Below are 288,358 nucleotides of genomic sequence, written 5' to 3' on the forward strand. Positions count from 1 at the left end.
TCCGGCCATGTATCCTCCGTCGGCTGTTTCCTCTAAGGCAAAGAATCTGGGAGTGCAGATTGATGAGGGTCTTACTCTGAAACCTCAGATCCTAGGTCTTGTTGGAAAGTGTTTCGGCATTTTGAAAATGCTTAGGAAATTTCTTCCTATGCTCTCTCTTGCTCATCGAAAAGTCACTGTACAGGCCATGATAGGCTCCCGCTTGGATTATTCCAACGTCCTCTACCTGGGCATGCCTGAATACCTGTTATCACGCATACAGGTAGTGCAGAATTCGGCTGCTAGAGCCATTTATGGCCTTCATCGTAGAACCAGCGCAAAAGAGCAATTGGAAAAATTGCATTGGCTCCCAATTAAGAAACAGGTGGCTTTCAAGGCACTTACACTAGCTTTCAAAGCACTTCACGACTCTGGAGCAAAATATATTAGAAATCGACTGGCCTTCTACATGCCGGCCAGAACTCTGATGTCAGCTTCTCTGGCCTTGGCATCTGTTCCATCCATACGTAGGGCCCGGATCGGGGGTCGCTCCTTCCGTTATCTGGCACCCAGGCTATGGAACTCCTTGCCAGCTCCTCTGAGGAAAACCACAAATTTGTTGACTTTTAGGAAAGAGTTAAAGTCCTGGCTCTTTGTTCAATAGTTTCCTGTCCCTCCACTGCTCCCAACAGTCGCATCAGGTTTTTAAAGCGCCGGGACACTCCTCTGAGTAGCTGAGCGCTATACAAAATCATTAATAACATTGACATTAACATTGATGTCACTTGCATGCTGCCTACCTAGGTTAGTCCCCCCACTTCATTTTTTTAGGACTTGTGCCCTGCATTTAATGCACTGTTATTGAGAAATGCGTGTTACACAGATCTGAAGGCCTGGGAGGCTTCCTTGCAGCTCTATTCTGAAGTCTTTGCTCTATGCACTTAATTCACAGAACACCGTAACACCCCTCCCCCCCTTGCCCACAAGCACCAGCCCTGTGCACTCTGCAACAGGCGCCGGTGAGCTGAGGCCTGCAGGTTTCATGCGAGCACGAGGGACAGGAAGCCTTTGAGGTTTTGGCACATGCCGCTCACCTGATCAGAACTAACTTCCTTTTCTGGCCCCCACCAGCCCCTCCCGGTGACCTCCATCAAAGACAGCTCCTTGCACCCCCACACACTTCACCCACATCACACTCTTCTGAAACAACACAGCTCCCAGGCTCGTGCCAAGCCCCGCGCCCGCCGCCCCCGGTAAAGTGACGGGAACCGAAGGATTGATTGATACGAGAGGCTTTCGCTGTGCATGACGGGAAACCACAATGCAGCCTGTGCTGAGCAACTCAAAATTAAAATTAGCAAGTTTTACAGAAACCGACTTGCTGTTCTGAAGAGGAACTTGAGATTTTTTTCTTCTCGAACATGGTCTTTTATTTTATTTAATTGGTTTTGCAGAGTGGAAATCTGCGCGTTGATTCGCGTCGACAGGTTTTTTTTTTTTTACCAATTAATGGGATCAAGATTTTTTATTTTTATGACGTTAGTCTAGGAAAAGGAGAGAGTTGGACTGGCCAGCATGGCAGCCTGCAGACTGTTGTTCATCGCTAAGGCATTCTTTTTGCTACTTTTGTGGGTTCGAGCTTCGACGGGCGCAGCGGTCCTGGAGAAAACTGAGGTGAGTGGGCAACGCAGAGCGCGTTTATTGGTAGGAGTCCTACACAGCGCGAAAGAGAAGCCTTATTGGTGACTCAAAATACCCCTGGTGAATGGACCTGTTCCAAAATGGACACACTACCTGCATTGGCATAGGATTTTTGTGCAAGAGGAATGAATGCATAGCGCTGCCTCGTCCACGATTTGTGCTACCCCAGCAACGTAAAATGACGCCTTTCGACCCCTATTGGTCCTGGGTTGAATGCCCCCCTCCGTAGCCTTTGGAGGTCCCTGAAGGCTTTAAGGCGCCGCCGGAAACCGTGTTATGCCCCAGCTGTCATAGGGCCAGCTACCTTAGCCACCCTCTCGCCCTAGACAGCGGTCAAATTGCATAAAAAACGCATGGAAACTGTTCTCCTAAGCACACGTGGGGGTCAGTGAGTTTGGGGGGCGGACTAACTGATGCTTAACTAAAAAAGAAAATATTTTGTGACTATGTTGCTAGACTTTCAGGTAGAGGTGACTGCATGTAGAATATAATGCACACACATTAAATGAAATGCAAATGACTCGAAAACTAATCGTCCCTGTGCAGGAGACCTTCTTTCCTTTTAACCTGAAGCGACTCAAAGTTGCAATTAACAGTGCAGGAATAGGTATTCTCTTCCAAAAAGTTTGCGATCTATTTTGATCAAATTTAAAAAACCTTAGGGGGCGTCATTCCCAAAAGATCCCATCCACTTCAACCCTCCTCCTAGACAAATGTAAATGTTGCTGCAAGAGCGGGTTCGTTTTGCCTCCGATACGGGCGGCCCACTTTCCTTCTCCAGCTCTCCAATCTAGGCTTATTCACACCGGAAAACCGCCTCTATGACACAGGTCACTGCTTCCAGTATCCACTCCGTACCAGCAGGTGGCACTCTTCGAACATTATTTGGGCCCGTCTCCACAGATGCTGTATTACTTCAACCGTATTCCCATTCCTGGCCAGCAGGTGTCAGTGTATGATTCAAAGTACTTCTGCACTCAAGGACAGTTTTACTGCGGTAAAACTCCCTGCTGAGAATGTTGGGGTTATTTGGTCAGATTTCAAGGCGGACTGTTTTCGCTCAATCACTCACATTTTCGAAGAGTATTGTATTTATGCCTAATAATTTGTTGTTTCTAGGAGCTACATACGTGACAGTTTAAAATAATCTGAGTGATAAGTGGTGTTGGTGGCTAAGTAACTAAGTTAGTCACTCTCTAGTGAGAGTGGAGAACTGAACAACTGCTGTGGTAACCCTGTTACCGGTGAACCTTGGTAGCCAACAACAAAGGTGTCCTTGCATACGTCATGCCTGGTTCTGTGTTACTTCAGCTGCACTTCCAGGCTTTGCCATCAGATGTCAGTGTAAGAGCTGCATTGGGTCATCTTAGGTAGAGGCAGCACTACAGTCAAAGTGTTTGTCACTGGGATGCAACAAGGGAAAGTAATATTGGCAGAGAGAACTGCTCAAGATAACACAGGAGTCAGAGGTGAAAATGGATGCACTAGGTAGCACTTATCAGGAACTCAAGAAGACATAACGTGTATTTGTAAAGTGTACGTTCACCCAAGTGTATCTTGGCGCTGAATAACAGATGTTTATTGTTACCCAACTCAATGATACTCAGTTTATCTACCTCAGAAGGATAAAAGGCTGAGGGAACCCGCCAGGATTTGAATCTGTGACCATGAGGTCAAACACAAGCCCCTACAGTGGGTGCATTGGCCCACTAAGCTACCAGACACAGCATCTGTTTTTGCGTCATTGAACACCCAGAACACCTAACATCCAGCATCTAGAAGATAGAAACTGGAAAGGCAGAGGTAACCCCACAGGAGCACTGTATGATCAGGCTGAATCTGAGTGAGTTCTTCACCCAGAGTTACAGCGACCTAAACTCTCTGCTAAATGTCCATGAATAGTATTTTCTTGAAAGCACAGGCTCTGTGGGGCGATTGCATTTGGTGATGTTGTGTAAAGAGTAACTTCAAGTCAATAATCAAGATGAGAAACCCCACCTTAGTTGGCAGCTGTGCACACACCTGGCAAACGCACAGAAGGTGAAAGGCTGAAGCACTCAAGGGTGAAGAACTGAGTAAATAGACGCATTAGATGAGAAACGAGAAGAAACCAGTACTTAACTTGAAAACATGCATAGAAATAGGTGGGGACTCATCTGCAAACAACCAAGGCACACAAAGCAGCTGGCATCTAAAAAGCAAGGAAAGAACAGCAGAAATCACATCTAGGGAATCTACTACAAATAGGCATATTAAAAAAGCAGGTAAACACTGCCTGCTCTGCAAGTGGGTGCCCTGGTGCACTGCTAAACAATGATGACCGGGTAAGACTGAACATATAGAACTATGCTTGCTCGGCATGCAGGAGGAAGAAGTGCTTAATTTGAGCTGGTGCTCGCCCCACCCACTTAATTGTCAACACCGATGCTTGTGACAGTCTGCCACAAGGTGGTGCTGTCTGGCTAATTTAGAGATTGTATTGTATTGTATTGTATTGTAATTGCATTTATATAGCGCTTACTACCCCTGACGAGGCGTCAAAGTGCTTTTTCGGCGGGTAGCACGCTACTCCGGGACCCACAGAGGATTAGTGTTGAATTAGTATAGTGAAACATGCAAGTACATTTTAAGTGGTGGATAGGTTAGTCAGTTATTTGGATTTGGAATGATAGCAGAAGGATAGAGTAGGACAAAGGTTTGTATTTATTTATCGCTCGCTTGTTGACGCACGCTATTCAGGGAGCCTATAAAGGATTAGTGGTGAATTAATATGGTGAAATATGATGTAATTTCAGTGGTGGATATTAGTCTGTTACTTGGAGTGAGAAGGATAGCGGATGGATAAAAGGGGAAGAAAGATTTGCATTCATATAGCACTTGTTACCCCTGATGGGTGTTTAAGCTCTTTTCTGGTGAGTAGGACGCCACTCCGGAACCCATAAAGGATTAGTGTTGAAAATTAGTATAGTATAAATATGAAGTAATTTGAGTAGTAGATATGTTATTCAGTTATTTGGGCAGTATATTAGTATAGTTGAATATGGAATATGGAATTTGAGAAGTGAACATGTTAGTCTGTTAAATTTGATAGAAAAAGGATAGTGGAGGGATAAAAGAGTGAAGGATTTTTTTTTAAGTCAACTGATGGAAGGATCATTTTATATTTGTTAGTGATAAAATGTGGACTGTTAGGTGTAATTACAGTAGGGAGAGTGTGTCTGAGTGGGATGTAGTTATTTATGGTGTTGACTGGCGTTGTGTTAGTAATGAGTGTATTGGTTAGTGGTATAGGATAGAGTTGTGTACTGTTTGTGGGTGATGGTGGATATGTGTGGTAGTTGGGATAGTGGGGTGTGTAGATGTGGTTTGGTTGGGTTGGTGGTGCATGCTGGTACAATAATCTGTGCATAGTGTTGTGCGTGGTGTATATTTGGTGTGAGTGTGTTGCTCTGTTTGTGGTTGTGGATGGTGTGGGCTGGGTATTGTTAAATGAGAAAAAGGGCAGCATTTCTGGCCCTAGTTCCGACCAGTCTCGAACAGGCCCAAACAGGCAACTACCCTTGTCCTCTCTGCCCTTAACTGGCCCAAACAGGCAACTACCCTTGTCCTCTCCGCCCTTAACAGGCTCAAACAGGCAACTACCCTTGTTCTCTCCGCCCTTAGCCTCGACGCCCGGGCTGAGACGCCCTAAGCCTGGCCTTTTTGTAGCCCTAGTAATCAGGTGACCCCGTCAGCCAATGGGAACCCTAACCCTAACACTATCCAATCACAACACTCGCCCTAACATCTAGAACCAATAGGAGACCAGGACCTTGCAGCCAATCTTAACCCTAGTCCAAGCACCCAATCAGTTCAAAAACCCTGATCTCTACGTCCAATAAAGGCCTTAGCCCTACCACTAGTCCCAACCCAGGTCCAAGCAGCCAATGGTACAGGTAGCCCTAGTCCCTACTTCCAATAGAAAGCCGAACCCTACTCTTAGTCCCACAACTGGTCCAACAACCAATCACACCAGAAGCCCTAAATAGCTACTTCCAATTAAAGGTCTAACCCTAGCCCCACCCTACTCCCAACAACCAATAACATAGGAAGCCCTAGTCCCTACTTCCAATAGAATTCCGAACCCTAGCCCTAGTCCCAACCCTGCAATGATTGAATCACAGACCGAGAAACCAATCAGAACCCTCAAAAACCCAACCAATGAGGACATTAACCCTAACCCAATAGAAACACCAGATACAACCACCAATCAGTGTACACATGCGCCAACCATCAGCACACCATATAAGGTCCCAGCAACCTCAGACAAGGTTTTCTGGCCAGGGAGTTGGAAGCTGCTTGCTCCTGTTCAGAATCTCCTAGGAGAGAGACAGGCTCAATCCACAACTTTGGACTTCAGCAGGTAAAGGCTTCACTAACTCGAAATCTAACAATACTGTTTGAATAAAGCTTTACTCCCCCTGCTGGCCAAAAAACGAAGTGCACAGGCTCCAGTAAATACAGGTTAAACAGCTCACAGAAGCACCCTCTGATGTAGTGAAGTAGTGTGGCTCACTGGTTAGAGGCGGCAGACCCGAGAGCAGAGGACGGCCCGGGACCAGGGTTCGATTCCCGGCGCGGCAGGTTTCTGGACCAGGGTCAGCGGACTCGATAATTCTCTCGCCTCGGTGCCCACTCTGATCAGCGATCACACTCGGCAACTCTGGGCATTAGCTTGCCTCATCTTCACTAATGGCCCCACCAGACCGCCGGGGATGCCTGGTCTCACCCTGGAGATACCCATTAAGGGACCATCTCTCAGGGAAACCAGGAAGGGTTTCGCAGCGGTCGAAGCGCCTTGGGACCCTACGGGTAAGTAGTGCGCTATATAAATGCCTATACATACTATACATACATACATGTACAAAATCCCCGTTGCGGGGGGGGGGGCAGGGGGGTTGGCCTCACTGGCTTGTGAACACAAAATGGTGGCTGGGGGTGCACTGTTTGAGCACACAGGCCTAAGCACAGAGCAAAGGGGAAATTTGGAGGAAAAACAGATTTGTCACCAAGGAATGAGAGGGACAAACTACAGAGGTTGGACTGCAAATCCCACAATGCAATACACTAAATGTAGGCAATCATGGGCAGGGAAAACCACACATTTAAAACACAACACAGGTGATAAAATATGCAATTACATGCAGGCTAAAACTACAATGTTTAACTGTAACAACCACAGGCATAGACAGTAAACACAGAAAGTGAAAATCGTTTTTTAAACAACTTTTGTTTTGGGAAGAGACAGCACTAGTCTGTCTCCTTACCACTTCCTGGACTCTGCTCACTGCAATCTGGGGCACAGGTAGGGGGCAATTCACAAGATGGAGGAGAATGATTTGGGGTGCACCCAGCAAGGCCTTAAGGGCCCTGGGCAGGCGTGAGAGGAGGGCTCAGACTTGCCTGGTAGCTGAATAGCCAATGGTCTGCTGGCCTGGGGGTGGGGTTTGGGCAGCTGCTTGCTCCTGTTCAGAATCTCCTAGGAGACAGACAGGCTCAATCCACAACTTTGGACTTCTGCAGGTAAAGGCTTCACTAATTCGAAATTACGAATTCAATATACATTAACAATGACTAATGTCTGCTGCCCAAGTCATTCTTATAGCTTTGGGGTCCTGAAATAATCCGAATTGTCAAACTTGTAGGAATGTGATGCTTAGTAGTTGTGTTGTTGCTATCATTGGCAGCGCTGGCATAGGGGCAATGTGTGGTGTAAGCAGCAGTTGCTTCCTGACGAGAGCCCTGGCACTTATGTTTTTACAAATTAAGCACTGGCAAGTACGTTTTTTATTTGTATAGCGAGAACCTAGCCATACAGTCAGCAAGTGATTGGATAGGTACAGTGCCAGCTTTACTCATTAGCCACCACAAGTATGATATTTTGGACTACGCAGGCCATCCAAAGCTGCAGGGATGGACTGGAACTCTGAGTTTTATCATTTTTTAATACACTGACTAACTAACCACTCGTGCTGAGCTTAAAACATAGACTGAGAGCGCCACCACGTGGTGTATCTCATAAAGAAAAGTAAAAGTAAGTGCTGGTACCGAGCATCAGCACACACCAGCAGAAATGAAGTCCTCCAGGGTGGCTCAGTGCCTTGCAACAGCCTCCATGGAGGCTTCAGCCCGTAAACAGAGAAGGAACACACTCTTCTCCTCCATGAGAGGGATCCTCTAATCTTGTAGGGATGTTGGGCGGATTGCAACCAAAGAAAGATAATGGTCCCCATGCTTCTGCGTTTCTATTGGAGATGTAGATATTCTCACCTCCACTGAAGAACATTCTATAGACTGGGTTCCTATACACCAAACACTTACTCAGAACAGAGCATTAGATTTCCACCCCAATAACAGCCACCCTATGACCGCTCTGCAGGATCATTACAGAGGCGTAACAAAACTTGAGGGGCCCCAGTCCGATACATGGATGGGCCTCCTCCAGACTATCTCAGGAGCTCTCAGGCCAGGGTACTGTGCTGAGGGGTCCCCTGGAGTTCAGGCCCCCCCGCACTGCATGGTCTGCGGGGGCCTTTGTTACACCATTGGAGCATTACTAAGAGCGGGTCTGGTGGCTCATTGGACTAATCCGTTTGCTGTAGGGGCTTGTGTTTGACGTCAAGGTCACAGGTTCAAATCCTAGAGGGTTCACTCCGCCTTTCATCCTTCTGATGTCAATAAAATGAGTACCATTGAGATGAATAACAACAAACATTTGTTATTCAGTGCCAAGATACCCTTCTGGGTGAACGTGCGCTTTACAAATGCACATGTTATGTTATTACTAGAAAAGAAGGAATGCTGAGGCACCATGACTCTAATCGATGGAAATGGGGGAAGTTTAACTTCCATAGCAGCAGTATTTCCAGGGATCAAAGGATGGCTGGATCACAAAGGAGACGTGAGCTACCCACAAAAATAGATGCAAGCTCAACAGGGAGAAAACAATATCCACAGTAACCTGCCTGTAATTGAGAGTACCAGGGACATGCTGCAAAGAAATAGGGCTTAGTGGATTTGTTTCCACCACTGGGTTGTGTGAAGGTCAAAATGTCTCTTATCTGTTAAAATTGTGGATTTGCACAAGTTCGCTGGTTTGTGAAGTTTCCCTTCCAAAAAGTTGTAACAAGAGAAGTTTACTGGTGCGTTTCTATTTTGAAGAGAAAATATCTCTTTTATTGGGTCAAAAATAGGCTTGGGGAAAATGGTCAGCCCTCTTTGGCCATTCGGCTAAATTCACAGTTAGTGAAGGCATTCCACTCTTTCACAAGGGGCACATCTGCACATAAATTAGTTTCATTCAGTGACAGGAACTAATATTGGAATGCGTGCATTTTGAGACAAATTTTTTTTTTGTTGCTTTAAGCTAATTCTTATATTGTTTTATAACAACGAGGGTCATGCAACTCCCCAACAACAAAGTTTAGCAAAAAACACGATAAAGCAGCAAAAGGCCAGACCTTTTGTCTTTGACAATGCTTCTTCACGTAGGCATTAGCAAAGGCCTTTTGATTTTTCTAAAAATTATATACTTTTTATACATATTTAGGTTAGGTGTTGGCCAAGATCTTTTGCATTTTGTAAATTTATATACATTTTATACTTATAGGGGCTTTAACCCAGCCCTTTTTATCCATTGGTCTAGACTTAGGCTTTGTGTGTTTTCCTATTATGAATCCTAATTTATCCTCGATTGACCACCCTATTTTAGGTCGCTTTTACTGAAATTATGTATGTTATATGCTTATTTATAAGGACTTTGAGTCAGCTGTCTTCATCCATTGGTCTCTTGTTGTGTCATTCACATTTTTCTTCAGCGCTACAGCAAACAGCATGGGACAATGGAACTTCAGTGTGGGTGGCTGCCTTCTGCTCTCTAAAAAGGAGCACACCCACCCTCACTGCAGATCCCTTCTGTGGCTCGGACTGTGCGGGAATGTACACTGCTTGACACTAAAAACATATTTTTGTTTTTCCCAATGTTTTTATTTAACATTGGCAAAGGCCAAACTTTGGGGGTCATTAGGATGGCGGACAGACATGCGTCCGTCCGCCACCCCCGTGGAAGAGGGACCGTCCGCATGGGCAGCGGTGGTCCCTCCATGCAAATTAGGATGTGACCGCCACTCTGGCGGTCACATCCCCTACATTTAACATTGCGGCGGATGCTGCTTCAAGCAGCACCCGCCGCAAGGTTAAAAAGTGCATGTTTACCTTTGGCAGGCACCGTGTGGTGCCTGCCGCTTCGTGCACGCAAAGGCAGGGGCTTACCATAGGTAGCCCCCATGTGCAGCTGCACCCCCCTCCCTTCACCTCTGGGGGCCCGCAACGGGCCCCCAAAGAATAGACCGTATGCCTTTCCACGGCGGAAATGTCGCAGTGGAAAGGCATTGGACCGTCGCCATCCTAATATGCCTGGCGGTGTCTGATAGACACCGCCAGCCATGTTAGAGCTTTTCCGCTGCGGTCGGAAGGCGACCGTGGCGGAAAAGCTGCGGACGGAAAAAATATCCCCCAGCCATCCTAATCTGACGGGGGTCTTTTTCCAGTCTGCAGCGGTTAATCCGCATCCTCCGGGTCAGCGGTGGCTTCCGCCGGCCCGGAGGATGCGGATTATCCGCGATCATAATCGGCCCCAAAGTTTGTGCAAATCCAAAAAAGCTGGCAGCCAATGACAGACCAAATGGCTTTGCCACTGCTCGTTTTATAAACGTGGTCGACTTTGTGAAGCTCAGTAAGTTGGCAGAGTTTGAAAACAAACTTCCAGTAGTAATTGAAAGCGAAGTTGTCCATTTTGGTAAACACATTTATCATGGCTGCCTTTAAGTAGAGGCCCCTTTGGAAAACCACAGGGTTCGGCCTTGGAAAGTTGAAACGCCAAGGGGTGTTTCAGCCTTCGTGACTCAGACAGGAGCAGGTAAAAGAAACAGACAGAACATTTAAAGAGTACAGTATTGACATATCAGCTGTCCAATGACAGCTTTTATGAACTACAAACAGAAGAGTATTACAGTCTTGTCGCCTATGTTGTTGCATAGACAAAGCAGGTATGCAGGTGAGTGGCAGTCTCTTTTCCCCCTAAAGCAATTCTGAAAACAAAGGAAACTGATAATCATGTGAAGAACACCTGAATTGTGTGCTGTGCATAAATCAAATTTGAAAAGTGCCTGCTGCCTGTAAAGTGCTTCTGCTGAACTTGCATTTTAAAAGCAGACAATAGAAGGCTCGCCTGCATTCTGCAGCTGTGCTGCACGTAGCAGACCTGCTCCATAGAAAGCCCTAAACCTAGAACAACCTGTTTGAGGAATCTGTGAGCTCCTCGTCTTACTATTTATTGTTTCTTTCCGGTGTGCTGTGCCTCTTTCCTCCACATACTCTGCTCCCTTACGCTTAACTTTCCACCACAGAGACCCTTGCATGTGCAGTTTTGATCAAATGTTTGCTAAATTGAGTATAGTCAGTCAATCAATCTTTATTGTCAGATCAGATAATACAATGCATCAACAAATTGCAAAGATATACAATTCAATACAAACCTTCAGACAAGGTATTACATCAGCAAGCTTAAAAGCTCTAAAAACGAAGGCCTCCATTAGGATGACGGCGCCATTCCATCGGAAAAAGGGACCGCCGCCATAAGGGCGTCGGTCCCGATGGTGGCATTAGGATGCGCCCCTCACAGTGGCGGGCACATCCAGCATTCCTACCATTGTGGCGGGCGGTGCACTCAGCACTTTATGAAGCTGTTGCATGGGATTGCACGCTGCTAGGAAGTAAGGTATCATATGACAAACGCGCACCCGCTGGCCTTGGTCACTGCACCATTATGTAGCAGAAGACAGAGAAGTTCTGCACTTCTGAAACCATACTGGGCGCCGGGCCACTAAAGATGGTCGGATGCGTCTTACAGATGCCACTCGAGATAATTTGTGCTCATTCGCTGGCCTAGTTCAGTGCTACAGGAAACGAAAAGCGCGATAGTATTGTTGCATCGCCTACTTCCTGCGTGTCCTTATCATAGATGTAATAGGTGAAGCAATAAAGACTAATTCTGCTGGACAATGGCAATGAAAAAGTAGAGCTGTCAAAGCAGAGCCCTTACTTTTTCGTCAAAATGGCCACAAGAGCACAAGATCTGTGAACCTCAAGCAGCACAGTCAAGTTAGCGGGGACACTTGATTGATAGTGTGCAAAGCCACTAGGAAACGTCTTAAAATGTGATACTGTTGTTGTATAGCTGATGCAGTCAACCTTTCCCTTTAAAGTTAACTAAGTGTTGCTACCTCAAGAGAAAACCTGGGTTAATTTATTTGCATATTTTCCCCTACACCAACAGGACACTCTAGATGTGCACTCTGGCACCATCACATGAACAACACCAAACACCAGAGCCGTACAAATGGCTAAGCACTGCCGGGTCATCAGCACATCCCTGTCGTAACTGAATTATTCAGAATCAGTCACGTTGATTCTTCTTTATTTCCAGTCTAGGCCTGGGCGTAGTTCGTGGAGTTCTGGTACGTGAAACTCCACGCAGTGACAAAAACTCAGCGGAGCTCTGCAAACGGCAGAGTGCAACGCAAACTGCAGTTGACACTGATCTTCCTGCCACTCGGGTAGAAATTCTACCCGAACGGCAACTTGAGCTCGCCAACTTACCGTTCGTTAACGGAAGCGGGGAAAAAACTTCGCTGTGCTGAGTGGAGATTGTTATGCACTACGCCAGCTCTGCAGAGCGCGTAGTGCAGAAAACTCCGCACACTCCGAGAACGGAGTGCAAGTTCACCGCCCAGGCCTAATTTCTACGTGCACAGTATTGCATCAAAGGCATACATTATCTGATCATGCTTCCTAATTCAACAACCACCTCATGCCAATCAATGGACAAGCTTGCACCCCGGCAGGAAGGAACAAAGTACCAAATCCCTGAGGCACATGCATCCACTTTTATAGCACCCTCCACAGATTCATAAAGGAAGCTTGCTCGCCAACATCCAGTGTGAAGGATATCTAAGTAACATGATCAAAGCAAGGCGTCTGAGACTATGGTCAATGAGAATCCCAGAGCCCTCTCCAAAGGTTGTCTAAAACATACTGATAATAGAAAGGCGTAATACCAAATGATGCTAATATAATAATAACACCGCCTAAAATGGCAGAAGTCATGAGAGAGAGAGAAGGACCCTCTAAATGAGAGCAACAGATCCATTACTACCACTAGAACAGTGTACCTGGGTAGAGAAGGAGGTGAGTGCGCTGAATAAAACCCTTTTTTGTCAGACGCACTTGTTGGAATGAGTAATACATCCAAATGTGGAAACAACAAATAAGGTACACAGCTACTAAGCAGTTAAAAAAAATAAAAATCAGCTATCATCCATGAAAAAAAGATGTTCTGGGATCCAATAATTTATAAAGCAGGGGATTCATCACAAAACCGCTTTCATTTGGTCTCTTCGGTATAAACATCTTCGATGTGTCTTTTCTCCACACTCAAACTTTATGTGAGGATCGATAAAGTTGAGAACTTAAGTGTGGCAAAGGACGTGACTGGTAATTGCACGCTAATACCATGTCCAATGACTACAGAGCCCTTTTTAGAAGACGTAATCAATCTATCATTGAGGGCTGCGTCTTTAGAGGAGGCAGAGAGCACCCTAAAAACTCTTAAGCTTGCAGGTCCCCCTGATGACCCAACTTCAGTTTGGCTGAAAAAGAATTTCCCAGCATAACTCATCCCGCTTATTTGCGAACTGTTCAATTTTTCTGTTCAAGAGAGACTCATCCCATCTCAGCTCAAACAAGGCAGACTTACCCCCAAACCTCTCATTGCAAAGATGCTGGAGAAAATGATAAATCAAGAGTCTCTGGAAAATCTGGCCATGACATGGAACTAAAACTTGAGTTTCTGGGAGGAAACAATCAGAATGGCAGGTACGGAAGCAGCTGTTTGCTGGTGATGCTCGATGTAACAGCGTCCTTCGACCACTTGGACCATTCAATTTTCCTTAATGAGGTGGCTGCAGTGACATATGTCAGGGAGAAGACCATGGCCTGGTTATGATGTTAACTTGGGGCAATGACAGAATAAGGGAGCCAGAGGGATCCCTTGACCACAACTGATGAATGGGCAAAATGCCTAGTCTTTCAGGAGACAAACTATGTTGGGTTCACAGAGTCTCATGAGAGGCTGCCAGGGAGTTATAAGACCAATCAATCAATCAATCAATCAATTGATTTGTATAGCACAGCTAATCACCCAAGAGTATATCCAGGTGCTTGCAGGGACTGAGGGAATCAGTCGAGTAGCCAGGTCTTGAGCGCTTTTTGGAATTCGGGTAGATATGGGTAAGTTCTGAACTGTATTGGAAGGCCATTTCAAGTTTTTGCTTCAAGGTAGGAGAAGGAGCATCTTCCACTTGTGCTTTTGTTGATGCGGGGAGTGTGGGCATGCGAGAGGGAGGAGGAGCGTAGTTGCCTAGCAGGTTGATTGTAGTTCAGGTGGTGGATGATGTAGGCCGGTGCTAGGTGGTGTAGGGCCTTGTATGCGTGGATCAGCAGCTTGAACTGGCATCTCTTCTGTACTAGGAGTGGAGTTTCTTGAGGTGAGGGGTGATGTGGGTAAGTCAGGGGAGGTTGAGGACACGTCTGACTGCTGCGTTCTGAATGGTCTTTAATCTCTGGAGGAGGTGTGCGGCATTCCGAGAGCAGAGAGTGTTGCCATAGTCCAGTCTGCTAGTGATGAGAGCTAGTGTGACGGTGCGTCTACTGTATAGGGGCAGCCGCTTGAAGATCTTTGGTGTGTAGTGCAAAAAAACGATGGATTTAGGCCCAGATCCTTGTACTGGGGTGAATGTATGACATTGTTCTACATTCTGTCCATCAACTGTGTTTTTTGCAATTTTCACCCCGAGTGTGCTGGGTATTCTCAGACGTGAGTCCCAGGCTCTCCACACCACTGGAGTCAAGCTATATAGCCTGATGAAGGCTGATAGCCAGAAACCGGTCCTTGGATGCTTGATTCCGGTCTGGGAAAGACATGGGTTGGTAGTTCGGACTGGACTGTTCCCATGAGGCACAGGGTCAGAACTGATTTGCATATAGCCAGTGTCTAACCCAGGGTGGTGTGGAGTGCAAAAAAACGATGGATTTAGGCCCAGATCCTTGTGCTGGGGTGAATGTATGACATTGTTCTACATTCTGTCCATCAACTGTGTTTTTTGCAACTGTGTTTTTTGAAGATCTTTGGTAGCATGCGCAGAATGAAGTAGCAGACAGAGGAGGCTGTGCTGATCTGGGACTTCATGGTCAGCTTGCTGTCAAGGATGATGGCAAGGTTTCAAGCGTGGTCCGACGGGGAGGGTGCTGGTCTTAGTTCCGCGGGCCACCAAGAAGCATTCCAGGGAGTGGTGTGGTTGTTGCAGATCAGTACTTATGTTTTGTCGGTGTTGAGCTTCAGGCAGTTGTCTCTCATCCAGTTCGCACTGCTCATCATTGTATTGTATATTTGTATAGCGCATAAAAACTGTTACCCTACAATCCTGGCGCTCAACCTAGATGGTAAACAGCACGTTAACAGCCTAGTGTTGATAGAGGGAGATCTGATCTTCCATCCTAGGGAACAGCCAAGTTTTCAGCTCTTTTCTAAAGCAGGTCACCGAAAGCGCCTGTCTAATGGTCTGAGGTGGATCGTTCCATTGTCGTGTGGCTGCTACACCAAACGATCTGCCTCCCATTCTGGATTTTTTATATCTGGTGGTCTTAATCAGGTTTACATTTGAAGAACGGAGCTGCACCTGTGGAAGCTGGTTCTGGTGGTGGTGGGTGTAGTGTCTCGCAAGTTAGCAATGGCGGAACACTTTTGGCTCCTGATGGACTCCATAGATCTGTGACATAAGTATTAGAGCGGAATGCAATGCAGACTTTTTTAGAATGTTGAGTTCACAGTTACACGCACATGAATAAAGACATGTAATACTAAGCTCTGTGTGTTGTGTAGTCGTCAGTGGGACCTAGGCTGGGGAAGACGCTACAGTGAGGTCCTTGGAGAGGAAGAGGATGAGTTTGGTATCGTCTGTGTAAGATACTATCTTAAGTTTGTGGGATGTTGGCCAAGGGAGTCATGTAGGTATTAAAGAGGGTGGCGCTGAGGCATGAGCCCTGAGGGACACTGCAGAGGATTTCCTAATGTTCAGAGGTAGAGAGATGAAAGCGGACTTTCTGTGTTTTTCCGGTGAGGTATGGGGCGATCCATCTGAGAGGATGCCGGCGATGTCTAGCCTATTGATCAGCATGTGGTGGTATACAGTGTTTTGAATGCTGCTGGCAGGTCAATGAGGATCAAGGCTGCTGTCTCTCCTCGGTCAAGGAGGACTTACATGTCGTCTGTGGCAGCGATCAGGGGGGTCTCGATGCTGTGACTGCTGTGGAATCCGGACTGGGAGGTGTCAAGAAGATGGTTCTGCTTGAGATGTTTGGTTAGTTGTTTGTTGATTGCATTCTCCAGGACCTTGCCAGGAAAGGGAGTAAGGAGATGGTCAGTCAGTTCTTGAGTTCGCTGGTGTCGGATGCTGGCTTCTTGAGTAGGGGTTTGACCTCTGTGTGTTTCCAGTCTTCTGGGAAAGCGTGGCATGGTTGTCAAAGTTTTGAGCAGAAAGATGATTTTGTGGCTGATTCTGTTGCTACAGAGGTTGAAGATGTGGGGTGGGCAGCGTTCCTTGTGGCCTCCTGAGTGGGTGGAATTGATTATGGCGCAGTTTCCTGGGGTGTGAGCAGAATCCATGTGGTCAGTTGGTGGTCTGTGTTGGTTGCGGTGTGGGTGTGTAGGTTGAGGAAGTCTGCAAGGCTGGGCTGTGGTTAGAAGTTTTTGTAGATGAATGAAATTTAATTTATATAGCCCTTAGCTACCCTAGGCCTCCTAGCGCTGATGGTGGTGATCGTTTCATTGATGAATTTGGCGAGGTTGTCGCAGAGCTCCTGGGAGGGGGTGATGCTGTTCTCTGTGGCTGCGGGGTTATTGAACTCTCTGACAATGTTAAAGAGTTTCTTGATGTGGTTGGGGCTGGAATCGATGCGTGCAGCTAGGGCATCTCTTTTCTTCTCCCTCAGTAGCCTGTGGTAGCGGTTCAGGGAGGTCTTGAAAAGAAGTCCTGTCAGTGGTGTCCTTGCTAATGCGCCGCCTTCTTTCCCGCTGTTTGCAGATGCCTTTTGCTGTTTTAAGTTCTTCGGTGTACAAGCAGGTCTGTTTTGTGAAACTTCTGTAGTTGTTGTCTTTGATGGGGGCGATGTTGTCCACATAGTTCATGTTCCAGGTGTTGAAGTTCTTGACACTCTGAGGAATGTGGCAGGGTCTGAATTGGAGCTACTGAGAGCGTTGGTCCATTGGTTATCGGATATTTTGCTCCGGCAGCAGTGGGGGGTGCTCTGCTGAATGTGAACAGCGGTGTGTGGTTTGGCGATATTGAAATGAATGATATAGTAGTGCACTACATTCAACTAACCTTGATTCATGAGCCTTTATTTACTCCTCGCGAAAATCTCATCTACCCAAATATTTGGAAGAAAGTGAACAATACCAGTGGAAATGTACAGATATGTGCTAATTGTATCCACGCTTCTTCCCCAGGCTTTTTCTCCAAACTGGTCTGACGGTGGAGGATGCAATGTTACAGCACATGAGTACTGGTACAAAGGACAATGCTGCTGGCAGTGCCCCCCAGGTAACACATCTTACAGAAAAAGAGGCAGGTCTTTAATAAAGAAGGATGAAGTGGGACCGGAGTTAATCTTTTCAGTGATGTATCTATTTATCCCTCTCTCTCTTTATCTCTCTTTCTCTCTCTCTCTCTTTCTCTATTTATATTATATATATATATGTGCAGATAGTTAGATGGATAGGTAGAAACACAGAGATGCAGTGTCTTAATAGGTGAAGGTCTCTGTGAACAATATCACCTCTCTTAGATCCATACACAAAGACACTATGTACCCGAAATGTTCAATCCATATTTCCTATATGGAACCCTCAAAATTGTAATTTTCAAAGTTAAATGCTCACACTTTTGAGTAAACACTTTACAGAAGATTGTGGGCCTGATTCACACAGGAAACTTTCAATTTTGAGTAAGCTTACACTTTTGAGTAAGTTTACAACTTTTCAGCATTCACAAACAGCACTTTAGTAGTAAATTTTCCTTTGTAGTAAGTCTATCACTACAAACGGCCAACCACTTGTACTGCAAGATCGTCACACAAACAATAATGCAGGTAGGGATGTACTAGTAACGTTTAAGTCACTACAGAAGTGTAAGTTACTACAAAAGTGCATTTTGTAAATAGGACTTTGCAGTGAAGGTTTGCAGCACGATAAAACATGCTACAAACTGCAGTTTGTAAATCAGGACCTAAATGTTCACTTCGTGCAATCACTCGCAGCCCTGCCATACACAGTGTTGTCATCAATTATGCCATTTTAGATGTCATCAGTGATGTTATCAATTATGTCATAGAACATGTCATGAGTGATGTAATATATGAGGTCAAAAGCAATGAATGGCAAAGGGTGCAAGTTATAGTTACTTGAAATAACTGGTGAATTTCAGTGTTTTTTTCACTTTAAAATGGTACATTTTAAACTGACATCTTCACCTAACTATAACGTCACTTTAAACTTTGTGTTTTTTCAGGAAATGTCAGTTTTTTTTAATACAATGTAGGATATTACTACCATACCTGACTATAATGCCACTTTAACCGTTGTCTTTTTACAGTGAATTTCTAGTTTTTTTTTTTAAGTGAAGTGAAATTACATTATAATACTTAACTACGCCAACCCCTGCCATTGACCGTGTGTGAGGGCTTGGCTGTGGGCCAGTTCCTGTGCCCAAACCCCAGCGAGTGGCCAATCCTCGCCGCTCATAGCCTTCGACTGTGTGCAGCATGGGATTGGCTTACACCCAAACCGCCTTCCTTGCCTCTTACCTTTGCTCCCTATTTCGCCCCTCTCCCCCTTTATAGGCTCAACACTCAGATACCCCAAGCAAGATAAGAAGGGGTCTGCCTATGGGAAAAGGTATCAGAAAGGGTGCTTTGACCTGAAGTAAATGCAAGGGGGCTGCAGGTAAAGAAAGCACAATAGAAGCACAGCTTCCACTTATATATATAGTTTGTTTTTGTTTGTGTTTTTGTTTTGTTTCCTTGTTTCCACCCAAAGACTGGCACTCTAATACATGGCGGGTTCCGCAGCTCGCGAGGGCGGTCACAAAAACAATCCGTTTTTCCTCCACACAGAAACGTTGTACACATTTAGGAGCGATTTTTAATTAATCTCTATTACAATATAGCCACAACAACAAACTGACCGACGCGTTTCAGCCCCCTGGCCTTTGTCAATGAATATATATTTGACGTGGGTGAGAAATAGAGGACGGTGTGGAGGAGGGGAATGAGAAGAGGGAAGATATAGAACTTGATAGGAAGGGATAGAAGCACAAGGGTTATAGCAATTGAGTGAAAGCTAGAGGTCATAAAAGGGGTGAGCAATGGGGGAATCTAGGATGAAACCCAGGGCGGTGAGGGCCTGTGGCTTACTTGATCCTAGAACTGTCTCTTGTGTTTCAGGACAGTTTGCACAGTCCAAGTGCTCTGCCACTCGGAAGACACAGTGTGCCCTCTGCTTGCCAGGCTCATACATGGACATATGGAACTCTCACTACACATGCCTCCCTTGCCGGACCCAGTGTAACACAGGTAAAATGGAATTTGCGTGTACCTGTTCTTCTCCCACTTCTTTAACACCCTGGATGTGTCTCATCTGGCCTTTTTGCCTTATTGAGCTAAAGGTGGGCAGTCTACCAAAAACACTTTCTTTTCTTGTACAAACGTGGCACTATCCCCATCCTTCTTTCTCTTCATCCTTTCTCACCTAGGGTTTCAGGTATTCATCTTTTCCCTCTTTTCCTCCTTTCCAATGGATTTACTTTCCTTCTTTCTTTTATCAGTGGAATTGGCTTTTCCCTAGCTTCATAAATCTGACCTTGATTTCTTCTCTATGTGTCTCTTCTCCTTGAATCTCTGGGCTCTACAGAAACACCTTTTTGTCTCCCCATGCTTCTGTCCTTCCTGCTGTTCTGACATCTTGGGCCTGCAAAGTTTCTGAGCTCCTTTACCTTTCCACCGCTGGCTCCCCTACAGAAAACTATAATACAATTATTTTACTCATCCCTATCCCAAGACATGCTTAGAAGTGTCACCTTGTCATGCCTCATTTTGCATCTCTCTCCCAGATCGTTACTTGGTGGAGACCAGCAAGTGTTTAAGTGCCCGCCCTCGAAGCTGTGGTTGTCGCGAAGGTTACACCTGCAGTCGCGATGAGGATGGCCAGTGTGAGGAATGCACACCATTGGTGGGGAGCACAGCGACAGCAACAAGTGAGACTGAATTACCCCCAACACACTTACACACTTGTACACTTCCTTAAGGGCAGCCCCTCTGGTCCTGCCCTGCCATCAGTTCTGTGAATCTATTCTTCAAAAGCTCTCCTACTGTTGCCCCATTTCCTTTTCTTTGAAACTTATCCCCCTGCTGCACAATGGTCTTTTCTGTGTTGCTTATCCCAATGCTGCCACCTTTTCCTCTTCTAGCTCCTTATCTTACTACTGTCATTTCGCCTGTTTTCGTCCATCATTTCCTCTTTTAGCAAAAGATCCCCTGCTACCACATTTCTTCTTCTTTGCAAATTATTCTCCTGCTGCCACCATTTTCTTGTCTGTGCCTCATCTGATTTCTTCCACCTTGTGCTCTTGTTCACAATTTCTCACATAGCTGCGACCAGTACCTCTTCTATGCTATGCATGCAGGTGGTCCACCATTTCCTCTTCTTTGCAAATGATGTCACTGCTGCCTACATTTCCATTCTTCTTTGCAACTCATCCCACTGCTGCCACCATTTCCCATTGTATGCAACCTATGCTATTCCATTATTTCCTCATCTGTGCAACCTATCCCATTGCTGCCACAATTTCCCATTTTATGCAGCCTATGCTATTCCATTATTTCCTCATCTGTGCAACCTATCCCATTGCTGCCACCATTTCCCATTTTATGCAGCCTATGCTATTCCATTATTTCCTCATCTGTGCAACCTATCCCATTGCTGCCACAATTTCCCATTTTATGCAGCCTATGCTATTCCATTATTTCCTCATCTGTGCAACCTATCCCATTGCTGCCACAATTTCCCATTTTATGCAGCCTATGCTATTCCATTATTTCCTCATCTGTGCAACCTATCCCACTGCTGCCACCATTTCCCATTTTATGCAACCTATGCTATTCCATTATTTCCTCATCTGTGCAACCTATCCCATTGCTGCCACCATTTCCCATTTTATGCAGCCAATGCTATTCCATTATTTCCTCATCTATGCAACCTATCCCACTGCTGCCACCATTTCCCATTTTATGCAGCCTATGCTATTCCATTATTTCCTCATCTATGCAACCTATCCCACTGCTGCCACCATTTCCCATTTTATGCAGCCTATGCTATTCCATTATTTCCTCATCTATGCAACCTATCCCACTGTTGCCACCATTTCCCATTTTATGCAGCCTATGCTATTCCATTATTTCCTCATCTATGCAACCTATCCCACTGCTGCCACCATTTCCCATTTTATGCAGCCTATGCTATTCCATTATTTCCTCATCTATGCAACCTATCCCACTGTTGCCACCATTTCCCATTTTATGCAGCCTATCCTATTCCATTATTTCCTCATCTATGCAACCTATCCCACTGCTGCCACCATTTCCCATTTTATGCAGCCTATGATATTCCATTATTTCCTCATCTATGCAACCTATCCCACTGCTGCCACAATTTCCCATTTTATGCAGCCTATGCTATTCCATTATTTCCTCATCTATGCAACCTATCCCACTGCTGCCACCATTTCCCATTTTATGCAGCCAATGCTATTCCATTATTTCCTCATCTATGCAACCTATCCCACTGCTGCCACAATTTCCCATTTTATGCAGCCTATGCTATTCCATTATTTCCTCATCTATGCAACCTATCCCACTGCTGCCACCATTTCCCATTTTATGCAGCCTTTGCTATTCCATTATTTCCTCATCTATGCAACCTATCCCACTGCTGCCACCAACCTTTTCCCATTTTATGCAGCCTATGCTATTCCATTATTTCCTCATCTATACAACCTATCCCACTGCTGCCACCATTTCCCATTTGATGCAGCCTATGCTATTCCATTATTTCCTCATCTATGCAACCTATCCCACTGCTGCCACAATTTCCCATTTTATGCAAAATATGCTATTCCATTATTTCCTCATCTATGCAACCTATACCACTGCTGCCACCATTTCCCATTTTATGCAGCCTATGCTATTCCATTATTTCCTCATCTATGCAACCTATACCACTGCTGCCACCATTTCCCATTTTATGCAAAATATGCTATTCCATTATTTCCTCATCTATGCAACCTATCCCACTGCTGCCACCATTTCCCATTTTTTGCAACCTATACTATTCCATAATTTCCTCATCTACGCAACCTATCCCACTGCTGTCACCGGTTCCTCCTCTTTGCAATTAGCCGCACTTTGCAAGAATCTCTCCATCTGTTTAACCTATCCTATTTCTCTCACCACTTCTTCTTAATAAATGATGCCACTGCTGCCACCATTTCTTTGTCTTTGTGGCTCATTCCACTTCTGCAACACCATCCTCTTCTATGGAACTTATCCCTTCACTGCAGACAAGTCCCCAGTGATGCAGGAAGGAGGGTGGAATTGACACTCAACCAGTCCTACCATTTCCAACCAAAGATCTGTGCTTATTTGCACCATACAGGACAAATGACAACTGCTGATGACTGTGGGGCAGAGGGAATCTTCAATGCGTCGTCGGGGAGATGTGAAGACGTCATCCAGTGAGTATGCCTCTTAGTGCCAATATCGGCAACTCTCCCCATCCCCCCATACAGAAATATCATGGAGAAATAAACAGACAAGACACCTTCTTTGTGGAGAAAATTGCTGCAGGTTTATTTGCATAACAAATATGCCAACATGATGGGTTATCTTACGGGCGATCCCAGCGCAGGCAGCCCCTCGCCGCCTGCCCACCTGATGAGCCAAATGACACCGTGGCTATAGCGAATCGGAGTTTGCCAGATTTGGGGGAGAAGATAACCCCTCCCACCGGTGGACTGCCAGTTCACCCCATTACTCACGCCCCTAGAGGACGGGCGGAGCGTTCCAGGCAACTCCCGGTTGCTCATGTCCATAACCGCCCTTAGGACTAACGGGGCGCCGTAGCTCCTCCAGGGTCCAACGCGAGGACCTCAATGGGGATATGTGGCCTTTGCACTCTTGTTGTGCTCCTGCAGAAGATATCCCTCTGTACCTTACAGCCTCTGGATCGCACTGTAACTCCGCCTGCAACACAAAATAATAAGTTAGACAAACTCTCCCCCCCACACCCTGCCTGTAAGCGGTAGGGAGGGAAACTGCATCAGGGCAGGGGGCAAAAGAGGACGCCCAGTGGGCGGGAGAGGTATTTGTACCTCGCCCCCTGCCCACTCCTGTCCGGAAGTGATGCGGGAATGCGGGCCCCTAGGGGGTCGCAAACACTGGGCGACTGCCTCGAGTGCCCTCATGTGGCACTAAGGGGGGCCACCCTCTTAGGAGGGTCCCTTTCGTAGACCCCAGGCAGCCTGCATAGTGCCAATATCGGCAACTCTCCCCATCCCCTCTTACAGTAATATCCTGGAGAAATAAACAGACAAGACGCCTTCTTTGTGGAGAAAATTGATGCATGTTTATTTGCATAACAAATATGCCAACATGATGGGTTATCTAACGGGCGATCCCAGGGCAGGCAGCCCCTCGCCAACCTGCCCACCTGATTAGCCAAATTACACCGTGACCATAGCCAATCGGTGTTTGCCAGATTTGGGGGCGGGGATAACCCCTCCAACCGTTGGACCGCCAGTCCACCCCATTACTCATGCCCCCAGAAGGGGGACAGAGCTTTCCAGGCAACCGCCCGGTTGCTCAGGTCCCCAACCCCCATAGGACTAATGGGGTGCCGTCGCTCCTCCAGGGTCCAACGCGAGGACCTCCCTCGGGATATTTGGCCTTTGCACTCTTGTTGTGCTCCTGCAGAGGGTACCCCTGTGTACCTTACAGCCTCTGGATCACCCTGTAACTCCACCACAGCTCTGGGTGTAGCCACCGTCACAACCAGGGCCCTTTGTACCTCGCTCCTGCCCAGAAGTGACGCGGGCATGCGGACCCCTAGGGGGTCGCAAACACAGGGAGACTGCCTTGTGTGCCCTCATGTGGCACTAAGGGGGCCGCCGTCTTAGGAGGGTCCCCTTCCTGGACCCCGGGCAGCCTGCACTTGCTGCTGGTCATCTTCTACCTGTACGTCTTTCTTTTGTTTCTATTGCCATTTCTTTTAGCATTTGTCTCCCGAGGTTTTGTCATTTGCCTGCTCTTTCAAGGGAGCATACATGATGGCTTTAGAGCATTTCAGGCCATCTGTTCAATCCAGTGAACCCTAAGCTCAGGTGGTGTAAAGAGGGGGTCCTCTTTACTAAGGGTACGGTTTTTAGTATTCCATCGCAAGTGGTAGCATTACAAGACATGGATGAAATAAACGTGAGCTGCTAAAACGTATGGTCTAAAACATCTACTACCAAATATATATCCTACAATATATAAATCCTACAAAAATAGCTCCTTACAAAATGTGAACATGCACCCAACTTCACTCACAATAATTCAGACCCAAATATGCTCAAATTGGAGTTTGGAAAGTAATTTCACCAAGTGTTACAGGCCGAAGTGAGTATGGATGTATTTCATTTAAATGTGATTAAAAGGTTTGTAGTGAGCTACGTATATATTCGAAAGAGATTTTGGCAGTAGGTTTCTGAGTCTATGTTTTTGCTCTATTTGTTTTTGGTGTACATTGTCTCATGGAACCTGCTCTTGGACCCTTGACATTCACTTGCTCTGCATGGAAGTTGAGTATCTCAAAGACAGCTTGTGGGTTTTAGATGGGCTCCATGCGGAAATGAAGATCTCCCATGGGGATTGTTGGTGTTAGCAGCGGAAGATACCCTTGCATACCTCTATGAAGGGGACTAGCAGTAGGGGAACACCCGGGGAACTGGGCTCTCCAACCTGGATGGTGACCACTAAATTGAAGATTCCTCTCACCAAGGTGGTGAACACAGCAGGTGACCCCCTCATCAGGGTAGGAACGCTGGCCCAGGAGGTGCTTGCACTAGGTGGTCACTGACAGAAGGGACACTGGACCTTGTGGGGACATTCAAAACAGAGAGTCACTCTTTGCAGGGTCTTGAACATCAAGATCAGAGATGCATTTGCCAGGGTAAGAGATGATAAAACAGAGGTCTTTATAGTCCTCACACTGGGTCCCCTTGAAGTAAGTTACCTGGCTGCTCCTTACCCTGGCTCAATATGCATAATACCAAAAATAATGCGTTTGTTGTCAGAGATCCTATGAATTTATGAGAAAGCCTAGGTAATCGATTTTCTGAGTGGGAACGAACATAGATTCTTCGGGATTTAAGAGGAACCCAGATCTGAAAGTAGCGAACGAGTGAGGTGCAAATGTCCCCTTGAAGTAAGTCACCCCTGGCTGCTCCATATCTTCCATCAATATGCATAGTAATATGTCAGAGGTCCTTGCTTCATTTGGTCTTTCATTTTAGTCTCATGGGAGGTCCTGATCCAGAGTTTGATGAGAACTTCTGAAAAGGGTGCGCTCATCCCGAGGGAATACCCTAGGAATGGAAACCCCCCCAGTGCTAGGAATGATTTGAACAGTTTTTCTCTCTCTGTAGGTGTGAAGGAGCCCGATCTGGAGGCCTCACCTGTAATGATCACAGGCTGTCTCCACACTCAGGTAAGAAAGAGACATCTGCAACAGCCAACATTCCTACACAATTACCCACAGGATGGGTCCTGGGCCCAAAGCCAGCAATCCTTCACAACATTGTTTAAGCTCTGAGTTTTCTCTTGGGTCTTAGGGATTTTGTGCATATCTCGGGGGTATGTTACCATTGCTTTGTAGGTGGTACAATGGGGGTCTTAACATTGCAGTCAGCACATCGAGAGCTTTACATTGCAACAAAGTTTTCTGTCTTTTACTTCACAGGTAAGTTACTTTTTATAGTTTTAAGTACCAATATCCATGTAAATATTGAAACACAGTAAAGATGCACCACAAGTAATAACAATATGAACAAATATGAACAAATTTGCAAATAGATTTTCAAGGTATATGCATTTCTTCTTTTTATTCTTTCTTGTTCATGTATTCTTGTATAAAATATATGTTGCCAATTTTACAGCAGAAACAGCCAACGAATTTCGCCCATAGCAATGAACTTCTTCAGGGCAAAGTTGAATTCAAAGTTCACGTCATCAGATCAATTACATACATGCGACAATGGTCATCCTCCGAAATGCATGTCAATGTTGATCAATAAATTGTCGACTCACAATAAAAACGATGTGGCATGTGGTAATGTCCACAGGCATTAGAGTAACAACATTCAGTAGATTCTCAAGACATCCAACTGAAATGATGTTGTTGATTTTCAAAGAAGTTGTCCAGCCACCCTTCTGTGGCATTAGAGAAACTTAGTAAACTATCACATTTTTTAAAGCTAGGCACTTGGGGGACTCCAGGGTGGGGTGACTTACATGGCTCTCACCAGGTTTTTATTTTTACCCAGAATGTTTGGAAACCTCAAACTTTGTCTAAAAACACATTTTCCTCACACTTCTGTGATGGAAAGTTCTGTAATCTGTGGGGATTCACAAATGTTTCCCCACCCAGCATTCCCCCATGTCTTCGGATAAAAATGGTACCTCACTTGTGAGGGTAGGCCTTGTGCCTGCGACATGAAACGGCCAAACGCAACATGGATGCAACGCCTTTTTCCACCCAAAACGTACCCAAGTTTTGCAAAGTGGGAAGCGGTGGGTTCTGGACCCTAGCTCTGCCAACACCTAGGAAAACCCAGCAAACCTGCAAATGTTTTACAACTAGACACCAAGGGGTGGCCAGGGTGGGGGGACGTGCACCGCTCTCACAAGGTTTTTACCCAGAATCCCTTGCAATTCTCACACTTTTCTCATATTTCTGTGATGGAAAGTTCTGGAATCTGCAGGGAACCACAAATTCCCATCACTCAGCATTCCCCATTGTCTCTTGATAAAATAGATACCTCACTTGTGTGGATAGGCCTTTTGCCTGCAACAGGAAACGGTCCAAAACACAACATGGACACATGTAGTACGGAGTTAAGATAGCATCACCATAAATACTACTGGAGTCTTTGGCTGATAAAGCTGTAGGTTTATTCCAAAGTTAAGGGCCCACGACAAAAGAAACATATGGCCGGGATGCCTGTCACCCCCTCCCAACACAATCCCCAAGGATGGGAAGACGGACGCAGTTCTGAACTTTTGGAAGGCGGGAGGGAGTTCCCCTCCCAGCCGTATTTATTAAAATATGAAACAAAATTAAAACATTAAAATAAACGTTTCATATCATGTACAATTTTTCATTTATAACATTCCGATACAGACACGTTTATTGGCTAACCTTAACAAATCTCTAATACAAAGGTTCTCCTAGCCGAGTCTAAACATCCTGCAAATGCATACTTTCTAAATAAAAATTGTACATCCTAACATTACGGCCAACGGCAAGGTCTTAACCGGTGTCAGATCCCTACTACCAGAACTCCCCCCTCACGGTGTGAGGGGCTGGCGCACAGAGGACTGTACCTCTGTACCAACTTCCAATTTCCCTTGTCTTAGCGGGGGCCCTTTATTTAACTCGAAGCCATCTTAGTGGTCGTCCGAGGACTCGTGTGAGGTGTCTAGAAGGTAGCGTGGACCCCCCTCCCACCCCACACTGTTCATCACATCCGCCGTCGCGGATATCCTGGCCCCGGGAAATTCCTAGGAGGGGCATCGAGCCGCCTCCTCCCCTGGGAGGGGCCTATGACCGCCTTCCCTTCGGCGACCCCATACTTAGTGGGTGCCGCCTCCCCGTGTGAGGGGCCAATGGCCGCCTCCCCCCGGGCGCTCCCATCTATAATGGGTGGCGCCCCTCCTTTAGGGACCTTGAAATTACTGCTCACCGATCATGACCTTACCGCCCGACCAAAATAAATACGACGTTTTATGAACCTATTGAAGAAAAGCGAATAACTTAACATTCTAATATTTATTCAACACATTTCTCAATTAGACTATGATACTCCGCTGCACTGGGGGAGAAAATGTTATGAAGCAAATCACTTTATTGCAATAAAACAGCAACATCTTTAATAAACACTACAACCAAAAAGGATACTATCAAAGCAAATCAATTTTTTATTGCACTACTAACGTTGCCATAAGGGGCTGGTGGGTGGGTCAAAATTGCTCCTTGTTCCGTCGAGGGCTCACGTGCAACGAGAGGGTGCAGCTTCCAAGCACAGGAACAAGAGGATGCTTCTTCGGATTGTTGCTCCTTTTATTCCTCTTCGGGAGGGCGTGTACCCTCCTCCGGTACGCCTACGGGGCGTGGCCAACGGTGTAGGTGTCTAGGACAACCCTTCTTGGGCGGGAAAAGGCGCGCCCCGGCTACGCCGCTTCGGGCATACCAGCCGAGACACGCCCCCCGCCCAAAATGGTTTCCCGGGGGGATCCGGGCCCCCTACCATACGTTCGGGGGGACCGAGTGGTCGCCCCTTTCCATTAAGATTGGTCTAAGTACTGTCCAGGGACTATTAAAAACTTCTGGTCAGTGGGCAACAACTGGAAAGGTCCAGAAAAATCCTTAGCTACTTTAACCCACAGACCAGAGGGAAGAGGAACATGATGGAGAGGCCTGGTGGAGGCTAACCAGTGCTTACCTGATACTATACACTGAGAAAATATTCTAATTAAAGCTGACATCATTTTGTCCAACCCAGACCACCAAAATACAGTTTCATATTTTTGCAAGTAGCAGATATGCCCAAGTGACTTTCATGAACCATGGTAGTTATGCGCACATGTAGCGTGGAAGGTGGAACAAACAAAGTCCCCCATATACAAATCTGAATCTCACAGAATAATTCTGAGGCAAATTGTGCGAAACTACGTAACTCGCCTGACTATTTTACCAGAAGGCCAACGAACATTTGTGTAATAAAACACTTTCTGAAGAACATTATCATGATCAGTAGCATTCAACCACTCACTCTCAGAGATTATAACAGCACAAGTAGCTACGACATCCACCACAGCGACAACACACTCCCCATCGCCTCCACCTACATCAAAGGGAATAGAAAGTGGCAAATGCAAAACAAAATAAGCCTTAAAGGTTATTCCTTTCTGAGTATATTTGACACAAATTATATTCCTGAAGCTTTGATAGTAATCTTACTAAGCATGCAGACACTTTTCCCAAACCATTTCCAGCTAATAGGTAGACCAGCGGTTTGTGGTCGGTGAACACATTAAAAAAGCTGTACCCTTCTGAAGTAAAGTGCCAAATGTTGAATCAAGAGAGCATACAATGGAACAAAGCATGCATAATATTCACAGAGACCTAAGAAAGATCTCAATGCAACTTTACCCATGGGAGAGGGTGCACTCTTAATTGCCTCAACATTATAAGCTTTGGGTTGATACCTGTCGCTGAAATTGTATGTCCCAAATATTCAACTTGGTGGACAAATAGATTACATTTTTCAAATTTCACTGTCATGCCACGTTGTTCCATGATTCTGAACACTCTTTCCAGGACAATCAAGTGCTCCTCCGCTTTTAGTGTGGACCAAGATATCCACCTGGAAAGTTTGTACTTGGTGTTCATCACTAAAAAGAGTATCCATCATCTTTTGAAAAACACTTCCCACTGACGCTAAGCCAAACGGGAGTATCAAATACTTAAAAGCCCCATAAGGCGTGACAAATGGTGTTAAAGCTTGTGAGCCGGGACTAAGAGGAATCTGGTGGTAGGCAGAATGAAGAACTATTGTTGAAATTTTGTGGTAGCGGGAGGCAATCAACAAGTATGTTTTGATTGAGGAACCTTAAATCCACACATAATCTTAAATCCCTGGATCATTTTTGAGTCAAACTGACTGGAGACACCCATGCTGAAGAGTTGGTTGGGGCAATGACACACTCAGTCGTGGGTTTCTCCAACAGTAACTTCAAATCTGCCCTTATGCTCAAAGACACCGGACGCACTTTGTGAATAACTGGTGATGCGTCTTTCTTGAGTTTAATTGTGTGTTCAAAACCTTTAACTGTGCAAAATGTACCACAGAACACACTAGGGAACCTATTAACTATAAAGTGTGTCACCTCTACTTGAGTATCATTGGACATAATAAGTACTTCTCCTAAGACAATTGATTCTCATGGCCTGGTTGTAAATACATTACCAGCTTAGCCAAGTCCAACCAATCAATAATGTCTCAGCCCCTGACAGCTATGTAGACTTTGGTGGTTGTTTGTCTGCTAAACTATTCTCAGGATGTTATAAAATACCCCAACAGTTCCACATCCTGTTCCCCAAAAACTTTGGGGCAGATATCTGGAGAAACCAATGTTATGCCATCAGGTCACCATCTCAAAAATGTAGAATCCGCTAAAATGGTAACCAGAGGCAGCCATGACAGTAAGGGTTTTATCATCCACTGTTGCTTGACAAAAAGGTCCTTTTATTTGTTTAGATGATTCACTAGAAGGCATGTCAATTGTTAATCGCACATTGGCAAACCTGTCAGCACAGTCCTTCACCTCCGTAGGATTGCTCAACATATCCACATGACTAATTTTGATCTTATTAGACGTTGCAAGAGCACTTTTACACAACCCTTGAACGTGACCCATTCTTACGACAATGATTACACCTTTTTCATAGTGCAGGGCAGATAGGATGGTTTCCCATGTGATTCCATGAACTACACCTATAAAACACAGGAATACTCATTCTGGGTTTTCCATTTTTACTGATTGCTCCAATCATAGATCCATCTGACACGTAACTGACAGGTGACAGACCAGTATGAGCATTAAATTTATTGGTTCCCTGTCCAGACATGACCTGTGTAGTCATTATCGATCTTTCTATGCTCTTTGCAATGTCAAAAGTCTCATCTAGGCTTGGGTTCTTGCAAGTTATTAGCCTCTCTTGCACTTTCTTAGAGTAGCAATTGAACATAAATTGATCCCTTATGTAGCTATCTACTCTATTTAAAAACTCACAACATGATGCTAGCACACACAAGGTAGCTATCTATTCCTCAACTGTTTTTTCAACATCCTGTTTGCATTTTACAAAAAAATGTTTCTCTTGAAGAACCTTGGATTCATCCATGTATTGCTTCCAGATCCTGTCCTTAGCTTTTATATATGCATTCCAGGTCACATTATCACCTGATAGAGCTGGCACAACAGGTTCATTATCAAATTTCTCTCTGACCAGCAATACCATGATGATTAAATAAAAGTGCAGACTTTCTAACTGGAGAGTACGCAAGATCATCTATAGCTGCAAGATGATTTTCAATTATACGCAACCATTCTCTCCACGTAATGTCAGGTTTACCTGGTATTTTTAAAAAAAGGAGATGGTAGAACCGCTCCTTGCACTGTTGCCATAACTAGAGAAAGAGAAGGTAAAAACTCTCACCTGTGTAAACAGCTGACCTGAAAAAAGGAATGCTGATAAAATATATTAATGACATAGAAAAAACAACAAGGTGTGCTTGTAGACGCAACAACAATGGCGAGGAAACAGCTGCTAGAACACGTCTTCAGCCGGAGGGACCACTGAGGGAAAAAGATAAAAAAACTGTATAAAGTGCTCCCCGTGTTACGGAAGTGCACAAAAAGTCATATTAAACGGTTTTCTCCAGAACTAAGATGGCTGCTGACGTGTGACATTGGACGTCCCTGCGACGTCGGACGTGCAGATCAGGCCATCGGTAGAGAAACTTGCGTTTCAGCCTTGTATACGATATGCCGACAAGTCAGTCTTAACCAAAAACTCCTGCTGAGAATTCTAAAGGCTGTGAAAAACTTCAGTTGTTGGAAATAGCTCCTCGAGTCGCCTGCTCACAATGGCACCAGCAGTTAGTACAGCAATGTCTACTAGAGCTCTAAGAGTAAGAATATAGTTATTTCTGATAGCTGATAAAAAGAACAAAACAGGCACTGCTCACCATAATCATGCAGGAACTCACGCAGTACAGTCCCACAGTGCGACATCTTCTCTTGAAATTTAAAGCAAATTTTTGTTGGTGAGTTCCTTGTCCACGTTATCAGAAGTCTTCAAGCTACAGCACTCTTGGGACCAGATGCAGTATGCGGTTAAGACAGCATCACCATAAGTACTACTGGAGTCTTTGGCTCATAAAGTTTTGGGTTTATTCCAAAGTTAAGGACCCAGGACAAAGGAGGCATCCGGATAGGTCTGACTAGTGGCCAGGAATGACCATTCACAGGACTATGACTTACGTTCCAAATAGAAAACAGCACAATACATCACAATGAACAACCATACTAAAACCCATCACATTTTCTGACTGAAAAGAGACCCTTTTTTCCAGTATGGGTAGTTGTATATTCTTTGGCCCCAGCTCTGTCAGCGCCTCAGGAAACCTAGCAAACCTTTACAATTTTAAAACGATATACCCAGGGGTATCCAGGGCGTAGTGACTTGTGTGGCTCTCACTAGGTTTTTTTTAACCAAAATCCCTTGCAAACCTCAAACCTTGACTAAAAAACACAAACTTTCCTCACATTTCTGTGATGAAAGGTTTTGAAATCTGCGGGGAGCCACAAACATCCTTCCACATAGCATTCCCCCAAGTCTCCTGATGAAAATTGTTCCTCCCTTGTGGGAGTAGGCCTAGTGCAAGCGACAGGAAACAGCCCAAAACGTAGCATGGACACATCACATGTTTTCATTCAAAATGAACCCTTTTTTTTGTAAAATGGGTAGTGTTAAATTCTGGGCTGTCGCTCAGCCAGTACATAGGGAAACCTAGAAAACTTGCACATTTTTGGAAACTAGGCACCTGGGGGAATCCAGGGCTCTCACCAGGATTTTACCCAGACTCTCTTGCAGACCTCAAGCTTTGACACAAAAAACACATTTTCCTCACATTTCTGTGATGGAAAGTTCTGTAATCTGTGGGGAGCCACAAACGTACTTCTACCCAGCATTCCCTCAACTCAACATGGATAGACCACATTTTCCACTGAAAACGGACTCTTTCTTGCATGGTGGGTAGCTGTGGATTTTGGGCCCTAGCTCAGCCGGTACCTAGGGAAACCTGGCAAACCTGCACATTTTTGAAAACAAGACACCCCGGGGAAATCCAAGGTAGGATGACTTGCATTACTCTCACCAGGTTTTTTACCCGGAATCACTTGCAAACCTCAAACTTTGACTAAAAAATAATTTCCTCAGATTTCTGAGATGGAAAGTTCTGGAATCTGTAGGGAGCCACAAATTCCTTAACCCCTTGAGTTGCAACATGTCTTCTGATAATAACGGTACCCTACTTGTTTGGATGGGCCAGAGACCGTGACCCAAAAGGCGCTAAAGCACTACATCGATAGATAAGCAGTAGGGAGGCCACTGTATTAGAGCTGTGCTTTGGAGCCACCCACTCAAACCTATGAACCACAGTAATTTTTGAAAACGAACAACCAGGGTTTTCAGGGCGGTGTGTCTTGTACGGATCCTATGAGGTTTTCTTAACCTGCAACCCTTAAGCTTTACATCAAATCACACATTTTCATTATATTTCTGTGATGGAAATTTCCAGAATGCACAGGAATCCTCAAAATTGCTACCACCAGCGTTACCCCACTTGTTCCTATAAAAACGCTGTGCCACTTGTGTGACTGCCTAGTGCCCACCACAGGAACAGATCAAAACAAGGTCAAAGTGGGGGTCTCCTATTGGCCTCGGTTTGAGCCATTCCTATCACGGACACTAGGCCCAGCCACACAAGTGGCGCAGCGTTTTTATCGGCACATGTGAAGTAACTTGTGAACGTTTGTGATTTTAGGCAAACTTTGAGGTTTGCAGGGTATTGTGGGTATGGAAACCTCATGGGATTTGTGCATCAGAAATGTGTGGGTTTGGTAGTTTTCCCTCGGTGGTGACCGAGCCAGGCCACATTTAATGCCACTACCCCTATTGCCAAACCAGATTCGTTTTTTGACCGGAAATGTTGATGTTTCCACTTTGTGTTTTGAGCCTTTTCCTGCTGTGGACACTAGTAGTGTTTTTTAATGGAACAAATGAGGGAATGCTGGGCAGTAGGAATTTAGTGGATCTCTGTGTATTCGGGAAGCTTACATCACAGAAATGCAAGGAAAATGAGTGATTTTAGGGAGAGTTTGAGGTATACAAAACATTGTGGTAGGAAAACGTCATGGGATCCATGCAAGGCATAACACCCTGGACTCCCCTTGATGTCTAGTTTTCCAAAATGTCAGGAATCAGTAATTTTATTCAGGTAGTGGGCAAGCCCAAAGAGTACAGCCATTAACCATGGCAAGTGGCAAGACATTGGGAGTTAGCCCTAGTCGCCTGGCCAGTGTGTGGGATGGGATGTTATAGAACCTGCAGAGTAGAAATACTGTTGGGGCTTTAGGGATGAGGGTGGTACTTGGTGTCAGGAAGGACCAGAACCTTCCTATTATTTTATTTTAAAAAAGAGTCCTTTTATCCACTGGGCTTGCTGCCTCCAGTGACAAATTGTGGACAAAGTCCATCTCTGCCCCCTAAGGAGGCCACAGTACTGGTTTGTCCTCTTTGGGGTGGGGGTGGCCAATGCCAGAATGCAAAAAGTCTATTGGGCCCTGGGGTGGGGAGAACAGATTCTCATGCCTAAGGGAATGCAGTACCTCCTGTCTTGTGGAGTTTTAGTCTCCCGGGGGAAGCACATTTGAGGTAATTGCCCCATCCACCTCCTAGGGGGCAGAAAGACTGCTGAGTCCTTTTTTGGGGTGCAGGGTATTGCCATACCTATGGTGGGTAGCCCCCACCCCAATGTTTTTTCTCCCTAGTGTCTAGAGGACATTTGCCACCCAGAGGGGCAGAAAAACTATTGTGCCCTTTCTGGGGTGTGGTATGGCCATGCGCAAGGTGGGCAGCCTCCATTCCTATGTTTATTTTTGGAAAATATACCCTGGTGTCTAGTGGGCTTTCTTCCCCCATAGGGCAGATATGGGGTAATCAACCTGTCTGGAAACCCGGGGTGGGGGGGCAAAAAGACTGTTTCATGTATATTGGGTTTGGGAGCATGGCATGTCCTGGTGGGCATCCCCACCCCTACATTTTTAATATAAATAAAATGTCTAGTGTCTATGGGGCTTTCTGCCCCCCTGGAAAGGCAGATTGGGGTAATCATCCCTTCTACCTCTTGGATGGGGCAGAAAAACTGTTGCATGTATATTGGGGAGGAGCATGACCATGCCCTTGTGGCCAGGACCCCCCCCCCTATATTTGTATATATATTAACGAAATCCCTGGTGTCTAGAGGACTTTCTTCATCCCCAGGGGGCAGATCGGTAGCAATTGCTCCATCTGCCTCTCATGGGTGGGGCGGGGGGGGACTGTTGTATGTATATTGGGGTGGGGCATTGGCCATGCCCTTGTGGCCAACCCCACCCCTTTATTTTTACATGTAAAAAAAATCCTGGTATCTAGTGGGCAAGTAATGGTCCCATCTTCCCCCAGGGGAATGCATTATGACTAGTTTAATGAAACATGCTGGGGGGAGCACACGCCTTTGCTAGGGGGCCACTTCCCCTACCCCTGGTGTCTAGTGGGTGGATCCCTGCTTGGGGTTCACTCTCCTGTGGCAATCCCCAAGCAGAGATTCACTGGGCAGAGATACCATTGGAAAGGGGAGATTCTCCCCTTTCCAATGATGATACCCCTACCATAGGAATCAGTGCCCGGGGGCTGAGATATCTCCAGAGCACCGATACAGTGAAAAGAGCCCTTTGGCTCGTTTTACTTTCACTTATGTAAAGTAATGAAGTCAGAGCTCCCTGTGCACTGATCGTTAATACAAACAAACAAACAAAAAAAGAGCTCAGGCTGCTACCCGGCCTCGGGACAAAACAAGCATTGGCATAGCCAATAGGTCTCGCCTTTGGGACCTTATAAGTGTTTAGCCATGCAACAGTTGATGATGTTGCACCAAAGATATTATGCTGGATAACTAAACACTTATAAGGTCCCAAAGGTGAGACCTATTGGCTATGCCTAAACCCTCTATTATAGCAGCTAGGGGTGTGGTGGGTGTTGCACTGAGCCAATTGGCAGATAAGGCAAAAAAATGTTGACTCTTTTGTGGGCTTCGTCCCCCTTCTGGTTTGCAGAACAGAAAGAGCAGAGGCGTGTAGGCCTATGACTGACAACTGAGCCACGTAAAGGTGACAGAGGATTGAATGAATAAAATGTGGAAAACCAGAAAAGTAGAGGCATCAAACAGATAGAGGTACAGAAAAAGATAAGAAAGTAAAAATCAAAGAGGGAAGAATAGAAAAAGGTTGCTAAATATAAATGGTGAAATGAGGAAGGGAAAAAAAGAAGAAGGATACAAGTACGAATGGAAGGATAAAAGAAAGAAATGTGAAGGGAAGAGTAGAAGGAAGTGTGAAACAAAAGAAGGGTGCAAAGAAGGAAGTGTGGAAAGAAGAATTAAAATAGGGACAGAAGGAAAGGGGGTTGGAGGAAAAGACGAAAACAAAGAAGGGTGAAAGAAGGTTTGGAAAGTTGGAAGGACGAGTGACAGGATGGATGAATGGAAAGAGGACTGGAAGACTGCTGGAAGAGTGCATGGATTAAAGTTGTGTGCCCGGATTAGTTGAGAATGGAAGGAAGAAAGGATGGGCTGGAAGGATGCTGGAGATGGGGAAGAAGAGATCAGGTTAGTAGGAGCCTCTATATTGAGGAGAGAGCCAGGAGAGGAAGGAACTAAATGAGACCTTTTGTGGTAAACTGACACCTGTGGAGTCCACCGTACACAAATTTTGCAGTCTGCATAGATTCTATGGGAACACAATTACTAGTGCACAACACAGCTACACCAACAACGTGTAACTGTTACACTAAATGGGCTAGGGACTGTTGTAACATGCCAGTAGCTAAGGGCAGCCAAACATGCAAAGCTGCCCCATGGCAGTGAACAGGATGAATTACATATTTTTTGTAGATAAACTGAAGCTGAAGCAAGGGTCAGGCACGGTACATAAGGAATGTGCATAATATAGAAATATGGCTTTTCAGATGCATGTGACGTCTGGATTGAATGTGTGGCTATTATGGCTCGTGCTAGCATGTGGTTGCCGTACTGTGCCTAGTATTAATGGCAGCCAATGTCACCTCTTTAAAATGGGAAGTGTGCCTATGACCCTAGCATGATGTGTATGAGGAAGCACTGTACTGCCTTCACTGGTCTGGTGCTGCAGGGTAGCGTGTGGGGCTAGCTTGTGTACTGCTGTAGGACAGGTGCTGGTAATGTGACAACAGTAGGGTGCATCAGAGCACGTGAGGAGGCCCCCCATGGATGATATGCTTAAGGGGCCCCGTACACTCCCATTAGTAACTGTTTCAACTATAACACTGTGTTGGAAAGTATCAAAAAGCCTATTTGCTTTATGGATAATGCTGTTTTGTATGTGATTTCCCTATGTATGCATTAATTTAATTAACATTTTTTTCCATTGTGAATTTAAGCAATTTTCCAAAAGAAATGTTACATTTTTTAGGAGTGTTAAAGAGCACGAACTGTGCCCAAACGCACGGCAGCTGTTTATATGAATGAGCACGAGTTACGTTACAGAGGGATAAAAGAACATTTTTGCTAGTAGGCAGAGGGTGATTAAATAATTTGTTGAGTAGTGTAGAGTGGAGTGTTGTAGAATGGGTTTGCATACAGTGAAATAGAGTAGAGTATATTTTCGTACAGTGGAGGGTCATACAGTGGAGTGGCATTCACTGGAGTGTTGCAGAACGAAGTGGCGTAGAGTAGAGTGGTGTAGAGCGGAATAGCGCAGACTGTAGTGCTGTAGTGGAGTGCCATAGAGTGGAGTACCAAAGAGTGGAGTGACATACATTGAAGTAGCATATAGAGGAGTGGTGTAAAGTTGAATAATGTTGCGTGTAGTGGCATAGTCTGGATTGACATAGAGTGGAGTGCCTTATAGTGGAATAGCATAGAGTGGAGTGGCGTAGAGTGGATTGTTGTAGAATGGAGTCTCATAGAGTGGAATTGCGTAGAGTGCAGTGTCATAGAGGAGTGGAATTGCGTTCAGTGGAATAGTGTAGAGTGTAGTAGCATACAGTGGAGGTTTCTACATTGGTGTGGCGTACACTGGAGTGTAGTAGAACAGAGTGGCATAGAGTAGAGTGGCGTAGAGTGAAATAGCATTGACTGTAGCGCTGTAGAGTGGAGAATGGTAGAGTGGAGGGACATGCAGTGGAGTGGTGTAGAGTGGAATAACGTTGAGTGTAGGGGTGTACAGTGGACTGTTGTAGAGTGAAGTTCAATATAATGCAATAGCATAGAATGGAGAGGCATAGAGTGAATTGTTATACAGTGGAATAGCGTAGATTGCAGTAGTCTACAGTAGAAATATGTACTTTAGAGTAAAGTGGAGTGTGTAGAATAGAGTGATGTATACTAAAGTGATGTAGAGTGGAGTGGCATACAGTGAAATAGCTTACAGTAGGGTGTACATTGGAGTAGTGTAGAGTCAAGTGACATAGAGTGGAATAGCGTAGAGTGTTGTGTCATAGAGTGGAGTTGTGTAGAGTGAAGTAGCTTATAGTGGAGGGGCGTTTAGTGTAGTGACATAGTGCCAGATGCATCAAAGGGTTCTGCCCATTCTGTGTCTATGGGAAATAGTGTTCATGCATATGGCCCAAAGAGTGGAGTGGCATTGAGTGGTAATTGCAACATACGTAGTGTGAGAAGTGCGTGAACGGATGTAGATGTAGGTGCACAAACCCTGCAACTCCCCCTGTCTGTTGGCTACAACATTTGAAACTGTCTACCAAAACTATTAGAAAATGCAACTGCTGTTCCAGCATGAATTTCTGTGCTAGGCACATCTGTAATATTGCAATGCTGTTGCAATTTACTCTACTTGACAGGGGTGCATGGTCTTTGAGATACATCTAAGAGAGGACCCCAGGACTCTGCCAGGCTGTAGTTATATCCAGAGGTCACCCTGAGGCCATTGTCTTCATCAGGGCCACATCCTACCTCACAATCAATGGAATGGACCTGGGTACCTTCCCCCCTACTGATTCCAGTAAAACCCTCTTCTTCACCCCTGCACACATCTTACTCTTCTGCAATTCAACGAAACCATGAACACGGAGCTCTCATATGCCATCCTACACAATTAGTTGTCTGACCACATCTACACAATCCGTGCTCTCACACCTTCCTTTACAGCCAGCAACACTAGAGCACCCTCACCTGGCAGCATGGATAGTACATTCACCACTACTAGTACCTGTATGCCATAAGGAAGTGGTATCAATGATCCTTTCTTGATTGACCTGCTATTTGTTTTCTTGTTCCACCAGGGACCAGCCCACTGCTCCTGGGGCTACTTATTGCTTTCATATCACTTATGCTACTATGCACCGTCCTGCTGATCCGGAGAAGGAAGCACAGACTCCTCTGCCTGAAGAAGGGTAAGCAATCATTCAATCAGAATTTGGCTGTGGAGGGTATTTCCTAAGCAGAGCTGAAACACTGGGCTCTGTAGCACAGCAGTACAGAACGTAGTGATTCCGTGGGGGGGGGGGGGGGTACTCTTGTGGTGATTCAGGGACTTGTGAGGTGGTCTGAGGGGTGTGTTGTCTTTTACTCACTAGCCACACTTCCTATAATTGTCCAGGCACTTCTGATGCTGTCTCATGAGTGTGTACCTTAGGGAGAAGTGTGGCTCACCGGTTAGAGGCGGCAGACCCAGAAGCAGAGGTCGGCCCGGGACCAGGGTTCAATTCCCGACGTGGCAGGGTACGGAACCAATGTCAGCGGGCTCGATAAATCTCTCCTCGGTGCCTCTCTAACCATGGGTCCCACGCTGCAACTCTGGGCAATAGCTTGCTTAATCTCCACAACGGCCCCCTCGCTGCCGGGATGCCTGGCTTCACCTTGGGGATGCCCAATAGGGACCATCTCACAGGGAAAGCCAGGACGGGTTCCCCAGCGGTACACAGCGCCAAGAAACCCCAGGGTGAACGTGCGCTCTACAAATCCATACTAACATAACATAACCCCAGGACTTGTTTACTGTGGTGAGGATGGCACAGGTGCAGTTAGTTCCAGGGATGTGTTCCTAGGTGGCAAGCCAAGCAAGGCTCCAGCTCGTTTTGGGCCAAATGTTGGACTCCGGCTCAGACCTTATACCATGAGTAATGGTGAGCCAAAACAGAACCAGAGAAGCCACCCCAAACAATGCAGCTTTCCCTGCATATTGCAGATTTAGAACACATACACAGTTAAAAGCAAGACTGCTGAGCAGATATGTAAAATCTAAAAGGATACTTTTCTGCCTGAATTGAACGTTAAATATTTAAATTAATGTCAGCTCATAGCCAGCTGTGCTGTGCATCTGTCCTATAAAGGGTGTGCCTTTTTTTGGTTGGTTTAATTGATTTGCCATATGTTGCTTGGGATAAGTAATTTCAGATTCGCCATTAGTGTGGATTGCTTTAGGTTGGACTAATTCAGCCGTTTCAGCTGCAATTCATATGTTGCATGGTATAATATTATTTATAGACGTTATATATATATATATATATACACACATACATATATATACATATATATATATATATATATATATATATATATATATATATATATATATATATATATATATGTATATCAATAGAACATCGAAACATGATATTCCTATATATATATATATATACACAAAACATTTTAGATCACACATTTTTCCTAGGAAAAGTTAGGCAAAAACACACAGAAAATGGCTGAACAGATTTTCATATAAAGTGGCTGATTATCAAATTTGACAGAAAGCTAGATCTTTACACAGAAAGTGCTTTTTGGGATTCAATGTAAATCTATTCAGTACTTTTTGAGAAAAAAAGGTTAAAAATGTATGGATGTATCGACAGTTGATCCGCGAACCTCCTGCAAATTAAAAAAATTGGAGCAATCTGATTGGTCATGAATGCTTTTTCCCCCATGAGGAGTGATCAATCTGATTGGTTGGTCGCAACATGAAGCAAAATTATGCAGCCACCCCTACAGGACATGGGGACTCAGTCTCCATTACCTGAAAATGTAGGAAAAGAAAGGGTAGCTGGCAGGGTAGGGCTACCTGTGTGCCCTGAAACCCTGACCCTTATGGTGGGGTCTTTTTTGCAATCCTATGGGACTCCCATGGGAGCTAGCTCAGCACTACTGTGTCCTCCCATGGGAGTCTCGCAGGAGCCCTGAGAGAGTCCAACAGGACCAAAAAAACAAACAAAAAAAGTAAAAAGGAAAGTAATGGTCTGGGACTGGTTGGCAGTAGACCAAGCGTGGTGGGGATTGACTGCTTGTTTACTTAAAAAACAAGGTTAAAGTTTAGAGGTATTCATGAGGAAGGTAGTTAGAAAAAAACAGGAAAATTGGCCATTTATGCATAGCTGACATAAGTATAACATGCACCACTGGGATGCGCTACTTATGACCTAACATATTGCGTCACTGATGACATATTGAATCTATGACAGTGGAAGTTATACTTATGTCACTTGTGCATAACTGGTGAATTTCCCTGGATTTTTAGTTTTTAAACGGTAATGTTGTTCAGCGTATTTCTACGTTTTGTTTAACTTAAGTTAAAATATTTATCTCTTTCCCAACGTATAATCCCAATTCATTTAATTTATATTCTCAAAAAAAGAGTCAAGTCACATTATAGTTAGGTGAAAATTTTAGTGCCAATGTAACATTTTAAACTGATGACATCTCAATTGACATCATAGATGAGATCACTGATACCATCATACAAGCTGGTGTTGTACACATTGCTTAATAAATAGAATGGCATTTGAGGCCTGAAATGAAGTACAACATAGTTCAGAATAATATGGAGCATCATCAATGCCATCCCAGATACAACGCCCTTAGGTGTAGCAGGCATGTATTATGTGTAACAATCAACCTATACCATACACTTCACAAGTAGCCTAGTTCACATTAACAATCAATCACAGATATATGGGAAACCCTCATTGCGCACGGTGTTAAATCGCTATGCAACTATTCAGAGAAACCATATTTCCTAAAGATACTCAACGTTTGTTACAGAATTAATGCCCTACCATGGACAGCTTTTATGTATAGGGAAGTGGGTACTGTAGTTAAATGTTTACTCTATGGAGAGAGTTTACTCTGTATCACACTGTTTGCAGACAGTGAATCTCTCATGAGAAATACATAACAGAGTGTTAATAAATTATCTACTAAGAACAGTGTATACTCTATGCAACACTTGTCAAAAAATACACTCTTAGCTTAAAATAACCAAGGTCTGAAAGTACTAAAGATTATACTACCTGCAGCCTTCATACTGTGGTGAAAATTGTACAGATTGCCCATCTTTTGAAGCACAAGAAGCGATGTTCATAGGTTAGTACTTGGTGCACATAGTCTTCTATGTTTTGTAGAAATTGTCATGCTGAGAAGAATCTGTCTATTAACTCAAGACTTTCTGTCTAATAACTCACGTCTGATTACAATACTTTGTATGTACTATGTAGAAGCTTTGCCCTGTTGGAAACTATTTCTGCCGAACAAAAAATCTTGTGTTGAACACGCTGTCACCTGCACACAGTTACTCTTCAATGCAAACAATTTCATGTCTTCAACACCCAGACCCCCCAGGATATAGCGGCATGGATTAGCAAATTTAGTGGCACAAATATGGAAATTTAGCGGCACAAATATGGAAATTTAACGGCATTTTTGTGGTACTTTATTTTACTCATAATCATTCATTACAGGCTATTAAAGCATATAAATACAGGTGAGGTTTTTGTACAGTATCCATCTTGTACTGATTTACTTGAAAGTGCTCTCAAATGATAATGTCAAGTAAATTAGACACATAAAGTAAATTTATTTGACTTAGATTACACAATTTAGTTATGCTGGGAATTTGGGATGTTAACCTACGTTTCCTGGTGACATATAGTGCAATTATGTCACTGACTAGATTCATTTATTTTTCTCAATCCCCTTTGAAACCAGAGGTCTGTGTTTTTGTACAACTGTGTCAGATGAATAGTTAAATAAATACAGATAACAGGTTAATCTGGCATTATTTCTAAAGAAGGACGTATATAGTGAAGGTAAAGGATGGCAGGACACTTATCTGCTAATTTCACTGGCTTTCTCATACTTTAAATAGCTTTTCAAAGCAGAGCTGAAGTGCACTGAAAAATTTAAGAATACTGCGATCTCGTGTGTAATGCTGGTGAAGGCAGCGAGTGTTGAAGCGGATTCGAATGCGTGGCTAAAGAGAAAACCTATTCTGTAACCATCTTGTTGATATTTCAACATCCGGTAACTAAGTGCATATAAAATAACACACACCTTAAATGAAAAATACATTCACTATAAACTAATCAGCTGGAAATTCACTACTTTATGTTACAAAACCTCAAGTGGTCAATGTGATCACTGGAGATGTCTACGCATGTAACCAGAGTCTCCCAGAACTGAATCCTGTTTGGTACAGCAGAGAATTTTGATATGGGTATTTTTAGCTAGAATTACACATAGTATAAGATAGGATGCCACAAACCGATGAAATACATTTAGGTTAATGATGAAAAATGTCCTTCTAAAGTATAGATTGTACCCAGTGCAAATATTATTATAACTGTCCATTAAAAGCATGCACGCCACAGTTCAGCCTGGAACACCTTTACAATACCTCTCAAAAAGAAGAAATCTTTGTAATCAAGAACCTTAAATTGACTTGATCAATTAATGCCTATATGGCTGCCAAGCAGCCTTTATTTGTGCAGATTAACCAATTACACACATTTACAATTCTTTCAGGAAGCAGGCACCCCGGCAGAACGGATTGTTTCTTGTTAAACTGTCTGCCCTTCTCTGGGATTAAAGAACAGGAGAATCCCTTCCACTTCAGTTGAGCCATCTCAACTGTCAGAATTAACCTTTTGTCTTTTAGCAGAAAGGCTAAAATTACTGACAAATGTCGACGGAAACAATTATCACTGACAAATGACATCAGTGTCACAGGACAGTCTGTGTAAATTAGGAACGGATGGTCAGTGGTCACCCTACGTTGCCGCCGTCGGAAGCTACCAACCTGGAACAAGCCTTACTTTCTCGCTGCGCATGCGCAGCAACGCACCGGAGGTTTTTATGACGTCATCGGAAGGGCACATCTAGGGTATATCGGTCAAGCCCTATCTTTTCCATGCATGCACACTTCTGCTCCTGGTGCAGCATACTTCCAGACGCGCCCGGGTGGGCAGTCCCTGCTTTAGTCTGGATATTGAGAGAAAGCTCTCAGCGCTGAAGCATGACCCACTTTTCCTTCCTCCAATCCAGAATACAGAATAAAAAGGTTTTGTCATTGCATTCCTCAATTTCACCAGGCACTTTCATAAAAATCGCGGAATTTTTTCAAAAGTGCCGATTTCGCGGGTACTTTTGTAAAAATCGCAGCATTTTTACAAAAGTGCCAATTTTGCAGCAAATCACGGAATCGCGAAATCCTGGGGGTCTGTCTACACACCTATGATTCATTCAGAGCACATGCGTTTTGTCAACACTTACACCTATTAGCTGGAGACAGGCTTTACAAAATAAGGTAGAAAAGTAATATGGTAGTAACACACCACTATGTAAACTATAAAAGTACTAACACACTCATTGGATGATGTCATCAGTGATTTTCCAGTGAATTTCTACGGTTATATAGTTAGGATTGTGTTTCCATAGGAAATGAATTTTTTGTGTTGCTAATAACTTTGGCCCTGGGGCCAAAAACATTATTTTTAAAGGTTTGCTGTGAATTAGCGGAGGATCTGCAAATACGCACCAAGATAGGAATAACCTGCCCCCCTAGGCCTTGCAGTGGGGTCCAACACCCAGGAAAATTTGTGGAGGATCTGTGGCACAATAAAAAAAAAAAACGACTTGGTCTCCCACGCTTGTTTTTTCTAGCCCACCGGGTAGGCCTGGTCCCATGGGGAATTGTTTATATTATTAAAGGGAAGGGGTGCAGGCGGCCCCGTCCCCAGGTCAATTTTGGCTCCTGGGACTCCATTACCCGGGGCCCGGCCTTATAAGAAAGTGGGAGAGGGGCACACGCCCCACTCCTGGGCCGATTTCAGCTCCGGGAACCCCATCCCCAGGACCCAGTAGTAAGTAAAAAGAGAGAGAGGGCACGCAGCCCCCCTCCCCAGGCCTATTTCAGCCCCGGGGACCCCCTCCCCCGGGGACTGGCTGTATTAGAAATGGGAAGCGGGCCATGTGTCCCCCCCCCTGGAGTAATTAATGGCGCTGGGGACCACAGGTTGGATAGAAGGTGCAGTGATTCTACTAGCCCCAGACAGAGCGTCTAAATCTAGGTGGAGCAATGCCTCAGCCCCCTGGTTTTCAGAGGATCTAAAAACTCAAAAACAAAGGTGTAGGAGACAAGAAAAAAGATGGCGGCAGGATTACAATGAGTTAAAAAAAAAGTAAATACAAAAAAAGTCTGCTGAACTGCATGATCATGATTAAGAAGTCAAAAACTCTCTATTTTACACGAACAATAGAAACTGCAAAACATTCTACTAAAGAATTATTCCAGACTGTAAACAAATGGACAACACTAGTCAAGTGTTCTGTAACACTTTAGCTGAATTATTTCAGCATAAAGTAGAAGAGGTGTATGACAGAATGTCAGGATCTGTTGCCTCTTCCTCCGCCAATCTTATCCCTTCCTCAAACAAGTTGGTCAACTCTCCAAGTCACACACAGTGCGAGTCACTCCGGAAAGAATTCACTCCTCCTACCTTGTAGGAAGTAGTGACCTTGATCTACGCTGCTAAATCTTTCTCCCCTTACTCCTGTTGCCCCCCAAGGTGACTAAACTGGCCCCGGATATTATTGCCTCCAAATGAATTGAAATCTTTCAATTGATGTTTAAGACAGGGATCTTTCCTACCACCTGGAAGAGAGCATCGCTGCTTCAATTAATTAAAAAGCTGTCACTTAACCCCTTGGAGCCGAATAGTTACCGTCCCATATCGCGGTTATCTCTACCAGCCAAAATGGTAGAAAAAATCATGAACAAACAGCTGTCTAGCCATATTTTGCATAATGTTGGACAGGCCTCGTGGAAGGCCCGCTCCCTCCCCGTATGACGGGGCCCGGACCCCTGCTCTCCCTGTATCCCCGACAAGAACCATCCCGGCAACCCACCGGGGCAACCCCCGACCCGTCCACAACGGAACTCCAGCCCCCGAACACCCCAGTATCGGCTGGCCCGGGCCCCCGTCAGCACCACTGCCCCGGCCCAGCCGCCATCTTTGGACACTACATAACTAGGCCGCGTGGCCTCGGCTCGACCCCAACCTTGGGCCTGGCCAGGCCTCGACATCGAGGCACCACCATCCACCCAGGAGGTGAAGAGACCACTTGGCAGGTCAATGGGAGAAGGAGTGTCAATGGCTCTCCTCCGCCAGGTGTCGATCGCCCCCGGCCTCCCCGGGCGCTGGCTCCACCCCCCTGCTGGGTGTCTGGACTCCCTCATCCCGGACCTCCCGACCTCCAAGTGCGAGGGTCCGGACATCAAAGGAGACCAGACCTATAACTGGGGCAGCTCCAGAGCAGGAAGGCAGTTGTATCCTGGAGTCGAGAGACACCGAGACGAACTCATCCTTGGAGGCCTGCTGGCGCTGCCGCGGCCCTTTCTTGTGAACCATCTCCGAAGCCTGCTGGCGCTGCCGTGGCCCTCTGCAACGTGAACCATCGTCTTGGCCTGCTGGCGCTGCCGCGGCCCATCTCTACGGACCCCCAAGCTCGAGGATTGTGAGCTTCCTTCTTGCTGCTCTCGTACCGGACCGGTACTAAGACTGTCCCGCTACCCCTTTCCCCTACAGAGACTAGAATTGGGAGGATCCTCGTGTCCTGCCCCCGCTGTATCGTTTATCACTTTGCCTCAAGATTCTTATATAAAGTGTGGTGAACTTATCCTTGTGTGGTGTCCATCTGTGGGGGGGAAGTTACTTGTCTGTACGATCGCGGGAGACGGCCCTCACTGGAGGCCTCTCCCCCTGTACTCGGCCGACCCTCCGGGTCCCCGTCTAACACATAATAACTCACTAGACTGTACCCAATTTGGATTCCACCGTGGCCATAGTACAGAGTCAGCACTGATCAAAGCCACGGAAGAGATTAGCTGGTCCCTGAAGCAGGGAGGCAGAGCAGCTCTCTATCAGCAGCCTTTGATTCCATTAAATATGGGCTGCTGATAGATCGGCTGGCTGCAATTGGTGTCACCGGGGCAGACCAGGACGTGCTACGATCGTTTCTCCAGGATAGAGAACAGTTAGTGGCATTAGGTGATTTCATGTCTCAGCCTTTCTCACTTCCCTGCCGGGTCCCCCAGGGGTCCTCGCTTAGCCCTTCTAAGTCCAATGTCTATGCCACCACCTTAGCAGAAGTAATTAGATCACATGGCTTCTCTCTCCCACATCTTATGCTGATGACATTCCAATCTTCTTCTCTTTGGCCCGGGATGAATAGGACACCGGATCCAGATGACAGGTTTGTATGGTGGCAATGAGTACCTGGATGAGTAGGAACTGTCTGAAACTAAACTCTGGAAAAACTGAGGTTTTGCTCTTTGGCTCTCACTCATATTTTTGGACCCCAAATTAGTGACTGCAGCATTCAGGTGTACTGCTATCACTGGTTACCAAGGCATGGAATCTAGGGGTAGTAATTGATAATAAACTCCCTTTTACTGATTAAGTGAAATAAGTGACATCTTCTTCATTTTATACGATAAGGACCATAAAAAAGATCCTACCTATTATTCCTTTAGATCTCCATAATACAGTAGTCAGCTCTCTAGTACTTACTAAAATAGACTACTATTATGGACTGTATCTAAATCTGCATCAGTACCGACTGAACAGGCTCCAGATCCTCTAAAACGCGGCAGCATGACTATTGTCGAAAATCCTAAAATATTATTCAGTATCTAAATCTAGAAGGAAGATAGACTGGCTGCAAGTAAGACAGAGGATCATTTTCAAGGCTCTACGTACTGCCTATGAAGCACTTCATAACCAAGGTGCACTTTTTCTTAAAAACAGCTTCAGTTGGTATTTCCCAGGTAGAACATTACGGGCTGCAACAGCCAAATGTGTGGCCGTCCCCAGGTTCAAAAGATCTTCATCTGATAGAAGACATTTTTTAATTGGAGCGGCAAAGGCGTGGAACTCTCTTCTCCTGCAAATGAGAGCCATACCCAATTTATTGATATTTAGGAAGGCTCTGAAATCCTGGTTATTCAAGGTAGAATAGTTTCATTCCCCCTCTCGGTTCTTCTTGATAGAGTTAAAGCAAGCGCCAAGACACCTATGGGCATTCGAGCGCTCTTATAAATTCTACTAAAATAACATACCAAGGCCGGATCCTGCTATGTCCCTGGGGGTCCACCCATTGTGCCCACATTTTCAAAACTCCTGTCAAGGGAGAGCAAACACTAATTCTGCTCCCAGCTGGTGGGAGCTTTAAAAATGCTTCAGCCATCTGGGAGCAGACTTCAGATTGGTTTCCCTGCGTGCAGTGAAACTGATCTGAATATTGCTCCCACCTGCAGGGAGCAGCATTTTAAGCTACTCCTGCAGTCGGGAGCAATGCCTGCACCAGCTTGATGCGAGGAGCAGGCTGGGCTACGGGCCCTTAGGGCTCCCCCGCGGCCCCCAACCAAGAAATGGTTGGTGACCTGGGTGATGCCTTTCATCTAGAAAGGCACTTTGCCGAAACGCGTCTGTTATGATTGAGTGCACAAATAATCTATTAAAAGGTTATTCTTTCCTGTGAATGGCAGTCGTAATTTCTTATAGAGCTGAATATAATGCGAGTACACCTTCGCAGGACCTGGCACCCGATCGCGAGTGCGGAAGCAGTGGTGAAAGTGGAGCACTGATATATATATATATATATATATATATATATATATATATATATATATATATATATATTTTTTTTTTTTTTTCTTTCAAACGCCCTGTAGCAGTGAGAGGGCACACAGCAACATCCCGCCCTCCGGCTCTGTATTGCTTTCCGCATTCAACAACCTCACTTGTTCTCCATGCCGACGCGTTTCGAAGCCTACAGCTTCTTCTTCTTGGGCTGCCATGAATTTCACAAATGAGTCGCATTGGCAATGAAAGCATTTTATTTGAAACAGTGCCTCCCTCAAGGGCGTGTCCTTTCTTCAACGACCATGATGAATTGTGGGGCATGTAGTCTTCCAATGCGATAATGTTTTTGACTTTGGGTAAGTTCAACAGTGAGATCCTAATTATGGCACAATTGTAGTATTTTTCTTTACCTTGAGTAGGTTCTGGGGATGTTTATGCGGAAACATGTGCATTTGGGACGTTGCGCTGTCTGTGCTCCAGCAGTTGGAACTGTCAGCCACGTTCAGCCAGGGATTTGTTTGTCTCCAGCTAATGGTGGTGCTCCTCTCCGCGGCCGGGGCAGCCGCGTGTAATGTTTTCTCTCAAACGCCCTGTAGCAGTGAGAGGGCACACAGCAACATCCCGCCCTCCGGCTCTGTATTGCTTTCCGCATTCAACAACCTCACTTGTTCTCCATGCCGACGCGTTTCGAAGCCTACAGCTTCTTCTTCTTGGGCTGCCATGAATTTCGCAAATGAGTCGCATTGGCAATCAAAGCATTTTATTTGAAACAGTGCCTCCCTCAAGGGCGTGTCCTTTCTTCAACGACCATGATGAATTGTGGGGCATGTAGTCTTCCAATGCGATAATGTTTTTGACTTTGGGTAAGTTCAACAGTGAGATCCTAATTATGGCACAATTGTAGTATTTTTCTTTACCTTGAGTAGGTTCTGGGGATGTTTATGCGGAAACATGTGCATTTGGGACGTTGCGCTGTCTGTGCTCCAGCAGTTGGAACTGTCAGCCACGTTCAGCCAGGGATTTGTTTGTCTCCAGCTAATGGTGGTGCTCCTCTCCGCGGCCGGGGCAGCCGCGTGTAATGTTTTCTCTCAAACGCCCTGTAGCAGTGAGAGGGCACACAGCAACACCCCGCCCTCCGGCTCTGTATTGCTTTCCGCATTCAACAACCTCACTTGTTCTCCATGCCGACGCGTTTTGAAGCCTACAGCTTCTTCTTCTTGGGCTGCCATGAAAATACTACAATTGTGCCATAATTAGGATCTCACTGTTGAACTTACCCAAAGTCAAAAACATTATCGCATTGGAAGACTACATGCCCCACAATTCATCATGGTCGTTGAAGAAAGGACACGCCCTTGAGGGAGGCACTGTTTCAAATAAAATGCTTTGATTGCCAATGCGACTCATTTGTGAAATTCATGGCAGCCCAAGAAGAAGAAGCTGTAGGCTTCGAAACGCGTCGGCATGGAGAACAAGTGAGGTTGTTGAATGCGGAAAGCAATACAGAGCCGGAGGGCGGGATGTTGCTGTGTGCCCTCTCACTGCTACAGGGCGTTTGAGAGAAAACATTACACGCGGCTGCCCCGGCCGCGGAGAGGAGCACCACCATTAGCTGGAGACAAACAAATCCCTGGCTGAACGTGGCTGACAGTTCCAACTGCTGGAGCACAGACAGCGCAACGTCCCAAATGCACATGTTTCCGCATAAACATCCCCAGAACCTACTCAAGGTAAAGAAAAATACTACAATTGTGCCATAATTAGGATCTCACTGTTGAACTTACCCAAAGTCAAAAACATTATCGCATTGGAAGACTACATGCCCCACAATTCATCATGGTCGTTGAAGAAAGGACACGCCCTTGAGGGAGGCACTGTTTCAAATAAAATGCTTTGATTGCCAATGCGACTAATTTTGGAAAATTCATGGCAGCCCAAGAAGAAGAAGCTGTAGGCTTCGAAACGCGTCGGCATGGAGAACAAGTGAGGTTGTTGAATGCGGAAAGCAATACAGAGCCGGAGGGCGGGATGTTGCTGTGTGCCCTCTCACTGCTACAGGGCGTTTGAGAGAAAACATTACACGCGGCTGCCCCGGCCGCGGAGAGGAGCACCACCATTAGCTGGAGACAAACAAATCCCTGGCTGAACGTGGCTGACAGTTCCAACTGCTGGAGCACAGACAGCGCAACGTCCCAAATGCACATGTTTCCGCATAAACATCCCCAGAACCTACTCAAGGTAACGAAAAATACTACAATTGTGCCATAATTAGGATCTCACTGTTGAACTTACCCAAAGTCAAAAACATTATCGCATTGGAAGACTACATGCCCCACAATTCATCATGGTCGTTGAAGAAAGGACACGCCCTTGAGGGAGGCACTGTTTCAAATAAAATGCTTTGATTGCCAATGCGACTCATTTGTGAAATTCATGGCAGCCCAAGAAGAAGAAGCTGTAGGCTTCGAAACGCGTCGGCATGGAGAACAAGTGAGGTTGTTGAATGCGGAAAGCAATACAGAGCCGGAGGGCGGGATGTTGCTGTGTGCCCTCTCACTGCTACAGGGCGTTTGAGAGAAAACATTACACGCGGCTGCCCCAGCCGCCGAGAGGAGCACCACCATTAGCTGGAGACAAACAAATCCCTGGCTGAACGTGGCTGACAGTTCCAACTGCTGGAGCACAGACAGCGCAACGTCCCAAATGCACATGTTTCCGCATAAACATCCCCAGAACCTACTCAAGGTAAAGAAAAATACTACAATTGTGCCATAATTAGGATCTCACTGTTGAACTTACCCAAAGTCAAAAACATTATCGCATTGGAAGACTACATGCCCCACAATTCATCATGGTCGTTGAAGAAAGGACACGCCCTTGAGGGAGGCACTGTTTCAAATAAAATGCTTTGATTGCCAATGCGACTCATTTGTGAAATTCATGGCAGCCCAAGAAGAAGAAGCTGTAGGCTTCGAAACGCGTCGGCATGGAGAACAAGTGAGGTTGTTGAATGCGGAAAGCAATACAGAGCCGGAGGGCGGGATGTTGCTGTGTGCCCTCTCACTGCTACAGGGCGTTTGAGAGAAAACATTACACGCGGCTGCCCCGGCCACGGAGAGGAGCACCACCATTAGCTGGAGACAAACAAATCCCTGGCTGAACGTGGCTGACAGTTCCAACTGCTGGAGCACAGACAGCGCAACGTCCCAAATGCACATGTTTCCGCATAAACATCCCCAGAACCTACTCAAGGTAAAGAAAAATACTACTATTGTGCCATAATTAGGATCTCACTGTTGAACTTACCCAAAGTCAAAAACATTATCGCATTGGAAGACTACATGCCCCACAATTCATCATGGTCGTTGAAGAAAGGACACGCCCTTGAGGGAGGCACTGTTTCAAATAAAATGCTTTGATTGCCAATGCGACTCATTTGTGAAATTCATGGCAGCCCAAGAAGAAGAAGCTGTAGGCTTCGAAACACGTCGGCATGGAGAACAAGTGAGGTTGTTGAATGCGGAAAGCAATACAGAGCCGGAGGGCGGGATGTTGCTGTGTGCCCTCTCACTGCTACAGGGCGTTTGAGAGAAAACATTACACGCGGCTGCCCCGCCCGCGGAGAGGAGCACCACCATTAGCTGGAGACAAACAAATCCCTGGCTGAACGTGGCTGACAGTTCCAACTGCTGGAGCACAGACAGCCCAACGTCCCAAATGCACATGTTTCCGCATAAACATCCCCAGAACCTACTCAAGGTAAAGAAAAATACTACAATTGTGCCATAATTAGGATCTCACTGTTGAACTTACCCAAAGTCAAAAACATTATCGCATTGGAAGACTACATGCCCCACAATTCATCAAGGTCGTTGAAGAAAGGACACGCCCTTGAGGGAGGCACTGTTTCAAATAAAATGCTTTGATTGCCAATGCGACTCATTTGTGAAATTCATGGCAGCCCAAGAAGAAGAAGCTGTAGGCTTCGAAACGCGTCGGCATGGAGAACAAGTGAGGTTGTTGAATGCGGAAAGCAATACAGAGCCGGAGGGCGGGATGTTGCTGTGTGCCCTCTCACTGCTACAGGGCGTTTGAGAGAAAACATTACACGCGGCTGCCCCGGCCACGGAGAGGAGCACCACCATTAGCTGGAGACAAACAAATCCCTGGCTGAACGTGGCTGACAGTTCCAACTGCTGGAGCACAGACAGCGCAACGTCCCAAATGCACATGTTTCCACATAAACATCCCCAGAACCTACTCAAGGTAAAGAAAAATACTACAATTGTGCCATAATTAGGATCTCACTGTTGAACTTACCCAAAGTCAAAAACATTATCGCATCGGAAGACTACATGCCCCACAATTCATCATGGTCGTTGAAGAAAGGACACGCCCTTGAGGGAGGCACTGTTTCAAATAAAATGCTTTGATTGCCAATGCGACTCATTTGTGAAATTCATGGCAGCCCAAGAAGAAGAAGCTGTAGGCTTCGAAACGCGTCGGCATGGAGAACAAGTGAGGTTGTTGAATGCGGAAAGCAATACAGAGCCGGAGGGCGGGATGTTGCTGTGTGCCCTCTCACTGCTACAGGGCGTTTGAGAGAAAACATTACACGCGGCTGCCCCGGCCGCGGAGAGGAGCACCACCATTAGCTGGAGACAAACAAATCCCTGGCTGAACGTGGCTGACAGTTCCAACTGCTGGAGCACAGACAGCGCAACGTCCCAAATGCACATGTTTCCGCATAAACATCCCCAGAACCTACTCAAGGTAAAGAAAAATACTACAATTGTGCCATAATTAGGATCTCACTGTTGAACTTACCCAAAGTCAAAAACATTATCGCATTAGAAGACTACATGCCCCACAATTCATCATGGTCGTTGAAGAAAGGACACGCCCTTGAGGGAGGCACTGTTTCAAATAAAATGCTTTGATTGCCAATGCGACTCATTTGTGAAATTCATGGCAGCCCAAGAAGAAGAAGCTGTAGGCTTCGAAACGCGTCAGCATGGAGAACAAGTGAGGTTGTTGAATGCGGAAAGCAATACAGAGCCGGAGGGCGGGATGTTGCTGTGTGCCCTCTCACTGCTACAGGGCGTTTGAGAGAAAACATTACACGCGGCTGCCCCGGCCGCGGAGAGGAGCACCACCATTAGCTGGAGACAAACAAATCCCTGGCTGAACGTGGCTGACAGTTCCAACTGCTGGAGCACAGACAGCGCAACGTCCCAAATGCACATGTTTCCGCATAAACATCCCCAGAACCTACTCAAGGTAAAGAAAAATACTACAATTGTGCCATAATTAGGATCTCACTGTTGAACTTACCCAAAGTCAAAAACATTATCGCATTGGAAGACTACATGCCCCACAATTCATCATGGTCGTTGAAGAAAGGACACGCCCTTGAGGGAGGCACTGTTTCAAATAAAATGCTTTGATTGCCAATGCGACTCATTTGTGAAATTCATGGCAGCCCAAGAAGAAGAAGCTGTAGGCTTCAAAACGCGTCGGCATGGAGAACAAGTGAGGTTGTTGAATGCGGAAAGCAATACAGAGCCGGAGGGCGGGATGTTGCTGTGTGCCCTCTCACTGCTACAGGGCTTTTGAGAGAAAACATTACACGCGGCTGCCCCGGCCGCGGAGAGGAGCACCACCATTAGCTGGAGACAAACAAATCCCTGGCTGAACGTGGCTGACAGTTCCAACTGCTGGAGCACAGACAGCGCAACGTCCCAAATGCACATGTTTCCGCATAAACATCCCCAGAACCTACTCAAGGTAAAGAAAAATACTACAATTGTGCCATAATTAGTATCTCACTGTTGAACTTACCCAAAGTCAAAAACATTATCGCATTGGAATACTACATGCCCCACAATTCATCATGGTCGTTGAAGAAAGGACAGGCCCTTGAGGGAGGCACTGTTTCAAATAAAATGCTTTGATTGCCAATGCGACTCATTTGTGAAATTCATGGCAGCCCAAGAAGAAGAAGCTGTAGGCTTCGAAACGCGTCGGCATGGAGAACAAGTGAGGTTGTTGAATGCGGAAAGCAATACAGAGCCGGAGGGCGGGATGTTGCTGTGTGCCCTCTCACTGCTACAGGGCGTTTGAGAGAAAATATATATATATATATATTACCTACTGGCAGTCTCCAGTAGGTATATATAGTTAGGACCTCGTTTCCATAGGAAATCCACAACATTCTATTGGGAATAACTTTGGCGCCGGTTGATGAATCTCCGCGATTTTCTCAAAGAAGATGGCCCGTTATGCTTCGCTCCTTCCCTGAAAGTTTGGGGGGTATTCGTCAAGCTGGGGCCGAGAAAAAAGGGGTGGTCCCAAAACGTGTTTTCCCCATGTTAATTTCCATAGGACGTTTAGTCGCGGCTACAGCCCGAACCGCTGAACGGAATTACACCAAACTTGACAAAATGGTATGGACTGGTACGCAGTAGGGCCTTTTCCATTTTTGGTGAAAATCGCTCCAGTGGTTTTTATGAAAATTAACTTAAAAAAAATATATATACATCTTTATGTGCGCTTCGAGCGCTTTGGGTACGCGTACCGGTAAGTGCACCCGGCGCGCCACGGAAGTGCGTGAGCGGAAAGCCGATTGGCTCTCGGGTGTCTGTGAACATTCCAAATGGTCCGGAGAGTCCGCCATCTTGTGTCTCGGTAGAACTGAGGCACAAGAGGTGAAAAACAAAAGGGGAAAACTTTAAAAGGGGGCAGGCTAAAGACCCCCTTACCCCTAGGTTTTCTCAGGGGGGCCTAGGAGGACCCCGAAGGGCAAAAAAGCATTTTTTTTTAATTTCGCGGAGTACGCGGAGGGCGCGTTTACATGTACGTGTACATGTGCATTTAGCCATATGCGTACCCTGAGCATACCATGCAATTTTCCATTGGACATCTAGCCCTTCCAAGGGGGTCCCCGAAGAACCCCAAGGGCCAGCAAAAAAAAAAGTTTCAAAAACGCGTACTTCTGGGACCCCCTGAAAAGGGCTAGGGGGTGAGGCGGTCTCTACCCTGCCCCATTTTTTCGTTGTCCACTCTTGTTTTGGGCTCTCTTGTGCCTCAGTTCTCCTGAAAAACAAGATGGTGGCCAACACTTCTTGGTTTGTACAGTTTGGAATGTTGACAGACGACTGCCAGCCAATCAGGAGTGCTCGCAGACCTTTCCGAGCATGGGCTGCATTGATTGGCTGTGAACACCCCAAACCAGGAAGTTTGGGCAGCCATCTTGTGCTCGGTACACCGAGGCACAAAAGAAGCAGAAAAACAAACGTGTAGAATGCAAAAAGGGGGCAGGGTAGAAACACCCTCACCCCCTAGGGCTGCTCAGGTGGTCCCACAAGGATATTACCATATTTAAACGTTATCTGCTAATAGAATTAGCATTTAGAAAAACTTTAAAAATTATTGAAAAAAACCATAGGTTTCATGCCTGATATAGGAAGGAATTAGCATTTAAAAAACCTTGCAAATTCACTGAGAAAACCATAGGTTTCAGGCCTTATATAGTTAGGAATTAGCATTTAAAAAACCTTGCAAATTCACTGAAAAAACCATAGGTTTTAGGCCTTATACAGTTAGGAATTAGCATATAAAAAAACTTTGAAATTCACTGAAAAAACCATAGGTTTCAGGCTTTATATAATTAGGAAATAGCATTTAAAAAAAACATTGAAATTGCTCCTATATAGTTAGTTGCACTAACTATATTTCGCGCACCCACAATCCACTGCTGATGATGTCACATATTACATCATTCATGACATGGTCAGTGACATCACTGATGACATCTCAAATGTACCCAGCTCCTCATCCCGGAGAGGCCAAAGAGTGAAGTCCAGCTGTTTGGCAGGGGAGATGGCGTCCCCCCCGTAAAATAAGTGGGGGGACGCCGTCCACCCGCGTGGTACCCTGACTCGAGCCCTGCTGGTAGGTGTAAGTCAGTCTAGTTGCATGAATAGCACATATGCCTTATGTCTACCAAACCAGTCATAAACTATTTGATATTGTCTGTTGTTACGCCGTAAACCAAGCGAAGGAACTGATATCAAGTATACATACCTACCAACTAGAACAAAAATCTCACTGAGTGAGGAGGGAGTGGGGTCCTGGAAGGGGCTGGGCCTCATGCCAAGAAGTACCAAAGAGGCACTCTTGAACCCCACCCTGCCCCCAAGCCCCCTCCCCAAAAAGAAAAGCTTGCTGAGGCTGGTACCAATATACTGGGGTATTTTCACACCCCATAATGGACATCAGCGGTTCAAAGCCTTGGAAAACGAACCTGGAAACCACTATTTTCAGTGTTTTTCGGCTCATTTTCACTGCCACTGTGTGATAACAGCTTCTCACGCTGTGACCATGTGAGTGGAGCCGATATCGTGTGTCACACTATGGCACAGTGTGACACAAATGTAACAAAAAGATGTTAATATTTCACATCTTTTCTTCGATTTTCGCCACAATAAAATACACTGAACATAATTTTCACAAAAGTTATTTACAAAACTTTAAGCTATTGCCATGATAAAGTACAATAACTTTTATTTAAGTATTAATTATTGGAAAAAATTAAAAGCCATTGTTATTTGTAATATCAATACATGTAAGTCACGTAAATACAGCACATATTGCATTACAAATGCTATAGGTGTCACATTTGCGAAAGTTATATCTATTGGCATTATAAATGACAAAGCTATTAATTTCGCTATTTTCAAAAACAAAACATAAATAAAAAATTTGTCATTTACAATACAAATAGCTCAAACTTTCCTAATGCGAGACCTATTGCATTGCAAATGCTTGTTTTTCTTTTAGCTTGCAGGTCTGATATGTCAATAATTTGTGGGTAGAGTGACTCAGCAATGTTCTTTCTTGCTTTTCAGTGTTCCGTTCCTGCACGCGCCCCCCGCAGGTGAGAGCTGGAGTTTTGTTCATTATCTCCTCTTTTATTCCTTCATCTCGCTTTCTTCGCTCTCCTCTCAGCTGGGCGCTCTTTCTGTTTTTCTGCCACCTCCTCTTCCATCTCCTTACCTTCTCTTTCACTCGTCCTTCCTTACGCATGCTTTCTGTCGCTCCTAGCTCTACAGTAATATCTCTCACCCCACCTCTTCTCTGCAGCAGAACTTTAAATGCCCCTTTGAGGGTGTACCCCCGGAATGCCCACTGTGCCTGCCACGTGCGGGGGGATCTGCCGCACTCAGCAGCCAATCACAAGAACCGAATGATTGTTGCAACACTTGTGCCACAACAGCCAGACATACAGCAGCGTCCCCAACACGAGGCACGTTGGAGGAGACAGGAAATGCCGCGATTGGTGAGTCTTTCATGTTGTTTTGGATATAACTTATGGAGTTGACGTCACGCTTGCTCTTGTTCGACTGATGGACCAGGAGCCGTGTTAATCCCTTATCAGATTTTGGTGTTCCTGGCTGGACCTGTTTCTCTATAAATCACTGTAAATGGAAATTTCAATTTAGACACATAGAGCCCAATTGGTCCGACAAGAATGGTGGAAAGGGAAGGTTTAAACCTCAAAGGTTTATTTTCAGATGGTAAGTCAAGCAGAAATCAAGTAATATCATCAAAATTAACTAATCAATGAATCAGAGTGCACAGCTCAGTTAGAGTACAGAATAAATCAAAGAGGGAAAGTTCAGGTCAGCAAACTAAAGAGAGCCTTATTTAAAATGGCGGGGCGCTGCCAGCTATAATGCTGCCCCGACCTAAGTCACTTTAAAAGCACAGTGATGTGTCATATTTACAACAATATGATGCATCCCTGTGCTGGCGTACAATTGACTGCCATGCGCCAACGCAGGCCCCTTGCACGGTACAGGGGTACCAGGTACCTGCATTGCGGAGATGGTTGCTTTTGTGTAGGAATGGACACCGTCCTGCACAAAAACAATCACACGAGGCTTTTTCCTCTTTCTGTGTGTGCTGCTGAATCCAGCACGCATTGAAAGATAAAAAATAAGGAGAAATTGAGGTATTTCACCTCATTGCGCCTCCTTATGCCTTCCCCGGGAGGTGTAGGACTCTGATGCATTTCCAGGTTTACTAAATGTGGTACATCTGGGAATGTGGCAGAATCCACGGGCATTGCATGGGAACACCCACAGCAACACCCATGGCATGCTCCTTTCATGCAAAGTGATGCGTAAAAAGAGGCCATCTTTACAAGGCCATGAAAAGCCAGGCAGGGTGGCTTTGTGTGGCCTTGTAAATATGGGACAGCACACTGTGCCACCGATGCGTCAAAAAAGTGACACACCGGCAGCGCAAGGAGCTTGTAAATAAGCCGCAGCATATATAGTGGGAGACCAATTTGGCATGGACTCGCCTCCTATGGTCAATAAGGAATGGGCCTGTAACACATCCAAAAGGAGTACACTTTTATAGGGTTTTGAACAAGGGATTTCATACATTCAATACAGTTGCACACCGTTCCCACAGAATGAACCAATCAGAATTAAATAGAGTGAAACAGTGGCACGATAATCCACTTCGAAAGTCTCCCATACTTCCACAAGATGGAGCTTTTTATGGACACCACCTGCACTAGAACAAATATTGCTACATTGTGTGTGCTTCTGCTAAGAGAGTTAGGGGAAGCATTGAAGATGTACAATTCTGCTTAAACAACATTTTAATATTCTTCAAAGGGTTGTTGTCTTGTCTGTGACAATAACTTAATATTTTACTGATCCTAGGGTGTGTCTATTCTAACAAGGGGAGTGATCCCAGTGGTACTTCCAGACATACATACACAGGGCTTCTTCGAAGGATGTCTCCATCCAAACATGAGGGCTTAACCCAGGGTGCCTCGACCCAAACATGGGGCTGGTCCATGTAGCGCCCCGATCCAAGCTCGAGAGTAACCCCTCCCACTTAGGGAGATTTAATCAGATAATAAAAAAGTGTGATGATGGAATAGCTTGATGTAATACTTCTTAATCAGAGAACTCCACTGGATTGCCAATAGCAATTCATTCCGTATATTATTTTACCTCATCTCTGCCAGAAAAGAAGGGGTAAAGATATTCAAGCTCATAAAAATAAAAGTACATTTTGTATCTAGTGCTTTATATCTCACCCCTACCATTTCTGAGCACTGGAAACATTTGTACCAATTTCTGTGGGGAAGTAGGGCTTGAGCTCCCGCAGTAGTTCAGCTGACGGGCTCTTACAACAGCTGGGCATGGGGACAGGTGTTCCAGCAGTGAAGCTTTCTTTTCATTTATCAATTCAGTGATGCTCAGTTGCTTCGGGAGCCGTCCGAACGTTGCCGCTCCCCTACGCGCGGTTAATTCCCCGCCTGTGCGGGAGAATTAATCAGTGGGCGGAGTTCGGACGGCTCCCGGCTGTCATGAGCACCTCTGCCTACTGTGACTCATAATGGCCGGGAGCCGTCCTGAGTACCCCAGCGCCACGCCCAGCCCCGCCCCCCTCGTGACAACTGGAGGGGTGGGTTGCACACGGAGCTATGACATAGGGACCACAACCTATAGGGCTCTCAATGTGGGACTGTATTTAGCAAGTTCCATAATTTTAGAGGAGTCTGAATGTTTGCCCATTATTTGAAGTGATGTCTCTGACCTTTCACCACTTCACTGAATGATCTTTTCTTCCAAGAATAAATGCCAGAAAATCACAAACTGAAACTTAATTTTGTTAAAACTTTTTGCATTGTTGATAACTGGCCCTTGCTTTTCAGGCCGCCCTACACTGCATTCTGGGACATGAAATGTTGCTGTCTGAAAGGCTAAGAGAGTCTCAAGGAGTTGTGCAACACATAGGATCACTCAGAAGCAATGTTTTAACAATTTACAAAGTGCTCTAATCCATTTCCAATGTTGTCACTGCTTCATGTTCGAATAGGCCTCCGGCACCTGCAAGCACCTGGGTACCCTATCGGGTGATTAGCCGCGCTTTATAAATCCTGGTTGATTGATAATTGATCCATTTGCAAAATTAAATACAAACCCTATTCACGTGTTCTATGGAATGCACTGTTTCATTCACACCTTGCAGGAAAAAAAAGCATTGGCAATGCCATTCATTTTTTCATAGCATGTAAAGAAAAGGGCTTTTAAAACTCATTAGCAGGCAAGCCAGCAATAGCAAGGGCAACAGAAGTACAAACTATTCTAACACATCGCAAGCAGACGGAAATAATGGGGATTTGAGTGACAGTGCGTGTGAGTAACAATGTGTACGTGTGAGAATGTGTACATTGGAGAGAGTGAGTAGGTGCAGTGTGCATGCGCTTCTTCAACTGATCCCAGCATACTGGAGGTAATTGCTGACATATTTGTAGGGGTGAGCAAAATTTGCATTTGAGTACATATTAGAAATTTCAACAAAATTACAGGTGGTGACGTGAAATGTGAATCTGCCCTTATGTGTTATATTTTTTGTGCACTTGAGGATGCATTTCTCACTAAAGAAATAATGTAAAAAGAACAAAATCACTGGGAACAACAGGCGATCGCATTCTGTTGTTCACGTCTTTGTGGTAAACCTTTACCGTGAATGGCATGTAAATACGTGAAATGGAGTAGTAGTGTAATTTGGAGAATTTCACCTAGCAAGCTTAATAAAAAAATCTAGAAGTTATAAAAATTATATTGGGTAATTTAAATTTCCACTAGCCGACATATGGAATGAATTCATGGCAAAGTCCGCTCCTAGAGAGGGTCAGGCTTCCATGGCACCCCATAAAAATGCTGGGCTACATCTTGAGTGCCCTTTCAGAGCACATGGCTCTTTTTTTGAAAATTATGTAAAAATTGTTATCTTAAATGCACTGTTTCAGCTCATTTTTTTAAATAATTTCGTGTGGGAGGACCCCAAAACTCTCCTAGAAGAAGCTTAGCTCGCCCATTTCGCCCATTCACTGGAATTCTAGCCACATATCCCCAGCATTTTTAAAGATCTTCGGTCACTACAGGTGGGTAGAAGTGGCAGGGAGCAGAAGGGGGGCAGTAGAAGTGGAGAGAGGACAGGAGGAGAAATTTTCCACTGAAATTAACTGCATTTTCCAGTCTTAAAATAGATACTTTTTGCATCTGTAAGCCCACCATACTCACACCCAACCTGCAATTCTTTCTCATTTATATTAACACCTTCCATGCTCAGGACGGCTCCCGACCGTCATGAGTCACAGTAGGCATGTGCTCATGACAGCCGGGAGCCGTCTGAACGTTGCCGCTCCCAGGGCCGGACTGAGAACAGTAACTAGCCCTGGCAAACTGCTCAGCTGGCCCCCCCGTGGGGTCAGGGGGAGTGCAGGTGAACCGTTTGCGACTGCCGGTTTCGGCCGATTTTGTTACCGAGGGCGGACATTGCTGACCCCCGGTAACAAAAACGGCCCCACAGGGGCCATAACCGGCCCCCACCCTAGCGGCCTACCGGGGAAATGCCCGGTGCCCGCTATGGCCAGTCCGGCCCTGGCCGCTCCCCCCACACGCGGTTAATTCCCCGCCTGTGCGGGAGAATTAATCAGTGGGCGGAGTTAGGACGGCTCCCGGCCGTCATGAGCACACGCCTACTGTGACTCATAATGGCCGAGAGCCGTCCTGAGTACCCCAGCGCCACGCCCTGCCCCGCCCCCTCGCACCATGGCGGAATTTGCCGCACGGCGAAGGGTTTAAGAACTGTTTCATGTCAACCCTCCCACCATCAATTGTGTCACCCTGGTTCCATAGCTGAAAATAATAGCCACTGTAAACCCCAAATATAGTGTACTCAGTTTACTGACCTCAGTAGAATGGAAGGCTGGGATGCTGGTCACAAAATATGTCAGCAACAATTCTCTGATTCTCTTTGCAATCGGAGTAGATTCCTTCCCAAAGGAGCAGTTCCACACAATTAACAAGCATTGTCCCTGCAGTGTGGATACGTATTCAATGCCCTAGATATTTGTCAGCCTTATTGAGCCTTGTTAGTGGGGTGCAGCTGGAGTGGAAAGGGATAGCAAGCTACGACTCATGTCTAGGCCTGGGCGAAATGTAAATTACAATGGCGTAATTTATGTCGTTTTAGGAAATTCGTGTTACGCTTGTTATGCAAAATTCCTAAAAAAATTCCATTACGCCATTTTGCACAATTCGCTGTAAAAAATGTATCATGAAGGCACAGGAGCAACAATACGTAATCGCCTGTTTCCTTTGCTTTTATTAAGTGCGTCTTCAAGGCAAACATGTATACACTAATAAACCCTAAACATAGAGTTGCATAGTGTTCTATCCTTTAGAGGTTACTGGACAGCTTGGGGTAATTAGAGGTATCTGTAACATTTATTATCATTTACTTGTCCTCTGTTGTCCCCAGCACTATTCTTCCTACTCCTGGTTTCAGACCTCATGAAGCCTGTAGCTGAAACAGGAAGTAGATGAGGCCTGCTTACTTCCGGTACCTTCCATTCCGTGCCTCCCAAATCATTGGTTAGTCCAAGGTCATGTGATGTCACTTCCACCATGATTGCCATTTTGGTAAATACAAGCTCCTGCAGCACTTTCACTATGAAAGCTTCTAAACTAGGATGCTTCTACTGGGTAAATTATAGCAACATCAGACCAGGTGTAAGAAACCAGATTGTTTCAGAAATGAATTTAGACCTCTTCCTCGAAAAGTAGCAGGAGGCTCACATTCCAGCAAATAGCCCCATTTTTACTTCTGAGGAGTCACCTACGGAGCTGCCACTTCTACAGTTTATTTTGCCAGAAAAATCTGAAATCTAGCTTCAAACCTGGCCAGATATGTACCTCATGCACAAAGGACTAGAAATAGTTATTTCTTCTCTGTCCCAAATGGATAATGAATGAACCCATGTATCAACCCCAGTCTCTCTTCACACCTGTCAACGCACCCTCATTTGTTAGGTGTCGTCCTCTTTTCACTCAGATTCACCCTCCTGGCAAACAAAACGCATCTGTAGACTTCACTGGGCTCTGACTCTTTTCAGACCTATATTCCCCTACAAAAACTGTTCCTTCTCCTTTCACACAAATAGGGTCATCCTCTTAAACGTCTGGCTTTACCCTAGTTTCAGAGTCAACAGGTTGACAGGTATGCTTTGTCAATTAATTCCCCAGGGATGGACAATAGGGGACATATTATCCATTACCACAAGGGGGCAGTAATAATCCATAAAGTAATATTACCTTTAATAAATTGCTATGAACATTTACTCCTTGACGGAACCACTCCGTCACGAGCCACGGACGGGCTGTGCTAATGACGGAGGGGTTCCGTCACGGCCTGGCCACCACGCCTCAGTGGCAGCGATTTCGCGCCTGCGCTGCTTTTCTAATGAGCGGGCGGGGCCGTGACGGAACCACTCCGTCACAAACACTGCGCACCCGTGGCTCGTGACGGAGTGGTTCCGTCACGAGCATGGCGGCGCCGAACGGCCCCCCTTCGCTTCCAGCGCCAAGGGGTTAATCAAAATGTAAGCACCTCCAAATGTATATATGACTTCAATGGCTCAGTAGTCCAGTCTTGCCTGTGCTTTTAAACTTTTTAAAACTTTCATCTAATGGTTTCATTGGTGAGAATAATGGATATCGTTGCCAAACGCTATTTAATGTTAAATAAAAATCCAGGCCTGTGGTATCTTATCATTCGTGAGATGGAGAGATCATACACCCTTAATTACACATTCCTAACCTTATTGCTCAGATCTGCTTCCGTGGTTAGTTTATTCCGAGCACATTTTTTTTGTCAGGCCATTTTCCAGACTGCAAATATAGGGGTGTCACTGGGCGGTGTTAAACCTCACCTGCTGACCTGCAATTGTGCATCATTTCTATGAAGGATTATTAGTTGATGAAAGTTTTCAGAAAGAAACAGTAAAACATATTTTTCTTCTATATAAAACAGTGATACTCCAAGTACGGCCCAGGTCCATGCGGCCCGTGGTGAACAGCAGCACTAATCCCACTCTGAAACTCTGGGCAATAGCTTGCTTAATCTCCACAACGGCCCCCACAGCACTGGGGTGCCTGGCTTCACCTTGGGGGTGCCCAGGAGTGGACATTTCACAGGGAAAAGCCAGGAAGGGTTCCACAGCGGTATGAGTACAGCGCCAGGACACCCCAATTGGGGTATTAGTGCGCTTTACAAGTACAAATCACATTTACATTTAATCTGCTGTTTACTTGGCTCAGCACTAACATTCAGAATGGATGTAACTGAGGCGTCCTGCACCACTTAACTTTAGAAACGCCTTCATTTTTAAAGACATTGGACAGCAAACGTATAAAAATGCTGTAGCCTTTTGAAAATTCGAAAGCATGTATTTCATTAACATGCAGAATCTTTTCTTCTTCGTGCATCTGATTATTTCACTACATTGAGTTCATTTTATTTTTTTAAATGATAGTTTTCAAACATGAATTTAGAAACATTCATACTTCCACCGACCCTAACAACAAAACCAATAGTGAACTAAAAGGCAAGTAACTCAGGGTAGCCTGGGCTGCTATTATAAATGGATAACATCATGTTTACTAAATCAAACAAAAGAGAAGCAAAAGGAGGCAAAGTGAAATAAAAGCAATCGCCTAGGATCACACACTTTGGTCGAGTGGGGAAGCCAAATTGATCACAGGCTTTCTGGCATTGTGCAATTCAGACATTACATTTCCATGCTTTGCTTCCCCTACACCCACCTTACAAACCCCATATCACCCGACCACCACCCTTTTGGCATCAGTGCGTCCCTCCATAGATCATACTTTGTGGCCCCTGGAAAATGTTTGTGAGGCCTCATGAACTAAACAATCAACCCTAATGTTCAGAAGGAAATGCTAAACAAACATTCTCTGCTATCCCGGCTATTTCCGATGTTCAGCCTTTGGGTGTTACTGCCACTCAGTGGTGTGAACAGGAACTGATTCCTGAGCTGTCTAAATATAGATAGATCTTTATTTTCTGCTTCACGGTGCAGATCTAAACCTGATTCTTCTGTATTTATTGCATTTCTTATCTCGGGTCTTGCTTTGCTTCTTATGTCTTCTAGACCTATTGTGGGTCATGACCTCATCTCTTTCCTGCAGGTGACCTGCATGACCTATGTTGAGACGTTTAGCAATATGCACTTTGATCGTGTTTATATATATTACTGGCCTTAATATATACTAACAAAGTTTGCGTTTCTGTACTTTGTTCACATCCAGCGTGGCTTAGAATGTGTCCTTAAAATGTATGTATATTTTTCACCTCATTTACGCGAAACAAGGAGAATACAGTTTACGTTTGTGCGAGGACACATTGCGACGTGTCCTTTGTGCCACATTGCGACGTGTCCTTTGTGCCACTTGAGCCAAAGAGGAATCTCTCACTTCTTTGCAGCTGCACTTTACCAGGGGCCGCAGTAACAAGGTAAAACTTCCCTGCAGAATGACTTTGCTAAGGCTCTGGTTTCCACACTAATGGAGTCCTGAAAATAAAATGTACAAGTGTTCTGGAAAGCGTTGCGTTGGATTATATTTTGCAAAAAGCTTGATCTCTCCCTAATTAGAGAGGGAAACAGAGAGAGCTGTCTCTCTGCAAGCAGCATGTCCCAAGGGCCCTCTGTCCACACCAGATACCTGGCTCCAGACTAACTACAGGAGGTGGGCAGCCCTTTTTGTGTAGACAAGGCAGAACCTATTCAAGTGTGAGTGGGGCTGGGTCCAGCTCCCCCCATTCCTGCCAGTAATAACCCATCCAGTCACACCTAAGCTGCCCATTGTGTGTGGCTGTCTAGGAGGAATACACAAAGCCCAGATGCCAACTACATACACCTAGTCATGTGAACCAGAGGCAGACTGCAGCCACCAAATGGATAAGGCAAACAAATTCCAACTTTCTAAAAGTGGCATTTTTAGAATTGTAATTTAAAATCTGACTTAACCTTAAGTTAGGATTTCCATTACGATTCCAGAGACACAAAACTTGAACTGGGTACCTGTTCCCATTTGGAAACTTCACTTATAAAATTTAATAAGGTAACTCCAATGTAATGGTAAGGGGGAGGTAGGCCTTTTAGTAGTGAAAAAAGAATGTAAAAGTTTTCCTCTACCAGAACATATAAAACTTAAAGGTACATGTCCTACTTTTTAACCACATTGCAGCCTGCCCTCAGCGCTGTCCAGTGCCTACCTTAGGGGCGACTTATATGTACTAAAAAGGAAGGTTTGGGCCTCGCTAAAGGTTTGTTTTGCCAGTTTGAAATGGCCATTTAAAACTGGGCACACACAGGCTGAAATGGCAGGACTGATACATGTGCTACTTAAGTGGGTAGCACAATCAGTGCTGCAGGCTCGCTAGTAGCATTTAATTTACAGGCCCTGGGAACAGGTAGTGCCTCTCTACTAGGGACTTACAAGTAAATTGAATATGCCAATTGGGTATAAGCCAATCTAACATGTTTTAAGGAAAGAGTGCAAGCACTTTATCACTGTTTAACAGTGGTAAAGTGCATAGAGTTGTAAGAGCCTATAAAAACAGGTTCAGAAAACAAGAGGATGAAGGCAACATCGTTGGGGGATGACCGTGCAGAAAGGGCCAAGCCCTACAGCTATTTTATGTGGATTAGAAATTCCAATATGCTTATCACACTAATGTCTCTGCAAAAGGTGCATTAGTCCTCCAAGCTGTCTTACTGATATCGGAGCCTCTGGCCTGCAAGTTACTGTGGTGGAAGCTGAACCCAATGATATTTTCTACTCGGACTCATCATGTTGTCTACAAGTTAGAAAGTCGTTTGAAGCATGTGTAGTGGCCATTCAGGTACTCAGTACTGGGATATCCGTGCGTGGTGCAGGTCAGTGTAGAGGTGCAGCATGAGAACAATCTTATTGTCTCAATACCTGGATATCAGCGCAAGGCAGATCCTATCAACATCTTGGTGCTGGTACGCGAATGCATGGTGCAAGTCAAAATGGAGGGATTTGTGTGAACTCATTGTGTGTTTCATTGATGGAATAGCTTGCCATGTTCCAGATGAGAATATAATGGCATTATGAGAGCTCTGCAAATGACAAAATGGTGGGTTATCAATAATTGAATGGTGGAAGTAAAAAAAGGGCCATTTTGTATATAGCTCCCAGTATAGGAGAGCCACTAAACATCTGCTACACGCGTTTATCCAAAGTAGATGGCATACATTTCATGCTTTCTCCGGGTGACCGTGCATAAGATATTCTGGCTGCTCACCATTCCATCCCCTGTGTCCTCTCACTTGGCTTCTATCAAGCTCCTACCACCTGTCAACCCTGTTTCTAAGCACAACATCCACTTGTGGCTTGTGTCTTCCTTGGTGACATTTCTCTGCCACCTTCCTCTTCACCTTGTTATCGTGCCAGGCCTTTGCAGCTGTTTCAATGCGAAAACTCACCATGCCAGTCCCAGGTGATTACTCCCCTGGGGAACTTATTGTACCAGCCACAAGTGGATGCTCTGCTGGCCATGGGGCCTTCGCTTTGCTAACCTAAGAGAAGGAGTTAGCTTAGGCACTTAGCATAGTACTGGCATGTACAGAATTCCCACTTAGCACTGCAGGTATCCTGTTTGGATGTACTTGGGGAGCCGAGAGGAAGCAAGTAGTAGGGAGGGGGAGATCAGGGGGTAGCAGGTGCTCTCCTTGCTGGTGCATGAGGAAAGGAACATGGTGCCTATGACAGGAGTATCTTTAAACACATCAATCCACTACAAAAAACAGACAGAGGCAAGCGTCCACATAACTATGATACTTCAGTGTCGCTTAGGGGCAACCAGCTCTGCTGTTCGGCTTACCTTGACATACCCCTAATACCTTTACATTATGTCTGAACTCAATGTCCCTGTACCTTCCAAATGTTTACATACACAATAGGGTTTTTGCAGTGCACACCCCTTCCAACCTAGAAAGTGGTCATGGTGGATATGAGTCCTAGTGGCTGAGTTGCTGTCCTTTGAATCTGGGGACCGGGGTTCTAGTCCACATCTAGGCTGCATTCCAGCTTTGGCACTTCACTGAAAGTTATCTGACTCTAGGCAAATCTCCTAATCTCCCTGCACTTAAAGTTGTAAAGATGTGTATGAAATGTAACATCATCTTACCATTAAAATGTGTGAATTCTCAATTAATGTGCACAATCTAGTTCTGTTTCCAACACTTCCCATTAATGTACTTTCAAGCTTTGTTGCACTATATAAATACATCGATATACAGTAATGCTTGTGCATAGCAAGTACTGCACATACCTTACTAGAAGGAAGGCTGCAATGCTGGGATGAAGCTTGCACTGCTGTTATCAGGAGACTCTGGAGCCTTCTTGGTTTTGGATTTGGAAAGAGGTTTTATCAGCAAAGGCTAAATATCTTTTTCTTTTCCTCCCTCAGGCCCTCTCCACATCTACAGCCCAGGGGCGGTCTACGTGGGCTACATCAACAACGTCCAACAGGGAGCACCTCCTGATCTAGTGCCAATTGGGGACACTCTGGGCATCCTTCCTGGACTAGGGGTCACAGAGGAAGAACTCCAGTACCCAAGGCAGGAGCAGAGCCCATCCGGGGATAAAGAAAGCCCAACCCTCCGAGAGCTGAGTGGACAACTGTATTCAGATGCATCAAACCCACAGCAGGAGATTGATGAATGTGGGAAATGGGGGGGTGCTGCCTCTGTGCATGAGGTGAGCACGGCAGAGGGCCATGATGATGCTGGAACACAAGAGGAAGCGGCGGGACCAGAGTCCCAGGGCTGCCCTGGTCTGCAGCAGGAGGGATGTGCATGTGGATTTTGGGGGCTTCCTGTGCCCTTGCAAGAAGAGGCTGGGCAAGAGAGTTTGGGGGGACTTGTACATCAACAGGCAATGAGTGGTCAGGAACATTTTGTGGATCTTAGGTACCAGGCCAGTGGACTGGCACATAGGGGTACCCCCCAATTTAAAAAAGAGAAACACAAGTGCTGGGAGAGAGGATCCCCCTCTGAAGATGAGGAGTAAGAGGGTCTGGGAAGGACATGAAAAGAAGGTTTGTGCATTTACAGCACCAACCCAGCCTATGACTGGACTCTATAGAGCAGACAGACTGTGTTAGGACCGCCTCTGGATGAATGATGGATTCATGGAATGGACCGCATGCTTCTTCGATCCTGCCTATGCACGGCCTCCATTGAAAGAATAGACCTTGTGTTAGGACTACCCTTCTGTAGAACACAGGCCCAGCCTATAGACTTTGTTCATAGAGAACAAAGACTTGGCCTATGGACTGCCATTAAATACATGTAAGCTAGAATACGATCTCCCTGTGTACAGACCACATGTATAACCCAGAGGCACATCCTAATGGACTACCAGTGTCCCCTATGGAATCTCTGTGAATGCACCAGAAAGTCAACTAATTACAGGACACAGACTTACTAAACATGTGTGACCTGCACTGGGACAGCGTCATCATGTTATCAAATGTCTTCAGACTGACATGTGACCTTCCTAGGCCAGGCCTAAACAGAGGCCAGGCTAATATCCTTCTGCTTCTCCACAAAGTGCATCCAACCAGCCTGCATATTGGGAATGTTCTCATTTTTAGTATTCCAGTCCAGCATTTTGAATGTTCTTTGTAGAGCAACATAGGAGATCTGGTTGGGCTTCTACTGGGAACCTACATATCTGTGTCTCCATTGATGCTTATGATTCTGTAAGTGGTTTTAAGAGAGATGTACAAAACATAGTCACCCAGCATATCCCCCATGGACCAACCCTATGGGCTGTATGCACATGTGGTGGAATGTGGAACATCTCAGGCCAGCTTCAGTGAGCAGATGTTCAGATGAGGTGGCCAAAATGACTCCATGTAATCCCATGAATGCCTTACCTGCTCATCAATGAATCAGGGTTTTTAAGGTGCAGTTACTCACCCGTGGGGGGGGGGGGGTGTGCTGCTGCTCCGTCTGAGCGCTGGGGTTTAGTTGAAGAGCCTGCTAGTGCCAGATGTGTTGCAAAAGCATTCCACAGAACGATAGGACACTAACAGAAGAGCCAGTGGGAGGGGGATATTTATTACAGAGAACCAAGGTTCAATAACCCTTGCCCCATCCTCTCACTCACCCACAACCACCCTCAAAGGGTCAACCAAGATAGAAGGATGCTGTTGGCATGTTGGTTGTTCTGGTGTTTAGCTGCCCTTGTGGTCTTTAGGCACTAGAGTAGTACCCCCAAATGTGTCTTTCTCTGTCGGAACATGTCTTGATATTCAAATATATTTAAATTATCCCCCAGTTTGTGCTTTGCCTCCCGGTATTCATGGGACATACATTTCTTCTAGAATGTGGTCTGTGTCTGGAGTCAAACCAGTGTGTTGTGTTAAGGACAACAAGGGGCCCCAAGTGAGTCAGCATAGGACCTCGGGGAGCATACTTTGTAGAACAACAGCGGTCCCATGCATACAAGTTATATACGAAACAATGAATATAGACGAGATCAGTTCTATATTTGGAGTGACATGTCCAGCCGGACAGAGGTCTTCAATTTTTACTCAATTGAAAGTTTTTCATACAGAAGGAATACCTTCAACAAATCACCAGTGTGGGGCACAAGCCTGTACCCAGACACAATCGGATCAGTACAGAAGGGTGACAGAAGACAACAACAGGGCTTTTTAAGGCAAAAGCAGCGATTTCTGTAAAAATTCAGACCAGGACACAATATTTCCCTTCTCGGATGGAGCTATCATACTCACTCTTTGGGGTCACAGGACAAGACCTTGAGGACTCACCCTACGGCAGAGGTCAAGTTGAATAGCAAAGCATCTCCAGAGGAGAGAGATCAAGGAATCACAAGCAAAGACTACCTTAGAAATGTTGAGAGTAGATGTGGACTAAACTGATAGAAGACAGTTGAAGAAGATATGCCGTGAGTCCTTTTTTTAATGACTGTGTGAACAACTATGGATAGCTAGACATGAATTCTGGCTGTCTCCCCTCATGCTAATAAATACAAAATGTCAACATTTCTAAGAGTAATACAATCTTTAAAAGTAACATATAATAAAATGTAAATTTCCTCATTGTGGCCCGGTGATCCTCACTTTGGATCAATCGAAGAAGAAACTAAAGACACAAATGGCCCATGATCCTCTGCAGTGCACGCGATGATGTCATCTCAGTCTAGTTGTAGGGTGAAGGCACCAGCACCAGCCTTTTTGTGTTTAAAACCTGCGGGTCCTCTAATTCGTAACTTAGACATATGCATAGTTGTCTCACAAGTGCGTGAACTGATATTTTGCATTTTCCAATGGTAATATTTTGACATTTATTCTAAAATACCCTGAAGGTGTTGGGTTTTGAATAAAAAGCCAGCTTGTGGAAAATCAGGATCTTTTTATAGACCAAGCCAATAGCATGGAGCTTTTGCAACACATCTCAAATATACTTCCTCGTTTAGTAAAGCAGCCTGCACAATGTCTGGGCAAAAAATTCACAATTTCCTCTTTTTCAGTGTGTCTGTTTAAAAAAAATTGTACATATGTATTTGCTGATCGCTCGAATCCACTATCGAAAGGGTTCGCCAGGACAATAGTTTTCAAACAATGTATTCTTCAGCATTTAAAAAACTCATTAAACCAAGTTCCTTATTGGGTCATGGGGCATGCTTACAGTTCCTTCCTTTTTCAAAGCTTGAAATGAGATCATAATGGTACTTCTTAAATTCTGCCTGAATAAATAAAACATGCTGTTACTGTAAAGGACACTTAAGGACCCTTACTCTGCCGAGCCACCACAGCACATGCCTGCTTTTGGTCATACAATATATTGCAATAACTATAGGAGGTGCAGAAAGAGCGAGCATAAGACCATGTATTAAGAGCTGTTAAACTGCAGTGCACGTTGGCTGCACAGGGCTTTACTCTCTAATCTCCTCCCTCACCCTTGCTTGACTTGCCAGTAGCACAGCCAGGGTCGGACTGGGGAGCAAAAAGTAGCCATGGCAAAAATGCACACGCATTGGCAAAGCCAACAGGTCATGCCTATGCGAGAGCTATTGGCTTTGAAAATGTGTTTTAGCCATTATGTACACCAGGGTGGCTGCTGTTCAGCATGGATAAAAGTTAATAGCATGGAATAGGGTGGGTAGATTGGGGTAGAATGAAGAGGGGTGGATTGGGGTAGATTGGAGTGAGAGAGTTGGATGGATAAGCATAGATTGAATTGGGGTAGATTGGATGGAGTGATGCGCACTGGAGTGTACTAGAATGGGGTAGATTGTAGTGGGGTAGATAGGAGTGGGGTAGATCAGGGTAAAGTGGAGTGGGATATATTGGGGTAGACTGGATTGGAGTGGTGTAGACTGGAGTGGAGTTGGTAGATTGGAGTGGAGTGGCGTAGGTTGTAGTGGGGCGAGATTGGGTGGAATATAGTAGAGTAAAAAGGAATTAAGTGTGGTAGATTGGGGTAGTTTGGAGTGGGACAGATTGGAGTGGAGTGGGGTTGATTGGGGGAGTGGGGTAGATTGGAGTCGAGTGGATTGGGGTTGATTGGAGTGGGGTATATTGAATTGTACTAGATTGGGTGAAGTGGAGTAGATTGGGAGTGAAGTGGGGCAGACTGGAGTGCAGTGGGGTAGATTGGATTGAGGTAGATCGTGGTAATGTGGAGTGGGATATATTGGGTAGATTGAACTGGAGTGGGGTAAATTGGGGAAGAGTGGCATGCAGTGGATTGGGGGAGATTGGAGTGGAGCAGGGTATATTGGAGTGGGGTAAATAGGAGTGGAGAGCAGTAGAGTGGAGTGGGGTAGATTAGGGCAAAATATAGTAGAGTGGAGTGGGGTAGATTGGGTGTATTATGGTCGGGTAATCCTGAGTGAAGTGGGGTAGATTGGAGTGGAGTGAGATAGACAGTAGTGGAGTAGTTTGAAGTGGGGTAGATTGGGGTAGATTGGAGTAGGGTAGAGTGGAGGAAATCAGAGTAGAGTTGAAAAGAGTGGTGTGGGGTTGATTGGGATGGGGTGGGGTAGATTGGGAAAGGGTGGTTCAGGTCGAGTGGAGAGGGGTACATTGTGTTAGGGTGGGGTAGATTGGAGTGGAGTTGATTGGGGTAGACTGGCGTGGGGTAGATTGGAGTGTGGCAGGCTGATTGGGGTAGATTGGAGTTGGGATACTTTGCAGTGGAGTGGGACAGGGTAGATTGGAGTGGGGTGGATTGGGATGGAGTGGGTTAGATAGGACTGGAGTGCCACAGATTTGGGTGACGTGGTAGATTGGAGTAAAGTGGAGTGGGTTTAAATTGGGTAGAGTGGAATGGAGTGTGGTAGTTTGGGGTAGAGTTGAATGGGGTGGATTGGAGTGGGTAGATTGGAGTGGGGTAGATTGCGGTCACATAGAGGGGTAGGTTCGAGTAGAGTGGGGTGGAGTGGAGATGGATAGATTGGAGTGGAGTCAAAATTGGAGTGGAGTAAAATAGATTGGGGAAGAGTAGAGTGGCATAGATTAGGGTGGCATAGATTATAGATTAAAGTAGGGTAGATTGGAGTGGGGTAGATTGAAGAGGGATGATTGGAGTGGGGTAGTTGGGTAGTTTGGAGAGGGGTAGATTGGAGTGGAGTGGGGTGGGGTTAGGTAGATTGGGGTGGGGTTGAGTGGTGTAGATTGGGGGTAGAGTGGGGTTGATTGGAGTGGAGTAAATTGGAGTGGACTAGACAGGGGTAGGTTGAGGTAGGGTAGATTGGGATGGGGTAGATTGGAGTATGGTGGAGTGGGTTACATTGAAGTTGAGTTGGCTAGATTTGAAAGGAGTGCGGTAGATTAGAGTGTGGCACATTGAAGTAGGGTAGTTTATGGTAGATTGGAGTGGAGTAGATTGTGGTGGAGTAGGGTATATTAGAGTGGAGAGGAGCTGGATAAATTGGAGTGGAGTTAGGAGTGGAGTGGGGTAAACTGGAATAAAGTGGGGTAAATTGGACTGGGTTTGATTGGAGTGGAGTAGATTGGGGTGCAGTGCAATGTGGTGGATGGGTTAGAGTGGAGTGAGTTAGATTTGAGTGGATTGGAGTGGAGTTGGGTAGACTGGCGCAGAATGGGATAGATTTGAGTGGAGTACAGTAGATTGGTGTGGAGTCTAACCTGTCAGAATACCAGCAATCGGACTGAGAAGGAATCGGACCACAATGATGCTGCAAGGCCATACTAATGGCAGAATGTATAGTAATGTCATAACATCTCTCTAGGGAAAAACCCATAGGGTCAGGAATCAGCAAGGTTTTTAGGGTTAGAGAATGGCTACAAGGACACCTGTGAGGCCTGCTCCTATAAGGCTCCAGCAGACTGGCCATGGGGCGGCTGGGGCTGGGGTCAAAGACAGGACTTCTGGGTTGCAAATGTGGCTGCAGTATTTAAACATCATGAAGGCTTTAGGACATTGTCTGACAGCTTTCACGTTGTAATGGCTCTCCAGTTGTAGCTATTTCGTTCCCAGCCACGGTCCGTGCAGGTAACAGCGGTATGGTGGTGGGGCCGGGTGAGGGGGGATTTCGAGGGATGATGCTGAGGGAAAATTAAATAAATAACCAGCACGGACTGCGGTGTTTGTTCATCGTTTCTCATACCCGCAGTTTTGATATATGCTCCCTTTATGGTACCTTGATTTTCTGAACCCCTTGTCTGTAGTTTTGACCTTACTCTCTGAATTCTCTTTTGGCTTTGGAGTATTGCAGTGTTCTCCCCCTTTCTCCTTCCGTGCTCAGAATTGCCCTGATTCCCTTACGGAGTTTTGGACTTAACAGCTTTGCTCCTGCTTGGCTTAGGTTCACTGCGGCCCACATTTCCGAAGCCAGTGAGTATACATATGTTATTACTTCTTTATAGTGAATATTGTGTGCTTTGCATTAGTCCTAAATGATTCCCTAATTTGTGGGTAATTCTATTATCAGAGAATCTCTGTCCCTACCCATGCAGCAACCAGATATGTATGATCAGACAGCCTTGCTAAACAGTTGCGGCTCCTTCGCTATGGCGGAGGAGCATTGCCCCCCTTGCAGGAAAAAGCACAAGCCCGGTCTTAAGCCACAGACAAGACCGGGCAAGATTGGAATTCAAGCGTGTGCAAATAGTCAAGATCTCTTAACATACACAACAACCTTCAACTGCTCGGTGGTAGCAACAGAACAGCCCATAGACAAGCGGACATCCTTATTTTACCAAGGACTGCATAACAATCTAAAAGACTTTGTGCATAGTAGATTGGAGTGGTGTAGAGTGCAGTGGCATAGAGTGAAGTGGCATGGAGTGGTGCAGAGAAGAGTGGAGTGGTGCAGAGTGTAGTGCAGTGGCATAGAGTGGTGCCAAGTAGAGTGGAGTATGCATGGCGTTGTAGCATACTGCCATTACAGACAACACATTTTCAACTGTAATAACTATTAGGTTTGCACAGACATATAGATTTACTAATAAAACTATACAGCACACAAACGATAATGTGTGAAAATGGCATCATCTAGTGTAATGACTTGTTTTGACCTTATTAAGGTATGTGTTTCCACCATACTTGCAAATTAACAAAAAGTATTCTTCATTTTCGTTCCTGATTCTGATATATTCCAAAAAACTTGCACAGTTCATTTAAATGATGTTGTGTGTTGACAAGAACAAGATTTACTGGCCAGTTTACAAAAAGGAACACTCTTGGAAGAATACAAGGTGAGTTGGGTGAAAAGGCTTTGCTACTTGGTAGGGACGATCAGGCACATGCATCAACCATTTTTGCGAGCGCAAACAGTGCGATTCGCAAAAATCGTATTTGCGCCCACAAAAAGTGCATTTGCGATGTATCAAGGATCAAGGCACTCGCAATTTGAGAATTTACAATTAATTGTGATTTCTCAAATTGCGATTGTATTTAAGGAATCGCAATTTGCCATTCCTTAAATGCAATGCAAGAACCACTTTAGAATAGCGATTTCGCGACTAGGGGGCGCACATTCCCATCAATTTGAACTTGATGGTAATTTGCAAAAACTTTGAAAAATGCACTAAAGTGCATTTTTCAAAGTTGTAGGTTACACACACACATGCCCTTGGGGCATGTGTGTGCGTAACATGTATGCACAGAGCAATTTCAGGGGTGCAATAGGGCGTCCTTTTGACACCCTTGCACCCTTGAAATTGCATGCGCAATTTGCAAGTACCTATTGGTTCCTATGGGCCTGTAAGCCCATAGGAATGAATGGGAAGGCATTCCTTAATTGCGACTCGCAATTTGCGAGTTGCAAATAAGGAATGTTTGGGAACCGCTAATTTTATAGCGATTCCTACATGCATAGGCTTTTGCAATTCCTTTAATTGCAAATCCTTAATAATCGCAATTAAGTAATCGCAAAATCCTACATTGATGCATGTACCTGCACCTCACCCTGGGCAGCCTAAAACAAATAGCCAGCAAAAAGAAAGCCAAACCATGAGTTACAAACCACAAAGCCAATGCTAAGCAATAGGCAGAATACATTCCCAGGGAAGCTGTCTGAATGTCCCCAAGATGATTTTAACAAACCAGACAGCTGTGCTGACTGGCAGGCTTTGACCTAAAAACTGCCCTTAGTTGCAGGAAAAAGCACAAGCCCGGTCTTAAGCCACAGACCAAGACCTGGCAAGATTGGAATTCAAGCGTGTGCAGATAGTCAAGATCTCTTAACATACACAACAACCTTCAACTGCTCGGTGGTAGCAACAGAGCAGCCCATAGACAAGCGGACATCCTTATTTTACCAAGGACTGCATAACAATCTAAAATATGTCCTAGTTCAGGTGGTGAACTTGCCCATTTCTTGTGAGGAACTGATAGAGTTGACGGTCCTCGTGGACCACAGATTGCAGGAAAGGTGAGGTGCTAAGACACGAGAGGAGGCTACGCTCATAGTGGTTCACCCAAAGACTGCACACAAAGAAGGAGCCCGTAACACCAATGGGGTTGAACCCATGCAATATACTGGAATAAGAGGACCATAATCCCCTGATGAAAGAGAAAAAGGCACAGGCAAAAGCTGTGCATGTACTGAGGTAAAATCAGGCACTTTGTCAAGGACTGCAGTGCTAGGTTGAAGGCGTATGAGAAACCACTGATAGGAAAGAGTCAAGCAGTGATTCGTGAACATACGGATGAAGGTACAGATGCGGAAAACTAGTGACCCCGAAGAAGACTGAGATCCCTTGTTTGGGAATAGAAGGTGAGATCTCACCCACCACAGAACCAACTCTATAAGCTTCTATGGAACACATTAATGTGCATGTAACTTTGGGGTTGCCAGATGGACATTCCCCAAGATGTACCAGTGTTACTAGATTCGGTGGTTACCAGCAACTTGATTGACCAGTCCTTTGCACAGAAGCTACTAGAGATTCCATGCACTAAGAAACAAATCCCAGAATCTGTCAAGACTGTGGACGGTATGACTCATTTGTTACCTTACCCAACCCATTCTAATGCAATTTGGCCCAGATCATTTTGAATTTATCAACTTCGATCTCATTGATGCACCACAGTTTCACCTCATTCTGGGAATACTCTAGCTTACAGAGTCACAGTTAAGAAGTGAAATTCACTGCTGCTTATTTCAGTACTTCTGGATCAACTAAAGGGAGCAAACTATTCACAAAACCAGACCTCTGGGGCATACCACTTGGCCCCTGTATGGAAAGGCGATGAGTAGAAGACCACGTTCCGGACCAACTTCGGTCTGTTTGAGTACCAAGTTAAGCCCTTCAGCTTATGCAACGCCCCAACAGCATTCCAGTACTTCATGGATGATGTCCTTTGTGCGTACTTGGACAGATTTTGTGTGGTGTATATTGATGACATTTTGAATTATTCCACACGTCCCAGGAACATTAGACTCCTATGCGAGCTGTGTTTGAAAGACTCCAGAGACACCAGTTATATGCTAAACTAGAAAAATGCCAGTTTCAAGTCACAGAAATACAGTTTTTGGGTTACATTATAAACCCTGGAGGAATTAAGATGGATGATTTAAAAAAAGTAGCAACGATTCTCCAATGGCCATCCCCCACCAATGTCAAAACCCTACAGAATTTTTTTTGGTTTTGCCAATTGTTAATTGGTGCTTTATCAAGGTCTTCTCTAGTATCATCCAACCCATTAATCACCTTCTCAGAAAAAACATGTCCTTTGCTTGGACCACAAAAGCTGAACAGGCATTTCAAAAAGGTAAACCCCACTGCACTCAGGCACCCACTCTTATCACCTAGACATCCAGCAACCTTTCATACTGGAAGCTGCTGCTTCCCAATTTTCTATGGGAGGAGTTGTCTCCCAATAAAAACCAATGACTGGCAGTTGCACCCAGTGGCATATTTCTCCAAGAAGTTAACTCCTTGTGAGCTAAGCTACAGTATTACAGAGAAAGATTTACTGGCAATCAAACGTTCATTTGAGGAATGGCGCCATTACTTGATGGGAGCTTGACAAACTGTGGAAATCTTTTCTGATCATCGAAATCTACAATTTTTTAAAACATCCATAGCACTAACCTCCCCCCAGAAAACTGTGTTGGTCACTCTTCTTTTCTAGTTTTGATTTCGTAGTCAAATATATCGACGACAAAATGGAAAAGCAGATGCACTTTCCATAGCAGAAACTCCAGGTGGAGAAGGGGTTGAACCAACGACTGATCCTCCACTAATTCTACCAGTACAGTCAGTTGATAAGGCGGATAGTTGATGCTCAATGCCCTCTTTCTAGAAGAACTCAGAACACAGGTTCAAACAATCAGCATACAAGCATGAATACAAGAGGATCCTAAAAACGGGTCAAAGAAAATGGCTTACTGTATCAACAAAACAACTTGTACATACCCAATGCAATCTTGCAGCAGCAAATGCTGCAGTGGGTCCATGAGTTCTCTCTTGGGAACCATATCGGAGCCCACAAGACCATATCTGCAACCACACGCTAATTCTGGCGGCCGATCTAGCAACGCGACGTAAAGCAATATGTTGACACCTGCAGTATTTGTGCCCAAGGAAAAGCAGGGCAGGGCTGTTAACGACAAATTCCAGTGCCTCTTAGCCCTTAGCACATGGTCTCTATGGACTTCATAAAGGAAATGCTCCCCAGTGACGAAAAAAACTGTCATCCTCGTGGTTATTGACCACTTCACAAAAATGGGCCATTTCATTGCGCTAGCAAAATTACCCACATCTGCAGAATTGGCCCACGTATTCCTACAGTACGTAGTGCGATTATATGGGATTCTCACTGTCCTCATCACTGACTGGGGTTCAAAGTTTACATCAGGGTTTTTGGCAGAAAATGTCTGAATCTATGCACACTGATGCCAGACTATCGACCAGTTGCAATCCCCAAACAGATGGGAAAACTGAATGCCTGAATCAAACCCTTGAGCAATACCTCAGATCTCTAACCCTGCAGCACAGTGAGGATTGGCTCACCCACCTGTGGATGGCAGAGTTTGCTTATAATAATAACACTGATCACTCCACGTTAGGTTGCTTCCCTATTTTACTGTCTGAATGGATTTCATCCAAACATGCTCCCTTTTGAATGGCCTGCCATATCCACACATCCATCCATACAGCAACACCACAAACACCTTTTGAGCCTCCTAGCCAATGCCAAAAGACATTTAGGAAAGGCCCAGAAAGCCGGAAAAAATATGCAGACATAAAACGCTCAACAAAACCCCCTATCAAGGTAGGTGACAAGGTTTGGCTAGCCACAAAGTTTTGAGCCTAAAGGAGAACCTCAAGCTGGAGCCAAAATTCATAGGCCCCTATATTATTGAAAAGGTAATTAACCCTATAGCACTGCACCTTAGTTTGCTTTCTGCACTGTGTATGCACCCATGGTTTCACATTTCTCTGCTTTGCCCCTGTCCTCCCATCACTAGGTTACAGGACATGTCACAACCCATAGAAGAAGGCAGTGAAATGGAATATGAAGTAAGACAAATTCTAGATGCCAAGTTACTGAGAGGTCGAATACACTACTTGATCAATTGGAAAGGGTTTGGGTCAGAGGAATGCTCTTGCGAATCAGCCCACAACCTAAGCTGCCCCATACTCTGAAGATGGCTCCTTACACAAGACCTCTCAAAACCTGGTCAACCGCCATACGGCGGTCATTAAGAGGGTACTGTTATGGGCATCTGCAAATTCCATCCTAGTGACACCCTTGTAGCACTTGCATGAACCCATCCGTAGAGTAGTGCCAGCTTTATGGGCATCTCTGCTCCAGCAGTCCCAAAATCCCATAGCTATCTTACCCCTCGTAAACCCACAAGTAGATCTGTGCATACACATAGGCTAAATGTGATTGGCATGACTGTACAATAAGCAGGTACATGAGTGTTTGACATGTACAAACACTTGCGGAGCATTAGATGGCTGAAAGCAGCCGAAGTACCTAATACACTACATTTCCTAGCAACACTTTGTGTGGCCATCTTGCTTTCAGGTTCCAGGACTTAAAAGCCACACTGTATGAACGTAGGATTTGCTTTCATGGTTACCCACACTTTTTGCTTGGTGTTGATAGAGCGCAACTGTGCTTTTCCATTTGTAGGAGTGCATTATAATCACAAGTAGTTTGCACCTACACATTTGGTTACTAGAATGTAATGTAACAACGTGTAAAGTGAAGTGGTAGAGGTATTTCGTACAACGTGGGGAAATGAACGTTGTAATCGTGTTCTAGATGAAACCTTAATGTTCAATTTTACAAGTGACTAATGAGTAATGAATTAACTGATTATGTAACGCATTGATTTAAACGTACACAATATTAACGAATCCAGAACGCCTCAGCACGATTGACCCTCAATGTCCCCTGACGCGGGCCACATCACACCCCACCTGAGGCTTACACTGGCTCCCCGTCAACAAGAGGATCACCTTCAAACTCCTCATCTACACACACAAAGCCCTACACAACACCGGACCTACATACCTCAACGACCGACTCAGCTTCCACACCTCCACCCTGCCAACCTCGCCGTCGCCACAGTTCCCCGTATCCGGAAAACCACCGCCGGCGGCAGATCCTTCTTCTACCTTGCCGGCAAGACCTGGAACGCTCTCCCCATCAGCCTACGCCAGACCCAGGACCTGCTGGCATTCAGAAGACTTCTCAAAACCTGGCTCTTCGATCAGTAGCAGCTCCCCCCCCCCCCCCCCCCCCAGCGCCTTGAGACACTCACAGGTATGTAGCGCGCTCTCGAAATGCAGTGATTGATTGATTGATTAATGTTCATGTATATGTGTGTTTAACGAAGTTTCGTAGTGATTCTAATGTTAGCCACTCTTCTTCAGGCCTCGTGTGTATTTTTACCTGGCTCTCTAGATGAGTTGCTTGTATAACTCATGTGCATGCAGAGTCTGCGCTTTCTCACGTTTCTGTTGCAGGTGGAGAAATTCATCTTTATTAGTGAGAATAACGCTTCTGTTTTAGGAGCTAGGCTTAGGGAGGAGAGGATACATTTGAACAAGCGGTTCTGATAATATGGGACGGTGTTCTTTCTCACTGGAGAATGCCTGGGAACCAAGGCCATTGAGCCCGAGCCTACTTCTATGCTATGTTGGTGTGATTCAGTTCAGCTGTTTTTTTCTGTGGCTGCGAGCATATTTCTGTGGACGCTCACTCAAGGCCCTGCGCCCATCCTGCAGCAATGCCAATTCCAACATCACAGAAGGGTTGGCACATAGAGCTTGACAGTTGGCCTTATATATTTTTTTAATAGTTTTCTTTTTGATTCACTTATCTTAGTTTTTAACTAAAAATCCAGGACAAGTATCATGCCTGGCTACCGCAAATCCTGGGTGAGCTTCTCCAACCCATGCTGCTCTTTTGGAGGTTTGCAGATCTAAATACACATCTGTGACTCTGCAACAGGCAGTGCATGGGCTGTAGAAGCTTGTCCTGGGCTTGGGGTACCTGGGCATGAAGCTTTCCCTGAAATTGCATTACTACTTTCGGATTTCAAAGATGCCGACACTTAAAATGGTGACCGTGGTCTGCAATACCTGTCACATGTCTGCAAACCCCGGCCTCCATTTTAGGTACTGGGGTTCCTTGAATCTCAAAAAGGATCAGAAAATCCTGTGAATGATTTGTAATTTTTGTTTTTATGTGGATGATGTGGGGACCTTTGAGGATCCCATCATTATTACCTTAAGTGAGGGTGTACTAACCCTGCCACCTAATATGCCTTTTAATGTTTGTTCAAGACACAGGGACCATGCACCGCATCCTGAACTAGCTGCAACAGGAGAAATGTCTCTTTCGTGGCAGGCAATGTGATCACATGTTACCAACTTCAGAACCCCAGGCCCGAAAGAGTTAACAGGAGAAGAGGCTAGGTCATCTAATAAGATTCGTTTTTTCAGAAAATTCTGGGTTGGCAAAGGGTGTGTGAATTCTAAATAGCATAGATATGCAGCTTCAAACCATTAAAGCCCACCTGACAACTTTTTAGAATACTTACACCTCAAGAAATACTAAACGGATTTAGACCAAACCAACAAATGCATACTTTCTGAATAAAGAGAGGGGGGTTATGATCACTTTCAACCAGCCCAAAAGTAAAACCTCATTTAAAGGTCTATCAACCCTCCGTTTGTTTTAGTATCATCCTGGCTGGGAGCTATCTAGTGCCAAAAATGTGCATGCAATGCGATGTAGGGAAGCAAAGGCACAGTTTGTTATCCCTTCACATGCTCCTACAAGAAACTATGATTTCAAGGCGGGGGCCACTGAGCTATCTTCATAAAATACACATCTGTGACCTGCTTGCTACACAATATGGTTTGCAACAGGCACATTTGCCCACACGTGTGTCTTTATTGGTCTCCTTTGCTGCAGAATTTGAAAAATAAATAAATGTGTAAGTTGCCTGTCCGACTCTGCCATTTCTGACTCCGTGTCTCATCCTTCCGCTGCCACACCTTCACCCCCAATTTACAAGTTCAAGGCGTATTTTTTTCTCCATTTCCCGCACTGCGGACGTCGCAAACTTGAGCATGTATTTCTTGCTGGTCCGGTTGTGTGTCTGAATTTTTCACCCCCTCCGGTTGCGCCGGAACTCACCTGGGCTTCAGTTACAGACCTTGCAGGGCCCCGCCCGTTTCACACAAGCCCTCCCGCTGCCAAGTTCAGCTTACACTGACGTCTGGGGCAGGCCTTCTCCCACGGATACAGGGGGGCGCTAGAAGCTTTATTCAGCGGCTAACACTCCGATCTTTGCACGAGGCACATTAACCCACCGATAAGGATTCCTGGGAGCGCAAGGCTCCCTCTGCAGCAGGCACGTTACCCTGCTCTGCTGGACAGACACATCTCTCCTCCTCTAGCGTGAGGCCCGCCCTCCGTCGGCTCCCGGCCAGGACTCAGAGTGTCACTTCCCATAAACCACCAGACTCGCCCTTTGCTGGAAGAGGGACGTGCCGCTGCTGTGAACACAAACTAGGATAGGTCTTTCCATTTCCTGGAAATAATTGCTGATCATTGGCTGAGGAGTGAGCGTTCCGGACGCAGGAGGACCAAGGGCCCTCCGGGGCCCCACACCTGGCAGTGGCAATATGTTGCTTGGCCACTCGCCGGGCACGATCGTCGCGGAGGGCAGCGGAGGGTGACACCCGAGTCCCTGGTTATGGCTCGGAGCAGCTCCCGGGGGCCCTGGGCCCTCGCCTGGGGCGTTCTGTTCGGAATGACCTTGGGCGCAGGAGCCGCACCAGGACAGGTAAGGTACCTGTGCTTACCTATGTAGAGACGTAAGCAGGCGTGACGCGCACCTGCGTAAATACACAGGGATGTTGGAACAGGAGCGCAGATGTTTACTAACGGATGTCAGGAGAGAGCTGCCTTTATGGAGACGACACAGTGTGCAATGTATGCGTAGCCAGAGTCATAAAGGCGTGTCGATTACATAGATATATTCTGAATATTGCAAATGGTGAGAAACGCGCGTAGTCTTGCTGGTGTACGCAAACAGAGTGGTCCTTGCGCACATTTGGACGCAAACACGCACACACGCACACACACAAGTACAGATATTTGGTCAACACGGCAACCTTTTCGCGTGCCTGTACGAGTGTATGCTTATACATCCATAACCTGTGTGTACGTACACACGGGTGTGTGCACCGAATTTGAGAATTGTTTTCAAGTGTTCGTCTGTGTGTGTTCTGTCTGAAACCAGAAATCTTCTGCATGTCGGAATGCTTTCCAGCGTGCGCGTGGGTTGACTGACTTTAGCAAACCTAAATAATATAAGTATTCTGAATGTTGAGAGAGCCCGTTCCCTGAACTTTAGTCTTTTCCTTGAGTTCTCATCTGCCCATGCACTGACCCTAGAAACATCTTCCGTCTGTGTCTATACGCAAGTGTGTGTGCTGAATTTAGGATTTGGTTTTATGTTCCATAAGTCATATTCTGTTTTGTGCTTGTACAATGCTTGTGATAATATGAAAAATAGAAATCTGTTCCGCATGTATACAAGTGTGCAATGCCCTAACTAAAGCAACCGGTTCCACGTGGGCACAAGTATGAACCCTGAATTTGAAAACTATTTCACGGCCACGTAAGTTTCATTTTCTTAGGTATTGAAGTGCATGTTTTGTTTACTTAAACCAGGAAGAAGTCTCAGATCATATTTCATCCCAAAAGAAGCTGCAGATGGATGATAAATAATAAAAAACAAGCATTAGAAATGCAATAGGTCTCGCAGCATTAGAGTTAGTGCTTTTAGAATTGTTTATGGGTTTTTTTGTAAATCTTTAGCATTTTTGTTCCCTGTAGCCAATGCTAAAGAATTAAAAAAAAAAGCCATAAACATTTCTAAAAGCTCTAACTCAAATGCTCCGAGACCTATTGCACTGTGTGAGGGTGAGGGGTTGAGGGTGAGTGAGGGTGAGTGAGGGTGAGTGAGGGTGAGTGAGGGTGAGTGAGGGTGAGTGAGGGTGAGTGAGGGTGAGTGAGGGTGGGTGAGGGTGAGTGAGGGTGGGTGAGGGTGAGTGAGGGTGAGTGAGGGTGAGTGAGGGTGAGTGAGGGTGAGTGAGGGTGAGTGGGGGTGAGTGGGGGTGAGTGAGGGTGAGTGAGGGTGAGTGAGGGTGAGTGAGGGTGAGTGAGGGTGAGTGAGGGTGAGTGAGGGCGAGTGAGAGTGAGAGTGAGGGTGAGGGTGAGGGTGAGGGTGAGTGAGGGTGAGTGAGAGTGAGTGAGAGTGAGGGTGAGTGAGGGTGAGTGAGAGTGAGTGAGAGTGAGTGAGGGTGAGTGAGAGTGAGTGAGAGTGAGTGAGAGTGAGAGTGAGGGTGGGTGAGAGTGAGGGTGGGTGAGAGTGAGGGTGGGTGAGTGAGAGTGAGTGAGAGTGAATGAGAGTGAGTGAGAGTGAGGGTGAGTGAGGGTGAGTGAGGGTGAGTGAGGGTGAGTGAGGGTGAGTGAGGGTGAGTGAGAGTGAGTGAGAGTGAGGGTGAGTGAGGGTGAGTGAGGGTGAGTGAGGGTGAGTGAGGGTGAGTGAGGGTGAGGGTGAGTGAGGGTGAGTGAGAGTGAGGGTGAGTGAGGGTGAGTGAGGGTGAGTGAGGGTGAGTGAGGGTGAGTGAGGGTGAGTGAGGGTGAGTGAGGGTGAGTGAGGGTGAGTGAGGGTGAGTGAGGGTGAGGGTGGGTGAGGGTGAGGGTGGGTGAGGGTGAGTGAGGGGTTGAGGGTGCGGTCAGGTAGACCCAATGCTGCTTGGTTTAATAATTACTAGTCATGTACTGATTAATTAGTCAAATTCATGCTGCCCCTCGATCACCCTTTTATACTCCTGCCTCAACAGACCTACGGGAGCTCTGACACTAATTAAGCATTTTGTTGGTCTAATAGTTTGTAGCGAAAATGGAAAAGAGAGGTTGAATACGTGAACATGATGATCACACCCAACGACTTTGTAGCTCCTAGTCCCTGCCACTGTGGTCGGTGCAAAAAATATAGGTCAGCCTTGTCAAACCAGGTTTTGAAGCCTCCAAGTATGCACAAATGGAGATGTTTTGAGGTAGCCTGAACAACAGAGTCCTGGAATGGGTCAGAAAATACCAGGCCTTATTAACACAACTCGGCAAAGGAAGCACAAACCTGAAGTGGCAACACTAACAGGAAGGGACAGGTATACAAGAACAACCTTCCACTGCTGCAATGAAACAAAGAAAAGGGTACAGGGGCAGAGGTGGGAGCGGGGATGATGCGCCCTTGTGAGACTGCAGTACTGAGAGAATGGGTCTCAAGCGGGGGGTCTTGTGGGGGATGACGGTGTGAGCAAAAGGATGTTGAACAACCCACGATCTGACCCAACATCGTTACAGTTGGTTGATAAACGCAGCCTTTCAGTGGGCTTCAGTCTGGGTCGTGGGCATGACGAATGTTGCTTTATTGAAGGGGCCAAGATTTGCAGATCCTGCTGAACCAGATAAACGGCTCTGTCAGGGACCAACCCTACAAAAAAACAGCATTTAAAACAAGGCGGGAGAAAGAGCGCCGGGGCAGTGCCAGGAGATCGCACGAGCTGATGAGCGCGCACTAAGCAGAGAGGCACTAAGCAGAGAGCCACTTAGCAGAGGGCGCACTTAGCAGAGTCAAAAAAATCAATAGCCGAAGGTGACACGCTGCTCTGATACAAGCCCAAAAAGTATTTGCAAACAAAAAGGAAGAAATGCGCAAGCAGAAACAAGCGAACCACTTGAACACTGAGGAAAATGAATGGAGTGGGGGACCACAAACAAAATAGCTTTCAAACCCAGGTGTACAAAGAAAACACCACTGAGGCGGGGGACTTGAAAACTCAAAGACACAAAACATAACCTTCCGCCTGTTAGCTCTCTGAAAGGTTCCAGGTGAGGTCCTCGCCAACACGTTCTCCGACAAGATCCGGAGAGAGTAAAAAATGGCTGTCACTTCCCCTCGACGGGACTAAACAGCTAAAAAAGAAGCCGGAGGGAAGAGAGGGGAGGGGGGAGGAGAAATGCGACACGGCGGGAAGGGGAGGGGGCGGAACGGGGGCGGAGAGGGGAGAGGGGCGAGTAAAATAAACAAAAAAAAAAAGAAGCCGGAGGGAAGAGAGGGGAGGGGGGAGGAGAAATGCGACACGGCGGGAAGGGGAGGGGGCGGAACGGGGGCGGAGAGGGGAGAGAGAGTAGGCAAGGCGACACGGCGGGAGGGGGCGGAGCGGGTAAACAGACGGACATGCACGCGCCCGTGACTTTTAAGGTCAATGCGCATGCGCATAAGCTTAATGCGCATGCGCATTGACCTTAAAAGTCACGGGCACTGCAAGGAATCGCCACGATTCCTTGCAGTGTTGCCAAAGAGTGGATAACTCGCAATACTCTCGCCTTGCTCGATGCGCATGCGCATCGACAGGCGAGACCTAAAAATGATATTAAAAAATATAAAACTACAAATAAATGTGTGCCCTTCAGCCATCATGACACAGATTCACCAGCCTACTGGACAAAACACACACAGCAATAGGGGGAGCATTCAAAAGGTAATCAAAGACGTTCAGTCCATTGATTCCTGGAAACTGGTTACTATTCCAAACTCTTTTGCTCTTGCATCTTCCACAATAAATGTCCAGCCCAGCCAACGCGTTTCAACCTTACAACAGGACTTCATCAGGGTTCCCAATTCTCATTGTTTTTGTAAGGACCTCAACATCAGCGGTATTATTTGCTTTACATTTCTTAAATATTCTAGTCCTCTTGTTGATGAAACTATGTAAAGTGGCAGAAATTGTTAATTCCAGAAGCTGGTGGAGGTTCTTAAAACAAAATGGTTCTAAATATTACCTGTTATAACTACAGGACTACAATTCTTAAGAAATGGAAAGTAAATAAATAATCTTGTTCATGTGTGTCACTGATTGTGTGGGGTTTCTTGGGCAGTGGAACCTCAGGGATGGAAGCACCTCAACTGTGGATTATAGGGAATCAGTCACTGGTGTGGCAGATTTTACCTATAACTGCCTTAGTTGTTAGGGCTTTTCCTGGATAAAACACGCCTGCAAATACAGAACAGGATTTACAAATTGGGCATTAAAAAGGAAAAAAATCCTACTTTTCAAACAGATTTGAAATTAAATGAAATGCAAATTGATTTGTAAAGCGCATGGCTGCCCGAGAGTGTCCCAGCGCTATAGAACAAGGAATACCGAGGAAAGTACCAGCGTCTAGGAGTCCTGGGGGAGCAGAAAGGTTTTGAGAAGCTTTCGGAACTTCGAATAGCTCGGCTCCATCCGGATCCTGGATGGAAGGGCATTCCACATGGTCGCTGCATTCACTGAGAAGTGGTGTCCCCCAGTTCGAGTCCCCCTGACTCTCTGAACGATAGCCAGATTGCCATGATCGGAACGAAGCGATCTAGTGGCCTTGTATGAGCGGACAAGATTCCCTAAAATACGGGGTCCCTTCCCCTGTAGGGACTTGTGAGCAATAGATAAGGACATGAATTTAATCCTTTCACGTATTGGTAACCAGTGAAGGGCTTTGAGTGCAGGTCTGGCTGACGATCTGTGGGAAGTGCCAGTAAGCAGTCTCGCTGCCGAGTTCTGGACTCGTTGAAGAGTATTAATTGCAGTTTCGGGGTCAACCAAAACAAGCATTGGAAATGCAATAGGTCTCGCATTAGAAAAGTTGGAGCTATTGGTCTTGTAAATGACAAATATTTTATTTATTTGTTAGTTTTTAAAATAGCTAAATTGATATCTTTGTCATTTACAATGCCAATAGTTATAACTTTCGCGAATGTGACACCTATAGCATTTGGAATGCAACATGTTTTGTATTTACGTGACTTAGATGGCAGCTCTGGGCATTAGGCCACATCTCTAGAGAGCAGGAGAGTGCAGCAGGGGAGAGAAGCACAGCAAGGGGTGTCGGAGGATAGGGGGGGGCAGCTGGGGTTCTTGGTGCTGGCTTCACTGGCCCGGGACCGTGGGGGTCGGTCCTAGGCTAGCTTGTGGGTTGGTGATGGGCGGAGTAGGGGCAAGGGGTCTTGTGCTGCACGCAGGCAAGGACATCGTGGGGTGGCAAGTAATTGTGAAAGTTACCGTTTAAAGGGAAGGACGAGGCGGATATTACATGTGTAGCAACATCATATTGTTGGAGGTCACTGGTTGGTGAAGAGGCACGCAAGGTATACTGGAGGGATTAGGCATATATTTGTGAGTACGGAGCTGGTGGGGGCTCCCAGCAGAGGCGACCAGTAAATGGAGCGATTAAGGCATAGAATGTTATTAAGAGCGGTCCCAGTGAAATGTACGGGTGGTTGGGCTCGGGGTGATAGCAGGGTGCAAAAGAGAAACTGTGGTAGAAGGAAAGGGCGCCAAAGGGATTGGGGGGATCGGGCGTTGAGGGTGAGTGAGGGTGAGGGGTTGAGGGTGAGTGAGGGTGAGGTGTTGAGGGTGAGTGAGGGTGAGGGTGAGTGAGGGTGAGGGTGAGGCGTTGAGAGTGAGTGATGGTGAGGGTGAGTGAGGGTGAGGGATTGAGGGTTATTGAGGGTGAGGATGAGTGAGGGTTTCAGGGTGAGTGAGGGTGAGTGAGTTTGATGGTGAGTGAGGAGTTGAGGGTGAGGAGTTGAGGGTGAGTGAGAGTGAGTGAGAGTGAGGGGTTGAGGGTGAGGTGTTGAGGGTGAGTGAGGGTGAGGTGTTGAGGGTGAGTGAGGGTGAGGGTGAGTGAGGGTGAGTGAGGGCGAGGGTGAGTGAGGGTGAGGGTGAGTGAGGATGAGGGTGAGGGTGAGGGTGAGGAGTTGAGGGTGAGTGAGGGTGAGGGTGATGAGGGTGAGGGTGAGGTTTTGAGGGTGAGTGAGGGTGAGGTGTTGAGGGTGAGTGAGGGTGAGGGTGAGTGAGGTTGAAGGTGAGTGAGGGTGAGGTGTTGAGGAGGAGTGAGGGTGAGGGATTATTGAGGGTGAGTGAGGGTGAGTGAGGGCGAGGGTGAGTGAGGGTGAGGGCTTGAGGATGAGGAGTTGAGGGTGAGTGAGGGTGAGGGTGAGGGTGAGGAGTGAGGCTGTGGGGTTGAGGGTGAGTGAGGGTGAGGTGTTGAGGGTGAGTGAGGGTGAGGGTGAGTGACGGTGAGGCGTTGAGGGTGAGTGAGGGTGAGGGTGAGTGAGGGTGAGGAGTTGAGGGTGAGGGTGAGTGAGGGTGAGGGTGAGTGAGGGTGAGGTGTTGAGGGTGAGTGAGGGTGAGTGAGAGTGAGGGTGAGTGAGGGGTTGAGGGTGAGGAGTTGAGGGTGGGTGAGGGTGAGGTGTTGAGGGTGAGTCAGGGTAAGGGTGAGTGAGGGTGAAGGTGAGTGAGGGTGAGCAGTTGAGGGTGAGGGTGAGTGAGGGTGAGTGAGGGTGAGGGTGAGTGAGGGTGAGTGTGAGTGAGGGTGAGGGGTTGAGGATGAGGTGTTAAGGATGAGTGAGGGTGAGGAGTTGAGGGTGAGTGAGGGTGAGGGGTTGAGGGTGGGTGAGGGTGAGTGACGGTGAGGCGTTGAGGGTGAGCGAGGGTGAGGGTGAGTGAGGGTGAGGGTGTTGAGGGTGGGTGAGGGCGAGGGTGTAAGGGTGAGTGAAGGGGTGTGAGGGTGAGGGTGTGTGCGGTTCAGGGCATGTGAGGGTGAGGGTGTGAGTGTTGTGAGGGGTGAGGGTAAGTGAGGGGGTGATGGTGGGTGAGGGGATGAGGGTGTGAGGGTGAGGGTGTGAGGGTGAGTGAGGGTGGGCAAGGGTGAGGGTGTGAGGCTTATTGAGAATGTGTGTGGGTGTGTGAGGATGTGTGAGTGTGTGAGGGCGGGTGTGTGAGGGCGGGGGTGTGTGAGGGGGGGCATGTGAGGGTGTGTGGCTGAGGTCATGAGGGTGAGTGAGGGTGTGTGAGGGTGAGTGAGGATGTGTGAGGTTGAGGGTGTGAAGGTGTGTGAGTGAGGGTGTGTGTGAGGGTTAGTGAGGGTGAGTGTGTTGTAAGGGTGGGGGGTGAGGGTGGGTGTGAGTGAGGGTGTGTGAGAGTGAGGGTGTGTGAGAGTGAGGGTGTGTGAGAGTGAGGGTGTGTGAGGGTGAGGGTGTGTGAGGGTGTTTGTGTGTTGTGTATTTGTGTGATTGTGGTGTGTGTGCTTGTGTGTGTGTGTGTAGTTGTTGGTGTATCTTTGTTGTATTATATGTTTTGGAAATGTTAAATAGCAGAAGTGTGACTGTCCCATAATTATATTAACGTATTTAAGTTATTGCGTTCTAGTTTTTTTTTTGGAATCCTGTACTATTTTGATTGACGTCCGTGTCAGCCAATGAGATTTCAAAATCCTCTCACGTTGCGTAACAATTTACTTGCGTCTAATTGGAAATCCCCATATTGTTGAAAGCGGGTCCCGTGTAAGGAGTGTTGGCTTCATTGTCTGTTCCGTGCATCGTTCGACAGGTAAGTTGTTTTTTGTTGTTTGTTTTGTGTGTGTATAGTGTTATGAATTATTCGATTTGTTGTTTCCTATTAGTTTTATTGGCATAGTAGTGTCTTTGTTTTGCAACGAAGGATGTTTATTTTGAATTGTCGGCTCTTTATGTATGTAATGCATTGTATCCTATTGTTCAGATTTAATTTTTAAAATGTTTGCTTTTGGTTAGTAGTTGTGTTAATAATTCGAGCAGTGTTTTTTTGTGTGTAATTGTGTAGTATGTTGTATATCTGCGTGAATATTTTATATTGTTTCAACTCTACGTTCTGTTATTTCAGTTATTATTAAATGTATGTTTGTATAGCTTTTTATTTTGATGTGTATGTAAATTTCGTGCTGTGGTTTGTGATACTTCCTCTTCGTTAATAATCAATGCAATGTCTCCGCTTTGTGTTACGATGTATTTTTAAAGCAATATTGTCTTCTTATATATGCTTTCTCCATGTTGCTATCAGAATTCTGACTTATGTCCACATTACTGTAGAGTAGCGAAATTTTTTTTTTTGTATATTTGATGTAATTTCGTGTGAATAATTGCTCGTGTTATATGCGTACGGCTTTTTGTGTAACTCTTGACAATTGTGTTTAATCCGTCCCATTCCCCGGGTGAATAATGCTTATTTATTCCCCCAATAAAAAGTAGGCTGTTTCACATTTGTGTTTGTACATCCTCGTCCTCGCTTCCTGCCAGATATTTTTTGTTGTTTTGTTGGTGTTATATTGTCCGAATCATTTTTGTTTTGTGACCTGAAGCCTGATAAACATCCTTGCATGCTGTAGCTCACATTTGGGAAGTAGATTTTGCGTGTAACGTATCTGATGCACGACTCCGTTGACCCCCTTTGTTTTTAATTTCGTCCTAAAATTTGTTTATGTCTCAGAAAATGGCATAAAATTTATCAATTTGTTAAATGCACAATCATTTTTTTTAATAGGGTGGAATGGGAGGCTATTTTTTGAGTCTTTACTTATATTATGTTTTGTTTAGTTTAATTTGATTGTTTATTTGGCTGGTGGATTAGGATGGCGTATTTTTCCTTTGGATTTTGTTTTCTAGGATGTATTTGTGTTGCGTATTTTAAGGGTGTATTTGGAGGGTGAATTCGGCTGTTATTTTATTAGGGTGGATTAGGACTCTGGATTTCTATGTTGGAGTTATAGTGTGTATTAGGATGGTTTATTTCTATTCTTCCTTTGGATGCTGTATTTGTGTGTGTGTGTGTGTGTGTGAGGGTGAGTGAGGGTGTGTGAAGCTGAGGGTGTGTGACGGTGTGTGAGGGTGTGTGAGCGTCAGTGAGTGTGTTTGCTGCATGTCTGATGCTTGTGGATGTCTGATGCTTGTGGATGTCTGTTGCTTGTGGATGTCTGTTGCTTGTGGTTGTCTGTTGCTTGTGGTTGTCTGTTGCTTGTGGATGTCTGTTGCTTGTGGATGTCTGTTGCTTGTGGATGTCTGTTGCTTGTGGATGTCTGATGCTTGTGGATGTCTGTTGCTTGTGGATGTCTGATGCTTGTGGATGCCTGATGCTTGTGGATGCCTGATGCTTGTGGATGTCTGATGCTTGTGGATGTCTGATGCTTGTGATCCTTGTGGATGTCTGTTGCTTGTGGATGTCTGATGCTTGTGGATGTCTGCTGCTTGTGATGCTTGTGGATGTCTGATGCTTGTGGATGTCTGCTGCTTGTGATGCTTGTGGATGTCTGATGCTTGTGGATGTCTGTTGCTTGTGGATGTCTGTTGCTTGTGGATGTCTGTTGCTTGTGGATGTCTGTTGCTTGTGGATGTCTGTTGCTTGTGGATGTTTGTTGCTTGTGGATGTCTGTTGCTTGTGGATGTCTGCTGCTTGTGATGCTTGTGGATGTCTGACGCTTGTGGATGCCTGATGCTTGTGGATGCCTGACGCTTGTGGATGCCTGACGCTTGTGGATGCCTGACGCTTGTGGATGCCTGACGCTTGTGGATGCCTGATGCTTGTGGATGCCTGATGCTTGTGGATGTTTGATGCTTGTGGATGTTTGATGCTTGTGGATGTCTGATGCTTATGGATGTCTGTTGCTTGTGGATGTCTGTTGCTTGTGGATGTCTGTTGCTTGTGGATGTCTGTTGCTTGTGGATGTCTGTTGCTTGTGGATGTCTGTTGCTTGTGGATGTCTGTTGCTTGTGGGTGTCTGTTGCTTGTGGATGTCTGATGCTTGTGGATGTCTGATGCTAAGCATGTCTGATGCTTGTGGATGTCTGATGCTAAGCATGTCTGATGCTTGTGGATGTCTGATACTTGTGGATGTCTGATGCTTGTGGATGTCTGATGCTTGTGGATGTCTGATGCTTGTGGATGCCTGATGCTTGTGGATGCCTGATGCTTGTGGATGCCTGATGCTTGTGGATGTCTGTTGCTTGTGGATGTCTGTTGCTTGTGGATGTCTGTTGCTTGTGGATGTCTGCTGCTTGTGGATGTCTGCTGCTTGTGATGCTTGTGGATGTCTGACGCTTGTGGATGCCTGCCGCTTGTGGATGTCTGATGCTTGTGGATGTCTGATGCTTGTGGATGTCTGCTGCTTGTGATGCTTGTGGATGTCTGATGCTTGTGGATGTCTGATGCTTGTGGATGTCTGATGCTTGTGATGCTTGTGGATGTCTGATGCTTGTGGATGTCTGATGCTAAGCATGTCTGATGCTTGTGGATGTCTGATGCTTGTGGATGTCTGATGCTTGTGGATGTCTGATGCTTGTGGATGTCTGATGCTTGTGGATGTCTGATGCTTGTGGATGCCTGATGCTTGTGGATGCCTGATTCTTGTGGATGCCTGATGCTTGTGGATGTCTGTTGCTTGTGGATGTCTGTTGCTTGTGGATGTCTGTTGCTTGTGGATGTCTGTTGCTTGTGGATGTCTGATGCTTGTGGATGTCTGATGCTTGTGGATGTCTGATGCTAAGCATGTCTGATGCTTGTGGATGTCTGATGCTAAGCATGTCTGATGCTTGTGGATGTCTGATGCTAAGCATGTCTGATGCTTGTGGATGTCTGATGCTTGTGGATGCCTGATTCTCGTGGATGCCTGATGCTTGTGGATGCCTGATGCTTGTGGATGCCTGATGCTTGTGGATGTCTGTTGCTTGTGGATGTCTGTTGCTTGTGGATGTCTGTTGCTTGTGGATGTCTGTTGCTTGTGGATGTCTGCTGCTTGTGATGCTTATGGATGTCTGACGCTTGTGGATGCCTGCCGCTTGTGGATGCCTGCCGCTTGTGGATGTCTGATGCTTGTGGATGTCTGATGCTTGTGGATGTCTGATGCTTGTGATGCTTGTGGATGTCTGATGCTTGTGATGCTTGTGGATGTCTGATGCGTGTGATGCTTGTGGATGTCTGATGCTTGTGGATGTCTGATGCTTGTGGATGTCTGATGCTTGTGGATGTCTGATGCTTGTGATGCTTGTGGATGTGTGATGCTTGTGGATGTGTGATGCTTGTGGATGTCTGTTGCTTGTGGATGTCTGTTGCTTGTGGATGTCTGTTGCTTGTGGATGTCTGTTGCTTGTGGATGTCTGATGCTTGTGGATGTCTGATGCTTGTGGATGTATGATGCTTGTGGATGTCTGATGCTTGTGATGCTTGTGGATGTCTGATGCTAGTGGATGTCTGATGCTAGTGGATGTCTGTTGCTTGTGGATGTCTGATGCTTGTGGATGTCTGATGCTTGTGGATGTCTGATGCTTGTGGATGTCTGATGCTTGTGGATGTCTGTTGCTTGTGGATGTCTGATGCTTGTGGATGTCTGATGCTTGTGGATGTCTGACTCTTGTGGATGTCTGCTGCTTGTGATCCTTGTGGATGTCTGATGCTTGTGGATGTCTGATGCTTGTGGATGTCTGATGCTTGTGATGCTTGTGGATGTCTGATGCTTGTGGATGTCTGTTGCTTGTGGATGTCTGCTGCTTGTGATGCTTGTGGATGTCTGTTGCTTGTGGATGTCTGATGCTTGTGGATGTCTGTTGCTTGTGGATGTCTGTTGCTTGTGGATGTCTGATGCTTGTGGATGTCTGATGCTTGTGGATGTCTGATGCTTGTGGATGTCTGTTGCTTGTGGATGTTTGTTGCTTGTGGATGTCTGTTGCTTGTGGATGTCTGCTGCTTGTGATGCTTGTGGATGCCTGACGCTTGTGGATGCCTGACGCTTGTGGAGGCCTGACGCTTGTGGATGCCTGACGCTTGTGGATGCCTGACGCTTGTGGATGCCTGACGCTTGTGGATGCCTGACGCTTGTGGATGCCTGACGCTTGTGGATGCCTGATGCTTGTGGATGCCTGATGCTTGTGGATGTTTGATGCTTGTGGATGTCTGATGCTTATGGATGTCTGTTGCTTGTGGATGTCTGTTGCTTGTGGATGTCTGTTGCTTGTGGATGTCTGTTGCTTGTGGATGTCTGTTGCTTGTGGATGTCTGTTGCTTGTGGATGTCTGTTGCTTGTGGATGTCTGTTGCTTGTGGGTGTCTGTTGCTTGTGGGTGTCTGTTGGATGTCTGTTGCTTGTGGATGTCTGTTGCTTGTGGATGTCTGTTGCTTGTGGATGTCTGTTGCTTGTGGATGTTTGTTGCTTGTGGATGTCTGTTGCTTGTGGATGTCTGCTGCTTGTGATGCTTGTGGATGTCTGACGCTTGTGGATGCCTGATGCTTGTGGATGCCTGACGCTTGTGGATGCCTGACGCTTGTGGATGCCTGACGCTTGTGGATGCCTGACGCTTGTGGATGCCTGATGCTTGTGGATGCCTGATGCTTGTGGATGTTTGATGCTTGTGGATGTTTGATGCTTGTGGAAGTCTGATGCTTGTGGATGTCTGTTGCTTGTGGATGTCTGTTGCTTGTGGATGTCTGTTGCTTGTGGATGTCTGTTGCTTGTGGATGTCTGTTGCTTGTGGATGTCTGTTGCTTGTGGGTGTCTGTTGCTTGTGGATGTCTGATGCTTGTGGATGTCTGATGCTAAGCATGTCTGATGCTTGTGGATGTCTGATGCTAAGCATGTCTGATGCTTGTGGATGTCTGATACTTGTGGATGTCTGATGCTTGTGGATGTCTGATGCTTGTGGATGTCTGATGCTTGTGGATGCCTGATGCTTGTGGATGCCTGATGCTTGTGGATGCCTGATGCTTGTGGATGTCTGTTGCTTGTGGATGTCTGTTGCTTGTGGATGTCTGTTGCTTGTGGATGTCTGTTGCTTGTGGATGTCTGCTGCTTGTGGATGTCTGCTGCTTGTGATGCTTGTGGATGTCTGACGCTTGTGGATGCCTGCCGCTTGTGGATGTCTGATGCTTGTGGATGTCTGATGCTTGTGGATGTCTGCTGCTTGTGATGCTTGTGGATGTCTGATGCTTGTGGATGTCTGATGCTTGTGGATGTCTGATGCTTGTGATGCTTGTGGATGTCTGATGCTTGTGGATGTCTGATGCTAAGCATGTCTGATGCTTGTGGATGTCTGATGCTTGTGGATGTCTGATGCTTGTGGATGTCTGATGCTTGTGGATGTCTGATGCTTGTGGATGCCTGATGCTTGTGGATGCCTGATTCTTGTGGATGCCTGATGCTTGTGGATGCCTGTTGCTTGTGGATGTCTGTTGCTTGTGGATGTCTGTTGCTTGTGGATGTCTGTTGCTTGTGGATGTCTGATGCTTGTGGATGTCTGATGCTTGTGGATGTCTGATGCTAAGCATGTCTGATGCTTGTGGATGTCTGATGCTAAGCATGTCTGATGCTTGTGGATGTCTGATGCTAAGCATGTCTGATGCTTGTGGATGTCTGATGCTTGTGGATGCCTGATTCTCGTGGATGCCTGATGCTTGTGGATGCCTGATGCTTGTGGATGCCTGATGCTTGTGGATGTCTGTTGCTTGTGGATGTCTGTTGCTTGTGGATGTCTGTTGCTTGTGGATGTCTGTTGCTTGTGGATGTCTGCTGCTTGTGATGCTTATGGATGTCTGACGCTTGTGGATGCCTGCCGCTTGTGGATGCCTGCCGCTTGTGGATGTCTGCTGCTTGTGGATGTCTGATGCTTGTGGATGTCTGATGCTTGTGATGCTTGTGGATGTCTGATGCTTGTGATGCTTGTGGATGTCTGATGCGTGTGATGCTTGTGGATGTCTGATGCTTGTGATGCTTGTGGATGTCTGATGCGTGTGATGCTTGTGGATGTCTGATGCTTGTGGATGTCTGATGCTTGTGGATGTCTGATGCTTGTGGATGTCTGATGCTTGTGATGCTTGTGGATGTGTGATGCTTGTGGATGTGTGATGCTTGTGGATGTCTGTTGCTTGTGGATGTCTGTTGCTTGTGGATGTCTGTTGCTTGTGGATGTCTGATGCTTGTGGATGTCTGATGCTTGTGGATGTATGATGCTTGTGGATGTCTGATGCTTGTGATGCTTGTGGATGTCTGATGCTAGTGGATGTCTGTTGCTTGTGGATGTCTGTTGCTTGTGGATGTCTGATGCTTGTGGATGTCTGATGCTTGTGGATGTCTGATGCTTGTGGATGTCTGATGCTTGTGGATGTCTGTTGCTTGTGGATGTCTGATGCTTGTGGATGTCTGATGCTTGTGGATGTCTGACTCTTGTGGATGTCTGCTGCTTGTGATCCTTGTGGATGTCTGATGCTTGTGGATGTCTGATGCTTGTGGATGTCTGATGCTTGTGATGCTTGTGGATGTCTGATGCTTGTGGATGTCTGTTGCTTGTGGATGTCTGCTGCTTGTGATGCTTGTGGATGTCTGTTGCTTGTGGATGTCTGATGCTTGTGGATGTCTGTTGCTTGTGGATGTCTGTTGCTTGTGGATGTCTGATGCTTGTGGATGTCTGATGCTTGTGGATGTCTGATGCTTGTGGATGTCTGTTGCTTGTGGATGTTTGTTGCTTGTGGATGTCTGTTGCTTGTGGATGTCTGCTGCTTGTGATGCTTGTGGATGCCTGACGCTTGTGGATGCCTGACGCTTGTGGAGGCCTGACGCTTGTGGATGCCTGACGCTTGTGGATGCCTGACGCTTGTGGATGCCTGACGCTTGTGGATGCCTGACGCTTGTGGATGCCTGACGCTTGTGGATGCCTGATGCTTGTGGATGCCTGATGCTTGTGGATGTTTGATGCTTGTGGATGTCTGATGCTTATGGATGTCTGTTGCTTGTGGATGTCTGTTGCTTGTGGATGTCTGTTGCTTGTGGATGTCTGTTGCTTGTGGATGTCTGTTGCTTGTGGATGTCTGTTGCTTGTGGATGTCTGTTGCTTGTGGATGTCTGTTGCTTGTGGGTGTCTGTTGCTTGTGGGTGTCTGTTGGATGTCTGTTGCTTGTGGATGTCTGTTGCTTGTGGATGTCTGTTGCTTGTGGATGTCTGTTGCTTGTGGGTGTCTGTTGCTTGTGGGTGTCTGTTGCTTGTGGATGTCTGATGCTTGTGGATGTCTGATGCTAAGCATGTCTGATGCTTGTGGATGTCTGATGCTAAGCATGTCTGATGCTAAGCATGTCTGATGCTTGTGGATGTCTGATGCTTGTGGATGTCTGATGCTTGTGGATGTCTGATGCTTGGATATCTGATGCTTGTGGATGTCTTATGCTTGTGGATGTCTGATGCTTGTGGATGTCTGATGCTTGTGGATGTCTGATGCTTGTGGATGTCTGATGCTTGTGGATGCCTGATGCTTGTGGATGCCTGATGCTTGTGGATGCCTGATGCTTGTGGATGTCTGTTGCTTGTGGATGTCTGTTGCTTGTGGATGTCTGTTGCTTGTGGATGTCTGTTGCTTGTGGATGTCTGTTGCTTGTGGATGTCTGCTGCTTGTGATGCTTGTGGATGTCTGACGCTTGTGGATGCCTGCCGCTTGTGGATGTCTGATGCTTGTGGATGTCTGATGCTTGTGGATGTCTGCTGCTTGTGATGCTTGTGGATGTCTGATGCTTGTGGATGTCTGATGCTTGTGGATGTCTGATACTTGTGATGCTTGTGGATGTCTGATGCTTGTGGATGTCTGATGCTTGTGGATGTCTGATGCTTGTGGATGTCTGATGCTAAGCATGTCTGATGCTTGTGCATGTCTGATGCTTGTGGATGTCTGATGCTTGTGGATGTCTGATGCTTGTGGATGTCTGATGCTTGTGGATGTCTGATGCTTGTGGATGTCTGATGCTTGTGGATGCCTGATTCTTGTGGATGCCTGATGCTTGTGGATGTCTGTTGCTTGTGGATGTCTGTTGCTTGTGGATGTCTGTTGCTTGTGGATGTCTGATGCTTGTGGATGTCTGATGCTTGTGGATGTCTGATGCTAAGCATGTCTGATGCTTGTGGATGTCTGATTCTAAGCATGTCTGATGCTTGTGGATGTCTGATGCTAAGCATGTCTGATGCTTGTGGATGTCTGATGCTTGTGGATGTCTGATGCTTGTGGATGCCTGATTCTCGTGGATGCCTGATGCTTGTGGATGCCTGATGCTTGTGGATGCCTGATGCTTGTGGATGCCTGATGCTTGTGGATGTCTGTTGCTTGTGGATGTCTGTTGCTTGTGGATGTCTGTTGCTTGTGGATGTCTGTTGCTTGTGGATGTCTGTTGCTTGTGGATGTCTGATGCTTGTGGATGTCTGATGCTTGTGGATGTCTGATGCTTGTGGATGTCTGTTGCTTGTGGATGTCTGTTGCTTGTGGATGTTTGTTGCTTGTGGATGTCTGTTGCTTGTGGATATCTGCTGCTTGTGATGCTTGTGGATGTCTGATGCTTGTGGATGTCTGCTGCTTGTGATGCTTGTGGATGTCTGATGCTTGTGGATGTCTGATGCTTGTGGATGTCTGTTGCTTGTGGATGTCTGTTGCTTGTGGATGTCTGCTGTTTGTGATGCTTGTGGATGTCTGACGCTTGTGGATGCCTGACGCTTGTGGATGCCTGACGCTTGTAGATGCCTGACGCTTGTGGATGTCTGTTGCTTGTGATGCTTGTGGATGTTTGTGTGTGTGTAGTTGTTGGTGTATCTTTGTTGTTTTATATGTTTTGGAAATGTTAAATAGCAGAAGTATGACTGTCCCATAATTATATTAACGTATTTAAGTTATTGCGTTCTAGTTTTTTTTTGGAATCCCGTACTATTTTGATTGACGTCCGTGTCAGCCAATAAGATTTCAAAATCCTCTCACGTTGCGTAACAATTTACTCGCGTCTAATTGGAAATCCCCATATTGTTGAAAGTGGGTCCCGTGTAAGGAGTGTTGGCTTCGTTGTCTGTTCCGTGCATCGTTCGACAGGTAAGTTGTTTTTTGTTGTTTGTTTTGTGTGTGTATAGTGTTATGAATTATTCGATTTGTTGTTTCCTATTAGTTTTATTGGCATAGTAGTGTCTTTGTTTTGCAACGAAGGATGTTTATTTTGAATTGTCGGCTCTTTATGTATGTAATGCATTGTATCCTATTGTTCAGATTTAATTTTTAAAATGTTTGCTTTTGGTTAGTAGTTGTGTTAATAATTAGAGCAGTGTTTTTTTGTGTGTAATTGTGTAGTATGTTGTATATCTGCGTGAATATTTTATATTGTTTCAACTCTACGTTCTGTTATTTCAGTTATTATTAAATGTATGTTTGTATAGCTTTTTATTTTGATGTGTATGTAAATTTCGTGCTGTGGTTTGTGATACTTCCTCTTCATTAATAATCAATGCAATGTCTCCGCTTTGTGTTACGATGTATTTTTAAAGCAATATTGTCTTCTTATATATGCTTTCTCCATGTTGCTATCAGAATTCTGACTTATGTCCACATTACTGTAGAGTAGCGAATTATTTTTTTTGTATATTTGATGTAATTTCGTGTGAATAAATGCTCGTGTTATATGCGTACGGCTTTTTGTGTAACTCTTGACAATTGTGTTTAATCCGTCCCATTCCCCGGGTGAATAATGCTTATTTATTCCCCCAATAAAAAGTAGGCTGTTTCACATTTGTGTTTGTACATCCTCGTCCTCGCTTCCTGCCAGATATTTTTTGTTGTTTTGTTGGTGTTATATTGTCGGAATCATTTTTGTTTTGTGACCTGAAGCCTGATAAACATCCTTGCATGCTGTAGCTCACATTTGGGAAGTAGATTTTGCGTGTAACGTATCTGATGCACGACTCCGTTGACCCCCTTTGTTTTTAATTTCGTCCTAAAATTTGTTTATGTCTCAGAAAATGGCATAACATTTATCAATTTGTTAAATGCACAATCATTTTTTTTAATAGGGTGGAATGGGAGGCTATTTTTTGAGTCTTTACTTATATTGTGTTTTGTTTAGTTTAATTTGATTGTTTATTTGGCTGGTGGATTAGGATGGCGTATTTTTCCTTTGGATTTTGTTTTCTAGGATGTATTTGTGTTGCGTATCTTGAGGGTGTATTTGGAGGGTGAATTCGGCTGTTATTTTATTAGGGTGGATTAGGACTCTGGATTTCTATGTTGGAGTTAGAGTGTGTATTAGGATGGTTTATTTCTATTCTTCCTTTGGATGCTGTATTTGTGTGTGTGTGTGTGTGTGTGCGGTCCCAGTGAAATGTACGGGTGGTTGGACTCGGGGTGATAGCAGGGTGCAAAAGAGAAACTGTGGTAGAAGGAAAGGGCGCCAAAGGGATTGGGGGGATGGGGCACCAACGCAGGCAGCCACAGAAGACCCGGCATAAGGGGTAAGTGGTAGGAAAAAGGGGTCGGCAGAGTAAAGGAATTGGTAAGACAAGGAGAATAGGGAGGGCGCATCAGCTGCTGGGTGCGAAGGTTAGGGGCTCTGCTGGGAGGGAGGGGGGGCTCCGGGAGGGACGAAGGGGTGGGGGGGCAGGACAGGCAGCGATACGGAAGGAATGGAGGAAGCTCGGGCATAGAGGGGTCCAGCGGGCATAGAGGGGCCCAGCGAGGCTACCAAAGAGCAGAGGCATGCCTGGCATACACAGGCCGGCAGAGAGTGACTGACGAGAGCACAAGCAGTGGGCCGGAAAGTGAAGGGTGCGGGGCGTCGGAGAACCTCGAGGAGGGAAGGCAGATAAGGGGAGGGGGGAGGAGAAATGCGACACGGCGGGCAGGGGAGGGGGCGAGGGGGGAGGAGAAATGCGACGTGCGTGTGAGGGAAATGGCTGATGACATGGGGGAGTGCGCTGAAACTTTCGAGAGGATCGAGTGCTCAGGCAGTTGTGAGCAAAAAGTACTGGAAGACGGAGGGCATTTCTGTGGGGAGGGTGGAGGAGAAATGCGACACGGCTGGCAAGGGAGGGGGCGGAGCGGGGAGAGGGAACAGGCGGAGGGAAGCCAGATAAGGGGAGGGGGGAGGAGAAATGCGACACGGCGGGCAGGTGAGGGGGCAGAGCGGGGGCCTGGAGTGCGAGGGGTTTTAACATATGGCTGGGGAGTTGCAAAGACCGTAAGACGGCGGGCAGGGGAGGGGGCGGAGCGGGGAGAGGGGAGAGGTGCGACACGGCAGGCAGGGGAGGAGAGTAGGAGGAGGAGGGGGGAGGGGGGAGGAGAGTAGGGGAGGCACAGCCTAGCGGCCGTGCAATCAAGAAGTGAGGGGGCGGAGCTGGGGTAGGCAGTGAGAGAGAGAGTAGGCAAGGCAGGCGGCTGGGGGCATGTGCACGCGCTTTTAAGCTCAATGCGCATGCGCATTGAGCTTAAATTTCTCGTGCACTGCAAGGAATCGCCACGATTCCTTGCAAGTTGGTTAAAGAGTGGATAAGCCCCCATAGTCTCGCAAGCTCGATGCGCTTGCGCATCGACAGGCGAGACCTAAAAAGGGCGTTACTGTAATCCAGTCTTGACAGGATCAGTCCCTGAATAAGTAGTCTCCTCGAGTGCTCTGGCAATAGGGGAAGAATCTTTCGGGCAGAGTGAAGTAACCCCATACATATGCCCGCTGTCTTTTTTGCTTGGGTCCTAAATGTCAGCACATCTAAATGTTTACCACAGTCAAATGTCCTTCGAAGGAATTATGCAAGCTTTTATAAGAATGTTGTAATCAAGACTACACAACTACATCAGTTCTTCAAATTCAGAGCATCTCAAACCACGTAGTTTCAAGAACCCCCATAAGGCGCCTCATTGCAGAAAAGCACACTAACTCTGTCCTGCTTCACTAAGGTACAATCTCTCACGTAATTCCATGAGCTACTGAGACGACGACCCCCCCCCAGTTAAAACCCTACTATAAACTTCAGCAGCAATCCCAGCGCTGAATATTACGAAGTCCCTAATCATAGACCTGCTTTCTTCAGAACTCAAAAGTTCACACATACAAGCCCTTCTTAAAAAGCATAACTTGGACCTAACAGACCTCAACAACTACGGACCTATTTCCAATGGACCATTCTTTGGAAAACTAATAGGAAGGACCATTTTCTTATGCAACGAAGTTTCACCTGTGTGGCAGGGGAAGACGGACATCTGTTGCCTCAATGAAGTCTGTGTCAATTTGTATGTTTTGATTTTCTGGTTAGTAATATAAATTCAGTGAGTTGAGATGTCATTTAGAGTGGAGATTTTAAATATAATTTTGTGTCATCTGCGTATAGGTGCGGTTTGATGTTTCAGTTTTCCAGCACGTGAGGTTAAAAAGGAACAGTGATACTATGGATCCTGACGGATCTCTGTAAGAAGCCGTTTGTATTTTAGATTTACTGGCTCCTAACTTTACTAGTTTGGAGTACCCAATCAGAAAAAATATGAACCAAATGAGTGCTTCCTGTTTTATTCTCATTCTGTTTTCTCATGTATTCAAGAACATGTCATAATCGACTGTGTCAAAGGCAGCCAACCCTTTTAGTAGAATTAATATTTATCTCTATTGCAGTGGCATACCAAGGGGTGGGTCTGCCCTGGGCGGCCCAAGTTTTGGGGGTGGTGGCAGGCCGTTTCTAGGTGTTTTGCCACCCTAGGCGAGAATTAAAAAATGCCGCCCTTCCTTTTTATGGATGTGTACATATTGTTTGCTATTTATTTATTTATTTATTTATTTTTTAAACTTATAAAGCGCGAACAAATACCACTAATGGTGTCTCGGCGCTAGACTGATAGAGAGGCAGATAACGAGCAACTTCTTTGCATTTATTGACTGAATAACCAGGTCTTCACTTGTTTTCTAAAGATCATCAGTGACGGGCTGCATTTTATTTGATGGGGCAAGGTATTCCAGAGCCTCGAGGCAGCTACCAAGAAGCGTCTGTCTCCCCATGTAACTGTTCTGACTCGTTGAATACAAAGAGAAGCAGATGAGGCAGATCTTAAAGCTCTCTTAGGGACATAAACCAACAGTGATTCCCTAAAGAAGTCAGGTCCTTGACTGTTCAACGCCTTGTAGATAATACACAATGCCTTAAACTTAGTTCTTTTTCTCACCGGAAGCCAGTGAAGTTGGTAGACAATGTGGGAAATGGGCGCAAACTTAGGAGTTTTGGTCAGGATTCGTGCAGCAGCATTCTGCACCATTTGCAGTTTCTTAAAGACCTGCTCCTGGGCATTCAACAGAAGCCCATTGCAGTAGTCCACCTTGGATAACACCAAGGAGGACATAAGTGTTTTCCCGGCAGACAGGGGAAGAAAAGGTAATAACTTTTTCACTTTTCGTAGCGTGTAAAAGGAGGAGGAGACCACTGCATTAGCATGATTGGTGAAACTCAGTTTGCTGTCAAACAGCACTCCTAAGTTTCTTACCTTCGAAACTGGAGTAGGTGGATTACCCATTTCTGGTGGCCACCAGACCGGGGACCAAGCTGGTTTTAGGTGCCCAAACACCATTACCTCAGTCTTATCGGTGTTCCATTTCAGACAGTTATTGTCCATCCAGTGACTAATAGCTCTCATGCCTATCTGAAAGTTGGCCGCTACCTCACTCCCGTTTTTATGCACTGCTAACACCAACTGAGTGTCGTCGGCGTATGAAGTCACTCCCATTCCATGGATTTTAATGACCCTCGCCAAGTCCGGCTATGTACGTAGGCTTGTGCATTGCCTCAAACACTACTTTGCAGTGAAGGGTAGATGGACAAATAAATGTGCGTGTTTGTTTTCCGTGTTTGCCTCATAGACCAGTTAACAGCTATGGGGATACATTACCAAGGGCTGCCAGGACAAAGACGGCTTGGGCACAGGCCACATTTGGTCACCCTCTAGCAACACCACTGCAAATCACCCACCTTCATACATCTCTTATCAACATGCCTGGGGCAGTGCAGACTTATACTTTCCCTGCCAGGGGGAAGTGAAGAGCCCAAGGTACGAGGGCTGGCTGTGGTGAAATGCTATGTCTTTCTTGACACCAGGCCCAGTTCCACGCACTGCTGGACTGCACACAGCTCAAGGAAAGGACTCTTCTTTAAGGCACACTCTCCGCGGCCTTCCTTGACCCCCTCTCCCATTTCCTCCCACCTCGCCCACATGCATAGTGGTGTCCATCACCTCACAGGCTAGAGGCTTGGACATGGGGCCGCTGCCGCCATTTTATGATCTTTGGACAGGGTCTTCTGCAACAAACAAACCCGCGCCAACATCCATATCCCTCGTGCGGTATGCAACCCCTTGGAACTCCGAGTTAGTTTGTAGGGTTACTACATCCTGTAGATGGCAATTGTGGTGATTAGGGTTCTACAAAAAATTTTTTACCACATATTCCTAAATTCTTTATAGAACGATTTCCTATGCCAATAAGCAAGAAGTGGCGCTGAAAAAAGAGCATTTTTAAAATATGAAATGCGGAACAAAAACAGGAACATAATTCATACGTTAATACTCAATAACAGTGGAGTTATGCAAGCCCCTGCAACCCCTGCGGCGAAAGGGGGATCCCAACCCTTCAAGGTCCCCCATTAAGCCCAAGTCCAATGAATAGCTGTGCGATATAGGAGACTCAAGGATCCCTTTTCACTTTCTGCATGGGACCCATTATTTTTCGTTATGCCATTGCTCATTAAGGGCACCCAGCTCTTGCAGGTTTGCAGCAGCTTTCAATGATTTTCTTTATTAGATTTTTTTTTGCATTTGTATTTTTTTAATGTAGCTCATGGTTTTTGCCATCGCAGTATAGTGAATGAAAGACAGAGGAAAATGTAATGGTCCCAGGTTATTCATACACCTTTAAATCGGAACATTCTTCAGTTTCTCAACATTACCTGGTAAAATACATCATAACAGTGCCGAGATAATTTGCTGTTGTCATGCCTCTAGGGTAATTTTCTTAAAACAATTATTGGCCTTCACAAGACTTCAGGACTTTCAGCTGAGCGACCTACTCGAAACAGCACATGTGACAATTAGTGATATATGAATAATGCCAGTCTGCCTAAAGCCACCCTTATGGACTATCTTTAATAAAATTAAGTTTGGAGCTGAGGCCAGTTTCACCCACGATTTGATAGTTCGGGTTCTTTGAGGCTCATGTGAAATGCAAATGATTTATGACCCACGGGAGAAGAAGGCATGGTCATTAAAAACAAAAGTAGATTTCTCTCTGAAGTGAGGGCTGACAAGTTTGCCTCTCTGTTGTGCGCCAGTGTCTGGGGCCGTGAAGATGAGCTCGGAGACTCACAGGCCTCTTTTTACAACATTACAGCCGAAATATTTTACATGTTCGCAGGCCTGCACGTAGTAACATAGCTTCGCTCACTGACTGCAGTGACTCGCCTGTGCTCGGGTGAAAGTCACGTCCACGAGCTCCTCTATGTGGGATGTGGAACATACCCCGGATGTGTTGCTTGCAGGCTCGTTCTGGTCTCAGACGCTCCACGCCACAGCACTAGTGAGACTCTAGTCTGGGGCCTCAAAGCGGGAGCCGAGGACTTGGAGTAAAAGACGGCTGGGACAGGTCTGTGTGGCACTGGCAGTACTGCAGCCAGTAATCAATTCACCATCACCTAAGGCACCAGAGCAGCGCCAGCCGACACACACAGTCCGTCCCCAGCACGCCGACAGGGAGAGGGTGATGCACGTGACTGTCACTGGCTGCTGAAGCACCGCTCGGGGTTGGGCAGAAATGATGCCCAGGGCCGTCATTGCGCTATCCCACGTTACAAGATTGACAGCCCTGGGGACCAATACATCTCTGCTAGAGTGTACTGCCGGCCCACTCCACACACCACTAGCTATGGTGCGCGCAGCATGTACTAGCAAGTGAGCTTGCTCTCCACTCACAGGTGCTGCTGCCTGCTTTTTTTGCCGCCCTCCCCCTTTTGCCGCCCTAGGCGGGGGCCTAGTCTTGCCTAATGGCAGAAACGGCCCTGGCGTGGTGGCCTACGCCCCGCTCTTACCTGCCGTCTCGGGCGACAATCATCCTGCCCCGCTTTACAGTGCGGCCGTCGAGGGGTGGCAATCCGAGGAATCGCCAGCACTCCCTCCACCCGCTCTTCAATGCGGGCACAGCATGGCGGCAAATGCAGGGACCACCCCGAACAATCTAAGGTCTTGCTATGCCACTGCTCTATTGTCGAGTATTAGCATAATATCATCCTAGTCTTTTACTGTTGCTGTTTCTGTACTATGCCAGGTTTTAAATCCTGATTGTGAAGGTGAAAGAAGGGAGTTATCATAAATATATTTGTTTAGTTTGCCTAACTATGGTAAGTTGGTGATTGGTTTGTAGTCAGTCATCAAGGGATTCTGAATCGCCATTGGCATTTTAGGATTGGTGAGATTATGTCAAATCTTGAGCAGGTATTTAGGAGTGGCAGGATGCACACCTGGTTATCGGTGTACTCAAAGTTATCATTTTTTCCAGGTTTGCGTACAGACTGGATCCGTGCCTCACCTCAGCTCATGTTTACGAAATTCATCACGCATTTGTTGCGTAAAGACGTTCCATTTCCAATCGCACAGCCAAAAACACTATTTCCGAAACTCTTTTTTCTTTAATCCATATTTATTCCATGTAATCACTGCTTCAACCAATTCTTTTCTTTTTGATTCACAATAAAGATGATGAAAGTCCCAATTTTTTCAAATGGCACAATTATGCCAGTACGGGCCTTTTACTGCATCACATGGGTACGTATAATTCACGATGGCAACTCAGAATTGAATAATATCCCAATGTATTTCGGGCCTTCTTTGTGCCCTTCCTCAGGGGAGGCTGTCAAATTAAAATAACAAACCTCTGTTAATTCATATCTAGACCTATCCTATTCTGGCAACAATACATACTGTAAATAAACTGTGTATCCATACATTTAATTGTGAAAATAACCAAACTCCTACAAACTCATAACTGTTATAACCCCTTATACGCCCTTACATCTCCCCAACAACCTTTACTGATGTAACAACCTGTGAGAGCTTTGTGCAACGCAGTGACCTCCCTTACATCCCTCCTCGATTTCATACCTGCCAATTTCGACCGCATTACAAAACGAAGTCCTGACAACCCACTGTGCTAATTTTCCTACAGTTGACAAACCTAACCTATGTGTTCCGCCTGGTGTTAAACCTCCCAAACCATGACTTTATGCCCATATCATTTATACTGTATGATGTATGTATGTATGTATGTATTGGCATTTATATAGCGCACTACTTACCCGTAGGGTCCCAAGGCGCTTCGACCGCTGCGAAACCCTTCCTGGCTTCCCTGAGAGATGGTCCCTTAATGGGTATCTCCAGGGTGAGACCAGGCATCCCCGGCGGTCTGGTGGGGCCGTTAGTGAAGATGAGGCAAGCTAATGCCCAGAGTTGCCGAGTGTGATCGCTGATCAGAGTGGGCACCGAGGCGAGAGAATTATCGAGTCCGCTGACCCTAGTCCAGAAACCTGCCGCGCCGGGAATCGAACCCTGGTCCCAGGCCGTCCTCTGCTCTCGGGTCTGCCGCCTCTAACCAGTGAGCCACACTACTTCGATGTGCTCAAAAACAACCCTCGTACCTGCTCCTCCTTCGTCATAATGGTTCCAACGACGCCTTTAATTATGACCGTGAGTCCGTACGAATGGTTAAACAACTTGCTTCTACCCATACTCACTATTTAAACTCTTCCCGTGACGTAACTACCACAAATCACCTGGTCCTCATTGCCTACAACCCGCCTTCATGACAGACTATATTTCCCATCCATCCCTACATGTCTCTTCTAATTAGCACTATTCACCCCACATGACCTAATCCTCGCTCCTAGCTGATTCTAAATCCATTCAATTTAAATTGCTTCAAACCTGTATGAACCCATTCACCTGTACATCTACTCCCCGCTTCCCTCCACTTACTCACTTGAAAAACATATATGTATAAAAATATATGTATGAAAAAAATATGACATCTCTACAACATAAACTGACCAATACAATCTCGTGTTCATTGTGCCTCAGTATACCCATGTCCGTTAAATACAGCTAAGATATATATCACTTCCATGCTGAGCTACAATCTTTCTCTTTATAATTGCATTAAGGGTGCAGCATCTTATGTGGATAAAAGAGGACCCCTTACAACTCCAGAGGGACCCCTAGTAACAGCCTGTGGTACTGCATCCTTTCCTTGCTTCGTGGAATATCTTTTAGTACTTATAGTACTGTTGGGGTATTTTTTAACCCAAAAAATTAAATAACTAACATTAGCATTTGCAATGTCATTAGCTTAAAGTTTATTAATGCAAGCCCTATTGTATCGCAAATGCTTGTTTATCTTGCAAACAAAATCTGCAGAAAGTTATAAAGACCTGCTTGAAATTGGATGCATGTTTTCCTATCAAGGTCTTTCCATGTGAGTTGTCTCTGAAAAAGGCTGAAGGAGAGGTGGCAGATGGAATTTGCAAGCGTGTTCTTTAAAAACAAAGAAGGCACATTCCCTTTTATACACTCAACTAACTGTACCTATTTTCAGAATGGAAAACAATTATAAATCCTTATGTTGGCTAGAAAATAATTTTTAAGGGCTTCAGTACCTATCCAATAAGGTGTTCCTACAGAAAAAAATTCAGTGGTATGACTGAAAGAGCAGTGGAAATAGATTGAATCACGATTATATCAGTTTGAAGAATCCACATTCTATTTTGGAGAGACGTTTCTTAGAGGTTAAAGGTTGAAATCTCAGGTTGTTTGGGACACAACCGGAATACTTTCAGAAGCGCAAATAAACCAAGTAGAAAAGGTTAAGACCGAATAAAGTGTGAAGAAAGATAACTGTATTTTTAAATAATTAGAAGCATACACTCTGGATTAAAAGCAGCAGTCTAGAAGCCTGTGATGGGACGCTTTTAAAAGTAAAATAATATATGTGTGCATCACATTAGTTTACAGTAATGCAATATTAATGTGCGTTGCATCACGGATATTATACAGCACATGCAGAGTGAATAAGTGATAAAAAAGTATGATTTAAATTCCTGTAAATGATTCACTCAAGTAAATAGTGTGCCCATCGGATGTGCATGCTGAATGATTGCAACTGAATACGGAGACTGAAGGCAGATCACTTAACTCCTCCCCCACAATATGAACACAACGCACAACGTCAGGACTGGACTGTTAGCAGGCATCATATGTAAACCCTGAATATGAAGGAGGGCTACTGCAACATGCTCATGTAGCTGTTATTTGACTTGGCATGTTGTCACCTTAATTTGCAAGAGATGCTTCATCTAAGTACACGCTAGATGTGTCCATATTTCAGTATTGCAATGGTTTTATTTATTCTGAGGTGACAAATGGATACAGGTTCACGAAACGGTGGTGGTTATCAATCAATCAATCAATCATGGTTTTGTTGAGCGCCACTACTCAGCCGAAAGGGTCTCAAGGCGCTGGTGAGGGGGGGTGGGGGGGGGGGGGGGGGGTTGCAGGTTCTAATCCATCAAGAAGGTCTATCGAAGAGCCAGGTTTGAGGTTTCTCATGAAGATGGGGAGTGATATCATGATGTGGTTGGCAGAACATATCATAGTGAAAGACAACATGCCCGTTATAAATTGAACATAAGTAGGTACAATATGAAGACATGTGGAACCCTCTTCTAAGTGGGTGAGAAGAGAGAAGTTCTGGGGCCAAGATGAGGCTCTATCCTAAAAGCCAAACTAATGTAAAGCTTGCAGAAATGACGCAAACTTAAAGCCACTCGACCCGAAGTTCACAGATGATCAATTAATTGTAACAGCAGGTCACCATAGCAGAAGTTTAAAATGCTATGGCATGTTCACACACTCAGTGAAAAAAGGCAATTATCCTTTGAACACTATTAAACTTTCAAGTGTAACATTCATCCACAGCTCACATTCAATCAAATATGGATTTATTCACAGACCACATCCGTGTTAACGAGAAGTATGCCATATATCTTCCACAAAGAATCATTAGACATTCAATTAGCAAAAATATAAACCGATTTATTTAGTTAAAAAATAACGTTACAATAATATAAAAAATAAAAGCCCTATATCTAATAGACATACGGTATCATGTTGTCACATCAACAAAATTCACAACTACCTAAGAAAGCAATCACAAATTAATTTTCATTTCATTAAAATCACAATACAATGACAAGAGAGAGTGTATTACAGACAAAGCTCAATGTGTCCTTTCCGTGTTACACGTCTGTTTGGCTGTAATGGTTTAGGCGTGGATCATGCTGTCAAAAACTCTGTAACTCACGGATGTGGTATGTGAATACATCCATATCTGATTGAATGTGAGCTGTGGATGAATGTTACACTTGAACGTTTATTAGGGTCCAAGGGATAATTGCCTTTTTTCACTGTATAGTGCCCTAATCCTTTGGTTCAAAGGGGCTCCTCTTCTTTCTTACAAATGTGCACACACACACACTCACACACCTGACGTTGCTGACTCACAAATGACTATAGCTCACCTGCAAGAAGTGCTGTGTTATATATCAGTATTTTTCAAACTTCAGAACCACATTACGAAGCATCTGCACACAGTGGCAGCCTACAAATCATAAACACGCACATACTCTACAAATACACACTGCTGTGACCTGCAGTAGCTTGCAACACACTGCTGGCTCGGCTATAAGTCACAGGTCTATTAATAGAACTGACCAGTGTTTAGAGAGAACGGAAAGGACCGGGAGGGCTGCTTTAGTTCAACGTAAACAGCTTGTCTTGAAATGTAAATGCGGCCAAGGGGACTGCAAACATATGGGGTGGGTGGGGACAAAAACAGTTGTGGTCTAAGGCACATTCTGTCGGATGGATGATTTCTGCACGGACCATCTTCATTGGGGAGCGTGCAGAGGCGGTAAGGTTTATAGTAAGAAGAGGAAAACATGCACGGACTGTGAAAAAGACAAGTGCACACTGGTGCTGTCGACCGCAAACTCGAGGGCACACTGAACTCAGATTATTAGGAGCAGCACTGCAAGCACATGCATGAATCCCAGGTCTGTGGCCACTGCCACAGATTACTAAAGCGCTGCAGGTTAGTGCTACAGAGATCCTTCACAAGCCCTGCCTCCAATGCAGCATAAAAGACACTACTCACTGGACCAGCAGCAGGACAGGGCACTGAAGGGGCCCGCGGTGCCGCTTTGTTCCCTAAATAAGGAGAAGTGCTACCCCATAGTGAAACAGCAGTAAGAAAAACCTGCAGTAGCATAATAAGAAAATGAGGGGCATATTATCAAGGGATTTATCTCTGCTTTTTTGGCTTTAAAAGCCAAGAAAGCGGAGATAAAATTATCTCCCTATCAGCAACAGGGTGCTAACACGCGAATTCGCATGTTAGCACCCTTTTTCTCTATGCTTCCCCTTCCATCTCTAATGAGATGCAAAGGGGGCGTTCCAGAGAAAAATAATAGGAGAAATGTTGTTAAGCGACATTTCTCCTATTATCAAGGATATCGCTAACCCTGTTAGTGATAAAAAAAGCAGCGCTAACCGCGGTTAGCGCTGTTTTTGTTTACACCTGGTATTTTCCTGACTTAGCCATGATATCCTATGGAAGGTGGATATCATGGCTAAGTTTGTGAGCCCCTATCCTCAAGCGAACGCCAAACTTCGAGAGATTATTGTTGGTTTTCTAGCGATAATCTCTCATTTGGCAGTTAGCGTGAGGATTTTTATCACTTCTGAGATAAACGTTACTAATAGTAAGTTATCTCAGCGATAATTTCCGGCGATGCTTAGCGATAAAAAAATCGTTGCAAAGCCTCGTTGGCGATAAATATCGCTACTCGTTGGTAATATGCCCCTGAATTCCTTTAATGAGGAACAAATGCAGTACCACAGGCTGTTACTAGTTGTCCCAGGACAACTAGTAACAGCCTGTGGTACTGCACCCTTTCCTTAAAAATTAATATATGCATTCCATTACCCAATGGCTTTAGCTCTCAAATGCTCAAACTCGTTCTTAAAGCCGCTGGGTAATGGAAATTAAATATTATTCAAGAAAATGCTTCAGTAACACAGGTTGTTACTAGGTGTCCCAGGGACATTTAGTAACAACCTGTGGTACTGCACCATTTCCTTAAGACCTGATATTTAAATTCCATTACCCAGTAGCTTTATGAAGAATCACAAGCATGTCTTCCTTCTGATTACATTGAATGTTTTTCTTATCCTAAAAGCTACAAAAGCCTACAAAATGCTGGCTAATACTTGCACTCTTCCCTAAAGGGATGTATGACATTACAACGCATGCTTTTACCACGCATGCTGTTACAACGCAGTTTTTACAACGCATGCTGTTACAACGCATAGCGCTTTGGGGTGCTGGATAGTGAATACTTTAATTTACTATTCTAACTCCAGTCCCCGTGGATAGTAGGGAAGGTGTTGGATAGTAAATTAAATCTATTCCCTATCCTAGAGCGCCCCCCAGTGCAATGCGTTGTAATGGTTTTCATTGTAAAATCTGCGTTGTAAAAGCACTGCGTTGTAAAAGTTTTGTTGTAAAGGATGTTTTCCTTCCTAAAGCCACTGGGCAATGGAATTTAAATATAAAGGCGTAAGGGAAGGGTGCACTACCACAGGCTGTTACTAAGTGCCCCAGGGACACATAGTAACCCCCTGTGGTACTGCACCCTTTCCTTAAGACCTAATATAGGCATTCCATTGCCCAGTGGCTTTTATGAAGAAGCACAAGCATTTCCTCCTTCATTCATTAAGTAGATTTTTTTTCATATGCCAAAGGCAAATGCTCCAGCAGCTCGTTGCTAAAGCCACTGGGTATTGGAAATCCTAAATCAGGTCTTAAGGAAAGGGTGCAGAACCACACGTTGTTACTAAGTGTCCCTAGGATACCTTGTAACAGCCTGTGGTACTACACCCTTTCCTTAAACCCTAATATTTAAATTCCATTACCCAGTGGCTTTAGGAAAGAGTGCAAGCATTTTTGTGCATTTGGATTTTAGGCTTTTGGTGCCTTTGCAGTATGCCGAACTTTAACTTTATATGCTTAAAGTTAAAGTGTCAAATGCCGTCAATGTTAGAAACGCAAAAAAGTAGATAACAAAGACAGGCTGCCGCCATTTTGAAAGGTATTGCCGACATTAATGTAAAGGTGGTGGCCGCCTTTGTTGTGCGATTAATAACTTCTATAGTATGGAGGCATTGCGTGCTTTAAAGTGCATGACAAGCAGCGATAAAGTCTGTCGGCATGGCAAGTAAATAAGTAGATAAAGGGGCGGGCGTGCAATATGAGCAAATCATTTAAGGAAATAGTGCTCACAGACTAGATAACGCAGACCATGCAACAACACAAGTAAAAGGTCCAGTCCTCATGGGAGGTTGCAAAAGCAGCAAAGGTGGTACTAAGGACGGCCTGCTAAGCCTATTCATGAATCAAAAGCAACCATGTAGAATGGGCAGTAAAAGGAACCAATTGAAAAGATGGGCGGGAAATGGGCAGAGCTTCAAATACATACCTGAATACTGCATGTCTCAAAGAGACAGCGCAAGCGCTGCCAAGGCAAGACCTAAAAATTGCACCATTGGTCCTGGTGAGAAGATAGGAGATTGTAAAGCAGAAAAAGGACTTGATGGAGAAATGAAACAAGTTCAGAGAAGATAATAGGATTTTGATATGCCTATGTAGATCAAAGCGAAGAATTGACTCCTCCTCCATTCACATATATCTTTGACTGTTTTTCAAGAAACTGATAGTAGCTATCAACACTCGCTTAGCGGGGGATGATCGCTAGCACTTTATTATCCCTATCAGCCACATGTATATATTTCTGTACATAGCACATATGCACTTTCTGCACTTATAGTAACTTTCACTGCGCCGTCACCGCCCTTTTTTTAGAAGTACCTTGACACTTTGCCATGGAAGTCAAGGTCTACACTTACCCCCCATAAGGACCACTTTTTGTTAAAAACTTTAAAGTTGAGGCTGGAATTAAAACTGAATATGTAGACAGACGAATAGCTTAGAGGGAATTTGAGAGCTAAGTCAATCTCTTTGGAGGAGTTTGACTCAGAGTGAACAGAGAGAGGAAGAGCTTACAGTGGATTTGGGAGGTCTGTAGGACTTTGATGCTGAAGATTCATAGAAGCTACAGGAAGCGAAATAGATTTTTTTGAACATCTGATGATCTTGGAGGACAAAAGTTAGTTGAAACCCCACACCACACAGGGCAATGGACATCTTACCTAATGTTAAAGAAAGCCATAGAAATACACTGAAAAAACACTTGTTAAAGTGATGTTATATTTAGAAATTGTAATAATAGCTTGCTTTACATTATTAAAAAAAACATGAAAAAATCACACAAAAACCTGAAAGTTAAAGGGACGTTACAGTTAAGTGAAAATGTATAATAAAACATGTTTTAAACTAACAAAACCACTTTATTTACCAGTTATTGTTATCTCAAATGACTAATACTCGTGCCCTAAAGTAACAAAAATTTGCGCTCTCACCATGCACTGCATCTACCCTTGCATATTACATCACCAATGCATGTTCAATGATGTCATTGATAACATCCATAATGACATCAGAAATTACATTATTGATAATAACACGGTGCATGGCCAGGACGCAAGTAAGAGTTACTTGAGGTCACAAGTTCTAGTTCTTCGAGATAACTATAACTGGTAAATTTCAGTGGTTTTGTTGGTTTAAAATGTTATGTTTTAACTGAAATTGTCCCCTAACTATAACGTCCATGTAACCTTTGTGTTTTTTTGCAATGAATGGATGATATATGCACCACTCAGAGGCTAAATGGGTGTTAGAAATTAGGGTGATGGCTTTTACGGCAGTATAACTGGTGAAAAGGGCTTGATGGACAAATGCGAGTTGCTACTGCTTGAGAAAAGGGCTGTGTGGATCAACGCAAGTATTATGAAATGCAAAATCCAAAAAGCAGTATGTGAAACAGAGTCAGAACTACAGAGAGAAAACTGAGTTGGTAGTTAACCCCTTCACTGTGGCGGCTATTCCGCCGCAGTGCTAAGGGGGCGGGGCGGCCGCGCGGCGGGCGCATACTGGTGACGGAACCGCTCCGTCACCAGCCGCGGTTGCGCTGTGCTCCTGACGGAGCTGGTCCGTCATGGCCCCGCCCGCTCAATAGAACGTTCAGCGCAGGCGTTCCGAGCGGGCCGTGACTGAACCGCTCCGTCATCAGCACAGCGCAACCGCGGCTGATGACGGAGTGGTTCCGTCACCAGCAGGGGAGGGGTTAATTAAGTAGCATAACTTGAGGACATTATGAGCCAGGATGAAGAGTATAGGGGAATAGAGGGTTTTGTGGACCAGAATGAGGAAATACATGAGTGAAAAAAAAACTTTATAGACTAGAGTAAAGAGCCCAGATGGGATACATGGACTTTAGGAACTACTATTTGGAGCCTTGCGAAGTTGTGGAATCTGAGAAAGGAAGTACTGACCAAGGTGATTATCTGAGTGGTGAGGGGCGGAGTGCTTTTGAGAAAATTCTTGAGTTGGCAACAATGATAAGATGCTCTGAGCTCCCCTTAGCCTCTCTGTGAACTTTGAGCCAACAGCATTGCCCGCGTATCAAATGCATAACCAGATTGTAATAGGCGGTGAAATATTAAATAGAACAGACCTGCTTCGGTATGCCTCCTTGCAGAGTCTTTGTGGATCCACTGAAAGATCTTTCAGAGTTTGCAACTGGTTCTACGATCTCTTAGAGGAACGCAAGTGCGAATCGGGGTAGAATCGGTCTCTTTCTCTCTTTGGCCGCCTCAGATCGATGTTCTTCACATACGGTCACGGTCTGTAACAAAAAAATGGGATGTAAACTCTTATAATAAATCTTACTGCATTTTTTTGAAAGATGTGATACTTGAGTATGTAGTTTGAATTCTAACCAGGATTTGAGTCTTCTCTCTGTTTTGCAAGATGATGTGTAGTCTTAGATTCACTTGACACTCCTTCCCCTATGAGTGAAAGAAGACAAATCAGATCCACGCACCAAAAGCTCTCCTAAAGTCCTCAAAAACTAAATAAAAAAGACAGTAACCCTTTTCATGTTATATCTCTTCAGGGCTCCTAAGTTGCATGCCTCAACACCTCACTCGGGGCTAGACACTTAATTCACGCCATCCTCTTCAGAGTTAACTTACCCAAGAAATACATAACGATTTTATACAGGACATGTTCTTGTGAATAAGATAATACTGTACAGGATGTTATGATATTTTACCCAAGATGATGCTTTTAATACAAACACTTATATCAGACAAAATGTATGTCTAGCGTGCGGCTTATATGGTTAGATAACATAAGCCTGTTTGTAACAAGGAACATCTTTTACTTTCATTTTATTCGTAATTTTATTTGTAATTTTCATTTGTAATTTTATCTGTAACTTCATTTCAATTCATGTCATCTTGTTGTTTCTTCATTTTCATTATTGTTCTAGTTTTGGAAAACCCAATAAAAACTTTTTGACATACCCAAGCATAATCACCGAATAACTACCGTAGAGAGGTTGATGTCTAACTCTGCCAAACACTCATGGAAGTGAACCAAACATAGTTAGCTAGAGGCTAATGCGAATAAATATTAAGCCAGCCACAATGTAGTCATTCTAAAATTACCAGAATAGGTAATATGCAGAGTTCCCAACTTAAAAAATGAATTGTGGGTCCTATTTAAGTCAATTATACTAAAGGGTGAGAACACACATCGGAATTCCAGTACCACGTCTTATGCAAATGCCATTTTCCAGCAGATTTCACACAGAGAAACCCTTGTGGCGGGAGAGAGTAGAACCCAATCCAAACACAGCGCCAACTAACCGCAGAGGACAAGCGGTCCACATCCAAAAGCCAGAATGGGAATCAACCAGAAAAACAACTGAAAAACAACGCTTTTCAATAAAGACGAGCAGCGACACGCCACGCCATTCGCTCTCAACTTTAAAAACTCTTCCTCTTCCGTTCTTAGACGCCGAAGTGACCTCAGGAAGTGACAAAACTTCCTTTAGCAAAAAAGAAACACTAGACTGTGTTACACTGTAAGGTAGTACTTCCGGTAGTCGTTCTCGACAGTTCCTTTAGCCATTGGCCATGCATCCATCCTTGGCTTTTGTAATGGTGATTGTGATGAAAGATGGAGGACTTCGATTTAGATCACTTTGATTAGACTTGGAGCTCTGACAGAACAGAAACCGCAAGAGCCATTTACTTCAGATCTGGTTCCAAAGGAGTAACAAAAGCCAGGTTGATATTGGCTGGTGTTGCGACACCTTTCAAACCACGCCTGTGGGAACTACCCTCTGAACTCAGCGGTGCATAGGTGGTCTTATACAGAGTGAGGATTTCACACAAAATTGTATTTGCAAACTGGCGCCCTTTATTGTATTTGGCAGTGAATGAAATATTCTGTGGTGCCAACACCTGGTATTGTTTGTAAACTGGCTTTGTTTCTAAGGAAACATAATCGTCGTGGCTTCAGTGATTAATGTTGTCTACCTGTAGAGGAAAAACCAAAGAGCAAGGTCTTCCTTCTTTCCTTTTTGAATAATATTCATTATACCTATAGATGGAGCAGTGAATAAGGTTTAAAATTTTGACTGAAAGTTTGCAAACTTTGCAATGACAACATTTTCTAAACATTACAGAAGTTTGCTTACAGGTGGGAAAAAAAAATCCCCCAAAAAGTTCATGGGAACGACTTTTTTTGCAAAAATATTTGGATGAAATAGTTCTCAGCTAAAGGTATATTTCGCATATTTTTTTCTGCAAAACCCAGGTTAGTGGATTTTTATTCTTGGACTTAAACTGTACCACATTCATGAAAGTTGTCGTGTTTGAAAAGCTTAAAAAACCTTCATAAGGTCCGCTGGGTTGAAAACGTATTAACTTTGCAAACCATTAGCTCTGGACTACGGTAAAAGTGTTTGGTTGCCTTCTATTTGGTTGGCTACTTGGGGGCTGATTAGGATGCCGTTCAGAGTTTCCTCCAACCGACATCCCTGTAGTTTCAAGACTAACTGACCTCATGTCGGCGTCCCGAAACCGCAATTACGATATGACCGCACCATGTGCGGTCGCAGGCTCCCATTTACCTATGGAGCTTGTGAGGCGGTCAGAAACCTTCCGCAGCACAAGTTTCCATTGAGAAGTGGGAGTCACTTTAAATCCCTGCACTGTGTAAAAGGCACCTCACGGTACCTGCCACACGGTGCAGGAATTTACAGGGGGGCACCATAGGTGCCCTCCCCGGCCCCCAACCGGACCCCGTGGTGAGAGGGGTTCCTTGCTAGTGGCCCCCAAAGTAGCTTTCCGACAGGCTTTTCATGTCGGAAAGCCCAAAATGGAAAGCCTGTCGCAAACTGACATCATAATCCCAACGGCGGAAACGCCGTCCACACGGGATAATGAATGGTTTCCGACTGGCTGACAGGCTCCATTTGCCCGTCGGAAGCCAACCGGAATAAACTGCCGGTTTGAATTCTGACTGCCGTAATCCTAATACAGCGGTCGGAATTACAAACCAAGGATGTCGGGTGGAAAGCCTCCGACCTGGTGTTGGAGGCTTTTGGACCGACATCCTAATGAGGGCCTTCGTGTCCTGACAGCACTATGTTGGGATGTTCGTATCCACTCCAGCCGCCTCGCTTCAAAAAAGCACCTCATGCAGCAGGGGCCCATTGCTCGCGGTGGGACTACTACGTCAGCTGCACACGACTCGCTTGCTGGCTGTCAACTGAAGATGTTGACCTGTACTGATTTTTTTTTTCTAGCTGTGCAGGTCACTGTTACCAAACATTGTTGCCAAAGAGACACATGTTTTTGGTTCAGTGTACCTCAGTCACAAACTTTTCACAGTTGCAAATTGCACGTGTGGTGCAAATAGTTAAACTTGGAGTCTCAAACCCTTATTGATAGAATCGGGTTTTGAGAAATATTTGACCCTCAATACCACAGAAGCAATTTATTAAAATTTCGAAGTTATTCAACTTCGCAGGATGAAATAATGCTTCAGGGATAGTTTCATTTACACAATAGTCCAGTACATGTCTCTGTATGCACGTGTCAGGCAGTTACAGCTTGAATTATATTTCTAACAGTTCATACATTCCATTTGCAAGCGTTTTGTCACTTACAAAATGTTTGAACAAAACATAAACTAACTCCCCTACCCCAATCTTGGTTACCTCTGAAGAGTTACTCAACTAGTTAGCATATTTCATTATACACCTAATGAATGCAAGCTTGGCAGCCCCTTGGGTGGCATCTCACTGCCGTGAAAAGCCCTCTTAAGTGTATATCAACCGTAGAAATACTTCCGTTCCAGGTTGCTCCAACTCGCTCTCTCCACTCCTTGCTCTTCACGGTTTATTCAGTACATACCTTCAGTTCCGCCAGGTGTATCTCCTTTCGATCGATGCACACTCGCTGTAGCTATGATGGTCAGTGATTGACTCCCATTTATTACTACTTTCTAGGGTGGTCGGTCATCGTTATCCTCATGCCCAATCACTAATTCGTCCCAGGTTCATGCAATGGGTCCTTTTCGTAGTTCTCGCCTTTCTTCCCTTCGGAGAAATCTACCTTCCAACTCTGCCCACTGCACCTGAATACCACTTAAGCTAACAAAAATTCAACCTGTCTAAGAATTGGCCACAGTCTAAAGTGTAGAACCAGAGGTGGAGATGTGGGAGCAATAATAGTAGAGGTGTGGTTGGAAATTGGACTGTGGTGAAGAGTGAAGTCAGCTTTGTGGGGATTGACCAGCATTCCCAATGCTCTTTCATACCCAAGCAGTGCATTTAGCCTTGACATTATGTCAGAATTATTTCTTTAGCACATTTTGCCATTAGTAGGTCCTTGCAAGGCTGTCCATGTTTGGGTATCCTCCCAGACTGGGGTCTGCTGTTTTTCTGTGTCCTAAGTGGTTTACATGTGGTTCCCTTGATGTTCTGTATGCTTGACCTTAACCTCTATGGTTGATAGTCAGCCCCACTGGAACAATGCAACTCCTCTCATGCATAAATACACATGTAATGCACTGGCCACTGAGCCAACACCTAATATCTTCTAATCTAGCATACTTTCCAGAATTTAGCAAAAATATTTTATTTGTTTTAAAATTCCTGCACACAAGGTGCCACTCCTCGTCTGCAACAGCTAACTGGTTGCCTCTCAGGTGGTGTTGTATTTATGCATTTAAAGAAGTGAACCACTTACAAGAATTGTGCACATCCTCATTTTAAGGACTGGAGGAAAGGTTTTTGTCTGAAGCAGGAAACAAAAACCTCAAGTGTTTTAATGTCAGTAATTTTTGTTAAAACAGAGTGGTTTGTAACTGAGATGTTTTGTTTCACTTCACACAAGCTCGTGCTTATGTCAGACATGATTCTTCCATACATCAGTCATTACAGTGGAGGCCAGCCACACTTTTCAAGATCACAAACATGTTGTATCTCTACAACGAGTGTAGGAGGCACACCTGTTATGAGTGGACGTTTGTTAATGTAGGCGAGTACCACATTGTTTATGCATTACACAATCTACTTTACACTGGGAATTAGAACAGACAACAATATTGAAATAGCATTCCTATGCTTTCATGCAAGACAAAATCATTAATATTTTATATATATATATATATATACATATATATATATATGTTGTACTAAAATCAAAAGGCGTTGGCTAACACAAGGTCAAAAAGATTCGGTGGAAATATATCATTTTCTTCCATAAAAACATGCATATTTGGTTGGTATAAAATCATTGTTGCCTCAGGGTGCTAAAATGTAAAAATAGCAATGTAGAAGTGACACAGAATGTGTTTCATAATTTGCCTTTAATTGCTTAATTTGCTGTATAATTGGACCTTCTGTGATGTGTAAATTAGGTAACACTGGCTTCATGCAGCACTCCACGGATGCCCAACTCCAGTGGCCCTCGTCATACTGTTTGATGTGTGTGGTGGGATATCCGTATCAGCTTGACTATCTGCTGTGTGTTGGTAGATTGGTATGTACTTTGTACACATGCCATGAGAGTTGAGTGTCACAATGAGGTGCCAGAATGGACACACACTGCCATTCCTGCTCTTAGTTTGATGAGAGTTAGGTTTTATTTTAGTGTGTGTTGTGAAATGGTGTGAGGTTGTGTGAGCATGGTGATCATCAACTATATTGTATATTTGAGCTATGTCTGGTATACAAGCAGCTTTCTGTTAAATGTGTTCTGCTGGATGTGTGTTGTTTCCATATTCTGGTTGTGTCGTAGGCATAGTGATACCCAACTACATGGCATATCAGACCTTTGAGGTACAATGTGTATAGTGATCTATCAGAAGTGTTCTGTTTAATATTGTGTGTGTTGTTTATTGTTAATGTTGCTGTGTGCTTGATTGTACCCAACTATATAAGATATTTGTGCTGTATTGGTTGTGTGCTCAGGGTTCAATGTAATGGTTTTGTTTGATATTTTGTGTGCTGTTGCTTAGTGAACGTGACAAATGGTACTTGTTGTTGCCAGGGATAGCAGGCACTACCTATGCTGCTTTTGGTTTCAGAGGTCATGGAAGTAGCATAAGGAAGAGCAAACATTGGCATTGTCAGTAAGTCTGGCAGTAAACCACCATATATTAAATCTGTCACTCGCCGCAGCACTCATACATTTATTCTTCCACCTACTGACCAATTCTTGCATTCATACACTTACACAACCATAATAAACTCACAAACAAACTCAACAAAATATGAAAGATACATTAAACGACTAAAAGTATCAAAAGAATACATGTTGCCACCTAAACATGGCAGGCAAATTCTTGCAATAAGAAATACAATAAAACATAGCAGATGGTGGCCATCTTGCAATGGTATTGTACATAGTGTTTCGCTGTAAAGAAGTCGTAGTATGGCTGCCACATTTTGAAAAATGTGTTGGCAATCCTGGGATGGTAAAACAGTGAATCTATGAACGATATCATTCAAAGGCGGTGGCTCGTGTAGAGACTGATGCGATGCTCTGCAGATGAAATGGACCACAGGCAAGCATCCTGTTAGCACTGTCTGAAGAACTGTAGTATGCTCTAACAGTAATGAAAATATAAATAAGAGAAAGAAATACATGAGAAGAAAAAATATAAAACTGAAGGACTGGCTCATCAGGTCTGGCATAAAACCACACACACTCATTACAGGTGTATGTATAGGTGATCGGAAAAATGGCGTCACTCATAGGGCGATAGAACCAATTTCTACAGTGGCTGACACAATGTTCCATGATGAATGTTATCATGGATTCAAGCAGAGTGCTTCAGCAATTGGCTGTTTTGCATCGGCTCTACTGCCTTGTGAGACCCCGGCAGACAAGAAAGATTGCCAGACCTTCCGAAGAGAACCTAGCAAGAATTATTACAATGCAGATCTTCTAACCCACGCCCTCCCACACTAGTGTTTTCCAGCAATCCACCCTTGAAGGCGTATTGGCTTTAACATACGTGTTTCGTAATAAATATCTGAGGCCTCCTGCTTTTGCGGTAACCTTTATAAAAAGAGATCAGAACCATGGCATCTGGCGTTTCTAATGAACCAATAAGGCCTGTAGCATTTTTTAATTGGTTTGTCATCTTAACCACCTGAGACTGACTGCATTTAGCATAAGCTTCCCCCACACTGCAGTCATCAGGTATAAGGTGATAAAATGTACAAATGTACAAAGCTGCAGTTGTGGAAACCATATAAAATTCTTCCCAAGAGTAGGCCACCAACGCCAACCAAAACCCTTGCCTACTATGGTAAGCTGGGAGGTTCCATTAAATAAAATACCGGCCTACAACCGTTGACCACGGTGTAATAACAGCACACTGATAAAAGTATCTTGTTTTTAACATATGCCTTTCACAATAAAATGCTTTTCACAATAAGTAAGTCAAGCCTACTGGCTTTCTCATAAATGTAAGATACATTTTCTCAATTAACCAGTAAGGCCTTCAGCTTTATAGCTGCCTTGACACTATAACCAGCACAGACCTACAAAAGTATACATATGCTTTTAAAATGCATACCGTTATAAAATTACAAATATAAATGGATTATCACAATACAAATGTCCTACCCTCAAGTTTGGCCACAGTGAATGACAATCCCTTGTCTATTATGGTAATCCGTGCCATTTCATTTAACAAAATGCCTGTCCACATCCTGGTGCATTGTGTGATAAGTCTACTGCTGAAGGTCGATTGGCATTAAGAGTGCATTTCACAGTGAATAAGCCGAGTATACTGCATTTGACGCAATGCTTTATAATAAAGAGATCAGACCTATGGCTTCAGACAAAACTTTTGATAGTGAACCAATCATGGTTATATCCTTTGTTATTGTCCCGTCACTATAGCCAACTCAGGCCTACTGTATCGAGTGTAAGATTTCCAACAAGGAATCCATCGGGATACAGTCACTAAATTAGAAACGTAAACTTTACAGTAGACCAAGCAAAATACTAGGTCTCCTAAGGGAGCCTACCAAGGAATGTCACCGTATGAAATACCTATCTTTATAGAGTTCAATTCAGAGTAATATCGATACACCGTTAAATGCCTATTGACTTTATCAAATCTGGTGCACAATAAATAAGTCAGCCCACTGGCTTGCCACAAAGTCCTGCTGTATTGAGCATAGGCTTTCACACATGACAACCACCGAAATACCATAATTATCTAATTAACTGGAAGAAGTAGTTTAATACCATTCAAAGTGGTATTTGTGTGACCCAAAGGTCAAATTCAATGGCTTACTTGATAAAGAGTGAATAAACAAATGATCACAGCTGTTTGTAGGGTAAGCACTCTTTCTCTGGAAGCACACAGCTTTTAACAAATCAAAAGCTGTACTCGGATAAAGCAACATCTGGGAGGAGCCTCACTCCCCCTCTGTAGTACTACTGAAAGTTCTCTTTTGATGACATAATACTGAGCAGCGCTATGACAGCTATGTTAATTTTGCATAGATCCCACTCTTCTTTTCTCTACTTGACTCTCAGCATCAAAAGAGGCTAGAAAGGGCTGGAGAGGTTAACCTTGCGATGGTGTTGCGTGCTTATCTAGGTTCCTGATCGATACTGTGACCTTATGCCTCTATTCGGCTATAAAGCCATTTATTCCCTATATTGGCATAACCGTTCAAGTGCGATTTTCTGTAAAGTCATCTCTGGCCTCACACGAACAGAGCCACATTCCAGCATGACTCTCTGCTACTTCCTTTGCGAACAATTAGTGCAATGACAGAGCAGCAGTCACTATCTGATATTCCTAGATAACACTCCGAGTTCTTCAACAAGATAAAAACTCAGCAAACCTGGAAATCCCCGCTTGCTATGTTTTGATTAGTAATGGAACTCTAATGAGCAACTGATAACTATCACTTCCTAGTGACATCTTTAATTGACGTCTTATGTCCAGCAAACTTGCGTCAAACCCGGCACCTGTCAGGTATAAATATTACCAACGTTGCCATAAGCAATGTTCGTTGCCTGTTGCTGATGCCAGCTGCCTGCATGACCCCGTGTTGGTAAAAACTAGCACTCTGTCGCTGCAGCCTGCTATCCTGTGGTGGTGAAGCTACTGATTACCATTATCGCCGCTAAAGCGCGACCTATGGTGCAGTACGCTTGAGGAGCCGTGCAGCCGTCCTCTGCGAAGACATCCAGCCCAGCTGCCCGCGGACGCTGTCACCCCTCCTTCCTCGACGCGCTGAGAGAAGCCGCTGCCTTTCTCGTGCAGAGAAATCCAGTCCCGGCGCTTCCAGTTTACCCTCGCAGGTGACTGGGATATCGAGAGAGACTCCTGAAGGAGATACCAATCCTCCATCATTCTATTCAGAGGTATGGTGTTGACTAAACCCTTAGACGAGAATTCTTGAAACAAATCTTGGCAAAACCAACTTAACTTAAGCTACTTACTTACTCCCCTTCTCACGTGTTAGGCTTAGGTCAGGCACACTGGGGTAGGCTTAGTTAGAAGCACCAGTTGAGTATGTTAGCCTAATGTATATATGACTGTATATATGTTTTATTACTTTTAAACCATTGTATGGCTAAGAAACCATACTAATGCTTTTACAGTTCTATTTCGCAATACTTATCTTACTGTACGTACTTTTTATAATAACAGTTATTGCAATTGTGGCAATACATTTCTCTTGTACGAGAAGAAAGACTGTTCAATAAATGTTAACCTTTATTGATACACGCCCGTCTCTCTATTCTCTACATCTCGTGAAAGTAAACTGCACTAGACTGACTGAGTGAAATCTGTGTCTATTGTTTCACACGACCCTAGAGATCGACTCTTGATCTGAGGAGCAAAGTTGTCATGTTGCACGGTTGTTGGAAAACTGAATCCCTTCTTGTCTGTGCCAGGGAAGCTGATCACTTCCTATGCAGAGAAGAAAGTTTCCAGTGACCTCTGAGCTAGTTGGTAACACAACCTAATTAAGTTTAGCATAGTCAGTGGAGGCCTGGAATATAAGCAGTTCCACGTCGATACTACTGTTTATGTTATTCCAATGCGCAGGGCCTAGTGGGAAACTAGGAACTACACTACATGGCGCCCTAACGTTTGGTAAGGCGATAAACTAACGCAAGACTTGTAGAGTAACTCAGTCGTGCATATTTCACAGACCCCTTTCTCCCGTAAAAACGCCAATAGACGTCTGGAGTGGGTGAAAGGTTAAAATCCGCCCGACCTTAGTAGGAAGAGATTCCTATGTAAAGCTCTGGTTTATTCAACGTTGAAGGATACAGTGTTCCAAAATATTGTGCACCTAATCTTTGTCTCCTTGGAGACCTACTCTGCAAAAAACTGCATTTATAAAATGTCAGACAATGAAGGAGCAGCTAGGCTGGCTTCCATACTAATAGAGGAAGACACGAGTCTCCTACAGGCTGACCCGGATGCTATTATCATCCCGGTCCAGTTAAGAAGATCTATAACTTTAAAACTTATAGAACACGGACTGACACCTCAAGGTGGTACAGTAATTTTCGTGATAGAGGCTCACGAGTACCGGCAGACAGAGGTATTCTATTCATGGATAAACTTTCCAGCGGTAAACGCTATAACACAAGAGTTTCACTATTACAAAATAGAGGAACCTCCGGGAGAGTACGCTCCTTTCGAGGAGATTGAAATCCCACTTAAATTTCAAGAGCACCTGCTCTGGTTTAATGGCGCCCTAAAACACAATGATCACATAACCAGGCTCGGTCCACTAGGTAGACCAGGAGCCACGTGGCCGGTTCTAGCCAGCTACACACCACATCCTGACATTGCAAGAATGTCTAGAGAAGAGCTGTTAGAACAGCTAAACACATTAATAAAAATACATAGGCAATTAGTCCAATATGTAATACGGACTACAACAGTCCAGCCAGCTGTTAATACACCACAGCTGACCCCTCATCAGGGGAACACTAATAAAATTACACCACAGAACATACAGTCATGTCTTGGTAAAACACCCGTAAAACGGGAACAAATTCCTTTCTGGTTAGCACAGAAAATCACTCAAATAGAGGCAGTATTTCCTGATACTACCCCTATTGAGAAACACAGAATCTTGACCATCTGCCTTCCTATGGGAATCGCACCACACGTGGAGGACTGCGACACTTGGGGTACAGTCTTTGCTTCCATTCACACAAAAACACACGGTGTTCCGTCTATGGCGGTAATACCAGAAGTGCTAAAACAGATTCAAAATGAATTCGGTCCAGAGCCCGCTTTAAATCTAGGTATGAAATTACTGAAAGACTTCAAGCAGGTCACGGCTATATTATTAGCCAACATAAAGGGAGAAGCAGCATCTGTGGCGATTCGCCAGAAGTTGAGGGAAACAGATATAAAAGATCCTGTTGAGCTAGCAAAAATCATAGAAAAATGCTATGAAGAATTAGGTAGAGACAGCTTGGGTGGGAAACCAGTAAAACCCCAACTGCTCGAAAGTCCTGAAAAATTATTTATTAAAAATAATTTAAACACTCCTAAAAAGAGCTGGGATGGAAATAAACAATCCATTCCCAAGGAAAAAGTTTTCCAGTCCAGAGGAAGGTCTCCTCGACGGAGGGAAAGAACTCCGACTCGAGAACGCCAGTCTCCCCAGAGGGAGCCCTCTGAGAAAAGATATAACCTTAGGAATAGGGATAATCTAAAAAAACCTGATAGATATCAAAGTATTGATACACGTCCCTCTCGATCTCTTCCACAGAATTCGGAAAAAAGAGGACGGTCAGACCCAGGAGAGCACACCAAGTCCAAAGACAAGGAACCTGCTCAAAAATAAGAAATCTCAATTTCAGAAAAAGAAGGTAGCCAGTATTAGAGTAATCAACCATGCCGAGAATACTGAGGACACAGTTGAAAAACGGGGAGTGGGCATTGACAATGTTGGACAGTGCAGCAGAAATCAGTATAGCGCGCAAGAACTTGATGAGTCATCTGGAGACAGTGGACACGAATGAATACATTCAGGTTGAAACTGCCGACGCCAGACTTAGCGAGCCCCATAAAATATACGAAATAACATTGCGTATGGAGGGTGATAAGACTAGGAAAATTAAGGGTCTATTTTGGGATAAGCTCTCAAAAGGCTATGATATTCTGTTAGCTGAAAAAGATTGGCCCCCGGAGTTTGTCAGGGAGTGCCCTCGTGGCGAAGAAGTAATTATGCCTGCCTTCTCGAATCACATTCCGATTCATAAAAAATACACATATGCAAGGAAATGGGCAGTAGCCCAGGCACCTGCATTATATAAAAATCATGTAGGATGGGATGAGGATTCTCCGCCTCACAAAATCCAGCTAAAAAGTGAACCAACTGCCCAACGGCAGTATCCCATAAAGCAAGAAGCTAAAAAACAGGTCAGGGAGATCTTAGATCAACTTGAGTACCAGGGGGTGATTGAAACATGCACCTCTCAAATGAACAATCCTTTGTTTCCTGTCTCCAAGCCAGACAATTCATATCGTCTGGTTTTGGACTACAGACATCTTAATACGTGTTGCAGAACTTTTGCAGTACAAAACTCGCATAGTGCAGCCCTAATGAATAACATAGTTAGGAAAAAATATAAAACGACATTAGACATTTCTAATGGTTTCTTTTGTCAAAACATTGCACCAGAAAGCAGATATTTGACCGCTTTCTCCGCATTTGGGTCGCAGGAAAAATTCTGTCGACTCCCACAGGGGTTCAAGAACAGCCCAGGACTATTCTCAGCTAGGGTAACAGAGTTACTATAAATCTATGATGATGAAGCATTGTCTTACGTAGATGATATTTATCTCACAGACGACGACTTGGATACTCACTTGAAGAGAGTGAACGCCATTATACTTGGGTTCGCAGCAGAGGGTTACAAATTCAACTTTAAAAAGTCCCGAATTGCCCATCTGACAGTACTATTTTTAGGGTACGAATTATCAAGTGAAGGGAAAAGCCTAGCGGACAACTTCTTAGAGAAGTGCGCTGTACTCCAAGCTCCAAAAACGCTGAAGAATCTACAATCAATACTAGGTTTTCTGAATTTCGGAAGAACTTACATTCTAAATTACGCAGAGAGGGTTAAACCTCTCTACGAACTAATTAAACCTGATTTAAAACAAATCAATTGGACTCAAAAACACACAGAAATTTTGAGATCACTGCAAACAGACATGTTAGCGAAGACAAAATTAGACACACGTGACAACACACGTGATCTTGTAATCCGAGTCATCCCAGGAAGATGCGGATTCACATACCTAACCTCTAATGAGGGAGAAAAGGTACCAATAGCTTACAAATCACATTTGTACACAAAGGCTGAAATAAAATTCAGTTCAACGGAGAAAATTCTAACTGCGGTTCAGACTGCTGTAGCGAAAGAAAGGCCCCTAGCACAAGGTAAACGAATAATAATCGTAACACCCATACCGGCTTTAGAAGCGGTAACTAAAGCAAGCATTCCTAATGCTAAAGCTTTGCATCCGAGATGGATTCAGTGGGTTAATTCTCTTGCTGCAACAGACGTAGTTTACAAATTTGATCCTAACTTAAAAACACAGGAATTTTTACAATATGAATACGAATGTCCTCTGCCAATTGAAATCCTGCCTCTCGAAGAATACGGAAGTATTATATATACTGACGGATCAGCACAACCCGCAGTTGGGGGTAAGCAAGCTTACAGTGCTGCGTGCGCGATTGTTAAAGGTCGCTGGCACAAAGGAAAATTTAGACCATTGGTCACTAAAACACAATCTCTAGGAGATTGCTCGGCTCAACGAGCTGAATTAGTAGCATTTAAGATGGCGCTCGAAAATGCAGAATGCGAATTCCCCACACTAATAGTGTGCGATTCTTTTTATTGCGTACAATCTTATAATGAATACTTGCAGAATTGGGTGGAAAATGGTTTCAAAGATGCAAAAGGTGGCACAATAAAGCATAAAATGCTTTGGGAACAGGTAGTGCTTTTACAGAAAGAACTACAAAAGACTCACGTGATACATACACTGAGTCATCAACGTGATGGCGTTCACGTTGCAGGGAATTCATTGGCTGATGAAGCCGCGAAGGCAGCTGTGCAAACGGCTTCCGTAGCTGCGATAACTCGGTCACAAACAAAAATAGACAGCGAAATTCTACAAGCTGTCAGTACGTCAGTAAAAGATGATAAGAAAACACTCCCAAAAGGCTTTCCTAAAAAGTACTTGTACTTAACGGATGCAAATAATGTTCCTTTTGCTCGAATCCCTGGAGTGGGGGATAGAGTAATTCCAAACAGGGAACACAGACTAGGACTAATCAAAGCGGCACACGAAGGGCTTGCTTCTGCACACGCTGGCGTTTCCGCAACAGTATCACTATTAAAACAGAGATATTGGTGGCCTCGCTTGAGAATACAAACTAAAAAGTATGTATTAGAATGCGACATATGCCAAAGGATAAAAGTATCAACAGTGAAACGACCAGTGCAGACACCCCTTCTCATCTCGGATAAACCATTTGCATGCGTTTACCTGGACCACTGTGGTCCCCTACAAAGGGACGGTAACTATAGATATATCATGGTAGCAGTGGATTCCTGTACGAGGTTCATATGGATGTGGCCCCAGCGCTCGGCTGACGCTAGAACGGTTATAAAAGATTTGCTAGTCTTTATCGGCACATACGCAATTACCACGTTCCATTCTGACCAGGGTCCTGCTTTCAGCTCTCGAGCCTATAAGGAGGCCATGGCCAGCATGGGAATTGGGTTGCGGTATTCTTGTCCGTCGCATCCCGAAGGGAATAGTGTGGTAGAAAGAAAAAAATGTGACATAAAGCAATCTATAACAGCGAAGGTATTAGGTTCAGGCGCTGGGTGGGTCAAACATTTAATAAGTGTCCAGACTAGTCTTAACAACATGCCAAGAAATTCTCTAAAAGGTTTCAGCCCATACGAACTATTGTTCGGAATTAGAATGAACGTTCAGGACCTCGATAGTCAAATGTCAGTGGTACAAGAAGAAACAAAGCACTTTGATGTAAAGGATCGTTTGGCTGTTTTACAGGAACTGAATGAAACAAGAAAATCATTAAGCAACATAAAGTTAAAGCAACAGCCAAGTACCACTGACGAGGCACCACCCGCAACAGCCCCAGCAAGGCCTGTCTGGATTCCAAAGATTGGGGATCTAGTCAGAGAAAAGATCGCGGTTAAGAAGGAATTTGGGCCTTCTTACAGAAAAGCAGTACCTGTCTTGGCAGTCACCGGAACAAGATCAGTTGTGCTACCGCCCCTTGCTGGTAAAAAGGAGAACAGAATCGTATCCATCGATCTGGTAAAACCACAAGCATGTGGCCTATAATCAACAGTAGGCCCAGTGGACTCCCAAGAAACAACAGAATACCCAAACTTGCAACAATCCAAGAGGTTCAAACTGAAAGACTCATCACATTCGATCAGCCTGCAGTGCACAATGAAGGACTATGCAATAATGCCATGGAACTCGTGCCTCTTGAAACACAGATTGAAACAGTTCGTCAAGAAACAACACCAGTCTACAATGATGTGGCATCAGAAAGTGCTACCGAGAGACAGATTGAAAGAACAATCCCATCAATTGACAGAACTGCCTCTGGTTATTTCATCAACTTCGACAACTTCTCTGAAGATCTAAACGACCCCGAAGTGATGCCAGAAACAAAAAAGTATTCTAAAGAAAATTCAACAGGACTCCTTCAACAAATCAAAGAACTATATCTGGATTCACCGTTGATTGAGCATTGGATTATCTCAGGGGTATTCATACTCCTACTATGCCTAATTTTAGTTTTAATTTTAGGAAAGTTCATTACAATTGAATGGACACAGCAAGTCAGAACATCAACCTAGTCCTGAAACCACACAGATCATCCCACGTGAAGAAAAGAGAACTGTCAGCAGTAAATGTCACAGCAATTCCAATACCTGGTGGGGTAGTATGGGAGAAAACAGACTATGAGATCTATGGTCCGGTCGAAATCCTGAAGTATCCTCATCAACTAAAGGTTTCCTTAAGTGACTTTGTTACACCTAGTACATTCTCTGATGATTGGGACTTTAACAGTATTAATGACATGATGTCTGATTTAGTAATGTCAGCTAGATTCACAGATCATGATTATTTACAAGGTTCATCTAGTTATGAGCAGTTATTCTGTTACACCCACTATGGGGATCATTACTTGCATAAATCTGCACAGCCTAGAAATGTTTTTATGTACAATCAATGGGAACATTGTTCTACACCACCTAAAAGCAGTTCTAAAGCATTTTTTGAGAAATTCAAATATTTTTCAGGGTTTAACACCAGTGATGCAGAAACGTTTTATTATAAACTGTTAGATAAAACAGGAATGAAAACAATGCTGACAAATTCTAAATTGATATATTCAGAAGCATTTTATGACAAAATGATGACATTTGGTTTTGATTATTGGAAAAATAATATTGAAACGAAAACAATTTGGGGTACAAAAGATTGGCAGGTGCAAGGCATTGAAGCACTATTTAGAACCTGCATGATACCAGAACAAATGTTATTTTTAAATGACACAGTACACCAAACATCTTGTCTTGGCCTAGCTAAGATCAAAGACCTTAAAACACCGTCTATACCAAAGCCAATAGCTGAGAATACAACCACAGATATTGAATTAGACGTGACAAAAATTTTACATTTCAACAGAACACATCCTGATTGGAAAAAATGGTTAATCTGGCCTACAGACACAAATAGCTGTCAAGATAGGTTCCTGAATAAAACACAGGGTTTAAAAATGACCAGATTAGACCCAAGATATTCCCAGAGACAACATCCAGGGATTATAACAACATACAGTGTAGGGAAACTCTGCCTCGAATGGCTTACAACATCCACACTGGCTGAAATTAAGCAACACTTGTCTTTATTAAAAGATGGTGCTGATTTGCGCGATTTCATTCTTGGACCACGCAAACAGCGTCAAAAGCTTTTCATAGCGACCAGTATCTATGCTGCTTACAACGAGGCTTGGAAAGTAAAGCAAATTGAAACTGCTGAGAAAATACGAGAAATTGATCGTATTAATTTGGAGAAATCACTTTCTGTGGTAGACAATGGGTTAACGACTCTGTCTTCCAGAATATATTCTTTGGACAATATTGTATCCTCTGCCTTTGATGTGATAGACAGAGATTTGCTAATGTTACAACATGGCCAATCTCAATTACGCTCTATTATAAGAATTAGGCTGGACGCTGCAAAACCTTCGTTCAGTCTATGTGCCTTGGCGTTTAATCAACACAACGTCATTATTTTCCAGTTTTAACCTTACTGATAAACAGATCAGTTTGGCACAGAAAAGAGCAGACTATACAATCCTGAGCATCGAAAGACTCGAGAGATTACCATTGACAATGTCAGAGAGTCCTGTCATTGAATGGATAATACACGGAATTATCACAATTCCGATAACAACTTTCCGATTTAAAAAGTGCCTTGAATACATACCTGCTGGCCAATATGAACAATTGGGTAAAGGATATGTAAAATCCATATGGAAGTTACCATACACTCATTCTTGCTATAGTGACAGCGACAAAAATGTATTTCTTAGTGGTGACAACTGTAAACATTCGCTAAGCGGTATACTTTTGTGTCAGGGTATTAATTTACACGGAGCATGTGATGGAAATTCAAACAACCTTTCATGCCACCAGCTAGTCACACCTGCAACTCAGATAGAGCCCTTCTTTATGCAACTTTCGAACGGGAGTTACATTCTTAGAACGGATCACAGGTGCTGTGGCCTCGCGCCCGGAAAAAGTTATCTAGTACAAGTAACGTCCATGGTCAAATGCTGTATGCAAGCATTGTTTCCGAGCGGGCCTCCAGACATAGTGACTCCCCTCTGGCCTCGTCTGAATCTCTATTCTATACGAATTGATACATTAAGCAAAGTGAAATCTGTACTTTTACAGACAACAGTGCCTATAACGTCATCTAAAGAGACGTATGATCTTCTAGTCGCAAGGACGGCTACTGAGGTCCATGACCTTTTATCAACAAATTGCCCCGTGCATTTCGTAGAAATGTTGAGCCAACTCCTTAACATGTCTAGTGCAACAAGCATCCCAGGCATATTTAAGACAGTCTTTACGGGACTGCTAACACCCTTCCAGGCAATTTTGGGAATCTTTCCTAATTTTGTGCACTCCATTTTTGGTGGTATTCCACTATTTTTGGGACTCATCGCAGGGATTCTATTTTTGACCATCCTGCTACGTTATGGCAAACCTCGGCTCAGACATAGCTCCCATGGGAATGGAAGAGACAATCCTAGCAATGCGCTACAGGGACAGGATAACTAACGTCCTCGGATTGGCCAGGCTGAGAGATCTAAACATGACCTGGTTCCTTTCATTCAGACCGATATGGCAAAATTGCATTTTACCTGTGCTACGGTGTATGCTTTGCGGCGATGAATGCGTGTTGGACATCTGTCTTTCACTTCCATCAGCAGTACCAATGGACGTCGATACTTTGCTCAGTCCAATAACGGCTCACGCATTGTGTTGTCCCCAGCGGCTACCAATCCTGATGACGGCATTTGTGGAGACTCCTGTACTACAGCCAAGTGGTAACAGTGGAGCGAGTGACAAAAGCAACATCACCCAGGTACAACGTGCTGTGAGCATTGTTGGTCCTGCCTTCGATGACAGCAATCATTCTCACACCTGCCAAGTTACAGCGCTATCTAATTTGGTTGAACTATCACCTGATTTTGTAGACCAATTCTTTGCGAGCCTGTCTGATACGATGTTCTCACCCACAGAGAAACAATAACTTTTTGAGAAGCTTTCCGACACACAGCGTTCCCATGAACTCTGAATTCGGCCTTCAGTTTTGATCAACAAAAACTGCCAGGAGCTTTGGAAATCTATTTTCTTTGAATTGGACAATTTTTCTAATATTGACCTTTTTTGGCACGAACAATTCTTTGCTTAACGTAAAAACTATTCTTAGAGAACAGAAGCTTCACACTTCTATTTCTAAACACATCTAGAGACATAACAACATAACACCAGCCTCTAGCACACATGTTATTACAATGCATTTTTATGTGATGATTTATCTCGCATTTCTTCTGTCAGAGATACTTCATGTGTAATTCCTTTTTGCATAATCGTTCATTAATTTCATATGCAATACCTTTTGAATGATTACTATGCTTTAAAAAACGTACAGTACCTAAATTCCATGTATTACAAGTACGCCTATTTCGAATGCATTTATGTATTTTGGGGTGGGCAATGTTACACATGCATCTAATTGCTTAGTTTTAGTAATTTTGATGGACATTAACCCGTGGAGTGGGTGTTGCGTGCTTATCTAGGTTCCTGATCGATACTGTGACCTTATGCCCCTATTCGGCTATAAAGCCATTTATTCCCTATATTGGCATAACCGTTCAAGTGCGATTTTCTGTAAAGTCATCTCTGGCCTCACACGAACAGAGCCACATTCCAGCATGACTCTCTGCTACTTCCTTTGCGACCAATTAGTGCAATGACAGAGCAGCAGTCACTATCTGATATTCCTAGATAACACTCCGAGTTCTTCAACAAGATAAAAACTCAGCAAACCTGGAAATCCCCGCTTGCTATGTTTTGATTAGTAATGGAACTCTAATGAGCAACTGATAACTATCACTTCCTAGTGACATCTTTAATTGACGTCTTATGTCCAGCAAACTTGCGTCAAACCCGGCACCTGTCAGGTATAAATATTACCAACGTTGCCATAAGCAATGTTCGTTGCCTGTTGCTGATGCCAGCTGCCTGCATGACCCCGTGTTGGTAAAAACTAGCACTCTGTCGCTGCAGCCTGCTATCCTGTGGTGGTGAAACTACTGATTACCATTATCGCCGCTAAAGCGCGACCTATGGTGCAGTACGCTTGAGGAGCCGTGCAGCCGTCCTCTGCGAAGACATCCAGCCCAGCTGCCCGCGGACGCTGTCACCCCTCCTTCCTCGACGCGCTGAGAGAAGCCGCTGCCTTTCTCGTGCAGAGAAATCCAGTCCCGGCGCTTCCAGTTTACCCTCGCAGGTGACTGGGATATCGAGAGAGACCCCTGAAGGAGATACCAATCCTCCATCATTCTATTCAGAGGTATGGTGTTGACTAAACCCTTAGACGAGAATTCTTGAAACAAACCTTGGCAAAACCAACTTAACTTAAGCTACTTACTTACTCCCCTTCTCACGTGTTAGGCTTAGGTCAGGCACACTGGGGTAGGCTTAGTTAGAAGCACCAGTTGAGTATGTTAGCCTAATGTATATATGACTGTATATATGTTTTATTACTTTTAAACCATTGTATGGCTAAGAAACCATACTAATGCTTTTACAGTTCTATTTCGCAATACTTATCTTACTGTACGTACTTTTTATAATAACAGTTATTGCAACTGTGGCAATACATTTCTCTTGTACGAGAAGAAAGACTGTTCAATAAATGTTAACCTTTATTGATACACGCCCGTCTCTCTATTCTCTACATCTCGTGAAAGTAAACTGCACTAGACTGACTGAGTGAAATCTGTGTCTATTGTTTCATACGACCCTAGAGAGCGACTCTTGATCTGAGGAGCAAAGTTGTCATGTTGCACGGTTGTTGGAAAACTGAATCCCTTCTTGTCTGTGCCAGGGAAGCTGATCACTTCCTATGCAGAGAAGAAAGTTTCCAGTGACCTCTGAGCTAGTTGGTAACACAACCTAATTAAGTTTAGCATAGTCAGTGGAGGCCTGGAATATAAGCAGTTCCACGTCGATACTACTGTTTATGTTATTCCAATGCGCAGGGCCTAGTGGGAAACTAGGAACTACACTACAATGGCAATGGGTCAGAGGGGGTTTAATGTCCCTTCCACTACACCTTTCGTCAACACATATGTGGAGTATCATATCACATCAAATTAGTCTTTATTCAAAATTTCAAATCATCAAAGACACAAATACAACCATAAAATATCATAGAATATCATATGAGGGTACATTGGCAACAAAATAATCGTTCCGGATTAGATTCCTGTATAATATCAGTTAAGAAGATGACTTTTACCCTTAAATTCATACTGTTCTGTACAAAATTTTATATCATCTAATAATAATAAAAGTTTGACTTAAAGTTAGTGTCACTACAATAAAAAGTAGTTTAAAACACCATAAATAGACAGATTTCCGAGGAGATTCAGTATGTGAGGGGTACACCACCTAACTAAGTGTACCAACTAAATATTGGAAAGGGTTACTGTGGTAACCTCCAAATTAGTTCTTCTAAGTACCCAAGTCCAGTTAAGGAATTTCGCCATAGCTATGACTACATCTTCGCGTGTATCTGTTTTCAGAATCCGCAGAGCTATCTTGCAAGATCTAGTACCAAGATTAGAGCAAATCGGCTTGAGCCACTTGTATCGGGGACCCTTGTATGCTGGGCACATACATGGGCTATCGACTCTTCCGTGGTTGGACACATGGGACATTTAGTGTCTAAAGCTTTGTGCCACTTCGACGTAAAGGATTTTATCGGAAGGGTGCCCACTCTAAATTGGTGATATAATTTCCTGTCGCCGGATCTCATGATAAAATCCCAATAAGCTTCAGGTCTCGATTCAAACTTATGTTCTAAGATATATATGGAGTATCTGCATTGTGCTTGATGTGAGAGATCTTCTGACTATATTTCAAGCGGATGCAAGATCTTTGAGCGGGTTGGCCAACCATCAAGCCTATTACTTGTCGTTGCATATCTGGTTACCAATGGTTTTGTGACCTCCCTGGGGAGTATGTCTGTCAGATAGGTTAACAGAGGAGCTCATTACATGTTGCATTCATTTTCTCCATGTTGGGATTCATTATGTTGAAGAATACTGTAGTATGTGCAGATTGGTTGTCAAAATCCCAAACTCCCGCATATTTTCAGAATTTAAAGGGCCATGTCCTTTCACCTTGAACCATATTACTCCAACTGTATGTAGGAAGGATTGTCTGCTATCGGATACTCCACCAGTTAACGGAGATGCACAGACTTAGAAATCCACAATGTTAATAATTCCCATGTGTTTCCTAGGGGATAATTGTGACCCGTAAAAAAAGAGTAACTTTATGAAAAAAATAGGCAAAACCCAATGACTCACAAAATTATTCTTTGTTTGTGAATCTGACTTCGGTTGTTTTTCTCCTCGAGGGAACATCTGATTGTAGGATTGCCGGAAGGAGATGCTGCTGAGATTAGTTTAGGTGAAGAGGACATCCATACATGAAGGGTTTATTTCGATCAGTGTGTATGCCACATGCTTCCAAAAAATGAATGCAACCAATAAGGGGTGAACTACATTTTTCACCTAAATTCTATATTTCTATTTTAGTTTTTTTCTCCTGAATGTTTAATTCAGAATACTATTACATTGATTTTTTTTTTACTTCTGCACTTCTTGTGTATTACTTCATTTATGTACACTACACTTTTTAAATTTTGTTCCCTTTTTCCTTCTATCTTTTATGTTATTACTTCATCCTTTTGGGAATAACCCATCCACACTCCCTCTTTTCCTCTTGTCAATGTCTTCCCTTTTTTTTTTCTCCCTGTACCCCATGTCTCGTTTGTTACTTTGGTTCTTCATCCAATCCAACCCTACTAATCACGCTTTTCACATTTTTAGTGTGTCAAACTTCTATCTAATTTTTTTCTTCTTTTAAGTAACACTTTTGAAGTAATAGTTTGGGAGTTAAATAAAATATTTTGAGTATTTAAGGTATTAACAATTCAAACATTGGAAAATCTGACCTTAATAAAATGTGCCTGCATAAAGGATTCATGCCTATATTGTGGACAGAAAATGCTCTGTGTCAAGGGGTGCTCTTAGCAGCTTGCTTGGCAGTTTGAATAGGAGAGTGCCACTGAAAGGGCAGTTCTTGGAATCACAAACTGCTTCCTGAGGATATGATGGTGAGGGGGAGCATATGAGAATGGGGTAGAAAGGAGAGGAGACAGAGTAAGGGAAGAGAAGGTAACGTGGATTGCAGCTCCTGGCTCCTGGAGGGACTCTTTTCTTTTGAGGGCACTCTGATGCAAAGAAAACAAATCTAGAAAAGGAACAAAAGAAACCACCCAGGATCATCTTCATTAAGTGATATAAATCCTAAGAAACAAGCGTCATTGAGGCAATTTTCATGACATCACTCACGGGGTTGACATAGGCTATGAGATTAACTTCATAGACCAAATGAGCCATCCAGAGCCACGAAAACAACACTGGGGGTCCAAGATATCCTTTGGAACATGTCTTCTGCTTCTCATCCATCTTTGGTGCCTCTGAAAGCAATGGCTGTAAGGGAACGGCGGTTAGAACCCTACTGCTTACCGCTTCCCCTATGCGCCTATGCCGTCGCAGAAAAGGTGTGCATGACCTCAAAACTAACCGTATCTATGAGTTTGTGGGCAGTATGGAGTCCATGGTGAAAAGGAACTTGAAAAAATGTATTAAAGTGCTGCTACACTGCATACTTTAATAGAAGTGCAGCAACTTTCATTTTAAAACAATGGGATACATATAGTGACTTGGGACCTTATTTTTTCCTTAGCCGGTGGCCATTTATCCGGCCTAAGGGATGGAGGTCATGCTCCACTATTCTACAGCTGCCTGGCGGGAATCTTACTGGTCTGAAGGGAGTCGCCGACACAGTGGCTCCTTCCACAGCAGTAACGTTTGCTTAGTGCCTGCCATGTTTTAGTGCCTATTCTGCTTTTTTTTCCAGGAAGTAAACTCTCCAATCAGGTTTTTGTTTCAAAACCTAAATTACCTGCACCTGATCGCAGGTAGCTCTTTCCCTATGCATGGGAGCCATTTATCTTTTTCCCTGACTGTGTCCACCATGCATGGGAGACACAGTCAAAATAAGTGACGGTTGTCCCGCTCTAAATAGGGCAGGGCGACCATCACAGTGATCTGGTGGGTCAATGGCAGACAGAAAACTGGGTCAAGGGTTCCCACCTGCGGAGGGCTCCGCTGCCAGTTACCCAGCAGTTTCCCCAACTCTAAATAGCGCAAATCACCCTGCTGGTTTGGTTTGACTGGAGGAATGCCATTTTACAGCATTTTTCCCACTCCCCAAACAGTGAATAAGTCCTGTAGTAATGTCACTTGACATGATTCACTGCTAAAGGAATGTTTTGTGCTGTCGTGAAGTTACATTGGCCCCGGGCACAAATACCTTCATTTTACATGTTCACGTTTAAAGTTGACATCTTTTTAAACAATTACGTTTAACACACATTTCATTGCACGTATGCATGGAATAATGTTCTCAGATAAGGGTTTGCTTAATCTTCTCCGTCAGCACATTCTGCACAAGGACTAAGTTCACTCCGCAAAATATTGTTTGTTGTTGTCCATTCGGCAACAGCCCTGGGTGGGTAGATTCAACAATGACAGCCAGAACTCCGGCTTAGAGAATGAGTCAACTTTATTATATCAACCATACTAAGCCATTGTTTAGACAGAAGAGCTTTTCAGTGGGGTTTTCGAGGTCACTCCATGCCAGAATTCTAGCCTGGCTGAACCCGGTTACCATACTGAGAAGGACGGCAGCCTGTTCTATACCAAGACTGGCTCCCAGGTGACCCACACCCGTAGGTAAATGGGGATTTGGACCACTCTAAGGTATTCTGGAAGATTCGCACACCTTATCCTTTAGAGAATAGGCAGCACTAGGTAGGATTAAAATTATATTTACACATATAATGAACGCAATTGCACAATGGTTGAACTGTTCATTCTTTTCACCATTTTTGTAATGCAGGTAACATTATTTTGCACTATTCTCACCATTTTTGTAATGCGGGTAACATTACTTTGCTCTATTCTATTAATCATTGCAGCGCACATATTTTACGCAAGAATCCAATTGCTTCAATAAGTGTTTAAACTGATACCAATTTGTGTACTTCTTGTGTTTTTTGTGGCATGCCTGAGTTAACAACAAAAGGGTAGCTCTGCTTCCACAATTTCCTTGGGGAATGAGGGTCGTCCTATTCTGAGGTTGTAGACACCATCCGGTACCTTGTAAGGGTTAGAAGTCCAGATGGCACACAGTGAGTTAGCTAAGAATTAGGTCAACATGTGCTGATGGTATGCGCGGCATCGGTCCCACATACTTCATGCTCATGTTGCCCAAATTCACAGTCGTACGGAAATAGTAGGAACCGTACCGCAGTGCAGATTGAGGAACAATAGACCCATTGGTATATTTGTTTGCTTGCTGACACCTAGTAGCTACTGTTGTCTCAAAGCAAAGAGGTACACGTCCCTTGTTTGTATGGAATAGCCCCTGTTGATATGTTGTGTAATACTAGCAACTTAGGGTACAGATTTAGTGGTTATGGTAGCAAACCAGTGGCAGCTTGGAAAGATAGGGTGCTTCCGTCTCCCGCGTAAGAGGCAAAGTCTGGAAATCAGAACGGCTCAAAAAGAGACTTGTGAGGTTTGTATGGTATTTAAGTCTCTTTACTCCAAAAGGATGGACAGTTAAAAAGCAGAGCTCTCTCAAACAGTCTAAAGTTGATATTGCACAATGTCTCCAGTATCAAATACCGGCTACCTTCTTATAAACAAGAGAGACATCATGGCAGCTTTGTGTGCGAGTTGTACACAGCAGGTAGTGAGCATCAGGTCAAAGCATATGATGTATTACTACGGCTATAAGTGGAATGAAAAAGGTGGGAGGTCTCTAAAAGAGTAGTGGCCAAAGAACTGTAACTCCCAATCCTCTTCAAGAGATAGGGTCTATGTAATCATGGGTGTGGCCTAAAACATGTACACTAAAATCTCCTGCTTGGCACAGGGTCCCACCTGACAACTATTTGGGTACCACAGTATGTGTTTTCTGTTCGTGCACCCAAACGCAACACACAATGAATACATAGACCTAAAATAGGCAAGACCTATTTGCATTACCAGCAATTGTTAGCAATGATTGTTTTCACCATCAGATAAATGAGTAACACCCATTAGTCAATTATGCCATTTATCTCCACACACTTTTTGAAGTGCTTCCAACAGCAGCTCTCCCTTCTCTTCATCACTGTCTATTCACTCCCTCCTTCTGCACCTATTTCTTTTCAGCTACTCCATTCACCATCACCCTTTGTACTCACACATACCAAATGCTATTTTTTTTTCCTGTGACGCTGTCAACATTTTGGCAGCCTCTTTTACACACTTTCCCAAAAATCCTAATTGGCACAAAAGGGACCATTGCTCTGTGTCGTCTGCAGAGAAGCCAAGAACTGGAGAAGCATGTATTCTGAACATGTTTACTACACTGTGAGTGGCTCTGTGAGAAATTCACACTGCTTGTAGACTTCACTCAAAAGCTCTCACTTGTGCCCCATCTTGAACACCCATCCATATCTTGAACTCACCCATATACATAAGGCATCTTAGTTTGCGGTGTGTTCTACACAAGACTCATATGTTGCATGAAAACAACTCTACAGTAAAACATCTGGGAATAGGAATACTGCTCAAGTAAGATGAACATGTGAAATGTAACAGGAAAAGCATCACTGACTTGGATTGCCTTAAAATGTATTGGACATGTTGTCGAGCAATAGATCAAGTTTTTTCCCTTATAAATTGAAGCGCTATACTATAGTCCCAGGTAGGGATGCGTTTCAATTTCTCTAATTAGTTACAGCAGGAGTTGCGCATAGGCCGGTCCCACCACACATAACACCTTATGTATAACCGAGGAACCTCTATGTTCCCCAACACACCGGGGGCTTCCGCTGTAGGGGAGAGAGGTGGTGTCCTGTCTGGTGGTGATGATAGTCCTTTACCATGCTCCACTCCCTCTGGCAACATGACTGCAAACTGGGTGTCTATATATTAAAAAAGGCAGTCCATGATCCAGATTCAATCCAGTAGAGACAGTCTGTGCTAAAAGTACTAAATTCTGCAATCAGGGAGACCATATCATGATCCTGTTGTCTGCACTGCACCAGCGGTCTGCGTGTTTCTGTTTATGGTCTGGTTTGACAGAGCAGCTGACGCCAGACAATTATGTGAGAAACACTAGGAGAGGGACTTTGTCTCCACTCACATGTTGGGTGCCAGGAGTACATGTTTTTGATTAGGCTGAAGCTGAGTGCTTATACAAATATGGCTTGCCCTTCACCAATCTGTGGCCATTTTGTTTATTTATCCAGCTGCCCGAGGTGGAATATTCATTGCCACACACATGAAGTTGTAATGCTATTAACGTGTCTTAGATAATTAGATAGTTGACACTATTTGTCTATGTCGGCGGCACTGACGGGAGGAGGGCAGTTATTAGCCCACATGGATTTTTTAGGTCTGACTTGACCGTGCAACTGTCACTTGACCTTTTAGCATACATCTGTATTATTCTACAGTTCTTTGCTTCCACACACATACATATCCATTCCCATGCTTTCTACTTGTAATACTTCTCATTACCATTTACATTTTTTTTAAAGGCAGACCTTTTGGGATTTCCAATGCCTGTTTGCACTTTTAGAGCATCTATTAATTAAAGAAATCTCTACGTTAGCGCGTGTCTTGCTGACATCAGAGTTCGAAATCACAAAGAGGCAATTACTGACAAATGTTTTCGCCCTCTGCTGATCTACTAACCTGGAGGTTTTTTGAGTTAATGTATTTATTGATAATACTAAAATCTCAGAGACACCCACTACTGCGCTAGCAGAAAAACATATCATGTTACGGCCGAGATCTTGCAATCTACAATTAGTCGGATTGGAAGCCATTGGACAGGTCAGTTTGTATATAGATTTGATGAGTTCATATAAAAATAGATGGATTGACCATTAAAGGAAAAAAATAATTTAAGGAGAATTGACCATAGATACTTTTGCAACTTATCAGCAGCAGCACTATATGCAAGATCCAAAAGTACATGTCCTACACCTAAGGCTGCATACAGCAGTCTTTGAGAGACACAGAGGATGTCTTCTTGGAAAGCAGAGTGCCCAGTATTTCATATATGGCAAGAATACAGGCTGGCATAATGGAAACTTAAATTGAGTGCTATGCAAGAAACTTGAAAGTAGTTTTCCTGTGGAATAGAGTAAGAGTGAGTTTAGGGTTCAATCCGTGAGACTCCGTATCAATCATTCTTGGTTCATGAGTAGACCAGGAAGGAACCAGAGCCGAGAGGTGGGACTTAATTAAGTAATTCACAGAAGGTCCATCTTCAACCAAGTAGACATTAAGATTTTCCCACATAAATTGTACTCGCTGAGACTTGTTATAAAGAACAGTGCCTAGGTTGTGAGTAATAGAGATTATGGTGTTATTTTCACAACTTGGAGAAAGCAAATTGTGAGGCTTTCCAAATAAGTGGCTTTGATCCTCGATTTAAAATCCTAACTACAATTAATTCGCCTTCTAAATAGATTGACGCTGTGGGATCACAATGGAAAAATATAAACAGTGCAGTGTCATTCAATTTCTGAGTAATAACATGGATGGGGAAACAGTAATTTGTAATTTATATAGAGAATAGTGTCCAGTGTATAGGTTGTGAGGAATTTTAGGTAGTATGCTTGTAGGAAAGAGATTGCGATCCAAGCTTCTAACCATGTAAATGTGTCCACCCCACAGGCTATGATGAAAACCGCTCCAAGGATTGCAGGAATGTCAGTGTGATTGCAGGAATATGTTTACACTGTCAAATATGTACCAGGCGCGAAGGACGTCATTACCGGTCTCTTATCTAGGTGACAATCACCAAGACAGAAATGGAGAAGAGGAAGTAGAAATAGAGGTGATTGCAGAAATTGTCAGTGGTGTGGAGAAAGTTATAGCGGAGGATGAATTGTCACTGGTGATGTAAGGCATTATGGGCCACATGCATCAAAGTCCGTTTTTGCGATTCCTTAATTGCGATGTTTAGGGAATCGTAAATAAGGAATCGCAAAATGGGATGCAGGATTGAAATCGCATAATATCGCAATTTTTACCGAATCGCAAATATTATGCGAATTCTAATTTGCGATTTCGCAATTCCCATTGATTCCTATGGGCCAAAAGGCCCATAGGAATCAATGGGAATTGCGAAATCGCAAATTAGAATTCGCAAAATGTTAATGCATTCCATGGGTGCAGGGGGGGTCCAAAGGACCCCCCCTGCACCCCTGAAATGTATTTTGAAGAGCACGTTTCACACACACATGTCCTAAGGACATGTGTGTCTGTAACATGACAGTGTATTAAAATGCAATTTTGAGCATTTTAATACATTTTCGCAAATTACCACGAGGATCACCCTCGTGGTAATTTGCACCCCCTAATTGCGAATTCGCAATTTTGAAAGTTATCATGCATTGCTTTTAAGGAAGCGCAAATTTGTGATTCCTTAAAAGCAATCGCATTTTTGGAATTCGCTAAAAATAGCGATTTTTACCAAAAATGCTTGATGCATCCCAAAAACCTATTTAGGAATCGAAAACGCCTGATTTTACCGATTCGCACCGTTTGCACTTCCTAAAAAGGTTGATGCATGTGGCCCAACAAGTAAGGCTCCCAGTTTTCCGTTTTTATTGATTTTTACAGATAAATACAGACCGAAAACAATGTGTTTCCTCTCTGTATTTATTTTGAAAAGTGGAAAAATAGTAAAAGTGGTGCTTCTTGTGAGTGACTCACCATGCTGTCTTTTGTTAATTCCAGGCCGATAACTGAGCAGATAGACGGCAAGGGGAGTTAAAAAACAGGATGGAATATCCTTAAACACAAGCACATTTTAACATACATATGAACTATAATGGTAATATATACCTGTGGGTGCTTTGTTATATTTAGCTGCTTAACTTGCTAAAAAGCGATAGTATGAGTGCATTTTCATTAAATAAATGTGCAATTTTACCATTTTACAACTCCATTTATTCTCAAAACACAAACTAAACATGGATAAATACCAATAAGAAGGCCAAAAGTAAGTATGGATAAATATGGACGGAAATGTTAAAAAGCATAAATACCTTAAAACCAAGAGCCCAAATTACAGGTAGTATTCCCAGTTTTCCATTTTTACTGTTTTTTACTGATACATATAGACAGAAAGCAATGTGCTTCCTGTCTGAATTTGTTTTTGTTTTTTTATAGAAAAATACAGAAAAGTGGGCTTCTTTCATTATTCCAACTGATCAGATAGACTGCATTGGAAATTAAAAAATAGGAAGAGGTTTCATTAAATAACAACATTGTGAATATCCACTTGTAGTATAATTTCAATATTTACCTGTGGGTGTATTGTTATGTTATATTTGACTGCTTAATTTGCTAAAACACGACTGGCATCAAAGTATGAGCACATATTTATTAGTTAAACTAGCAGCCCGTCCCGGCCTTGTCCGGGAGCAATCAGGCTTCAGGGCCCCCGCCCGCCCCGTGAGCGCACCCGCAGCTGCTTCACTTACCTCCGCCTGTCTGCCGGTCCTCACCGCCTGTCCGCTGCTCCTCACCGCCTGTCCTACGCTGCTCCTCACCGCTCCTCCCCGCCTGTCCGCCGCTCCTCCCCGCCTGTCCGCCGCTCCTCCCCGCCTGTCCGCCGCTCCTCATCGCCTGTCTACTGCTCCTCACTGCCTGTCCTCCGCTGCTCTTCACCGCTCCTGTCTGCTGCTCCTCACTGCCTGTCTGCTGCTCCTCACCGCCTGTCTGCCGCTCCTCACCGCCTGTCCGCCGCTCCTCACCGCCTGTCCGCTGCTCCTCACCGCCTGTCCGCTGCTCCTCACCGCCTGTCCGCTGCTCCTCACCGCCTGTCCGCTGCTCCTCACCGCCTGTCCGCTGCTCCTCACCGCCTGTCCGCTGCTCCTCACCGCCTCTCCTCGGCTGCTCCTCACCGCTCCTGTCCGCTGCTCCTCACCGCCTGTCCGCTGCTCCTCACCGCCTGTCCTCTGCTGCTCCTCACCGCTCCTCCCCGCCTGTACGCCGGTCCTCCTGCCGGTCCTCCTCGCGCTCGTGTACACCGCTCCTCCCCGTGCTCCTGATGTCAGGACGCACGTTGCGGCCGGCGCTACTTTCAAGGGACTACTTTTTTATTAATGTTAAATTTTTAAAACCAAGTATATTTAAAAAAATATATAGCCTATGTCCATCTGCACACCCTGACAATTACAAAGATGTTTCGGGTGTTTGAATTGGCGCTGTGGCTCCCGGGTTTACCTGCCTCAAAGTTTCACAGTTCTTACTTTATTATAGTAGTATAGATATAGATATAGATTATAAAGAGAGAACGGGAAAACGTTTTGTTTGGAACAACGTTGTTACGTGGTGTTAGCGTTGTAATGAAAGAATGTCCTTTTAAATCTCCCTAGTTCTGTTTGTGAGCATGGGTAAGTGTGGTTATATTTTGCACATATGAAAGCAGCATCAAGTAGCGTAAAGCGGCGTCAATTAGTATAGATGATGTTTTTTTTGTAATGTGAATGAGGCTTATTGAATTCCTCCTGTTTTTGTTTTCCTGTCCTGCCCCTGTTTTAATGTGTGATGTAGTGCGCCTGTATATTGACGTTTAATGAGTGTTATTTAAATGTGCATGTTTTCTGTTGAGTGCTTGCCCCCTTGTTCAACCTGTGTTGTTTTGTAGGCATTTGAAATGTGTTTGCGTTTTTTGTAAAGTTACAGTGAGGGGTCAGATCAGGGCATATTTGTTTCCCTCTGCAAGCATGTTTGATGTGTTTAAATCGGTCTGTGGCAGTTTGTTTTGCAATTAGTGTGAGTGCTGTGAGCACATGTTTTTCCTGCCCCCTGCAATCATTTTAGACGTGTGTAAAGCGTCGTGAATTCATGCCTCCTTGTGTAATGTAAATGAGGCTTGTTGAAATTGTCTTTTCTATTTTCCCTGGCTGCCCCCTGTGCAGGCCCTTGCAAAAGCGTTATACGACCTCTTGTGGAATGTAAAAGAGGGTTGTGGAATTCTGCGTCTTAATTGTTCCCTGCCCTCTGACAATGTGTTAGTCAAAGTAGTGCTCAGTTGTTTGGCCGCGTTCGTTTGGCCGACATCAATAATGGTGTGACATCGTATTTTAAGCGCTATGTGTCCGTATTACAGGGAGTGCTCTGAGCACTTTTTTTTGCTTCACCCTGCATGAACGCTAGACGCTTGTTTTGCGGTGTCAATGAACGTCCATCATGCCTCCTTCTGTAATGTAAATGAGGCGTTTTTTTTCCCTGCCCGCCCCCTGTGCAGCCCCTTGCAAGAACGATAGACGTCTTTGAAGTGGGTTTGGGATTGCGCTAGTACGGAACTCGGCTTTAAAGACCTTACATCATGGCTCGTTGTACAATGTGAAAGAGGCTTGTTGAAATCGCCGTGTAATATTTTTCCCTGGTGTCTGACAATGTGTAGTGCTCGCGTTTGTGGCCCCGACATCAATAATGCTCCTAGCGTGTTTTGAATCACGTGCCTGTTGGACCAATGGGTGAAGGTTTTGCCTATTTTTATTTTCAATGAATGTGTTAGTTCAATGTAATATTGCGTGATTGGTGAAGGTATTGCCTATTTTAGTGTAATGTTGCGTGATTGGTTATTTCTGTAATGCGTGTCGCGCCATTTGTTGTTTGCTGGAAGGCGCGGCCAACCGTGTTTTGCGATTGGATGCTTGTGTGTAAGGTTTGCCCACTGTGCGCCTTTTCCTCCCGAAGCCGCGCCCCTTTGTTTATGTTGTCTCTGAACCCTGAAGAATGTATTGCTGAGTCAGTGAGTACTAAGCCCATTGCCAGTCCGAATTTTCCGACATCTTTGCACTGATTTAAAAACGATGTTCATGTCACCACTATGAATGCTCCAGAAATCGACGTGCATAAAACGGTGCTTATCCACTATGATCTGTAATGCTCATGAAGTGGACGTGAGCTTGCTTGCTGAAGTTGCTGTGTTTTGTGTGTGCTTGTGTGTTGTTGCAGAAGCTGTTGTTTTGTGCCCCTCTGCCAATGTTACCGCCCACATTGAAAACAACGCCCACAAGGAACTACTTTTACCGGAACGTTGTTTGCCCTTCATAATGTATATGTTGTAGAAATGTATAGCCTATGTCCATCTCCTGGACCTACCCTTTCCAACGTTGTATTGGGTGCTATGATTGATGGTGTACTTCTGGAGTTTACCCGCCTCAAAGGTTCCCAGTTCTCGCTTTATAATAGTAGTATAGATAAATGTGGACATATACAATATTGCAACTTCATCTTTTCCGAGAACACAAAATGCATGTGGATAAATATCGACAAGATGGGCAAAAAAGAAAAATGGATGAATACAGACAGAAATGTTGAAAAAATAAATACCATAAAACCGGGAGCCCTAATTGTAAGGCATATTTGCTAAGGTAGGTAAATGATCAGGAGAAGGAAAGGTGCATAAAGATATAAACTTCGAGGAAATCCACTAGCTTAATGTGGAAAGAGATTTTGTTCAAGGATGTGCTCAACTCTGCCATCAGTTTCATCTAAACAGACATTACATGTTACATGTGTTGCTTCTCAGTAGGCTTAAATTAGAACCTCTGAGCACTAAATATAAATAAATAGCTTTGTCCTGCCTGGTGTTGTAGCCAGGACACGCCCTCTCCTAACGCTTTTTAAAAATTTTATATTACGCGTTTTAAATGCAATACCTCACAATTGCGAAAGTTTAAGCTGTTGGCATTGTAAAGGACAATGTCTTTTATTTATCTGTTTTAAAAACAACACATACATAAAAGACATTGTCATTTACAATGCCAATAGCTCAAACTCTCATAAATGCAAGACCTATTGCCTGACAATTGCTTGTTTTTTTAGTGAGTAGTAGCTGGCCTCAAAGATTCTAAACATAGTGTTGACTAGGGCAGTTTACGAAGTTATGGACTATAATGTCTGAAGGGGAGGATCCCCCCGATGATAGTGATAATAAAGAACACTTTGTTCCTAACAAGATTAGGGATTTCTGAAAGGGACTTGGAATAGAAAGGTGAGTGTGTCAATAAGTTATCAAAGTTAATATTCTGGTGAATGTAAGAGGATGTCACCAGTGGCTTACTGCATTACACATGGCATGGCATCCGCCTAATTTTGGACTCTAACAAAGCTCACAAAGTGGCTTGTTGAGTTGAAAGAGGATACTTTAATTGAAGAGATGTCTTCAAGGAAACATTATGGGCTCAGGGGAAGGTCCCTTTCTTTTGTTGAGCATAGAAGTGGCTCATTCATTCATCAGAACTGAAAGGAAGGTTTAATTTCAGTGGGTGTGTCAGTAGGCGGTGGAGTCTGAATCAATAGCCCTCACAGGGCAATGCTTCAGCTTTTCTGGTTCTCGAGATATTTAGCAACTAGCATTTAAGTAGGTTGTCAAAGTGCAGGACAATACACGAAGGCGTGTAAAGTAGACTAGAGCGTTTAAGGAACTTGGTAACAGAGTAGAGGTTGGGGCAGGGTTGAATGTGCTCTTAGGAGAGCTGAAAGAGAATTTTGTAATATTAAAATGATTAGATATAGTGCTTAGTTGCAATATTGCCTTTTTAAATGGCCGTCAATGAGTGATCTAATGGATCTCAATTTACTGGCTTTGGAAGAATATAAGGTTGAGCTGGCTTTGCCTTGTCGGTCACAAAAGACGTCAGCAAGAGAACATTTATTTCTTTGAGCCATTTGGCCAGCTCATACGTAAATGCACAATGGGGTGGGATTTTGTGTGATCTTAAAAGGTAATAGAAATAGTTTAGAATGTCTAAACCATGTAAATTGTAAATGGCAAAAAATTAAGTTTTGGAACGCGTTACAGTTAAGTTAAAATGGAAGATTACATACGTAAAGTATCATAGTTAACAGTGGGGAAAATACCCTGCTGAGGCCTGTAATCTACTGCATATGAATATATCAGTGTGTGACTATAGAGAGTGAAATGTGTACGATGTAATGCAGATGGGTATTGGTGAAATGTGACCGCTTGCATCTGCTGTGACACCAGTCCTGCCAACTCCCATGGTGCCGCCGTGGGTCACACAACTTCGGCTCCCTTCATACGGTGAGGAGCCGAAATCACATGGTGGTAGGGAAAACGAGCTGATAACCAGTGTAAATAGTGGATTTCCAACTCATTTTCGGCAGCAGTATCCAGCCAATGTCCATTAAGAGGTGTGAAAATACCCCAGTACATCAACGAAAGCCTCAATGACCTTTTGTATTAATTTTTTAGAGGGGCGTGCAGGGCGTGAGGAGTGCCTCTTAGGTAGCTCTCTGCACGAAGCCCAGCTTCTCCAATGCCCCGCCCCATTCTCACACAGTGGCATTAATTTGTAAGTTGGCAGGTATGTGACACCATCAATAAAGACCTGGTGAACTGGTTGAGGTTTAGGAGTGTTCAGCATTGCAACACTTAGTTTCTATGGAGACTAATGGGGAATTACACCTGTTGGCCGCAGTGTTTTGTTGTCAATATTTGTATAGCCCAGTTCATTGGAACTGTGTTGTAGCGCTATTAGCGCTCTGGAATGTGTGTGTCATTCCAGCTAATGATTTGTTGTGGTTTGTAGGCTGTCTAACAGGTGATGTATGGAGCAGTGTGACCCATGAGAGGTCTTTAGTGTGCACAGCAGGACATCCTGTCTGGTGGTTTCTATGTAGACAACAGAACACTCAGCTTGTTCATTCCATGTAAAACAAGTATGAGGATTGCAGTGGTTCTGGCTTATAAATGAAAGTGCCTCTACTGTCATTGATTGGTTTAGGGACTCAACAAGTCATCGAACACAAGAAATACAACAATAATTATGTTAAAACATATAGTTGTCAAAACTAAATAAAGTCCCTGCTAAGAAGGCCTAGGAAGGATTACCATGGTGCAAATCTTCTGCCCCACGTTTTTTTCAAAGTAGGCCACCCACTCTAAAACCCTTGCCTATTGCTGTCATCTGTGACACTCCATGTAAGAAAATACCTGCCAACAGGCTTCAGTGCAGTGTAAAACAAACTACCCTTAGAGACCTATTGCTTTAGCACATGCTTTTCACAATTAGTAAGTCTGGCCCACTGGCTTTGTCATACCTTGTGATAATATACCAATCAGACCTGTAGAATTTGGCTTGACACCATGACCAACTTAGGCCTACTGAAGTGCACACAAGATGGCAGCCATCAAGCATCCAATTGTAAAATCCTATATATATATGTCCATAATTGCAGTAGGCAAAACAATATAAATCCTGTCCAAAAATAACAAGGATTTTCCCAGTGATAAATTTCTAGCCTCAGATTTGTCACATCGGGTGACCAACACGCTGCAGGATTTAATACAGAGTAACACCAATCCACCGTTAAAGGCCTAATGCCTTTAACATATGCTTCACAAAATTAAAACATTAGGCCAACTGCCTTTTTTGTAACTTTTCTTAATAAACTGACTAGGCCTATAGTTTATGACCAACTCCGGTCTACTGTATTGAGCATAAGCTTTCTCACAAGGCAAAAAGTGCAATCCAAACTTTAATTTCCGGTGGAAGCTCACAACATCTGTCCAATCAATTGCTGCACTCAAGGTAACAAACACCAGGACAGAGCCTAAGCCCCTCTTGAAGTAGTACTTCTGAAAGCCCTTTTTTTATTGATCACATAATGTCTACTGACAGCTGCTCTTTCATGCCAGATCTAAAAACACAATGCGTTGGAGATACTTGATGCTAGTTCTGGTTGTTTCTACATACCTACTTGAATACTAGGCGGGGCTTCCTCTTCATAAATTTGATATTATTCCTAGATATTGGCATAGGATCACTGTTGATTTTCCTGCTGTATAAATAGACACAATATCTGAATCTTGCTTGGGGAATACAAGAAAGTGGTTTTATGTAGATACCTAGACACTTTCATCCTCCAATCTACTCTCAACAACCACATTATGTTTCTTTGACCTCTAGGCTTAAAGTGTACAGTTTGAGTGGAATAGTTCAATCCAGGAGCTCCTGCTACCATATGTATTCAGACCGCAGACATACTTTTGTCTCAGTAATGCGAAATCTATGGGTTGAGACTCGACTGTTGTCGGAAGAGCACTATTACGGTATTATGTGTTTGACATAGCCGTAAATTAATCGATCCGAATTCACAACCAATATAGTGCCATTGAAAAAGGGTTGCATTGGACCACCAGTGTCAGAGTTTATTATTTAAGGAAATGATTACTTTGTTGAACCACACCCTACTAGATGTGAAAGTGAAGTGGAAGCAGTGGAAATAACCCCCAAGTGGCCCTGATGTGCTTATAGTGGCAGAACGCGCCTCAGCATCTGAGCCACCACGTTCTGCAGTAATTGGAGCTCCAGCATCAATTCTGTTTTGCAAGACCTAGGTCTCTGAAGAGCTGTTGATCTGTGACTCCTGACTGAGCACACATATTACCCTACAGACTAGTTCGAAGAAGGAGATCGCCCAGTGGTGATCGGATACACTTGTCTTGTGCTGGGGCTACAGGCAGGGCCAGACTGGGAACCCAAATCACCCATGGCAATTTTTTCGGCCCAGCTCCTGGTAAAGTACTGCCTGGCCCTGGAGGCTGGGAATGTTTGATTACTGCTTTTGTTACTGGGAGCCGATGCTGCAGCACTGCTGCAAAACTGAACCTATGTGACATAACTTGCCCACACCACTGAAAATCCGGCCCCCACCCTTCCAGCCTCCCGATGAAATGCCCAGTACCTGGTATGGCCAGTCCGGTCCTGTATACAGGTGGGTGCTGTTAGGTTACCCACTTTAAAATGGCGTCCATATCCCTTCTCACTGTCTAGGAGAGCACCGACCATCGCTTGGGTCAACAGTGGAGAGGTTCCAACTTGCACAGAGGGCTGGCATCAGGACCCCCCTCCCCCAACACTCCCCCACCTTCCAACACCATCCCTAACACCAGGGCCATAGAAGTTCCCGAAAGATTTCCGCTCTGCGTGATTATAAAATATATCCGCATACTCCAATCTTCGTAGCAGGAAATACAATGTCCTGTTTACCCAGAAAGATATAAATTTGGACACTGAGTGGGACTTACGATGTAGAATCGCTATTCGGGAGGTTTCTGGGAAGCGGCTGAGAAGATAGCCTTTGCCAAAACCTGAAAGAATGGCAGGAAATGGTCTGAACCAGTGCCAGGGAACGTGACCAATGGCGCTGAGCTGCTCTGGCGCCAAGAAGAGGAGCTTGTGCCAAGAGGAGAAAGGGTCTTCCCCTGGAGATCCACCTAGTCATTATCAAGGGCATACCCAAAACTGACAACTAAAGAGATATCAGAGCTTATAGCCAAAGGGTGCCATTTCAATAGAGTTAATGTGTCAACGTTCATTCAAGCATATGAGGCCACTGAGAAGATCCAGCAGTGAGACTGAGATCCAAGTTGTGAGACTCCCTTGGAAGGTATGGGGCCACTTAGAATAGGCAGGAGTGAGACTGGTGGCCATGGTTACAGATGACATCAGAGTAAATGAGGACCATTGCTACTAGTCTGTGTCGAGACAGTGCTCCAAAGGAAATACGATGATATCAAAGTATATGGGACCATTTAACGTGGCCAACAGTGATGCCCTGCTTCCAAGACAAGCTATGCTTTACGGTGTGAGAGTGAGGCCACTAAATTATTTGCCCCCAAATATGTGCATAAAAAAGATACTGCATAAGACATTTTTTGTTATTGCGTATTAGGGTTTTTCTAATTTACGTATTCCAGTTGTTGAGAAATTTATATCTTTATGTGTAGGTAATTCTTTTGTTTAATTTTTTATTTTGTATTCGTGTAACCCTTATACATCTTAATACATTTTTAGGGTATATGGGCCAATGAATGGAACCTGAAATGAGACTGCTTCCTGGTATAAGTCTTTATTAAAGAATATGAGACCATTGGAGCTAGCATTAAGTGAAACAGTGATTCCACGTGTATATAAGAATGTATTGAAGCTCACCATGAGTAAAACTGCACTCCAAAATGGGAGACTTCCTTAAAGTATATGGGGCAGTTGAAAGTGGCTGTAAGTGAAAATGTGCTCCTCGGTGAGATACTTTGTTAAAGTAAATGTTGCCAATGAAGCTAGCCATAACTGGGCATGTACTCTCAGTTGTCAGACTTCATTAACGTTTACGGACCTTTGAAGCTTTCCATAAGTAGAATTGTTAAAACCGAGGTGAGACTACATTAAATTGTATGTATGGGGCCATTAAAGCTCGTCGCCACTAAAACTTTGTCAATCAATGTGAGGCCATTGTATACTTTGTTAAATTCTACTGAGCCATTGAAGCTAGATAAAAGTGAAACTGTGTTTCTAGGTGGGAGACTTTGTTGAAGTATGTGGGGCCGTTGAAGCTAGCAAAAGTGAAACTGTGTTTCTAGGTGGGAGACTTTGTTGAAGTATGTGGGGACATTGAAGCTAGCAAAAGTGAAACTGTGTTTCTAGGTGGGAGACTTTGTTGAAGTATGTGGGGCCATTGAAGCTAGATAAAGTGAAACTGTTACTAGGTGTGAGCATTTGTTAAAGAGTATGGGCCCTTTGAAACTAGTGAAGGTGAAACTGTGTTTCTAGGTGTGAGACTTCGTTAAAGTATAGAGAACCACTAAAATGAACCAAGAATAAAACTGTGCTAGATTTATGAGACTACTTAAATAGAGTGCATTGGTCCATTTGTACTGTCCAGGAGGAAGGCTGCAATCCAGCTTCTGAGACAAGTATACAAAGCAAGCAAGACTTGTCAGGAGTCAAAGGGTCCCCATAAAATGAGAGTAGAGAGATCTCTGTGAAAACCTACCCTTTACAAAAACACAGAGAAAACAGTGGAGTGCACTACCCTCTTTCGGCGTCCTCGGTTACTTAGGCTGAGAGTGGATTAATAAGTACCCCCGTGAATTCTGCTACGGCTTCATCAACACACCAGATCCCGACAGAGGTGATGCAGGAGGTTCTCAGTGAGTTGACCTGTCCAGACTAAAGCCCACTGACTGACTTACCGTTAAGACTGTGCATCACTGTCTCGAAGGGTCACTCGCGCATGTTCCTAGGGGAGATCCTGCTATACCATATCACACACTTGAGCTGTCTCAACCGCACTGGCTGCTGGAGCGGCTTTGTGCCTGGTTAAGCCCACAGCCCTGCAGAGTGGATTCAAGGAGAGCAGACGTTTCAAGAGTGCAACGACTGGAAGAAGGTGTAATACCAAAATATTGAGACACCTTGAAGCAGCGCGCAGACATTTTGTAACTTGGAGTGCTAGAGTGCAATGCTGATAGACATTAGTTAGAAGGTGAGTCACAAATGTTTGCACTGACTCTGAGAAGCTACCTATAAAGGGTCATTTTTTACAAGCCTCACTGACAGTCATACAGAGTTCTTCCGCAAATGGGTCTGGCTGGGTGCTCCTTACTAGGAAACACAAGGAATGTTTCCTTTGAAGTCCAGCAGGGATTCCATGTACTTTTTAATGATCCACTCAAATCTACCTTCCAAGGTGTTCTTCTTTATCATTTCTGACTTTGTCCCTCCTCTATTCTTTATATTCTAATATGGGTATTTAAATGCCTCTATGATATACGTCGCTGCCTAAGCTACTGGGTTTATGCCCCAGTGGCATTCAGAGGTCAATCACCTGATCTTAGGTTTCATCAAGAGTTCACAGATGTAAGCCTTCAATTTATACTTCCATGTAGTTCTCATATTAAGCTTGCATCATGTTGACAGCTCACCTCTTGTCTATCTCTGATCTGCATTTAAGTGGCTTAGCATGTGGACCCCAGATGTTACCTCTGGAAGTTGACAAAATAATACATATGTTACCCTAAGATGTGGCCACAGGCCTAACAGGTGGCAAACACAATGGAACTCCTACTCAGAGGAGACCTATAGAACTGGGCATTAGTCTAGGTGTGGCCTCCAGAACTATACGTTAGTCCAGATGTGGCCTCCAGAACCGGACAGTAGTCCAGGGATGGCCACCAGAACTGGATAATATACCAGGTATGGCCTCCAGAACTGAACATTGATCCAGGTGAGGCTTCCAGAACTGGAGTTTTATCCAAGTGTTGCCTCCAGTACTGGACATTAGTTCAGGACTGGTCTCCAGAAGTGGCAATAATAGACCTGTGGTTTTCATAACTGGTGATTAGTCTTGTTGTGACCTCCAGAACTGGACATTAGTCCAGGTGTGGACTCCAGAACCTGAGTTTTGTCCAGGCGTGATCACTAGTCCTGGACATTAATCCAGGCGTGACCTCTAGAACAGAGTATTGATCCATGTGTGGCCTCCAAAACTGGATATTAGCCTGGTAGTGACCTCCAGACCCGGCGTTAGCCCAGGCAAGGCCTCCAGAACTAGACATTCATCCAAGCATGGCCTCCAGAACTTGACATTAGACCTGGCATGGCCTCCAGAACTGAGCATTAGTCCAGCCACGGCCCCCAGAACTAGAGGGAATTAGCCATGTGTGGTCTCCAGAAGTGGGCATTAGTAGAACTGTGTTTTTAATTACTGGACATTAATCCAGGTGTTGCCCTCAGAACTTGATTTTAGTCCAGATGTGGCCTCCAGAATTGGAGTTTTGTCCAGGCGTGGCATCAAGTCCTTGACATTAGTCCAGGCGTGACCTCTAGAACGGAGTATTAGTCCCGGTATGGCCTCCAGGTCTGAGTATAAGTACAGGTGTAGCTTCAAGAACTGGATAATAGCCCAGGTGCGGCCTCCAGAACCTGTCATTAGCCCAGACAGAGCCTCCAGAACAGGACATTAGTCCAGGGGTGGCCACCAGAAAAAGGCAATGGGGCAGATGTGACCCCCAGAACTGGAAATTAGTCCTGGCATGGCCTCTAGAACTGCACATTAGTCCAGGTGTAGGCTCCAGAACAGGGAATTAGTCTAGGTATGGCCTTCAGAAGCGGGCATTAGTAGAACCCTGGTTTTCAGAACTGGACATCATCCAGGTGTGACCTCCAGAACAGGATATTAGTCCAGATGTGGCTTCCAGAAGTGGAGTTTTGTCGAGACATGGGCTCCAGTCCTGGACATTAGTCCAAGCGTGACCTCTAGAACTGAGTATTAGTCCAGGTATTGCCTCCAAAACTGAGTTAAAGTACAGGTGTGGCCTCCAGAACTGGATATTAGCCCAGGTGTGGCCTCCAGAACTGTACATTAGACCAGGCAGGGCTTCCAGAACTGAACATTAGTCCAGGGGTGGCAACCAGAACAGGACATGAATCCTGGTGTGGCCTCCAGCAATGGGCATTAGTCAAGGTGTTTCCTCATGAACTGCACCAGTACTCCTGAAGTGACTCTCACAACGTTGGACCCAGTGCCTCAAAGCTTAGCCTAAACTCCAGGCATGGTCTTCAAGAGCTGACAGAATACTCTTTCACACTAGTGACAGTACTGTTACCCTGGCCTCTGGAACACAAGACAAGTGTGTCGACATTGGCGATCCTCCATTGTTGCATCATCCTACAGAGTTGCAACACTTAGTTGGTACAACCATCCTCCAGTGATGGAGCCAATAGAGCGTATATGCACAACCCCTCTTGCCCTTATCCCATCTGCTTTTGATATTCAGATGGGGCTGCGAGTCATTGCAGTGAAATCCGACAGCACACGTTACTTCCAGGTCTTTAGTGGGTGATGCGACAATCCAGCTGCATCTTTGGGGAGGTATCATATTAATTCAAGAATGTGTCCACATCACATTTACTCTCGATGGAAAGAGGGAAGTGGATATCTAGACCTAACAAGGACACTGGTGCCCAATATCCTTTTGTGCGACACCCATAACAGACCTAAAACCAAAGTCACAATATTCAACTTCCACCATTTCTTTGCAGGCCGGAGAATGTCCCTTCCTCGATAACACCACCACTCCCACCCAAGCACAAATCGCCACTGACAGGAGAGGCAGTTGCGGTATGGACGCTGTGGACCAATGTGCCATGTACTAATCAAAGAATAAATCTCTAAGGGTGCAGATGGCAGAATTGTGCCTTAACCCCTTCGATGCTATTGACGGAACGGTTCCGTCATGAGCGTCGGTTGGCCTGTGCTCATGACTGAACCGTTCCGTCATGAGCCCGTTTACTCATTAGAACGTTCAGCACAGCGCAGGAATCTGCGCCGCGCTGATGTGGTTAAACATAAAGCTATTCCTTAGCCCACAGCACAAGTTACGTGGACAAGCGATGATAGATGTGAAGGACATCCAACATGGGCTTCAATTTGAATTCCATAGAGCATATTATCAAGCCCATTATCGCCGTTTTAGCGGCAGTTTTATGCCGCTAAAGCGGCGATAATTTTATCGTCTGTCTTGATAATATGCCCCTAAGTGTTATAATAAAATATATAAAAATGACACTTATAATGTAAATCGTGCACGGGAAAGGGTTCAGGCCTGATCAGAAATTACTCGCAATTTAGACTAGAAGCATGTCATCTCTGTTTTAGAGAAAGAGAGCGCCTTGAGGACTCCTGTTCAAGGAGCAGAATAGGCCATGCCTCCTCAAGGAGCTGGGGTCTTCAGAGCAGTGTTAAGTACTTTAAAGAGTATGTGTATCCTCGTGATTAAGGTATGTGCTCTGGTGATCAGGGCTTGGTGGGGCACAAAGGGACAAAGCACATAGAGCCACAGTGCCAAGGTCAGTTTAGTAAGGCGGGTACTCGGGCAATGGACGATGGGCCGGTATCTAAGTTGCAGCTGCAGGCCACTTTTAGGTCTTGCCTAGACAGCGCCTTTGCTGTCTCTTCCAGATATACTATATTCAGGTATGAACTCTAAACCCCGCCCATTTACCCGCCCATCTTTTCAATTGGCTACTGTTACTGTCCTTTGTAAATGATTGCTTTTAATTCGGGAATAGGCTCAGTAGTCCCTCCTTAGTACCTCCCTCTCTTCTGTTATTACCTCCCATGAGTGTCGCGCTTGCTACAAAAGTGAAAAAAAGGAAAAAAGCGGACGGCCCCCACATTTCTTTTCCATTTATTTACTTTTGTACCAATTGATGCACACCGCACTTTAGCTTTAAACATGCTACATGGGTGGCCACCGCATTTCTTTTCCATTTATTTACTTTTGTAGCAATCGCGGCACGCCACTCTTTAGCTTTAAACATTTGAAGCTAAAGTGCAGCGTGCCGCCATTGCTTCAAAAGTCGATAAATAAAAAAAAATGGTGATCCGACACCACATTATTTTCCATTTATTTACTATTGTAGCAATAGCAGCACACTGTGCTTTAGTTTTAAAGATCTTAAGTTAAAGCGGGCGTGCCACGATTGCTACAGAAGTAAATAAATTGAAAAAAATACGGCAGCCGCACAACTTCTTTTTTCTATTTATTTAATTATGTAGCAATTGCGGCACACCACGCTTTTGCTTTAAACATCTGAAGCTAAAGAGCGGCGTGCCGCTTTTGCTACAAAAGTAAATAAATAAAATAAAATAAAAAAGCGGACAGCTACTGCATTTCTTTTCCATTTATTTACTTTCGTACCAACTTTAAACATTTGAAGCTAAAGCGCAGCATTAGGCGAATGGCTCTCTGCAGTTTTTTCTAGCACCTGCGCAGTGTTACATCTTCCTCCGTCCTGAGCGCTGGAATTTCAGTTTGTAAATAATGGATTCAGCAACTTTGAGCAAGACAACAACCGCAGAAGCAAGCTAAGCTTGCTTCCTGTGTGTGTCAGCGAGCCCTGTTGCTTGGGAATAAATAAAGCGGACCCAGGTCCTGGGGATGAGTTGTATTGTTCATTATTGCAGGATGCAGTACCTTTTGTAACTAATGCTAGAAGCTATTGCATTGCAAATGGTTCTTTGGCCAGCTTCGTGCCCGATTTAGGCTGTGTCTGGACTGTTCAGATGCCTCCAGCGGCCACTTTGGGGCATGAGTGGCCTTTCTGGAGGCAGATTGGCCTCTGTTACCTTCCTTTTACCACCGGGGACACGGTGTCATTCGCTGTCTCTCTCTGGGCCGGCCTATTAATGTATGCACTAAATATGTCCTTAAGCCGTTGCGAGAAAGAAGCTACAACAGACCTCTGCCTCCTAAGTACTACCGTCGTCTTTCCCTGTAGACATGGTAAGACTGGCCTGGAGGGCCACCTGGCAGTGCCCGAAGGACTGGTTTCACAGATCACACTCCGTACGGGCTGTGTTTTGGCTGGTTGCCTGTTGTATGGTCTGCCGGGCCGGTTTTTACTGTTGATTTTTCTGATATTACCTCAAACATTGGCTGCAGCACAAAGTTATGCACACCTTGCAAAACATGTATATAGCGTGTCTTCACAAGTTCAAAACTGCCTTAATTTGCAGATGTGGTGACCTCTTTAGCTATATGATTCGCAAATTGGGGCCAGTTTTGATTTGGTGCCCAGTCCTGTTTTCTATTCCAGTCCGACCTCACCTCTAGACTGCTGGAAGTGCCATTCCTACCCATGAACCCTCACTCTCTCCAGTCTGTGATCAGCTGAACCACTGGTGCCACCCAAAGCGCGACATTGTCTGCACTATGAAGCTGCCATTTTGGCTCCGTGTAGGGAATGTTTCAGAATCAGAGTACTCGGGTCAGCAGGCCCATGCATGAGCAGTACATCCACTTTAAGTTTGTTTCTTTTTGTTCTCGGGTGTGCAGCACTATTGACATAAAATATGGACTATAAATCCCAGAATGCATTTCAATTCCTGACCTGGATGACTTACTTACGCATGGACCTGGGAAACGCGAGAGCTCTGCAAAGTACTTCGAATTACCCATAGCGCTCATGTTCGTGTTCCATTAAACAAGCTGATGCATACCCTGCTGGGTGTGGTGCACGTCTTGTAGTAAGCTGTAGTTCCTGTTCCAGGACTGGATTACTTCTTTTTTAGCCAGTGTATAGTAGTAAAGGAAGTGTACTCGGTGCAGGAAGTCTCCAACCCATGGGACAGCAGCGGAACTTTACGAAGCAGCGGCATGGGCTTCACGTTTGAGGTGGGGCGACTTCTTCAGCCAAGTTTCATTCAGTGCCAATCTTTGTGACTCAATCTGCTAAGTGGAACTAACTGGAAATGCAGATGTACATTGGCAGCTTGCCCTTAGTTGTGCAACACAGTTAATATTCATAGTTCCAGACACCAACCAAGCAGAAAGCTGGCACAGTCGCGTTTTATAATAAGTACGCAAAACAATCCTTCCAGTAATAATATTAATCATACCAATTTAAAGATCAGGATTAGTTCTTTTTAGAGGGATTTGCCACCACCCCCCGCCCAAGCACAATAATTTAGCATCAAAAGAAAGCCACACCTCTGATTATGGAACCAGACATATCATTTAGGCCCAAGATACAAAGTGCGACCGGCGGTTAAGTAGTACTGATAACGAACAAGGCAACAGGGATAACCGTGTAAACGTCTAGACAGGTGAGCCTTCAAAGGCAGGTGAAAGGATAGAAGGTCCTTGTGTGCACGCTGACGAATAACTACGCAGGAAGAGGACTCTTGCGCTTATCTAGACACGGGCGGGGAAATAATGACAAAATTGCATTTATCAGCACTCAATGTCCCTAGCCAGCATTTTGGGACCTGATACCAAAGGGCAATATTTAAGTACAGGAGCAGCTCAAGACAGACATCACTTCAAATACTTAGGAAGGCCACTGCCCATCTCTGCACCAGGATCCGCCCTTGCTCAGTACAGAAGCCAACCACAGCGGGTCATTAAAGGTCCAAGTCCTCAGGTCAATGGAACCCTTGGGTATGGATGGATATGTAACAATGGAGCTCCAACCTGGCTATGAAGCAAAGTAGAGCTGCACAAGAAGAGGATTGCGGTGCAAGAGGGTGGTGCGAGCACAACTTCCTTCCAGGGGCTAATATCAATTTCTAAAGCACTAAGGCTCTCATTAGGAGCTGCTGTTTCCAATAGTGCCGGGGATTGGCCACTCCAGACAATCATCGGTGGTCAGGTGGTTCTGGACCCAAAATGACCAATTCTAGAAATACCGGATCTGGTTTTACGAGGTGGGGATCCACACCTGGTATATATGTGGGAGCAAAACTGTACCCCCAAATTTTGACGCCACAATGTCTACCTCGTTCGTTTCTCACACAATCTATTAGGTCAGAGACAGCGTTAAACTTCAATTTCATGAGGCAGTGTGTCCCTGCATTAAAGTTCCTTGCTGAACATCAAACTAGCAAAATAAAACCGCTTAATAAGTAATGGTGTCCATTCAGTAATTAAGTTCTGGATCATTGTAAAAGTTAAAAGGTTTTATTACAAAAATTCAAAGTAAGCAGTACAGAGTCAACGCCATGAAGGCTCTCAGATGCAGCGTTATACAGGGTAGGCAAAATCAGGAAGTATTCAAAGTTCCATTGAGCATCAATATCAGAGAGAAACTGGGCAGCATCCTTAGTAGAATCGAAAGTCTTCTCAAATCTGTCCAACCTTCATAGTCAATGGGTTTTTATACACAGATCTTGCATAGAATGTTAGCAGTATTGTAAACAACATGGTGTGAGCAAAAGTATAATGTCCTAAGCAAATCAAAACAGAAGAATAATACATCACAACATATAAGCTCTATCCCAACCCTTGGAATAATATTCAACACTCTATGCTAATGTCATCCAGAGATGTCTGAACAAATATGAAATGTCTAACGAGAAGACTCTCTCTCAATGAATAGGTCACTGAAGGAAGGGAAGACATATTGCAGTCATGCATCTGCACCATAGAAAGTTAATCAGGAGCAAAACAATACAGCAATGAAAATAAACTAAGATGACCTCAGTTTGACTGTGTGCTGTGGAGCCTGTGGGAACAGGAGTGAGTGACAGAGATGACATCCATCTGATCTAAAATGGTGCTTTACCCAGAAATCTTGAGTCAAGTAAAATTTATTATTAAACACAATTCTACATATCATAGGAAATTTGCTTCAATTCCAATGATGCACATTCTGCAGAAAGACATTTTTTATTGATGATACACAAAATCTTTTCCAGACAAGCAGAGGTGGAAAAGAGTGGGGGATTCAGGGTAAAGTCACAGCCCTGGCCCTGCCTGTATTCTTGTGTAAAAATCAGTAAAAACAGAAAACTGGGGCCTTCCTATAATGTGAGCAGTGAGTTAATGTTGTTATCTATGATGTGAATTTATGCTGGGAGTGAAGAAGTTGTTCTTTCCGCTGTGATCTATAAGCGCTTGCGATGGTATTAATGTTGTGGGCTGTGGATGCTTGTGATGGTGTTTGTGTTATGGGCCATGGATGGCTGTGATGTTATTTAAGATGTAGGCTGGTCCTGCTTGTGGTTTTAAATACAATGACTTATTGTTTCCACTATGTTTCTATCCTGGGGCAATAAGAGAATGGCAGGCTGGCTTGAACTCCTAGAAGCATGTGACTTCTAGAGGAATGCTGTTCAAGAGGGCGTCAAGCCCTTGAAGGACGGCTTCTCAGGTGTTAATAGTGGAAGGAAAACCCGCTGTCCTTGGTAAATGCCCTGGGGGCGTAGGTATACCCAGTTGTCACATTTTATAAACACACTCCAAGAGTGCTGGCAAAGGATGTTGCAATAAGGCCAGAGCTGCTGACTTCAGAGCTGAGGTCCCAGGTTTGAGTCTCAACATGTACTGGGCAAGTAAATTATTCCCTCCTCATCCCAGTCCATACTGAATGGGACACGCATCTCCTTTCCAGGAATGGTTTTACCAAGCTAGAATCAAACAGAAAAACTCCACAAAAGATGGCCGGCTTCCTCTTCCTGTAACCACTATATACAGAGGAAGTCGCCACCAGAACATCACATTTTTGTCATTTCTCTTCCAGTGAGGATGGTTCTGCCATGATAAGTGAAGAGGTTTTGTAATAAGCTAGTTCCATCAAAAGAGAACCTTTACGTGTTCCTTGTGCGCTCTGGGCTTGTGGTTTCTTAAGGTTCCATCCAACCTGAAGACCTCCTTGGCTTGTCATCTTAAATTTCCTTGAGATCTCTTGTAGAGCGTGGATAAGTCACCAAATCGTCGCCAAATGTAATGAGCTACTTCCATGCGTAGAGGGGACACAGCAGACATAGCCAAGAAACGTCTTTATGATATTGATTAAGTTCTTAACATCCATAGTACCAGCCCCACCAGGAGCAGACTGCTAGCTGCTCAGCCCATCTTCCAACTGTCTCACTCACACCAGGCACCCAAGCATTCCACACCGAACACTCACACTGGCTGAGCAGCTAGTTACAAGGTAAAGAGGAACACTATAAACATAACATGAAGATACTACAGTTTTTTTTTCTTTTTTATTCCACTGTGTTGTGGAAATTTGGGGAGGAAGATATTTTCAAATATTTCAGACAGCAGAGACCAGCTGTAGCGGTCTCTTCCTGCTACACGCTTGTCCAACCCGTTTTAGGGTCGGCTGGCATTCAGTGAGATCTGTAGCGACTTGAGGGATCACCTCCTCTTGGCCTGCCCTATGGGCTCAGGGCGTTTTATGGTCTCTTTTTATTCACAATCAAGGTGATGATTTTATTTCCTTAATTATTTAGATGGTCTTGCGAGATGGGGTTGCTTAGCAACCCTGAATACAGGAAGTGCAAATGGCCAGTCTTATTTGAGTCCTCTAGCACTTCCTCCTTTAATGTTCATGGCGCCTGGCTAATTGAGGAGTATGGAGACTGAGAAGGCCCAGGAAAAACGGAAGCACTGGGAAGCTGAGCCAGAAGAGACTGTCACGCTTAAATCTATTCCATCTGTAATTCAGGCAGCAGTGGAAGCAGCTTTTGTGACTAGAGAAGCTTTCTTCTACCTCCCAAAGCTAAAGTCCTTAGACCTGCACCTGGTGATGATTTGGATAGCGGGGAGACAGATGACAACATTCATGGACCATGTGTTCAAGGGACATAATTATCTGCAGTCCTTTTACATATTAGAGAGAATTTGACTCTTCCTTCTACTCCAGAGGTTCTCCAGGAAGTTGATTTTTTTAGCCAGTATCATAAGTGAGAGCCTGGCTCCCGCCCCCTTCATGCGTCAGTAAGGGAGAGTGTTGCTTCATGAGTAGGAGAATTTGGAGAATCAACCATTCCCTAGATTCCTGGATAGACGTGATCCTGTTAGAGGGTTTGGTGAAGAACTTCCATCGTCTGTAAAAGTGGATTCTGTTATAACTGTCCTCGCAAATGCTTCTCTAGCAGACCCAATAGATAAAAAAGTAGAGGTCCTAAATGGCAAGAAACGTTTGTTTCAGAACCAGCATCTACACAACTTTTGTGGGTCACCCTCTTCTGAAAGACTTGCAATCATTGGCCGAACATATTCAATTGGTAAATTACTTTTCTGAGACTTTAGCTATTATGGAGCAACAGGTTTGTTTCCTAGCGGATGTGTCTTTTAATGCCTTGGGTTCCACGACTAAGGCCAGTGGTGCAGCGATTACAGAGCATCAGCATCTTTGGATGCTATCTTGGAGAGTGGATGCTGCGCAGAAGAATCTTCTTAGGCATCTCCCATTTTTGGGCTCTAAGTTGTTTGGCCAAAAATTGGAAGATATGATGAAGAAATCTGTGGAGGATAGAACATTGGTGATACCCATTAGACCTCCTGGAAGAGGAAGAGGTCTTGGTTACAGGAGAGCATTTGGTCCATCTACCTCTTCCAAGTCTTCACAGCTCTTTCGAGGCAGGGGTCGTGCTGGGGTACCCCTGCAGCAGACAAGTCCTGATTTACTCCAGCTTCATCTTCTTCCCCTCCTACACCTCACCCTCCTAAGGTATGCTGAGTTGGCAATGCAGTGAGCGCAAGGTAAATAGTTGTATTTATTTATTTACGGACTTTACTCCTGGCCGTCGTATGTCCGACTCCACTACTCCCCCACCATACCCCTCCCCCACCCCACCCCACCCCACCGCCCCGCAGCACTCACTAAGTGACCCACCACTGCCTGGGCTAGATAAAATTCCAGGGGACCTGTTTAAATCTGTACCTGAAATCTGGGCACCATATATAAACCGCATTTGTAATTCCATTGCGGCAGGTGCACCCATCCCTGGCTCCTGAAAGGGAGCAATAATAATCCCAATATACAAGAAAGATGTGAGAGCAGCCCCGGCTAACTACCAGCCAATAAGCCTGATAGATAGAGGCCAGAAGACCTTTTGAAAACAAGTCCTGAATCACCTCATCATGTGGCTGACGAATAGTAACATTCTGTCCCCATTCCAGGCAGGGTTCTGCACCAAAATAAGTACCATAGATTAGGTCTTTACGTTCTTAATGCTGAGGTGGAAAATGATGGTAGTTGTTAATGGAGGAGCCTTTATGTAGCGTTTGTGGACCTCAAGGCTGCCTTCAATATGGTTCCCAGAGACCAACTTTGGGCCAACCTGAGGGACATGGGAATCTCTCCCACACTACTGGAAATAATCGCGAGACTGCACACTGGACATTATGCCCAAGGGAGATGGGGCCTAGAGGGCAAATTGACTGATCATATTCCTGTAGATAGGAGTGTAAGGCAAGGATGCCTGCTTGCTCCAACCCTTTTTTCTGCTTTATATTTACAGGTGCGTTACATTCCAAATGGGGTGCATGAATGACTCCCTGGTCGTGGGTTGTGTTAAGATCCCGGCATTACTATTCGCTGATGACACCGTTCTGGTGTCAAAAACCCCCAAAGGCCTGGAATTATTGCTAGAAAGATTCCATTTATTCTGTACCACCAACGGACAGCAATAAATGCCAATAAAAAAACACATTTATGGCTATCCACCCACACAGACAATTTCGAGGTACAGTCAGACTAGGGGGAGTCAATTTAGAGAGAGTCTCGGACTTTGATTATTTGGGTATATGCCTCTCCAACACCAGGAACAGCCAGGTTGCCAAGAGTAGATTATGTCTTACGCATAGGTAAGCAGCCACATTGAATTTGGCTAGGAACACATCTTTTCATCCTATGTCTCCACTGTTGGAAATCTGGAGAGCCCAAGCCGGGGCTGCGATTACCTATAGTTCTGAACTATGGGGCTATAGCAATGTTAACCCATTGGGTATTGCCCAAAAAAAGTATCTGAGAGCAGCACTTAGACTCCCAAACAGGGCCGGACTGGCCATAGCAGGCACCAGGCATTTCCCCCGTGGGCCGCTAGGGTGGGAGCCGGTTTTGGGCCCCTGGGGGGCTGTTTTTGTTACAAGGGGTAGACAGTATCTGCTCCCTGTAACAAAATCGGTCGAAACTGGCACTCGCAAACTGCTCGGCTACACTCCCCCTCAACCCAGGGGGACCGGCTGAGCAGTTTGCAAGGGCCAGTTTCTGTTCCCAGTCCGGCCCTGCTCCCACAAGGCACACCCTGGGTTTTTTACAGAGTGGATTTAAATGTATGCCCTATTGATGCCATAGTGAGACTGAAATCAATTTTATACTGGCTGAGATTATGGTTAGTTCCAGAGCTGGAATGTTTTAGAAATTGATTGAAGGATATTCTTTTAACCCCAAGGTATGTCAACACTTTGCCATGGCTCAGCTACATCAGGGAATCGCCCACAGCCCTTGGAGTCACTCTGTGGTCCTGGGTTCAAGATGAGGTTTCACTTCCAATTCTTCCTCCCAAGCGGGAATGAAGCAGCAGGTCAGCGCAGCAGGGCAGTAGCACCTTCAGAGTAGCAGTGCAGCAGAGAGGCAGCTCTTTAACCCCATCTATGCTCATGGCGAGCTCAGCTCGTCATGCAGCACAATGCTCGTGTGCTCATGACGAGCTGAGCTCGACATGACCACACCCGTTTTAATTGTGGTCCAGCACAGGAGGGGAAACTTGCAAGCAGCGATGTGGTTAAGCAGCACAAAAGTCCTTGTTCCTGGGAGAGTTTCCACAGATCCAGAAGTGTACTGAAGAGTTGGTGTCTGAGGTCCTACTTTTATACCCTGGTGCCTGGTTCTGGAAAGTGGGAGAAGCTTTTAGACAGTGCCTTTGAAATGCATCCCTTGCCATGGCTCCAAACTGGCTCAAGTGACAATGCAGGGTTGTTAGACCCTTGATGTGAAGGCGGAGCACAGGCTATTCAATTGAAAGTGGGGCTGTGCTCAGCCCTAAAATTATTAATAGGAGAGGCACACCAAAGTTATATCAAATCTAAATCAATGTATAATTAACTTCTCAATAAGTGCTACAGAGGTTAGCGCAATGCCCAAACTGCGCCAGGGAACATGAAATAATATAACCAAGCGAAACCGCTTGTCCTCTATGCACTGTTGCAAATCCTAATTGGAATCATAAACACAGTTCATCCAATATATCTCATGATATCATATGAAAACATCACCAAGAAAAATATTTTTGATTCAATACTTTTTTACTAAGATCTCTTAGTTCATCAGAACATTATTGTGTATCATAACATTCCATTGATGTAAATAAATAATTTACTCTTAATTTCTATGCAGGTAAGTACTTAATCAATAATAACTCAATCGGAAATGAAAGAAAACAGAGTCCGTGGTGTTAGAGTTCTTAGGGGTTTTATTCCTTAAAAAGGAATGGTCAAGACCAAATTATCATGTTCCGAACACCACACAGGGTGTCAGAAGGGATAGAGCGCGCTCCATTTTATTAACAGTACATAGCTTATATACTTATTTTGCATCATTGGAAACAGTATAGAAGGCGTAACAGCAGAGAGAAGACAAGATAACAGTATACACGTGGTACATGTGCGTAATCAAGAGGCGTGAACTAGAGGTGTGTTCTAGAAACGTCACAGGTAGGTGTCACCAAAGGGGTGGCACCAACAGAAAATGTTGCAATGTCAGCAGAAATCGGAAACTTGGATGCGCGCGCAGCTGCATGACGTGTGCATGACATGGAGTCGGAGGGTGCTGGGGACTTGACATTTGCACTGACGGAAAGAGACAGAAGTCTGGCATGTCAGATCAACTTGTGCTTCTATCATATCTGATATCTGATGTTTAGGAACTAAGCTATCTGGGCGGAAAGGTCTCTGGGGCAGAAGCTATTCTATACTGACTGTGAGTGCGTGTATAAGCGCCTGAATGTCTGTAAGAGAAAAGTGGGGCACGGGGCCTTCCAGGGGAGCATGGCAACAGAAGCTATGAATTACTTGAATTAGTTGCATAGAGACAGGTCGGCCCTTTGGCCCTGTAGCTGAGGAAGGATGTTTACTGGAGCTAGCAGGCAGGAATGTATTTTCGGGGAGGGAAACAGATAACTCGAAGGTTATAGTCAATCTTGGCAGGCAGCAGGCTGAGCCGAGCGCGAGGGGCCGCGCTGAAAGTAAGTCAGAGTTCACGAGTACAGGGGCTGCCTGGGCAGAGATTCTCGGAGTCAGAAGCCAGAAAAGAGGTTCGGTGGCAGAGATTCAGGGCCTACTTCAGCCAGAGCTGAAAAACGTAGGAGTACACTACAAAAAGACGTTGGCATAGCATATTTAGGAACGGACCACTCAACCCATTCATGGTGGGTCTGAAAGAGGACATGTTAACGGTGGACGCAAATGTATTTGCGTCTTCATAGCTGGCACAGGAGGGAAGTTACATGCACTTTAACTCGTACATGGAGACGGTGGGGTACTCGCTAGGGAACACAACTTGACCATAAAATTTATATTTCCTCATTCCCTCCTTGTTCCCTACGGACCCTTCATGATATATCGATCCTCATGAATCGATCAGTTTGTTCTTGTAACATTATATGTTCATCTTTCTTTCTTTGACGATTTGAGAGACAACTGGAATGTTCAATGCAGGAAGTGGCACACAGTCCACATATTGCCGGTCCACATTGTAGACACAGGCAGCAACTGAATACTATGACTAGGCCAATGCCTAGGAAGGATAGGATCTTCCATCCCCAAGCTGTTAACGTTGTCCAGAACCAACCAGACCAAGTCCAGGTGCCTGGATTCTGATGTATCTGATTTGCAATTTTATGCAGACGGGTAATAGCTTGATAGACAGATGGTGCATTTTGTGGGATGAAAACGCAGCAACTTGACCCGATGACCTTACAGGCTCCACCTCTATCTGCCAAGATGACGTCAATAACAAGACGATTTTGAAGGACAACAACCCGCATAGCAGATTGCTCCTCTGTTAAGTTACCTAAGGCGGAGGCAGTTTCATGTACTACTGCTTCAAGTGTTCTAGTTAATCTACGTATTAATTTACTGTTTTGGACAGGTCCTAGAAAGAAAAAGAATCCTTTATTGAAATCAGTGTACTGTTCCCATGCCGTTTCTGTGTAGTCGACAAGTGGGATATCTCTTCTGGATCTATTCTTGACTAGATTCGTGTTTCTATGGTAATCAGGGGGAGCTAGAAAAACAGGTGGTAGAAGGAATGCAATATAACAGGTACCATCCCAGTCTGGAGGCAGACGTATGTATGCGGTATGACCACAAACAAAATAAGAGTGACTGATAGCTTTGAAAGACGATTTACCCTGATCACTGAATTCGACCACAGTAGTGCATTTACTATGACCTACGTGTACTGAACCTTTCTTTCGGACACACAATTCACCTGTGACTGGTAATACTAACATATGGGGCAGAACTGGAACGGCTTCGGATTCAACAGTAAGGATCATGAGACTAATTGTGTAGTTACCTAATCCATATACTTCATTTTCTAGATCAGTTCCTATTCGAGTAGGGAGTCCCTCCTTGTCAGGGTAACAGACATTTAACAGAACTGAGTTCAAGTTTCCCCAAACCCAGCCTCCATCGAAAACAGCAATATCAGGATCTAAGATGCACCACAGGAGCCATTGTGAGTGAACGGGTACGGAAAGAGGGGCAGAGCTCCCTTGTAATTCTGGTAGGGAGGGAGTCGGCCACATATCCAGCAGTCTGTAGCATTATTTGTCTGATGAGAGTGGTGTAACATACTAATGAATGTGTTGTTACGCAGCGCAAGTCTGTAAGAGAGTTCATGTGCAGGTAATTCACTAAAAGTGTGTTCAGCAGAGACATTGTAAGCAGATTGTTCACGCCTGAAAATAGGCCAATAGATGGGTAGCAGAATGCTGGCAATAATAATTAGAACACTTAAGAAAAACATTATTAACAACGTCACTATACAGTGACTACGCAGGGATTTGCAGTATGTACGTTTCTTTGCTTCTCTCTCTCTCTCTCTATCTCGATCTAGGGGATACATGTCAGAAACTATTTAACCGATTCACCTAGGGGAGGACTTAAACAATTAAACTGTCTGACTTGCTAGATCGGAGTTTCATACGATATTGTTCTTGGGGAGTCTTTTCTCGTTCGGTAACGGTAAAGTCACTTTGTTTTATACAGTCTTTAGTGGGGGTGGACGAGTCAGAGTCCTGTTTTAGTTCGTTTTTTAGTTCATTGCAAAGCTTGATGTGACTCGTGTGGACCCACCCCTTTCTCCCCTCTATCTTCACGGCGGTCCTCGTGGTGAGAAGAACGGTCTTCGGGGACTTCCAGCGGGGCTCCAGCGGACTTTTCCGGTCGAAATTCCGGACGAGTACCAGATCCCCAGGACGGACCTCGTGCGGCTTTACATCAGTGTTGTCAGGGAAAGCTGCGGCAACCTGTGAACGACATGATTGGAGTGCAGACATCAAGGAGGCAAGGTAATCTGTCAACATATTGCAATCAACATCAGTGATTTTCTTCGGAATGGGCGTCCCCCACATATTCGGTGGTCTGCCAAAAACCACTTCGTACGGGGATAGCCCTGATCTCGAGTGGGCGACCATTCTCATGTAGAATAGTGCCACGGGCAGGGCGACTATCCAGTCGACCCCTTTGTCCTGACAGATCTTTGCAAGACGTAATTTTAGTGTCTGATTATGCCTTTCTACAAGGCCTGCTGCTTCGGGATGTCGGACACAATGGAACTTCCACTGGTATCCTAGCAGTAGAGAAACTTCTTTCATTAATGCAGATGAGAATGGCTGACCGTTATCTGAGTATACGACACGAGGCAAGCCGTATCGTGGGAAGAATTCACGAACCAGCTGCTTGGCAGTGGTCGGAGCAGTGTAATCTGATACTGGGTATGCTTCGGTCCAGCGGGACAGAGCACAGACAACTACGAGAACATATTTAAAACCTCGACAGCGGTCCATCTGGATATAATCCATCTGGAGGACTTCAAAAGGGTGATCGGGAGGATGAAATCCACCTTGCTCTACAGGGACGCTTTTACCTGGATTGAACTGACAACAGATCATGCAAGTACGCACTTTCTGTTTTGCTGCTGCTCGTAAGTGTTTGTTGTACCAGAGGTTCTGTAGACTGTCTAACATCGCTTTTTCTCCTAGATGTGCCGGGCTATGTGCTGTATTTATCATGACTTGAACCATTGAGTCAGGGAGAAACCATATAGATTTTTCCTTCGTTATCCAACCTTGATCTGTCTGAATCCCTCCTAGTTCAGTCCATTTCTTTATTTCATCTGGAGTAGCATGTGTCTGGATATCAATTACGTCTAGGGCGGGATCTCTAACTGTCATACACTTTGTCGGTACTATTGTCTTTGTCACATCAGTAATCTGGGTGTGAGTCAGTGCTGTATGTTTTGCTGTCTGGTCTGCCAGGTCGTTACCCTGGGACACAGAATCTGTAACTTTAGTATGTGCTTTACACTTCATGACTGATATGCCCGAAGGCAAATGTATTGCTTCTAACAGTGCTTGAATGAGGGGACCGTGTTGAATCTTGGCCCCATGAGAGGTCAGGAAACCTCGTTCTTGCCAGAGGACTCCGAAGTCGTGTACAACTCCGAATGCATAACGTGAATCTGTGTACATGTTAACATTTCTGTTTTTGGCTAGAATACAAGCTCGGGTCAGAGCGATGAGCTCTGCTGCTTGAGCAGACAGTGTGTCAATACGATGTGTTTCTTTAACTTCAGTTTCAGTGGTCACGGCATACGCGGCCACTAATTCTCCTGTACTTGTTCTCATGCATGAACCGTCCACATAAAGTGTCAGGTCTGGATTTGTCAATGGAACATCTGTTAAATCTCGTCTAGGCTTTGTTACTGCATTAATGATTTCTATACAATCATGTGGGGCTGGATCCGTCATAACTGTTGGTAACAGTGTTGCGGGGTTCAAGATACTGCAGCGTCTGATTTCTATGTGTGGCTGGAATAGTGTTAATTCATAACCTGTCAGTCGTGCTATAGTCAAGTGTTGAGTCTGGGTTCTGTTTAACAAAACCTCTACAGAATGTGGTACTTGAACTGTTAACTGATGACCTAAAACAATTGAATCACTCTGTCGGATTGCTAACGCTGTTGCTGCTACAGATTTTAAGCACGCAGGGAGTGCCTGGGCTACTGAATCCAATGTACTTGAAAAATAAGCGCAAGGCTTATGTGAACCTGCTTGATCTTGGGTGAGGACAGACAACGCTGTACCATCACGTTCTGTAACGAAAAGTGTAAACGGTTTGCTGTAACATGGTGTCGCTAAAACTGGTGCTTGACATAAGGCTTTCTTTAATTCTTCAAAAGCTTGTGTGTGTTCCTGAGTCCAAGGGAGGGCAGTCGAAGTTGCTGCCTCCTGTGTCGTTAACTGAATGAGTGGTTTAGCTAGAAATGCATACTGGGGAATCCATTGTCTGCAGTACGAGGTGAGGCCTATGAAGGCCCGCACTTCCTTTTGTGTCTGGGGTTGCGGCATATTTACAATTAACTGAATGCGATCGGGAGTGAGCTGTCTCCCCACTTTGGACAGCAAGTGACCCAAGTACACAACTTGCTGAACACAGAATTGTAGCTTCGAAGGAGACACCTTGTGCCCCTTGTCGGCCAGGAAATGTAAAACTGTCAATGATGCTTCTTCACATTCGGGCTCACTTCGTGCGGTGATCAGCAGATCATCGACGTATTGCAGTAAAGCGGTGTTAACTGGCATTTGAATGCAGTCTAGTTGTCTTTTCAGTGCTTGACTATAGATGCTGGGGCTTTCTGTGAATCCTTGAGGTGCGCGCGAAAATTTGAAACTGCGTCCATTTAAACTGAATCCGAAGAGATATTGGCTCTCTGGATCAATAGGCACGCTGAAGAAGGCGTTCTTGAGATCAATTACAGTAAAGAACGTTGCTTCTGAATCAATGGCAGTCAATAGGGATGAGATATCGGGGACCACAGGATACTGTGGAATAATGCATTTATTTAATTCTCGAAGATCAATCACCAGCCGATATACTGGCGGTGCATTGGGATCTGTACGTTTAAGAATCGGAATGATGGGTGAATTACAGATATTGGAGTCGGTCTCGACGACCACTCCTTGGGCAATGAGCTCGTCAATGATTTTCAGTAAAGCCACTACAGCATCGGGTGGTAACTTGTATTGTCTGATTCGGGGTAATACAACACCTATTTTGAGTGTAACACGGTATGGTGTGATATGCATGCAGCCTACATCAGTTGGGCCTTTTGCCCACAAGTAATCTGGTACATTTTTCAATCTGACATCGAATTCTCGCAAAACATAATGACCCTTAAAATCCCGCAGAAAGAGTCTAACCCCCTCCGGGGAACAGCATATTATAGCTCCTAGAGCCTTCAATGTTTTAATTCCTAACAGATTTTCTGGACATGATTTCGTGAGTAACAGGTCTGTAACACGTGATAATGGACCCACAGCCAGGGGAACTGGTTCTGATACCTCATTTACAATAGGCTGTCCTGAAAAACCCAGGGAAACATTCTGTGAGCCTGAGAGGGGTGCCCCTGGAACTTCATCATGACTGATTGTAGTACGACTTGCCCCTGTGTCAATTAAAAACTTTCTGTCTTTTCCCAATACTTGACTGTGTACGTAAGGACCTTCTTGATCTACAGGAATCTCAATAAGAGGCAAGCCACCTTCCCTCTCTAGGCTGTTTCATGTATATCGTGAATATTCGGGGTAAGCGGACTGGGCATACTGGTACATCTGCTGTGAAACTTGCTGAGTTGCAGCAATGGGCTGTGGCTGTGGTACTGCTACGGTCTGTGCTGGAGTCGAGGAAGCATGCATAGGCTGTGTACTCTGTGTATTCTGTGAAGACTGATGCTGGTTATGGTCTTGTCTAGGCGGATGCGGTCTTTCCTTAGTTTTACCTGTCGCTATGTTATGTTTCAGGACTGGGCATTCGTGTACGTAGTGACCTGGCTGCTTGCAATAATTGCATGTCCCTTTAACGGGAGCTGCAGTGTGACTGGTCTGGGTCGTACCCTTTCTGTGACCGTCGGATGGGACCGTCTGAGCTACTAACATTTTCATCTTTGTGTCTTTCATGCGTTTTTGTTCCTGATCTTGTTCTTCTCTTATTCTGTTCTGATGATATTGTAACATTTGTAACATCTGTGATGGCGTATTTGCTTGCCATGTACTCTCAACCTTGTATACACGGTTTTTAACTAACGGTAGGGAATTCTCGACTAACTTTGATACAAAAAGATGCGGGTACGACTCGCTACTTGGCTGGAGGCCACTATTAATAATGAAACATTTCTCGAATCTTGAATAGAAGTCACTAGTATCTTCATCATGTTTCTGTTTACAGGACGAGATGGCGTCCCAATCTTCCTTTCTAGTTGTCAATAATCTGGGCAGGACCTGTACTATAAAACCTGGTAATGCTTTAGTTTTGTCCCCAAGGCCTAACCCTGGGACCCGTTTCTTTTCTTCGTCCTCTATTTCTGCCCAGGCAATCTTTGTGTCTCCCACCTCCCATTCCTTTTCCTTTAATTTCTCGAAGATACCCGTGGGTAATAGTACCTTTAACATTTTCATGATATCATCATACGTGTAATCCCCCATTAGTAACATGTCTTTAAGCTCTCTATGAAAACCTGCAGGGTCTTTATCATGGCATGGTACTAGTTTCTTCATTTCTAACAGTTCTAATTTAGTCAGAGGCGTGTGTACATACACGCGTTTCAAGGTTTTATCCTCACCCATAACAGGGTGCACTTCTCGTAAGGGGTTCTGACTTTCAATACTACCCCCGCATTGCATGTGGTACATTTTCCTTTCTAGAGGTGGGGCGGGAACATATTCAGAGCTTACAAAGGTATCATATCTATGTCGTTGTTCTAGAATTATTTGAATTAATTTGGTACTTAAGCCTCTCCATCTATCCATCAGTAGTGCTTCTAGTGTTTCATGTAAGGGACCGGGATCAGAGTAATGTTTTCTGTATTTGATAAGAAGGTGCTGAATCATGTATACACCTGCTAATTTCTGTTCGTCGGGGGAGAGGTTCAGAAATGTCTGTGCCACTGTGTCATCATTATATATGTCTGCATTTTCGGCCTATGATACAGCTGATCGGGCTAGTTCTTGTTCATCCATTGAATTGAGTGCATGGTACCCAACTCGATCTCGAAGCCTTTTATCAGTTTCCTGGAACTGATGCTCAGCAGAATTCGGATTTGTCAAGGCAGAGAAGAAAATTCTCTTGCTCTCTGGACGGATACCCTTCCTAAGGTAAGTTCCCTTACCTACATATGCTATGGTGCCTACATTTCTTTCGGATTCTTCCTGTTCTTCTTCCTCCTCGGAGGAAGCCTCTTCTTTCTCTTTCTCGTGTACTGCTATCACTGCTTTCCTAATCTTCCTGTACATAGAGGCTATGCAAGTCCCCTTGTCGTGTTTTCCTTCAGCTATATTTTGACCCCACTTGTTCAATGCATCTAATTCACTCTGATCTGTTCCGGGCCTGTCTCGTTCTCTTATCAGACAATTTATGAAAAATCGTAGTATCAGTGCTTGCATGTCAACTTTCTGTTTCTCCATGGCATCCTTAATACTGTCGGGGTCTTTTCCTGTCTGAACAAACTCATATATTCTATCTAGACGCTCCTTCATTCCTACATAGCATAGCAAGTTATCAGTAGCAGATCTTAACCGTAATGATGCCAATATCATTAAATCGTCTTTTCCGGGTACTGGATCATATCTGCAAACTGACATGTTTTCTTTTAATGCGTCAAGGCGGGATGAATTAGAGGAGTGGGGAGACCTGTACGTAAGAGGACTCTGCATACCTCTGAGATTGAATCTGTGAGTTGGTGGCGGGGTCTGAGGACCCGCGGTCGCACCTCCTGAAGCGGAAGCTTGTGCATTACCTCCCTGTGGAGTCTGTATCTGAACTTGAACTTGTCGTTTAGGTGGATCAGACAAACGTCGTTTCGGTAGGTCAGTTTTGAGTACGGGAAGCGGCGGGGCTGGCGGGACAGGAGAAGTCTGTTGTGGTACTGGCGAGGCATGATCTGGGGGCGGGGTGCCGCCCCCGTCCCTGTCGGTAGGCAGGGCACGAACAGGCAAGTTGGTGTAAGCTGGAGCTACATCTTCTAGATAGGAATTTAGGAATATGTCTTTAGTAGTCTTATGCATTGCTTTAGTTGGAACTAATGGCGACGGCAAATTTTTCGGTATTTCTGAAATGGCGTCAGGTGTACCCTCGGCCATAAGATACATGCCGTTTACTTGGCTATTTCGGATGCGATCTATTTGTTCTGATTTTACTCGGATTCCTTCAATAACTAGTTCGTTTTCTCGAGCTTTTTCTGATTCTCTAAGTCTGTCTTCTCTACGAAGTGCTCTTTCAGCACATTTATGTGATTCCTTACGCCAAAATTCTATGGCATCTTTCTGAGACTGTCTGGCTTTCTTTTTCCGTAATGCCTCTTCTACCTTCATGATGCACTCGGCATCCCATGTTCCATTAACTGGCCATCTGTGTCTCTCTTCTAGGTGCTTTGTATAATCGGTCCATAATTCTAGATACAATATGGCATCTATGCCATGCTTATTATACATAAAATTGCCTGGAGTGTCCCTAGGAGGGATAGGAATTTCTTCCTCTAGCATCCCTTTCCTAGTTCCTATCTGCTTTAACTTGTTGAAAAACGGCATTCTGCTTACTTGATACTGAAATGCGCAATCCTTGATACTTAATTCTGAATGTAACTAGTTATACAAGAAAACAGAATAATGCACAAAAAAACAGTCACATTCATACCACGACATTAATCACACAAAAACATTTAAGACATAGATGACTACCCCACTATACTGGATGTACTGCTCAACAGTACAGATACACTGGTGTAACAGTGCAAAAATTCAGAAATTCGGAATACTAGATATACTGCTCAACAGTACAGATACACTGCCCAAAAACAGTGCAGACCGGACTTGTGTACCCAAACCCGTCTAGATACGACCCAGCAATGGTACTCACCGGGAAGCACGGAAACAGAAGGCCTCGGAAAACTCGACTGGACTCGACTCGATACTTCGGAAAACTTCGGAAAACTTCGGAAAACTTCGGAAAACTTCGGAAACCTGGTGGGCCTCTTGACACCTCGGACCTTGCTTCTTTCGGCTGGGCTCTGGTCGGGATCCTCCGCACTCCTCACCGCCTCGTCTGGGTACTGATCGCAGTCTTCGTCACCTCCGTGGGTCAGAGGGAGATGCAGGAAATCCTGCCGATACGCGTATGTTCCGGCTAACTGACGGCAGGGGACATAGGTTGCAACGCACCAACCGGCGCGTGAGGTGGGGGAGGGGTCCCTGTTCGGGCGCCAAAATGATGTAAATAAATAATTTACTCTTAATTTCTATGCAGGTAAGTACTTAATCAATAATAACTCGATCGGAAATGAATGAAAACAGAGTCCGTGGTGTTAGAGTTCTTAGGGGTTTTATTCCTTAAAAAGGAATGGTCAAGACCAAATTATCATGTTCCGAACACCACACAGGGTGTCAGAAGGGATAGAGCGCGCTCCATTTTATTAACAGTACATAGCTTATATACTTATTTTGCATCATTGGAAACAGTATAGAAGGCGTAACAGCAGAGAGAAGACAAGATAACAGTATACACGTGGTACATGTGCGTAATCAAGAGGCGTGAACTAGAGGTGTGTTCTAGAAACGTCACAGGTAGGTGTCACCAAAGGGGTGGCACCAACAGAAAATGTTGCAATGTCAGCAGAAATCGGAAACTTGGATGCGCGCGCAGCTGCATGACGTGTGCATGACATGGAGTCGGAGGGTGCTGGGGACTTGACATTTGCACTGACGGAAAGAGACAGAAGTCTGGCATGTCAGATCAACTTGTGCTTCTATCATATCTGATATCTGATGTTTAGGAACTAAGCTATCTGGGCGGAAAGGTCTCTGGGGCAGAAGCTATTCTATACTGACTGTGAGTGCGTGTATAAGCGCCTGAATGTCTGTAAGAGAAAAGTGGGGCACGGGGCCTTCCAGGGGAGCATGGCAACAGAAGCTATGAATTACTTGAATTAGTTGCATAGAGACAGGTCGGCCCTTTGGCCCTGTAGCTGAGGAAGGATGTTTACTGGAGCTAGCAGGCAGGAATGTATTTTCGGGGAGGGAAACAGATAACTCGAAGGTTATAGTCAATCTTGGCAGGCAGCAGGCTGAGCCGAGCGCGAGGGGCCGCGCTGAAAGTAAGTCAGAGTTCACGAGTACAGGGGCTGCCTGGGCAGAGATTCTCGGAGTCAGAAGCCAGAAAAGAGGTTCGGTGGCAGAGATTCAGGGCCTACTTCAGCCAGAGCTGAAAAACGTAGGAGTACACTACAAAAAGACGTTGGCATAGCATATTTAGGAACGGACCACTCAACCCATTCATGGTGGGTCTGAAAGAGGACATGTTAACGGTGGACGCAAATGTATTTACGTCTTCATAGCTGGCACAGGAGGGAAGTTACATGCACTTTAACTCATACATGGAGACGGTGGGGTACTCGCTAGGGAACACAACTTGACCATAAAATTTATATTTCCTCACCATAAGTGATAATAATACGTTGCTTTTTTAGAAATCCATTTTTTCTTTCAAAAGGTGCTCTTGCCCAATGCATTTCGGGCCACACGGCCCTTCGTCAGGGGCTTGTACCTGAAAAACATAAAAAATATATATACATTCACAACATTGAAAAACCTCCAACGTTATAGGTTTACAGTTCTTTGTAACAAAAACATTATGTCCAAACATATGTGTACTTAAACACATTCCTGGTACGTTGGAGGTTTTTCAATGTTGTGAATGTATATATATTTTTTATGTTTTTCAGGTACAAGCCCCTGACGAAGGGCCGTGTGGCCCAAAATGCATTGGGCAAGGGCACCTTTTGAAAGAAAAAATGGATTTCTAAAAAAGCAACGTATTATTATCACTTATGGAATGTTATGATACACAATAATGTTCTGATGAACTAAGAGATCTTAGTAAAAAAGTATTGAACCAAAAATATTTTTCTTGGTGATGTTTTCATATGATATCATGAGATATATTGGATGAAGTGTGTTTATGATTCCAATTAGGATTTGCAACAGTGCATAGAGGGCAAGCGGTTTCGCTGTGCTCAGCCCTGCCACTCCATCCTGCCAACAGATGGCCCATACAGGCACACTTAATCCCTCTATTGTGTGACTGTCTAGGAGTAAATCACCAAATCTAACTGTCAGCTACACCCAGTCATGTGACCCAGGTCAGGCTATAGGCACAAATGAGCTAAGGACAGAAAAATGCCAACTTTAAAAGTGGTATTTTCACGTCTCCTTTGAGACATTTTGTTTACTGTTAGTGGGCTTGGCGCGCTCCCATTACTTACTATTGGTTGGCCTCAAACCCACTCTCAATTTCTTACTTCCTGCTGGTCATTTCGGCACTTCCCTTTTCTTGCAAGTGGCTTTCTCCTAGAGCTTAGCCCAAGTACTTGTATCCTTGCACTGCTCGCACTTTTTGGACATACTTTTTTGCTTTTTGTTGAGCTACTCTAGATAGTGCCCCCCACCCTTGTTTATTTAGCTTTCTCCACTGTTTGCATCTTGGTCACATCCATACTGTATTTTTTAAACAATTTTAGTTTGCCTGAGATTGTGTGACTGTGAGAGGACCTTGCACATGAGTGTTTGTTAATTCTTAGCTCAAGCCCATGTTATCACATTGAAGGGACTGCTTGCCTGTTATACACACACTCTGTCAAATTCCATTTCCTTTGAGATAAGAAAATGTGCCTTCAAATGCTGTCTTCCCTTGCAATGTTACAGGGAAATTTATCATTCATCTTGTTTTAAAGGAATTTTACTATTTCCCTAGTCTCAAATGCCACTAATCTGCAGATAATTGCTGCTGTGTGTTATGTTCAGAGCTGTAGCCTTTGGAGCTGGGGAACGCAATTGAAGTCCAAGCAAAGCCACAACGTCTTGTGACTGTGGTGCAAATTAGCTAATGTGGACATTTAAAAACAGAATAATACTGTCCACCCTGTCCCGTTAACATTGCAAGTGAAAGCAGTAAGGGAAACACAATTTCTTATCTCAAAAGAAACGGACCTTGCATGTGAGGGTTGTTTATGTACCTTTAATCCACCTCTGACAATTAAATATAATTAGGAATCTCCTATGTCATCCTATGGGAAGAAGCGGCCTCATAGTAGTGAAAAACAAATGTAGGAGTTTCTCAATACCAGGAGCTGTAAAACTTAGAAGTACATGTCCAACCTTTTAACTTCAAGCACCCTGTCCTGTGAGCGGCCCCGGGTCTAACTTACGGGTGACATTTGTAATAAAAGAGAAGTTTAAGGCTTGGCTAGGGGGTTTAAAGGCCAAGTCGACATGGCAGGTTTCAAAACGCATTCAGACTGCAATGGCAGTCCTGGGACATGTTTTAAAGTGGTACTTAAGTGGATTGCACCATAAGTGCTGTAGGCCCACTATTAGCCCCTTGTATATAGTATACCACTCAACAAGCAGTGGTCGAAGTGGGGGGGATCTGAGGGGCACGGCGTGCCCTTTTTTTATTTTAGGAGAACAGTTCCCCTACTTCTTGTCAAAAGTCAGCTATCCTGGGACGGTTAATTCCAGGAGCTGAAAAGCTTCAGCTTAAGTGCCATTCAGGTAGCCTCCTGAGCGGTGAAATCGAGGGAGGGGAAGACAGAAAAACAAGTCTTCTTGGCAGGGTGCCTGATTACCTGAAAGAAGTGTAAATGGGCCAAATGCTGAATCTGCAAATGTAAAGGGCGCCTGGAAGCCAGTATTGGCTTTAACTGATGGAATCCCTTGAAACTTCCTGGAGTTCACATTTATTCATTTTGAGAGATGCTGTAAGGGGGCTACCTACAAGATGTGAAATGTGTTTTCTTAAAAGACAGTTACCATAGAAAATAGCTTCCTGATGACACACATTTATTCTTTTTGAGGAGTATGGTAAGGAAGTTGCATTCTAAGCTGTGAATTGTGTTCTTTTAATAGACACAATCTGTAGCAGCCTATCGTATACTGTATGTAAAGCATGTTTGAAATAATGTCTTGCATGTTTTCAGTGCTTTCTGTCACAGACTGGGACCCTGTAGCACAACACATACACAAGTCACTATTCTCCATTGCATCAACCAGGACTTGGTGCCGTGAATTAACTAAAAGAGGTTTCATATTGGCAGATAGTATATTTCCCACTGATTAACTTATTCATTTTCATGTAAGCTGTGTGTTATTTTATATGTAGTTACCAGAAGGTGAAAGACTGAAAAAACATAGAGAATATTTTGGTGTTTAGCCACGCCCACACTCACTCACTCACCCCATCCCTTGCCCCGCCCCCTTACACGCAGCATCACAGTTCCCATACTTTTTTTTTGCACTTCGACCACTGTCAACAAGGGACTTGCAGGTAAAATAAATATGCCAATTGGGTATAAGCCAATATAACCATGTTGAAGGAGAGTGAGCACAAGCTCCATAGCACTGGTTGGCAGTGGTTAAGTGCACAAAGTCTTAAGGCCAACAAAAATAAGTCCAGCAAAAATAGAGGAGGTGAGGTAAAACGTTTGGGGGAAGACCACCCTAAGGCTAACAGGTCTAACACATCACAACCTTTCAACTCATCCTCTGCAAACTTTGAGTTTGCCTGGAATACTTTTTGCCAAGTTTTATCTGTAACATTGGCCAGCTTAATCAGTTTTACTTTGGCACCATTTGCACATCTGCAACTAAGGTAGGGTGAAATTTAAATATTACTCACAATTTTATAAAGTTTGTGCAGGTTTCAAAGGTTTTCAAACTTTAAGACTTTGCAAAACTTTGCCAGCTAATGAAAATTCTCCCCACAAAATATTTGCAGAAAAGTGTTTCCACTAAAACATTTTTTGCCAGTTAACATTCCCACCAAAAGTGTGCCAGCCTATGTGGGTGTGGTATATATGTAGGGGCAGATTTATTAGCCCCTTGTGCCTCTTTTACGCCGCCGTTGCATCACTTTTGTGCAGTTTTGTGCGGGGTATTTACAACGTGACGCATCTGGGAGATGCATCACGTTGTAAAGCCCTGCGCCAGAAGTAAGTGTTCCTGCACGGGGGGAGGTGCTCCGGCACAGGAACGCCTCCAAAAAGTGACTGAGTTAAATCTACAAGCCTATGCTGTGTCAAAACCTTGCGCCTGCTTGAAACAGGCATAAGGATTGACGCAGCACTGTACAGATAGGGCCCCTCAGAGCATTGCTGGAGCTGCGTCGTGCTTGCGACGCAACTCCAGCAATGCGCCTCCTTTACGGCACAGATGCGTCGCGCTTCTTTGCCGTTTTTGCCCCATGGTGCGCCGCAATGTAAATGCCGCGCATCCATGTTGGCGGAGCCGTGCGCACAATAACTGGCGCATCCCTGCTGATAGGCAGGGATACGCCACTTATTGTAAATCTGCCCCTGAGTGCTCAGTTACTGTGATATCCCTCACTCTGAGCTATATCCTATCGATATGATGGCCTTCCTGCCACCTCGGTATTGAGACGAAGGGCCAGATTGATCAACACTTTGAGCTGTCGCAAAGTCACCAAAAGTGATACAAACTGCCACAAAGTGCTGACTTGTGATTCACTTTCCAGTACACACCCTGTTTGTCTAGAAGGTTGTTTTGTGCTGCTTTGCGTTACTTTGTGTCAAGTAAATTTGCCCCAGGGCTTAATTTTTTTGATTTGTACATTGCACAAACAAATCATGTGTGCAAACGCCCTGTGGGTGCGGTACTACCTCAACTGTTACAATATGAATTCAGGTGCAAGCTCCTGTTTTGTGCTTGAATAATGGTTGCCTGGTTGCATGGTTGAATAATGCAGGGCTTGGGAGGAGGCAACTTTAACCCCTTCGATGCTCATGATGGAACCGTTCCGTCATGACCACACCCGCAATTGGAATGTTCAGCACCGGGGGAGAATCGGCACCGCACGCAAGATGTTAAATATTCTCCAGCTGTTCAGCCAAAGTAGAATTTCAAATTTAAGAAGAGCAATGAGAAAGTATTTTTATCTTAATGTGTCTGTATTGGGAAGGTCACGAGATTTAACTTCATTCAATTCCTCATTCAAGTATACCAGTGAAAGTCGTTTGACCTCGATAAATTCACCTTTTTGGGGTGTTATGCTATTGCTGGGGCATAGGGTATTTGTGAGGCAGATACCTCTAGAGGGATATGGGGAGGCTTTAACATGCTGAAATTGTCTGAAGATTGATCGGAGTCCTGAAGAGGCAAAGGATCTAATCTGAGTGCTAAAGAGTAGAGGTGGGCGAGCCACTGAAAACTCGAGCCAGGCTCGAGCCTGAAGCCTGGCCCTGGTTCAGCTCAAGGTCATGTTGGAACCCATAACGAGTCGAGCTTTCATGTTGCTTCTGCTTGCCATCCAAGCCCTACCCTCATGCACACGGAAGTCAATCAACGCATTGACATTTGAGATTAAAAGGAGACACATAGATACCCATTTGTACAAAGTGAAACCACTGCTTCCCTGCTTACCCAAACTGTGTGATCTTGGGCAAAAGAGTTTTTTTACAAATACTCCTTTTTTCTTCAATATCTTATATGCAACCAATTCCAAATCAGTGAGTTCAAAATGCCAGCTGTATAAAAACCTATTCATTGAGTTTTATATAATAGACTATAATGTTGCTGTGTGTATCAGATTCTGGGCCACATACAGGGTCCGCATGACAACTGCCCTCCCTCGTAGTTCACTAATGGCGCTGTCGCCAGGATAGGGACAGGGCAGGAATGGCTCAAAGTTGATGTTTAAAAATGAGAACTTTTATTTGGTAAGTACCTCGCAGCAGGGTCTGATTGGGACAGAAAATTGGCCCGGGCACACAAAAAAAATCGGCCCCCATTTGCATAATGCCTTTCCTCAAATCAATGCTTCAGCGTAATTGCATTAAAAAGGGGGGGGGGCTTAAAAAATGCACGCATTAGTTTACACTAGTGAAACACACCTGAAAACAAGTGAGGCCACTTCTACTGAGGCCCCCTGCCTCGCTCAGTATGTGCACACATTAATGGGCCAGCCAGCGAGACAAAGGGAGTGATACCTCTGCCTGTTGCTAAACCGGGGTGGGGGATGGGCGGTGTTGGTGGCGAGGGAGGGTGGTAATGAGCGCCCATCTGCCTGCAGAGAGGCCACTCAGCCACCCACTGAGCCGCTGGCTGTATTGCGAAAATAGAGACACCGCCCAAATCGGCCCCCAGACTGCTCAAAAAAGCAGCCCACAGCAGGAACTCAGACACCGGCCCCTCCGGCATTGCCCGAGTGCCCGCGTTACCAATCCAAGGCTGCCTCTCAGCGCAGTACAATATTGTGTGGTATTAATGACAAACTTCCACGTGTTAAAGAACTACACGTGTGTGTTAATTAAAGAGACTTTTGCGTATTTTACGTGTTGTTTCCTATAAGATTCACGTGGCAAAAATGTTTAGGGCTTGGCTCGCTCATTGGCTCTAAGGGCAGAGGGAAGCTCGCCCTGTTAATTTGTTAGCTCGTCCACTTCTATTATGGAACCATCAGCGCCCTCTAGAGTAGACTAAAACACATGATACATAAAGGGCTTTTCCGAGGTCCTGCAGAGTCACACACAGAGCTGGGGTGACACTGAGGTACAAGTAGGTAAAGATTACACAGAGTGTCAGTATCAGAGCTGGGTAAACTAGCTCTGGCAGGTAAAGGTCAAAAACAGAGTCCATGACAGAGAGGGGAGTAGACTAAAGTGTTGGGAGGTAAAGGGACTTGTCTGAGGTCACACATAGAATCCGTGCTGAACCAGGGCAATGACGGAGCAGTGGTGGAGAAAGGGGCTTGTATGATATCACGCAGAGAGTCTGCGCCAGAGCTGGGATAGACTGAAGCCCTTAGAGGTAAATAAACGAGGTAAATGAGGTCAAAGAGAAAGTCAGAGCTGGAGGTCAACTAAAGAAATCGCTGGGACGTAAAGGGACTCGTCTGTGGTCAATCTAGAATCGGTGTTAAATATGGGAATAGCTGTGAGCACCTGAAGGCTCGAGGGCTCTTATGTAACCACATAGAACACTGGGGCATATTATCAACAACTAGCGATATTTATCGATAAATGAGCTTAGCAATATTTTTTTATCGCTGCACATCGCCGGATTTTATTGCAGAGATAACGTGCTATTAGCAAAGTTTATCTCAAACGCAATAAAATATCCGGCGATAGCAGCTCAATGCGTGAATATGGCTGGAAATCCACTGATATTTAGGCATTAAGTCAATAGGGTCTTAACCTGAATATCCAACTCCCATTGGATATACAGGTTAAGAAGTGGTCTGAGCAGGTGTTAGTTTTTGGCCATATTCGCGCTTAGCGTGAATTTTTTTATCGCTGTGCCTGCGTTGATAATAAGCGATAGCGATGTTAGCGACTGCTTTCAGTCGCTAACAGGTTGGGTGCGCTCACTTTGCATGTCATTAGCGATAAATATTGCTGACATGCAAAGCGGGCCCCAAACCGCTTGCTATCTCCTACAAACTGTTGCTAACTGCTGTTAGCAACAGCTTGCTAATAGGGCAATGAAATTATCGCTGCTTTAGTGGGAAGAAGTCCTGCTAAAGTGGCGATAAGGCCCTTGATTATATGCCCCACTGTGAGGTAAGGGACGGGTCTGACGTCACACATGAGTCCGTGCTATGGATGGGAATGGACTGAAGACCTGAGCGGTAAAGAAACTTGTGTGAGGTCACAGATGGAGTCATAGCTATGGTGAGAACAAAGCACATGGATTTAAAGGGGCTTGTCTGAGGTCACACAGGCAGCCTGCGTCAGAGCTGTGGTTAGGCTAAAGCACAGAGCACTAAAGGGGTTTGCCTGAGGTCACTCAAAGAGTCAGTGGCATAGCTGAGGATAAATGTAAATACTCGGAGGTGAACGGACATATATGAGGTCACACAGCGGGACTGGCAGGTAAAAGGAGTTGTCTGGGCCACAAATGCTGCAGGAGAACGAAGGCGATGATTCAGTGGTTTCAATTCGCTGTCTTGCATTTTCTTTGAAGCATGCCTCGTCTCCATCCACACTTTGGAGAAACCCCTCTATAACCTTTCTTTCTCCCTCCTTCAGATGCAACTGCCCTACAGACCCAATGATTTGTGCAGGGAACAGGAGTATCTGCATCCGGAACACGAAGTCTGCTGTGCTCGATGCCCCCCAGGTACGAAACTCCGGAACACCTCGGTGACCATAGGTGGTTCACTAGAGATGGCCAGGACCAGGAACTATTTTGCATTGCTGTTAACTCAGTTTGTCTGCAGTAAACCCTCCTACAGTTATCTGAGTCTGTACTTGTTGTACTACCACTAGCAACAATGAGAAATGCATTGTATGATGCAATATGGAACAACACACCATACACAGCTGCGGTGGCCACACCTGCACTCTTCCTCTAGGTAAGGGTTCTCCAAAGCCGGTCCTGGAGGACCGGATCCAGGCCAGATTTTTTGCATATCCCCATTTAGATAAATGTAGTTATCTTAAAAATCTGGGTAAAATGACCATCCGTGCCAGATGCGCTTCCGTAGCCTTATCATGATTCCATTTTCAGTGTTGCGCCAGCGCAGAAGTGATGAGTGTGCTTCTATGCCTTGAGTGCATTCCTACCTGAAATATGTCTGAGTTTATACAGGTTTTCCTGGCAGAGTTCAGAAACACAGATAGGAAGTTGCTGCCCTGTTTCCAACCTCTGCTGTCAGCAAAATATGCATTAACTCAGAGATGTTTTGAATTTATTTATGGGCTCACGATGACAAAAAGAAGTGCACAGTCCTTTCCTTCACTGGCGCAGTTGTATTTCTGCATTTATGTAGTGCTTGCTACCCCTCTGTTTGGTCCTGAAGCACTTGCCTACACGAATGACACTCAACATCATGTAGGGCATGTGGTTGTAAAGATGTCTGTTTTCATTCTATGTGGTACATTTTTACATGTTGTGCAGGATGACCAATGTTGTTGTGGTATGGGATGCTGTGGGTAGCAGTGTGTTGGATGAGGAAGTTTGAGGGGCAGATGCAGTTTTATGGTTTTTAGTAAGCTGGCAGATTTCAACAGCTCTGCAGGTCCCTTCATGGTATTTTTTATGCTTTAGTCTACTTAACTGGTTACTGTACAGGGTCTAATCTGAGATCATGTTTATAGTTGTGGTTCTGAGATGGGTCGGTTGAAGGGAGAGAGAGGTGGAGAGAACTGTTGGGATGGGCATTTTTATTATCCCATATCTGATTATCTTTTAAGATGTTAAGAAGTGCCCAAAGTGTATGAATATTTGGGGCCTGTCGTGGTGGACTATATTAAAGTCCTCTGATTGACTAGTGATGTGTGACAGATCTCTTCAGTTATACCATGCCTGGTCATTTGATGTTTGTTTTTGGCTGTGTAGTGCTGCTGTTGGACGACCCTCTTAGCAGACTTGTCATGTCAATTTAAGAAGTATGAGCTATAATTTGCTGCTGAGTGCTGTGTATTATGGCTTTATTTACTAATATATACGCAAGTTCATAACTATATAATGCTACGGCCACCCATAGGTCAGCCCTACTTAGCTTACCTGCATAACAAAAGCAATTTGTTTGTTGAGTTGTGTGCAGTTCGTAGCTTGTAAGCTGAGGACTGTGCTTGAAGGTGCAACTGTTTTCTAGGCTCTGTTATGGAATGTGGGTGGTGCAGTTATTAGAAAATAGCCATATTTTCAGTTGTCTTCGGAAGTGTATATGCTTCTGTTTGCTTCTAATGCTGGCAGGCAGTGAGTTCCAGAGCTTGGCGGCTTGTACTGAGAAAGCAGTGCCTCCTACATATTTCTTAATGTAAGGTGGCACAGTTCAGAAAACGGCGTCATGATATGGCCCCTTGTGATCTAGAGCCAGCTTTACTTGTGAGCAGTGTGACATCAGTCACGAGGGCAGACCCTACCTAAGTCCTGTGTTGGAGGGGGACACTTCACACAAAAAGTCACAAATAGAGCCGTGCTCAAAGGGCACCAGAACTATGGACCACCTCTTATCTGTGCCAGGGAACGTCCTTTACAACGGAACTTTTACAACGAAGTACCGTTACGACGCAGGTTTAACAATGAAAGTCATTACAACGACTTTCGCTGGAGGGCGCTCTAGAATAGGTAATAGTTTAATTTACTATCCAACACCTTCCCTACTATCCACGGGGACTGGAGTTGGAATAGTAAATTAAACTATTCACTATCCAGCGCCCCCCAACGCAAGTCGTTGTAACGACTTGCGTTGTAAAACTTGCGTTGTAACGGTACGCGTTGTAAAAGCACGCGTTGTACCGTCATACATCGGTTGTCCAAGCAAGGGGTTGGCAATAATTCATTTTCTGAAAGTTGGTCACACTTTTTGGGTGTCTGCTCCAGGTCCTTCACTTAGCTGCTCCGGGACCCAAAATACCACTCTTTTGTGGTGAAGGCACAGGGGAATTTCGAAGCCTCCAGGCACATTATTCTGCAGAGACGCTCTTGTCTGTGATAGATGAGACAAAGAGGGTGGGCTGTAAAACTTTTAGCTGGACTGTTCCCATGAGGCACAGGGTCAGACTGATTTGCATATAGCCATGTCTGAATTGGGGTGGCAGAGTGGGCTAAAGAACGGTGATGGATTAAACCCAGATCTTTTGACTGGGTGTGAGTGTTTGATTGATTCAGATGCTCCGTCCATCACCACCCCCTTTTGTACCGCTTTTGGCCGCCATAAGTGTGGCAGGGTATGCTCAGATGTGATTCCCTTGCTCACTTTGCCACTGGATTCAAGCAAGCCGGGCTGAAGACGGCTGGAATGCCAGAAACCGGTCCTCGGAAGCTTGTTTCCGGTCCAGGGAAGACATGGCTTGGCATTTCGGGCTGGACTGTTCCCATGAGGCACAGGGTCAGACTGATTTGCATATAGCCATGTCTGAACTGGGGTGGCAGAGTGGGCTAAAGAACGGTGATGGATTAAACCCAGACCTTTTGACTGGGTGTGAGTGTTTGATTGATTCAGATGCTCCGTCCATCACCACCCCCTTTTGTACCGTAAAACTTTTAGTGGCACAGTGTTGATAAGTGGGAGGAAGCAACTTAATCACAGAGGGTGTCCAAGAAAACACACTTAGCTAACTAATGAGGAGGAGATTGAGAACATTCAGTTAAGAGGCCAGGGACCCGCATGGGAGCACCCCAAAGCCTTTAAACGATTATTAGAAGGAGTGGATTTTGGCATGTAGGACCTACAAAATATTGTATATTCTTCCTCAGATACTGATAATCACATTTGTTTAAAGTGGTGATTTCTTAACCATAATGGCAATATCTATTTACTTTAGGATATTGAAGAATAACGTTTTTCACTATGATTAACTAATTTTTATACAGTTTTTTGCTTGTAAATTACTTAAAGGTTAGATTTTGATTTATTGTTGGAATTAGTAAAAACTAGTGTGGCTGTATTTTACAATAGCCATTTCTTTTATAATTGTAACAATTTGGTTTAACTAAATGCAATGCATTACTACAACCTTCACTGTAAAGCAACATTTAGCCTAATTCTGTTAATGGCCATTATATATCACGTGCAAAAAAAACAATTGATGGACAGAATTCAGAACAATGCCATACATTCACCCCAGTACAGAGATCTGAACCTAAAGCCATAATTATTTTGCTCCCCATGATATTCCATTTTGAACCCTGCCATATGCAAATCAGTCTTGACCCTGAGCCTCATGTGAACAGTCCAGCCCGAACTGCCAGGCCAGGTTCCTCCCTGGACTGGAAACAAGCATCCTAGGACCGGCTTCGTGGTTTCACCCCGCATCATCTTGACACCAGTGGCATGGAGAGCACGGGACCCACGTCATCCCACTAGGGGTGACAAATGCAAAAAGAACAATTGATGGACAGAGTGCAGAACAATGTCATACATTCACCCCAGTACAGAGATCTGGGCCTAAATCCATCAGTTCACTGTAAAGCACCATTTAGCCTAATTCAGTTAATGGCCAGTATATCCCACGTGCAAAAAGAACAATTGATGGGCAGAATGCAGAACAATGTCATACATTCACCCCAGGACATAGATCTGAGCCTAAATCCATCAGGTATTTGCTCCCCATGCCATTCCAGTTTGAACCCAGCCATATGCAAATCAGTTTTGACCCTGCGCCCAGTGGGAACAGTTCAGCCTGACCTGCCAGGCCAAGTCCTCCCTGGATTGGAAACAAGCATCTTACGACCGGTTTCGGGGTTACCAGTCTGGGCATACCCGGCGCACTTATGGCGAGAAAGCAAAAGGCACACAAGTGAGTTTTTGCATTAAGCACCCCGAGTGGGACGGGCATGCCCAAGCGTGGGTCCCATGCTCTCCATGCCACTGGAGTCAAGCTATCCTGGCTGATGAGAGATGAAACCCCTAAACCGGTCCTAGGATGCTTGTTTCCAGTTCAGGGTGGACCTGGCTTGGCAGTTTGGGCTGGCACGTTCCTATGAGGCATAGGGTCAAGACTGATTTTCATATAGCCATGTCTACACTTGGGTGGCATGGTGAGCAAAAGAATGATGGATTTAACCCAGATCTCTTGACTGGGGGTGAATGTTTTGATTTGTTCTGCATCCGGCCATCACTTGTGTGTATTTTGCAGTATATTCCACAACACATTGGAAATTATCCAGAGGCGGGGAAGAGTGGCCAAAATTACAATCATGGTGGGAAAGGCGTGGGCCTTCGAGAAAGCAGCCTTGCATTGCCTTTTAGCTATCCCTTTTAACCAGATGGTTTGATCGTGGGTTATGCATGTTCGCCCTGTGCCTCTGTACCCTTATCTGCCATTATGTCCAAAATTCAAAGCGAATAACAAAGTTATTTCCTTTGAGCCCTTGATTCTCTATGGGTAGCAATCACTAACAGTCAAGGACATCCCTAGGATCTGGTAGAAAAACGTAAACACACTAAGGCCCTAATTACGTGTCTGGCAGTCAAGCCACCGCCACACCGGTGCTCCGAACGCCCTATTACAAAGTAGGGCGGTCGGAACGCCATTGCTGCATGGATGCTGCCAGGGGACTGCCATTCCCTGGTGGTGGTGCAGCAGTGTAACAAACAATATGCCTGGCGGGACGTCTACTGTCCGCCAAGCATATTATGAGTTTCCTCTCCACTACGGTTCCTCCTCCATTAAACCCGCGGTGGAACCTGTTGCCCATGTGTACGGGGTGCGTGCAGGGGGCACAATACAGGCCCCAAATGTGCATGCACCCCAGTTCCTGCACAGCATGGACTTTACAGTCCATGCCGTGCAGGGATTGTTTCTGGTATTCCCATTGTGGTGCACATTTGCAATGGTGCCACCGTGGGAGCACCAAAAATAGCCCGCTACACATGAGGAAACTCATAATCTGGCAAGCGGCCCGACCACAAATTTGGTGGTGCAAGAGCGGGCTGCTGGCATGGCAGTCTGCCCCTGCACCGCCAAACCTGTAATTGGGCCCTAAGTAAGCTCAGTGCTTAAACTGGACCCAATATATACTTCGATAGGCCACTGCACCTTGAACCATCATCTGACCTTGGTAGGCTGCCAAAAGCTAGACACTCCCGTCTTGAACTCCAACCTTCATTTAATACTTATGTGGAGTTTAAGATGCTTTTGTTATTGTGACTACTGAATTGTTTACTTTCACCAAGAGTCACTTTTAAGTCACATGCTTGTGGTAAGGAAATCTGTTGATTACCTCAAACCCTGTCAAGTTGTGCTCACTCAATGTTTCATGTGCTGTTTAGCTTTAATTTCTGTAAATAAAATCTAAATATCAACCTATTGTATAGGATTAGACCTGATCCTGATTTCAGTATTGTGGCTATATGTTTTATTTCCTTTGAAAGGGACCATTGTCTTTAATAACAAGCTGTCAAAATCCAGCAAAGGCACTCCTCCCAACCATCACACTCCTACATATTTGACAATTTGGAATTTACCAGGTAATCCAAAGCTGCTGGTATCATTATTTTTTTAATATTTGTACACATTACTAATATTCTCTGTTTAAAAATAGATAAACAGCGCCACCATGCGGTGCACCGTGATAAAAACGTACTGACTCTAAGAAACAAGTTCCGGTGCCGAGGCTTGGCAAAAACCTGTACAAATTAGGCACAGAATTCTCCCACTATTTAGTCAGATTTATATCTATTTTAGGGACCAGATGCTTGATTAACAGGAGTGCAATATGAAAAGCAAGCCCCAAAAAACACCTTGAATCACTTATGCACACACTCTCCCCCTCATCTTTTGATGACTGTTCATGCTGGTATCGCCTTGGCATTCAGAATTGGAAGACAAATACATTTACAGTATACTGTTAGGCTAATCTTTGAGATTGTACCTACAGTTTATATTGTTCCAAGTAAAACCTGGTAAACAAATTCCTAGAGAGAGAAAGGGGTGCATTTGTTAAACAGTAGCTGTCTCCTCATTTTAGTTTTTAAGTCCCAGCCTAACACCTTTCTGACGTTTACATGGAGAGTAGTTAATATATGATTTTCCCTGGGTCATTCTTCATACTCATGCCTGTCTACGCATATCACAGTTGAAGACAAACACGCTGAGGGCGGAGCAAAACAAAATAAAGGAGGCTGGTTTCCACAATATGGGTGTGAACATGGGTGGGGATTTGGGTTCCGCTGCAGAGACTACAGACGCTAGGAAAATGCAAGCATTGTATTGCAACATTTATATAGCGCTACCTACCTCTGTGTGGGCGCTCTGAAGCACTTACCCACAGGGTTAGCATGCTACACCTTATGGGGTGTGTGTAAGGAGTGTGTCGTCTTTGTTTTGATCCTGTGTGGGAAGTGTTTCTATGGCGCAGAGACCACTGAAGTGGGGTTATCATCTTATGGGATGTAGCGCTTAGCAGCTTGGTGGAAGATAGGCAGAGGGGCATATCAGCAACAACTGGCGATAATTATTGCTAAGCGCACTTAGCGCTAGGATAATTATCACCGGCTATCACCAAATTTTATCACTGAGATAGCGTGCTATGAGCAACGCTTATCTTAAAAGCGATAAAATTCCAGGCGCAAGCTGTCAGTTGTGCGATTATCGCTGGAAATACAGCGATAATTGCATAACGTTTGCCGATAGCTTGCCAATAGGGCAGGGCAGACTCAGCCATTATATCCACCTTCAATTGGATAACATGGCGAAGTCAAACTAAAAGCAGGTGTAAGGAAAGTAGCGATAACCAAGGTTAGCGCTACTTTTCTTATCGGTATGCTTGTTAGCGTGCCCATTGATAATTGCAGAAATGACGGTTAGCGACATTTCTCAAGTTATTTTGAGCTAGATCGCCCACTTTGCATCTCATTAGAAATGCAAAGGTGAGCGTTACGGGAAAGTGCGCTAAGGCAAGGATTCACGCGATAGCGTGACCTTGCTGATATAGCGATTAAATTATCGCTGTTGTTCAGCCGAAAAGAACTGCAAAAGCGGCGATAATTTTTTTAGCGCCGCCTTGTTGATATGCCACTTAGTTTGTCCAAGGTGATTATGTGAGTAGCTCATACAGTCCAGGCATTCTCTTTACTTTCTTCTTGTAGTTCTTAAGGGTGGGCGTAGTTCGCGAAGTAGCGCTACGCGAAGCTACGCGAAGTGCAATTCGCACTACGCGAACTTCACGTAGCACTACGCGAGCTGCGTAGTAGCATGTTCGCACTGTGCAAGATGCGTTTTCAATGATTGCACAGTGCGGACAAGCATCTGGCACTGTGCAATCATTGAAAACTGCATCTTGCACAGTGTGAGCTGTAGTTTTCTGCTGCTCGAGTAGATTTTTACTCAAGCAGCAGCTTTCTCAACGCGAACTCGTAGTTTCTCATTGCGAGCGGTCGCGAGCATTCGCAACCACTCGCAATGAGAAACCTGACCTCTCCGCGTTGAGAATCTTGCCGGGATATCATTTTACCTACCTCTGGGACATCCCTGCCTGCTATGATACTGTCCCCAGGGCGGACTCGGAAATGGCAGTATAAGAGGCGACAGCGAGACCCATCTAGAGCATATAAAATCTGGTGGCATATATGAGGACAAAAAAAAAACAAAAGTAAAAAACCTGACCTCCCTGCGTTGAGAATCTTGCCGGGATGTCATTTTGCTTGCTCGCGGTCACGAACATGACGTTAAGGACCGCGAACAAGCAAAAAATGACCGCTGCACTACGCTAAGCTGCACTACGCGTGTTCGCACTGTGCTCGCGTAGTGCGAAGTTGTGCAAACTTTGCAAACTACGCGAGCGTAGCGTAGTGCTTCGCCCAGGGTTATTCTAGATATGTAGGTGTATCTCAGAATGCTAGGAAAAACCTGGAATGGGTGAGCTGCTCACGCATGAACATGAGAAACTTGGAACAGTCATTGATGGGTAGAGTGTGGCTCACAAGGGCAGCAGTAGCTGCGTTCATGAATTCAGCAGGAGGAACAAAGCAAAGCTGAGTCTAAGAGCTCTGCTCACTCCCTGCAGTTCCCACTCCAGACCCTTCTAGCCACTCAGCAGCCTCAGGCTGTTGGGAGGTTGTGGGAGGAATACAAGGTAAGCCCGCCCCTCTGATATCAGCGGTCAAAAGGATGTCACTTCCGTTTCCTATGCTATAAATCTGTAAAGGCGGGGGCAGCTGTATTCCTTTCATGTGGACATTAATATATTGTTTCACTGAATGTCCTGCCCTCAGGAACGTATGCAGCCCAGGAATGCACCTCTGACGTTAACACAGTGTGTCGCCGGTGCCACGCGGACTCTTATACAGAACAGTGGAACTACATCAGGAACTGCATTTCCTGCCCAATCTGTGATAATGGTGAGTATCTAGTCCTTTTGGGTGCTGATCTGGGTGTCTTTTCTAACTGTGTCCTCTCTTTGAAAGGTTAATTTTAAACAGTGATTAATTTGTAAATATTAAGTGCCAGGGCCGGAACCAGGAGACCACTGCAGGGTGCACCACCCATCGCCCTTGTCATCTCTGCCAGATCAACTACTAACCTTTTCTACCGCCTGCAAGTGCAACAGTTCAGATTATTTCAGGTCCCTAAAGCTTAAGGAATGGCTGGGGAGGCAGGTATTAGCAATGTTAAATATATATTGAATTTATAAACAACTTTGGTTCTGCTCATATCTAAATTAGCTGAACAGTGCCACCATGTGACAGACAGTCATAAGTGCAGCCTTGAGACCCTCACGGGTGTGTAGTGCGCTCTACAAATGCCTTGATTGATTGATTGATTGATTGACAATTAAGTGCCAGTGCTGAGCACCGGAAACACCAGCTCAAATTAAGTACTGCTTTTAAAGAACAAGAAGGGAATTAATTCTCCTGGCCTTTCCAGCACCTGATTACATCTACCGAGCAATCAAAATCATTTACGATATTTATTAACAACAAATACGATGTTTTTCAAAATTCATAAAGCAAGTGTGAAAGCAAAAGTCCAAAGTCTCATCCAATAGATAGTCAGACTCCCGGGTCTTGTAATGCGATGGTCCGTATTTTTATTCCAAATCTCAAAGTTCAATCCAAATTCAAATTCATAAATTCAATGTTCAATTCAAAATTCAATCCAAAGTCATAGGTGCAATGTTCAAATCAAATCCAAACTTCCACAAAAAAAAAACAATCACTGCAGCCAACACGTGTTTCGTTGGGCATTAATCTCATGCCACATAACTTCCTCAGGGCTGCAAGCCAAAATAATAAAACAATAGTGAAATATACTAACAACAACAAGACTAAAGTTAGTACTATTAATAAAGTCACCACCTAAGTGAGAGGAAAACATAGTACCCTTAATCAAGTGACAAGTTAAAAAAACACAATTTTGTGAAAGTCCCGGTGTCAGATATACAAAAACAACAAAACATTCCGAAATATTGCCAAATTCAAAAAGTAATGGTATATTACCTAAATCACAATAGTGTTTCCATCAGTATCAAACTCCTCCCAGGGGATGTATAAAATGAAAATTAACAGTATCTGGAATGATATAAGGATGTCACGTTTCGTTTGGATATCTTTCTACTAAAAGACGGATGTGTAAAAGCATTATGATGTGTCGCGATGACGGCTCGTGCTTTCTAATTACTGCTGATTAAATATATGAAAGAATAGCACAATTCTAAGCATACTTTAGTTAGACAAATTAGTATTGGTGGGCTAGCAAATGTAGTGTCTTTGGAATAGAGAGAATTTTCGTGATGGATTGTGGTGACAGAGCTAAGAGCCTCCTTATATCATTCCAGATACTGTTAATTTTCATTTTATACATCCCCTGGGAGGAGTTTGATACTGATGGAAACACTATTGTGATTTAGGTAATATACCATTACTTTTTGAATTTGGCAATATTTCGGAATGTTTTGTTGTCACTTGATTAAGGGTACTATGTTTTCCTCTCACTTAGGTGGTGACTTTATTAATAGTACTAACTTTAGTCTTATTGTTGTTAGTATATTTCACTATTGTTTTATTATTTTGGCTTGCAGCCCTGAGGAAGTTATGTGGCATGAGATTAATGCCCAACGAAACACGTGTTGGCTGCAGTGATTGTTTTTTTTTTTTGGAAGTTTGGATTTGATTTGAACATTGCACCTATGACTTTGGATTGAATTTTGACTTGAACATTGAATTTATGAATTTGAATTTGGATTGAACTTTGAGATTTGGAATAAAAATACGGACCATCGCATTACAAGACCCGGGAGTCTGACTATCTATTGGATGAGACTTTGGACTTTTGCTTTCACACTTGCTTTATGAATTTTGAAAAACATCGTATTTGTTGTTAATAAATATCGTAAATGATTTTGATTCCTCGGCAGGAATACTTATAAAGTTTAAATCTTGGACTTAGTTCAGGATAATTAAGGGAGTTAGGTAACCTCCCTTTCCAGCCTAGTAGCAATAGATTAAGATATACTAGAACTTTACTCTTTAGCCATACTCTTAGCTGTGCGCCCCATTTTCCCTGGTACCTAACCAGTCTGTTTATTGATTACATCTACCACCTTACTCAGGAACACCATGGTCCAGATCAACAAAACTTTCGCCCAATGTAGGGCAGCACTCAAAGTTGCTTCTCTGCATTGCGTGAGAAGGAGAGATTAGGAAAGGGCCTTATCTAAAAAAATATGACGCTTTCCTGCTCACCTTCGAGTGCTGGCACTTGTATAGGCCGCACAGCGCCACACACACACTTATCGCCATAGGCAAAGGTGTCTGTGTGAGCCTAGGAAAGGGTTTGTACTGAAAGGGTGCTGTTCCAGGACAAAATACCATGCCTATAGTAACTTTAAAACTTTTCCACGTCTTTGTGTGCTGTACAGTGCAGCTCACATGCAGAGTTGGAAAAATTTGGAGAAATAAAACCATTTCTCCTTTTTAATTCCTGCTTTTAAGTGGTGTTATTTTGTGGCACAAAGCCTTATCTACTATTGTTTTTCCATAGGTTTTAGGGTCTGAAACCATGGGTGTTTTTTTTTTATTTCTCTTCATCGGCATTCATTATAAGAGACAGCAGAGAACACAGTTTAGATTCGCAGCAGACATTAATATCAACTATGTTTCATAGTTCTAGACAAAAACAAGTTCCCCAAGATAAGAAAGAGAAAGGAGAGAGCGGGAAAAAAAACATGGGTGGTTATACGGGAATGCCCACGTACCACCCATGAAATGCTCCCTTGACGCTGAGTAACACAAAGCAGGCAACTTTCTAGCGCAAAACACATTTTGCGCTGGAAAGTAAATTAAAAAAAAACATTTTGCATAGGTTTGCTTGACTTTTGTGACACAAACCCAGCGCAAAATGATTGTTAATCTGGGTCTATGTTTCCAGTCTAGAGCTCTCTTTTAACAACCTACTGCATTTTGGGAACTGTAGTCGCAGGTTGATTCAATTGAATGCACTTTGCCACTTCCTCACTGTTGTGCAGAATTGTATGTGGCATAAGAGATGCTCAGTGCACGTGATAAGTGATATCTGTAAATCGCTCTTTTTGTCGTCTCATTCCATCTTTCTTTTTTTTGCCAACTGACGACAGTGCTGGGCCTCGAAGTGGACATCTCCTGTTCACTGACAGAGAAGACTACGTGCAAATGCATGCCTGGAATGTTCTGTGGATTGACGTCAGAGGCGGACTGCAAGCACTGCGAGACACATTCAAAATGTCCCCCAGGAAAGGAGGTCGCCAAGCCTGGTGAGGCCATTTTAACTATTCATTCCTTTACATGTGGAACTTTGTGTCAGTGTTGTGCCACATGCACAAGCCTGCCTCAGTGAACTGTTAGTGTGCTTCTGAGGACAGTAGTAATGATAACTTGTTTTTATAGCAGTTGTTCACCAGAGTTTTCTGTCTTTCTCACTGTAAACAGCAGTGTTACACCCAGTTTAATAGTGCTCAAACAACACCCTTCGGAGGACCACTCGCTGCCCATACTATATTCTGTTTGATGCACTTGCACTGCTCCCACGAATCAAACTGAGGATACTAGTTTAATTTTTAGCCTCCAATTTCAAATGTTTTCACATTTACAGTACATTTACACGGCCCCTCGCGGCGAGATGCCTGGCTTTCACCTTGCGGATACCCTGCCGGGGTTATCTCACAGGGGAATACCAGGACGGGTTCCCTAAGCAAGCGCTTAGAAACCGCTCGGTGATTTGCGCTATATAAATTCCTGTACATTTACATTTACTATTAATATTTTTAAATTGGACCGTTAGCTACTTTATATGCACTTGATTAATATGCTAATAATATTTAATTTTCTAAATAATCGCAGACTCCCTGAGGAGGCTGTGGTGACCCCCCAAGGGTCAGGAACCACTGTTTGGCGTATGATTTGCATGGCAAACGGACTCTAAGAGCCTAGGCAGACCCTTGGTTCGGCTCTCGCGCGGCCCACCTCTAGTGAGCACTGGCAGATTTACAATTGGACAGTGTCATCAAAAGTGAACTGGACCTGAACTTCCGGCCGCTGCCCTTCACTCTTTGTTTACCCATGGCATCTGATATGCTGTGGCATGGAATATGCCTTTTTCCTGCTGCCTGTGACCTTGCATGTTGTTACAACGCGGTCGTAACAACGAATGCAACGACTGCGTTGTAACAGCGCATATCATTACCCCGCAATTCGTAACAATGACTTGCGGAGAGGGGCACTGGATGTTGAAATTGTATAATGTACTGTTCCAACTCCAGTCTGTGCAGACAGTAGGGAATGTGTTGGATTTTAAATCCAACACCTTCTCCCCCTTCCCAAGTCGTTGTTACAACTTACGGGGTAATGGTATGCGTTGTTACAACGTGGTTGTTGTAACGACCACGTTGTAACAACATGCGGGGTCACGGTTTCGTGGTCAGGGTTGATTACTGCGGCATGCACTGTACATCAACTGCCAACCAAGACGGGACATTCTTGACAAATAAGGTGTAAAAATGTGTGAAAAAGGCTGCTTTAGTCAGACAGGTCTGTAATAACAAATTAATTTCCTGTCAGTGCCTCATGGAGAAAAGAAACTTCTCAGTGATACAAATCTAGTACTGATCTACCCTGAACCCTACACAGAAAGCACCCGGGCTCTACATTGCTGCGAGTCCCCTCAACTACTCCTGTTCAGCTTCTTATCCACAGCAAAGTCTGTGCCACAAGCGGCAAGCCACGCAAAGCCACCCAGCGACAGACGTGACTATACAATCAGCTCCAATCCCTTCTTAACATGATCGTTAAGTTTGGTCACCACGGAAAGAGGGATGTGTGATGGCCAGCCGGTCCCCACACAAGACACAGAGTCCTAGTATCCGTTCATCCACCCCTTCAATCACCATTTCATCCACCAGAGCATAGCTCTGAGCAGACTGCAGAGAAGCAGAGGCAGGCAGCACCCAGGCAGTGGCCAAGAAGGATAAGCAGGTATTTACAGACTTATTGAGGCATATGGCACGTAGTGAAAGCAGAACCCTGTGGTCCATTAGATAATAAAAGTAGGTAGAACCTTTGCTCCACTGTTTACTTGACTCTTAATTTCTCTTCTGGTGACTTAGGGTGGAAAAGGAGAAAGTGGGATCGGAATGTCTAATGAAGAGTTACCTGTTTTAGCAGCTCTATCAGGAGAATAGAATGCCAAGGTGTAAGGTCTCCAAGCAGTTTCCAGCCAGGATAGCTGTGCTTGGATACCTAACAGTTTAGGCTCTCTTACAACGAAGATGTATGGACCTGATCCATACACTCTGTTTAAGGTGCTCGTCAGCAGAGTGGAGGGACAGCCGGGATCCAAGAACATGCTCCAGATACCCCAAGTCTTACTCATTGCATGCGAGTTTCGCAGCGTGGCTAGCAGTCGCGCACTGCTGGCCACCTTCAATGGCCTGTATGGGGGAGGCATTGTGTGTGTGCCTGTGTGTGTGTGTGCGTGTGTTCGTTAGCGTGTGCATGCATGCCATCGTAGGCATGAGTTCTGTGGATGGTCACTGCCTTGATCACACCCATGGAATCACTGGAGACCAAGCAGCAGGGCAGAACTATCGGACACATGCACTTCATCATTAGCGACCTGTCACCCGTGCCACGGAGGGCAGTACCTTCACAGGATGATGGTAAAAGGACTGTGGTATAAGTCCCTGGGGTTGGCTTCTCTTGAACTGAAGTCTTCAGAGTCTGGTTCAAAGACGGCCAATAGTAGATGTTCATGCAGACCCTTTGAAGATAGCTTTCATCACCTCACAGAATGCCTAGTTCAGAGTTCCTCAAGTCAAAGAAAGTTCCCAAAACATAATTCTATTTTCTGGATCAGGAAGGACTGCCTCAATTCAGGAAGGACCTCAAGACCTGGCTCTTCGACTTAATTGCAGATTCCTCTCCCCCCAGCACCGAGGCCTTACAAGTGAGTGATCGCACTCTATAAGAACCCTGATGGATTGATTGGGTCTGACACAAGCAAGATGCCACTGTGGTACTTTGAAGACTGTGAGCCAAGATTCTCCATGTTAAACCATCTCAGGCTCTGTCCTGCTGAGCCGAGGCAGTGTTGATGCTGAGAGAGAGGAGTGGGATAAGGCAAGGGGCGCACTGCCAGACCGTACTGCAGAGAAGATGGGAATCGACCTTCTCTTGGCCTGCACAGCTCCTCTCCACTTCTCCTTTTGGAGGCGGGCCACGTGACCCCTCCCCAGGAAGGAAGCTGCACTTCCCCTTCTGGTAAGAAAGAAGCTTGTGAGCATTCGAGAAAATAAGGAAGCCCCTGGAGCGTTGGCGGGAACACGTTACTGGAAGTGGCTTTGCTGAGAACGGGTGGGGGCGGCGGAGAGAGGGGAGGGTAAGGAACTGGCTGAACACTGCTTTGGAGTTCGCATCAGTTCACAACAGTGGAGTTCAGGCTTGTGCGTGGAGTGTGAGTGACAGTAGGACTTGCCGTTGTTGCATACCGGACTCTGGGGTGTCACCTATTTCTTACATCGGTTCACGAGCTGCTAACAGAACTTCACTCGCTTTTCGAACCTTTATACCCCAAAATAAAGTGTTCATTCTCATTAGGCATTAATGAAGGCCCCCTCTTAAATGCCTGACCTCCCCCTCGTTTGTGAGGCAAGAGGTTGACAGGTATGGTGTCTTTGATAAACCTGCCATTTTTCAATATCTGCCCTCAACCCTCCATTCTGCCAGGATCTGACTTGGCTCCAAGTTCACCAATTGGACACTAAGACATCCATCTTTCTCCACAATGACCTGCTCTCAATTGTAGTTTCTGCCTGGACGTCCACCTCTTTGCCATTCACTTGTAGTTCTCGCCCATACTTCCGAGCTGTAGCGGCCTCTCAATATCCATCTCTTTGCTCTGGTTGGATAGGTCACCTGCTGCAGTCATAATCTATAATGGATCTTGTGTGCCCTCTTTGTTGGATCACTTTTTCCTTCTATTCTGTAATTCCTTCTTTGTGTTCTTTTCATACTTAATACTCCTAACCCTTGATGGCTCTAAATAGTGTTGCCTCCTGACTTCTTGTCCGGTCTCTGTTCTGCTCACCATTGCATGAAAATATCACCCTCTGGTGGACAAGCATTCTACTGGGTCAAACTGAGGTGGCATGGTAGGCAAAAAATTTTATAGTAGGATGCAGCCCAAGCAAATGTAATGATGATTTTGCCTACAGCTTCCTCATACTGTTTTTGAGACCAGTTCCCTGTCTTCATCTTCACCCGAATGGACACGGTCCCGGCTGCGTCGGAATTATCACCAGCTGCGCGACCTTCTGGTTTTGACACAGCCATTATAGCTCTGAGGATTCGCAATAGCGATGAAACACGTGTCGGTTGGCTGTCTAACGCAATAAAGGACTCCAACGGACTACTCTCCCTCTGGAGTTTCCAAGAATCTTCTGTCGCTTTGTATTTTGTACCTAATGTTTGCATGTTACTTAACATACTGTTCTACTGTTGTTTGAGTGCATAGGGTAACCCCGTAATTCTAGAATTGTTAGCTCCGTCTACTCAATTGGAGTGGTTCCTAGGGCTCTCCACTCACCCATTTGCACCACTTGATAATAGCATACTTCTATCCAGTGCGCTCACATAGGCTGTGCACCCGGTTGCTTTTCTGACCTAAAAGCCTTGCGGGATCCTTACAAGCAAATGTAAGTGGCTGAGATTAATTGAATCATTCCATCATTCACCTTGTTGTTGCAGTTGTCGCCCTAAGTGGGATGGGTATGCCCAGACGTGGGCCCATGCTCACTGTGTCATTGAAATCAAGCTATACCTAGCTGATGAGCCCATATCAGGCCGAAGCAAGTCCTACGTTGCTTGTATTCCACTTCAGGGAGGACCCCACTTGGCAGTACAGACTGGACTGTTCCCATACGGCGCAGGGTCAAGGTTGATTTGCATATGGCTAGGTGCAATCTCAGGTGGCATGGTGGGCCAAAAACAATGGATTGAGATGCGTCCCAAGTGATTGCCAGTGTCTGAGATTATTTCAAACATTCCGTCCATCAACTTTTTGAAGTTGCCATCTCAAATATCCAACCTTATCTTTGTGAAATTTTCATCCACTCATCCTCCCTTCTTTTTTTATAGAACCTAAGTAGCTCTTCGTACAAAAAAGGTTTGAGACCCCTGCTCTACATTTAGTTTCCACCTTAAAATAGCTTGCTCCTAGATGTGCACAAAAGCATGGTTTTTATTTGTTCTGTTTGTTATTGCTTTGCAGGTACCACGACATCCGACACACAGTGCAAAGCCTGCTCTAAAGGGTGGTTTCAGAATAAAACATCGCTAGAGGACCGGTGCCAGCGACATACGGAGTGAGTTTGGGGTAACCCCAAGCAAACAGGCCATGTCAAGTCATAGCAACTTTCGTTTACACATACATTACAACATATTTTGTCACATACATACATGTTCTATTTAAGTGAAGTGGGTGTGACATTTTCTAGTCAGAATGTTCCTTTCAAGGGAGGGGGGCAAGAATGCTTTGTTTATGGTGTGCCATCTTGTTTAATGACAAAGCTGATCTAAATTCAGTAGAATGGATTGCTACCCACAGGGATGTGCAGTGGCTAAGTAGCGTTGGCCAAATCCTTTCCATCCAAGACTTTTGGTTACGCCATTTTTTTATGAGTCACACTTCCTAAATGTCAGGTCGCGTCATAGATCTTGAGTTCATTTTATAGAGTTCACCTGTAGGGGTCGCCTTTTGGTGAGATGTTAATGTCCAAAAGCGCCTTGTACCTTAACACTTATGCACATCACCTTTAGTGCTTTAGCAGATTAACAAACACTTAGGCGCTTCCTGCTTGGGGCATCCTCGAGCAGCACAGTCCTTCATTTGAAGCTGGAGCTCTCCCCCCAGAGGTGTCTCCCCGAATGGGATCAGATGCTTTGTTCTCAAGACTAACATTTTCCTTGGTTTTCAGGCAGGTAGCCTAAGCTTTGGAGACCTTGTTTCCAGAGCCATCAGGTCTGATCTCAAGAGCAGCCACCACAAATACAGTTAGTTCGAATGGTCACACACAAAAAGGGGGGGTGTTCTCCTCCAATATATCGCCATGCTTTTGTGAATGAGCAATAATTGCTTTCATCAAAATGGCCGCCATCTCAGTTTTGGATTCTTCATGTTTAGCGTGGAGAAGTGAGGGACCTTTTGTTGTGTTGGGCAGTTGGTCAGACCCGACACGACAGGTAGGTGACGCTATTTTATATCAGGGGCCCACTTGCGTGACACTGAACACAGGAGCCAGGGTGTTGGTGCAATCGGGTCTTCGCCTCCGTCGCCGACTGCCGACGTGAACGCGTCCCGTAACTTTCCTTAACTGAGGGTCACGTGACCCTTACGTCGCGACGTGACGAACATCGTCACAGATCACGACATTACACCTTTGAGGTTGTAGTGTGAAACCCCTGGCGTGGGGAGAGACATGTGCCAGGCGTGGGAGGCAATTATAAAACGGAGACCAGGCACCTGAAAGGGCACCAGTGTTGAAATTAAAGTTAAAAAAAAAGTTTAGGATTATCCAAATTCAGGACCCCAAGTACTGTCTGTGTTGGTTTCAAATTTTACAAGAAGAAATATAGAACCATATGCAGGACATTGAGATTAATTAGAGTAAGAATACAAGACGGTTAAACTCACAGCCTGAGGTTGCGCCCATATCAGGGGCGCAACTAGGTATTAATTTCGGGGGGGGGGCTAACATGGCAGATGAAGGGGCGTGGCTAATATAAATCAATGGGGCGGAGCTAAAATGGCAGATAATCAGGATCGGTTAATGCTCAGGTCAAGCTGAGAAAAAAATGTGATGAATTCTGCATTTGAATCTGGGCAACAATTAAAGCACACATTTTTGTTAGTTTGATGCATTGCCCCCCAAAACCCATACTCACCCTGAATCTTAAAATTACCCCTGGCACACCAAAACACATACCCACGCTGAACCCTAAAATTAACCCCCTCACACCCTAAAACCCATACCCGCCCTGAAATCAATTACCCCTGGCACCCCAAAACCCATACCCATCCTATCCCTAAAATTATCCCTCCCCGGCACCCCAAAACCCATACCCACCCCACACCCTAAAATTACCCCCTGGCACCCCAAAACCCAATACCACCCTGAACCCTAAAATCACCCCCCCTGGAGCCCCAAAACCCATACCCGCCCTGAACCTTAAATTACCCCTGGCACCCCAGAAACCATACCCATGCTGAACTATAAATTCCCCCCTTGCCCCCCAAAACCCAAACCCACCCTGAACCTTAAAATTACCCCAGGCACCCCAAAACCCATACCCATGCTGAACCATAAATTCCCATCTGGCACCCCATAACCCATACCCACCCTGAACCCTAAAATAGCCCCCTGACATCCCAAACCCACACCTGCCCTAAACCCTAAAATTACCCCTGGCACTATAAAACACATACCCACGCTGAACCCTAAAATTAATCCCATGGCACCTCAAAACCCTTACCCACCCTGAACCTTAAAATTACCCCTGGCACCCCAAACCCCATACCCATGCTGAACCATAAATGCCTCCCGGCAACCCATAAGCCACACCCTCCCTGAACCATAAATTCCCCCCTGGCACCCCATAACCCATACCCACCCTGAACCCTAAAATTGCCCCCTGACACCCCAAAACCCACACCTGCCCTGAACCCTAAAATTACCCCTGGCACACCAAAACACATACCCACGTTGAACCCTAAAATGTCCCCTGGCACCCCATAACCCATACCCACCCTGAACCCTAAAGTAGCCCTCTGACACCCCAAAACCCACACCTGCCCTGAACCCTAAAATTACCCCTGGCACACCAAAACACATACCGACGCTGAACCCTAAAATGTCCAATGGCACCCCATAACCCATACCCACCCTGAACCCTAAAGTAGCCCCCAGACATCCCAAAACCCACACCTGCCCTAAACCCTAAAATTACCCCTGGCACTATAAAACACATACCCACGCTGAACCCTAAAATTAATCCATTGGCACCCCAAAACCCACACCCACCCTGTACCTTAAAATTACCCCTGGCACCCCAAACTCCATACCCATGCTGAACCATAAATTCCCCCCCGGCACCCCATAACCCATACCCACCCTGAACCATAAATTCCCCGCTGGCACCCCATAACCCATACCCACCCTGAACCCTAAAATTGCCCCCTGACACCCCAAAACCCACACCTGCCCTGAACCCTAAAATTACCCCTGGCACACCAAAACACATACCCACGCTGAACCCTAAAATGTCCCCTGGCACCCCAAAACCCATACCTACCCTGAACCCTAAAATTGCCCCCTGGAACCCCAATCCGTAACCCACCCTGAACCATAAAATTACTCACTGGCACCCTAAAACCCACACCCACCCTGAACTCTAAAATTACCCACTAGGACCCCAAAAAAAAATGAACACTACAAACTTACACTACATTTGCATATTTGGAGGGGACTGTCCTCTTTGACGTTTCTATGTATGTAAGTCAAGAACAACATTCACAGTAACCTTGATATGCAGGCAGTAGGTAATGCTGTGCTGAAAAATGCATTAAAGTTACTGGAACTTACACAAAAAACTGCTGCCTGCTCTTCTGATACTATACTGTGGAGTCTGGCTGATCAGCAGCACTGTGTCCTGGCATCCAGCCCCTCCCGAAGCTCTCACTGTGTACATCAATGTGGGTCAAATGCATAGACAGCAGGGGGAAAGGGATGGCCAGTGCAGGTGAAGCTTTTCCTTTGTAAATTAAATCCTGCTGGCGTCATAGCCCAGGGTTTGCTGTCTGTGCACTTGTATGGAATACACATCTATACAAGTGCACAGACAGCACACCCGGTGCTAAGATGCCAGCAGAAATTCCTTTACAAAGGAAAAGCATCACCTTAACTGGCCATGCCTTCCCCCTGCTGTGCACATCTTCACACCCCATGCTCACAACCCATCAAGTGCTTAGGTGAAATCCCTGCCTTCAGGCAAGGAATTCACCTCCGCGCCACTCTAAAGGAAAACAAGAGGTCAGGGCAGGGGGGTTCACTCGCTGAAACTGTTCAGAGGCTCGCTGGCTCGGGCTGCTGGGCCTCTCAGAAAGCATTAAAAAAATCATATTCTCGGATCGGATGCGCAGCCTTCTTGCATCATTTCAGTGCGTGTCATCTTAGCCCGGGCAGAGGAGGCGACGGGGGGGGGGTTGGGGGGGCTGAAGCCCGGTGAGCCCAATGGGTTTTGCGCGCCTGGCCCATATTGTGATTTCTGCACTGAGGTGGCGAAGTGAGCTAAAGAGTGTCGGAAAAGTTTCAGCGCTCCGTCCATCATCTCCTTGTGTTGATATTGTGATTTTAGCATGCTCAGAGAGCTGCATCTGTGGGTGCATGCGCGGATCTGAGTGACTGATTTTGCATTTTGTGCTGCAAAGGTGGCCTTTTGTGAGCGTAAAATGAACGTTTTTGTGCTGCTTTGCATCCCTTTTGCATCAGCTGGGCATTACTGGAGAACTACTTGGGTTAATGATTGCAAACACCCATAGAGTTTGATGCAAATCCTGATCTACTAAGATAACCAATTCGGGCTCTTTGTAAGAAAGTAGTGCCTCCATAAAGAGGTCTTGACATGGGGAGCTATGTTCATGTGTCAGCAAAACCGTTGGATTGCAGTGACTATCAGACATCCAATGGGTGCGATCCTTGCAAGTTCGTCTAGGGATAGGAATTTCTACCGAAATTGTGCAAATCCCATCTTAGACAGCACACGTGCACATCTGCACCATGGTGCATGGCTTTGCATCGTGCAAAGCACCAGTGCAGGGGATGACAGAGGCAGTTCGATCTTAGTAGATATGGCTCCCTTCTGCTTTTTCCCCTTTGCGCAACACAGAGCAGGTTTGGTTACTGCGCTGTATGTTTGCTGCAGCATGGTCATTGTCTTCATTCATTAGAGGTGCATGTATGTTTTGTGAGTGATTATTACATGTGAGGTTGTCAAACACGGTGAGTGATTGTTGAGGATTTGTTATTGTGTTCTTGTTATTTATTGTATGCATTTTAAGCTGTAAAGTGAACTCTGTGATTGTGTTTCTTTTGTGTCTGCAGCTGTTAGTGGCGCAAGTCAGTGATGAACATGTGTCGGCCTCACAGAGTGGCTATGCGTGTCCTGCTGCAGATCGTCACATGTTAACTTCTTTCTGTTCCTGTCACCCTCTGTCCTGACCCTTGTGTCCCTATTCTGTCTCTTCCAGCTGTCTCTCCCTAGGTCTGCAGGTCATGGTCCCTGGCACTGCCACCTCAGACGCTGTTTGCGCTGTAATCCCAACAACGAAGACCACAGCGGTGGTGTACACAGAAGCCAAGAGCGAGGAATGGAGTAAGTGAACTGTGTGTCCCTTCTCTTGTCCCCCCTACCTCTTTCTGGTGTTCACCACTCTCATATACATACACCCTTGTTTTCAGATTTTATGAACCCTGTCATCATCCTTGTGGTGGGCGTTCTGGTCAGCCTCTTTCTGATTGTGGCCGTACTCCTGATCCGTAATCCATCCATCTACAAAAAGATTGGTGAGTCGCTCTGTTACAGGTCACTGGACCTGGTCCTCAAAACACGGGAGTGCCTGCATCGAAGTGTACATGGCAGGAAATGCATGGAGGCTGCTTTCATCTGGTTGGGGTCTTGGAGGACATGCATTGATAATAGGATTTAAATGAGTGTACATTTGTTTTGGGCATTTTGTATATCACTATGTCAACTCCCAGTAGGTCTTAGGGCTTGTGCATGGTTGAGATATGGAAGGATATGCACAAATGACACGGTATGTAGTATTTCCAGACATTGCAGGACATACGTGGAGGTGGCATGCATGCAGCATGCATGATCTGGCCCATACCTAAGCGTGGCAGTGGGACATTGCATGGTAGCTTTGGAGTGGAATTTGGTGAAGTCTGTATGGGAAAGCATGATGGTCGGACACAGTATGGCAGGCATGGGTGGAATGCAGTAAATATGGCTTGGATGGGAACATGGTAGGCAAGGGGGCATGGCAGGTCTGTATGGAGGTAGGACCTAGCAGGGATTGTGTGAAGGTGGGATGTGGCGTACGCATGTAGCATTGAACGAGGCATGATGTTCATGAAGGTGGGACAGGCAAGGCATGAATGCCAATGGGGTCTAGTGACAACGTCATATTTGAGCGACATAGCAAAGACTGTCTTGGGTTGAGACATGGCATTGAATGTGCAGGGTTGGAAGATTGCAGACATTCTCGGTGGTGCTACAGGGCAAGGCTTAAATGAGGTGCAGCATGGCAATGCACATATTGAGGTGCGACAATTCAGGCAATGCATGGAGTGCAGCCAGGCAAGGCATGATTAGTGGTGCAAAATAACAGGTCATGCTTGGGATTAGGACATGACAGCATAGAAGGGGTTGGGAATTGGAGGTGGGACATGGCAGAAATACATGGAAGTCGAAAATGGCTGCAATGGTATGGGTATGCATGAAGAAAGGGAATTAGCATTTGACATGGGATGCTGTGAATGGAGTCGGGTCATGACGAGATTCATGGAGCTGGGACATGGTTGGGTATCACTGGAATTGGAGCATCACAGACAATGCATGAAGAAGATGCACAGCATGTATGGAGGGGTAAAATCAAAGATCATACATGGGATTGAGACAAGGCAGCACATTCCACAGGGGTACGGTGCCCCAAGGAACATGTATGCATGGTGTAAGGCATACAGACGTGCTTGAAGCTTAGGTAGGGCAACAAGATGTCAGTGTATGCCTGAGGTAGGACATAGCTGGGAATTCATTAAAGCAAGACATGACATAGATTGCATAGAGCTGGTACGTAGCATAGACTATGTGGGCTTGTGGCGTAGAAGTGTGTGTATAGAAGTGAGACATGGCGGAGCATGCATGTAAATGCAATGTAACACGGCATGGTGGTGGGGCATATCAGAGAACACTTGGAAGAATGGCATGACTGATTATGGATGGAGATGTGAGATTACAGACCATACAGGGGCTGGCATATGGCACAGAATGGGAGGTCGAACATGGCAAAGTGGCATGGGGTGGAACTTTGAGGCATGTGAATGAGAGGGGGAGTGACATGACATTCATGGGATGTGCAGGGATGCATGACTATGGAGACTCGAAATTAATTCATTTTTTCCCTTTTTTAAATGACTTGCTTCTTTTTCTCCTGTACAACATGAGATCACATAAACATAGTTTTGTAATGCAACAATGTTTTTCACAATTTCGTACTTTACAAGAAATATATTTATTGTTAATCCATGTTGCACCTCAGAGGTCATCCAAGCTACCAAGAAAGTGCCTGTTATAGATGTACTGGCCTTTCATGTCCAATTCAATCCTGTTTTTCTTCCAGGTCCCTAGACTTACTCCATCGACCACTCTTAGCTCCTTCAATCACTTTCATGATATCTTCACCATAAGCACCACGTTTTCTCATGTGTATGGGGTCAGCTCCAAGCAATATAAAACACCTCTATAGCATCCATGCACCAATCTACATTCTCGCACCACACCTCTGTCTTAGTTGCCTGAGAACTGCCCGCTTTGTGTGTATCCTTCTTGCTACCGCCAAGTCCATGTTTATGAATACTTTCTGACACCTTGTCCAATGTTGTTCTTCCCAACTGCACAAAGTCTTCATGGAAACTGCAAGCCCTAAAGAACTGCCAATCACCCCTCAGTGATTTTAAGACTGGTTCATTTGTGAATTCCCTTTTAAACATTACTTTTTCTCATTTGTGGTATTCATTGCTTTCTCCTCAGATAGACACCCCCTTCTAAACTGGTCTAAATGAGTTGGCACCATGCAGACAATGTAGGTGGTTGTATCGCTTTATAAATATACTTGACTGGTTGATTTGTGTGATGCTGAGACAAAGGAGAGGGGCCCCTTGTAAACCCAACAAGAATAGGGCACTTACACAGTAGAGAAGAAAAAAATCCCTATGGGTAAACTTCAATATCAAGTTAATAAACACAAGATCACACATCAACCAGTGACATCCTTCTAACTTTATCACTTTCCACACCTGCAGATTGGACCAAATGTTTCTGGGAAGCCACTATAAAGATTAAAAATTTCACATTCATTTATTATTTGCATAGAACACAATTTCATCACATTGAATGGCCTAACAATTGGTGAATTAAAAATTCTCAAAATATAAAACAACACAATACATTATTTTTTTTTTTACCAATTTAACTTAAAAAACATATGGAGAGTAAAGAAGCCAGACAAGTATAATGTGTCTTGACGATTAACACATTCAACTTCAACAACATCAAAAGCATGGAAATGTACAGTGGAAATTTGCGACTTTTAACCAATGCCAGATGGGTGGATTGTGTATATGCCGGTCGATTCCAGCCCGCAGTCCGTTTCCCCGGATTATTGACCCTAATTATAAAAGGGATTGCGAACAAAACCACCGTAGCAATTAGAGGATATCTAAGGAAAGTGAGAAAGTTGGAAGGATGTAACGGGTTGATGTGTGATCTTGTGTTTGTTAACTTGATATTGAAGTGTACCCACAGGGATTTTTTCCTTCTATACTGATTTGTGTGATACCTGAGGAGCTGCACATCTCGCTCTTCTGGACGCTGGGCTCAGTCGCCCCTTGTATTCTGCAGTCTCTTATGGTTCTTCCTGTGCCCTGCATTCATTTACACCTGAAGACAAGTTCATACGTCCCCCACTTGTTGGAGTTGGGACAGAAGGGCCTGCCAGTGTACATTTGCTCATGGTCACCCTTGTATGTAAGGGTAGGCATGGATACTATCGAGTTGCTTTTGGGACCCAGAGAAATACTTAGAGCGCGAACTGCACTCATAGAAGAAGCCGGGTTATTGATAGCCTCCGGATCAATAACTCCTCTGTTTCAAACCTCTTGATCCACAATATGTTGTACTTTTGGGGTCACTAATAACAACACTAGCCCTTTGGTAGGAGAGCCCAGTGCCTTCTCTTTATGGACTTTTGACGCTTAAACCCCAATGGGGAATTTTGTAAATATTATTATTTTGTTGTGGGTTCAAAACAGCCTCCATGGTTTTGTGTAGGGAGTAGGATATGTAACAGAGCGTCACCCGCTTCCTTCTTCTGACAAGTGAATTGGAAAGCATCTTCTGATATTTCGGGATGATCACGGCTGGTTTCTAGAAGAGTAAAGTAGGTATGCACATACATCTTTAAATTAGATTGTCACTTTTGGCATAGCCTCAAATGCCTATGCACAGCGCCAACATGTTCAGGTACAGAAATCATTTATCAGACACAGCTGCACCATCTTCAGGTATGACCACCATATATCAAGCACCGCCTTTACATGTTCAGGTACAACCATCATGTACTGCACACAGCTCCACCATATTCAGGTGCAACCATCATATATCCGGCCCAGCTGAAACGTGTTCATGTACAACCATTATATATCAGCCAGAGCCCAAACTACTTTCTCAGTAAGGCTTCACTATTTCTGTCCTATTCACATTCCCTTTCACCATTTGGTGCTGTCTTCTGCTCTTCAGTGAAAAGATGTAGTCTGCACTGGTTGCCTGGAAACATATTTGGGACATGTGACACAGTGTGCCTTCTTTCCACTGTCCCCTGTTATATCATAATTACTGTCCCTTCAGAGCCAGCATTTTATTTTCATCTGATCAGAAGAAGAGCGAGGGCACTAGCTTGGAGAGACATTTGGCCAACTCCAAGACCTGTTGTAAAAAGTGGTGCAGAAATGTTCAATGATAGAGACAAGTTACAGTGGCCCGATTCACAAGCCAAAGCCTTTCCTGGAATCATAAAAGCCTGCTGCTGTTTGGCAATTCCTAAACCTGACGCAGAGTGAAGTCGCTTACTATGAAAGATGTATGGGATTGTTGATGGACCATGCTTGTTGTTCACTCTGTCCTTCACTCAGACCAGCCACTTAGGAGTTACAAGGACGTTTCAAGAGGTGCCAAGAGGAATGTGAAGGATAAAAGTTGCCTAGTCCAAAATTACATCCGCGATCAACAAGATAATAGGTTGGAACCTAGATCTAACTTTCTTTGTTACCATTGGATCAAGCAAAGAGCTGTTCAAGGCACAGGCTAAGCTGTCATCATTTTCTATCAGATTCGGATGGCACTTGATTTCAGAGCTGCAAATTAAATTGTAAAGCCAGCCAAATACTTATCTCTAAGATAATCAGTGTTAGAGAGGTGTCTATGGTCCTGTACTCTGCCTCATTCAAGACACAAAAAGCATTCCAACACTTAACTAACACACTTCAGCTGAGCAACTCCATAGAGTAAGACTATTCAGCATTCTGGATGAACAGTTTAGCCGCCATCTTGGGTGTGGAAACCAAGACAAAGAGCTTTGAAACTCAGAAGCAGGCAAGGTCCTTGTCCCCTCTGACTTATTCCTCTGAGATGGAATTAACAGTTACTTTCAGTGGCATATTACTGTGATCTCTGCTAGTAAAATGACCTACTATGCCAGTCTTATCTGGCTTCCCTACTACAAGGTCTATCCTGTAAACAGTACCGTTATTTGTTTATCGGCTGCGAAGATACAGCAGACATGAAACATAGAGGAGCACTCTAGACTCCGTCTTACCTCGGTGATCCTTTCAAATTTCAGGGTTTACTTTACAGTCCTTCTTTTTTTTTTTTTTTTTTTTTTTAATATTACCTTTTGGACTTTTTCTGTTACCTTACAAAAATAGAATAAAAGTAACAACAATCACTGTATCATATTAGTGTTTCCTGTTGATCAATTCACATGTCGTTGTATTGATCATAAGGTAAAGTGCAGCAGCAAAGCCAACCCGCCTCCGAGGAGTGAGAAAGAGGACTCGCAAGAAAGGCCTCCTGTAGGATAATAGGAGACAGGAAAAGGGCCAGGAATAAAAATAAAAGAAAGTGCTCAATTTAGATAGAGGCGTGGCGCTGGAAACTGTTAAACACAAAGAGAGCAATGGGGTAGTTTGATATATGCTTCCATTTTGATACAGTGTCTCCATCAGATAGGTATTCAGGGTGCTGCCCTTGACTCGTTCAAGGACTTTCTTGCAGACAGGGTTCAGACTGTCTCTATTGGCACCTATTACTCAAAAAACATCCTTTGGACCAGGGGGTCCCTCAGGGCTCCTCCTTGAGCCCCACGCTTTTCAACATCTATGTGGTCCCCCAGCCCAATTGATCAAGTACTGTGGAGATGCTTTCCTATGCAGATGACACCCAACCGGTTATCTAGTTTGGGCATGACATTTGGGAAAGTCAAACAGCGATTTGTCGCAGGCATGTGGAAAATTGCTATTTGGATGTCATAAAATGCTTCTGTTTGGTAAAGCCCAACTCTATTGGTTGAATGACTGGTGGCCAGCCAAACATTGCCCTGCCCCTGTGCCCAGCAGAACAGCCAGGAATCTTGGTATACTTCTGAACATCACTCTGTTCTTTGAGTTCTCGGAAGACACTTATCCAGGCACTAATCATCAGCTGCTTGGATAACGGCAATGCCCTGTCCCTTGCCATAAAGAAATCCCTTGTCGCTGAAATGCAGGCTGTTCAAAACCCCACCGCCCTCATAGTTAAGGCCCTGCTTCTAAGGATGCGGTCACTCCCACACATAGAGCACTCCACTGGCTTCTGATTAAAAAGAGCATTGTTAAACTCCTCTGTCTCACTTGCAAAACTATCACAGGCCTAGGTCCAAAATACCTCCAGGACTCCATACCTCCCTGATAGGAATCTAAGACCTAAAAATCAACTTCTGCTACAACCGCAGCACATTCGTAAATAAAAATGTGGTGGCCGAGCATTTTTCCTATCTCGCACCACACCACTAGAATAGGCTCTCTTAGTTTTGGTATGTTATGTTACCAAATTTATAAAGCGCACGGCTGCCCCAGCAACGGGTCATCCCAGCACTGGTTCCAGGTCGCCAAGACAAGGAGGAATTCAGGGGTAGAAGGATTGTGCCTGAAATAGCCAGGTCTTTACTGCCTTTCTAAATGGCCAGTGGTTCTGGATACTCCTAAAGGTACCCGGGAGGGCGTTCCAAAGGACCAATGCCAGGGCACGGAACGACCGACCACCCGCACGTGCTATTCTAATTCGAGGACCACATGCCAGGTGTTGATTTGGTGAGCATAACATGCAGCAAGGGACATAAGGGAGTAGTAGATTGGAAAGCATAGGGGGAGCTTGGGAATGAAGGATTCTGTCTGAAATGCAGTGCCTTAAAGTGGATTCTCTTCCCCACCGGAAGTCAGTGCAGTTTGCAGATAGAGTTAGAGACTGAGCAGGACTTAGGAAGGGCAACGAGAGTTGGCACAGTTTCATGTTGCGCCCTATGAAGGTGCTTGATCCCTGCTTTATTAGCGCCCAGGTACAGAGAGTTGCAATCGTCCAGCCTAGAGAGTATGGTGACTGGATAATATCTGGCATGCAGGCGTCAAAGAACACGATCTTTCGCTACCACCGCAAGGGGTTGTATGTATATGTTGAATAGCGTAGGGTTCAGAGCTGATCCCTGCGGCACTCCATACCGTACGTTATGCACCTGTGAACAGTAGGGGGAACCACTTGAAAATATCTTTCAGACAGAAACCATGTAAACCAAGGTAGGGCGGCACCTCCAATACCTATCTCCTGTAGGCGTCGCAAAATGATCTCATGCGATACTGTGTCAAATGCGACGCTTAGATCATGTAGGATCAGAGCTGAGGTGTTGCCCTCATCCAGGGAGCTCGCAAATATTTGGTAACCACCAGAAGAGCCCATTTGGTGCCGTGGGGGAGTCCAAAACCATTTTGCGCGGAGTCAACTCCATTTTAAATTCGGTTAAAATGGAGTTGATGTGGGATTCTGTAATTTGTGCCACAAAGAGGAGTAGGAAAATGGGGAGAAATTTCTCTGGCTTGGATACATCAAGAGTCGTTTTTTTTAACAACAGAATAACCTTGGCATGTTCCCGGAGCGGGTGCCACTGCTGACGACAAGGGCAGATTTATCAGTTCACAGCAAATAGGTAAAAGCTGTGGTAGAAATTTCTGGAACTGGTCCGGTTTAAGTGGGTCAGCTGGTTGATTCATGCATGTCCCAGTATTCTGGTTTTAAAAAAACATCTTAAAATGCAGCAGTTCTAACTAGTCGCCTCTCTCATCTCCTACCTGTCAGAGCGCGGGAGCTGTCCCTTCGGGGTCGGGTCGTTGCCCTATACCAAGAGCCATTTAACATACCATAGCATAGTATTTTAAATTGAGTATTGTTCTATGGCTGTATGTGACTTTATTGATAAACAATTTCTTAAAATACCAAGTCAGAGAGTCCATTCCACCCAAACTGTTTATTCAACGTTTTCCAAATAAATTGCTTCTACCATTTTATAGACCCTATCAGAGAAGTCCTTTTTTTAAATGTACTTTTACATGCTTTTATGAAAGGTATATATGTAATTATTCTTGAAAAATGAGATCTCTCGTTTTTTCTACTATGTTTATACCAAAAGTGTTTTCCCTTCACCCCTTCCCAGATGCTATCACACTCTTCCCTCCTTCCACTGTTTTTCTCTCTTGTTCCTTCCCACTTTCACCAACCATTCAACGTGATTTTTCTTGAGGGGTTTAGGGGTGGGTACACTCCCATCCAGCCCCTTCATGCATTAATAAAAAATGTTTATTGCAGTCTCAATGCTTGTCTGCTCTCAGTCTCTGTTTTTTATGGTGCCCTTTTCTGTACCCTTACTTCTCCGCCTAACCCTTCTCCGGCCTTTCCTCGCGCTACGTGTGACTCATTAGCTGTTTTTCTAATTTAGTATTATCTACCTTACTGAGCTGGAAATTGCTATGGGGTGCACAACTTTTTTCTGTTAAGAACAATTTTTTTCTCGTTTTAGTCTACTAAGTTTGTTTTATTTGTTCATGATGATTCATTTACTATTATTTTCGACCAAAGTGAACTATTCATTTGTGTTGCAACTAAATGGAATTTAGGGTATTTTGGTTCTGAGATATTGGTGTCTGTAAAAAAATGTAAATTAATTTACATACTGCCTTGTTATATATTTTGTATTATCATTGCATCTTAGCCAATATGAACAGTGGGACACTCTGCAATCTGTATCACCTGAAATATTTCAACTTTACTTTAAGCACTTGTATTGGCAAATTCATAGACTCTCTTGCCCCTTGAAGCTAAAAGATCTTCAAGAGAATGTGTCACAAGAGATTTCTGTGCTGATCAGCCACAGCTTGTGTCAACAATTCTATAACATACTTAGTCTAAAGTCAGTGTTCATTCATATGCTAAACTTGCTCAATATTTTTCTTTTTTCTCTCAAAGGGATGCTTTTCCGGCAGGGACACCAGGTGAGTGAGTGCAAGACCTTTCAACTTTGCTAAACGCACTTAGGCTTACATTTCACTACACTATGTTCCAAGAAGGCAATGTGACTCCTGCTTTCCCCTCTCTGTCCCTCTTGGTGAACTTACCAACCGCTCCTGGAAAAAATGGACCCACCAGCTAAATATTGTGGCTATAGTTCAGAGACCAGTGGGGTGGGCGTGAGAGCACAGAGATGTGTCAACCCACATGGGCACAGCCAAGGAGAAAGGCCACAACTCAAAGACCATCTTGAAAGCTGTAAACCTTGTTACCACGACAAAGCTTTGGCTGCTGGTAACATTGCATGCAAAAATGTTTATCAGGGCAAATAAAATCGCAAGTTTTTGCAGGAATGTTCTTGCGAATAAATGACGTTTTACAAGGGTTTTGTTCCTATTCGACGTAGGTCCTGATTTAAAGTTTTGCAGATGAAGTTTACTCAGTTATGATGACGAATATCTCCACCATCCCATTGGATGTATGACAGTACAATGCGTGGTATTACCACGGGTACCGTTACAATGCAGGTTTTACAACATAAGTCGTTACAACGACTTGCGTTGGGGGGCGCTGGATAGTGAATAGTTTAATTTACTATTCCAACTCCAGTCCCCGTAGATAGTAGGGAAGGTGTTGGATAGTAAATTAAACTATTCCCTATCCTAGAGCGCCCTCCAGCGAAAGTCGTTGTAACGACTTTCGTTGTTAAACCTGCGTTGTAATGGTACAGCGGTGTAAGGGTTTCATTGTAAAGGATGTTCCCCCGGCTGTCATGGCGGTCAATGTCAATTTATGAAAGTTTGACTGATGGTACGGTCATCTATGAAGAGCCAGGTGACGTTTTCACATTTGTTTTGTTTTTCAAAAACAGACCCCCAAGTGAGAGATTGTTAAAATAAAAAAAATTAAAAACAATGACCTCCCCCCCCCCCCCCCCCCCCCACACTCCTGGGAGTTTTCACCAAGGGTGTTTAGGGGTGCGATTTTTGTTTTCTTTCACAGCAGTGACTGACAGCAAAAAAAGGTTTACAGTTTCCACCCAAAAAAATTATAAAAAAGCAGATGGTATAAAGTCTTACCTCCTACGGCCCCTACTCTGTCAAGCAGTCATCAGAGGAAGTATTTTTTTTAACAAAAACAACTGGGCCCGCATCAAAATATGAATAACTCCCCGCTCCCCTCTATATGAGGCAGGTGGGCTAAGAGTTTGGGGACAGGGTCTACATCATGTTTGCAGCAGAGTCCTCCAAAGTCTACTCAAACCCTGAGTTTTGGAAGGCTGTTTTGCACACTTACATTTTAATTTCACCAGGCTCATGAAGTTGACACAGGTTAAGGTTAACAAAGAGTCATAAAGTTAGCAAAACTACCCAGACTCCTCGCCTTGTGCAGCATACGGATGAGGTGAAGTGGACTAGGATAATGAGCGCCCTGCAGCAGTAAACACAAAGAAAGAAGGGTTGGGGATCATGCTGGCTGCATGACAGAAACACAGAACTTGGGGGGTTATCTGGACACACCCATGCAAAAACGTGAAAACAAAATAGTTGACAAGAATCATAAAATCATAATAAAATTATTAAATAATCTGAATATTTCGTGTAGCGTGTTATTTCTTTTAATGATTAGAACTCTGTCTCCCCTAATGTGTGTATGAATAGATCTTCATAACCTACTCTGGCAAGGACCCCATGAGATCATCAGTGGGTTCCATCCATTGCACTCTTCTCACCTACAATACTCTGTTACTCTCTGGTCACACCACACCACCCTTTTCTCTCTCTTCACTGTGCCTCTACTCCACAATGCCTAGCCCCTCATCGACTGATTGCTCAATCCAGACAAAGATAGAGGAGATGTTTTATTTGCTCCTGCTCCAGGATTGAGCAACCTTTTTCTTCTCCTTGATTAACTGATTTCAGTTTTTTTGGTCCATATTGGAGTTTCTGGCCTGCTTTGGTAAACCTAAGATTTGGAAAATGAAGAATGGAGTTTAAAATGTAGTGTGTTTATGTGTGCGTGTGCGTGTGCGTGTGTGTGTGTGTGTGTGTGTGGGTGTGTGTGTGTGTGTGTGTGTGTGTGTGTGTGTAGATTGCTGGTTGTTGAGTACTGGTAGGAAATCACATACACTTGAAATATGGGTGGTTTTCAAACATGTTTGAGTTGGAATTTGGTAAGCAAGGGTGGTTGAGTGACAGATAAAGTTTGGTGCTCTGGGTATAACAAGTGGGATATTGTGTTCCATTCTTGTTGCTTCTAAAACACCTTATGCATCCCTGAGGCTGTCATGAAATGTCAGGGGGCGGAGAGGTGGATAGAAGGAAACTTTCGAGACATAATGAGGAATAAGCTTTGTGAATAAAATATTCTTCTTCAAAGTGTCGTGGGTTGGCCCCCTTTGGTATCGGTCCTGCTGAATTGGAGAGGATTGAAGTGGAAGGGACAAGGCTGGGGCAGAAGAGACGATGGGGAAAGAGAGAATGTAGGAAGATTCAATAAAGCCAGGTGGGAGAAATTAGGGGGTGAGAGGGAAAGTGTGAATCATAATTAATTGTGAGTGAGTTTGTGTGTGTGAGTGTGTGCACATGTGTGTGCATGCCTGCCTGCAAAATCCTGCCAGCCAAGAGTTTGCACATAATGGTAGCTTGAAACTCCATCCCCTAACAGCATCAGTAATCATGCTTTTCCCTTACGCTTGTCCTTAATTAAAATGCTCACCTGCTGGACCACACGATGATGGAGGTCCCGGGCGTTGGGGTGCTAGTGGGACTAGTCTTCTTAGTTTTGTCTGTGAGCTCTGGCTTCTAGAAGGGCAGATGTTTCCTGGTTCAAGAAGGAAACATTCATGAAGCCGAAGAACATGCCCTGGCACTCACCTTGTGTTGTTTGGCTCGGACTATGCTTTCGAAGTGTAGACCTCCTCCCAGATTGCCTACACGGACACCCCGGTGATGAACTCAAGATGCCTAGGTGGAGCACAAGAGAAAAGATGCAGGGGGGCTTCGCCAGACCTTTTTGATCTCAGATTTTAGGACTTTGCAAGTGGTCTGGTTTACTGAAGCATATGCCATGGGATAGGATGAGAGTGTGGGTTGTGTGGAAGGAAGGAAGGTAGTCCTTAGAGATGGTGAAGAAGCAGAGAACTGTGATGAGGGCTCCATCATAGGCGATGGTTGAAAATGGTAGGGATGGGGATATTTGGGGTGAGTGTTAGGAAGTCTACAGGAGGAGGTGTGGAGTGATGAATGGAGGCTGGACTCTTAACAGTTTAGGTTAGGAAGTGGTAATGCGACAGGGTAAGGCATTGCATGGTAGATGTGTGTTTGGTTTTGTGAGGATTTGGGATTAAAGAAGAATGTGTACATGGAGTGGTAAAGTGGTGAATATAAGTTGTTTCTAGAATGTTAGCAAGATGATTTCCAACATTTGGATGGAGATGGATCAAGGGAGGGTCCCAAGGAAGACATTAGGATTGAAAACAAAAGATTGGGGTATTCTGGACACACATTATTGATAGGATAATGTAGCTTCTTTATGGTAGTATAGCCTTGTTGCTTACTTTAACTACCTTTACTTACACATACACTCCACATCCCTCCTTTTTATTTCATGTCCTTTTTCCTCCTACTTTTACTTTATCCTACCTTTACTTTGCCCCACACACACAAAATCTTTCCCTAATTCTGTTTCCCAAATGATATTTGGAATGTAATTTAATTTATTTTAATCATACTAACCATTGCCTTCACCTAAAAACTAACCACATTAATTGTAGTTATATTAAAATAATTAAAATGAGTTACCTCATTCTAACACAAAACCTAATTCCAGCTCTAAATTACATTGAATACTGTATATTCAAAAAATGAATACTAACCCTTGCCCAAATTTTTTAATGAAATGGTTAGTTAGCGGACAGAGATTTGATTAAAAAGCAATTGTTTGGTGTAGGAAGAATGATAAAAACAGTGATTCATTGTGTTTCCTTACAGACAGCAAATCCACATCACCATGGAATTTTGGAGAGACCCCCTGTGGTTGAGCCTCTGTTGTCGCAAGTTCTTAGTGGAACGCAGACGGGCACTGCGGAGGTGCCTACAAGTCAATCAGAAATAGATGCACGCTTTGCTTTGAAAATGATGCATGAAAATCTTCAGCTAGAGGCCACACATGAATGTGGAGGCCCGTACATGCAAGAGACCGAACCGATGTCTCCCTCTGCAGGACCTGGCACCCAAGGTCCCCAAGTAGCAGTGTCTGGTGAGAAGAGTTGTGAGGAGAACCCTGAACAAACCCGGAAGATGTTACGGCAGGCAGCAGACAACAGCAATGGAACACAGATCTCTGCAGGTGAGGATAGCTCAGAAAAAACACTAGTGCTTGTGAAGAAGATAAGAAGTTTTTTGGGGAGATGCAGCAATCAGGATGATGGAACAAAAGCAAACAAATAAGGCAGGGAGGATGATATTGGAAGAAAATATTGAGAGCACTAGTGGATAAGACATGAAGAGAATATTCAAGTGAATCAAGAGTGGGTGAAAAAAAAGAGGAAATCAGGGAGGGTTTTACTTCAGATATGAAGTCCAACATACACCAAATTAAGAGGTCATGCTTGTTACCCTAACTTAAAGACCATTGAAAAAAAATCTTTTTAACCAATCCAGATCCGTGAATCTCTACATTGAATTTATTGAGAATTCAAAATTCCAATTGATGTGCATTGCGCCTGAGAAATAACTAGTGGTGCGGCAAAAAGTAAATAAAAGAGCATTGGCATAGTCAATAGGTCTCGCCTTTGGGAACTTATACGTTTTTAGCCAGGCAGCACCTTAACAGCGCTGAAAAACGTCCGTGGGATATGTAAGTTCTACATGCACTTTTAGATCATTGCCAGCAAAGGAGGTGCCTTTATAATGTGCTTTATTGAAGAAGAGCGACTCCTCAGAGACGTACCGCGTAAGAGACTGCGCTTCCCTCACATCAGTCACGAGCCCCGTGATCTCTGAAAACGAAAGGCTTTGCTGAAATGACAGCGCGCCTCCATCTGGTAATACGGCCTGCAGGCCTTTTAAGAGAGAGGCGAAAGGCACATTTGTCTAGATGGGCCTCAAACGTTGTGTCATCTTGCAGATTGAGCACAGGCAAGAGGTGTTCACAGAAGGCAGTGTGTGAGGTGGTGGCTCTGCAGTGCCGTCGGCGAGACGATAGCCACACAATAGACACACTTACAGAACATCAAAAGGCCACTGAACTCACCAATAGTGAAGGAACATGACAGTATTACCATAACAATAAGCACGGCCACGCAGCCCTGAAAGTGAAAGTGTGATACAAAACAGATGGCACCCTGCGCGCACCGAAATCTAAATGAAAACAAGCGCGACCGCCCAGCCGCTAAAGTGAAAGGACACTAATTAGAAATAGATGGCCCCTGAGCCGTAACTGCAAGCCGTAGGCCGTGGGCGGATACATTTCCTGGGAAAGGTGGGACGGTATGCAACGTTTACAACAAAGTTTTTACAACGCACTACCATTACAACGCAGGCATTACCACGCATACCATTACAACGCATTGCGCTGGGGGGCGCTCTAGGATAGGGAATACGTTTAATTTTCTATCCAACACCTTCCCTAGTGTCCACGGGGACTGGAGTTGGAATAGAAAATTATACTTACCACTATCCAGCACCTCTAAGCGCTATGCGTTGTAACGGTATTCGTTGTAAATACCGCGTTGTAAAGGTATGCGTGGTAAAAGTATGCGTTGTTACGTCATACATCCAGGTGGGACATGCACCTGCCTTTGCCCAATTGCATGCTGTCTTCGCACGCAAAGCCCAATAGGAAAAATGCTTAAGAAAAACCACGCACGGGCGTGTGAAAAGTCCCGAGTCATTCCAAGAGGTCGTTTTCCTAGAGCAGAGCATTCGCACTGCTCTAGGCTCGACCTAAAAAGGTAAGTTACAAATTTAGTCTGCTAATCGCTCTGTGTATCCATACAAAATGAGCCTGGTTTTAATAAAACTATATACGTGTGCTGCCTGCTGAACACCAGTCGACTGTCAAATACTACTCCTATGTTCTGTGACCGCCCACGGAGCATGCTCTATGGTGTGCTGTTGTGAACATTGAAATAGGCCATAAGCAAAGGCAAGGAGGCAGTTTGAAATATAAATGGATCTACGTTGTTCTTCAATCTAGAGGTCGTGCAGTCGGTGTGGTGCATATGCGCAGTTTTGTTACAGAAACGTTAAACAGGAAAATAAACTTTTCTGTGCCTATGTGATCTGGCTGAGACATATTGAACTCTTTTTTACAGTGAAACTTTATCTATCAAGTACACAAAACCATAGGCTGCCATTGAGATTTTTTTTCAAGTTTTCCCCCCCATATTCTGCCTGAAATATATTTGCCTTTTCAATTTGTCAATTGACTTGTCCTGTGCCTTTGAGGGTTTGTCTTTTGCTTGTAAATAACATAATCTCTTTGGAATGTGCCACAAAAAGATCTTTCTGTTCTACAGTAGGGTGTGAGGGATTTGAAAAAAAAACAGACATTTTTTAATGTATATTCTTCAAAATCATTCATATATACATCTCCTGTTGACCCAAATGTTAGGTAAGATGTTAAAAACCATAAATGCACTACACCTTCATGACTAAGGTGGCAGTTTTATCCGCCACCCAATTTTCACCATCCCTTATAGCTATTATGTAATTAATTTGACTATAATCTTCCATTGTAGTACAAGTGAATCTGTAAAACATGTGCAGTGGCTCAAAAGGGATACATATCCACACAAAGTGCAGTCAACAAATTAATATTGGCCCATTGCTGCAACCATGGGGTTGTCATGAAATATGAATTTTCCTAAGGTCAGTACTATGATGATGGCAAAGCACACACTTAGATAAAAGAGTGCACATTTTTCAAAAACAAGGGCATGGATGCTCTTTGTAATTGTCTGTGAAACTTGTCGAAAAAGTGGTGCAGCAATTTCCCCCAAAATCTTGAGAAAGCACCTTTAAAGGTTCCCTAAAACGTGACTAGTAAATATTTGAACCATTGTTTTCCGAATTTCTGTATATTTGTATTTTCTGCACACTAATTCAATTTTGCTGTTGTTGGTGAGAAATAGTTATAGTGATTGACATTTTAAAGAAATGAGGGGTGATAAAAGCTGCAGCCAGTGCTTAATTTGTAAAAAAAAAAGTTGCCAGGACCTGTGTTCGTTGACCATTGCAGCCTGCCCCACCCATTGGCCCTGCCAGTGCTGCCAGCCTAACTACTAACCACCGCAGTCCTACAAGTGTGACTATTAAGGTTCATCCCGGCACCCAACACTATATAAATGAGGCAACAGGTATTAGTCATTGTTATACGTGCTGGTGCTGACAATGAAGTGCTGGGGCCAAGCACCGGAAACCACCGGCTCAATTTAAGCACAGGCCGCAACATAACCTTCTGCAAGTGAGAATACAAGTGATGTAAAGAAATGTATACTGTACATTTGGCAGAAATACTTTTCAGTGAATTAAATAGCACATGACTGCGTGCTGTTTCCCAAAAAATAGATTTTATGTTCTCTTTTCCACTTTCGGTAGACGCAATTTAATTTTATAGTTTTCTTCTCTCAGTAAGAAAAATTAATTTAATAAAACTCTACAGTATTCTGTGGACACTAAATGGATTTAATATTTTCCTACAGGATGTATTTTTTTTCAATTTTTATTTCAATCCGTCCAGTAAAATAAATTTTTACTACAACTCTTACAATAGGCGACAAAATGGCCTGCAATAGAGTCACAATAAACTCTAATAAATATGATATGTATGTACCATTGAATGACTGGTGATAACAAACTAAGAAAGGAATTTGATTACAATGTAAAGGTAAAGGACCGAAAAAGTATGCCTTGAAAACATCTCGAATTTCAATGCTGACATTCTACTAGATCAGCTCCTAACATTTTTCCTTTTGCGTCTTTCTTTCTAGGCGCTAATAATGGAGTTCACATAGAAGGCAAGGAAGTCACTATCAATGGTGGCATTTACATTTTCCCTCAGACGATGGTGGGTCCACCATCAAGCACAGAAGGCAGTGCCCGACCAGTGCAAGCGACGCAGGACTTTGGCGGCATGCCCACCTCCATCGCAGAAGAGGGCCACCTCCCAGCCAATCGGCCACCGCCTTTCTCTCCTGGAGCGCCAGCATGGCATTGTGTCGCACCGCAACAGGAAGAGGGGAAAGACATGCACCTGGCAACACCAGAAAGCATGAATGAAGAAGCTTGGCATGGGCAGCCTGTCAGAAGCTTGCACATGGAAGAGGATGGAGAGATGGCCCTTGGGCAAACCCTCAGATCTGAGATCTCTTAGATGACCAGTTCCTCTGAATGAAAAACTCACACACTGTCAAACCCTCTGGTGCTCACATCCACCCTGACCTCACATCCTACTCTCAACGTGTGTCGTTTGTCGAACAGGTGTCAGTGGAGTTGTGCAAGTTGGGGGGATGCAGTGTGTGGGGGCAACAGTGGACAATTCCTCAGGTTCAAAATATTTTCCAAATTTGTTTTGAGGGTTTAGACAGGTGGAATACTTAGGGTCGAAGAGCAGATTTGATGAAGAACTCTGGAAAGAACAAAAATAGAGGTCCACAAACACTGGGGTTAATGTGTTCAATAAAAATGGACACTGTAGGTGGACACCCAGCGCCTAGCAAGAGGGAATATATTGGCGCCCTAGTGGAGTGTGGTATAGACTGAAGGAGAGATTACCTTCCAGGTCCCTATAATCTAAGGGTGGGTGGGATGAAGAGGCGATGAAAACAAGTCACAGCCCCAAGCTATTGGAATGGACGACTTAAAGAGAATGATAAATGAGGAACACCCTGGCTGTACTGTGAGTTTAGAAAAGGGGGCGCAATATGGGACGTCACCACTCTTTACTGTGAATGAGCTTGTAAAAATGGAAGTGTATATTTGGGCGAGCTCCAAGATCAGGTGTGAATGAGTTAAGAGAAGAATGGAGGGGCTCTAGCAGTAGAGGAGGTAAAGAGAACAACGAATACATAGCAGACGTCATGATCCCAGAGGCTGATGGACGGTTGTATGACGGAACAACGCAGGGAAATATTTCGCATGCCTTTACAACACATTTTATACCCCGCATTTCTTTAGAATGCATGCCATTACCACGCATTCTTTATATATATTTATATCTATAACAAAATGTATTTGTGGGGTGAGACCACCCTGCCAACTTACCTTAAATGCATGGTAAAGGAATGTGTTGTAAAGACGTATACATGGGATAATAATGTGTAGTAAAAAATGTGTGGTAAAGGCACAACGTGGTAACAACCTCCTTGTAAAGGCTGTTTCCAGTTGGTGGAATATCAGATTCACAGGAAGTACCTGATGAACACATTCAATATGAAACGCATCGCCTCGGAGACAATCCTGTTCTGGACAGTCAGCTAGGCTGTGCTAGGAGGGAGACGTGGCAAACCAAATGGAGACTCAGCATCCACAGGACCAAGTGTGCTTTGGCATTCTGCACAGCATGGATCTGTTGTGCAAGGAGCCCTGCATAGCCACTGTTAGCGTCATTTAGTTTAACATTCATCTGGCATTGCATAACCAACCTGTGCTCCTCTTGGGAATGTATGTCTAGGCTCATTTGAGCTGATGCTACTGGAGTGAGTCCTAGACCCACAGCAGAAGTCTGGGGCTTCATATTTCAAGGCAATCCCATGAATTTTAGTTTGCTTGCTCTTGCCATTGCTGTTCATAGGAGTTGAGATGGCCATGTTGGGGTTTTCAGCAGGCTCGCTGCTCCTCAAACGATTGGGGCCCATGACGGTGCAAGCAATTTCCAATCCATAAGATAGCATTTATTTTGCTACTGTTTTTTTATGCCTTTTCTTGTTATTTGTTACCACTTACAGGGAGCAATCTAATGCTGCTGCTTCACCTCGCCTTCTGGCATCAGTGACCCTGTTGTGGCCACTGGAGTTTCCTTGGCAACTCCACAGAGGGAGGTGCTGGTGACACTGTAGTCAACATTTTGCAAGGGCCATCTACCTAACAATAGAACATTGGACTCTGAGGGCCTTTTTCATGAGGAACTTCTTGAAGATGTTAAATATACTAGACTGAGATAAAGGCAAGCCCCGGGGAACCACACACTCCTTCGCCACACAGTTGAGAATATATGTGACCAGGGCAATAGAGGTGGATTACTAAAGCAGAAGAAGGGACTTATTGGGGCCCCAGCCTGAACCAGTAAATCGTTCAAGAATTAAGAACAATATATTGGCACGCTTCAGGTGCTCTTGGACCCCTTAACAGCAGGCGCAGTGCAAGTAGATTAGAAAAGATAAATATTGGGGGCCCGATTCACAGAACTAACTTAAGACAAAATCCTAAATTTACTACTTTTGGTATTCACAGAAGTTAGGATTTTGTTTTAAGTTTGTCTTAAGACAGACTTAAGACAGACTTAAGTTAGGATTTTGTCTTAAGTCGGTCTTAAGTCAGTCTTAAGTCTGTCTTAAGACAAAATCCTAACTTCTGTGAATACCAAAAGTAGTACGTTTAGGATTTTGTCTTAAGTTAGTTCTGTGAATCGGCCCCTGGGTGTTTTGAGGACAAAAGAACGGATATAAAGCAATACCTCTGGTGTGGAGGACTTCCCACCTTGTCATACAAATCTGCAAAGGAGGATCTCTTTGTTGTCTCAGTAAACCGAATATTCAGGGTTCTGCAGATGTCTGGGCAGCAGGACTGGCCCTGATGCACTCCAAACACCTGCTCTGTGCCTACTTTTTAGTTTTTTCTTATACGTGTGAAGATCTTTTAAAAGTCGTTCTTCTCAGGGATGGTTCAGGGATTTCGCTACAGAGCATTTACTGTATGTAGGGCGGCTCTGTGGCCTGAGCCATACGCTTCCGTTTGGACATACGTGTAATATACCCTGCTTTAGAACTGAGCTCTACAACCAGATCCCCTTCTGGGGTTTTCTGGTAAACTATAATCCTGATTAACATAATACAAATATCCGGGTGTGCCCATAAGCTAAAGTGCACTAAATGGAATATTCTACGTCACACAAGAGGCACCTGCGTTACAAATAGAATGGAAACAGAATCACACACCTGTATAATTTGGAGAATAAAGTGGTTCTTTTTTTAGTTCTGTGGTCTGCAAAACAACATACTGTGACATTGTTGGTGGCCTATTTGATTACGTTTGAGGTTTGATTAGTTTGAATGCAAATTGAGAGAGAGATCTATGTATGTATGTATGTATATATATATCAGCAATATTGACAAGTCTATATGATTTTTCTTTTTTTTTTTATCTGGCAAATGATAGTATGGAGTATTAGGTGTCAGTGAGACCCTGCCTCCCTACCCCTCCATCCGAGATTGCATCGTTCAACTGGAGCAGATCAAGAAATGACAGCAAGAGGGGAGAGGTAGTGGTTGCAACTTTGGAAATGGCACCCCAAACAAAGCTTCTGGAAGTGATGCTGAAGAGACATCTCCACGTGGAGGCCAGAACATACATACTCTTGCTTTCGCCACATGTACAGCGCTCTGATACCCGTTAGGGTTATGTTCACGCTTTATAAAACTTTTCAAATAAATAAATGAATACGCGGGCATTTTTCATCATTTATAAAAAAGGGAGTAATTTGAAGTATGGTCAAAGACATGTCAAGTCTCGTATCCCCCCTTAGGCTGTGCTGGTCTACACTCTTCGATCAGAATGCAGGGGACTGGAGAATGTCTGTTGAACACATCAAAACAGAGCCCATCTGCCAAGAATGCAAATGTAAAAAAATAACAAGTTTTGGTAAAACCAGTAGGTTTGCTATTAGTTTGGTGTGTGGGAATGACATCACATGCCCCACTAAATGTCAAACCTATTGATATTGACGATGCTTGATGTGGTACTAAGAAGCAAGTGCAGACTAAAGTACCAGATCTTCATAGGAAAAGAGTTGCTTTCTCTACGGTGGTATCCATATAGTTCAGATGCTTGTGTTAGTGTTCACTCTCCAGTGGCACCAGGCCTTTGGTGACTGAATTAAGAAGTAAAATAGTGGCAGATGTACAAAGCGATTTAGCATATCTTAAGGGCCCGAATCACTATTTCGGCCCGTTAAGAAATGCTAAATTGTCTTTTCAGATGCACTAAGGCCCATCTGCGGTCGCAATTTTTGATTTCTACCCGGTAGAAATCGCTAATTCAGACTGTGATTTAGGAATCGCAAATAGGGATCTCCTAATTGCGATTCCTAATGAACCTGTACATAGCATTTCCTAATTGCAAATTGGGTATTTAGGAAATGTTATTACCATCGACTTGAAGTTGATGGTAACCATGTGCAAAATTTAAGAAAGCATTTAAAAATAAAAATGTTAATGTGACATGAAGCGCAGAGATGCCCCTAGGGCATATGTGCACAACGCATTTCAGGGAGCCTCCAGGAGGGCCTTAACGCCAGAGGTACCCTTGGGTTTGGGTTTCCTAAATTGCTATTTCATATTAAGAAATCGCAATTTAAGAAATGCAAATCATTTCTTATTTTACCCATAGGTGGGAATGCAAAGGCATTTCCTATTTGCAATTTGCTAATGGTGATTCATACTCTGTAGGAATCGCTATTAGGAAATCGCAAAATGAGTACATATCATTTTGCATTTAGTAAAAAGCGATTTCTACAGAATCGCTATTTAGAAAATGCAAAACGACATCTTCGTACATCTGGCCGAGAGTCCCTCATTCCTTCCAATTGACACTTCCAAACAGCCAAGAAAAATATTGTGTCACTAATATAACTCATATGGGCTTATCCAAGATGTGATGTTGATTTCGATGTTCAAGCAAATTCCTTCCAAGTTCCTTAGCAAAAAAGGCCAATAGCTGACGAAGGCTGATCCAAAGCCTCTTAAACTAAGCAGAGGATGCAGTATATTCACTATAAATAGAGTGGAAGTATATATGGCAAATTAAAAAATAAATAAATACATTTAGAAATATCCTAGCATTGATCTAATATGTAATTGTGAATTGTGTGTAACTATATAAACAGAAGCATACATCCATATCAATGCACACATGTATATAGAACCTCATCTACATACCCAGACATACATAGTTTGTCATGTAGCAACATAGCATTGTCATGCATTTTTTTTTTGTTTTTGTTTTTTAATATCTAAATATATTGTTATACCCTCATAGAAAGCATAAAACCCCATATGCATAGGTACATGTACTTACCTTATAACATTTTTAACATATTTTGATGTATAGAAAACAAAGAAGCATAAATCCTTATACCTTATGTTCAAAAATGTATATAGGACAACATACACCTGAGGGTGTCTTGATGCTGAAAACTAAGCAGAGTACATGAGAGGCAGCTTGAAAAAGGAGTTAATAGGTGAAAAGCCAAGTTTTGAGAAGTTTTCTAAAAACCTGTAGCGAAGAGGCGGATCTTATGTGGAGAGGCAGCAGATTCCAGTGTCTAGTAGCTCCGGCAAGAAAATTGCTGCCACCCCATTTGGTTTTCCTAACCTAGAGGTTGTAACTTTATGGGTTCCCATTGGTGATCGGGCATGAGCAGGAGTGCTGACCAGACAGGAGCAGTGAATGGGCAGGAGTGGTGAACTGGCAGGAACAGTGACGGGGCAAGAGCAATGAAGGAGCAGGAGTAGTAACTGGGAAGGAGCAGTGACGAGGCAGGAGAAGCAACAGGAACGGAGAGGTGACTGGGCAGGAGAGGTGACTGGGCACGAGAGGTGACCAGGCAGGAGAGGTCTCCGGACAGGAGTGGTGACCGGGCAGGAGAAGTGTAGGGCCGGAGGGGTGACCGGGCAGGAGAAGTGATGGGGCAGGAGAAGTGACGGGGCAGGAGAAGTGACGAAGCAGGAGAAGTGATGGGGCAGGAATGGGGATTAGGCATGAGCAGGATCGGTAACCGGGCGGGAGCGGTGAACGGGGCAGGAGCAGTGAACGGGGCAGGAGCAGTGAGCGGGGCAGGAGCAGTGAACTGGGCAGGAACCGTGAACGGGGCAGGATCAGTGAACGGGGTATGAGAGACGACGGGGCAGGAGAAGTGACCGGGCAGGAGACGTGATGAACAGGTGACGTGATGTTGCAAGAGAGGTGACAGGGCAGGAGGGGTGACATGGAAGGAGAGGTGACTGGGCAGGAGAGGTGACGGCAGGAGAAGTGACGAAGCAGGAGAAGTGATGGGGCAGGAGCCGTGATTAGGCAGGTGCAGTAACTGGGCAGGAGCTGTGAACAGACAGGAGCAGTGAAAGGGGCAGGAGCAGTGAAGGGGCTGGAGCGGTGAACGGGGCAGGAGCAGTGAACGGGGCAGGAGCTGTGAACGGGGCAGGAGCAGTGAATGGAGCAGGAGCAGTGAATGGGGCAGGAGAAGTGACTGGCAGGAGAAGTGATGGGACAGGAGAAGTGACGGGCAAGTGACGTGACTGGGGCAGGAGCGGTGATTAGGCATGAGCAGGAGCGGTAACCGGGTAGGAGGGGTGAACGGACAGGGGCAGTGAACGGGGCAGGAGCAGTGAATTGGGCAGAAGTGACGGGGCAGGAGCAGTGAACGGGGCACGAGTGACGGGGCAGAAGTGACAGGGCAGGAGCAGTGAACGGGGCAGGAGGAGGGACGGGGCAGGAGAAGGGTCAGGCAGGAGAAGGCAACAGGGCACGAGGAGACGACAGGGCAGGAGAGGCGACAGGGAAGGAGAGGCGACGGAAGGAGAGGTGACAGGGAAGGAGCGGCAACAGGGCAGGAGAGGTGACAGGGCAGGAGAGGTGACCGGGCAGGAGAGGTGACCGGGTAGGAAGGGTGACTGGGCAGGAGTGGTGATGGGGCAGGAGAGGTGAGGGGGAAGGAGAGGTGACATGGCAGAAGCAGTGATTAGGCATGAGCAGGAGCAGTGACTGGGCAGGAGCAGTAAACAGAGAGGAGCAGTGAACGGACAGGAACGGTGAGCGGACAGGGGCAGGGCAGGAGCAGGGAACAGGGCAGGAGAAGTGACGGGGCAGGAGAAGTGACGGGGCAGGAGAAGTGATGGGGCAGGAGAAGTGATGGGCCAGGAGAAGTGACTGGGCAGGAGAAGTGATGGGCCAGGAGAAGTGACTGGGCAGGAGAAGTGACTGGGCAGGAGAAGTGATGGGCCAGGAGAAGTGACTGGGCAGGAGAGGTGATGGGCCAGGAGAAGTGACTGGGCAGGAGAAGTGACGGGGCAGGAGAAGTGATGGGCCAGGAGAAGGGACTGGGCAGGAGAAGTGAGGGGGCAGGGGAATTGACGAGGCATGAGCGGTCATCAAGCAGTAGTACTGACTGGACAGGAGCAGTGAAAGGGCAGGAGCAGTGAACGGGCAGGAGCGGTGACGGGGCAGGAGCGGTGACGGGGCAGGAGCGGTGACGGGGCAGGAGAAGTGATGGGGCAGGAGAAGTGATGGGGCAGGAGAAGTGACTGGGCAGGAGCAGTGATTAGGCATGAGCAGGATCAGTAAATGGGTAGGAGCAGTGAACGGGCAGCACCAGTGAATGGGCAGGAGCAGTGACGGGGCTGGAGAAAGTGACAGGGCCGGAGAAAGTGACTTATGTTCCTTGCCTATTTATTTATATACTATTGCATGACATCCACTGATGTGTCTGCAAAGCATACCTGTTGCCCCGAATTTTTGTCCTGAATTTTAACCTCCTGTCCTGAATTTTTGTCCTGAATTTTGACCTCTTGTCCTGAATTTTTACACTCACCATTCTGAATTTGCGCCCATGGCAGTGGCCACGACCTCCTCCCCCTTCCCTTCTACCTAGGGGCCTGCAAAGCAACACTAAGGGCCATCAGACTTAGATTAGCGCAAAAACTGCTACCTCTGATGGCCCTGCTCCCGCCGTGATTCACGCTTCATATATTAAGAACGATGCCTGCCTGCCCCCACTGTGACCATTTCAACGGCTACATCAGGATGCTTTGGTGGTCCAGCCCTTGACCTCCACTGCCCTTTATCTTCGGGGTCAGGCAGACGCCACTTGGAAAAGAAGAAAAGGGATTTCTGACTTGCTATCAATCTGATATCCATCCATCCATCCAGAACTGTAAAATAGGAGGACGGTGGGGCTGGCCGATGTACCCACAGCTGACCCAGTCCCGCCAGCCTCTCCTGGAAATTCGTCTGCGTGCCTGCCCAGAGTTCCCCAGCCCCTCCTTTACAACTGCTCTTTTCACTGCACTGGGGCCTGCAAGAAGAGCCTGGACTACCTCTGACCTCCATGCTCTTAAATAAATATCAAGTAAGGTGAGAAAAAGAAAGACTACCCAGTGCATTTTTTTTTTAAATAACTGGAAAATGTCATATGTCTTATCAGCTGTGTTTCTTAAGTTAATTTTTAATGTGTACTTTTGCTTTGTCTGTGTTCAGAGATTTGGTGTTTTAAACAAGCATTTACAATGCAATGGGTCTCGAATTACTGAAAATTTGACCTATTGGCATTGCAAATAATAATGCACGCCAAAAGCTCAAGCTTTCAGTAATGGGAGGCCTACTGCATTGCAAATACTTGCTCTTTTAGGCATCTAAGGAGACTAAGGGGCCATTATGATAACAGGCGGACTGCCACCGCCGGCCCAGCAGAGGCGATCCGCCCCCCGCATGTCCCTGTGACACCCTCGCCATATTAGTATGGCGAAGGGCACCACGCCAGACGGAAAGACGGCCCGCTGCTCATCTGCCAGTCAGATTGCCGGCCGGGCGGAAAAGGCAGATAATATGGTGGCGGTGCCTTGCAGGCACCACCATCCATATTATGATGGATGCGGAAAAAGGCCTTTCCATGGCGGCGCCCCCGCCATGGAAAGGCAGGCGGTCTTTGGCATTGGGGGTCCGTTGCGGCCCCCTAGGGTGTTGGGGGGTGGGGGATGCACATGGGGGGTACCCATGGTACCCCTCTTCATTGACAGACACAGGGTTTCAGGCACCGCACGGTGCCTGTCACATTGTGCATGCCAATGCACAACATGCATTTTGTGCATTGCGGCGGGTGATGCTGACAGTACTGCCCGCCACAATGCATAATATGCAGGATGCGACCACCAGGGTGGCCGGCGCATCCTAATCTGCAAAGCGGGACCGCCACACCTCTGGCGGTTGGTCCCGTTTACCTTTAAGGTGACGGGCAGACAGTGTCCGCCCGCCATCGTAATGGGTCCCTAAGGGATTTGCCCAGAAATATAGAATGCTTGAGCCTCCTGCCGGACCTGAACCTGGTTCCCCAGCTTCAGTCTTGTAGGACACCAAAATGGCTACTTCTAGAGTTGCTCCTCAGTAGCAGCCTCGTTCACTCTAAAGCAGGGTAGAGGTCAGACAGACAAATGGCTGACAAAATACTGTCAATACCAAAAAGAATCAGTTTCCAAGCATGTGAGCTGTGCTATTGCAAAGCCAGCGTTGCTGCACCAGCCTGTGCTTCATTGGTAACTTGCAACATCAGTTCAACTTGACTCGCTTACAAGTCAATATTAGTTGCAAAGCGCTTTAAACCACTTCTGCTGTTTCTAAGCATTATGTATCCAATCTAGGGATACTCAAATTAACCGACCTGGGAAGGATTAATTGGTTTAGCCAGCGTGATCCATACACATGAGATGTCAATGACGAGTATTAATTCACTTAGGTATGTTGGTACCTTAAAAATACTGTCCATAGTGCCTGCTAGATGTTTCAGTGCGCTTTGTGTTAGTTACAAGGTGGCAGCCAAGCGTGGCACACCCTACCACAAGGGTTGCACAGATACAGAGGAGCGCATATACTCAGTTAGAGAGGGGCACAGGGGTGGAGCTTTATTGAGAACCTGGGCCAGTGCCAAATCATGTGTAATTAACCGGCTGGACAATTGTGTACAGGCTTTGACAACATTTTACAGTGAACGATGCAGTGACGATCAGTTACAAATCCAAATTTGAACTAATAAATCAACTAAACATACCATTTTATTTTCCTACTTTCTACCAGTGGTAGGGTCCAAATATTTGTACAAAAATTCCCAGCAAAAATACATGCTACTTGTGCAGATCACGAGGCCTGGTCCATAGTGTTTCGCACCTGTGCCTCTGCACTCAAGACAGCCAATAAAGTGACTCCGCTGCCCCTGCTCAGTTCATGATGAAGCCTGCAGCCAGTGCTTAATTTGAGCCTGTGGTTGCAGGTGCGGCTATTCAGCAGGGTGGTTCCATGAGTTAAACACTCACTGCTGATATCTGCGGGCCATTTGTCGGAACCACAGAAAGGCTAACTGAGACCTCAATCCTTCAGACGATGGTCAATTAAATTTTATTTCACAGGGTAACAGTAACATATATTGTTTACAATGCTTGGAAGCGTGGGTTGAAACTTGACATGAAACTGGTTATTACCGTTAAAATATGTACAATTATAGGACTGGATGGGATGAAGGCAGACGAGAGACGAAGCCACCACCCTAATGTTAACTTCATTTTAAGAGCCACTTGTGGATGAGAACGCTGAGGGGGTCCATTGAGACCCACCCCACCCCAAAAGGAAGAGTCTTGCCTGTTCTAATGACCCCCTACCCTGTTACCCACTCAATTCTCAGCTGCCTGGATGCCCTCACAGTCTCAATGAAGAGTCCTTCCTATGTGTGAATGGAGGCCTGAATAGTAAAGGGTGGCACACATAGAAGCAGTGTTCTCTTCTGCTTTCCCGTCACCCCTCTTCGCTTATGTTCTCTCTCTCTCGCATACCTACACTTAATTCTCCTCCTCTCCATCAGTGCTTCGAAGTGGCGTAGCCAGCCATAAAGCTCATTCCCGCCACCAACTCCATACAGCCCTCTCCTATCCCCTTGCAGTGCTCTGAAGCGGCCAGCAGATAACTTGTACTTCTATGAGCTAGTGCATACAATGGCTCTTGAACGCTGTGATGCCACGCCTGGCCATGCCAAAGTCCATTTATTGTTTTATTAAATGCAAACTTCGCACAAGTAGGTCTCAGAGTGCTGTACACAAGAGGGTGTTCGAACATAAGACAACTGTGAATTAACTGGTGACACAACAGAGCAGAACAGATTGTTGACAATGCAATATTTTCCCATAATTAGCAGTGGATTCCAGAACAAGGAGGAGTGTAAAATCCTCTGTGTAGAGGATGCTGTGGTGCAGGGAGGCACACAAACTAGTTTATTTTAACAAACTGACTACACTGAACGGGGTACCTGTGCACCCTAAACTGGAAACACAGTGAATAACACAAGAGACTTGGGATTAGACAGTGCTGCGGAATCTGGGACTAGTAGAAAGGCCATGAAGAGACAGGATGCACAGCTCCTACTCTGAAGAGCTGGGTGATCCTCTGCCTTGACAAAGCACCGTCTGGGTCATGCAGTTTCCAATCCACTTATGGCAAGCGTGTCTCTGAACCAGCGAAAGGAGAGCTTAGCCTCTGGCACAACACAGGAACCTCTGCCTCAGCAAGGGTTCAGCTGAGAGTTACCCCGGCCTGGACCCACTGCAAAGTTCTTTGTATATTCAGCAGGTTTCGGTCAACAATACAAGTGCCAAGATAAGTTTGATGATCAATGTACCTGCTGTAGAGAGATGGGAGCATGTTTTGTCTAGTGGCTGTTTTACTCATTTAAGGTAGCGCAGAGGGGTAATATGCCTGCTGCAAAGAAGGTTTACCATGCATATTAAAGAGCAATACTTTATGTGCATAGTTCAGAGGGTACTGCTTTGTGTTCACTTCCCGAATGAAAGGACACTTGAATACATATGGCCTGGCAGTTTGGGCTGGACTGTTCCCATTGGGCGCAGGATCAAGACTGATTTGCATATGGATGGGCTAAAACTGGAGTGGCATGGTGAGCAAAAAAATGATGGATTTAGGCCCAGATCTCTGTACTGGGGTGAATGTATGAGATTGTTCTGCATTCTGTCCATCAGTTGTACTTTTTGCTTTTGTCACCCCGAGTGGGACGAGTATGCCCAGATGTGGGTCCAGTGCTCTCCATGCCACTGGAATCAAACTATCCTGGCTGATGAGGGCTGAAAGCCCAAAACCGGTCCTAGGATGCTTGTTTCCAGTCCAGGGAGGACCTGGCCTGGCAGTTTGGGCTGGTCTGTTCCCATTGGGCGCAGGATCAAGACTGTTTTGCACATGGCTTGGTCCAAACTGGAATGGCATGGTGAGCAAAAAAACGATGGATTTAGGCCCAGATCTCTGTACTGGGGTGAATGTATGACATTGTTCTGTATTCTGCCCATCAGTTGTTCTTTTTGCTTTTGTCCTCCTGAGTGGGACGGGTCTGCCCAGACGTGGGTCCCATGCTCTCCATGCCACTGGAGTCAAGCTATCCTGGCTGATGAGGGCTGAACGCCCAAAACCGGTCCTAGGACGCTTGTTTCCAGTCCAGGGAGGACCTTGGCTGGCATTTCAGGCTGGACTGTTCCCATTGGGTGCAGTATCAAGACTCATTTGCATATTGCTGGGTTCAAACTGGAATGGCATGGTGAGCAAAAAAACGATTGCTTTATGCTCAGATCTCTGCACTGGGGTGAATGTATAACATTGTTCTGCATTCTGTCCATCAATTGTTCTTTTTGCTACATTATGATTGAGCAGCTAGCTGGCTGACATGAACATGAAGGAGCCTTTGTGGGTTTCCGTGAGTATAGATTCTCCTGAAGAGTCCCTTTCTCTTCTGAGCCCTGCTTAACACATTTGTACAGGAGGAGTCCTGTATTCATGTCTTCAATGTTTGAGACAAAAAGACTCATGGATTTCTGAACAATTAGAGTAAAAGCATTAAGGTAACATGTTGTTCCTGCTTATTTTTTGCACGCTTTACATAAATTTGCATTCCCTATGAGTGTTTGCTTTTTCCGGAATTAAACCTCAAATAAACAGGTTTATCCATTGTTTGAAATAAATAAGCTGTAACTTGTCAGTGAAATGCTAAACATACTAAAAATTGGTATGTTTTGCTATTTCTAGCAACACCCCTGACTCCACCCACTGATCCAATCTTCGGTCATTCCCACCCCTGATTCTCCACCCACAGTTCCCCTACTTTTTCCCCCCCACTTCGACCACTGGTTCCCAGAGATCTGAGGTTCCTGCTAGGAACATACCAGGAGTTAGCTTGTTTCAGGAATTCAGGATCCATACCATGCAAGGCCTTAATGTGAGACAGGGGGCTTTGAGATTGATTCGATTCCTGATGGTGAGCCAGGGCAGCTCCTTGATGTCTTGGGAAACTGAGTGATGTTTAGGAAGATCAAGGAGTAATCTGGCTGGGGAGTTTTGGAGTACCTGCAGTTTATTGATTAATTGTTTCTGATGATAAGACCATTACAGTAGTCAATTTTAGATAGAATGGGGAGGATATGACTGTTTTACTAGAGTTGACAGGTATATATTGAAGAATCTTTTTATTAGTTCCTAAAGTGTTATAGGAGGAGGATACGATGGCAAGAACCTGTTTATTGAGATTTAATTTATCTTCAAGAATCAGATACAGGCACTCATGTACATGTAATACATAGGCATCACTGCACTGTCATATGCACAGCGGATGTTTATAAAACAAATTCTTGCATATATTATTCTTATATCCTTATACAAAGCATAATTGCATGAGCATGGATTCATCTACATGTACATTTCCATATTTACATACCCATAGGAGCCTGCCCATCTAATGAATGTGTTCTCCTAATAATATGTTTTGTAAAATATATACGTATTCACACACACACACACATATATATAATATAGTATTGTAATTGCATTTATATAGTACTTACTACCCCAGACGAGGCGTCAAAGCATTTTTTTGGTGAGTAGCATGCTACTCCAGAACCCATAAAGGATTAGTGTTGAGTTAGTATATTAAAAATGAAAGTAATTTGAGAGGTGGATATGTTAGTCAGTTTGGATTCAGAAGGATAGCAGGTAGAAGAGGGAAAAGGATTGCATTTTTTTATATATATACTAGCAGCCCACCCCAGCGTTGCCTGGGGCAGAAGGGGGTTGGGGCTGCATTTGTAGCCCGGGGCCAGAAGGTGGCTGGGGCAGCATGTTGTTGAGCGGTGCACCCGCCGACTCCCTCCGGCCCCCCCCCGCCTCCAGCCTCCCGCCCCCCCACCTCCAGCCTCCCGCCCCCCCCCGCCTCCAGCCTCCTGCCCACCCGCCTCCAGCCTCCTGCCCCCCCGCCTCCAGCCTCCCGAGTACCGCCCGACTCTCTCCCGCCCGACTATTTACTTTTGTTACCTGACCCGCCGCTCCTCCTCTTCATGTCGCCACCACTGCACTGCCGCCTCTTCATGTCGTCGCCACCGCTACTCACTGCACCACTGCACCACCGCCCCTCCATGACGCCGCCGCTCCTCCATGACGCCGCCGCTCCTTCTTCGTCATGACGCACGTCGCATCGCGGCCAGCGCTAGGTCCCGGCCGGCGCTACTTTCAGGGGACTACTTTGTTTTGTAAATTAATTTTTTTATTTTGCTTTTTTTTTTATTTATATAGCCTATGTCCATCTACACACCCTGACATTTTCAAAGATGTATCGGGTGTGTAGATTGGCGCTGTGGTTCCCGAGATTACCTTGCCAAAAGGTGCAAGTTCTCTCTTTATAATAGTAGTATAGATAACTGCTAATAGAATGTGTTTTTCACAGTTCGATTCCAGCTCCCTGTTGCTGTGAATGATTTTCTCCTTTCGAAAACATGTTCTCGAATCTTCCATCCTGAACGTTAGCACTGGCTGTCTTCCTCCAACCATAACAGATTTTAGCTGCCAGTGTTGCATAGGTGGATGGGTGGATGGGACATCAGCAATGCTTTGACGGAGTATCCCCGTCAAAAACTCTACATATGGCTCATTGTGCTCTGGGGACAGTGAGCTATTTTATTTATAATGACTTCTGGGTTCGCTGTTCCTAGAAACATGACCTCAAAAACAGCCCGTCTCCCTTACTCATTTACTTTTATAGAGCTCCACACCATCGGTTAGCCGGTTTTAAGCAATCCCAACCTTTGTAGGTATCATGGGAACCTGGACACAGGGATAACAGGTTACATGCTCAGGATCACACAATGTGTTCTTATGTGGAATGCAGGATTACATCCTGGAATAAACAATCGACATTTTAAAACAGAGCAGCCCGTCTTCCTCCTTGCATCGTAGCACAGTTTTTCTGAGATATCTTCAGTTTTCTGCAAAATACTTCGTTTTCTCCATTAAAAATATGGAGGTGCCCCTCTCTGTTCATGCACTCGCCTTCGCATTGCCTATACGTCTCCGTGTTCAGCCGCATAAAAGTGAGTTTTGATTCCCACTACAGCGCTCAGAAGCTGAATGCGCTGCATCCCCCGAGGCGTTGACCATATTTTCTCTCTGGATCAGGGCAGACAACCTCGTCTCACCTGTGAATGTTACATCCCTGGGGCACGCGGAAAGCCCCTCGGAAACTCGCATCACATATTGTAGCCGAGAATATGAAGAGGCCAGAGAGACACATTCTGAGAAGCCTGACCTTTCTCTCGCTTGGTATTTACCCTTTTCTTCCGACTGTCCTGTCTGCACCACCGCCCCTCTATGACGCCGCCGCTCCTCCATGACGCCACCGCTCCTCCTTCGTCATGACGCACGTCGCATCGTGGCCAGCGCTAGGTCCCGGCCGGCGCTACTTTCAGGGGACTACTTTGTTTTGTAAATGAATTTTTTTATTTTGCTTTTTTTAAAAAATTTATATAGCCTATGTCCATCTACACACCCTGACATTTTCAAAGATGTATCGGGTGTGTAGATTGGCGCTGTGGTTCCCGAGATTACCTTGCCAAAAGGTGCAAATTCTCTCTTTATAATAGTAGTATAGATTACAAATTCTGTGATCGCCTGTTTATCTCCCTTCTGTGTGTGTTTCCCTCAGAGTTGTGTGCTCTCTGTCTCTGCCCTCCCCCCCCTGCTCTGTGACCTCTGCCCATCTGTTTGCCCCGAGGTGGTCCTGGCCTGCCTGCTGGTGGGCACAAGAACCTCAACTGCCCCCTGAGGCGTCGTGCTCCTCTCTCTGGACACAGACTCAGCCCTGGAAGAGGTCGGCCGAAGTTGTGAATGAACTTCCGCCCTGCTGCATATGCCGTCTCCTTTGTTTACACTGATCTGGCTCTAATGATACGAGTCTCAGTTATGAAGCGCTGGCTGTAGCGCCTTCGGGTCATGTCGGCGCTATATAATGAATAAATGAAAGCAAATACTATAGCCACATTTTAGGGTAATCGCTAACCAGCAGAAGGGACCCAGGCAGGGTGGTACTGTCTCTTTACACAGAGTTACCATTACCACTCCAGCCACATTCACACTTATTGCCCCGACTCCACATACCTGCTAGCGCCGCGAGGCAGAGCGCCAGTGAGAGCAGCGCACGCCCAGCCATGGCTGCCCGGCATTCTCCCAGGCTTCCTCCGGTCCTCTGCGGGCCCACCATGCACTTCCTGGGGGTCGGGCATCGGGCAGTGTCAGAGGCCACAGCTGCTGCCGCCGCGCTGACGGACAGGGCCCTGTGCCGCCGTGGGAGCGGGCAGGGGATTGGGTTACCCCCCAGGACACCGTGGAGGATTCCAGGCATGGCACCGCAGCCCGGCCCCCTCCACCTGTTGTAGCCGATCCAAAACAAAGGGGCCTTCCCACCGCTCCACTGTGAACCTCTGTTTACACAGCGCATAGCGCTGGCCGACGCACTCTTGTGGCTTTGTGACGCTATAAACAGCACTGGTTGCCACTATAGTACTCAGGGGGGTCATATGACTCCGCCTCGCCAGGCAGTCCATACTCCCACTCCCTTGCTGTCCTTACACCAACCATGGCAGGGTGATTTACCACCGTAGTGCAGTCTCTGCCAGTAAAGTGAACACACACTACAATTCCCAGGATGCATTTGGTGGTGAAACGAATGAGGTATCCTCAGTTCAATGAAGCCTGAGGGCTTCTCCATTTGTTGCCCAACTCATCCTTGGTCAGGAGCAAATTGCCCCAGGGCAGAGCAGCTGTTGGGTGGTCGGCCAGGCGGCTCAAGTTTAGGAAAAAGTTGAAGACTCACCTCTTTAACGGACACTACATTATGATGAATTAACCTTACAAGCCACCTGCCTCCCCTCGTTCATTTTATGCGCATCTGTGCCCATGTGCAGCGCTCTGCTACCTTTTCGTCTCACCCGTGAATGTTACATCCCTGGGGCACGCGGAAAGCCCCTCAGAAACTCGCATCACATATTGTAGCCGAGAATATGAAGAGGCGAGAGAGACACATTCTGAGAAGCCTGACCTTTCCCTCGCTTGGTATTTACCCTTTTCTTCCGACTGTCCTGTCTGCACCACCGCCCCTCCATGGCACCACCGCCCCTCCATGGCACCACCGCTCCTCCTTCGTCATGACGCACGTCGCGTCGTGGCCATCGCTAGGTCCCGGCCGGCGCTACTTTCAGGGGACTACTTTGTTTTGTAAATTAATTTTTTTATTTTGCTTTTTTTTTTAAATTTATATAGCCTATGTCCATCTACACACCCTGACATTTTCAAAGATGTATCGGGTGTGTAGATTGGCGCTGTGGTTCCCGAGATTACCTTGCCAAAAGGTGCAAGTTCTCTCTTTATAATAGTAGTATAGATATATATATTTATATTTATATTTATATATATATATATATATATATATATATATGTATGATCAAGCTTTGTGAAAAGCGAAACGCGTAATGGCGGCTGGCTTGCTGGATGAAATAAAGCACCTTGACTAAGAACCAACTTACGGGTCTGCTCTTTTGTCATTTGGGACTGGGCTGGGGTGGCTGCCTCAGTCGGTTGGCGAATTTCATTCATATATATATAGATATATATATATATATATATATATATATATATATTTCAGTTAACGCTCATAGATGCATGCAGGCATCACAACGAGAAACGGACTGATTTCGTTTTTATTTTTTAAATATTAGCGGGGCAAAGAGGTCATTGTGCGTGTCGGCCAACGCAGTGGCCTTGATCACATGATATATATATAAATCATTAAAAAAGACGAAGGTTACAGTAACTTTATAGTTAAGCGACATGCTCCGTAACAATGTAACATTTAAAACTCTAAAAAAACACTGAAATTCACTAGTTATAGTCCTCTCAAGTAACTATAACTCATGCCCTAAGAAAACTGTAGCTCCCGCCCTTGCCATGCACAGTTTTCTCATGAGTAATTTCACTGCAAATGTTGCAGTGAAATTAGTGATGTAATATGTTTGATAATTTGCAGTGCTTGGCAAGGGCACACATTATAGTTGCCTTAGGGAATGAGTTATAGTTACTTAACATAACTATAACTGGGTGAATTTCAGTGGTTTTTAGAGTTTAAAACATTGCTTAGTTACTGAACATTTCACCTAAATATAGCGTTACTTTAACCTTTGGTTTTTGCAGTGAATTTCTAGGTTTATTTTAATGTGACGTAATATTTAATTGTTGTATCCACACAAAGGATCTATCAGGGAGGGCCCGACCAATAACGTGCTAATCCCTGTCTATCATGAAACTCACAAAACGTATGTATGGTCAAAAAAACAAAACATCCATATAGTGTCATATATGTTGGTGTATGTATGTATGAGCTGTTAAAGGAGGACTCCTTTAGTACAAGAACCCTCACTCACCCGAAGGTGACATGCTTCTTCTTTGGGTTCCCCCTCACACCTGGACTGCAAGGTCCATGGTGTGGGCTACAACTCCCCTGCGGGAAGGGTTTGAGGTATTTTGAAGATTAGCGATGTTAAAGGGTAAGTGAGGAGCAGAGTGCAAGGGAGGTGGTAGATAAAACTATCTCCAGGGGGCCGAATCAAATGTATTTAGTGGTCATCTGGGAGGGTTAAAAAGAGGGGACTTGGTGGTTAATCAAATATACCCCTGTAAATGTTTCTGCCCATGATTGACTCTAGAGGGGTTCACAGACCTTCATCAGGAACTGAAAAATAAGTCACTCTGCTTAACGTTAGGATAATAGATAAAGGTATACTGGCCATAGAAGTAACAGAATGGACAGGATGGCAGTGGCCTGTGTATATTCAGAGTCCACCTTCTTTCTAATTAGGAAGGAAGCATGTCCACTTTCAAACTACTGAGTACGCCTCTACCACAATACTGCTAATGTCAGTGCAGCATCTGGGGACGTCACGGCAAGAGTAATATTTAATTACCATATATAAATCTACTCCACCGCTGCACACGGCCTTTGGCCATGAGCTGCAGGGGGCTGGCTGCAGGGCCTGTCATGAAGACAACCCCCCACCCTCTCCACCCCAGGCAGCCAACCTGCATCAGTGCTGGAAGGAAAACAAATCAAAAGTCTGCTCCCAATCAGCAGGAACATCTTCAAAGCTCCTGCCGATTGGGAGAAAACTTTGTTTTTGTTCCCGCATGGCTGGAATTTTGAAAATGCTCCCTCAGACGAGAGAAAAAACAAGTTTCCCTGCCCGCTCTGGTGCATGAAGTGATACTGCTAAGTCCTGATGGTGGACTCCCTAGGACACACCATGTGAGCTGTCCCGAAAGCCATTAGTTATTCAGGGAGGAGGCCCCCCTCCCTTTTAATTAGTTTAGCGGTCCTGGGAAGGGGGGCCTTTAGAGGCTCAGGAAGCGGGCCCCTCCCCTCAAAATTACTTTGGACCCTGGGGAATGACTTCACCGGGGCAGAAAACGAGATGGGGAGTGGAAAAGTGTGGCTCAATGAATAGAGCGGCAGACCCTGATGCAGAGGTCTGGCCCGGGACCGGGGTTCAATTCCTGCCGCGGCGGGTCTTGGGCTTAATTTTCCGGACCTGATCATTCTCGCCTTGGTGCCTAATCTAATCATGGGTCCCACGCTGCAACTCTGGGCATTAGCTTGCTTATTTTATTTTATTTTTTTATTTATAGAGTTTTATATAGCGCGGACAAGACCCGTGGGTATCAGAGCGCTTCACAAGGAAAGAAATACACATATCAACATTCAAATAGCATTGATAATAACAAATTGATCTGAGGTAGCAGGTACTATACTCAACGCTGTGATTAGCTATGAGTGTTCCTATTATCTGTGCAATTACCAGTAGGTGCTTAACATGTAAAGAAATGACATATAGACATTATATTAACATTAATAGTAACAAATAGATATGAGGTAGAAGGCAGTGTATTGTAGGGACGTGATTAGATATATATATATATATATATATATATATATATATATATATATATATATATATATATCTAATATATATATATATATAGATATATAATTAATCTCCACAACGGCCCCAACAGCCCTGGCATGCCTGGCTTCACCTTGGGGGTGCCCAGGAGTGGACATCTCACAGGGAAAAGCCAGGAAGGGTTCCACAGCGGTATGAGTACAGCGCCAGGACACCACAGCTGTGGTAACAGTGCACTATACAAGTACAATATTTCATTTCAGGTTGCATGCCCCCCTCTCGCCCTAAAAAATGCTCTGGCTCCAGGGGATGGGGTTTCCAGGTCTAAAAACGTCCTGGGGAGGGGGCCACATGCACCCTCCTCCCCCCAAAAATTAACAGGGTTGTCCCCCAAGGCCCTGGCTGATCCCAAGGTTTTGTTTTTTGCCGCAGATTCGCAGATCCTCCATGAATTGTTTTGGGGCTGTAGCGGTGTCCAAAAGTCCTATGGGAAAATGAATAGGGAAAACGTGGTTTGGGTCCACCCTCCCCTTTTTCTCTGCCTCCACTTGATGGACCACCCCAAAACTTTACAAGCATAAACTACTCAAATAGTAGCACTTGTTTGGAATGTTTTGTGGAGATTCCTCAAACAGGGCCAAAGTTATTAGCAACACAAAAATGCATTGCCTAGGAACATGATCATAACTATAACTACCCAGTGGTGACGAGTAATATATATACACAAACACATTTTCATATGTACATACACATATACCTATATGCAAATATATCCCTGTACAAACTCTTATCTCATATTGATGCAACATGTATACGCATACAACAACAATTACATATCGAGATACATTCATGCAGTGCATAAACATACATACATTTCCCATATATGTAACACATTTAATTTTATTTATAGGGACATGGGTATATGTAGACGTACATATGCATTCATTTATAAACAGACATAACAGGGCCTTCCCTATATAAGGCACAGGCCTCTATACCTATACATATGTACATACCCATTACGATTTCGCTATACACAGTCACATGTAAATGTGTAATGTATAAATATACAACCATTCGTCCATAAATACCATCAGTAACTATTTTAAATGTATTTGTTTTAATGTCTTTTGTTGCACATTGTTGTGTTGTAAGCATTGTGATCATGTAAGGAAGAGCCAGCTCTTGACTAGACTTCTGAAGCTGAGATGGTTCTCAGTGGATCTTATTTTTGAGGGTAAGGAATTCCATAATTTGGCTGTTTGCATAGAGAAAAATGTTCCATCCATGGTTTTTGATTTTATGCAGGGATTTTGAGACAGGCTGACAGTACGGAGGCAAGGTTCCTTTGATGGATGCATTTTGTGATTTTCTTCCGGATGAAAAGTGGTCCTTTGCCACTTATTGCCTTGTGGGCAATGCAAAGCTGCTTGAAGGAGGATGTCCTGGCAACCAGTAACCAGTGGAGGTACTTCAAGACAAGGGATATATATGGGTTTATAGGGGGATAGGGTGGGAAGTTAATTAGTTAATAATCATTATGAGTTATTTAATACATTTTATTGAATTATATTATTGATATTCATAATGCAAATTATGTAATATTGATTTATTGTCATATATGTTATTTGCAGGCTGTTAGGTTTACAGGGATAAAGAGTGGGAAGTTAATTAAGAAATAGGTAATTCATTATGAAATATTCATTTCTTAATTGATTTTAATTATGTAATTTATTAAATACTTATTTATTTTACTTATATTTTAGTGGTTGACTTCTAGTAAAGTAAGAAGTATTAATATATTAATTTTAAATGAACTATTTTTTAATACTGTACAATATGGAATAATGATTTATTTCACTTACATTTTAGTTGCTGGACGCTAGGTTTGTAGGGGTGTAGGGTTGGAGTAAACAAATTAATGAATTATTATTAGTAAATTAAATATTTAATTGCATTTTAAATATTAAAATTATGGAATAGGTATTTATTTTAATTATATTTTATTTGTGGGCTGCTAGATTTGTAGGGGTCTAGGCTGGGAAGTTAGTTAATTATGAATTGGTAATTATTTAATAGATTTTAAATGTGTAAATTATAGAATACTTATTTTGTAGTTTCTACTTTAGTTGTTGTTTACTAGGTTTGTAGGGGTATAGGGTGAGAAGCTAATTAATTAGGAGTTGAATCATTATTTATTAATTGATAATTCATTGAATTGTAATTACGTAAACTGATTCATTGATATAGATATATATGCCCTTGTGGGCAATGCAAAGCTGCTTGAAGGAGGATGTCCTGGCAACCAGTAACCAGTGGAGGTACTTCAAGACAAGGGATATATGGGCTTGTAGCTTTACGTATGAGTCCCCTGGCTGCAGATTTCAGAATTATTTTGCAATCTACAGGGTACATTAAGCGGTAACCATGGTAAATAGATGTCAGTGTCAGACCCGCATTTGGTGAGTCTCTGGTGTTTCGACTTAAGGCATGACTTCCAATTTTGTGAGGAATGTGCCATCATGCACCCGAAAATATACAAAAAAGTGATGGATGGAATATTTCAATTGATCTCAGCCACTGGTAATTACTCGAGCCACATCCCAGGCTGTTTAGATAGAATATCTACTTAAAATATCAGGAGTAGGCATGGGCGGATTTTGCGGATTGGCAATCCGCAAATTTGCGAATTTGCGGATTGCGAAAATCCGCAAAATCCGCGAATTCTCGAGGATTTTGCGTATTTTTTTTTGTGTTCGCACGGGTTTCTGCAAGTTCGCGAGGGTTTTGTACAATTTCGCAAATTGCGAAATTGTACAAAACCCTCGCGAACTTGCAGAAACCCGTGCGAACACAATGTGCCCAGCCTACTCATGTAACAGACAGGCTGTGTGTGCGCCCTGGAAAGCCCACGGGTGGGGGGTGCACAGCACTTGCATCACCCTCTCTCTGCCTGCCTTTGCTCTTCTGAAATGTTGGCATGTATGATGTAACTATTTTACAATGGCGGCAGCAAGCTGCCAGCGCCGTTGTAAAATAGTTACAAAGTTAGCTTGCACAGGAAGCACTTAAATAAAATAAAGCAGCACCTGCTTCGTTTTAGCTAGTGGTTCCTGTGCAAGCTAACTTTGTAACTATTTTACAACGGCGCTGGCAGCTTGCTGGCGCCATTGTAAAATAGTTACATGAGTGGGGGTTCAACTTTTGAACCCGTTACGTCCTTGGATTTTTTTTTGCGGATTTTGCGGGAAATCCGCAAAATTCGCGGATTGCGGATTTCCCAAAAATCCGCAAAATCCGCGGGCATAACGGATTTCCCGCTCATGCCTAATCAAGAGGCAGGCATATTGGAAAATACACATTGTATAAACATTGTGATACACAAATACTGTGATGCATACATTTTGTTGACAAGATTATTTTTTGAGGTAAGCAATATTATTTTAAATAATATCAGTGTTAATACTGTTCTCAATAATATAATTGGAACTTGTGTTTGTTAATGGTTTGAATGTGTATTAGTTGATATATTAATTTTATGTGTTAATATTGTTCAAATAATGATTCTTTTTTAAATATAGTTTGTAATATTAAGTGATTTAAAATGTTTTTTTTTGTGTAGTACTTGATATTGTTGTAGCGGGTTGTTGGGTTTATAGGGGGATAGGGTGGGAAGTTAATTAGTTAATAATCATTATGAGTCATTTAATACATTTTATTAAATTATAATATTGATATTCATAAAGCAAATTATGAAATATTGATTTATTGTCATATATGTTATTTGCGGGCTGTTAGGTTTGCAGGGATAAAGAGTGGGAAGTTAATTAAGAAATAGTTAATTAATTATGAATTATTCATTATTTAATTGATTTAAATTATGTAATTTATTAAATACGTATTTATTTTACTAATATTTTAGTGGTTGGCTTCTAGTGAAGTAATAATTATTAATATATTAATAATTTTAAATTAGCTATTTTTTAATACTGTAAAATATGGAATAACGATTTCTTTCACTTACATTTTAGTTGCTGGATGCTAGGGGTGTAGGGTTGGAGTAAACAAATTAATAATGAATTATTATTAGTAAATTAAATATTTAATTGCATTTTAAATACTAAAATTATGGAATAGGTATTTATTTTAATTATATTTTATTTGTGGGCTGCTAGATTTGTAGGGATCTAGGCAGGGAAGTTAGTTAATTATGAATGGGTAATTATTTGATAGATTTTAAATGTGTAAATTATGGAATACTTATTTTGTAGTTTCTTCTTTAGTTGTTGTTTGCTAGGTTTGTAGGGGTATAGGGTGGGAAGCTAATTAATTAGGAGTTGAATAATTATTTATTATAGCCTTATAGCCCGCGTTAGAGGGCTATACCGGCTATTAAAGGCCCTCTCCAGCGTTAAAGGCCCTGAGCCGAAGGCGAGGGCCTTTAACAAGGGAGAGGGCCTTTAATAGCGGTATAGCCCATCTACAAAGGGCTATAAGGCTATTAGAACATTCTGTCACTAGAGAACAGAATGTTCTAACAAAAAAAACAAAGCCTTTTGGAACCGTGAGGGGATTGGAATCCCCTCAGGCTCCCTGAAGCCTTTGTTCACAGCCAGAGCTGTGAACAAAGAAACATTGGAATGTTGGAGCTCCAGGCTTATACCAGCCATTATAAGTCCAGAGCACTCCATTGTTTTCAATGGAGCTCCCAACATTCCAATGTTCTAATAATTGATAATTCATTGAATTGTAATTACGTAAACTGATTCATTTATATATATATATATATATATATATATATATATATATATATATATATATATATATATATATATATTGTTGATTCCACGCTTGAAGACCACAGCAAGAATTCACGGCACCACAGCAGAGATGAGTTTCAAAAGGTATTTAATAAAACACCAGAGTGAAACACATGGTTAAGAAGACGGTCTACGCGTTTCGGCTTCCCAGCCTTCTTCTGGACCAGTATATATATATATATATATATATATATATATATATATATATATATATATATATATATTTACGTTAATTAATACTTTTTTATCGAGTTTAATATTTTTCTACATTCATGGTGTTACTTATATATGTAATTCGTTTAATTTGAAGTACTTACCCTTCTCTTGTTTGGAGTGGTGTGGCTCACTGGTTAGAGGTGGCAGACCCGGAAACAGAGAACGGCCCGGGACCAGGGTTCAATTCCCAACGCGGCAGGGTCGTGGACCAGGGTCAGCGGACTCGATAATTCTCGCCTCGGTGCCTACTCTAACCAGGGATCACACTCGGCAACTCTGGGCATTAGCTTGCCTCATCTCTACAACGGCCCCCCACATTCGCCGGGGATGCCTGGTTTCACCTTGGAGATACCCAGTAGGGACCATCTCCAGGGATAGCCAGGACGGGTTCCCCAGCGGTCTACAGCACCACAATGCCTCAGGGCAGCAGTGCGCTTTACAAGACATATACATACATATACATACTGCAGTAGGATTAGTAAAATTAACTTCTGTCTAGTTCAACACTTTCTGTACTGTTGCGCTGTTTGAAGTGGGAACAGTACATTTTGCCCCACCAAAATCCAACACTTTCCCTACTGTTGCAGAGACTGGAGTGGGAATAATAATTTTTACTCCTCCAAAGTTGCCCTTAATATTGTGGGAATAGTAAATTTCACCTCTCCGAAAACCAACGATTTCCCTACTGTTGCACAATTGGAGAGGGGATAGTAAATTTCAACCCAACAAAGTCCACCACTTTCCCTATTATTGCTTAGATTGGAGTGGGGATAGTAAATTTTACCCCTCCTAAGTCCAACACTTCCCCTACAGTTGCGCCCTTCGGAGTGTAAATAGTCAATTTTATCCCTCCAAACTCCAATGCTTTCCCTACTGTTGTACTGTCTGGAGTGGGATTAGTAAACCTAGAGTGGAAACAGTAAATTTAATATTCTAAGACTCCATTAGGTTTCATTATGTTGGTTAAATAGAATTTATAGCATTGTTTTATTTTTTGTTTATATTTTACATTTTAATGTACATAGTATTTTCTTGTAAGTTTTTGATTTTTCCATTTTAATATTTTATGTAATGTCTACATTAATTAATATATTTATTCTGGCTTTATGTATACAACTGCTGCCTGCGTGCTTTGACAACGGAGTCAGCAACCTCCGTCAGGTCTGTGGAGTGTAATATAAATAAAGTCATTAGATTAATTATAATATTCTACATTTATTAGTACAAATATATATAGATATATATTTTCATACTAATAATTTTAAAATATAAAAAAATATAGTGTAAAAGATTTTTTTTTAAAATATACTTATATGTTTATAGTTTATAGTAAAACAAAAAAATAGATTGATATATAAATATTTTTATTATGGTACACGCACAGCCTGATTCACAAAGGTAAAGACCAGACGTCCAGATTTAGGACTTTGGGAATTCACAACGGCCATTTACAAGTACTATCTTTATTTCCCTGCCCGGGACATGGATGCGGCCCAAGTGCGGACATATAGATACTACTCGTAAATGCCCTTTGTGAATTCCTAAATTTTAAACCAAATGTCTAAGGTTCCCTTAGTGAATCGGGCACTTTGTGTGTGTGTGTGTGTGTGTGTGTGTATATATATATATATATATTAATATATATATATATCATCATAGGTTACCCTGTGCACGAAGACGCCACTCCACATTGGAAAGTTTATCCAAACTCTTTAATTTCCAAAAAGGCTTTCACAACCCTGTATTTTGACTTTTATCCCTTACGCGTTTCAGAGCTCCTGCTCTTTCCTCTGAGGGAAGCCAAACAGTCACGGGTCTCTGCAGCTTACACGTGCGTTGATTTGCATCATCTTTTATTGACCCTGGTGTTGCCTTTTGGGATTTGTAGTTCGTGCTGCACCTTCGACTGTTTGCTGGCTATTGTAAAATGTTTTTTGCCCTCCAGTGGGCTTCAGATTATGAAACCGATTTGCATTTATGAAAATCCTTTGTGCCGCTGTTAGGACTTCAAATGGTTTGAAAACCTGCAGACCTTTTCTTTAGGCGGTGCATCTTCCACGGCCAGGCTGCCGTGTATGTATATCATCATAGGTTACCCTGTGCACGAAGACGCCACTCCACATTGGAAAGTTTATCCAAACTCTTTAATTTCCAAAAAGGCTTTCACAACCCTGTATTTTGACTTTTATCCCTTACGCGTTTCAGAGCTCCTGCTCTTTCCTCTGAGGGAAGCCAAACAGTCACGGGTCTCTGCAGCTTACACGTGCGTTGATTTGCATCATCTTTTATTGACCCTGGTGTTGCCTTTTGGGATTTGTAGTTCGTGCTGCACCTTCGACTGTTTGCTGGCTATTGTAAAATGTTTTTTGCCCTCCAGTGGGCTTCAGATTATGAAACCGATTTGCATTTATGAAAATCCTTTGTGCCGCTGTTAGGACTTCAAATGGTTTGAAAACCTGCAGACCTTTTCTTTAGGCGGTGCATCTTCCACGGCCAGGCTGCCGTGTATGTATATCATCATAGGTTACCCTGTGCACGAAGACGCCACTCCACATTGGAAAGTTTATCCAAACTCTTTAATTTCCAAAAAGGCTTTCACAACCCTGTATTTTGACTTTTATCCCTTACGCGTTTCAGAGCTCCTGCTCTTTCCTCTGAGGGAAGCCAAACAGTCACGGGTCTCTGCAGCTTACACGTGCGTTGATTTGCATCATCTTTTATTGACCCTGGTGTTGCCTTTTGGGATTTGTAGTTCGTGCTGCACCTTCGACTGTTTGCTGGCTATTGTAAAATGTTTTTTGCCCTCCAGTGGGCTTCAGATTATGAAACCGATTTGCATTAATGAAAATCCTTTGTGCCGCTGTTAGGACTTCAAATGGTTTGAAAACCTGCAGACCTTTTCTTTAGGCGGTGCATCTTCCACGGCCAGGCTGCCGTGTATGTATATCATCATAGGTTACCCTGTGCACGAAGACGCCACTCCACATTGGAAAGTTTATCCAAACTCTTTAATTTCCAAAAAGGCTTTCACAACCCTGTATTTTGACTTTTATCCCTTACGCGTTTCAGAGCTCCTGCTCTTTCCTCTGAGGGAAGCCAAACAGTCACGGGTCTCTGCAGCTTACACGTGCGTTGATTTGCATCATCTTTTATTGACCCTGGTGTTGCCTTTTGGGATTTGTAGTTCGTGCTGCACCTTCGACTGTTTGCTGGCTATTGTAAAATGTTTTTTGCCCTCCAGTGGGCTTCAGATTATGAAACCGATTTGCATTTATGAAAATCCTTTGTGCCGCTATTAGGACTTCAAATGGTTTGAAAACCTGCAGACCTTTTCTTTAGGCGGTGCATCTTCCACGGCCAGGCTGCCGTGTATGTATATCATCATAGGTTACCCTGTGCACGAAGACGCCACTCCACATTGGAAAGTTTATCCAAACTCTTTAATTTCCAAAAAGGCTTTCACAACCCTGTATTTTGACTTTTATCCCTTACGCGTTTCAGAGCTCCTGCTCTTTCCTCTGAGGGAAGCCAAACAGTCACGGGTCTCTGCAGCTTACACGTGCGTTGATTTGCATCATCTTTTATTGACCCTGGTGTTGCCTTTTGGGATTTGTAGTTCGTGCTGCACCTTCGACTGTTTGCTGGCTATTGTAAAATGTTTTTTGCCCTCCAGTGGGCTTCAGATTATGAAACCGATTTGCATTTATGAAAATCCTTTGTGCCGCTGTTAGGACTTCAAATGGTTTGAAAACCTGCAGACCTTTTCTTTAGGCGGTGCATCTTCCACGGCCAGGCTGCCGTGTATGTATATCATCATAGGTTACCCTGTGCACGAAGACGCCACTCCACATTGGAAAGTTTATCCAAACTCTTTAATTTCCAAAAAGGCTTTCACAACCCTGTATTTTGACTTTTATCCCTTACGCGTTTCAGAGCTCCTGCTCTTTCCTCTGAGGGAAGCCAAACAGTCACGGGTCTCTGCAGCTTACACGTGCGTTGATTTGCATCATCTTTTATTGACCCTGGTGTTGCCTTTTGGGATTTGTAGTTCGTGCTGCACCTTCGACTGTTTGCTGGCTATTGTAAAATGTTTTTTGCCCTCCAGTGGGCTTCAGATTATGAAACCGATTTGCATTTATGAAAATCCTTTGTGCCGCTGTTAGGACTTCAAATGGTTTGAAAACCTGCAGACCTTTTCTTTAGGCGGTGCATCTTCCACGGCCAGGCTGCCGTGTATGTATATCATCATAGGTTACCCTGTGCACGAAGACGCCACTCCACATTGGAAAGTTTATCCATACTCTTTAATTTCCAAAAAGGCTTTCACAACCCTGTATTTTGACTTTTATCCCTTACGCGTTTCAGAGCTCCTGCTCTTTCCTCTGAGGGAAGCCAAACAGTCACGGGTCTCTGCAGCTTACACGTGCGTTGATTTGCATCATCTTTTATTGACCCTGGTGTTGCCTTTTGGGATTTGTAGTTCGTGCTGCACCTTCGACTGTTTGCTGGCTATTGTAAAATGTTTTTTGCCCTCCAGTGGGCTTCAGATTATGAAACCGATTTGCATTTATGAAAATCCTTTGTGCCGCTGTTAGGACTTCAAATGGTTTGAAAACCTGCAGACCTTTTCTTTAGGCGGTGCATCTTCCACGGCCAGGCTGCCGTGTATGTATATCATCATAGGTTACCCTGTGCACGAAGACGCCACTCCACATTGGAAAGTTTATCCAAACTCTTTAATTTCCAAAAAGGCTTTCACAACCCTGTATTTTGACTTTTATCCCTTACGCGTTTCAGAGCTCCTGCTCTTTCCTCTGAGGGAAGCCAAACAGTCACGGGTCTCTGCAGCTTACACGTGCGTTGATTTGCATCATCTTTTATTGACCCTGGTGTTGCCTTTTGGGATTTGTAGTTCGTGCTGCACCTTCGACTGTTTGCTGGCTATTGTAAAATGTTTTTTGCCCTCCAGTGGGCTTCAGATTATGAAACCGATTTGCATTTATGAAAATCCTTTGTGCCGCTGTTAGGACTTCAAATGGTTTGAAAACCTGCAGACCTTTTCTTTAGGCGGTGCATCTTCCCCGGCCAGGCTGCCGTGTATGTATATCATCATAGGTTACCCTGTGCACGAAGACGCCACTCCACATTGGAAAGTTTATCCAAACTCTTTAATTTCCAAAAAGGCTTTCACAACCCTGTATTTTGACTTTTATCCCTTACGCGTTTCAGAGCTCCTGCTCTTTCCTCTGAGGGAAGCCAAACAGTCACGGGTCTCTGCAGCTTACACGTGCGTTGATTTGCATCATCTTTTATTGACCCTGGTGTTGCCTTTTGGGATTTGTAGTTCGTGCTGCACCTTCGACTGTTTGCTGGCTATTGTAAAATGTTTTTTGCCCTCCAGTGGGCTGCAGATTATGAAACCGATTTGCATTTATGAAAATCCTTTGTGCCGCTGTTAGGACTTCAAATGGTTTGAAAACCTGCAGACCTTTTCTTTAGGCGGTGCATCTTCCACGGCCAGGCTGCCGTGTATGTATATCATCATAGGTTACCCTGTGCACGAAGACGCCACTCCACATTGGAAAGTTTATCCAAACTCTTTAATTTCCAAAAAGGCTTTCACAACCCTGTATTTTGACTTTTATCCCTTACGCGTTTCAGAGCTCCTGCTCTTTCCTCTGAGGGAAGCCAAACAGTCACGGGTCTCTGCAGCTTACACGTGCGTTGATTTGCATCATCTTTTATTGACCCTGGTGTTGCCTTTTGGGATTTGTAGTTCGTGCTGCACCTTCGACTGTTTGCTGGCTATTGTAAAATGTTTTTTGCCCTCCAGTGGGCTTCAGATTATGAAACCGATTTGCATTTATGAAAATCCTTTGTGCCGCTGTTAGGACTTCAAATGGTTTGAAAACCTGCAGACCTTTTCTTTAGGCGGTGCATCTTCCACGGCCAGGCTGCCGTGTATGTATATCATCATAGGTTACCCTGTGCACGAAGACGCCACTCCACATTGGAAAGTTTATCCAAACTCTTTAATTTCCAAAAAGGCTTTCACAACCCTAAATAGCGATTCCTACATCTATAGGCTTTTCAGAGTCCTTAATTGCGATACCTTAATAATTGCAATTAAGGACTCGCAAAAGCTTTTCTTGATGCATGTGCCTGCCAGTACGCTCTCTCTAGAAGACGCATTTAGGCTATATTGGAGCAGAGGACTCCTATGCAACTTTCTGCTGCTGCTTCTCCTGCCCAGACATCTGAAGAAGATGAAGGCCAAGTCATCCGAGGGGCTTCCGATTGGGCTAGTAGGGTGTGGTACAGAGAATTTCTGAGCATGAGCATCTGCCCTTCTGTCGCAGCTCCGCTATCTAAGCCCTCCTTGCATGAATGCTGTGCAGCGGCAGTTGACTGCGTCCAATCTGCTACCTCTTTTTGTGTATGTCATCCTGCTGCCAAGCACTCATCTACAAAGTCTTAGTATGCCTGCTGGGACATGTTTGTGTCATGATGGGGAGTCCAAAAGACAGACCCTTTGCAAGCCGAACTGCTAGATGTTTTATTGTCTGCTTTGTCTTTGGACAAGCAAGGTCTTGCAAAGGTCACTATGAAAAGTTATTGTTTGCCCCTTTTGCTCTTTTTGCATTTACTGGACAAACCGTCTTTGGTTAAGTAACCTGTTGTAATGCTGTGTATTAAAAGTTTGACGCAATCATTCCCTCCCAAACCATTTGTGATGCGATAGTGAGAACTCAGTCTTATCCTGACCTTCCTCATATGCTCCCTCTTCCTGCCAATGCATAGCTGCTTCCTGCTCCTTCTAACTCTCAAAACTGTCCTCCTCTCTTTCATCACATCAGCTCATAGCGTTAGTGTGCTCCAGGCTGTCTCTGTGAAGACACCCTACACTCCTTTTGTCTGGACAACAGAAAGTTGGGAATCAGGGCTGCCCTTTTGTCAAAAGTTGTGACTCCTTTTCCCTTCGGGCAATCCATTACCCTCTGAGTTCTTTGTTGGGACTCACCTTTCTAAAGAGGATGAGAGACTCCATCGACTGCATCTCAAAAGAGCCATGATCTTTTACATCGATCTCACCAAAGACCTTGGGTGGACAATGAGCTTTTTATGGGGTTCTCTCAAGTAAAGAAACATACGATGGTGGTGTAAAGGACTTTGGCCAGGTGGATAGTCCTTTGCATTAAAACCTGCCACACATTGGGCAAGTGGCAGCCTCCAGCTGGTCTATCAACTTATTCTACCAGAGCCAAGGCTACCACCACTGCATTGGCACTTGGAGTACCTTTTCTAAATATCTGCCAGGCTAAGACGTGGGCATCATTGCACACATTAATGAAGTACTACTGCCTCGACAGCCAGGTCCGAGGTGAAGGGCAATTTGCCCTCTTGGCTCTAGAGGACCTTTTGGTCTCAGGCCACTGCACAGACCCTCTATCTCGGGATGTGCTCATTTGGTTTTATTCTAAAGATTAAGGAAATGCAGTTAGAAGTATAGATCAGAAGAAATTACTGCTTCACCAACGTTCTTTCTGGTAGACACGCCATATAACTCCAGATTACTTACTACACTCCCTTATCCCTGGTCTGTGAAGTGGTCTGTTTTTTAGGCCTGGGTGAAATTGAAATTATGCTAGCGTAATTTCGCATTATGCTCGATATACAAAATTACCGACATAGCGCCACTTTGGATATTTATGTGCCATTTGGGAGAAAATTATTCCGCGAACACACCACTTTGCGATTAAAATTTACTGTGTATACGTAGGAATAAGAGAATGCGAGCAGCTGTGTTTGCACTGCTTTTGTTTATGGATTTGGATTTGCATTTTGCGTAACTTTCACAAAACTGTATGGGATTACGCTAAAACAAATGACATGAATTTTACACACCCCTGCACTCTTGTTAAAATCTATAAAGGTCCCAAATTACAGAACTGTGCACTGGTACCTCCAATTGTTTTGAGCTGTGCGTCTGATGGTGTGGAAAGAGTCCAGCAAGAAAATGCCATCGGTGTAGAGGGGTAGTGCTTATATAAGGTTCGCTTTGTCACTTCCAGGGTGAAACAACGCCGCCTAGAGGTGCACAGGATTACTGCTATGAAAACTTCTGGATCCTGGCACCTGGAGGATATTCTAAAGTTGGGGAATCTGTGGTTAGATAGAATATCCACCAGAAACAGCATAACAGAAGGTAAGGAACTTGTTTTTCAGGATGACTGGGGAGATACACTTGAACCAATAAGGTGGTTCAGAAAGAAACACAATCCATTGCCTTCTTCCTCTACTCTTGCCTCCTCCACTATTATCGTAGGTACTGTTGCTTGCTCTGCACTTTAAAAGGTGTTATTTTTTTCTGTTGTACCACATGCTGTGGCAGTCATCAGTGAAGTAACTTTTAGCCCTTCATTGTCAGGATTCTAGACAAAAATTCCATTGAGTATCCCTTACAGATGCACTCTAAGGATTCAATTGATTAGAATGGCAACGTCCTAATAACATGAAGGACCTGCAAAGTGAGAATTGATTGCCAGATTAGCAAACTGAGGGTAAGGTATGCTTGGTGGAAAATGAGAGATGAGATTAGCTGTGGTCATGCAATGTCCACATTGTAATAATTTATTGACTGTAGTGGGATCCAAAAAGTACAACTCAAGTAGAATGCCCTGGTAATCCCATTGGGAAGTATATACTTTTGCCCGGGCTGCTATCGAAGGATGAACCACAGCAACTAGTGCTTAACCCCTTCGATGCTCATGACGGGCTGAGCTTGTCATGAACAATGGGATTTAAGGGATGTCAGCACTCTGGAGGAATTGCCTCAGCATTCAAGGTGTTAATGAAGGTACATTGGGGACTGGCCAAGTACTGACTTTTCTTTCACAGCGTATGGTTCACCTAACTCGATAACCATGGATTTCAATTGGGGGTAACTGCTGCTCCACTTATCCTGCCCTTTGGTTCCTTTGACATGGCCCTGCTTGTCCCCAACTCTGAGGTCATGAAGGCAGGGACAGGAATAAAAACTGAACCGGACTTTGTGAGCCACATTTAGTAGCTTTATGTTCCACTTTTTCTAGCTCTTCATTGACAAGTGTCCACAGAACTTGGGACCTTCAGAATGTGAAAGAGAAGTGATTCTGGCTCAACTCATGTATGGGGATGGAAAAGAAAGCGGAACACAGGTCAACCACAGTAAACCATTTGCCACTTGCAGGTAGGCAAGAAAGGATGATGGCAGGATTGGGGACCAAATGGAAGCTTGGGATAATCACATTATTAATGGACTAAGGTTCTGGATGAACATGTACACGTTGGCTTTTCCCGCCTTGTATGTTGGGAGCATCAGATTGGGGCATTACATCTACTAACAATAGGTAGTAAAACTCCTTGCATAATCAAATCTGCTTCTACAGGGTGCATCCCTTTCTCCACCCTGGTTTCAGAGGGTATTGCAGTATTCTCGGAAGCATCTTCTGAGGGTCAGCTTTCACCTTCCCTGGTTCCATTGATGATATGAACCCCACATCATTTTCATTACTTTGGCGATTTGTGCTCCCACACTTTCTTGTTGCCAGGATATATTTAAAAAAACACACCCTTCCAAGTGCAATATACAGTACAATTTAGCCTGCAGAGAAAAACCTGCCTAACAGATGCATTGGGCAGAGGAAAAATAGCAATGTTTATCACTAGTCTTACAGAAATGAATAAGGGATCAGTAATATCACAGCGAACTTGTTGGTTCAAAACACTGGCTGAGTCCATGGACATGCCCTTGAGGGGTAAAGTAGAACATTTACAAGATTTTTAGAACTGAGCAACTAGTGCCCATGTTAGTGGGACAGGTAACCATTAATGACAATCTACATAGAGACCCCATGAGTCTACTGGAATTAAAGAATTTATGGAAAAGTTGGAACCTCTCAGGCTGTTCTGAAATTTGGTGAAATCCAGACTGATCAGGGAGGGCTTGTGCTCTGGACTCAATGCTATGACAGTTCCATTCCAATGCCTCAGGTGTCCAAAGACGGCCATTCCACTGCACACCAAGGACCCTGCTAGCACAGACCAAACCCCAAAAATCCAGCTGCATCAGAACAAATGTGAATATTCCATTCCACCTCTTCCCCCAGACCAACCAGTAATATGCCATTAAAATGTAGCAAAACATACCTCCACATTCTCAAGACCTCCCTGATACCTGCTGCCAATTCCATGCGATTTTGCAGTAACTTCAAACCTGACAAAGCCAGCCCCAATCTCCTGCAAAGGTCCTGCCTGCTCCCACCACCCTACATGAAAATATCCCAGCAGGACCTGCATCTCCCTCGCCTGAACCTTCTTCTTTGCCAGCATGTCATCAATCAACTCAACCATGACCACCTTTCTCTGTTCTGGCAGCTGTGCCTCCATGGATACCCAAAAAGGCCAAAACATTTGCCGGTCCAACCGTTTTCTCCCCCTCAAAAGGAACTCCCAGGTCACCCATTAGTTCTTGAAAACTGTCCAGCTTCCGCTGGCAGTCCATAGAGCCGGCTTCTCCCACAAAAAAGAAGTCATCCAAATAATGCGTCACTGTTTATGCCCCAATTGCAAAACAACAAGTGATGGACCGAATGTGGATCAATGTCACACATTCCCCCAGTCAAAAGATCTGGGCCCAAATCCATCGTTTTTTTGCACTCCACACCACCCTGGGTTAGACTATGGCGATATGCAAATCAGCTCTGACCCTGTTGCCCCATTGGAACAGTCCAGTCCGAACTACAAAAGCCATGTCCTTCCCAGAACGGAATCAAGCATCCGAGGACCGGACCGGTCACATAGGTCAAAGCCACTGTAGGAAGTTACTAAACTTCTCAAACAGTGCTCAAGCGATAGAGCAGACTTTCGGCAGGGATTTATCGACGAACCACTGGCCATCAAATTGTATTCCCAACAGTTCAAAATCTGCTGGGTGTACTAGTAATAGGTGAAAGGCTGATTTGGTAGCGCTCTTTGTCATAAATGCCAAGCCACCCCCCCCTGCTGCACCAGTGCAGTGGCTGTATCTACTGAGGCATAGGACACTGATTTAATATCCTCTAGGATGTAGTCATTAATTGACTGTCCAAGCAATAGATTGGAACTGCACCACCTTTCTTAACATATATGTAAGAAATCTTAAATGTCCATAATATCCATTAGAACCGGTTAGTACGAGAGAAGTTCATTATCCAAATAGTTGTTTTATAATTTCTTTATTTCCAATTGAATGCCATCAGCCGATTGGAAATAGAGAAATTATAAAGCAACTATTGGGATAATGAACTTCTCTCATACTAACCGGTTCTAATGGATATTATGGACATTTAAGATTTCTTACATATATGTTAAGAAAGGTGGTGTAGTTCCAATCTATTGCTTGCGTTGTTGTTCCGGTTTAAAGGAAGCACCTCAGGACAGGGGGTGCTTTTGGAACCTGCACACATTAGTTATGCTTATATATTTTTTGTAATATATTGGTTAGACTGTCTAAACTGGTGCTGCATCAGTGCTTTGTGGCCCTCTGTCCATCTTTGTGTTGTATTAATTGACTATCCCTCAAATAAATGTTGGATTAAGGAAAACTGTCCTCTCTTTTTTTTGCACTATGCTTAATGGGGACACAATTAGCCACTCAATTGGGTACTCATTGTAAGGCCCCGCCATCCTCGCCTTCCGCACCCGCCTTCATCAATTTTTCCCGTACCACCTATATTGTCTGCTCACCTCCTGACCCATGACCCTCCGTACCCCTAGGTAAATCTCTTCTGAGCATCTTTGAAAGGGCCGATAAAAGAGCGGCAACCCACTGGCCATGAAGACCGTGAACGCTGGCCGAGCTGGGGCCTTCATGTGCATCCACAAATCATTATCCAGCTCCCCCCATTTCCCTGCCACGTCCTCTTCCAGTCCGATCTAGAACTCCTTGTCATAATGAAGCCAGGCACATCCCCCAGACTTGACATGAACCTTCCTAATCACATCCATATATTTAAAAAGAGCCATGCAGCACTCAGGGTACTTCTCGCAGTACACATTGGTATAAATCAGAAATGCCGCTGTCCAATTCTCAATGTCAATGGCGACCCTAGGACACTTTGACAGCTTGTACTCCTCCTTCTTAGACCTCTCCTTTGCCACGATCTCACTGTGTAACAACTTGAACACCTCTATGTACTCTCCCTTCCATCATACTGTCTTTGGTGGCATTCATCAGATGGGCATAAACCGGTTGTAATCCCCATGTAAGGCAGCCTTTTCTTCTTCAACACTTTGTTCTTTTTTAGATTCACCTATGTGTCCTCCTTGTCGCTAGCCTCTGCCCACCATTACTGTTTCTGTCCCCCTTCTCACCTGATCATCTTCCCATTACTTCTTTGTCTCCTTCCGTCCTCTGCTCCGCACTTACATCCTTGGCCTCCTGCACCTGCGGATTTCTTGGTTCCCACACCCCTGTCAGCCACATATTTACCTTTGTCTGACAGTTTAGTATTTCTTTTACTCTTAAATTGTTCTGCTGGATCAATGTTAGTCTTCAATTTGTATTGATCAAGGCTTGTTTCATTTGCCAGAGACAGTGCTTGCCACATCACATGAAATGACAGCAGTTACATCAAATTGCTGGGGAAGCTATTCAAGCAGAACTGCATTTGCATAAGTCAAGGTTTGTTTACATGAACAAGCGAGAGCTAGTGCTGCCAGGCAGAGATGCGTTGCTAGAGGCAGACGTGTTACGTCATGGGAAAAGTGACGCAAAAGTGGCGCAAGGGGCTTGTAAATCTGCCCCAATGTGTTGCTAGAGATGCATGCGCGCGACTCCTCTCGGGCTGACTCGGTCCAGCGGACGCTGACTCTTCTTGCACCGAGGAATATCAAAAAGCTTGCAATACCCAAATACTATATTAAAATAAAAAACAATCCTAGCAATATCCGGCAAGTGACAATTCTTGGCAGCTGCTTGTCTTCATATGTTATATGCTGTTTTATACCGTGCTCAATTACTACCGGAGTATCCTGGCGCGAATAGACCGCTAGGGAACTCGTCCTGGCTTTTCCTGTGAGATGGTCCCTACTGGGTATCTCCAAGGTGAAACCAGGCATCCCCGGCGTATGTGGGGGGCCATTGTGGAGATGAGGTAAGCTAATGCCCAGAGTTGCCGAGTGTAATCCCTGGTTAGAGTAGGCACCAAGGTGAGAATTATCGAGTCCGCTGACTCTGGTCCACGACCCTGCCGCGTTGGGAATTGAACCCTGGTCCCGAGCCATCCTCTGCTCCCGGGTCTGCCACCTCTAACCAGTGAGCCACACCACTCCACTAGGCACTCATACACCGTAGATACGACGCTGAGGCAGGAGCAGCAATGCTATTGACGTTTCCCTCTTAGATTAGGTTCGGACCTCCGCTCGTTGCCAGTAGAACGTCCTTGAAACAAGGAGGCTTCGCAGGAAAGATGAGGTAAGTGTAGTTTCTTTATACTTAGACGAAGCTGTCACTGCACTCCACACATCCCATTCTGCTCCCAATGGACTGCCTCGAATGCCAAGACCTCACCACCCACTACATTCCATGATGCAGAATATTGCTAAATGGAAAAAGATAAGTGGTCTATTATTGCAGCTCGAATCGCGAATGACATGAGGAAAATGACCCAATATTCACAGATCCGAGTATTATTCTTCATTCCGAGGCCAATAACTTGTAATACCTGATTTTGGTGCATTCTACTGACCTTACTGGTGGACTGCTCCCTTCACTGCACAGCTTCACATGGTAGCTGCTGCCCCAGTTGCTGCTGCTGTCCATCTGGGTAGGAGTTTGAGGCCTTCCTCCATCCGCAGGCTCCCACTGGAGCCACATCTCTAGTGGTAGAGTATCACTGCTCTGCTGTTGAGCTGCCCTTCTGCCTCTCTTTTTCTGCTTCTTCTGCCTTTTTGCCATTCCTCTGCTTCTGTTTTTATTCTACTTTTTGCCTTTTTTCTGTCCTTTTTTGCATTTTTTCTTTTGCTCCGCTGTCCTTGCCGCTGCGATCCGCCATGACCCGGCCCAATCCACTGACTCTTTCTTGCTCCCTGCGTTTTCTGCCTCCCAGCTGACCAACCCCCCTGCACACTACTACTTAAAGGCGGCTGCTGCGCGGTGAAGATGCAGTCCACTGACCTAACTAGTGGACTGCTCCCTTCACAGCACAGCTCTGAGTGGTAGCTGCTGCCCCCATTGCTGCTGCTGCCCGTCTGGTCAGGAGTTCGAGGCCCTCCTCCACCCACAGGCTCCTGGCTGCGCCTTATCCCTGGTGGTCTTGTAGTAGAGCGTCACTGCTGTGCCTCGTTTTTTAAGCTTTTTCTGTCTCATATTGCCTTCTCTCTGCTTCTGCCTTTTTTCTGCTTTGTACCATTTTCCTGACTCTTTTTTTACTTTTTCTTTTGCTTCCCCGCCCTTGCTACTGGAATCTCCCGCTGCCCCGCCCCCTCTAGTGACTCTTTCCTGCTCCCAGTTTTCCCACCTTCCAGCTGTCACACACCCCTGCATATGACTTAATGGCAGCCGCTGTGCGGTTGCGCTGGTGGAGTGCCACAGGCAAGCCTGTCTGCGCCTGGACTGCCCCCAGAGCCACACACCCTGGTTCTTGGACCTCCCACTGATATAAAGCCAGCACCCTCCTCCCCCTTAACACAGGACCCATGCTGCCTGCTACCTTGCATCACCGAAGGGCACCCAAGAACCCTTCTCCTGCAGATACTGCAGCTACACCCTCACCCACCTCCACACACCAGCTCCTCCCGCTGCCCATCCGTCCAACAGCACACACAACCGGCTCAGCTGCATCTTCCTCAACGCATTCTCCCTCCACAAACATCCCGCAGAAATCGGGGACTTCCTCGACGCCGCCTCTCTCTACAACGCCTTCCTCACGGAAACCTTAACTAACTCCAGCTCAGGCCCAGACATCGCCACCGCCATCCCAGATGGCTACAAATTCACCTGAAATGACCACACCAACCGATCAGGAGGAGGCATTGCCATCATCCACAAGAACACCCTCCGCCTGACAACTCACTCAGACGACCCAACGACTAGGTCTGGGTGGTGAACTATGCTCCGTTAGAGGAGTTTCCTGCACTCCGCACTCCACGACGCTCGCGGAGTGCAGAAAACTCCGCTTCGAGATGTGCAGCTGAGTTTTTTTCCCGCTCACGAACGGTAAGTTCGCGATCACGAACAGTAAGTTCGCGAGTGTGAGCTGCCACTCGGGTAGAATTTCTAACCGAGCGGCAGATATACCAGCACAAACTGCAGTACACACTGCACTCCGCCACTCACGAAACTTTGCAGTGTTTTTTTTGTAACTTCACGGAGTTCCGTGTAGCAAAACTCCTCGAACCACGCCCAGGCCTACCAAGGACAACCATGGAACACCTCTATTTCCAGATCCATACCACCCCTAACACCACCTTCCGTAGCAGCCATATCTACAGGCCCCAGGGGCCCCCACACGTCCTTCACTGCTGCCATTGCCAACCTCATCGCACCCAGACTCTCACATCGACAGATTGTATCCTACTCGTTGACTTCAATTTTCACCTGGACAGCCCCAGGGACCAAAACACCGCCAGCATCGGACTGAAGCTAGTCACTGCTCCGACCCATGCAGCGGGACACAAGCTCGACCCGGTCCACTCAGCCAGCTGAAACATCACCAACAGCCACACCCCCGAACTCCTCTGGACTGACCACCACTGCATGCACTTCACCTTCACCACACCCACTGTAAACCACCACCCTCACCGCCCCCCCTACCATCGACCGACACCACTGCACGCAAACATGCTGCACCCCCAACAGATCCTGCTCAACTGGACTTCGCTCACCACAGACACACACTCAAGACCATGAAGAGCATCCACTCCGGGGCCCCCTCAGACTCCTGTCCCTATCACATCTTCCATAGAGCATCCATCTCCCCTGAACTTCACTGCACCATCAACTGCTCCACCGAGATAGCCACCTTACCAGACAGCTGAAACATGCTGACATCAACCCCTTGCTAAAGAAGCCATCCACCAACCCGACAGACCTCAAGAACTTCAGACCCATCTCCCTGCTCCCCTTCCCAGCCAGGGTCATCAAGAAGGCCGTCAACAGCACCCAACTCTCCAAGTTCATTGAAGGGAACCACGTCCTGGACATCTCTCAATCTGGCTTCCTGAGCAACCACAGCACCAAGACTGCACTCCTCACCACCACGAATGACATCCGCTCCCTCTTCGACCAAGTTGAAACCACAGCCCTCATCCTACTGGATCGCCTCCATACCGTCTTCCACTGCATCCTTATCACGAGACTCAATGGCATCGGCATCCATGACAAGGCCCAGGACTCGATCCACTACCTCCTTACCAGCTAAATACAGCGAGTCAGATTGCCTGCGTTCCCCTCAGAACCTTCAGAGATCACCTGTCGAGTGCCCCAAGGCTTCTCCCTAAGCCTCACCTTCTTCAACATCTACATGGCCATCCTTGCTGCCATTGTTCGGAACCACGGACTCAACATTTTCTCCTATGCCGATGACACCGAGCTGATCCTCTCCCGTATTAATGAACCCACAACCACCAGAGTCAAATTCCACAGCGGGATGAAGGCTGTTGCCACCTGGATGAAAGATAGCTGCCCCAAACTCAACTCGGACAAGAATGAAGTAGTCATCCTGCGGCCCACCCCCTCAGACTGGGACAACTCTTGATGGCCTGCTGCACTGGGAACCCCCACCCACCCTTATGAACCACGCACGTAACCTCGGCATCATACTGGACTCCTCGCTATGAACCACCAGATCAACCCTGGATCTTCATATTCCTTTCATATGCTCTGCCTGCTTCGAAAGACATTCAGATGAATCCCCACAGAATCCAGAAAGACGGTCACCCACACACTCATCATCAGCAGAGTCGACTACGGCAATGCACTCCACGCTGGCGTCACCCAGAAACTTCTCAGCAAACTACAAAACGTTCGAAAGGCTGCAGCCAGAGTGGTCCTCAACATCCCCCGCCACAGCAACATCACTGAACACCTGCGAGAACCAGGGCCGGACTGGGAACCAAAACTGGCCCTGGCAAACAGCTCGGCCGGCCCCCCTGAGAGCAGCCGAGCTGTTTGCCAGGGCCGGTTTCAGCCGATTATGTTACAAGAGCTGATTTTGCAGCTTTGCTGCAAAAATGGCCCTGTAACAAAAACGGCCCCAGGGGCCAAAATCGGCCCCCACCCTAGCGGCCCACCGGGGAAACACCCAGTCCCCGCTAGGGCCAGTCCGGCCCTGGCAAGAACTCCACTAGCTCCCAGTCGGCAAAAGAGTCACCTTCAAACTTCTCACACACGTCTACAAAGCTTTCCACAGCACATAGCTGAACCACCACCTCTCATCCCACGTACCCGCCAGACACCTTGGCTACGCCCAACTTGGCCTGGCCACCGTCTCACGGATCCACAAGACCAATACCGGAAGAAGATCCTTCTTCCACCTCGCCGGCAAGAGCGGGAAGACCTTGCCTCTCCATCTCAGGCAATCCCCGTCGCTGACCCAATACAGGAAGTGTCTCAAGACCGGCTCGTCGACTGAACCCCTGCGCCCAGACGGAACAGCAGCAGCCCCCCTTCCCCTATTCAGCGCATTGAGACCCTTACATGCGAGCAGCCGCGCTATATAAACCCCTGATTGATTGATGGAGGGATGCAATGATACCAGCCTGGATTGGAGACTGCAGGCTCCCACTTCTCCCCTGTATAACAGCACCAAAAAACTGAATTATCCTAATGGGGCTTTACTTGGGAGTCCCTCGCGTTCCTAATAGTGGGTATAATATAATCAGCCAATCCAGTAAAGGTGCATTCATGATAGAATTTGAAAAACTCACGTCGTCAAAAATTGTAAAAATATGGGTATGGCGCCCTCTAGTGTTTATTAACAATACATTCTTACGGTGCGACTGACTGTTGTTGAAACAACATTTATAATAAGTAAGGTGACATCCTGCGAGAAGTTTGCAGGTAAAAATTATGTAAAATGTATATTGGACTACAGGAACAGCAATTACTGAAAATTACTAAAGAATTAGGACAGTGTTTTTCTAACAACATTCCAATTTTAATTGAATTCAAATGTTCTTACTTGCACTAACGTTGACAAAGTAGATCGTTTTTTGTTAGTGCAGGGCACTTTCATTGGTGTTTATAAATAGCAAATATATTCATGTATACTAACAAAAAATCAGATGAAAAAGTAAATTAACTGTACCGTAAATAAATGACAACTGACAAGCACGTTGCGAGCATAAATTGATTAACAGTATACAGAGTGTTTTTGATACAGGAACTAGGACCATAAAAATTATGAAACAGCGTAATTTAGGGGGAATTGCGTAAAACGTGGCTTTCAACGAGGCAAAGCGCGTAGGCACTCAATTACCTTCAGCTGTGGGGTTTTAGCAGAGCGAGTCCTGTTTAAATTGCGACACGTAATGTAAATTGTAAATTGATACTTGTATAGCGCACTACTCACCCGCAAGGGTCTCAAGGCGTTTGTACGAATACCGCTGTGGAACCCAACCTGGCTTTCCCTGTGAGGCGTCCACTCCTGGGCACCCCCAAGGTGGAGGCCAGGCATCCTTAGCGTTGTGGGGGCCGTTGAGGAGATTAAGCAAGCTATTGCCCAGAGTTGCAGAGTGGGACTCCATGATTGGAATAGGCACCGAGGCGAGAATGATCAGGTCCGTGGAATTTTGAGCCCAAGACCCGCCGAGGCGGGGAATTGAACCCCGGTCCCGGGCTAGACCTCTGCATCAGGGTCTGCATTCCCCGTGGTCCCGGGCTAGACCTCTGCATCAGGGTCTGCCGCTCTAACCATTGAGCCACACTTCTCCACGTGCAGACCCTTTGAACACGTGTCGCAAATGTGAGCGGATCGGACTTTTCTCCCCTCTCAGAGTTTTTCCTCAAGAAAAATATTGCCTGCTCAAACGTGCCTATATTTACTGGATGAAAGGGGACAGAAAATACAGAGACGTGTGGATTTTAATGTAAAAAAGTATGTTGTTCCCCATTTGCAATAAAAAAAATGTGTAATAGGTGCTAGTCATTACACTTGTTAAAATCTAGAAGCCACTGGATCAGTACATAACGGGTCTGGAAAGACAACCCCTGTTCTCTGAGCTACTCGTGATCAAAGCTCTAGTGCCTTGAGTGCGAAGAACTTTGGAAGAAACGAGTAAAACGTGAGTTGAAGGTTTGGGTTTATTAAATACTATATTAGATATGTGCAATATCCACACATAGCCTTGGATGGCAACTGAGATCTAGGGGCATATTATCTAGGAAACGCAATAAACATCGCATTTCCCGCTTTGCGCGATTTTGGCCAACGCCGGCTATCGCTGGATTTAATCGCCGAGATATCGCGTTATTATCAACGCATATCTCCAAGGCGATTAAACATCCGGCGATATCGGCAAAATGCGAGATTATCGCTGGGAATCCAGCAATAAACCTGCAGCGATAGGGGAATCCTTATTGATAGGGAGGTGTGGACTTAGCCGAACAATCCACCTCCCATGATAGGGATAGGCAAGTCAGGATTTTTGCTGACGTTAATTACCAGTGATAACCACGGTTAGCGCAGCTTTTTTCAATTCTTCGCGGTTCTGGGGCCGCGTTGATAATAGGGCGAAGTTGGGTCTGCAAGTGTTTCCATGACGTGTTAGTAAGGCACGCCTACTTTGCATGTCATTAGCGATATATATCGCTGACATGCAAAGTGGAAAAAAACACCAGCTAACGCCTGTAATCCTGTGCTAACGCCTGTTAGCGCAGGCTTGTTAATAGAGCGATTACAATATCACCGCTTTTTCGGCAAAAAGTGCAGCAAAAGTGGCGATATTGCCCTTGATAATATGCCCCGGAATCTTTCAGAGTTTTCTATCTCAAAGTATCAAACTGACTTCCCAATACTCTTCTACCGGCACACTTTGGGTAGACCACAAATACTTGCTGTATTCCTACTCTGAAATTACAAAACGTTTCCAGGCATCTACGCTGCCAAGCCATACTTAAAAATTATCTATTACGAGCTTTTTGTCAGTGATACCTGAGTAACTCTTCATGTAAGTCAATCCGAACTTGAGAGAGTAGGCTGGGAGACAGTGAGGACCAGAGGACAGAGTATTAAAGCATTGACTCAATTTACATTTCCTGCATCCAAGAAGGGCTATTGACAAAGATATTTTACACTTGTGAGTAATTTAAAAATGAAAGTTTGCTCTTACATTTTTGATGATTTTACTACTTTTGCCATCTCACCATTTACAAGTGTAAAGTTACTCAAAAGTGTACACTTGCCTATCTGCAACTGTTGAAACGGGGTTGAGCCAAATAGGCAATTGAAAGTTACTCCTGTCAAAAGGATGAGTAGTAATCCCAGCACCTCACACGGCCAAGCACTGACACTGTAACACCCTCCCATAGAAATAATGGCGACCGGGACTTAAAATACACCCCATAGGAAATAATATTAACTTAAATTAAATGATTTAAAATAGTGACAAATATAAATGTATTCCACTGAATCTGGAACAACAGTGCCCTCAGAATGAAGGCCTAGGATTTTAGGTAATGTTCTGCAAGACCAGAAATAGGCCAGCTCCTCTTAAGACAAAGACCGCCCAATCCCAACATGTGTTCCTTGAGAGGCATTCGGGGTATTTAGAATTTGAAGTGATCGATTATGAGATAATTGAAAATAAAGCATCTACCAGAAATTATTTGAGAGCTGTTGAGCTTACTTTCAGTCACAGCTATTAAAAAATAATATTAAGGGAAATTCATCAATTCAGAGGTTTTTTTTTATTGCATCTTCTCCCATACACCTGTCCTAAGTTTATGAATCTGTAGACACCCATAAACCAAACGATGCAGAATTTCATGGGATCAATTGCAATTCCAGTATGATAATTCTCTATAGGTTAGTGGCGTACAGGGCTGGACTGGCTGTACCAGGCATTGGGCATTTCCCAGGAGGATGGAAGGGTGGGGGCTGGTTTTGCAGTAGCGCTGCAATATCGCCCGACCCCCCAGTAACAAATGTAAAAGTGCTTCACACTTGCACCCCCACCACCCTGTGGAGCTGGTCAAAAAAAATTGGCAGGGCTGGTTTGGGTTCCCAGTCCGGCTCTTGTAGCGTATATCTACAGCACTGCAACGAACATCTGGTCTATCTATGTGAGAGAGATATTACCAATAATGTTTAAGTTGGCAAGCCATTTGCTTCTTGAGATTTTTGACCCAGAACTTTCCATTCGACTAGTCTTGATTTCCTAAAGACTTGTTTACCTCTGGTTTTTTGAACCACAAAGAGGTTTTCTATCAAGCCTCACTAATGCAAATCACAGGGACAACAGGCAGACACACGTTTACGTACATGCAGGACAAGTGCAACACAAGCAGGAATCATGTGTGCTTCCTGATACACCCAGGAGAGACACAGTACATGGAGCAGCTGTAGAAATGTGTAATGCATTCTCTGGGTCACAGGGCAGCTTGCAGTAATGGACAGTTCTCAGGCGAGTAACACTTTGTTTACCACTGTTGTCCCAGAGCCACCGGTGCTATTGACGATTCATTATATGCTAGGTTTTCCTTCTTGGATCCAGCCTCTCCAAGGCCTAGTGCAGGCGAGTGGTCAAGACTTTCTTCAGAAGATGAGGGGTTGGAACTCAGATACAGTTTAACATGAGTGACAGTCTGTAAAAGCAGGTCTATATGATACACACAGGAATCCAGAAGGTACTTGCTCACCTAGGGGACGAGATAAAATGAAAAAATGTATCTGGGAATGAGAGGCTAAGTGACCTCTGTGGGAATTATGTCCAAGATTTAAATCATGTGTTATGTGTCTGTTTTCTCCTGCCTCCATTATGACGTCAATTGTTAAGACCATTGATTTTAAAGTATAATATCACTTCAGTACTGGATGCCCGGAACTACTTTTTTGCACCACCTTCTAAAATATTTACATTTTAAAAACAATTCTTAAACATTTTCTAGATTTGTCTGTAAGTTGTAATTCTATATTAGTTGTACTTTGCTCCGCATTTGTGGAATAGGGGTTTAAAGCTCATAAGATTTTGCACAGTATCAATTGATTTATAGTATTTGTATTGTTCTGTAAATCTGATTGCATTGTGTTAAGAAGTAATGTATTCGTGTTGCATTGTAAACTATTCTTGCACTGCTTACTTGCTACATTTTCTATGCTCGGATAGTTTCCTGTAGTCTCTAGAATTATTTTTTATTGATTCAACTACACATTTGCACTTTATTTGTCCATGTTTTTTTAATCAAAGTAGAGTATAGTTGTAAGTTGAACAACACTTTTGTGCATTTTAAAATGTCGTATATTGAATACCAATTGAATTGTTTTTCTAAAGCTTTGTGTATGTTTTATGTGAATCTCTTTGAATTCCAAATCATAATACAAAGTGTGACTTTGGGGATTGAGATACAGTGTAAAACGAGTGAAATTCTGTAAAAGTATTTATTTGCAGTTAGAACCAAGAGACGCACAGGAATCCAGAAGATACTTGTAGCACCTTGAGGACGAGATACAATGAAATGTCCAGAAGCAGTTCAGGGGCTGTGTTACACGAGGTGCCCCAGAGCTGCAATGGGCTTTTGCGCCCTCGTTGCATGCCCCAGGGCACTTTCTTTGTATTACAGATGGGATCACAGACGCTTGTGCGACCCCTTCTGTAATACTGAAAGTGCTGGAGCAGAAACAGCACCAGTGCTTCCCCGAGAGTGTGTGCCTGCTTTGCTTTGGGGCATGGCCTCATGCAAATGAGGAAATCCTTTTGCATATGTGCCCGTGCCGTATTTAAGACGTGAGTGCAGAGGCAAAGAAGCTCTCAGGAGGCGCACTGACTGTCAATGTTTCCCCTGATTGCAGCCTTCTGGTGGGACGAAAGGGCTCCCATGGACCCCACCCCCCCCCAGACATATCCTTGTAGGCGGGTGCAGTCACTGACTGCACCCGGATGCAAGGTGATCTCTAATCCCCTTTAAAAGTGCAGGCGGGTTGCCGGATGCACGGTGAAAACACGGATCGGTTTTAAAGCAGCTGCTCCGTTTTTCACCTGAATGCTCTGCCCCCAGGGCAGCGCAATCACCATAATGGGGTGCATTTTCCTGGATTGCGCTGGGCGCACCTTTTTGAAATGTGCACCCAGCGCAATCCAGGAAAATGCGCTGAATAATTAGTATGGCCCCAGTGTTCCCCTTCTGGAACAAACTGCTGAAATCAAAGACCTGGGCAGTCTGGTGTTAAATAATTTGGTATGAGACATCACAGTTGTCACAGACTTTAGGGAGCTGTATTTCAAGTATACCTGGTCACTGTTCTGAAAGTTCAGTGACTGAAACACCCAGCAATCCCAGGGTACCCAGAACACTTGCCTGCAATCACCGTTAATAAGGGGATATCCTAGGTTATGGTTAGGGTGGCATACCCTAGATCAGAGGTCTTCAAGCTTTTTAATGCCGAGACCCCCTTCTCAAACGTTTTTAGGCGTAAGGACCCCCTTCTGACAAACATTTCTAGAACCTGGTACTTCTCATTATCAATAACTATGGATAACCATAAACATCCCCCAATTCCCACAGCAAATAATGTTTACAGTGGGGAAATAATATTAAACAGTGTTTAGCAAACCAAAGGTCAGTGAGCGTGGTGGTGGAGTCAAAGGTGTAGCTAAAAACAAAGGGCCTCATTTATGAGGAATTGGAGAAGGGCAGCTCCACAAGTCTTCTAGCTGCGCTGCCCTATGCTGATGTGAAAGAGCAGGAATACACTGTATTTATGAAATACGGTGCGTTCCTGTCCTTTTCCCTTATGTTGGCGCACAACTTGCTGCCTATCACAGAATGCAGAATGCAGCACACATGGAAAGAGGAAAAAACAAGGAGAAATAAAAACATTGCTCCTTGTTACGGCTCCACTGGAGAGGCGTAAGTTTTTGGAGCTGCTCCAGGTGTACGTGATTTTGTAAATATGGGGCAGCGTCAAAATACATGAGTGTTGCGTGGGAACCCCACGCAAAGCTCATGGAGCACCTCCTTTTTTTCTTCTTCTATTCTTTGCAGTGAACGCAGAATACATAGCATAAAAGACAAAAATACAATGTGTAGCGACCCCCCTTTCCCCTCCCCCCAAGGCTGAGAATATGCAATGAGTGCCAAATCTTTAAGAACCTAAAATGATGTATCATATTAGAGCACGAATAACATAGTGCAAGATATCCAGATACGATGTAAAATGCTACAGATGGGCACACAGTGAAGGTAAGTTTTATGTATTTTGATGTTTGGTGCATGCATACATGTATGTTTGAATGTATGTCTGTTTGTAAGTGACTGTTGTGAATGGGTGTGTGTGTTTGTCCATGTGTGAATGCATGGGTGTGAGTGAGTGAGAATGTATGTATGTAGGGGGGGGGGCGCCCAGCCCCCTCCCTGCTAAAATTACCTTCCGCCACTGTCAAGGACTAAAGTGGTCTCATAAGCACACCACAGTCGACCTGCATACCTGACTCCAGCAGCACCTGTACTCTACAGGTACAGCAAAGGCGGGATTAAAAACAAATGTTCTGGGCGGAAGGTGACTTGAATAACCTAGCGAAGGTGCATAATCCTTGATCCTCACCCTACAGCATGGTTGTGCACCACAGTTATAGTAAATTGCAATATTTGTACCCAGATTTGACCTCATTATTACATAAATACTTGTCAATTGTATAGACCTTATGGGAACATAAATCTGCACTACAGTGAGAGAAAATGAAAGAAAATAAATACATGTTTTTATAAATAGCCCTGCTCCCTTTTTTTCAGGTGCTGAAGCAGAGGTGACAAGGTGAAGATTAAAGGGCAGTGTGTGAGCTGAGAGAGCATGCGGTCGGCCTTCCGCAGTGCAAAGTAAATAAAGCATTCTGATGTACATTTGTAATTCGCCATCCGTCAATTAAACAGACTCTGCATAGAGCCCTTCTTTTGACAAGCTGCCTGAGTGCGTGCACTGCGTGTGCTACTATGAAGGTGCTGGGGGGGAGGGTAGACTGCGCACGCATGCGTGCATCTTACAGGGAACATAGGAGCGTAGAGTAAAGCAGCACAGAGAAGAGTGGTGTGGAGTGAAGTGGCGTAGAGTATATAGAGTAGAGTGGCATAGACTGGAGTGGTGTAGAGTGGCGAAGAGTAGTAGAGTTGTGTGTGTAAGTAACTAGAGCATCAATAGAGATAGCAGACAGAGTGAAAGCAACATAAATAGGAAGTCATTTGCCTGTGTTAAAAGTAGAAAAGCACGCTGTACGTCCAGGAATACTACTGAAACGCTTTAAAAATAAAAACATATATCGGTGGTCTTATTGAGGCGCGAATTTGTGTTTTGGGTGGATGGGCTCTGATAGAGGTATTATTAGCATAAATTAGCCAACTGTTGCGTCATTCACTATTGTATTCGGGATGTGGCTGTAGTCTCGTAACCTTTTTACTGCTGCCCCCCCTCCCTTCTACTCTGGACTGCTGCTCAATGTTTGTCCTGTTTCCAGGGGAGGTGGGGTTGGTGGTTGGCATTCGTTTGATTATCCTGAATGTCGTGCGGCCGCTTACCTGATGTAGCTTGTGAGTAGGCTTTATTGATAGTTCTCCATCCATTATGCCCTGTATGTATATTGCTCATCCTTTCATTCCCCGATGTAAGTCACCTGTTATTGTTTTTCTTTGTTTTTTCAATAAAAAGAATTAAAAAAAAAAAACATAATACATTGAAAAAAGATGAAGAAGAACACATGTACATGGTCCATGCTCCCAGGAGAAGCTGACACAGGAACGGAAGGGAAGCCTACGAGTTAGGCAATCGAATGATTGCAAAGAGAGTAACAACGAAACCAACTAATGGTATGCTGTGGGCGGGTTGTAAGCCCACGGAACTTAAACAATATGTCTCGCAGCACAGCACGCACGCTGTGTAGGCGAGAACTGTGCACACACTTACTCTTCATGCCGAACACAAGGGCACTTTTTACAACAAATATAATCTAGACCCTTTGGAGGTGTCAATTTTTGTTCCTTTCTTATTTCTTTAGCTAAAGGTCTCTTCAGGAGGACCCAAACACAGCCCAACTGCACTTAGTGTGACAACTTGACAAGTGTGATAACATAACATAAAGAAAAATACGAAGGATGGGAATACATCTTGCAACTACTGTAGCAGAAAATGTAATTAGGCATAAAATACCGTAGAAGGCCGTGGGCGGTTAAGTACATGTTTATGTGACATTCCCCTGTTTCAGTTTCCTAGAAACCCCCACTGGAGGGAGTGATCACTGAAAGCAATGTGGGTTCAAGAGTACGTCGAGGAACACATACTAGGGCCCAGAAAGCCATGAAGCAATACACATTTTACAAAATTCCCCCATTTCTAAGGAACACTCAACCCCCCAGCCTCGTTGGCATGTGGAAAAACCGAACACAAAATAAACCTCTTACAACATTCAGGATTATGTTGCAACACACTCCTGAGCCTGAGCTTAAGAGATGAGGAAAAAAATACCAATTTCATACATACCCTATTCAGTGGAAAGGCAGTGATTTATTTGAAAAATATTTGGCAATTTTCCAAAGAGTGAAGGTTGTATCATTTGAGCATTTTGTTTACTATGTTAAACACTTAATAGTGAAAGGATATGTGATTATCATAAAACAGATAAGGTCATAGAAAACGGTTTGAAAACTGTAGTATTTTTATTCATTTGAATTTCTTGCAAAGCAAAGTGGATATGAAAGGAACAGTGCAAAATCTTAGTTCAAGCAAGTATAAACCAGAAAATGATTGTGGAAATGCATACATATGATTGCTATATTAGGGAAATTTCGTTAAGCGCTTGTTGACTCCTGAGGTCTCTGGGTGCTGGGCTAGGAAAGTAGTTGCAGAAACATATGAAGCACAGCTGTCTCCTTTGGACCTTTTGGTTAAACAAGAGAGTTTAGTTTCTTTCTGAAATGGAATAAAAGAGGTCTTGCGCACTTCCAGAGGGAGGGGGCCAAGTCTGAAAAGGCTCGGCCTCCAATAGTGCGTTCATTAGATTATATTTTCACGTTTTCAAGTATTTCTTGAGAATCAGTACTGATATTGGAAAGCGAGCATAGCAGTGAGATCATTCCAAACTTTAGGTGCCATTAAGGAGAAAGAACAAAATAGGATTTAAAAATAGGTTTAAAAAACAAGCTTGCTGCGAAACTTTACGCAATCTAGGAGAAGCCAACAAGGCACTTGAGACGCATTTGCGCCGCCGCTGAGTCACTTCTGCGACGCAGCAGCTGCGTAAAGCAAGCGCCATGCTGCGACGGATTTACACCATGACGCATGTAGGAAGATGCATCACGCCGTAAACCCCTACGCCACATTATACCGGCGTCAGGTATAATGTGGGCGTACCATCGCAGTGTGGGCGGTTTGTCGCAGGAAAGCCTCGGAAAAGTGCATCAGTGAAAACTACAAGATTTCACTCAGTCACTTTTCCGACGCCGCTGTGTCAAAACCTTGCGCCTGCTTGAAGCAGGCGTAATGCGAGATGCAGCATGTTAAAGATAGGCCGGGTTGGAACAGTGCTGGAGTTGACTCGTGCCCTCGACTCGCCTCTAGCACTGCGCCAATTTTACGCCGGCAGATACGACAAGCATCTGCCTTTCGTGTGCCACAGCGCGCCGCACTGTAAATGCGGCGCATCCGTGGTGGCGCAAGGGTAGTTTTGTGTGTCGCACGTTTTCTGGCGCATCCCTGCTGATTTGCAGAGATGCACCAGACCTTGTAAATCTGCCCGCAATGTCTTCAGGCCTGGTGGGGTAGTAAGATACAAGAGACAATGGAATAACGATAAATAGGAGACGTGCTCTATTTACAATTACACCTACATGAGAACAGAGTTCTGATTTCTCAGAGATTCACAGTTCACAAGCTCTCGCAAACAGCAAAGCAGCCCCATAGAACCTCCCAAGTACAGAACATCTACATCACAGAGACAGCACTCTGGCAGAGCCACTGAAGCCGGGAACTCTTTACTGCCTGTCTTCAGGACGTTGAGCCCACTTTCTACCTTCTCGATACCACTCAAGGCTAATTTCTTCAAACAATTCTTATACTCATCTGCATAACGGGACCACTGGCTCAAGAAGTGATAGTGCACTACTTTCAGGAAAATGCCAACATGGCCACATCAGCATTAGTGGAATGGGAGGCATTTAAGGCACTTGTGAGAGGCCATTGTATAAGGACAATTCGTAGGAATCTGGAACAAGAATTGACGGCCATAGATAAACAGCTCACAAATATAGAAAGAAATTGCCCTCCATAATGATACAGTTAAATAGAAGCTGGCGCCGCCAGGGAACGATGCATGGCCAATGTGGAGAGACTGTGGTACATACACTACACAGAATATTTACAGTGACATAACACAGAGGATGACAAAGGAGCAAAATTGCTGGCCTGGCTCGACAAACCTCAACTGGCGACCTCCACCATTACCCTGATCAGCCTTTTCGGGGCTATACATGGTGATTGTGGTCCCACACTGGCCATATTATATACCACTGTACTGTAGGAGGGAACCCTACCACTGTCTGTGCATGGGGCAATGCTGGTCACACTTCCCAAGCCACCCAGAGACCCCATTTAAAGATCTTCCTAAAGACCACTGTCGCTCTTAAACACAGATTGAAACGTATTGTGTAAAGTTTCGGCCACTCGACTGCTACTCTTGATGCTTGGATTAATACATCCAGATCAATCAGGATTCATACCCAGCAGGAGCACATCAGTGAACATTAGGCACTTTTTTAGGGTGCTAGAAGACACACCTAGCATCGACAGGACGATGGATCTGGATAAAGAATTTAATACCAGAGTTGGAAGTTCCTTACACCACATGACCATCTGAGAGAATTAGATCCCATGGATCTAGTTACTGTACTCCCATCACACCGCAAGGGCCCTCACTGGACACATTATCACTTATGACATATGTGGAGGGACCACACAAGGATTCCCGCTATCCCAGATGTTTTTTGCATTCGCAATAGAAACCTTTGTGGCGATAGTTCACAGGGAGCATGCAGGCAGAGGGATACAGCTGTATGACGGTGAGCATGCTACCTCACTGTTCCTGGACAATATGCTTGTGTTATTTCAGGATGGACGCGTGGACTTTGGGAGATACCTACCGCCATTGGATGAATTCGGGCCCTGTCGGTGCTACGAACTAACTGGGGAATAATGTGTTCTTGTCCAGAGGACGCAAATAACACTGATCCGCTGAACAGCTGGAACTCAGGGGAGTAGAGTGGTGCCCCCACATACTCCGGTATATAAGGGTACGAGTCTATCATAACAATGCTGGTGTCCTGGTGGGCAACCTGAGAACAGTGCTGCAGACTCTTAGGGGTAACATCTCCTGGTTGCAGACCCTGCTGATGTAAGTGATGGGTCACACAGGTTTATCCAAAATGATCATGCTCCCTAAATTGCTTTATCACTTTGTGAACCAACTGGAAGGATTAAGTCTTGGTGGTTCAAAGACCAGGATGCATTACGGGGGAATGGGGGATTTCATTTGGGGTGCATCGACACAGAGTGAATGTAATAATCTTGAAGGAGCCCATAGTGGAGGGGGGCCTGGGAGTCCCTGATTTTGAAGTCTACTATATTGCATTGCAGGTGCAGTGGTTGTACCAGTGGCTAGAAGGGAGACAAGAAAGGGAACTGGTGCAAATGGAGAGCAGTGAGAAAATAAACGCCCAAATAGTCCATGCCCTATGCAGGCGTGCGAGCTCCCACCAATTAAACAACTTGCCACAGGTGGCTGTGAAATTCTGGCATAGAAGTATTTTTAATACTAACAGTGCCCATGTACGCACTCTTGACACCGGCACTGTTGTGTTTTTCATAAAATTCTGGCCTCCTCTTCCCCTTGTACATATTTTAATCACCTTGTATATAATACGCACTGTACTGTATCACTGGGCACAAATGGCACTTGATCACACATCACCCTAAGCTTCACTTCGTGTTGACAACCTTGTTAATAAATGTATGAGTATATCTAAATGATTCAGTTTATATAAAACAACATAACACTCATCAATTTGCGTTGCTTTTGTTGCTTTTTGCTATGTGTTCCATATGTCAAATTAGTTTAGATATGAATGTTTGAAGATTGTATAGGATAACACATAAATATTAATTGTTTGCATAACAAATAGTTGGTACACCGACAGAACCATTGTTTTTGTTTATATCCATACCCAGGTTCTGAGGGACACAGGGTTGCCCCACTATTGTTTAACCCTAACCCCTTCCAGAAGCAGGCTGTTACAAAGAAAGGAGATTCATGACAATGGAAGAGATGGTGGCTGAACTACAACTACCACAAACTCACTTTCTAACACCTGAGGAGCTACGTGAGACTATCACTGAGACTAGGTGACGAAGAGCCACACACCCACGGAACATGGCAGCGACTGTTCACGATGGGTGGAGAACTCTGAATTGATCTCCTGGTTTTACAACTCCTTAGTACACATGACTCAACCCACACTAAGAAAACCCAGAGACAGGTGGGGGCGATACCTGGGAAGAGACCTCACAGAGAGGAAGTGAATCACAGTCGCGGATCCTATGCAGAGTGTATCCATAAAATGCATGACTAAAATACACACAAGTGAATTATTTCCATTCCATTTCTCTCTCTCCTGAATGAGTAAATCTCATGAGTTCGCACAAACACATGTCCACGCTGCCAAGAGCCAGACGCAGACTTCACACACATGTTGTGGTGTTGTGAAGACCTGCGGCTTTACTGGGAGCAGGTGACCATGGCCCTCATAGGGTAGTTCTTGCAGGACTATGCCCCGCTCCCGGCATGTGTGTACTGGGCTTATGCCCAAGAATAGCGGCTAATGGGCTGAATGCAGATTTACAGACTTGGCCATAATACTGGATAAACGGAGCACGGCAATGCACTGGAAAGCAATGGTAGCCCGGCCATAGAGAAACGGAAATGCAGCGTAGGCAAGTGGTCCACCAGTGAACACCACCCACTAGTGCGGGAGGAAAGACGTGGATTTAGCAGACACCTCGGGGCTTACTTAAAAGCCTTTTGAGCCGTTGGTGCTTCACTTTTAATATGGGAAAAAGTGACATTCCGGAGGCGAGTTTGTAAATAAGCCTCTTCATTGCAGAACCCTGGTGTGAATTCCTCATGACCTTCACCATTCCAAAACAGACCCCGACCACTAGCCCTTCGCAGCACACAACCAGCACTGAAACACAGACCCCCCACCCCATAATCTGGACAACTGCAAAACACAACATATACAGAGTGGATATCGCCAGACCATGTGCCATAACATTCGGTGAAGGCAAAGGGCCACATGAGTCAGTGAGCAAGACATTGAGAGGTGACCATGGATATCATGGATTCCTCATTCCCTGTAATGGAATAAAATTAAAAAGCATAATAAAAAAAATAAAAAAATAAAAAAAGAGGGACCCCAGACTCTACAGCACAGATGTGGTCATACCACGTTCAGGGACCACATGGCATACAGGGTTACTGGGCCCTAACCCTAAAGGTGGGCTAGCCAACAAATCAACAGGGCGAGCCGAACCAGAGCTAAGCCAAGGGTCTGGTTTCACGCTTAGTGCCCGTGCATGAGTCGAGCCCAGAAAATGTTTGGCATGTAAATCATACAACAAACATCACGTAACAAATGATAAAGTCTCTTCAAATAAAAATAAAAATGTATTTCTTTAACATGTGAAAACATTTGACATTAATGTGTCACATTATAGCATTGCATTGAGAGGTATTTATCAAATATGATAGGGCCTGATTGACGAAGGGCCTTTGCACTCAAGGCGCAATCCCCTCAATGAGAATTCCCGCGGCGGAGATTCTGCCCCGAGTGCGGAGACTCCCCCGCGACTGCAAGGCCTTCGTCACGAGTGCAAAGGCTGTTTGTGAATCAAATTTTCAAACAAGAAAGTTTACCTACAAGGGATTTTGTTTATCTAAAGTTTTGACTGCTTTTAAACAACTGTTTAAAGTCACACCCTAAATAGTGGTGGAAGGTAGAATGAATCTAAAATAGAAATACAATGAAATCACAATTTATCAAATGAATCATAAATCATACACAGGGAAACAAAATATCTTTTAAAAAAAGCATTCATATATTTAATATATCTATATATTTTTAAAAAATGTATATATCAGGGAAAAGCAACAAAACATAGTATGTAAGGTGACGTCAAATAACCTATACAAAAACTATGTGACACCTTCTCTATATCATTCCAACAATAAATGTTCTACAGAGATAGATGTCTGAGTCGACATTTCGGTCTGTCAGAGGAATAAAACCATCAGACCATCTTCAGGACAGAGTGTTGACTGTAGCTCCCTATATTATACAATGTAAAATAAACAATATTGTAACACTGCATAAGAAAACTAAGTTTAAAAAAAGTTTAAAAAAGGCACCCGTGTGAAAAAATTACGAAGAAGGTGATTGAACTTAAGCCATCACCAAAGGATAAAAGTTCTGTTTGATTAATTTA

The 288,358-nt window shown here is 44.7% G+C and overlaps 2 protein-coding genes across 3 annotated transcripts; both read left to right on the top strand.

Moving 5' to 3' along the window:
• The first annotated feature begins 1,242 nt into the window (after positions 1 to 1,242).
• Positions 1,243 to 72,062, top strand: LOC147706384 (uncharacterized). 2 transcript variants are annotated; one of them, XM_086932879.1, is made up of 10 exons: positions 1,243 to 1,653; positions 17,345 to 17,438; positions 19,339 to 19,467; positions 20,004 to 20,147; positions 22,604 to 22,682; positions 25,632 to 25,693; positions 39,428 to 39,538; positions 57,967 to 57,995; positions 58,202 to 58,397; positions 69,458 to 72,062. In XM_086932879.1, exons 1-10 carry the CDS (start codon positions 1,555 to 1,557, stop codon positions 70,057 to 70,059), a joined length of 1,545 nt encoding a protein of 514 aa, XP_086789005.1. In that variant the 5' UTR covers positions 1,243 to 1,554; the 3' UTR covers positions 70,060 to 72,062. The 2 variants fall into 2 exon arrangements, with proteins under 2 accessions (XP_086789005.1, XP_086789006.1); XM_086932880.1 differs by having other exon boundaries at positions 58,205 to 58,397.
• A 12,403-nt stretch (positions 72,063 to 84,465) lies between these two features.
• Positions 84,466 to 233,931, top strand: LOC147706385 (tumor necrosis factor receptor superfamily member 3-like). The gene is made up of 10 exons (XM_086932881.1): positions 84,466 to 84,816; positions 190,888 to 190,978; positions 199,527 to 199,652; positions 202,886 to 203,041; positions 208,051 to 208,144; positions 213,085 to 213,209; positions 213,296 to 213,400; positions 222,222 to 222,247; positions 226,256 to 226,613; positions 230,260 to 233,931. The coding sequence occupies exons 1-10, from the start codon at positions 84,727 to 84,729 to the stop codon at positions 230,640 to 230,642; spliced, it is 1,554 nt and encodes a 517-aa protein (XP_086789007.1). The 5' UTR covers positions 84,466 to 84,726; the 3' UTR covers positions 230,643 to 233,931.
• Positions 233,932 to 288,358: the final 54,427 nt, after the last annotated feature.

Source organism: Lissotriton vulgaris, chromosome 7 (assembly GCF_964263255.1).
Source record: "Lissotriton vulgaris chromosome 7, aLisVul1.2, whole genome shotgun sequence".
NCBI classification, from domain to species: Eukaryota; Metazoa; Chordata; class Amphibia; order Caudata; family Salamandridae; genus Lissotriton; species Lissotriton vulgaris.

Excerpts from the sequence above, each read along its gene's own strand:
- LOC147706384 (XM_086932879.1), top strand. The coding sequence starts at position 1,555 with ATGGCAGCCTGCAGACTGTTGTTCATCGCTAAGGCATTCTTTTTGCTA. Across the intron at positions 19,468-20,003 it reads CCGGACCCAGTGTAACACAG|ATCGTTACTTGGTGGAGACC; the intron begins GTAAAATGGAAT and ends TCTCTCTCCCAG. Across the intron at positions 20,148-22,603 it reads GAGCACAGCGACAGCAACAA|GACAAATGACAACTGCTGAT; the intron begins GTGAGACTGAAT and ends TGCACCATACAG.
- LOC147706385 (XM_086932881.1), top strand. The coding sequence starts at position 84,727 with ATGGCTCGGAGCAGCTCCCGGGGGCCCTGGGCCCTCGCCTGGGGCGTT. Across the intron at positions 203,042-208,050 it reads AAAGGAGGTCGCCAAGCCTG|GTACCACGACATCCGACACA; the intron begins GTGAGGCCATTT and ends ATTGCTTTGCAG. Across the intron at positions 213,401-222,221 it reads ATCCATCTACAAAAAGATTG|GGATGCTTTTCCGGCAGGGA; the intron begins GTGAGTCGCTCT and ends TTTCTCTCAAAG.